Source organism: Sciurus vulgaris (genome assembly GCF_902686455.1).
Source record: "Sciurus vulgaris genome assembly, chromosome: 11".
Lineage (NCBI taxonomy): Eukaryota > Metazoa > Chordata > Mammalia > Rodentia > Sciuridae > Sciurus > Sciurus vulgaris.
Window position 1 is genome coordinate 105,969,847 of NC_136472.1, and position 256,646 is coordinate 106,226,492.

Below are 256,646 nucleotides of genomic sequence, written 5' to 3' on the forward strand. Positions count from 1 at the left end.
AAAGTCTGCTTTTCTAACTTGGAAGAGGATTTCCTCAACTTTAGAGAAGCTGGAATGAGCTATTGCCAAGGCAACCAATAGAATCCATCATATTTAGCCTCATCCACTTTAAGCATGTCCAAGTCAACTGGTGGGGTCAGAAGGAGGAGGGCCTAAGCCTTTCTAAGGAGCTAATCTCTGCTTCCATCTGCCACTTTCCTTCAGTTCTTCAGGTAAATGCAATTTGTCACATCCGACAGCTGGCCCTGCATTTCTTCTTCGGTTCTGTGATCCGAGACTGCTCCCTTATTAACTATGCTTACTGATTCAGAGAAATGGAGTTTTCAAAAAGGCTTTCGGTGAAGTTCAGAGAAATCAATCTTTCCCATCAGCTCTTCCCAGATAATGGCAATGGCCTCCTAACTGGCCTCACAGCTTCCATTCTTACTAGCAAGCCAGGCTCTTCACAGCTCAGAGTGATCTTTTTAAAACCATAGTCACATTATGCCACTCCCCTGCTTAATTTCCTTTAGTGTTTTTTTCCCTCCATCCTATCAGGATAAAATCCTTGAGAGGGAGGCTCAGGAGCCCCTGTGACCTCAGGTCTAGCTGCCCCCAGCTTCACTCGCAGTGTGCACCCCCACCCCAGTCAGTCTATTTCCTATTTACTCTTTTCTGTCACTTGAAATCCTGGTTGGACTATGTCATGTGGTCCTCATCAGATCCATGGATCTCAGTTCTGGAGATGCTGTCAGGAGATGGGACTTAACAGATTACCTCATGTAAAGTGTCAGATATTTCATGGAAAAATCCAAAACTAACAAATATGCTTAAGTCTCTAAAATGGGAGTAAAACCTGGCCTCACATAAGATCAGCTGATACTGATGAAGCCAGAATTGGGAACAGGTAGTTAGTGTAGAAATAGGGGATCGGGTCAAAACGAGGAAATGGAGGCCATAAAGCCACCTGCCTCTGGAAGTTGGAGACTGCCCCTGGAAGAATAGAATGACACCAAATTTACCTGCCTTTATCAAGGACTGCAAACAAGGGGCTGCTAATTGGTGCCCCACCCACCTTTATCTGCCTGAGTCACCCTGGCCCTCCCCCTGCCCATGGTTTCTCACTTAATGAAAAACCAGGCCTAGTCATGTAGGCAAGAAGGAGAGATAAGAGGGGAGAGAACTGGAGAACAAAAGAGACTTTAACCTATAAAAGATGTAGGGTGAGCACACTTCTGGGGGACTTTAGAACATCAGCCATGGCCCCCTTCTCCCTGCTGGGAGAAGTCTGTATTACCTTTAAATAAAACCGGCTTAATATGCTTGCCTTGGCGTGCTTCTCTAGTGTTCAGTCTTCAACATTAGAAGGAGCAGAACTCGTCACCGGTAAACGACGGTATCGCTGAGGAGGAAACTGGAAATCAGTGGCACAAAAGATAAGAGGGGAGTTATTGAAGTTATATTGCTGAGATTTACTCATCATATGAAATGCTATAGTATTAGTTCTAGGTAGACTGTGATAAGTTACGGGTCATTCCCGAGGCAGTAACTTAAATATGCACAATAAGGAAATACAGGTGAAAACCCAACAGAAGAAATAATGACTTATTTAAGAATGCTATTTAATTAAGAATTTAAAAAATGATCAGGAAAAATAAATAAAGACCATAAGGGAAATATGGAAACAAAAACAAGATGTTAGGTGTGTTAGGGTTCTCCAGAGAAACAGAAACAGGGAGAAGGATGACGGATGATGGATGGATGGATAGATATATAGATAGATAGATATATAGATAGATAGATAGATAAGAGGGATAAATTATGGCAGTTGACTCGCTCAATTATAGAGGTCAAGAATTCCCATAGCATGCCATCCACAAGATACAGAGCCTGGAAAGCTGGTGGTATGATTCATTCTGGGTCTGAAGGCCTGAGAACCAGTGAGTGGAGAAGGTAGGGACATTGGTTTAAGTCTCAGAGTCCAAAGACCCCAGAACCAGGAACTCTGAATCTGAAGGCTGAAGAAAATGGATATCCCAACCGGAGGAAGCAAATTTGTCTTTCCTCTTATGCTCTGGACCCACGGTGAATTAGATAATGCCTGACCGCATTAGTGAGAGTGATCTTTATTCAGGCTACTAATTAAAATGCTAGTCTCCTCCATAATCCCAGTGACTCAGGGGGCCTAGGCAGGAGGATCACAAGTTCAAAGCCAGCCTCAGCAATGGCAAGGCCCTAAACAACTCAGTGAGACCCTGTCTCTAAATAAAATACAAGATAGGGCTGGAGATGTGGCTCAGTGGTCAAGCGCCCCTGCTTTCAATTCCCAGTATCAAAAAATAAAGATAAAAATAAAAAATGCTAGTCTCTTCTGAAACACCCTCACAGACACCCCCTAAAAGAGTGCTTTGTCAGCTCTCTGTGCATTCCTTAGCCTGATCAAGTTGACACATAAAATCAACCATCACACTAGGTACAAATAATCATAAAAATGGCGACAGTGTTGTATTTGTTAGGTTGGAAAAAAGAGGCGCGCAGTTATGGTTCGTCGCTAGCTTCCAGAAACGCTCCACAGATACAGGTCTCATACAAGGAACCATTTATTTGTGCAGAGAATTCACGTCTGCACGGGGGAAGGGGGAAAAGGGCAAGGAAGGCAGGGCCCACGGTTCATCTCAGACATAGGAATTTCAGGGGCTGAGAGGAACCAATCGTGGAGGAGAATTCTTACAGACTGACTGATGGGCCAATGACATATTAGGACATAATGCTGGAGGCAGGAAGCAATGTAAACCGGAAATTCCTGTAACGTGAGAGGCGGGCTAACGCAGATTGACAGGTGGTGGGGAGGACGGGAAATTCCTGTAACCAGAGAGGCGGGGAAATGCAGATTGACAGGTTGTTGGGAGGTGGGAAATTCCTGTCATGGGAGAGAAAGATGGCTTTATATCTTACAGTATTGGTTCCCTAAGACTGACATAACAAATGGTCACAAACTAGGTGGCTTAAAGGAACAGAATTTATTTACTCACAGTTGAAGTGGCCAAAAGTACAAAAGCAAGGTGTCAGGCAGCACTGATTCCTTTTGGGGCTCTGCGGACAATCAGTTCCCTGCTGCTCTCCTAGCTTCTGGTGACTGGCAAGATCACTTTTCTTGGCTGGTTGCCCTGTCATTTCAACTCTGCTTTTGTTTTTCTTCAGCCTTCCCTCAGTATATCAACTCCTCTCCCTCCTCTTCCCCTCCTCTCTTTCCTACTCCTTTTTCTTCTTTTGGTACTGGGGATTGAACCCAAGGCTGCTCTACCACTGAGCTACATCCCCACCCATTTTATTTTATTTTGAGACAGAGTTTTGCTAAGTTGCTTAGGCTGGCCTTGAATTTGCAATTCTCCTGCCTTAGCCTCCCATGTCACCTACCAGACCCGGCTGTCAACTCCTCTTCTTATAAGGACACCAGTTGTTAGATTTAAGGTCTATTCTAATCCAGCTTGCTTCATCTTAACTAATTACCATCTGAAAGACCCTTTTTCCAAATAAGATCTCATCTGAGATTCTGGAAGAACATGAATTTTAGGGGATACCATTCAACCCACTACCAATATTAGCGGATTTAACACGGCTTAAAAGGCAGGGATCTGTCTGGGGTTGTAGCTCGGTGTTTCAGTGCTTGCTAGCACATGTGAGGTACTGGGTTCAATCCTCAGCACCACATAAAAATAAATGTGTAAAATAAAGGTATTTTATCCATCTACAACTAAAAATATTTTTTAAAAAGGGCAGAGATTATCAAAATTTTATAAGATTAAGACAACTATAAGTTGTTTATAAGATACATATATTAAACATAAAGACACAGATGAAAGTAAAAGAATGCAAAAAAAAGGTCTAACGTGAAAATTGGTGTGACTATAACAATGTTAAAAAGTGGGTTTCAAGATAAGGAATGTGACTCTGTTAGGGGACAGAGAGGTGTGGATGGTGGGAACATGAGGTTAAGGGAATAATGCTATAAAATGGGCCCACTGTGCTGATCCCCACGTGCTGTCTTTTCCAGGAGGCAATTTACCTGCAGCTCTGCCTGGCCTAAGTGGACAGGATATGTCACATTCCTGAGCAAACTTCCTGTTATCTACAGGAGAAATGCAGGCCCAAATAATGTTGATAAGAGGAAGGGGGAGACTTTTGTGACCAGATCCTGAAACCCAGGGAGATAAGGATAGTTCCTTTTAATAATAAACTCTGTAAGAATGTATGGTTGAGAATCCAATTAGAACCAGTCAGCATGGGTCAAGGTGACCTAGAGTTGTCATGGCAGTGGGTACTTGAAAGTCTGATGTCATCCTGTCATTAGTCAAAAGTCAAGAGGTGGACCTGGGCAGGACTCTTTGAAAACTTCCCTGGGATCATCCCCCAATAAAACTGGAGTGCAGGAAAGGCAGGCTGTCCCTCTCCTGAGAGGACCCACTCTCTCCCTTGAGTGTCTCCTTTCCCTTTTCCTATCAATAAACTCTTGCTCGTTACTCTGAGAGACATGTCTGAAATCCTTCTGACTTGATTGCAAGAATTGGGGTTTGAAGGGGGTCTTCATGCTGCCTCAGTTTCCCAGAAGGTCCCAGCTCTGTACAACTAGAACTAAAGAGGGACATTCCATGATGATAAGATTGACTCATCAAAAAAGGCAAAATATACTTAAAGTGTATGTACCTAATAACAAAGCTCCAAATGTGCAAAATAAAAACAGATGGAACTGGGGGAAAACAGGCAAATCCATAATTATGGTTGGAAATTTCAGTATTCTTCTTTTAGCAAATTATAAAAGTAGGCCAAAAATCAGTAATGGTATGGAGGGTTTGAGCAACAGTGTCAGTCAACTTGTCCTCATTATTTTTTAGAGAACTTATACTCAAAAATGAAAATTGAAGAATGAAAATTCTTTTCAAGTGCACGTGAGACATTCATTAAAATAGACTTGGGTCATAAAACAAGCATCATTATTTTTTATATGAAGTTTTTGATGATTAACATTTAATAGTTTTTCATATAACTTTGACTGAATCTTTGATAAATTATGCTTTTGTGTTCCCAGGCTTCTTTTTGTTTGGATTTCATTAACCCTTGACTATGAGCTCATCCCTCAGTGTGTCTATACCTCAAGTCTCCTTTCTATGAAAGGTCTGATAATTCATTCATTCACTTTTGCATCTACCAAATATTCATGGAGTGCCAATGTTTGTCAGGCACTGTTCTAATTCTGAAAATACAACAGTGAACAAAACATATTCTTTTTCTCATGTAGCTAAACTTCTGATGGGAAAAATAACACTGTCCTTCTTACAAGGGGATATAGCATGCATGAAATCACTTTTACATTGTAGAGTAAAAACATGAATGTGATTAGGAAGACACTAAAATATTCTCTATACCTCTATATGGCAACCCCTGTGGCCCTGCCCCAGATCTTATATTTCTGATTTATTTGAGTTAAAGCCCTATGTTTAAGAAGAACAATAAGCAAAATTCATTGTAATTCCCAGTTTATCAAATGGGATCCTGACTGAACTAGGTACTGGTTAAGTTTTTTTGCTTTGTTTTGTTTTTAGGTATACATGAGAGTAGAGTGTATTTTGATATATTATAATATATGGAGCACAATCTATTCCAATTAGGATCCCCTTTTTGTGGTTGTACGTCATATGGAATTACACTGGTCATGTATTCATTTATGAGCAAAGGAAGTTATGTCCAATCCATTCTCCTGTCTTTCCTACTCCCATTCCCCTTCCCTTCCTTTCATTCCCCTTTGTCTAATCCAATAAACTTCTATTCTTCCCCTCCCTACCCTCTCTTGTTGTGGGTTACCATCCACATTTCAGAGAAAACATTTGACCTTTTTTTTTTTTTTTTTTTTTTTGAGATTGGCTTATTTCACTTAGCATGATATTTTCTGGTTCCATCCATTTATCAGCAAACGACATAACTCTATTCTTTTTAATGGCTGAGTCATATTCCATTGTGTATGTATACCACTTTTTTTAATCCATTCATCTTTGAAGGCCTCTAGGTTGGTTCCATAGTTTGGCTATTGTGAATTGAGCTGTTATAAACATTGATGTGGCTGTATCACTGTACTATGCTGATTTTAAGTCCTTTGGGTAAACTGAGGATTGTGATAATTAGTCAAATGGAGGTTCTATTCCAGGTTTTCTAAGGAATCTTCCTTATGCTTTCCATAGTGGTTGCACATATTTGCAGCCCCATCAGCAATGTAAGCGCATATGCTTTTTCCCACATCCTTGCCAACATTTACTGTTACTTGTATTCTTGATAATTGCCATTCTGACTGGAGTGAGATGAAATCTTAGAGTAGTTATGATGTGCATTTCTCTAATTGCTAGAGAAGTTGAACATTTTTTCATATATTTGTTGACCATTCATATTTCTTCTTCTGTGAAGTTCCTGTTCAATTCCTTTGTCCATTTATTGATTAGGTTATTTGTTTTTTGAGTTTATTAAGTTTTTTGAGTTCTTTGTACATCCTGGAGATTAATGCTCTGTCTGAGGTTCAGGTTGCAAAGATTTTCTCCCATTCTATAGGCTCTCTGGTCATGGTCTTGATTGTTTCCTTTGCTGTGAAGAAGCTATTTAGTTTAATATTATCCCATTTATTGATTCCTGATTTTACTACTTGCACTTTAGAAGTCTTGTTGAGGAAGTTTGTTCTTGAGCTGACATGATGGAGAGTTGGGCCTACTTTTTCTTCTAGGAGGCTCAGGGTCTCTGGTCTAATGCCTAGGACCTTGATTCACTTTGAGTTGAGTTTTGTGTGGGGTGAGTTTCAAATGAAAACTGCAGATCACTGAAGAAAGAAATTGAAAAAACTGTAGAAAATGGAAATATCTCCCTTGTTCTTGGATAGGCAGAATTAATATTGTCAAATGACCATACTACCAAAAGCTCTATGCAAATTTAATGCAATTCCTATTAAAATTCCAGTGATGTTCTTCCTAGAAATAGAAAAAGCAATCATGAAATTCATGTGGAAGAATAAGAGACCCAGAATAGCCAAAGTAATCCGTAGCAAGAAGAATAAAGCAGGAGGTATCACAATACCACATGTTAAATTACACTACAGAGCTATAGTAACAAAAACGGTGTGGGATGGCCCCCAAACAGATACATAGACCAATGGAACTGAAGGCAGAGACATACCAACATAAATTCATTTATACTAGACAAAGGCAACATAAACATACACTGGAAAAAAGCTAGCCTCTTCAACAAATGAAGTTGGGAAAACTGGAAATCTGTATGTGGTATTGGTCAAGTTTTGATATCATGAAAAGCATCATAAAAGGCAGACATATGGTTGTTGGGACTAATGACACGTTAACTAACTCAGGCTGACTCCTTACTTCCTGGTGAGTGAGCAAGATCAAGGCCTCAAAGGTGGTTTCAATAGTTAATGATACTGGAGCTCCGGCGGCTGCCCAGGGGAGGAGTGGCGAGGAGAGCTGTGTGGACTCAGGACACCGGGGCCTGCCCTGAGGAGGAGGAGGAGGAATGTGGCCGCTTGGATTCGGAGTGACTGCACCAGAGCTACAGGCGGTTGCCAGAGGAGAAGCTGCGCGGCGAGCTGTTTGGACTCAGACCACTTCTGAACACCGGGGCCTGCCCTGAGGACGAGGAGGAGGAAGAGGAGCGCGGCCCTTGGATTCGGGGTGACTACACCAGAGCTACAGGTGGTTGCCAGAGGAGGGGCTGTGTGGTGAGCTGTTTGGACTCAGACCACTTCTGAACCCCGGGGCCTGCCTGGAGGAGTAGGAGGAGGAGGAGGAGGAGCGCAGCGAGGCGTTTGGACTCGCAGTGACTGCATTAGTGCTCCAGGCGGCTGCTCAGAGGAGAACGCGAGTGGTGAGTTGTTTGGACTTAAAGCGACCACTCCTGAACACAGGGGGGCTGCCTGGAGGAGAAGCGTGGTGGGTCGCTTGGTCTTGAGTGGCCGCACCAGAGCTCTGGGCGGTTGCCCAGAGGACCCGCGCTGCGGGTCAGGTGGATTCAGAGCCACTCAGAGCGACCACTCCTGAACACTCGGGGGGTTATCTGGAGAAGGAGGAGGAATGGGGAGGGTCACTTCGACTCGGAGTGATTGATTGCCCAGGGCTACGGGTGGTTGGTGGGAGGTGGAGGCACGAAGTGAGTTTCTTGGACTCCTAATGACCGCACCGGAATACTGGGCGGCTGTCTGGAGGAAGAGGCGTGTGGCGGGTCTCTGGGTCTCAGAGCGATTGTATGGGGCCCCAGGTGGCTGCTCAGAGGAGGGGCCCCATAGCCAGGCGATTAGGTGCAGAGCAGGGTCCCAGGATCTAGGAGGCTTCTTGGTGGAAGAGCCGCACAGAGACGGGCTTAGGGCGGACCGAAGGTTCCAGGCCTGCGGGCAGATTCTCTGAGGAGGGGCAGCCTAAGGAGATTCATCTGCGAAGGGTGAGGATCCCAGGCCCAGGAGGTAGGGCCGTGCCCCTGGGAACTTTGCAGAGGAAGGCAGCCCAGCCCAGGCGGTAGCTGTAAATTGAGGGGAACCTCTAGGAGGGTACTGACCAGTGAGACCTCCCCACCGGGTGAGTCTTCCCTGCCGGGTGAGGTTTCCCCACAAGGACGGTAAAACTAGAGACTCAGGCCCAAACAGGCCTTGCCTCAGCCCGCAGCGTAGGTCCCCTTTGGATGACCATTGGTCAACAAGTGGAGGCACCTCTGCCCACTAGCAGGGATTATACCCCACCTGAAGGCCACCACTCCTAGAGAGGCAGCTTCCTTGTGGAGCACCGCATTATCAACTTCCTCCAAGACTTCAGCCTACTGAAGGCTAAGGGGGGATATATATATAGAAATCTTCAGGGACATTGTAAGTCAATAGAGGAAATCTGCAATATCTCAGCGGTCCACTGATACCTGAACAATATGAGAAAACAAGGAAAGAAAATGCTGCAAACAAATCTAGATGTTACATCAATAAAACCCAATGACAGCATGGCAGAAGAAATGACAGAAAAGGAGTTCAGAATGTACATAATTAAAATGATCAGAGAAGCAAACGATGAGATGAAAGAGCAAATGCAAGCATTGAATGATCGCACCAATCGACAGTTAAAAGAGCAAATACAGGAAGCAAAAGATCATTTCAATAAAGAGTTAGAGATATTGAAAAAAAACCAAACAGAAATCCTTGACATGAAGGAAACAATACACCAAATTAAGAACTCCATAGAAAGCATATCCAATAGGATAGAACACCTGGAAGACAGAACCTCAGACATTGAAGACAAAATATTTAACCTTGAAAACAAAGTTGAACAAACAGAGAAGATGGTAAGAAATCATGAACAGAATCTACAAGAACTATGGGATATCATGAAAAGGCCAAATTTAAGAATTATTGGGATTGAGGAAGGCCTAGAGAAACAAGCCAAAGGAATGAACAACCTATTCAATGAAATAATATCAGAAAATTTCCCAAATCTGAAGAATGAAATGGAAAATCAAGTTCAAGAGGCTTATAGGACTCCAAATACACAAAATTACAACAGACCCACACCAAGGCACATTATAATGAAAATACCGAACATACAAAATAAAGACAGAATTTTAAAGGCTGTGAGAGAAAAGAACCAAATTACATTCAGGGGGAAACCAATACGCATATCAGCAGATTTTTCAATCCAGACCCTAAAAGCTAGAAGGGCCTGGAACAACATTTTTCAAGCCCTGAAAGAAAATGGATGCCAACCAAGAATCTTATACCCAGCAAAACTTACCTTCAAATTTGACGATGAAATAAAATCCTTCCATGATAAACAAAAGCTAAAAGAATTTACAAAAAGAAAGCCAGCATTACAGAACCTTCTCAGCAAAATATTCCATGAGGAAGAGATGAAAAACAAAGAAGCAAATCAGCAAAGGGAGGAATTATCCTAAGGGAATTGTCAAATAAAGGAGGAAACAAGTTGTGTCAAACAAATAAATAAATAAAATTTTAAAAATGAACCAAATTACCGGGAAACCAAATCATATCTCTATAATAACCCTGAATGTTAATGGCCTGAATTCATCAATCAAAAGACATAGACTGGCAGATTGGATTAAAAAGAAAGATCCAACAATATGTTGCCTGCAAGAGACTCACCTCATAGAAAAAGATACCCATAGACTAAAGGTGAAAGGATGGGGAAAAACATACCATGCGCATGGACTCAGCAAAAAAGCTGGAGTATCCATCCTCATTTCAGATAATGTGGACTTCAAGCCAAAGTTAGTCAGAAGGGATAAAGAAGGTCATTTCATACTGCTTAAGGGAAGCATAAATCAGCAAGATATAACAATCATAAACATCTATGCCCCAAACACTGGCTCATCCATGTATGTCAAACAAATCCTTCTCAATTTCAGAAACCAAATAGACCACAACACAATAATACTAGGTGATTTTAACACGCCTCTCTCACCACTGGACAGATCTTCCAGACAAAAATTGAACAAAGAAACCATAGATCTCAATAACACAATCAATAATTTAGACTTAACGGACATTTATAGAATATACCATCCAACCAAGAGCGAATACACTTTCTTCTCAGCAGCACATGGATCCTTCTCTAAAATAGACCATATATTATGCCACAAAGCTAATGTTAGCAAATACAAGAAGATAGAGACACTACCATGTATTCTATCAGATCATAATGGATTGAAGTTAGAAATAAATGAAAGAGTAAAACACAGAAACTATTCCAACATCTGGAGATTAAACAATATGCTATTATATGATGAATGGATAACAGAAGATATTAGGAAGGAAATTAAAAAATTCTTAGAGGTAAATGAGAACAAAGAAACATCATATCAAAATCTCTGGGACACTATGAAAGCAGTACTTAGAGGGAAATTTATTTCATGGAGCGCATTTAATAAAAGAAGTAAAACTCAACAAATAAACGACCTAACACTACAGCTCAAAGCCCTAGAAAAAGAAGAACAGACCAGCACCAAAAGTAGTAGAAGACAGGAAATAGTTAAACTCAGAGCTGAAATCAATGAAATTGAAACAAAAGAAACAATACAAAAAATTGACAAAATAAATAGTTGGTTCTTCGAAAAAATAAACAAAATTGATAAACCTTTAGCCACACTATCAAAGAGAAGACGAGAGAAAACCCAAATCACTAAAATTCGGAATGAACAAGGAAATATCACAACAGACAGGATTGAAATACAAAACATAATTAGAAGCTATTTTGAAAATCTATACTCCAACAAAATAGAAAATTTCGAAGACATCAACAGGTTTCTAGAGACATATGAATTGCCTAAACTGAACGAGGAGGACATACACAATTTAAGTAGACCAATTTCAAGTACTGAAATAGAAGAAGTCATCAAAAGCCTACCAACAAAGAAAAGTCTGGGACCAGATGGGTTCTCAGCCGAGTTCTACAAAACCTTTAAAGAAGAGCTCATTCCAATACTTCTCAAAGTATTCCATAAAATAGAAGAGGAGGGAACCCTCCCAAACTCATTCTATGAAGCCAATATCACACTGATACCTAAACCAGACAGAGACTCATCAAGGAAAGAAAATTTCAGACCAATATCCTTAATGAACATCGACGCAAAAATTCTCAACAAAATTTTAGCAAATCGCATACAAAAACATATTAAAAAGATAGTGCACCATGATCAAGTGGGCTTCATCCCAGGTATGCAAGGTTGGTTCAACATCAGGAAATCAATAAACGTAATTCACCATATTAATAGACTTAAAGTCAAGAATCACATGATTATTTCAATAGATGCAGAAAAAGCATTTGATAAAATACAGCACCCCTTCATGCTCAAAACACTAGAAAAAATAGGGATAGTGGGAACATTCCTTAACATTGTAAAGGCCATTTATGCTAAGCCCATGGCTAATATCATTCTAAATGGTGAAAAACTGAAAGCATTCCCCCTAAAAACTGGAACAAGGCAGGGATGCCCTCTTTCACCACTTCTATTCAACATCGTTCTTGAGACTCTGGCCAGAGCAATTAGACAAACCAAAGAAATTAAAGGGATACGAATTGGAAAAGAAGAACTCAAACTATCCCTGTTCGCTGATGACATGATTATATATTTAGAGGAACCTGGAAATTCCACCAGAAAACTCTTAGAACTCATAAGTGAATTCAGTAAAGTAGCAGGTTACAAGATCAATGCTCATAAATCCAACGCATTTTTATACATAAGTGATGAATCTTCAGAAAGAGAAATTAGGAAAACTACCCCATTCACAATAGCCTCGAAAAAAATAAAATACTTGGGAATCAATCTCACAAAAGAGGTGAAAGACCTCTACAATGAGAACTATACAACACTAAAGAAAGAAATTAAAGAACACCTTAGAAGATGGAAAGATCTTCCATGTTCTTGGATAGGAAGAATTAATATTGTCAAAATGGCCATACTACCTAAAGTGCTATACAAATTCAATGCAATTCCAATGAAAATCCCAATGGTGTACCTTACAGAAATAGAGCAAGCAATTATGAAATTCATCTGGAAGAATAAGAAACCCAGAATAGCTAAAGCAATTCTTAGCAGGAAGTGTGAAACAGGGGGTATTGCAATACCAGATCTTCAACTCTACTACAAAGCAATAGTAACAAAAACGGCATGGTATTGGTACCAAAATAGAAAGGTAGATCAATGGTACAGAATAGAGGACATGGACACAAACCCAAATAAATACAATTTTCTCATACTAGACAAAGGTGCCAAAAATATGCAATGGAGAAAAGATAGCCTCTTCAACAAATGGTGCTGGGAGAATTGGAAATCCATATGCAACAGAATGAAACTAAACCCATATCTCTCACCATGCACGAAACTAAACTCAAAATGGATTAAGGACCTTGGAATCAGACCAGAGACCCTGCAGATTATAGAAGAAAAAGTAGGTCCAAATCTTCACCTTGTTGGTCTAGGACCAGACTTCCTTAACAGGACTCCCATAGCACAAGAAATAAAAGCTAGAATCAACCACTGGGATAGATTCAAATTAAAAAGCTTTCTCTCAGCAAAGGAAACTATCAGCAATGCGAAGAAAGAGCCTACAGAGTGGGAGAATATCTTTGCCAATCATACTTCAGATAGAGCACTAATCTCCAGAATCTATAAAGAACTCAAAAAACTCTACTCCAAGAATTCAAATAATCCAGTGGACAAATGGGCTAAGGAAATGAATAGACACTTCACAGAAGAAGATCTACAAGCAATCCACAAACATATGGAAAAATGTTCAACATCTCTAGTAATAAGAGAAATGCAAATCAAAACCACCCTAAGATTCCATCTCACCCCAATTAGAATGGCGATTATCAAAAATACGAGCAAGAACAGGTGTTGGCGAGGATGTGGGAAGAAAGGTACACTCATACATTGCTGGTGGGGCTGTAAATTAGTGCAGCCACTCTGGAAAGCAGTGTGGAGATTCCTTTGAAAACTCAGAATGGACCCTCCATTTGACCCAGCTATCCCACTCCTTGGCCTATACCCAGAGGACTTAAAATCAGCATACTACAGAGATACAGCCACATCAATGTTCATAGCTGCTCAATTCACAATAGCGAGACTGTGGAACCAACCTAGATGCCCTTCAATTGATGAGTGGATAAAGAAACTGTGGTATATATATGCAATGGAATATTACTCAGCCATAAAGAATGATAAAATTATGGCATTTGCAGGCAAATGGATGAAATTGGAGAATATCATGCTAAGTAAGATAAGCCCATCTCAAAAAGCCAAAGGACGAATGATATCGCTAATAAGTGGAGGATGACACATAATGGGGGGGAGGGAAGGGTTAGTGTTAGGGTTAGAGTTAGGGTTAGGGAGGGGGGCAAGTATGGAGGAAGGAAGTACTGTATAGAGGGTAAAGAGGGATGGGAAGGGTGGGGGGGGAGGGGAAAAAATAACAGAATGAATCAAACAACATTACTCTATGTAAATTTATGATTACACAAATGGTATGCCTTTGTGCCATGTACAAACAGAGAAACAACATGTATCCCATTTGTTTACAATAAAAAAAAAAAAGTTAATGATGATAAATTGGACCACCGTCAGGGATGGTTAACAACAGTTCCGCGAACGTGATCAGCTCGTGCTTGCCATATAGTCTTATGGGACTCTTGCCTGCGTGAACACCCCATGCCTTGCTGACCTTTAGGCTGATTGGTTTCCACCTAGCCCCCAACCTACATAAAGGCCGTGTGACTTCCTCAATAAAGAGTTCCTGCTGTGACGGGTCTCCCTGACGCGTCTGATTGTCCTCCACCCGGAGGGCTGCGTGCGGGCGGTCATTCGGCCCTACCTATCCTGGTCTGGCCTTGTTGGGGAGTGTCCCCTTCCCTTGTCGCTGGTCGAGAAGTGGGGCTTAAGACCCTGACATATGGTGAATAAGTTTTTCATCATTGTGACCCAAATACCCAACAAGAGCAACTTAGAGGAGGAAAAGTTCATTTTGGCTCATGGGTTCAGAGGTTTAGTTCTTGGTCAGTCACATCCACAGCTCTGGGCCCAAGGTGAAACAGAACATCAGGGCAAAAGGGGGTGGCAGAGGGAAACAGCTCACTTCATGGTGGCCAGGAAGCAGAGAGAAGGGAAGGGACCTCAGGATACGTGAACCTTTCCAGACTACACCCCTGGTTTCTCACGTCCTCCAGCCTTACCCCACTTTCCTATAGTTATCCCCGGTCAGTCCATTCAAACTAGGATGGACTGATTAGGTTACAGCTCTTACAATCTAATAATTTCACATCTGAATATTCATACATTGACACAGGAACTTTTGGGGGTCACTGTACATCCAAACCATAACACATGGAAAATTGCCAGTGAGGACCAAGCTGAAAATAGAGACCACACAAAGCTCCTGTGCTGGGAACTGATTGGAGAGCAGAAGAGAGGACAGGAATCTTTATCCTCAAAAACCCCAAATGCCACTGGAGTCTCCAATTAGACCACAAGTTTGTTTAAGGCAAGGAATATGACAATCGGGTGGATCCCTATATTCCAGCCCCAACATAGTGCAATATTCAAGGCATCATTTCGTAGCCTCCGTTCCATGTAGTTAGATGTTTTAGAAAAAATCTCCATGGGGTGTCTACGTGAGGGGACCTGTTCAGAGAACGCAGGAGTGACCTGTGGTCAAGAGTGCTGAGACCTGGGAAGAGGGAGCCATCTGGGAGGGACTGCCGAAAAGACGGAGCGGTCATGAACGGTGGGGAGAGCAGTGTGGGTGGTGTGGTAAAGGGAGTGCAGCTCCTCAATCGCAGGAGATTTGTTGAGTAGGTGGGACGAGGACAGGCTGAATGTCATGATTGGTGGAACGCATCATGGCAGGGTGTCTGAGAGCAGCCCTGGGATCAGCGAAAGATAAGTGGAGCAGATTAAGAGGAAAACTGTGGCGTCAGATTTTTATTATGCAACATTCCTGGCCTGGGCCCACTCTTGTCAGCCTTGGTGAAATTTCCTGAATCAGAGTGTGCAGCCGCCTCCACACAGCCTGAGGTCTATGCAGAGACTTCCTTATTTTGCATAAGGATAATAAAATCTTTGAGGAGCTTGGCTTTGCAAACTCGGGTTTGTGCATTTTTCCTTTTTTTCTCCTTCAGTTCAAATAGCTAAATCCACCTGTTTTAAGGGCACACAATCATAGTAAACTCAAGCCCATTCTAATAGGGCTTGGCATGAGATTCCTGGGCCTCTGCTTGCAGCAACAGGGCTTGCGTTAGGATGTGTCAGTGTGGACTAGGCATGAAGCATCTGAATTTATCAGGAATCCCAAATAGTTCTGCAGTACCTGAGTTTCGATAAGTGGAAAATATTGGCAGGGTTCGACTAAATACACTGTAGCAAGCAGAGACTACAGTGGGTGTGGGACCTCTGTTCCACCTTTAATTTCCCAAAGGCAACTGTGGTTTCAGGTGAGGACGGACAGGGATGAGCCTTAATTGACCCAAGAATAATTGGTGAAATCCCATGTGCTTTGGTAAGAGATTCGCTTATGAGGGAGTAGGGGATTCAGCCAAAATAAAGTCCAGGACTTCAGTTCAGTGGTTGGGAAATATAAAACTCTCTTCTTGAGTTTGTGTGGGTGTGAATTCTGTGCAGGACACTGTTCCATCTTTTACTCTGACGAAGGGAGTCATCTAAAGGTGAGGCCAATGTTTGAAGGGGGTGAAATTGAAAGGCTTTAGAAAAAAATGGAAGGAGAAAATCAAATCCCATCTGAAGTCTACCTTGACTTTGGGCATTTACAATTATATGAGTTCATACTCTTTGTCTAGGCTAATTTATCTTGACTTTTTCCCTTACTTATCCAGAAATTTAATTTATTTTGGATTTTCTTTTGCTTGTCTTACAATAAGAAAATATTGTGGTAAAGAAGTAAACTTTGGGGCTGGGGAGATAGCTCAGCTGGTAGAGTGCTTGTCTTGCAAGCGCAAGGCCCAGTTTAATCCCCAGTACCGCAAAAAAAAAAAAAAAAAAGAAGTAAACTTTGAAGTTCCCTTCATTTCCTCTCTCATCCTCACTGCTAATTGATTCACGTATATTCTTCCTGTCAATTTCCTATGCATTTACGTTATTCTCTGTTATAAATCACATCCTCAGTGTATTTCAGAAATCATAGCACAGCCTCCTCCCTCCACAGTTTTAGCTAGTGCAAGGCTGTTCATCACTCAAAATTCCAACTGTACCTATTTTCAATCCAGGATTTATAATCTGTTAAAGGTACAGTCCTGGGTTTACCCACAGCTCCCCTGTAAGGAAATAAAATCTTGTATAAGTTCTCATGCAAAAGGGGTGGGACTCTTATCAGAAAGGAATTTTTTTTTATTCACGGAATAAAATTGCACATCTGAACCAAATAATCTGGAAAATTCCAGAACCAAGCTATCTTGAAAAATCCTTCCCTTGTTTAGGATCAAGCATTTGATGAGGGGATAAATTTCCAGCAGAGATAAAACTAGCTTTCTTTCAAGACCAGAAATTAAGTATAAAGGGGAATATTAGAAGTTTATACTTTTGGAGGTTCAATTCAGAATGGAATATAATTCCATTCACCATTATACACACATGCAACAGGGACTCTCAGCGAGGGAGAACTCAGTTTTTTGTTCTTATTTTAGTGAGAAAGTTGGTATTCAAAAGTTGCCAGCTGTACCTCTGTCTTGGTAGAGATAAGTCACCTTGGAAAGAACCATTTGAACACTCTCTTTAAATTATTCAGTTATAAACTACACTGGGTAAAGGGCAAAACCTTCTTTTTAACTTGATAAACATTGTCCCAAGATGCTTTCTTGAGATATAATCCACTATCATATAATAAGTGCTTTTAGAAATCTTTTGCATAGCCACAGACCTGTGCCACCGTAACCACTGTCTAATTACAGAACATTTTTAGTCCTCTGAAGAAAGCCCATACCCATTGGCAGTCACTCCTTGTCCCCCTCATAGGAGCACCAGCTAACGACTAGTCTACTTTTCTGTATGGTCTTCCTTTCTCTATTTTTTCCATGTTCTAAATGTTTTCAAGGTTGAATGTAGCATGCATCAGTACTTCATGCCTATTTTTTGTCATCATCTCTTCACTTTAATTTATAGTTTTATCAACTAAGTATGAATACCTAAACAATATAATTTCCTTTTGTCTCTTTTTAAAGTGCATAATTCAGTGGGTTTAAATGCATTAATATTATTTTGCATCCATCAACATTATCTGTCTCTAGAACTTTTTCACCACCCTTTAATGAAACCTTATACCCTGGCAGCAATAGCTTTCCATTCTCCCTTCCTCTCTGCCCCTGGCACCCACTTTTCTAGTTACTTCATTAAAGTATTTTTTGTTTTGTTTTGTTTCGTTTTTGGTACCAGGGATTGAACCCAGGGGCACTTAACCGCTGAGCCACATCACCAGCCATTTTTAATTTTTATTTTGAGACAGGGTTCTTGCTAAGTTGCTTAGGGCCCCACTAAGCAAGTGAGGCTGAGGCTGGCTTTGATCTTGCAATCCTCCTTCCTCAGCCTCCTGAGCCTCTGGGCATACAGGTGTGCACCACCGCACCCCGGTTTTCATTTAAGTGAAATCATACAGTGTTGGTCCCTTTGTGGTTGGCTTATTTCATTTAGCATAATACCTTCAAGATTCATCTGTGTTGCAGCTCGTGTCAGAATTTCCCATTAAATGCATATACCACATTTTGTTTGTCCATTACTTTGTTGGTGAATATTTGAGCTGCTTTTACTTTTTGGCTATTGTGAAGAGTGCCACTCTGTTAGAACATTGGTATCTGTTTCAGTCCCTACCTGGGCAATTTTCTTGAGCCTACATCTAGTGATAGAATTTCTGGGTCATGTGGCACATTCTACCCTTAATTTTTTGAGGAACCATCAAAATTTTCCAAAGCTGCCTTTTTTCTCTCTTGATAATATCCTCTGATGCACAAAAGTTTTGAATTTTGCGAAGTCTTAATTTGTCTATTCTTTCTATTATTGTCTGTGCCTTTGGTGTCATTTCCAAGAAATCATTGCCAGATACAATGTCATGATTTCTCTATGTTTTAATCTAAGAGTTTTATAATTCGAACTCTTAGGTCTTTTGATCCACTTTCAGTCGATTTTTTACATATGGTGGTACACGAGGATCTAATTTCATTCTTTTGCATGTGGATATCAGTTTCCCCAGTACAATTTATGGAAGAGATTACCCTGTCCCTATTGAATGGTCTTAGTGCTCTTGTTGAAAGTGAATTGACCATATATGTGAGGGTTCGTTTCTGATCTTTTGATTCTGTTCCCCTGCTCTGTATATATGTCTTCATGCCAGTGCCACGCTGTTTGGATTATTACTGTAGTTTCATAACAAAATTTGAAATCAGGTAGTTTGAGTCATTCAATTCTATTTGTCAAGATTGTTTTAGCTATTTAGGGATCCAGGAGGTTCCATATGAATTTTAGGACAGTTTTCTATTACTACAAAAAATGTGTTGGGATTTTGAATTGTAGGTTGCTTGGGTTATCTGTATGATGTTTAATAGAAGTGGTGGAAGAGGCATCCTTGTCTGATTCCTGATTTGAGAAGAAAATCTTTTAGTCTCTTGCCATTGACTATGATGCTGTGTGTTAATTCTAATAAAACATATATGTTGAAGGAGTTTTCTGCTATTCCTATTTTTGAATGTTTTTTAAATCATGGAAAGATGTGGAACTGTGCCAAATGAGATAATCTTGTGGGGTTTTTCCCTTTGTTTTGTTAGTGTGGTGTATTGCATCGATTCATTTTTATATGCTGAATTCATCCTTGCATTCCAGGAATAAATCCCACTTGGTCATGATCTTTTAAAAATACAGATGAATTTGAGATTTTTTTTTGATTGTTGTATTCTTATTCATAAGGAATATACATTTTTTTGTCTGGCTCTTGCGGTCTCCTAGAGTGAATTGGAAAAAATTCCCTCCTCTTCATTTGTTTTTGAAAAGATTATAAAGGATTGGTGCTAATTATTCTTTAAATGTTTTATAGAAATCGGTGGTGAAGCCATAAAGTCCAGGAATTTTCTTTGTTGTGAGATTTTTGATCATAAATTCAGTCTTAATAGTTATAGGTCTATTCAGATTTTTCTTTTTTTCTTCATAATTCAGTGTAGGTAGGTTTTGTGTTTGTGGGAATTTTTTGTTTCATCTAGGTTACCCAGTTTGTTGGTGTATAATTGTTCATAGTTTTCTCTTATAATCTTTCATTTCTGATTTGAGTAATATGAGTCTTCCATTTTTCTTAGTCAATCTAGGCAAAGGTTTGTCAGTTTTGTTGATCTCTTCAAAGGCGGTTAGGTCTGGGGGTTGAGGCACCACCTATAGAAGGAGAAATTACAGTAATAATGATGACTGCAGTGACCATTTATTGAGTCTTTTGCCTGGAACTATGCATATACAACATGTGCATTAATTCATGTAATCTCAGGACAAACTTGTGAGGTGGATATTATAACCCTCATTTTCTCACTGAGAAAACAAAGGCTCAGAAATGGCACATGGCCTGCCCACAGCTACTTAGCCAGCAAGATAGAACAAGAACTTAAAAACAGATTTTCTGATTTCAACTTTCAGCCTCTTACAGGAAGAAGGTGCAACCAACAGGTTTTTTCCTTCGGTCACAGGAGTGTTCAGGCCCAGCCTTGCATATCACTTAGGCACTATGTGGTGAAGTTCAAAGCAGGGGTATGGGGGAGGAACCTGACTGTCCACTCAGTGTGGGAAATTTGTGGGATTTGGACACTGGTCCTAGGAAAGATGTGACCACTTGGTGGCAGTAGCATGTGCAGGTTTTATTTGGGCAGTGCTTTGAGAGGTCTGGATGGGGGAAATCTCTCACAATGTGAAACTCTCTAGGAGAGGCAACAGTGCAGAGGCCACCAACCAGAAGAGGAGGAAGGTACAGGAGGTCCCACGGGAGGGAGCATAAGCCAGGGGCTTACATTGCTAGGTGATGTGGAAGTGCAACCTAGCAGAGTCTCTGAGTTAAAGAGCTCAGAAGGGCTGCTTGGGGTCTTCATGGCCACAGAGTGAGTCTTACCTACGCTGGTAGATATTGGGTGAAGCTTTCTGAGGTATGCAAAACTGACAGACCCTAAATGGCTAGAAGGCTCTAAATGGGCTGTGTTTAAAACAACTGGACATGTAAAAGTTTGAGTTTGGTTCCAGTTCACTCACAGATCTCAGCCTGTGTGAAGTGTCTTCAGCTCATTTGCATTACACTGAGGGAACCTGAATCCCCAGGAGAGAACCAGCAACATAATAGGCTGCAGAAACCCACCAAGGTTGAATCTGCCCTGTCATTCCGGGTCCTTAGGAAAGGAAATATGTATCCTTCAGAGACCACTAAAAATGCAGAAATTACACAATTCTGAATAAAAATGCCAAGAAATTTAAGCAATAACTTTTAGTCAGAGTTTTGCCAGTGAAAAGTAAGTAAACAATGTCATTGATTAGGAGATTATTTCTCTCTCTCTCTGTATTTTCTTGATGGGACTTTATAACTAGCCAACTCTTTTTTCTTTTTCTTTCTTTTTTTGCTGTGCCAAAGATCGAACCCAGGGCATCATACATGCTGAGCAAGCTCTACCACTGAGATACAACCCCAGCCCACAAATGGCCAACATTCTATTTCTGCATGTACATGGGAACTCATAATAAATAATCATAATAGCTGACACGTAGTCACCCTTATTCTGTGCTAGGTGCTATGCTTCTCAGAGTGAGATCTGTGAGTTGGTGCGGAAACCATTTTTTAATGGTTCATGACTATAAGTGCACAGATTTAGAATAAGTATTTAAGCATTTTTATAGCAATTTGATATCACTGCAACCTCCAAGCATGTGATCATTGCTCTGGTATTTTATTTTTTATCCTTAGAAAAATATCAGTTCAAATTTGAAAAACAACAATAAACAAAAATTGGACATTAAGTTCAGAATAGTCTGAGAAGTGCTGTTGCATGATGTTATTTCCATTTTCCAGACAAGGAAACAGAATTTCAAAGAGATGAGATACTTGTTCCAGGTTACAAAATTGAGAAGTAGATTTGGATCCTCGTGACCAGACTTCATGATCTGATGTCAGGGACGCTGCTGCAAGCCCTAAGATGCTGTACCTCACCCTGTCCACAGATATTTGGCCTCTGGTTGTGACTATAGCAGCTTTTAGCAGAGTCCTCCATCTAATGACTGCCAGGTAGGCAGGGGCAGCTGACCCAGTCCTGGCACCAAGGTGGAAGACTGGGGCATTGGTATTTGTGTTAATAATCACTTGTGTCCTGAAAGCCAGGGGTTCTGAGCCACAGAAATGAGAGTTTCAGCACATTGCACTAATTACCATGGTTTCACAGCTGTGATCAATTCACGTTTTCTCACTTTGCACTCAGGCTTGGTCTATGGGGACTAATGTGAAGAGGTGTAAAAATAAGTTCTGTTTCCAGCCAGATTAATTACAGGTTCTGCTGAGGCCCCAGTGCAGACTGTTTTGGATTCAAGATTGATGGGCTTAGGCCCCAGGTCCAGCTGAAGGTAGGCCACGCTGGCTGGTCCAAGGATGCTGGAGGGCTTGCAGCTGAAGACAGAGTGGCAGCCCAATTCTGCCCAGCAGCCCAGTCCTGCCTAGCACCCAGCCTTGGCTCACACTACAAAGTCCTCTTGATAGCTCTCCCTTTCTTTCCCACCATCCAGCTCAGAGATATGCTGAGACATTGTCTGTAAAATGACAATGACAGGATGCAGGAGGTAGGAGATGCTCAACAAAAGTCATAATGTTGTTGTTGGTGTTCTTCATTTTTAGTTATTAATTTTTTATACCTAAAACCTGAGTTCCTTGAGATCAGGGACTTTTCTTATTTCTTTCCTCCCTGGGTTCTAGTACTGTGCTAGACACACTATGGATGCTTGGTAAATGCTGGTTGAATGAATAAGCTAGTTGACTTAATTGGCTCCTGTTAGCACTGTTTCCTCCTTATCACTAATCCATTTTACTTGTTATTATGGTGTCCTTCACCATAATATTCATCTTCTGTGAAGAAGTAATTCTCAGGTGGTCTTGCGCCACTGTTCTGGAAATGTAGCCTCAAGTCCTCCTGTGAAGAAAACCATCTTTCAGTTCAGCAGTGCCCATCCCTACCATGCTTATTCATTCACACACTTAATTCAGTCAGTATTCACCAGGAAGCTATTTGGATCAGGCACTGGGTTAGTAGCTGGAGCAATAGCCGAGAAAGACACAGGCCCTGTGTTCAGGTCGTGTTCTGATTGGAGTGAGGGGAGTGACCCAAACCCTGGCTTGAGAGGCCAAAGCAAAGATGAGCACATGCACCACTGGATGAACTGGAGGAGGCGTGGGAAGAGGTGTGGGAGGGCAGGAGCCAGAACACAAGGTCTCCCGAAGGAATTTGAACTGCTGGGACAAAGGAACAGCCTGGATTTGCAGGGGTTGGGACAGGGGTGTGGAGCGGGAGGCATGCAGAGAAGCTGTGAGGTGGACACAATTAGATCTGCACTGCAGACAGCTACATTGCCAAACGGGGGCGGGACCGAAAGAGGGAATCCTGGAGGTCAGACACAAGTTTTACGGGGTCGTATTTTGGTGGACTGGGTTTGCTTAAGCAGAAAGACTGAAAATCTGGCATTCTCTTTGTGTCTTTGGCCAGATTTACACCAGGTTCATTTTAACTATACAAACAGCTGCACAAACCCTGATGCATCACAAACTGCTTAAATTTTGTATATCAGTACTCCAATACGGCACTGTGTGTTTCATACTGAGGTGAGTGAAGGAGGCATTATGCGCGACACGTGTGTGTGTGTGTGTGTGTGTGTGTGTGTGTGTGTGTGTGTGATTAAAGGAGGTCTCCTTTTACGCAGGGGAGTAGAAAAATCTTGAAGATGGTGGATTTGCTGCTTGTGATTTGCAGAAGAGGCAGGCAGGAGTGGGGTAATGGTGAAAACATGATCAAGTTAGTGAAGCATTGAGCACCAGTGCTTTCTGAGAGTCAGATGTCTGTGAGAGAGGGCAATGGCTTGACAGTAGAACTCCTGGAAGTGAGAGCGCATGGACATCTGCATCTGTGTTGGGGCAGAGCAGAAGTCAATGTGTACGCTTTGGATGCATGATTTCCCAAGCTGCTAAATGAATTATGAAGTTAAGAAATGACACCTCTGAGAAACAGCTCAAGAGATTTGTTCCTTTTGCCCAGAGATAGCAGAGGCACAGGTGGCGGGGCAGGGGGGCAGTTGGGGGCATGTTTATAGCCTCCTGTGTGAAGAAAGAGATTATGGGTGACTGTGACTGATGTAAATCAGGTTTGCTGTTCCTGCTGACAAGAGGGAATCAATATATTTAAACACAGTTGTTGGAATGAAATGATTTTTTCAAAACAGAAGGTGTTGCTGGGAACTTGGGGTGGGGGTGGGGATGCTTCAAGAGCATCTGAGGAAAGAACAGGAACATTGAGACTCACTTTTGGAGAATAGGGATCCCTGTCCCTGCTGGGGTGGAATCTGGCAGGAGTTGTGGCCACAGAGCCTATCCCCACGCCCTAAGTAGTCAAAATGAACCACAACATCCCACAACAACATGGCCCTTCCAGAACCTCTAGGAAAACAGCAGCCCCAGGCGGACAGAGGGCCTCTGAATGGAGGTTTGGGCTAACTGAGAATCCAAACTACTAACAACAGTAGCTAAGATATGCCAAGGATTAGCTTTCTGCCAAGCACTAAGCATCTGCCCTGCTTCAATTCATTAATTCCTGATAACAACCTCCTGTGGTGAATACTAGTAATGTCTTCATTTTACATGTGAGGAAACAGACTTAGATAAAGAAAGTAGCTTATTCAATGTTACTAAGGTAAGACTATTTGGGGATTTTGTAACCCTCAGCTCAAGTCTCCTCGTAGGCCTGGGCAGCTGTGGTGTGCATGTTAATCATGATTCCCACCTTTCCCTAGTCTAGAGGGCAGGCAAGCAACCAGTCTGGATAAGCAAACTCTCCTCCCTGGGCCTCTGGGGAGAGATGTGTCCATGGGGGAAATGGTGGGAGAGGACTCACTCTGGCAGCAGCTCCATGAAAAGATGACCGTGGAGCACCATCTGTGTAGACATCAGGGGCCACCCTGGCTCCTGCCCTGTCTGGTTCCTCAGCCACTGCCCAGCATCCATCTAATAAATTTTGTTTGGGCTGAAGTTAGCCAGAATTAGTTTCTGTCGCTTGTGACCATTGAGCCCTGACTAACACAATCACAGGCTGGCAAGCAGAGGTCTTGGATCCAGGCAGCCTGGCCCCACAGCTTGCCCTCTCAATAGGCCCCGGCCATGCCCAGGGCCAGTGCCTGCTGCACAGTCACCCTGTGGAAACTTCAGCATGGAAAGAAGGACCTGAAGAGCTGAGGAGAGCCACTGCAGTTCTTCCCATTCTTCCCGTTAAATTGCACTAAGAGCAAAGAATCAAGTTTCCAAGTGACATGCTCACCATCCCAGCTGTATTTACATCTTCAGAGTAAAGCACAGAGGGGTGACCTTGCTCCTCTCTCTTGATGGCTATGACCTGCTCAAGTAAACAGTTTTCCTCCTAGCATGATCCCTGGAAGCCATAGCCAACAGCCCACCCTTTCCCAGGTCTTGACCCTGATTTGCTTCCCCACAGCCTCCTTTGGCTTCTTTGTTCCCTGCCTCCTGCTCTACGAAGGGCCTGACACCAATCACGTAAGCTGTGATGTGGTATTGTTCTTGGTCTGCAGCTTCCTCTCCACCATTCCTCCTGGAAAGATAGGCCTAGTTCCCAGGTAAGGGAATATGAGGTTTCACAAGCAGGTGAGAGAGCATATGGTTGTGGCTGGGGGCTGCAGCCACACCTGTGTGACAGGCAGGCTGTGTGCTCTGCTTACGATGGCTGCCTCCAAGTCATTGTTCTCCACTTACATTGGCTTCTCTGATTCCTTTAAGAGACTTCTGCCCAATTGGCCAGATCTGCTGTACATCAAGCCAATCTGGTCAGAAAAATGTCAGCCTGATCATTTGCAATCTGCTATGTTTCCTTGCCCAACCTGAGATTCTTCCATGTGACTGAATTTTTTCCTATTTTTTCTGGCTTATTACAGAGTTTTTTGGCCCATTTCTTGGGTACCAGACCTCCTGGAGTCCTGCATTCAGTGTCCCAGGAAGCCAGCAAAGAGGCCCAGGGTGGAAGATGGGGCTTAAAAAAAAAAGCAAAGAATGTGTGTGATTTTGTGAACTCATTCAGCAATGTGGAAGAGATTAGTTTTCAGTTACTTTAAACTTGAAAAGCAAGATAAATACTAATGGACTGAAGCAATCAATTCATTAATCCTGTGATGCCTTTTCATTTGATACAGAGTGAAATTGATTATATTCTATTTTTTATTTGGTTTTTGCATAAATGATAAAATGCACACAGTTCACAAACCAATAATTATAAAAATTTACATTGAGATCATTTTCCTTTGCAACTTCATTTCTCATTTGTCCTGCTCTGTAAATAACCACAATTTGAATGTTTTTCAGCGACCAAAATCTTTCAAACCAATATTTTCTCTTCCCTTAAACTTAGTTTTAACCCACAGATTATTAAAAAAAAAAAGAAGAAACTATTTTCTCACATTAGCTTTTGAGATGATCCCTGCCTTTAAAATAATGAAAAGTGTATAAGTCACTGAGGCTGTATTGCCATCTTTATAGTTCTTGTCACTATTTCTCATTTTGTTTTGTTTTGTTTTCAGCCAGAGTCCCCTTTGACTTCAGATGACCTTAGTTTTTTGTCTCAAATTCCACAGAAATTTGTTGAGTATCAATTTGAATCTCAAGACCCACCTAATCAATGATAAATACCATGTAAAAATATATTCCCACTGTCAATCAAGTGTTAAAAGCATCATGAAGATGCACCAAGAATCCTGGCCAGTCATGCTTTCTGTCCCACCTGATTGCATTTTTTAAAAAAAATTTATGCCTTTAATATTCTCAGCTTCACACAGTCTTACTATTCTTAAGGGTTAGTATTATTATGACAACAGTAGCATTTTTTTAAAATTGTATTTTTAAAAAAATTTGAGGTACCAGGAATTAAACCCAGTGGTTCTTAACCACTAACCACATCTCCAGCCTTTTAATTAATTTATTTTTTGTTTAAAGACAAAGTCTCACTAAGTTGTTTAGGGCCTTGCTAGGTTGCTGGGACTGGATTTGAGCTCTTAACCTTCCTGCCTCAGCCTCCCAAGCTGCTGGGATTACTGGCGTGAACCACTCCCTGATTGTGTTCTTTTAGATTAAAATCAGGGAACTAGCAGGGGGCAATGGTGCTCCTTGGAAAATGCCTTCAACTCAAATCAACAACAATGCTCTGAGCAAAATTATGTGTCAGGTCCTGAGAAGAGAAAAGTAAAATAGTTTTAAGGTGGTTATAAACTTGGGTGTTTTGGCTCAGGGTAACATTCAGAAGAGAAGGGGAGAGATAATATTCTGGAATGAGAGCAATAGAAAGAAGAGTTTTCAATTCTGGCTATACATTAGAATCACCTACAGGAGATTTTTTAAAAACTAATGGTCTCTGAGCCTCACATCCTAGAGATTCTAGATTCTGATTTAGCTGACCTGGAGTGAAGCCCAGGTATGGCTCTGTTTTAATATTGTTTCTAGGTGATTCTACTGTGTAGCCTGGTAATGAACTCTAAGACTGTTAGAATTCAAAATATTTACATCGAATTGCATCGAAATGCAAAAGCACAGGATTACAAGTTGTATACTGTAGGCTTCGCATTGTAACATCAGTTTACTCTCAGAGAATAAACTGAACACTAAAATGCGTCTCCCCTGAGGGATCTGGATAAAGCCATCTACTGGTGATTTGAATGTGACTACATAGCCGACTAAAGTAAGCAGTGCAGAGCCCAGACCTCTGACAGCTTGGCCAGTATAATTTGGATAGCCCTACATTTATGGCCATTTAGAAGATTTCCCTCCCTGCTCTTCTGTCAAGTGATCATTACCTTCTCTTTCCAGCTCAGAACACATTTCAGCCAGTTAGAGAGAACACTACTTCCCAAATGACCTCAAGGCTACATTATGCTTAGAAAAATCACAAGAAGGAGAAAGTGTGTAACTTTTTATATTCAATGTTTCCTAAACTCGTTTGACCACAGAACATTTTTGTGTTTACAGGAGTGTATAAATATTTATTGTTAATTTAAGCCACTATGTGTTAGGGTTATTTGGTAATAGATAACTAATACACTTAGGGGATTTTACTTTTGGTTCTCAATTTCCTCATCTGTAAAGTGGGTATTGCCATCCCATCTGACAACACCTGCAAAACAGTATTCTAAAGTATAAGGTGGGTTCTGATTTCCCAGCAAACACACACACACACACACACACACACACACACACACACACACACAGACAATAGATGGGTTCTTAAAAGGCTTGTTTTGTTGTATCTCTCAAGTGTTGCTTTTGGGGATCTTGCCAGTGGTCTCTCCCTGCAACAGTTATCCGATGGGCAAGCATGGGGCCTGTCCACCTGCATATATCATGCTTTAGAGCTACGGGACATCCTGGTTGGTATGCCAAGCCTTGGGACTCTGGTCTTGCTGGTAAGTGTAAATGGAATTTCAGGTGATAGAGATGCCTTAGTGCTTCAGGGGACTCACTACTCAAATACCGTAGTTCCCACTTTCTGAAAAACTCTCAAGTCTTTCCATTTTTCTCTGTCCTCAAAGTGGTCACTCTTGGCCAGGCCATCATTTTCTCTTGCCTGAACTATTACAGCAGCTTCCTCCTTGGTCTCCAGTTTCTAGGATTATCCCCTGACCCTGAAATTGTGCCTTGATATTGCAGTTAATCTTTCTAAAGTTTAAGTTGAACCATGCCACTTCTCTGCTCCAAAATCTTTTTGAGAATTTATGACATTGCAGAATCTCATGTCTATTTACCACCCCTGTCCTACCTCCCCACAATATCTATTTGCAGTTACCAAATGTGCTAATATCTTTCTAATGTCTTGAGCTTTGCACATAATTTTCTCTCTGCTTTAGGTCATGTCACATCTGAAATACCAGCAAAACACCACCACCATTAAAAAATAAACAAAAAACAAAACAAAAAGAACTCCACAGTTCTCTCATCTCAGATTGGCTGTGGCTGCATAAAATCTCACCATTACCAGCTGGAAATATCCAAGAGTTTAATAGATATTTTCTCCTGTTAGATTGAAGCTCACTGGCATGGGGTGAGTAGGCGGGTTTTGTGGAGTTACACAGAAATTTGATTTTGAGGCATTGAAGACTGTACTGCCTGTACTATCCAAGAGTGAAACCACGAACTACCACCCAGCTTGAACTCTTCTGAACTCCAGACCCAGACAGCCAGTTACCAACTGGACATCTCCACTTGCATATCCACATGTCCATAATCAGACTTGTCAAGCCTTATCCACTAGCCAGGTGTTTCCTCTCCCTATGAGTTAAATAGGGACATAAACTACCTAGTCCCTGAGCCAGAAACCTAGATGCTACCCCATGCTCACGTCTAAACCTCAGACATAGCCACTCACTGCATCCTACATCCCACATGCTAATTGTCTCTTCTCACTCATCTTTCCCTTCCCATATGCACCCCTCCTGCCTTGGTTCTGACAATCAACATCCCTTCCTGCATCACCACTACCTAAGTTTCCCAAGAGCTTCTCTGCTTTCTACCTTTGACTATATGCTCCCATAATGGTCTTTGGAAAGTGCAAAACGTTCCTATTAAAATTCCTCAGTGATTTCTCTAGTATGTAAGAGTGAGTCCCAAGTTCTTGCCATCACACAGGAAGCCTCACGATGGATTCTGCTCTCCTCAGCCCCCTCACCTTTGTCCTGTCCTCCACTTACATCTCACAATCTGGCCGTGATAAGCTCCATGCTACTGTCCTGTTCCTGCATCAGGCAGCAGGGTGCCCCACCCCAAGTGCCTGTCTCACACCAACCTTTCCATTCAGAGGCCTGGAAAGTTCTCTCTCACCAGGCATTCCACCCACCCACAAACATCCCTTCAAAGGCACCTCAAAGTCTTAAAAGATTTCTAAGACTCAGTTCAAATGGAGCCTTGCAGAAACCTTTTCTGATCACTACCAGTCTTTTCCTCCTTGGATGAGTATTTTTATAGGGTGGATGTTCCCTATTTCAGCAGCAACTGGCCAACTGGGGTAGGAGTGTAGGGGACAGGGTTGTAGGCATGGTATGAAAAATCTGCTCTGCAGAAATCACCAGTGAAAGGAAAGCTGATTTAGGATTAACTCTATTTTGAACTTGGCACCAACACTTTGGCCCTTGGCCTACACAGAACCAGAGTGAAGCAGGAGATGAGACTGCTGGCTGAAAGAAATTCCTCTGAGGAATAGTAGAGGGTGGCAGACATGGTCTGGAAACTTCCAACCTTGGTTCTTTTTGCTTTAGAGTTTTGGGCAGTCTCAATGAGAATGTGAATGTGTTGGGGTGGGGAGGACATAGTGAGAAAGAGACAGACTTTTGAGCTGGAACAGGGGAGAGAAGAAGAGTTGATACTCTGGGTGGGAAGAGGAAAGGAAATGTCACCCCACTTAGAAACTCCTTACCAGCCTTCTTGACATGAGGGTTTGCCCCTTCTTGCACCAGTCTAGAATCCTACTGGCAGGGCTTAGGAAAGCAAAGGAGTGAAGGTGAGGATGGGGGTGGGGTACACCCACACTTCCTGCCTCCAGCCATTTACCCAAAACACAGTGACCACAGAGATCCATTTCTCTGCCACAGACACCCTATCTTGCCCACAAATGGGAGAAATTGAACATAAAAAATAAACCCTGTGGGCAGTACAATCCCATTGCTGACTGGGAGGGAATCCAGCGCTGCCACAGCTGGGTGCACTTGCTCATTTTGTTCCCTGGGATTCGCTCCTATAGCGCCAGGGGGTGCTTTCCAAGAGACCATATTTTGATTTAACCAATTCAAAAAGGAGTTAACTTCTCCTGAAGAGCTTCACATAATTGGAAACATGCATTCTGGCAAAGACAGATGGAGAAATTCTTGGTACAACTCCAGCAAAAGGCCAATCTATCAAGTGCGGTGGGACTAACAAAGGCTGCTTCAGTGGAGCTAGGAATTGAAAGGGGAGGAAGCACCATCCCTGGCCCCACCTGTGGGTGCACAGGTAGCTTGAGTAGTACTGCAGATCTGGAGGGAAAGGCAGGAGAGAGATTCAAAAATAAAAGGAGCAGGAAGGACGAACAAAATAGAATCACTTTCCTTGAAGCCATAACAAGCATTTTTCCAGTGAAAAATGCAACTCAGTCAGATGACGTGTCAACTGACAGCTTAGTATCATACTCGGGTAGATCGATGATAAATATTTTGTTCCCAGTGTGTGGGGGTGCAGAAGATGGGTTCTTTCTGCCACTTTTTAGTGTGTTTCTTAGCTTCTGGAAGCCTTTTTTCTTGTGGATAGAGTTCTCACAGTGGTCATCAAAATTACTTACAAAATATGCCTAGGACAGTTTCCGGCACTCTCTGTTTAAAAGACAACCTTGCAAATAACTTTTGATGACTTGGCTTCCTCCTAATATCGATAAGGTCTCATTGGTCATGTAACGAAGGGAAAGGAGACACCATTTTGTTCAGTAACCTCTGTGATCCTCAGCTGGTCTGGAGCTCTCAGTAGGCGTCTGGGGTGTGCTGCCTCGGGAGCTCCCTTGAAGCTCTGCTTCTGGGCTCCTGACCTCATCCTCAGAGCTCTGGCTGGGTCTCCCCAGATCCCCATCTCTTCCCTCCAACCCTAACTAGACTGCTCTCTGTTTCCAAAGACTCGACTGTTTTTATTCACTGCTTTCTCTGACTCCTCCTTTCCCCTGGATTTGCAAAAAGCTTCTAGGAATTATTATGATGACTCAATTTCTGTTGAAATAGAAAGTTCTCCAGTAGCAGCCTGCTGTTTCCAGCGCAACTGCATTCCTAAATTTGGGAGAGATGTTTTAGTGGCAAGGAGAAAGGCTTTGGGACTCTCAGGCTTGAATATCTAATTGTGGCTCAGTTACTCACTGGCTGTATGACTCTGGACAAGTCACTTAACTTTGAACTTCAGTTTCTTCAACTGTAGATTAAGAACAACAACAAATCTACCTCATAGCAATAGTATGAAGATTTAATTAGGATCTAGCATTGGGAAATGTCCAGTAAGTGGTAGTAAAAATAAAAAAGGAAAAAGGGTATGCCTCTAGGGAGATATATGTCCTCAACCTCTCCTCCAATGCTTGTCTTTATCGCTGGTCACAGAAGACTTGGAAATACTCAAGAGCCCTGTCATTCTGTTGGTACCTGGATTCTAATGCTGGAATAGCTTCTAACTCGCTGAGTGACCTTGGAGAAACCACCTCATGTAGAAGGTTCTCTGGGTACTTCTGTAAGGTCTATGCTTAAAATAGTCACTTGTGATAAACCAAGAAACTGAGAGACAAAGAGAGCCCTGTTCTGGGGGAGGCAGGGAACTGGAAGCTCTGAGTTTCACACATGTCAAGAATGAACTGTGGGATAGTTACAGAAAACAGTATGGAGTCCCCAAAATGTAGAAATAGAACACCATGTGTTATAGTAGTTCCACTACTGAGCGTATATCCAAATGAAAGGAAGTCAGTATATCAATGAGATATCTGCACTCCCATGTTTATTGTGGCAATATTTGCAATAACCAAGATATGGAATCAATCTAGGTATCCCTTGATGGATGAATGGGTAAAGGAAATGGGGTATATATTATATACACAATGAAATATTATTGAACCATAAAAAAGGACTGCCATCCTGTTATTTGGAGCAACATGGATGGAACCGGAGGACATTGTGCTAAGTAAAATAAGTCAGACACAGAAAGACAATTACTGCATGTCCTCACTTCTGTGTGGAAGCTTAAAAAGAAGTTGATCATAAGGAAGTAGAGAGTCAAATAGTGGTCACTAGAGTCTGGGAAGAGTTGGAGTGAGGGGCATGAAGAGAGAATGATTAATGGGTACAGGGATGCAGTTGGATGGGGAACAACTTTTAATGTTCTATTGCATAGTAGGATAACTATGGGTGATAACAATTCTTGTATATTTCAAAATGGCTGGTAGAGAGGATTGCGAATATTCCCAATACAAAGAAAAGATAAATGTATGAAGTGATGGATATACCAATTACCCTGGTCTACTTATTACACATTGCACATATGTATTATGCATATGTGCAACTTATAATGAAATATTACATATACACCAAAAATATGTATAACTTTAAGTATCAATTAAAAATTTTAAATATTAAAAAAGAATGAGGACTGGGGCTGCAACTCAGTGGTAGAGCGCTAGCCTAGCACGAGTGAGGCCCTGGGTTCCATCCTCAGCACCACATACAAATAAATAAATAGAATAAAGGTAAATTAATTAATTAATTAAAAGAATGAGCTATGGGGAAGAATGAAGAGGGGTCCACTTTTTGTCCTCTAGTTTCTTTGGCCATAGCAATCACGTGGAGTGCTGGAGAGGGGCCTTTCAATCTGCTTTTCCCTCTGTGAGCCTGAGACTACTGCCAATCTGAGTCTGGTCGTTTCTTCAGAATCCCCTAATTCTGTCCACATGGCAGACTTCCCAGGTAAAAGCAGGGGCCTCTGTGACCCTGGGAGCCAGCCATGCGCTGTGCATGGACTCTTGCCACTTGGATCAGGCCCTGTGGTTGTAGTCATCTTGCTTGAATATTCAGGTCCCAGAAAACCAGGAATAAGACACAGCTGAGATGCAGGGACAGTGGGATCCAGAAGAACATGAACTAAGAGCAAAGATGGGAGCTAGTGTGCCTCAAGGTGTGCTGTGTGCCTGGCATTGCACTCAGGGTTTTACACATACTCCTACCCCATTGACATTCTACCCCAGCACTGTGACATAAGCACCATCACTGGTCTCATTGTAACCATGAAGAAAATAAGGTGAAGAGCTTAACCTGATTTACCTATGGTCACCCAACTAGCAAGTCTTGGTGCCAGGATTTGAATCTAGGTCTTTGCGCTGTGAGACATCCCGGAGAGATTCGATTCTCTCAACCACCTTGTCAAGTGGAGGCATCATTATCCTCATTTTGCTATTGAGAGAACAAGACTCAGACTTTTCCCAGGATTCCCAGCAACGATTTGACTCTGGGTCCATCTTGTGAGACTAGTTCCTTCTTCTCTCCACTGATCCAGGCAGGGCTGACAGGGTTTGCCCCAAAGCATGCACAAGTGGAATTCTGTGGTCCTTGCATGACTGAAAACTTAAACATTTTCAATACCACTGAAAACTTCTGTCCATTTTCAAGAAGAAAATTAACATCATGTGGAAGCATAAAATTTGTGAGGGATTTGTTTAATCTGGTACTGTATTAAGAAAGCTATTTCATCTGACTGAAAATATGAAAAGCATTTTTCACTTAAGCAAATAAAAGTTTCATGAGTGCACTGATAATTATGCAATACCAAATTTATAGTTCTTGGGTCTCATTGGATGAAATGTGAAGTAGAACAGCAAACTTGTTAGATCATGACACATTAGAAGAGGAATGTGGACTATTTATTAAGGCAATAGGAAATGATGAAATAGCTAGGGGTTTGATACTTGAGGATGAGAATAAAAATTTTTAGCAAATACCAGCCTTACTTTCTTGTGATATTCATTAACATCTGTCACAAAAGGTCAAGGGAGTCAGAAAATTAGCACAAAAAGTATAATTAGCCCAGATGGAAGTGAGCAGGGGAACAATTCCTGTAGAGGGTCAGGAAATATTTCTTTTCAGTAGATATGGGCAAGGAGCTGAGAGTCAATGGGAGCCATTTCCCAGGCAAATATACCAATATAAAGCACCACTAGGAAGACCCTGAAAAGATGAATTTTAACTGCAAACCTGTGTGATTGCATCATTGTACTCCTATCATTTAAGAAACACAGTTTCAAAACTCCTTTTAAAGTGATTAAGTTTTATCTGGTTTATTTGTAATTGATACATTTTTAATAAACAGGAACTCATTTAGACTAAAATTATGAGGCCAGGTGATAGGATTAGTCTGAGCAGCAACCCCAGGTAACTCTTCAAGTACCCCCACCATTTCACTCTTCGCTACTGTCCCAGACTTCAAGAAGCAAGAGAGACGAGTGACTCAGACTGCACCCTGTCCAAATTTGTGACCAAAAGGGCTGTGTTTTATGCCACTTAAGTTTGGTGGGTTTGTCATGCAGCAAAAGACAACCAGAACATGTGGAGTCTCTCAAATTTTAAATGCAACACTTAAAGATTTTAAAATAGTAGCTCATTTTAAAATTGGATTTAACTTTTTGATATTGTGTTGTTTGAGTTTTTTACATATTTTGGACATTATCACCTTGTCAGGTGTATGGTTTGGAAATGTTTTCTTCCATTCTTTTCACTCCATTGATTCTTTCCTTTGCTGTGCAGAAGCTTTTTACTTGGATGTAATCCCAGTGGTCTATTTTTGCTTTTGACCTCTGTGCTTTTGAGGTCTTACCCCCAGAATTCTTGCCCAGACCAACGTCATGAAACATTTCCCCCACATAGTAGTTTCATAGTTTGGGGCATTGCATTTAAACCTTTGTTCCATTTTATACTGATTTGCGTAAGAGGTAAGAAAGAGGGTCGAGTTTCAATTTTCTACAAGTGAATATCTGGGGTTTTCTTAGCACCAATTATTGAAGACACTGCCCTTTCCCCAGTGTATTAGTGCCATTGCCAAAATCACTTGGCTGTAAATGTGTGAATTTATTTCTGAGCTTTATTCTACTCCATTGATCTGTGTGTCTGTTTTCATGCCAGTACCATGTTATTTTGGTTACCACAGCTTTGTAGTATATTTTGAAGCCAGGTAGTATGATGCCTTTAGCTTTGTTATTTTTGCTCCAGCTTGCTTTGTATGTTCAGAGCCTTTTGTATTTTATGAATTTTAGGATTGTTTCCTTTTCTATTTCTGTGAAGAATGTCATTGATATTTTCAGAGATTGCATTGAATCTTAGATTTCTTTGAGTAGTACAGACAATTGAGGTAGGGTGGAAAGTACTGGAAATTTAACCCAGTGGTGCTTTACTCTGGAGCCACAACCCCAGCCTTTTTTATTTTATTTTTTATTTTGAGACAAGGCCTTGCATAGTTGCTTAGGCTCTCACTAAATTGCTGAGGCTGGTCTCAAGCTTGGGATCCTCCTGCCTCAGTCTCCTGAATTGCTGGGATTACAGGCATGAGCCACTGAGTTCATCTGAATAATATAGACATGTTAACAATATTAATTCTTCAATCTTTTTGAAAGTGGGGTATTGCTGGGTGTACTGACGCACCTGTAATCCCAGCAATTCCTTAAGAGGCAGGGGGATCACAAGTTTAAGGCTGCCTTAGCAACTTAGTGAGATCCTGTCTCAAAATTAAAAATAAAAAGAACTGGGGCTGTAGCTCAGTGGTAGAGCACCCTGAATTCAATTCCCAATACTTAAAAAAGGTGGGGCTGGAGGGGTGGCCGTCTATTTGTTGTGTCCTCTTCAATTTCTCTTATCAATGTTTTAAAGTTTTCATTGTTGAGCTCTTATACCTCCTAGGTTAAATTTATTCCTAGGTATTTTACCTTATTTTTTGGTACTTATCATAAATGTGATTGCTTTCTTATTTTCATTTTTAGATAGTTCATTATTGGCATAAATACTACTAATTTTTTGTATGTTGATTTTATATCCTGAAACTTTACTCATATTAGTTCTGACAGGTTTTTTTTTTTCTTTTTGAGTGTCTAGGTATTTCTCTCTACATAGATTCATGTCATTTGCAAACAGGGACAATATGGCTTCCTCCTGTCTAAAGTAGATGACCTTTATTTCTTTGTCTTCCCTAATTTCTCTGACTAGTACTTTCAGTATAAAACTGGTGGAAATGTTTCATTGCACAGTAGAGTGATTATAGTTAACATATCTAGAAATGAGGATTTTTAATGTTCTTACCAAAAGAAATTATAAATATTTTAAATGATGGATATGCTAATTATCCTAATTTGATCACTATACATTGTATATGTGTATGGAAACATCATATTGTACCCCATAATGCACAATTATTATATAAATTAAAAATAAGGGACTGTGGTTGTAGTTCAGTGGTAGAGCACTTGCCTAGCATGTGTGAGGCACTGGGTCTGATCCTCAGCACCACATAAAAATAAATAAATAAAGTTATTGTGCCCATCTACAACTGAAATTTTTTTAAAAAAACTAAAATAACAGAAATACCACTTGTTAGCTAATGCCGTGCAGGCCAAAAAAATTACCAAGTTTGTTCCATAGGATGCCAGTTTGAGATTTAGTTTAGAGAAATTACAAATGGTAGATGGTTGGTTACCAAAGAACCTAAAGAGAACCATCCGGGAGGGCAGAGATTTCTTTGTGGAGAAGTGGCAGGCACAAAGCTTGGATATATATTTTCAAAAGTGAACATTAAAGGAATGAAGGTGCTCATTGAGAGGCCAGTGACATCAAACCAATCTGGAATACTCTGACTTCCCATGCACCATATTCTCAAGTCTTTTGGACTCTATTCAAGAAAACTGTTGATAGCTATTTTTAAACTTACAAGTAGCAAATATTTTCTCCTTGCAGGAAACCTTAGTCTGGAGAGTCCCATTCATTTCATCCTTGCCTGGCAGTGTCTATGCACTGAGTTTTCCCAGGTTGAGTTGTGAACAAAAACATTGTAATAGTCAGGGAAGAGGTATAGGTCATAAAGAGTATGGGCAGGTAGCACATGGACTCTGTGTAAACAAAGCTGTGTGGACTCTGGAGGCATAGCAGATTCCTGTACAGGCATGTTTTGCTGATTGTATGGGCAGCTTGTTTCCAGTCACTCCTAGGATTGTGAAATCCATTTATAGGAGATTGCCCGTCAGTTATAATTAGCAAAGAACACAGGCCATTCACAAACACATTGAATACCAGAGCAAAAAATGATCTTATCATTCAGTCTTCTTGTTTTATAGACTGGGAGAGAGGAAGAACTAGAGAAGAAAGACCTGCCCAAGGTCACCGTCAATTAGTGAATGATAGGAACTGAACATAGCTTGCCTGACTTTCTGTAACCTACACATTTTTCTACATTTTCACTAACTTTCTGTTTGATTTCTATTTTCAGACCATAGTTATATCCTTCTGTATGATTTCAATAATATGGGAAAAGAGTATAGTTTTCTAAAATGTCTGATTTTTTTTCTAAACCACAACTTTCTGCTCCTTTTTATACCATACTATCTGTATAGGAGCATCAAAGGAATGTCTTGTGTTACATTCTCAGTTCTCATTGTCCCGGGGGAGCATGTTTGCTTCTCAAGAACCTGGTTTTCACTCCACTTTAAATTCATAACTTATTTGATCCAGGGCAGCTAGTCCACCAGTTGGGTAGCAATCAAAGATTCTCTCTCAAAATTTGTTACCAAGAGACAGAAACCATGGCTGGATAGCAATGAGCACTTGAATTAAAAACTTATGTAGAATAACAGCCATTATTATTATTGTTGTTTGTTATGTGTGAGCTGAAACAGTAAGACCTAGAGAGACTGCCTAAAAAAGGAGGTGGGAACACACAATAAGGGGGTGGGGCAAAGAATAGAAGTTCAATGGATTAGACAAAGAGGAATGAAGGGAAGAGAGGGAGATGGGATTAGGAAAGACAGTAGAATGAATTGGACATAACTTTCCTATGTCCATATATGAATACGTGACCAGTGAAACTCCACATCATGTACAACCACAAGAATGGGAAGTAAAGCTCCATGTATGTATGATATATAAATACACTCTACTGTCATGTGTATCTAAAAAGAACAAATGAAAAAAAAAATAAAAAAAGGAGGTGGAAAATAGGAAGATCAAACCTGAGGAACAAAGCTAGCAGGAGGCAAAGATCATGTGACTCAGAGTAGGCAAAGGAGAGCCCAGCTGTCGCTTTGTGGCTCTCCAGTACCAATCCTGTGCTTTTGGGGCTTGGATGATCACCTCTGTACTTGAACCAGCTGTTTGTTAAAACCAGCTGAACCGTAATTTAGAGCACATTTCCTCAATATGCTTTCAACCTAACAGTTGAAACTATGTCACTGGATATCTGTAGATTCTAATCTGACATGTCTGAAAAGAGACTGGATGGTATATTTTTAAAGACCTTTCTTCACAATTCAGCTAAGATCAAGAATCATCTTTAGTCCCTGAACCCCATTACCATGCTGACACCTAACTGTTCTCAACTTCAACATGACTGAATATTTCATTTCCTATACAGAAGTCAGCTTGTCATTTAGTAAAAGAAACGTCTGACACCAGAGGTGGCGCCTCCCTGTGGAAACTTTCTTTGATTTCTCCCTCCTTGCAGGTTTCCCCTTTGCTCTCAGCGACTCCACATCTGCCTTTTGGTGCACTGATCAGATACAAGTTCAAGGGCTTCACCATAGATGAATCATGAGTTAGCAGAGGCCGAGGGCAGAGATTATCAGGGTCGGGAGGATTGCCAGGAGACTACAGTATGATTATAGATGCTGTGTGTTTTGTTATTATATAAAACCATTGAAATAGGGCAATTTATAAAGGAAAGAGATTTGTTTCTTATAGTTCTGGAGGCTTCGAAGTCTAAGGTCAAGGGGCTACATCTGGTGAGGCCATTTTGCTGGTGGGGACTCTCTGCAGGGTCCCAAGGTGGCAGAGGGCAGCACATGGCAAGACAGAGCAGCATAGCTGAGACAGCTACCTTTCATAGCAAAGCTATTGCCTTAATAACCCATTAATCCAAGAACAGATTAATCCACTTATGAGGGCAAAGCCCTCATAATCCAATCACTATCCAAAGGTCACACCTCCAAATACCATTAACATAGGACTTTGGGGGTTCAGTTTTCAACACATGAATTATAGGAACGAACATTCAAAACATAGTACCCAGAAGAAGCCTCTGGGACAGCCTAGGGGATAGAGAAGCAGAGGATAATTGGTGAGATGAGAGCAGAGAGGGAGGAGTCACAGCCTGTGATGGGACCAGCCTGGGAGGAGGAGGAAAGCTAGCTTTGGAGACAGAGGACTCAGGAAAGACCTGGAGTAAAGAAGCTTGGTAGAGAAGCAAAGAGGAAGGAACAGTGCCTGGCATGACGGATGCCTTTAGTCCTATAGGCCTGTGGCTTTCAAATGTGTTTGAATCATAAGTCAGAAAAACCTTTTACTTCACAGCCCAGAAAATACACATCCACATGCTATCTGAAAACGAGTTTCACAGTACGAACTGTACTGAAAACGAGTATCTGAAAACGAGTACTTAGTCTTACTGCATGTGGAGCACTGATTATTCTATTCTATTCTATTCTATTCTATTCTATTCTATTCTATTCTATTCTATTCTATTCTATTCTATTCTATTCTTTTCTATTCTATTCTATTCTATTCTATTCTATTCTATTCTATTCTATTCTATTCTATTCTATTCTATTCTATTCTCTCTGTGTGTTTTCCATCATTTCCTTTTGAAAAATTAAATCCACGAAAAAATAAAAGAGAAAATTCAAAATCCATATACTGTTCATTTAGATTCACCAACGGTCAACATTCGGCCACATTTTTGCATACCTTGTGAATACAATACACATATATATGAATATCAGCGTATATGTGCATAATACATACACAAACAATTCCTGCTAGTCACAGTAGTTGTATTCCATAAAGCCATAGCAAACATGAATTAAGAGAATATGGAACCTTGCAACTAAGGGAGAAGCAGGATTGGATTCCTGTGAACTTCTTGCTCCTGTTTTCTTTAATCTTGTTTTATGTTTTCTATTTAAAGACATCTTATTTAATATGTATTTTTGGCTCATTAACACTGGGTCCAAGGCAAATAGCCCTACAATTTATACCTACACTAAACATATCCAACACACATGTTTTCTTCATGAGGCACATCAGCCTTCTTGCATGTGGGGACCCTGGACAGCAATTCGGCATTGTGCTTGAGGTTATTTTAAACAACAAAATCACCAACTAAAACACAAAAATGTAAACAAACAAACAACACAGCATGGCAGTAAACAGACCATGAAAAAGACACTTACTTACAGTGTGGAACAAGACGGCAGAGTGTGGATCACCTTGTAATGTCAGCTGGGAATGTGCACACTGGGCAACTTGTTTCTCACTGCTCCATGCAAGTCTGAACGACTACCAAAGTACCATGAATCTTGATTTGAGAATTAAAATTTAAAAATAAAGTTTAGCAAGTAAGCCAATCTGCATATAAAGAATCTGTGGACGATGTATATATATTTTAAAGTTGCAGACACATTATCTCTTCACCCCTGAATGTGTGTCTCTTAAGAATAAGGAACATTTTCCATGTTACACATTATCCCACCCTGGAAAAGTCACCTTCATCTCATAGTATCATCAAATGTGCAGTTTATACTGAAACTTCTCCAATTTTCCTCAAGAATTTTTCAAAAGAGCTATATTGGAGGGGGCTGGGATTGAACTGAGATTCACTCACACATTGCATTTAGTTATGTCTCTTTGGTCTTCTTTAATTTACAATGTCTCCTCCCTTTTTGTAAAAACGACCTTGATACATTTGTAGAGTCCAAGCCAATTGTGTTTCAGAATATCTCATATTCTAGATTAACCTGGTTGCTTTCTCATGATTCCATCATGTTGAAGCATTTTCATGAGATTAGAGCACAGGTGAGTGGCCTGAAAGGAGAAGGCTCATGTCCCTCTGCTGGTCATGCCAAGCTTGATTCCCTGGTCAAAGTGCTGCTGGAGGTGATGTGGGGGCAGTGCTGTCAGACACCAGAGATAGGAGATTGGAGGAAGGAATGTCTTCCTCCCAAGAGGGACTGCTTTTGCCCTGGAGTCCTTTTCTTGCCAAAAGTGTGAAGAAACACAGTGTCAGTATCCTGGGGCCTAACTTTAATTTCTAGTGAAATTAGGATAATGTTCCTTTAGGTTTGATATAATTTATCTTAAGCCTTGGCCTTGACATTGGACCATTCTAAATGCTTAGGAAATTGTTGGGAATAATAACTAAAGGCAGAATAGCTAATGCCTGACATAGCCTTTTTCTTTGCCAGTGCCACTGGATGATTTAATATTTAATATGATTGTGGTCAAACCAAGTCTGAACGCAGCAAGCCCCGAGCATTTCTCGCACCACAGCCAGGTGGCCAGGAGCCCAAAGTGATATAACTGTGGTTTACTCACCAGCCACAAGAGTAACCTTTAGGGCTAGTTGGACTGACAGACACGCTTAGCATTTCCTAACAATGATCTGTAATACATTTGGGAAGGCTGCTTGAATCACCCGATTAGATCATGTTTTCTAAGGGGCCTCGATGCAGGAATGCTGCCAATGGCTTTGGCAGAGCCCAGCAGAGCCCCCTCCACTTACCACGTCATCTTCCACTCTCAGCCTCTCTTTTGATTTTCACAGCAGTTCTGTGCTGTATCCTGGGCAAAATTCCTCATCCTATCCTCAGATGGGTAAAGAGAGGCTCACTGAAGTTAAGTGACTTGGGCAAAGTCACAAAACCATCAAAAGTTTCCCATATACCCCAGGCCTTGACTTTCCACTCAGCAGCCTTTTCTACTGTGAATTTGGGGGTTAAACAGAAGCTGGGATGGGGGATGCCTCTGCAGCCATTGCCAGCTTGTGATTTTGTGTTGGATCCCAGCTGTACTTGTCTGGTGAGAGAGGGTCTGTGGGTGCAGAATGAGGCAGAAGTGCCCATTAAAACACTTTCCATGAAGTCAAAAGAGCCTCTCCACTTGTCCCCTGCAAGTGGACCCATAGCTTAGGGGTTAAGACTTCAGGCTTAGCATTCAACTGACGTTGGAACCCAACTCTGACTTTTATTGATGTGAGACCTTGAGCAGGTCATTTACCTTGCTTGGTATAAGCCTTCCCATCTCTAAAATATAGAACAAAATAGGAACTACTTCTAGAGTTTTTTCTTTTTTATTTAAGATCAACTTATTAAATGTAAAGTACCTAAATCAGTAAATTGGCCCTTTATAATTACTAGTATGCAATGTACTTAGGACCCCCTGTGATGGTGCTGAGACATTTTCACACACCGTGACTGCAGATGTCATTGAGGACTACATGTATTTTGTGACAGTATCTCTAAGAGGCTAAAACAGAAAACAACAACAACAAAAAACCCAAGCACAGAAGCCCATGATCTGCACTTATTTGTATGATGCGCTCCATGGGCTATTATTGCTTTGTGCCCTCAGTAGGAGATGGAGGCATGTGCTGGGCAAACAGAGGCAAGAGACATGTTTCTTCCCCTTGGGGTATTTATAATCTATCTGGGGGTGGCAGGTGACAATGAGGTATAAAAATCCATGCATAAAAGAGAAAAGCCAGGTGTGGTAATACTGAACACATGGAGAGAATAGGGGATGGAGGGAGATAAGAACCAGGGCAGGAGAGCAAGGCCTGACAGAGAAGGTGGACTTGCACAGCAGTCCTGGGTTTGTATGAAGTCTTTCCTACCCTCTCCTTGCTGACCAGGTATAAGAGAGTCAACTCCTAGTGACAGAGGTCAAATTGGTATGACTTCAGAGGCCACCCTCCCCAGGCCCTTATGTGTGGGTGTTACCTTGTGGTCAGCTAAAGTTTTCTCAGAGGTTCCAGAAACTTGTGTGTTTGGACAGCTCTGTTCTTCTATTTCTCTGTCTGCCCATCTATCTGTTTTCAATTACCCATCTTTGTGTCCTTCTATGCACACATCTGTTTATTTGTTTATCCATCTCTTCATTCATCTATCTGTGTGTGTTCATCCATCCATTCTTCCATCAGTGCAATTGTCCATCTATCTGCCATCTCTCTCTGCTTCCCTTGTCTTTTTTCCCATGTTTCTGTTTCTCACTTCATTCCACAAAATATTTATAGTAAAGCACAGGAAACACACACACACACACACACACACACACAATCACACAGGATTAGGAAGACATGTGAAGTCAACAAGTTGAGAACGGGAAGAGGGAAATAGAACTCAGACCACGTCCCAAAGGACGTAACTCTTTGAGCCACAAATTTGTGTCCTTTGTGTGTTTTTACAGTTATCTTCTTTGAAGTAGAGACAATCTACCACTTGTTCAAGGCAATAAAATCTTTTCTTGTTCTCAGTTCAAAAACGACTTTATCTCATGAGACTTCCTTCAGCTTCAGGGGAGAGGCAGCAGTCTGGTAGTTTCATACAATGATTTCTCAATCATACTGCATTGCGTTCAAACCCTGCATCCATCACTCAACAATTGCATAACCTGGAGCAAATCACTGAGTCTTTCTGGGCCTCATTTTCCTTACCTGTTCCAGTGGGATATGTGAAGTTCCTGGCCTCAAATTGCTCAAGCGAGGATTAACTGAAATTGTGTATACCCAGAATCTTGCAAGGTGTGGGACACATAATTAGCAGTTGATATTTGCAGAACTTATTATTGAACTTAAATAGGTTTTGAAAAAGACCTCTTTAATGTGATTAGGCATTTTACTTTGCTCACCTTCTGCATATAGAAACCATGGGGAGAGTCCAGAGTAGAGCAGCTGTGATGGGGACAGTGCCTACCAGCCCTGATGGGCAGGGAAGACACTCTCCTGTTGATTAGCAATCTGCTTTTTCATGCTTCCAAGGTCTAGTTGTGGAGGTGGGATGGGTTGGTCAAACTGCCTAACCTCTCAGCCCCAGCTGGAAAGTAGAGATTAAACAAGCTGCTGAGACTCACCTATCTTCCCCATTGTCATCCCTTTGCACTTAAAGATGATTAATTGCCTTGGAGGGCAAGTATGCATCTTCCCCCTTGGCCGAGACTCTATCCCTAAAGCCCCTTATAGCTGACAATATTTCACTCTTAACCTTGCAGTCTGCCTGGGCCTGATTTGCATCCACAAAGTTTGTATGTCCCAAATTCCAGTTGAACCATCTCTCCTTAGAGATACAGGGATATAGGGCTGAGGACAAGCAGGAGGTGTTGTGACTTATTCTATCTGAGAGCAAGAGTCCATGACTTGGTTGCGAGTGCACATATTTGTGTGTGAGGGAGAATAGGGGGAAAATCAAATCATTCTGCTTTGTTTTTACTTTTAAGTATCATACAAATGGTCTCTGGAATCCTCTGGCAGCTGGTGGACTTTGATTCCACAAGCAATGAATTATATCCTCCAGTTGTGAGTAGAATTACAAATATCTTCAAGATGTTCATTGCTTTGAGAAAGGGCAGCCAAGTCATGCTGGCTCTGTGGGATGCCTCTGTCTAAAGAGCGAAGCACCTCTCTCTCCAGAGGGGAAATGGAAAGTGGAGAGAAGACTGTGGGGGAGCAGGCACCCACAATTCCAAGACCAGAGAAGGGTATGATTTAGTGACACAGCCTGGGCCAAGCATGGGATAGGCAGGAATGAGAAGGCAGAAGGAAGCAACATGGGCCCCTTTCTGGCTCTGAAGGTAAAATCCACTCAAATTAGTGTCTGGGGAGCAGCTGCTTGGTCAGGAGCACTAGGTAGAATTCAAACTGTTTTTGGAAACTCCCCCTTCTCAGAAGCAAATATTTACTGAGTATCCGCAATGTAGGAATAGATAGCCAAAAATTTGTAGTCATTAGGGCAAGACCAACGCATATGCAGGCTTCCAAAAGATCAAATATTTATTTATATATTTATTTGTCAAAATTTTACTAAGGATAAGATCCCTAAACATATGCTAATATTGAGCAATACTTTTAAGGTCTATGATTTGAAAAACTCACACAGTTGAGGCCTGTGTTCACCTGGATTCCTAGAGTACTGTTTCCTACTTCTGTTGAGGACCCACATGTTATTTTGAGGATGTTTGTGGTATGACTATTTGGAGTTCACATTCCCATGAATCTGTGAAAAACACAGGGCAAAGATAGGGTTTTGTTCATATGGCATCGCAATGGCCTCTTCTCTCTCCAGCAATTTTTCTGACTTGTTTAAATAGTAGCACTTTATATAGTGTTCCCAGTGAACAAAAGGAAGTTGATTTTCTTCATCTCTGTTGTTGGGGTCAAGCAGAGGCAAGAATAAAGCAGAGTTGATGATTCACCAAGCGTTTGTGTTTGACCTTGACACCCAGAGTTGTTTTTTTAAAAATTCGTTCTAATCATTTATACATGACAGCAGAATACACTTTGATACCTCATATATAGATGGAGTGTAATTTTTCATTCTTCTGGTTGTACATGATGTAGAATTCTACATGTGTACATAGGGTAATAATGTCTGATTCATCCTACTATCTTTCCTACCCCTGACACCCGGAGTTTTAATGGGCTGCATCCCCTTTCTGGAGCTGTATTGGAGCCCACTCCCCACCCCTCAAGCTGGATTTTACCTCTAATCTCTTAGCACCTGCTTGGGAAGAGAGGAGAAGAAGCCATGAATTCTGCAGCTGATGATGAGGTTGACTTAGCAAGCATTTATTGACTCAAACCTGGGCCCAACATTGTGCTGTTAGGCTAAGAGAGGTGGTTTTTAATAACAGTAGTTTTCAACTCTTGTGTAGTGAACTCTTAAGCTGGGCCTGGCATCTTCACCTGAGTCTCAGGGCAATATTTTGATGCATGTTCAAGCAGTGTTGAGAAAATTTCATCTTCCTGGTACAGTTGAGTGTATTGTGAAAAGGGTTATAGCAAGATGTTTGGTTGGGGAAGACAGCCAAAGGGAAAGGTGACTGGTAAGGTATTCAGGTCTTGTATGTTTCAATATTCTCCTCTTGATGAGGAAGGGACCTGACTTTTACTAGCAAAACAAAATAAAACAAAATGTAGTTATCTGTGTAAATTAACATTCTGCCCTACCAGAGAACAGTGTGAAGACTGTTCAATTTTATTCTTAGCTCTGCTAATTATTTTTATATCTCTCCAGTATTGGGCATTCATTCTCACATTATAGCAGTGTTTCTTTTCACTTAAAAAATTTTTTAACATGTAATAATTGCACATATTAATGGGTACAGTGTACTATTTCAATACATATATACAGTTTGTACACAACAGTGTTTTTTTCTTAAGTGGGTACCTATAAAGCTGGCTTTCAAAATACTTTTATTTTTGATGATAGATGGTTCCAAGACTTTATTCCCCTGTATAGAATTATACATCCACTCCATTGGCAGATAACCTCTCACAGAGGGGACTTCCCTCCCTTACATGTTGAGGCTGGCCATGTGACAGGACACAGTAAAGTCCTTAAAAGTGCCTTTGTGCCTGGGATTGATCTTGCTTTCTTATCTGTAAATTAGCTTCCAGCTTTGTCCTGAAGAATAAAGATGATGGGTATAAAGCATCTAACAAGAAGAGCACCTCAGAGTCAAATCAGTGGGGCATGCTAAGGAAAAAGTCACTGAGTACCTGTAAGAAATAGTAAGAAGAGATTTGTCTGACCATTTTATAAAAATGTATCTATTTAATAACTAAACAATTTCTAAAAACAAAATCTTGTCACTTATTTAATGTGTGAAATTTCATAATTTGCTCTATGAAAGAGAAATAGGGAAATATGTGTAAACATACACATGTATATACTTAAGTGATCTGGGCCATTCTCCCTGAAAATCTACCCAATGGTTATAGACTCAGTGAGCACAAATGGGAAATTAAAATAAGGTCTTTCTTCATTTGGTCTCAGTTTTTATGAACCTTACACAAAGTATTTTGGTACTTTGGTGTTTCAATTTGTTTTTGTTTTTGTTTTAATGGATCCATCTACTCCATTTCATGCTCAACTGAAGCAATGGATCTGTTGTAAACATGGAGGAAATCTTGACTTTATGGATGGGCCAAGAGACACAGTCTTCAACATGTTGCTGTCCTAAGTAATTTTTAAAAGTATTTTTAATCATTTGCAATTGTTTATTGTTAGATACATATAACATAAAACTAAATAAGCAACTTAAAAGATAAGTCTTAATTTTTTCCATCAAAGAAGTGTCCAGAATTAAAAGTGGTCCAGGACTGGTAACTCTGTTGCCATCAGAGACCCAGTCTGAACCTTTCTGTTCTACTATTATTGGTCCATGTTTTCCAATTCAAGGTTACCTCATGACCCAGGATGACTACAGAAAAATGTGATCTTATAGTTCACATTCTAGGCAAGAAGGAGCAAGGAAGGAAGGAGCAATGTGATCCACTTAAAATGCTTTCCCAACAGCTCCACCAATGACTAGTTTTTATGTCACTGGCCACATCTAACTTCAGGGAAGATTGGGAGTATGATCCTTTAGCGGGTATATTTTTATCCAGAATAGAATTGGAGTTCTATTAGTTTGGAAGAAGAGGGTAATGAATGTTGGGGATGCAAATACCAGTCTCTGCATGATTTTTGCTTTATGAGCTGACTTTAAAACCCAGTTTTTGCCTGAGCCAGATGGCTTTTATGTCTTCCTGGGCTATATCTGACTTCTTGGTCTCTGGAAGGCAGAGGTAGGTGCCGACTTGGGTTAACCCAGAGTACACTAGAAATATGAGCTTGCTCTGCAATTTGGATGAAGAGAAGCTGGCCCCTTGCTTTATAGTGGAAGAAACAAGTATGGCAGTGGGAGTTTCTTAGAGTAAGAAGAGTTAGAAACAGAGTGGGACAGGGTGGGGGAAGGGAAAGGTTTATTAGGGGCAAGGGTGGGCAGGGTTTTTGGCATTGTGGATAACCAGTGGTGACTTCTGGGAGCCTTCTGTCAATGGTGTGCCAGAAGATATTTTAGGTGTGTACAGGAGCCCTCTTAGGAAGTAGGTGTTTTGCCCATAGGGAAGAGCTTCTCTACCCATGTGCAAAATGTGTCCTTGTTATATCAACTACTGGAAGTAGCTTTCTTTTATCCAACTTACCATTCTAGTCTGCCTTTGGTCTGATCTTTTCTTAGACTTATCCTGAGAAAATATAGCCTGAGCAGATAAGTAGACAAGTATGGAAAGACCTGTGACTATGAACAGTTTTTGGTGGTGCTGGGGACTGAGCCCAGTGCATGCTAGGCAAGTACTCTAACCCTGACATATGCCCCAGCCCAGAGACAGATGTATAAAGTTGTTCAACAGAACATTGTCCAGAAAGTAAAATATTGAACCCAACCTAAATGTTCTGCATGTTCCTCAACAGCATATCAGTTAAATTCTGAAGCAGCCATCTAAAGAATACTACGGTTCTGGGTGCGGTAGTATACGCCTATCATCCTAGTAGCTCAGGAGGCTGAGGCAGGAGGATCGTGAGTTCAAAACCAGGATAAGCAACTTAGCAAGGCCCTAAGCAACTCAGTGAGACCCTGTTTCTAAATAAAATACAAAAAAAAGGGGTGGGGATGTGGCTCAGTGTTTAAGTACCCTGGTTTCAATCCCCGGAACCAAAAGAAAAAAAAAAAAAAGAATAGAATGGGGCCATTAAAGAAGAAGACAATAATAATATACTCCCTGGCATAAGATGATGAGCTCCATAATATACTGCAGAGTGATAAAAGGGTTACAAATCACCCATTTATAATAGCACCTTATTTATATAAAATGTTAAAAATATTTATGCATATTTATGTATAGAGCAATATCACAAAGGATGTGTTCTAAAATGTTTGAAATCCTGACTTTTTTACAATATTTTATTCTTCCTTATATTTTCCTATATCGCTTGATCATGCCAATAGCATGTTATCTTTACAATTAGAAGAAATTAGCAATTTTTATTTAGGGAAAAGTACACATAAGTAAACAAATGAAAGGAAACCTCAAATGATCACATTTTTAGTTAGGGTTAATAGATATTTTTCCTCAGATTTTCTCTAGTGTGATTATGATATTTATAATAGGAAAAATGAATACAACTAATTTTAAGAGGACAATACTGACTACTTTCTAGGAGAAGATTATAGATGCATTTGTATCCTAAATCTTCTATCTACCTAGCAACTCAACAAACTGTGTATCTGATCAAGTGTGGTGGGCAGGGATGGGAAATGACTATAAAAGAATGTTCATTTGCAGGAAAGAAAGCACAAATCAAGGAGTGGAGAGAAGCCTTATAGGTCATCCGACACACTTCCTATCAATGCAGGGGTACCTCCCTTGTGTTTCCCATCAGAGGGAATTCAGCCTTTTATTGAACAGTTACAGCAACCAGCAAGCTCCAAACCATGGAAGTCTGCTACATTTGTTGTCAAATAGCTCTATTTATTAGAAAGACTCCAGCTGTGCTGATCTCTAGTCTGTCTCCTTGAAATTTATACTCATTGTCCCTCGTTCTATTGTATGAGGTAACAAGAGGCAGGTCTCTTCTGCCACTGTTGAGGGCCCAGTCAGAGGTTCTGCCTGCCCCTTGAAAGCCAGGTTTATGGGAGGTGCCTCTCCAAACATATTTAGAACTGCATTTGTGCCTTTAAAAAGCAAGGTGGGCACTTCAGCTCAGACTTGGGCCAGCCAGTTAAGAACCTAATAGCAATTTTGCTTCTCTGGTCCTGGTCCTGCCTCTTGGTTCCTGCTACCTAGGTCCTCTGGGTGCTGCGGTCTCCCAGTTTGACACTGTAGCATCCTGCCAACTCTGAGCAGAGATAGTTTTCCAATATATCTTTCTGCTTAAGCTAGTTGAAGTTGGCTCCTATTGTTTGCAATCACAGAGCCTTGGCTGGTTCAGGTGGCATGATCTCTTTATAACAAAGGATATCACATTGATGGCTTGCATTAAGATTTTCATCATTCAAACCTGTCCTTACCCACTCTACCTCAGTGTCTTTATACTAAAGCTTTTACTAAGACAGATCTCAATAGCTTCTGCAAGTGAAGGTGATCTTTTACTTTTAATTTTAATGTGTATCCATTAAACTTAAATTTGTAGGTCTGGTCAATTTCTGTTGAAGTTTTTTTTTTTTTTTTTTTTTTTTTTTTCGGTACCACGGATTGAACCCAGAGGTACTCAGCCACTGAGCTATATCCCAAGCCCCTTTTAGCATCTTACTAAGTAGTTTAGGGCCTTGCTGAATTGCTTAGGGCCTTGCTAAATTGCTGAGGCTGGCTTTGAACTGTGATCCTCCTTCCTCAGTCTCCCAAAGTGTGGGATAAGAGGTGAGTGTCATTAGCCCTTGTACAGAAATATTTTTAAATACTTTAAAAAATAAGTCTTCATGGTTATTAAAGCACTTAGTACTGTAGATGACCTTTGGGGTCTTACTAACCTGGGTCAAATTCTGACTCTGAACTGTACAACTACAGGTATGTTGCGTAAATTCCCTGAAAGTCAGTTTTCTCATTCATTAAATGGGGATGATAATTATACCTATTTAACAGACACTTGCCATAAGGATTGTATTAGGTATGTAAATTGTTCAGTGCAGTAGCTGATCTGTAGTAAGCACTGAGTAAACATTAAATATTAGTTTTTTTCCTTTTTCTGAGGCTAGTGAAGCACAAATGGAAAAGAGCAGGAGTAGATAATGGCAGCCGGGAGCGGGGAGGAAGTCAAATCAGAGTTGTATGAATTCTGAGCTCCGAATACTATGACCATAGAGAAGAGCCCCATCACTGAGAAAGTGCACATGAGCACCAGGCAAGGAATAAAATCACTGGAAGCACTCGTGGAAAAACAACCCAACACAGCAGGGAACCCAACACAGACTAAGCAGCTGGGAATCCTGCAAACTGGAGACTGAGAGAAGAGAAGAAAACACATTTATGGTCCTGTAAGGAAATGCAAATAAGATCACAAATCCCCATATCAGACTGAGCAGTCTTTTCCTGCATCCATGCTTCTTCCCAGCCCCTCGGTTTGTCTTTTGCAGGTTGTATCTTTCTTATTCCTCTTCATCTTTACTCAGGTTTTGTCTGGAAGTGGGATGGTGCATACTTAGAAAAATCTTCATCTTCAGCATGCCACTCTGTGCTGCTGGGAATACTATGGTTTGAATGATTGTCCCCTTCAAAACAGGTGTTGAAGCTTAATGGCCAATGTGATGTTATTAACTGGTGGGCCTTTAAGAGGTGATTATGGCCCAAAGGCTCCTCCCTCAGAATGGGATTGGACCCTAATAAGAAGGCTGTAGGATGGTGGGTTTGCTGGTGTTCTTTTGCCCAAACACAGCAAGAAGCCTCCCCGGTTGCAGGTGCCTTGATCTTGAACTCCTAGACTCCGGAACTGTGAGGAAATGCACTTCTACACTCCTTAAGTTACCCAGTCTCGAGTACTTTGTCATAGTAGGACAAATGGACTAGGACACAGGGAATGTATAAATTGTGGCAACTTTATAGAGTTGTGTGCAGGTGCAACCCTGAAACAGGCTTTCAGAGGTAACTCATTGCTTCAGGTGGAGAAGGCTAAAGGCTGGCCCGGTGAATCTAGTTACCTTTTACCTAGAATATCACACTCCATTCTTCACTTTCCTCATTTCTCAGCCTTCCCCACTTCCAGTCTTATTTTTCTGAGAAAGAATCAAAATTTTATGATGTACTCTGTTCAAAAACATCCAACAGCTCTCTCTTTGTCCTCAAAATTAAAGGCCAGTTTCTTGACTCAGCCTTTAAGAAACTTCCGTAATTTTACCCCAGCCCATTTTTCTAATCTGTCAACTTATTTTCTGCTGTTCCCAATCCAGGCTGATTGCTGCATCACTATTTCCACCCCCACATTTATTGTTTTTGCATTGGTTCCTTTCAATATGCTGTTCCTTCCATCCTTCCATTCCCACAGATCTCAATTTTCCCATCCTTCAGGGATTACTTCACATTGCTTTCTAGAACCTTCCTGGATCTACACATCTTCCTTTCCTAGCTGAATATGACTATTCAATCTTATTTAAGAAATTATTAAGCTTGGTAGACGTGAAGGAGACAAAAAAGAAGAATGCATGGTTCCTATTCTCTGATAGCACCCACTCAGGCAGGAAGACAGGCACAAACAACAAACCCCAAACCGTGAAGACAACTGAGACACCAGCAATGAGAACAAGACCCCGTGGGGCCACCAGGGAGGCACCAGCATCTCTGGCTTCTAATTTGTCTCTGGTTCTACTCTTGCCCACTGCCCCATCACAGTTCCTTCCCCCACAGCATCAGAATGCTGACCTGATTGGCAGGGAGAGTCTTCCCTACTTTACCCCAGAGACTAGCCACTGAGGAAAATCTACACTCGCCATCCTGACTTACAAAGGCATCCCCACCGATCAGATCTCCTTGGCCTCATTCTCGGCCTGTTCTTACTCTGCTACACCACGCTTACCTTTCTGCTCCCTGAGTAGGTCAAATGTTTCCCTTCTTCTTCTTCTTTTTTTTTTTTTTAATTTCCTTTTAGTTATATACAGCACATAATCATAAAAGCATGGAACACAACCCGCTCCAATTCAAATGTTTCCCTTCTGAAGACCGACCGTGAACCCTTTCCCTCTTTTACCTCTCATGCTCTTGCTTGTCATTTAGGCATCAGTCTAACTACCACCTGCTTGGCAAGCACGTCCCTGACCCTCCGGCCTAAGTCAGCTATCCAGCCACTCTCAGGAATGTTATCATTGGCGTTTTTCCTACTTGGCTGTTGATCATCCCTTTCAGATCCATCAGGGCAGAGGCCTCACTGTATGTTCACAGCTGCAGCCTCAGTACTCCAAGGGAACAAGGCAAAGCTCAGAGGAGGCACTTGGTAAATGTTTGATGAGTGCTGGGGAGATTTTATGGCAGCATGGAGAGTGGAAGTTCATCAGTGCTGGGAAGGGTATCTTGGGCACAGGGAACACACAAATGAAAAGGAATAAAAAGGAGAATGAGTAGACAGCACCTGCACTTCCAGCTGTGGTACTTGGCTCACTTGGCTGGAATGGGCTGTTACCCAAAAAATAAGCTTCTGAGGGCAGGGGCCTTGTCTATTTTATTCACCACAGTATTTTCAGTGTCCAGGCCCATTATGGGTTTTCAGTAGTTATTTAATGAATGAATGAAGAGTCTAGAAGGACTAGTAAGAGGATGCAAGTTTGGAAAGACATTGTGAAGCTTTATTGTTGAGGACCTTGCCATGTTGAGAAAAGGAGTTTGCACTTTGTTCTGTAAAATGATAGGGAATCACTGAAGGTTTTCCTTCTGTTTATTTTTTAAAACCTTAATTACGTATTTAGGTTTTACCTTTCAATTTGAAATAGACTCCCAAAAGGTTGTAAATAATGGTATAGTGAAGTGCCCTGTACCTTTCACCTAAACGCTTTCAATGTTTGTGCCTTATATAACCATTGCACAAAATCATAACCAAGAAATCAACATTGGTAATTCATGGAACTTCAATCTCACCAGTTCATGTACACTAATCTCTTTCTCCCTCTATGGCTCCATGCAATTTTATCACATGTAGCCTTGAGTCACCACCATCACAATCAAGACCCTCAACTATCACAAGATTCCCTTGTGTTAGCCCCTTGTAGGCACATCCACCTTCTCCATCCCTAATGCTTGGCAACTGGTATTCTGTCCTCCATCTAACTCTATCTAACTGGTATTCTGTCCTCCATCTAGGTTATTTCATGATAGCTTACATAAAAGAAATCATGCAATATGTATCCTTTTGAGATCGACTCCCTCTGCCCCCAGCACAGTTTTCTTGAGGTCAAGTTGTGGTGTCCATCAGGAATCTGTTCCTTTCTGTCACAGAATAGCATTCCATGGCATGGATATACTACAGTTTGTTTAGCCACTGACCATTTAAAGGTGTTGTGGATAGTTTCCAGAAGATTTTAAATCACTGGAATAGCATGCTGAATTTTATTCTTACCAGAGGAGAATTCTAGAGACTGGGGGAGGGAGAATTGGACTAAAGTTGGAGAAAGGTTAAAGAAGAGAGGCAACAGGTCTCCTCAACAGCAAGAGAGATGAGGACTGGAACTGAGGAGGTGGCCATGAGGATGGAGAAGAGGTAATGAATTGAAAGAGATTTTGAAGTAGAATTGACAGAAATGTGTTGGCGATGGATTGGATATTGGAACTAAGAATTCAGAAGTCTCTTCAACTGTCCTGGTTTGGGGATCTGCAAGATTGTGATACTATAAACTATGGTATGGCTAGGGGAGGGGGAATGAGTCCAATTTTGGATACTTAGAGTTTGATATGCCTTGCAAAAGATTTGAGTTCAAGAGTCCTGTGGCTCAAGAGGGCGTTCTGAAATAATAAACCTTCCAGAATACAAGTCTTATTTGAATGTATGGGATGAATGAGATTGTCCAAGAAGTGACAGAAAGCTGAGCAGAGGGCTCAGGATATAATGTTGAGAACACCAATGTTTAAAGCTATCAAGATACCAAGCAGGTAAAGTCATTATGCTGGAATTTAGGTGATCTTTGCACAGTCTCAGTAGATTAAAGCATGAAGGAGCAGATGCGTTAATAAAAGAGATGAAGTAGTGGAGATAAGAAGTATAAGGTGCATTATAATCAGTTTGGCAACGAAAGTAGAGATTGTTGGGTGGGAGGAAGTCTTCAGGTATTCCTCACGACATTGGGTACTTCTGTGACCATAGACACACACACACTAATCCATCCAGTTTATCTTTCCTGTGATTCCACACATGATAATGAGATTGGTCCAAATTAACTCTTGCCCAACACTTACTCACCATCCTGGAAGTATTCAAGGACTGTTGCTTCAGAACTGTGAGAAATGACAGTCTGTGAACTGAGGACATGCTACTGAATGAAGAGAGAAAAGGTGGGGAGCAGAGAGGTTGGAGTGGGTGATGGAGCAAGGCCCCAAGGAAGGAAAGTACGTGGAGAGGTCAGTCTCAGAGGAAGAACCAGAAGGTAATTGGGTCAAGATGGGGAGAGGGGATGGCAGTTGGGATGTACAGAGGATTAGAGCTAAGGTCATGCTTTTCTCAGTGATGTAGGAGGGGCACTGCAGTTGAAATCAAGAAAGCTAAGGGCTTTTGATAGCTCGATAGCAGAAAGACTCAGCAATCCTATTTATTTATAGTATTCATTACCACCTGCCATAGTATAATAATATCAGCTTGCCTTTTGACTATCTTTTTCTCAGTAGGATATAAACTTTATGCAGACAACTACTCTTGTTCATGCTGTATCCCCAGCACTTATAACAATGCCTGGCACATAGTAGGGCTCAGTGAGTGTTTTTTATATTTTTAAATGCATTTTTTTTTGTAATTTAAAACTTTTTTCATTGTTTGTTTGTTTGTTTGTTTATTTATTTATTTATTTATTTATTTATTTTTGTGGTGCTGAAGATTGAATCCAGGGTTTCCCACTTGGTAGGCAAATGCTAGGCCACTGAGCTGCATCCCAGCCTCTCAGTGAGTATTTACTGAGTGGAGGGGAAGAACGAATGAGGAAAAAAACAACTTGCCAGGGGCCTGGTTGGGCCAGCTGTGGTTGTGGGTAATCCCTTCCTCCCCTGATCTGGCCCTCTCACCTGTGCTTGTCTCTTGCTGCCTTGTGCCTAAGTATTTTGAAGTCAGACCTTGTCTCCTGCCCTGCACTGAACACTCTTTGGGGTCAAGTCTGCAACTGATCCATCCTGGTGGATAAATAACACAGTATACACTTAAGAATTATGGACTGAAGTAATGGCTATGTAAATGGAAAGCTAAGTGGTTATGGAGTTACAGTGATCCATTTTGTGTTGCATTAAAATCCAGCTTCTTATGACTTCTACATATTAGTTGAAATTTCACAGTTTGGAATAATCAAGGCCATTTCTCCCACCCTTAGGCAAACTTTCAAGTATTTGAATGGGGCAGTGTCTCCCCACACTTTGTCCTAGGTAAAGGCCTGTGAGTCTTGTGACTGTCCTTCAAATGATTGGTTCCCTGATGTTTCTCTGGGATAGGGAACCCTGGCCCCAGGGTTGTTTGGACACCAGCAGACTATACTTCAGTGGGTAACCCCGGCATCCTGGTCTAGAAACATATGTGGGTATAGCCTGAAGCCCTGTTTTTATTATCCCTTCCTAAAGTTTTAATGTCAACCTTTCTGTGAGGTCCACTGAATTCTAAAATTGGGAGCTGATCTGTCATGGAGCTGACTTATATTCTAACGAGAGTACATCTTTGCCCAACATGACTGGTGACCCTGAGTGTGTTAAACCAGCTGCACTCTGGAGATGTGCTTTAATCTTTTTTTGGAAGATGAACTGGCAAGTTCCTCTGGTATTCCCCCCCTGTGTTTTAACAGATGAAGATAATAAATAAGGGTCACCCGACCCCTGGGGTAGAGGGAAAGAAAGAAAGTCTTTTCAACACCACTATATAGAAAGGGTTTTTTGGATGAATATTTTTTTGTGCTAAAATTCTTTATTGCCTTCACCCCTTAGGCCCAGGCTACTTGGGGAGTTCATTAGCTCAGATTTCAGATTTTGTCAAGAGGGGAAGTAAGTGGTCTCCCCGGAGCAAGGCTATGACTCCATAGCTAACTCAGCAGGGTTCATTTTCTAATTTATTGAGATAAAATTAACATGCAATAAAATGCATAGATCTTAAGGGTTAAGTTTGAAGGGTTCTGGCTGTTGTGAACACTTATGTAACCCTTTTCCCAAACAAAATAGAAAAAGAGAACATTTCCATTATCTTCTGAAGATCCCTTGTGCCATTTCCAATCTATTCTATCACCCTCCTACCTACTTTGATTTTTATCAAGTAGATTCATATTTTCTGTTTTGGGGCTTCATGTACGTGGAATCCTACAGTATGCGCTTTTGAGGGCCTATCTTTTGCACAACGTAATGTGTTTTAGATTCTACCATATTGTTGTATGAATCAGTGATTTCTTCATTTTAAATGCTAAGTAGTATTGGAATACTACTTCAGTAACATACCATAATTTATATTTTCATCCTCTTAACAATAAATGTTTGGGTTGTTTAAAGCTTTTGGCTCTTATGAACCAAGGCTGCAGTGAATAATTTTTTATTAGTTCTTTTTAGTCATACATGACAGTAGAATTCATTTTGATATAATTTTACAAGCATGGAACATATCTTATTCTAATTAAGACCCATTTTGTGGATGTACACGATGGTGGGATTCACTGCAGTGTATCCACATATGTACGTAGGAAAATTATGTAAGATTCATTCCACTATCTTTCCTTTTTCTGTCCCCCTTTCCTTTGTTCCCTTGTCTAATCTTCCTGAATTTTTATCCCCCACCTTTTTGTGGGTTAGTTACTACATATCAGTGAAAACATTCAACCTTTGGCATTTTGAGATTGGCTTATTTCACTTAGCATGATAGTCTCCAGATCCATTCATTTACTGGCAAATATCATAAAGTCATTCTTCTTAGTGGCTGAAATATTCCATTGTGTATATATACCACATTTTCTCTATCCATTCATCTGTTGAAGGGCACATAGATTGGTTCCATAGCTTAGCTATTGTGATTTGAACTTCTATAGACATTGCTGTGGCCGAATCACTATAGTATGCTGATTTTTAAACCCTTTGGGTATAAACCGAGGAGTGGGGTAACTGGGTCAAGTGGCGGTTCCATTCCACGTATTCTGAGGAATTTTCATACTGCTTTCCAGAGTGATTGCACCAATTTGTAGTCCCACCAGAAATGTATGAGTAAACCTTTTCCCCCACATCCCCACCAACATTTATTATTACTTATATTCTTGCTGATTGCCATTCTGACTGGAGTAAGAGGGAATCTCAGTGTAGTTTTACTTTGCATTTCTCTAATTGCTAGAGATGTTGAACATTTTTTCATATATCTGTCAACCATTCCTATTTCTTATTTTGAGAAATGTCTGTTCATGTTCTTTGTCTATTTTTTGATTGGATTATTTGATTTTTTGATGTTTTTTGAGTTCTTTGTATATCCTGGATATTAATGCCCTATCTGAGGTGCAAGCGTCAATGATTTTATCCCATTCTGTAGGGTCTCTCTTCATGCTCTTGATTTCTTTGCTATGAAGAAGTGTTTTAGTTTGATGCCAATCCATTTATTGATTCTTGATTTTACTTCTTGCACTTTAGAAGTCTTGTTAAGGAAGTTAGTTCCTGAACTGATATGTTTGGAGTGTTGGGCCTACATTTTCTTCTAGTATGTGCTTTAGTGAATCTTTATGTACAAAAATTTGTATGGACATACATTCATTTCTGCTAAGTAGGTATGTACAGAAAATACATGTTTAAACTTATAAGATATTATCAAAACCTTTTCCAAAGTTAATGCAGCATTTTATACCTTGACCAAGCAATGTGAGTGCTCCAGTTGTTCCATATCCCTTAGAGATTTTTAGAGGTGTCAGTATTTCAAATTTAACCATTCTAGTAAGAATGTAATGTGATCTCACTGTAGCTTTCATATGCATTTCCTTTTCTTTTTTCTGTTATTATTTGTTCTATTTAGTTATAAATGACAGCAGAATACATTTTGATTCATTTTACACAAATGGAGTACAACTTCTCATTTCTCTGCTTGTACACGATATAGAGTCACACCATTTGCGTAACCATACATGTACATAGGGTAATAATGTCTGTCTCAGTCCACTATCTTTCATTCCCCACCCCTGCCCTTCCCCTCTTTTAACTCTACACAATCCAAAGACCCTCCATTCTTCCCTTACTCCCCCACCCACCCCCGCCAGTTATGTATCAGCATCCACTTATGAGAGAAAACACTTGGCCTTTGGTTTTTTGGGATTAGCTTATTTGACTTCCCATGCTATTCTCCACCTCCATCCATTTACCTGCAAATACCATAACTTTATTCTTCTTTATGACTGAATAATATTCCACTGTGTATATATACCACAGTTTCTTTATCCATTCATCTATTGAAGGGCATTTAGGTTAGTTCCACAATCTAGCTATTGTGAATTGAGCAGCTATGAACATTGATGTGGCTGCATCTCTGTAGTATGCTGATTTTAAGGCCTTTGGGTATAGGCCAAGGAGTGGGGTAACTGGGTCAAATGGTGGTTTCATTCCAAGTTTTCTAAGGAATCTCTATACTGTTTTCAAGATTGGCTGCACCAATTTGCACCACTAGTAATGTATGAGTGTACCTTTTTCCCCACATTGTTACACCTATTGTTGCTTGTATTCTTGATAATAGCTATTCTAATTGGAGGGAAATGAAATCTTAAGGTAGTTTTGATTTGCATTTCTGTAATTACTAGAGATATTAAACATTTTCCCATATATTTGTTGATTGATATCTTCTTCTGTGAAGTGTCTGCTCATTTCCATAGCCATTTATTGATTGGGTTATTTGTATTTTTGCTGTTAATTTTTTGAGTTCTTTATAAATTCAGAATATTAGTGCTCTATCTGAAGTGTGTGTGATTTTCTCCTACTCTATAGGCTCTCTCTTCATGTTATGGATTGTTTCCTTTGCTGAGAAAATGTTTTTTAGTTTGAATCCATCCCATTTATTGATTCTTGTTTTTATTTCTTGTGCTTTGGGAGTCTTTTAAGGAAGCCTTGTTCTAAGCCAAAATGATGAAGATTTGGGCCTACTTTTTCTTCTATTTGGTGTAGGAACTCTGGTCTGATTCCTAGATCCTTCATCCATATTTAATTGAGTTTTGTGCAGGGTGAGAGATAGGGGTTTAATTTCATTTTGCTGCATATGGATTTCCAGTTTCCCAGAACCATTTGTTGAAGAGGTTATCTTTTCTCCATTGTATGTTTTTGGCACCTTAATCTAGTATGAGATAGCTGTACTTACATGGGTTCGTCTCTGTGTCCTCTATTCTGTACCATTGGTTGACCTGCCTATTTTGGTGCCAATACCATGCCTTTTTTGTTACTGTTGCTCTGTAATATAGTTTAAGGTCTGGTATTTGATACCTCCTGCTTCACTCTTCCTGCTAAGGATGACTTTTTCTATTCTGCATCTCTTGTTTTTCTAGATAAATTTTATGATTATTTTCTCTAATTCTATGAGGTATGTCATTAGGATTTTAATTGGAATTGCATTGAATTCCAATTTTAATTGGAATAGCACTTTTGGTAGTATGGTCATTTTGACAATATTAATTCTGCCTATCCAAGAACATGGAAGATCTTCTCATCTTCTAAGGTTTTCTTTAATTTCTTTCTTTAGTGTTCTGTAGTTTTAATTATAGAAGTCTTTCACCTCTTTCATTAGATTGATTCCCAAGTATTTTCTTTCTTTCTTTTTTTTTTTTTTTTTTTGAGGCTTTTGTTAATGGGGTAGCTGTCCTAATTTCTCTTTCACAGGATTCATCACTTATGAATAGAAATGCTAAACATTTATGAGTGTCAATTTTATATCCTGCTACTTTGCTGCATTCATTTATTAGTTCTAGAAGCTTTCTGGTGGAATTTTTTGTATTCTCTAAATATAGAATCATGTCCTTGACAAATAGTGATAGTTTGAATTCTTCTTTTCTTATTCATATCCCTTTAATTTATTTTATCTGTCTAATTGCTCAGACTAGAGTTTCAAGGATGATGTTGAATAGAAATGGTGAAAGAAGTCATCCCTACCTTGTTCCAGTTTTTAGGGGGAATGCTTTCAGTTTTTCTCCATTTAGAATGATGTAGACCATGGGGCTAGTACAGAGAGCCTTTACAATGTTGAGATATGTCCCTACTATCCCTATTTTTTCTAGTGTTTTGAACATGAAAGGGGTGCTATATTTTATCAAATGTTTTTTTCTGCATCTATTGAAATGATCATATGATTCTTAACTTTAAGTTTATTAAACTTAAAGTTAATAAGTAACTTAAGTGATGAGTTACATTTATTGATTTCTGGATGTTGAACCAACCTTACCTCCCTGGGATGAATCCCCCCCTTGATCATGGTGCACAACCTTTTTTACATGTTTTTAGATTCTATTTGCCAGAAATTTATTAAGAATTTTTGCATCAGGGATATTGGTCTGAAGTTTTCTTTCCTTTTGGTATCAGGATGATATTAGCTTCACAGAATGATTTTGGAAGGGTTCCCTCCTCTTCTATTTCGTGGAATACTTTGAGGAGTATTGGAATGAGCTCTTCTTTAAAGATTTTGTAGAACTTGGCTGAGAACCCATCTGGTGCTGGGCTTTTCTTTGTTGGTAGGCTTTTGATGACTTCTTCTATTTCATTACTTGAAATTGATCTATTTCAATTATGTATGTCCTCCTCGTTCAGTTTAGGTAATTCATATGTCTTGAAACCTGTTGATGTCTTTGAGATTTTCTGTTTTGTGTAGTATAGATTTTCAAAATAGCTTCTAATTATGTTTCGTATTTCAATAGCGTTTGTCATGACATTTCCTTTGTCATCATGAAATTTAGTAATTTGAGTTTTCTCTCTCCTCTTCATTAGTGTGGCTAAGGGTTTATCAATTTTGTTTATTTTTCAAAGAACCAACTTTTTGTTTTGTTAATTTTTTCAATTGTTTCTTTTGTTTCAATTTCATTGATTTCAGCTTTGATTTTAATTATTTCCTGTCTTCTCCCACTTTTGGTGTTGATCTGTTCTTCTTCTAGGGCTTTGAGGTGTAATGTTAGGTCATTTATTTGTTGACTTTTTATTTTTTTATTGAATGAGCTCAATGCAATGAACTTTCCTCTTAGTACTGCTTAGGGTCTCAGAGATTTTGTTATGTTGCAACGGTGTCTTAGTTTACCTCTAAGAATTTTTTATCTCCTCCCTGATGTCTTCTGCTATCCAGGCATCATTCAAGAGTACATTATTTAGTCTCCAGGTGTTGTTTTTATTTTATCATTGATTTGTAATTTCATTCCATTGTGTTGTGATTGAATGCAAGGTAGTATCTCTATCTTTTTTTATTTGCTAAGAGTAGCTTTGTGGCATAACATATGGTCTACTTTAGAGAAGGATCCATGTGCTGATGATGAGAAAAAAGTATATTCACTCATTGATGGATGGAATATTCTATATATGTCTGTTAAGTCTAAATTATTGATTTTATTATTGAGTTCTATGGTTTCTTTGTTCAATTTATGTTTGGAAGATCTATCCAGTGGTGAGAGAGGTGTGTTAAAGTCACCCAGTATTATTGTGTTTTGGTCTATTTCTTTCCTGAAATTGAGAAGGGTTTGTTTGATGCTCCATTGTTTGGGGCATAAATATTTATGATTGTTATATCTTGCTGATTATGATTCCCTTAAGCAGTATGAAATGTCCTTCCTTATCCCTTCTGCTAACTTTTGTTTGAAGTCCACTTTATCTGATATGAGATGGAAACCCCTGTTTTTTTTTTTTTTTTTTAACCATAAGTCTATGTTTTTCCCATCCTTTAACCTTCAGTGTGTGGATGTCTTTTCCTAGGAGATGAATCTCTTGAGGGCAGCATATTATTGGGTCTTTTCTAAAAAACCAGTCTGCCAGTCTATGTCTTTTGATTAATGAGTTTAGGCCATTAACATTCAGGGTTATTATTGAGATATAATTTGTATTCCCAGTAATTTTGTCTTAGTTTTGGTTTTTAATTTGACTTGGTTTCTCCACTGATTGGCTTTTCCTTTAGGGTAGTTCCTCCCTTTGCTGACTTTCATTGTTGTTTTCATTTCCTCTTCATGGAATATTTTGCTGAGAATGTTCTGTAGTGCAGGCTTTCTATTTGTAAATTCTTTTAATTTTTGTTTATCATAGAAGGATTTTATTTCCTCATCAAATCTGAAGGTAAGTTTTACTGGATATAAGATTCTTGTTTGGGATTCATTTTCTTTCAAAGCTTGAAATATGTTGTTCCAGACCCTTCTAGGTTTTAGGGTCTGGGCTGAGAAATCTGTTGATATTTGTATTGGTTTCCCCTCTATATGTAATCTGATACTTTTCTCTCATGCCTTTATAATTCTATCTTTATTCTGTATGGTGGGCATTTTCATTATAATGTGCCTTGGTGTGGATCTGTTGTAATTTTGTACATTTGGTGTCCTATAAGCCTCTTGTATTTGATTTTGCATTTCATTCTTCAGGGTTGGGAAATTTTCTGATATTACTTCATTGAATAGGTTGTTCATTCCTTTAGTTCATATCTCTGTGCCTTCCTCAATCCCAATAATTCTTAAATTTGGTCTTTTTGTGTTATCCCATAATTCTTGTAGATTCTGTTCATGATTTCTTACCATCTTCTCTGTGTGGTCAATTTTATTTTCAGGATTAAATATTTTGTCTTCATTGTCTGAGGTTCTGTCTTCCAAGTGATCTAGTCTGTTGGTGATGCTTTCTATTTAGTTTTTAATTTGGTCTATTGTTTCCTTCATTTCAAGGATTTCTGCTTTTTTTTTTTTTTTTTCCAGAATTTCTCTTTCTTTATTGAAATGATCTGCTTTGTGCATTTACTCTTTTAACTGTTTATTGGAGTGGTCATTCATTACCTGTATTTGCTGTCTTATCTCATCCTTGCTTTGTGGATCATTTTAATTATGTATACTCTGAACTCCTCTGACATTTCTTCTGTTCTCCTGTCAATGGATTCTATTAATATAGCATCTTGGTGTGTTTGGGGCACTTTTTTCCCTAGTTTTTTCACGTTGTTTGTGTATCTTCCCCTTTTGCAGTGCAGATATGAGGTATTATAGTTTCTACTTATAGATTACTAGTGTCTCTGGGAGACTGACAATTGCCAGTCCTTCTGGAAGACTGCACCCCAGGACTCTCCTTTGGCCTCCACTTGTGTGAGGCACGAGCCTGGTATTAGCCCCTTCCCTCACTTGTGGATCCCACAATTCCTGGTCTATAATTTAGTTGCTGAATTGTATCTCTCTGGTACCTGCCCTTATGACTTCCCAGTCAGAAACCTCTCTCCCTGGAGGTCCTGGGGGCTGAGTGCCCGGACCTGTGTGTCTGTCTCAGAAAGCTGTTCTGTTTGGGGCAAATCTGGTGTTGGAAACTGTGGGACAGCCATGTAGCTGCAGGGACTGGGCTGGGTTGGTGGCTAGGGGGTGGTTGGGAGACTGGGGATGGAGGAGCCAGAGGGCCCTGTTGATTGCCAAATTGGTGTGCTGTGACCAGTGTGACCAATCTCAGGTCCAGGGAGGGATGAAGGGGGATTGAAAAATAATGATTCACACAGATTTTGAAGATTAAGCTGGGATCAGGTGGAGCTCTGCTCTCTGATGGAGATGCAGATCTAAAGAGTTACGCTAGCAATCTTTATTTATATATGTCACATTATCAGGTTAAAGACTATGCAACCATTATTCTTTGTATTCAGGAATGTTACAGAAACTAGAACATCTGTGTAACTTTTCCACAGTGGCAATTCACAGTTGCAAAGTGCAATATTAGGAGTTTTGTGTAGTTCTCAAGAAAGTCCATTGGCAAGAACTGGGGAAGAGGAGTTGGTGAAACATGGTGGTTGTCTAGCATAAGAATTCCTTCCTTCCTGGAGCTGTGTGCCTGAGATCAAGGTCAGAGTTGATAGGACCCTTGCACAGAGCCTCCTCATGCAGGGCATTGCCACAGCAGTTAGGCATCCTGAGCCCTTGCACAGAAACATTCCCAGGCACCAGGCATGCCACAGCCAAGAGGTCATCAGAGACCCCCAATCTCAGCCACTGCTCTCCCGTCCTCTGCCACCACTCTCCACATTGACCAGACCAGGTGCTCAGTGGAGTCATGGACCAGGCTGATGTTGGGTCTCAGTAAGTGCTGCCTAAGTTGTCTCTGGGATGTGGGTGAGTGCCAGGCTGGTTGGCTGGGTGAGCCGAAATCAAGATACTCACACACCCTTTTTCCACCTACCAACTCCTTGCAAGGCTCTCTTCTGCCTCTGCAGCAAGATGGTGGCTAATAACATACGTAGCACAGATACCGCAGATACAACCAAGCCTTCAGGGCCCTTAGTGATGATCTTTCAAGTCCTGGCTATTAACCCTGGATGAAAGTGGCCACATCCTAAGTTGGTGACAGCAGCAGTGGCTAAACTGTAGGTACCTTGATAATGAGCTGCTAGTCTCTGGCAGGTGTCCCAAGATGGAAGTTGCCCCAACTAAAAATGGTGGTGGTAGTGGTGAGGATAATTCAAGATGGTAGCAGAAGTTCTTCAATGTATTGGTAGATGTGGCGCTGCAGTACAGCATGGCACGGTGCTGGAGATCCGTGTGGGACAGGCACCAAACAGCACTGCTGCATTTTCTTATTTAATGATGTTAAGCATTTTTCAAGTGTATTAATGCCATGTGCCTCTCTCCTTTGGTGAAGTATACTTTCAGGTCTTTTACCTATTTTGTAAATTGGATTGCTTGACTTCATGTAGGAGGTTGTTTTCAGTCATGAGAGACAGTAGGTCTGAAATCCCTGAAAGAATCCAGAATAACTGGGAGACGAAAGTGTGATAGAACCTTTATATTTTAAGCATGTACAAACAGAGAAACAACATTTATCCCATTTGTTTACAATAAAAAAAAAAAAAAAGAATCCGGAAGCTTGGTGCCTTGAAAAGGCAAAAGATTAGTGAATAATCAAGATCTAAACTGAGTCCTGGCTCAGTTATTTACTAGCTGAGTGAACAGTTTATTTGCCAGTAAGATGTGGGCAATCATGCCTGTTCAGCCCATATCATAATGGGCTTCGAAAAATAAATATGAACAAACTAACAACTCTAGGTGCTCATGGTTTTTGTAATATTAGTAATGACCACTTTTATTATCATCAAGCCTACATTAAACTGTTCATGTTATCTCATCCTTCGTCCTCCCCAACCCTCACTCCTGAGCATTGCATTTTTCTTGGGAGACAGGTGGGTAGGAAGGATTACAAAACTCAAACGCATCTCTTGTCACTTTTTTTTGCGTTTCTAAAAACTATCCTTGAGTTGTATTAGTCCCATGCAACAGTATTTCAGGCAATGATCTCTGTCGTGGGAGGTCCACGTGAGAGTCTGAGAGGTTGGCAACTGATGGGGACACAGAACAAAGTCCTGAGCAAGTACCAAGGACACGCCACCTTTTTACTTCTAATGGCTATTTTTGTTATCCCCCATATCCCAATTTTTAACCTACCTCCAACAAAAGCCTTATGTAAATGATTATATGTAGTTTATTTTTTCAGGAGCCAGATCTTATTTTCCCAAACGTCAACATACTCAGTTTGTGAATTACATATATTGGCAAGGCTATGATATACCAGTAGCCTATGCAGTTTTGTACTGGGCTTTTTCTTTTAGTGTTGAAAATCTTGTGGGCATCTGTTCCTACCTCTGAGAAGCCCAAGCAGTTTGGGACCACTGAAAGGGAGTTCTTGATCTCTCCATTTCTGCCTTTCTAAAAAGCTACCTGGAAGGCAGTTTTTTTTTTTTTTTTTTTTTGTTGTTGTTGTTTTTTGTTCTGGCTTCAAATCAGTCTGCCTTCTTGGAAAGAGCAAAGGAAGCAAGCAAGAAATCTTTTTATGAAGCCAATTATCAGTTTGTGGTGAGAATGATGTTTTCCAAGGTTGGGATACTTAGAAAAACCTACATGTGGTCTTGGGACTCCTTAGACCCAGAATGTCAAGCTAGGGCATGGTGAGCCACAGCTCACCATGCTGCTGCCCCTAGTCAAACCTGGGGACCCATTGAGTTTCCACACAGAGGAAAATGCTATTTCTCCTGGGCTGGGCCTGTTAGCCCAGGGCACTTTATTATTCCTGTCTGGGTGATGCTTATGAAGATAATAGCTGAGGAAGTCAACACTTTTGGTTTTGGAATCTCCTGAGTTGATGGAAGAGTGGAAAAACTCTGGACCAAATATTCAAAGGCAAGCCTTGTCTCTGTCCCCAGGGTGGGGCCTCCAGAGCTTATGAGGGCATGTGGCCTGCCTGCCTGAGACCCTTCTCACTGAGAGGAAGGAAATGACATTGGCTATGGCAGGTGGGCAGGCCAAGGTCCTCTCATGACTACAGCATCACTAAACAATGAGTCCAGCAAACAAAGGGTGTTAAGGGAAATGAAATGATTCTTAAGGCTTCAAAGCAGGAATGGTTTTCTGTGTGTATCTGAGAGAGGAGGCGGGGAGGTGGGGGTTGGGGTGGGGAGACAGCACAGATAAGAAGCCCATGGCTGAGTGTTATATTACAAAGCTGAAAGAGAGAAGTGGAGAAACTAGGAACTCGTACAAGAAAGATCAGAGGAAGCCAGTATTATGCAATATGCCTGTTGCAGACAGACGGGCGGCTCTAGCCCTTCATCTTTCTTAACCTCTGATTCTGAGAAAGCCTTTGTTGTTGTAGCTGGTCAGTCCCACACTGGCACAGGCTGGGGTGAATGTAAAAGCCTTGGCAGGTCCACCCTGGACAGGGGAGCATGGGAGTCTTTTCCAGATTAGGGAACTCAGCACCAATCCTATTTATTTATCAACTCCTGGAAATTAGCCCCCTTCTGTTGTCCCCACTCTCCAAACCAAGTACCTCACGTAGAGGAAGGACAGTGGGAAGGTGGGGCTGCCCTGGCTCTGTAAAGGGCACATGCAGGGCCCTAACTGGCCCCACCCAGACTCGTGCCACCTGCAGCTGAATGAAAAGTGAAAACCACCTACCAGACACTTCTGTCTACACAACCATGAGTCAACCAGTTGTTGAGGTTGGTTCAACATAGCAGCACCAAGAGATTTTTTAACTGAGATCAGCTACTTGGACATTGTGTGTAATCCACACTGGACACTATGTGGAGGGAAGGTAAAGTCACACAGAAGAAAATTGCTCAGAGCTTGATGAAGTCAAACATCACTGCCCTTGGGAGACTGAACACTGTTTCTGTGTGTCTTGGTATTAAAGGACCAACATTTTTGTCTACTGCCACAGCTTTGTGTATGAGTGACCTCAGTGGATATTCCTGAATGGAACATGCTGCAGAGGACAGACAAGTAACACAGTGCTGTGCTTGCAACTACGAGGATTAGAAGCCAAAGCAGAATAGGCACAAATCCTGGCAAAGGGAGCATTTGGCATATGAGAAATGTGTTGGGAAAGCCAGACTCTGGGTCATAACCTGGACATGGGTGTTGGGTGATAAATAAGCATGGAACAGCCAGCTTCTCTGCTCAGCCAATGCCAGGGATGGATGTGGACTGTGGAGAAAATATGACAAATGCCCTGCTGCTTCGTGGAGCTTTCGCCAGATGTGGCCTCTTAGGGTCATGTGAGGTTGGCCTGTGGATCTCTTGGGTCACATCAAACAGATCTGATTTTAGACATTTTAAAATCTCTTGACAAAACCTGGAGGCAACAGAAAGAAAAAAGACCACAAGTACATAAAATGTCAGATGAATCCTCCTGGACCTGCACATACAGAGGGCTTGACGCTCTGTGACAGTCCCCTGTTTGTCACATCGCCAGAAATGCTCTTGCTCCAGGTACCCTCTGTGCTTGCTGCCTGGACGTCTGACCTGACATCTCACCACCATGCCTGACTCCTGTCACTCCCATCTCTCTTCCATGCTTTAGTTTTCTCCTTAGCAACTCCCATGATCTGCAGTAAATACCTCCAATTGTCTGTTGGTGTCTGCCTTTCCCCCCACAGGGTAGCCTCCTGGAGGGCGGGAGGGCAGGGACTTCCCCTGAGTGCACTGCCTGTTCACTGCTGGGCCCAGCAAGGACAGCAGCCAACAGTGAGAGACCTCACGTATTTGTGGAGGGAATAGATGCTTTCTGTCCTTTGAATAGGTCTCTCCACTTTACAAATGAGGAAACTGAGGCAGAGTGTATTTTTGCTCTTGGTCTCCAGTGTTTTGAGAAGATCCCCTTCTCATGACTAGGATGGGCAGGGAGCTGTTTTCTGATGAAAAACTGTCCTCAAGTCTTCTGAGCAGCCTTATCTCTGAGAGGTGGTCAAAAATGTTTTTCCGCCAATTGACACTTAGGATGTTCCTCTTTAGCCTGCGGGTATGGGAGATACTGATTGGATTTCAGATGTTGCACCACCTTGCATACCTGGAAAAATTAAAAAACCCCCTTGATCATAGCATAGCATGCAATTCTTTTTTATTCATTGTCAGATTCTGTGTTCCATTTATTTTATTTTATTTTATTTTATTTTTTGGCTTGAGATACCTTGATTCAAAATTTTGATGTTTTGTACTGTCTTTGTTTAGAATTTATGTCAGGGTAGTACTGGTCTCATAAAGTGGCTTAGAAAAGTTCTTTACCTATTTTCTATATAAAATTGGTGTTACTTTCTCTTTAAACTTTAGAATCCTCTAGTGAAACCATCTGGACTTGGATTTTTTTCTTCATGAGCTTTAAATTTTGATTTTGGTTTATTTAACAATTATAGGACTATTTTGATTATCCATTTCATCTTGGTGGAGTACTGGTAATTTGTAATTTTTGAGGAATTGTTCCATCTCTCAGCTTATCAAACATGTAAGCGTAAACATTCTTGACATTCTCTTATTACTCTCCATGGCTGCAGGATCTGGGATGGTGTCCTGTATTTTGTTTCTGATGTTAGTGACTTGTACTTGCACCTGTGTGCTCTGCCATCAGCCTTGCTAAAGGTTGACCAATTTTTTTTTTTTTTCTTGAGCGAACTGATCTTTTTTCCCTTTTATTTTCCTATGTTTAGTTTCATTGATTTCTGCTCTGATCTTTATTATTTCCTTTTGCTTGCTTCGAATTTATTTTTCTCTTTTTACAATTCCTTGAGGTAGAAATTTAGTCTTTTGGTTTGAGGTTCTTCCTCTTTTTAAATGTAAGCTCTTAATGTTATAAAATTTTTCTCTCAGTACTGCCTTAGAGGCATCCCACATATTTTGATCGGCTTCATATTTTAGTTCTTTGATTTCAAAAATTCCTTTGCAACTTCCCGTTGGACCCATGCATTATTTAGAGGTGTGTTGTTTGGTTTCCAAGTGTTTAGATATCCTCCTGTAATCTTTTATTTACCTTTAGTTTGATTCCTTTGTGGCCAGAAAGCAAACTCTGTAGAATTTCAGTTGTTTTAATGGTGATGTTTGTTTATGGCCCAGTCTGGTCTGTCTTGGAATATGTTCTGTGAATGATCAGGAAAAAAATGTGCATTCTGCTTTTGTTGGATGGAGTTGTCTATGAATGGATTTTATGTACTTGATGGTATTGAGTTCTATTTTCTTTCTGGTGTTTGGTCTCGTTCTATGAGTTGTTGAGAGGAGTGTCGAGGTCTCTAAGTATGATTGGATTTGTCTTGTCCTTATTTCAGTTGTGTAATTTTTTGCTTTGCCCACATTGAGGCTCTTTTGTGCATACACATTCACACATTTATGGCTGTGTCTTCCTAGTGGATTGATCATTTTATTGTCATATGACTCTCTGTCTTCAGCAATTTTCTTTGCTTTGAGGCCTGCCTTAGCCAATTTTAATACAGCCACTCCTGCTCTCTTTTGATTAGTGTTTGCGTAGTATGTGTTTTTCATCCTTCATCCTTTTCCTGTTATCTGTGTCATTGAGTTTGAAGTGAGTGTCCAGCGGTCAGGGCATCGTGAAGTCATGTTTTTGCTTTTCTTCTCCTCTCTACCCCCTGCACTTTGTCAATCTGTCTTTTGGTCAGTGCATGCAGGTCATTTACATTTAGAGCAATCTTGAAATGCTCAAGCTTATGGATGCCATTTTATCATTTTCTGTTTGTTTTCTCTGGTTTTGTTCCTGTTTCCCATTTTTGCCTTTCTGTGAATTATTGAAACATTTTTGGTAGGGTTCGTCTTGATTTATTTCTGGAGTTTTAGAGAGAGAAACTCACTAAAAATATAGCTTTTATAGTAGTTACTCTGGACCTTACAACATGCTTGTATCATAATCCTACTGGCTTCAACATTTTACCACTTTGAAGTTTAGACCACTTTGTGTGTGTGGGGGGGGGGGGCGGGGAACCAGGGATTGGACATGGGGGTACTTAACTACTGAGTCACATTCACAGTCTTTTTTTACATTTTATTTGGAGACAGAGTCTTCCTAAGTTGCTGAGGACCTCACTTTAAACTTGTAATCCTCCTGCCTCATGGTGTACCACCATGCCCCGCTTAGACCACTTTCATTTAGGATTCTTTGTTTCCCACTTTTATTATAATTTTATATTATAATTTTAATTTAATTTTTCAACTGATGCATAAAAATATAAAAATCACCCATAATAATGGGGTGCCATGTAATGTTTTAATAAGTTTACACACTGTGTAAGGTTTAAATTGAGTTAAAAGTCTTTGCAGCCTGGTATTGTGGAGCACACTTGTAATCCCAGTGATTCAGGAGCCTGAGGAGGGAGAACTGCAAGGTCAAGGTCAGCCTTGGAAGCTTAGCAGGAGTCTGTCTTAAAAAATGAAAGAAATGGAGACTGGGGATGTAGCTCAATGGTAAGGTGCCGCTAGGTTCAATCTCCAATACAAAAAAACAAAAACAAAACAAAAAAAACCCAAAAAAACCTTAATCAACCTTTTTCAGATATACTGTAATAATTTTTACCTATGGTCACCCTTCTGTAAAATACCACACCAAAGCTTCTTACTCCAACTGTTACTCAGTACCCATTGATCTACTTCTTCCCATCCTTCCCTTTTTTCCTACTCTTCCTCAGCATCTAGTAACCACCATTCTACTCTCAACTTCTGTGAGATCAACTCTTTTATATTCGACCTATGAGTGAGATTATGCAATACTTGTCTTTCGTTCACAGTGAATTTCACTTAACATAATAGTTTGCTTCCATCTACGTTGTCACAAATGGCAAATTCATTCCTTTATATGGCTGAACAGTCTTCTGTTGTGAATGTGCACACATTTTCTTCAATCATGCATCAATTGGTGAACATTTAAATTGATTCCATATCTTGGCTATTGTGAATAGTCTGCAATAAACATGGGAGTGCATATGTCTCTTTGATACACTGACCTAATTCTTGGGATATATACCCAATAGTGGAATTGTTTTTAATTTTTTGAGGACCATCCATACTGTTTTTCATAATGGCTGTACTTACATTTCTACCAACAGTGTGCAGCAGCTCCTTTTCTCCATATCTTCACCAGCACTTACCTTTTATCTTTTCCATAAGAGCCATTCTTACTGGAATGGGATGATACTCCATTGTGGTTTTGATTCGCATTTCCCTGATGATTAGTGATGTTGAACATTTTTTCACGTACCTGTTGGCCATTGTATGTTTTCTTAGAAGTGTTTATTTAGGCATATTGTCCATTTTTAAATTGAATTATTATTTTGCAATTTAGATTGAATTTCTTATGTCTTCTAGATATTAACCTCTTGTTAGACATATGTTTGCAAATATTTTCTCCCATTATGGAGGTTTGTCTCTCATTTGCTCTGATTCTTTGAGGTGTGGAAGTTTTTAGTTCAATGAAATCCCATTTGTCTCTTTTTGTTTCCTGTGCATTTGGGGTCTTGTTCAAAAGATTCTCACTCATTCCAAAGTCCAGAAGCATTTTCCCTATATTTTCTTCTAGTGTTTCATTACTTTAGGTCTTAAATTTAAGTCTTCAATCTGTTTTCAGTTGATTTTTTTTAACTGCTGAGAGATTGGAACCTAGTCTCCTTCTGCATATACATAGCAAATTTCCCCAGCATCATCTATTGAAAACAATGTCTTTTCCTGAATGCATGTTCTTAGCACTTTTGTCAAAGGTGATTTCCTGTTCCACTGCATTGTATGTTTGTTTTTAGGCTAAGAACATGCTGCTTTGTTTACTATAGCTTTGTAGTGTATATTTTTTTAAGTCAGGTAATACAATATCTCCAGTTTTCTTTTCCTTTTTTTTTTGTTTTGTAGTGCTGGGGATTAAACCTAGGGCAGAGCACATGCTACACAAGTGCTCTTCCAACTGAGTTATATCCCCAGCCCGTTTTCTTTTTTTCAAGGTTGCTTTGGCTATTTTTGGATCTTTTGCGCTTCCACAGAATTTTGAGGATTTTTTTCTAGTTTTATGAAGAATATCCTTGGAGTTTTGATGGGGATTGTGTTCAATGGATAATTTGCTTTGGGACATATAAATTTTTTTTTTTTTTGTACTGTGGATTGAACCTAGGTGCACTTAGCTACTGAGTCACATCCCCAGCTATTATATTTTTAAAATTTTGAGACAAGATCTTGCCAAGTTGCTTAGGGCCTTGCTAAATTGCTGAGGCTGGCTTTGAACTTGTGATCCTCCTGCCTCAGCTTCCAGAGGCACTGGGATTACAGGTGTGTGCCACTGCGCCCAGCTGAACATTTTTAACAATATTATTTCTTCCAATTCATGAACCTGGATGTCTTCTCATTGTTTTGTGACTTCTTCAATTTTTTTTAAAATCAGTTTGGTTACTTTCATTGCATATAACTTTCACTTCTGTACGGGTACATTTATTTGCTCATAAGTAGATGGAACTGGAGTCTATCATGCTAAATAAAATAAGTCATACCTAGAAAGCTAAAGGTCAAATGTTCTCTCTGATTTGCAAAGCTATACCTAAATAAGGAAAAGAAGTGCATGCATGTGTGTGTGTGTGTGTGTGTGTGTGTGTGTGTGTGTGAAAGAGAGAGAGAGAGAGAGAGAGAGAGAGAGAGAGAGAGAGAGAGAGAAACTTCAAAGAGAATAGAAATAAGTGAGGTAGAAGAAGAAGATTGAAGTTAGAGGGAGGAGGGATGCAAAAGGGAAGAACAGGGAATGAATCTGACCTTACTTTCCTATGTACATACATGAATATACCACAGCAAATATCACCTTCATGTACATCAACAAGACATTGGTTTAAAAAAAACTATAAATAAATAGAAGATCAGTAGAAGGAAAGAACAGTGGGAGGGAGGAAGGGAGACTGCTCTGGTTTAGATCAGGTATCCCCCAAAAGCTCATGTGTGAGACAATGCAAGAAGGTTCAGAGGAGAAATGATTGGGTTGTGAGAGTCTTTTTTGGGGGGTGGGGTAACTGAGGGGCACTTGATCACTGAGCCACATTCCCAGTCCTATTTTTAATTTTATTTAGAGACAGGGTCTCACTGAGTTGCTTAGCACCTCACTTTTGCTAAGGTTGGCTTTGAACTTGCGATCCTCCTGCATCGGCCTCCTGAGTTGCTGTTCCACCTCACTTGGTAGGTCATGAGAATCTTTTTTTTCTTTTAAATATGTATTTTTAGTTGTAGGTGGAAACAATACCTTTATTTTATTTCTTTATGTGGTGCTGAGGATTGATCTTGGGGCCTTGGGCGTGCTGGGTGAGCACACTACTACTGAGCCACATCCCCAGCCCCATGAGAGTCTTAACCCAATCAGTGAATTAATCCCCTGGTAGGGATTAATTAACTGAATTGGTAGGGTGTGACTGGAGGAGGTGGGAACTGGGAGCATGGCTTTGGGATATATATTTGTATCTGGCAAGCGGAGATCTCTCTCTCTCTGCTTCCTGTTCACCATGTGAGCTGCTTCCTTCTGTCACACTCCTCCGCCATGATGTTCTGCCTCACCCGGAGCCCTGAGGAATGGAACCAGCCTTCTATGGACTAAGGCCTTCTATGGACTGTGAGCGCTTGAACTTTTCCTTTCTGTTATGTTCTGGTTGGGTTCTTTAGTCAAAGCAGCAAAAAACTGACTAAAACAGAGACAAAGAGTTAGTGCTGGGGACTGAATTAGAGCAAATTACAGTTCATGCTTGTATAATTATGTCAAAATGAACACTAATAATATATATAAATAAAATGGACTAATAAATAATTATGAATGGGCTTCCTTTCACAATTTCTTTCTCCATAATCTCATTATTAGCATTATCAGTAGCATTGTGAAAATGCTACTAATTTTTGCATGTTGATTTTTGCATCCTTTAATATTACTAAATTCATTTATCAGTTTTCTTTTAGTGGAGACTTCATTTTTTTATTTTTAGTAGAATTATGTCCTCTGCAAACAAATAATTTAACTTCCTCCCTTCCTACGTGTGTGCCTTTCATGACTTTCTCTTGCCTGGTTGCTCTGGTGAAGACTTCTAGAACTAAGTTGAGTAAGAATTGTGAGAGTGCACGTCTTGCATAAAAAGTTTTAAGTTTCTCTTCATTCATGATATTGGCTGTGGGTTTGTTATATATATCTTTATCACATTGAAATATATTCCTCTCATTAGTTTTTTTTTTAACTTTAAGGGTATTTTTGTTGTTTCATTTTTTTCTTTCCAGTTTTTTATTGGTGCATTGTAGTTGTACATTATGATGGGATTTGCTGTTGAATTACTGAGGGCTTTTAAAAATCACTAATGGATGGTGAATTTTATCAAATGCCTTTTTGTGTCTATTGAGATAATCCTGAGTTTTCATTTTCTTGATGTGATGTATTGTATTTATTGATTCACATATACTGAATCATCCTTGCATCCCTGGGATAAATATCACTTGATCATGCTGAATCAACTTTTTGATATGCTAGTAATTTTGATTTGTTAGTAATTTTGCTGAGAATTTTTCCATCTATATATATTCATTAGATAAATGATCTATAGTTACCTTTTTTTGGGTCCTTGTTTGGTTCTTGTATCAGGGTAATGTTTGCCTCCTAGAATGAGTTTGGAAGAATGCCCTCCCTTTCAATTTTTGCAATACTTTGAGAAGGGTGGTTATTAGTTCTTCCTTAATAGTTTGATAGAATTCTGTAAAAGCTATTTGGTCCTGTACTTTTGTTTGTAGACTTTTTATTACTGATTCAGTTTCACTACTTGTTATTGATCTGTTTAGATTTTTCTGTTTTCATGATTTGATTTTGGTAGGTTATATGGGTCCAGAAATTTATCTGTTCCTTCTGGTTTTACATTTTGTTGGCATATGGTTATTTTTAATAGTCTTTAGTGATTCTTTATATTTCTGTATTGTTAGTTGTGATGTCTCTTTTTTATTTCTAATTTTATTTGAGTCTCTTTTTTCTTAGCCTAGCTAAAGGTTTGTTGATTTATTTATACTTTAAAACAAGTAACTGTTTCATTGATCTTTTTCTTATTCTTTTTTTTGGTTTCAAATTCTGCTATGATTTCATTTCTTTCCTCACAATTTTGAGTTTGATTTGCTCTTGATTTTATATGTCCTTAAGATGTATCATTAGGCTGGTTGTTGGAAAAAAATTTAATATAGATATTTAACTGGTATAAACTTTCCTCTTAGTAGTGCTTTTGCTGCATTTGTAAGTTTTGGTGTTTTATCTTTCATTTCTTTCAATAAATTTTAAATATCCTTTTTGATTTCTTCAGTGACCCTTCTGTTTTTTTTCAGTAACATGTTAAATCTCTATGAATTTGTACCATTTCTGAAGTTTCTTTTGTTGTGTATTTTTTCTAGTTTTATTCTATTGTGGTCAGAGATGATACATATTGATTTTTTTGAATTGTTAGACTTATTTTATGTAATGATATATGGTCTATTTTGGAGAATGTTCCATGTATTGATGAAAAGAATATATTCTATAAGCTGTTGGGTTCTGAAATAGTCTGTAAATGTCTAAGTCCATTCGATCTACAATTTAATTTTTTTGATCTGTCCATTGATGAAACTTATTAATTGTATATCAATGAAATTCAGTGTGATACTTCCACAATGTGTACAGCATGTATTAATAAAATCCATGTCCCCCACCCCCACTCTCTGGTAATCATTATTCTACTTTCAGATTGAGTTTTTAGCTTCCACATATGAGAAACAACATGTGGTACTTGTCTTTTTGTGTCTGAATTATTACACTTAATATAACGTCCTGTAGTTCCATTTTGCTGCAAATGACAGGATTTCATTACTCTTTATAGTAGAATAATACTCCATTGTGTATAATACACACCTTTATTCATTCATTGAATGGTCACCTATATTCATTCATTTATTGAGAAGCACCTAGGTTGATTCCATATCTTTGCTATTGTGAACAGTACTGCATTAAACATGGACATACAGCTACCTCTTTGGTATGTGTTATGGTTTGGATGTGAGGTGTCCCTCAAAAGCTCATGTATGAGACAATGCAAGAGTGTTTGGAGGAGAAATGATTGGGTTGTGAGAGCCTTAACCCTATCAGTGAATTAATTCCCTGATAGGGATTGAGTGGTAAGGGAAATGGTAGGGTGTGGCTGGAGGAGGTGGAAATTGGGGGCGTGGTTTTGGGGTATATATTTGTAACTGGCAAGTGGAGTTTCTCTCTCTGCTTCCTCATCACCATGTGAGCTGCCACCCTCTTCCACACTCTTCTTCAGCCATGATGATCAGCCTTATTTGGAGCCCAGAAGAATGAAGTCTGCTATGGATTGAGACCTCTAAAACTGTGAGCCCTAAAATAATCCTTTCCTCCTCTACAGTTGTTCTGGTCAGGTCTTTCAATCACAGCAGTGAAAAAGTTGACTAAAACAGTATATTTTTTCTTTCTTTTGGCTATATACCCAGATGTGAGAGAGCTGGATCATATGGTAGCTCTACTTTTACTTTCTGAAGAACTTTCACACTGTCCTACTTAAATGGCTTACTGATTTACCACCAAAGGCATATAAAAGTTCCTTTTCCTCCACATCTTTCTCAGTATGTTTTGTTTTATTTTTAATACTAGTCATTTTAACTGGAGTATCTCATTGTAGTTTTGATTTGTATTTCCCTGATGGCTATTTATATTGAGCATTTTTTCATGTATTTGTTGGCATTTATACTTCTTCTGAGATGTGTTTATTCAGATAATTTGTTCACTTTTAAATTGGATTAACTATTTCTTTTGTTAAGAATTTGGCATCTTTATATATTATGGATATTAACCCAGTCAGATGAATAGTTGGCAAATATTTTATCCCATTCTGTAGAATGTCTTTCCATTTGTTGACTATTGCCTTTGCTGTGCATATTTGTAGGTTGGTGTAATACTATTTGTCAATTTTTGCTTTTGTTTCTTGTGTCCAGAAAATCATTGTCCTTAATGTCTTGAAATGTTTCCCCTACATGTTCTTCTGATAATTTCAGAGTGTCAGGTCTTACATCTATGTCTTTGAACCATTATTTTAGTTGATTGTTGCATAAATTGAATGATAGGGATCAAATTTCAATTGTCTGAATGTGGACCTTGTTTCCCCAGAACAATTTACTGAAAAGGCTGTCCTTTCTCCAGTGCATGTTTTGGATAACTTATTTGAGAACTAGTTGACTGTAGATGTTTGGGTTTATTTCTTGGATCTCTATCCTATTTCATTGTTTTTATGCCAATACCATGCTATTTTGATTACTATGGCTTTTAGTATGTTTTGAAACCAGGTTTTTTGATGCCTCCAGTGCTGTCCTTTTTGCTCAAGGATCTTTCGTGCTTTCACATAAATTTAGGATTTTATTCTAGTTCTGTGAAGAATGTCATTGGTACTTGGGGATTGCATTGAATCTCTAGATTGGTTTGGGTAGTGTGGACATATTAATAATATTAATTTTTCCAATCCATGAACATGGGAGGCATTCGTCTTTCCTTTTCTTAGCTAAGTTTATTCCTAAGGGTTTTGTTTGATTTTTTTGGAATGGAACTGCTGTCATTTCTTTCTCTGCAGATTCATTATTGGTGTATAGAAAAGCCACCAATTTTCTTTTTTGTACCCTGCTATTTTACTGAATTTGTCAGTTCTAATAGTCTTTGGGTGGAATCTTTGAGTTTTTCTGTATATAGAATCATGTCATTTGCAAACAGGGTTAAATTTACTTCCCCCCTATTTGTATGCCTCCCGCCTGTTCCTCTGAAAACTTGAGCCCCAATAAACTTCCTCCTCTAAAACTGTTCTTGTCAGGTCTTTTGGTCACAGCAATGACAAAACTGACTAAAATACATTATTATGGAAGAAGTATTATCTGTTTTTTAAGGTGAAAGGGTAGGGAAAACAACTGGGAGTTGGATGAGTTTTTAGCTAAAGGTGTCTGCCAAACAAGAGCTATTATAAGCATTAAAGAAAATAGTACATATATTTATTATCAATACATGCAGGCAATAGTAAGTGTCCAGTAAAGGTTAGTGGTTTTTTTTTTTTTTTTTTTTTTTTTTTTTTTTAACACAGCCTTATTTTCCCATCAGTTGATAAAAGATGCTGAGGACAGAAAAAAAGTTTTTTTCACCTCTATCACCAAGGTTTATATAATGGTTTGGATATGCGGTATCTCCCAAGAGGTCACATGTGAGACAATGCAAGGATCAGAGAAGAAATAACTGGGTTACAAAGTCTTTTACCCAATCTCCTGAAGGAATTTAGTGGTAACTGAAGGCAGGTGGGGTATGGCTGGAGCAAATGAGGCACTGGGGACGTGTCTTTGGGATATATATTTGTATCAAGCAAGTGGAGATCTCTCTGCTTCCTGATCAGCATATAAGCTGCTTTGCCTTCCTGCACTACCCTCTTCTGTCAGGATGTTCTGCCTCACCGCAAGCCCGGAGGAATGGAGCTGGCTTTCTATGGACTAAGACCACTAAAACTGTGAGCCCCCAAATAAGCTTTTCCTCCCCTACAGTTGTTCTGGTCAGGTCCTTTTGTCACAGCAGTGAAAAAGCTAAGACAGTCTAGAATAACACCTCGCAATAAAAACTGCCTGAATAGCATTTTTACATGTTAACACTTATTTTTCTTTAGCATTCTTTCAATGTTTTTGGAGCTCCTTGTGATTGAGTTTCTTGATTGTATTAATTCATTTAAGGTTTTCTACCCCTTCTACTCATTTGCTGTGCCATCAAGCAGTAAGCTTCTCTGTATTCATGCATTTTGATGACTTTCTGCTACTCATTCATTCCATTTTTGGGGCAAAGGTATAAAGATTTTTATTCCTGAAAATTTTAGGCAGTAACAATAGTTACTGTGAGCTGCAGAAAAAGGGGTATTTCTCCACAGCATCCATTTTATTTGCTCAGAGTAATAGATTATCTCATAAACTTTGAGCCAATTCATTCACTTCTTGTCACGAGATCACAAGGAGAAGTTCTGAATTTGATTCCAAGTTATTTCGATCTAAAATGGAGGCATGGATGGTGTTGAAGACCTTCAGCATTGCCCTGGTGGAGCCAAGACAGGCCCTTAGGTTGGCAATACGTGTAACACACCAACTTACTGTGACCTAGGAAAGGCTACCGAAGATGTCTTCAACAATGGATATGAGTTTGGCATGGTCAAAATATATCTGAGAACCAAGACTTATAGTGGAATGGAATTTTCTACTTTGGGTCATGCTTATACTGATACAGGGAAAGCGTCAGGCAACTTAGAGCCCAAATATAACTATGGACTTACCTTCAACCCAAAATGGAACAGAGACAATACTCTCAGGAAAAATGGAACAGAGACAATACTCTCAGGATAGAAATCTCTTTGGAGTTATGTTGGCTGAAGGGTTGAAACTGACTCGATACCATATTTGTACTGAACATGTAAGAGTGGGAAATTGAAGCCCTCCTATAAATGGGATTGTTTCAGTGTTGGCAGTAATGTTGATATAGATTTTTCTGGACCAACCATCTAGGCTGGGCTGTATTAGCTTTTGAAGGTTGGCTTGCTAGCTATTAGATGAGTTTTGACACAAATAAATCCAAATTGTCTCAGAATAAGTTCGCCCTGGGTTTTGAGGCTGCAGACATCCAGTTGTACACTCATGTGAATGACGGCACTGGTTTTGGAGGTTCTATCTGTCAGAAAGTTAATGAGAAGATTGAAACACCAACAAACCTTGCATGGACAGCTGGTAGTAACAATATCTGTTTTGGCATAGCTGCTAAATATAAGTTGGATTGTAGACTTCTCTACCTGCTGAAGTAAGCAATGCCAGTTTGATTGGACTGGGTTATACTCAGACCCTTTGACCAAGAGTCAAACTGATCCTGTTAGTTATTGATGGAAAGAACTTCAGTGCAGGAGGGCACAAAGTTGTGTTGGAATTTGAACTGGAAGCATAATTTGGTTTTGAGTAAAGCATCTGATTTTTTCTTGGAAGTGAAATGAACCCACTATGTTTTGGCCTTAAAATTCTGTGAAATTTCGTGTGAACTTTTTAGTCTTCCAAAGAATTAGAAGTCTCCCCACACTTTAGAGATGGCAAGTCCATTGTAAGGGAGGTTTTTGAGGGCATGCCTGGAAGTTGTCATGTTTGTGCCACATTTCTGAGTTCTGCAGTGTTAAATTTGTTCCTCGGCAACTGTGTGGTGTCATGTTAAAGGAAATGATCTGACCCACCAATTTTCACATCATGTCCTGCATGTACTACACCACTTTTTCATGATGTTTTAATATAGTGGTCTCTATGCTGTAGTGGAATCTTTGGTTCTGCATCAGAGTAAAATAACAATGACACTTGGAACACACACAAACCTACCTAAATGAAAACAATTACTATTTAAATCTTAATGTCTTATAAACCTGCATCTTATAATATGTAAGATTAAACTACAGAGGGTACATTTTCTTTGCCTTGATCACAATGTTAGGAAACACTTTGAACTATCTAAAAAAATATATTTTCTTTGCTATACAATGAGAACAAATTAAGGGGTAATCATTTAATACCAGTGAGACACATGTACATGTGTGCGCATACACACACACACAAACACACACCTTTCAGGGGGATTTTAAAGCAAAACTTTCAAAATTACACCTCGGAGTCTTCTACCAATTCTACCATAACCTCTGATGTTATGCATACAAAGTCGAAGCTCAAGGAGTTCACTGTATTAACTAGTAATAAAAAATGAAAAGCAACTGAAAGCAATATTAAGGTGGCTCAGAGGCAGAATAGGATTAACCCAGGGCAGGTGGCACAGAACTCAAGAGCACTCTTAATTTCAGCAGGAAATCTTCATAACCAGAATATATATTAAAGGAAGTGAACATTTTACCCAACTTTACTATTCAAGTTCAACTAAAACTTGTTTTCTAACAGTATCTTGGTAATGAATTTTTCTTTGCATTAAACAAAATGCAAGTTGGGTTTGCAAAACCCAACTTGGTAGGAAATTAGAAGTTAACACTTCCAGCAGAATTTTGATGAAGATACATAATGTGCTTAAAATTTTTTCAACAGAAAAAAACAAATCATTGGGTCAAGGATACATTATATCCTTTTGACTCAATGTTATGCCACACAAAGTAGAAAAACACAAAGAAAGTAACTTCTAAATCTACTGAAAATAATGAACTGTCTTTTTAAAAGCAAAATTATCTTATTTTTGTAAAATTTAGATAGAAATTAGTATCAGTGTTATGTGCATATTTTGCCCAAACATAAATATTAACAATTCTGAAAGTGGAATTGTGGTCCTCACTACCCAGTTAGAGCACATGAGTTTCTGAACTAAGGCAATATATTTTTTTGAATCCCTTTGAAATGATGGTTATATTTATACAAATGAAACCTCAATGAGTTTTGAGAAGGCAAAGATACAGCACTCATGAGATACTGGTCATATTTAACACGCTGTATAATCTGGGTACTCTGGTTGAAATAGTTCACACTTAGACCATAAGAAAATCTCACACAGTTAAATTGAACTGATGATTATTTTGATGGATATAGACTATATGTCATTTCTGGGGTGCAATGAAAACAATTCCTGATAAAATGTAGACTCTGCATCTAAAACATGACTTGTTTGGTAAATAAGATTTAAAAAATATAAAAGGGAAAAAGTCCTACTCTAGACTGACTGACTTATGACTAAATGCTCAAAGCTCCAACTCAACATTAACTATATTCCATGAAATTTCAATGTGAGGCAGAGATCAACATCATTAACATCATTCTCCAAAGTCAATATTGCTCTGATGGGACTGTTAACTCTGTAGAATGGCATTTTATTTAACAGACAGCATGGAGTTCATACATATCCATTATCAGTGCCTTGAAAATCAAACAACTTTAAAAGTTAGCAGCAGTTTCTGCAAGTACAAAAATACACATTTATTACATAACATATGGTAATAAAATTTGTCAAGATATATTATACAAACTCAAAGCATTTTAAAGCATCAGTCTAATATATTACAGATTGATGGAGTGTAATAAAATGACATGTAATTTGTCTTCAAATCATACAATACTTTACAGCAATATTAACAAACTATTCACATTAAGTATCTAAGGGAGCAGAGTGGGAATAGTTATTAAAGAACCTTAGCAACTATTTTCTTCTACGTTTCAAATTAGGTGGGTAGTTTTTCTATCTGTCAATATGAAAGAAAAAAAGGCTATAACTATTATTTTTGGTAAGTAGAGAAGTAATTTATTCCAGAAAGACACTCTAAAAGCTTTATTCACACTTGCAATTCTGCCAGTAGTATGCCCTAAGGGTAAGGGGAATCCCTGCTGACTTAATATATTAATTATACCATAAAAATGCATATGGACACATAGTATTAATATGGGAGTGGTTGGTTATAAGGTGAAATCTACCTCTGTGACTGAGATGGCCAGTGTTATAAGTTCTTTGGACCTACAGGTGCTACCTCTTGGGAGCATAACCCTGTTTGCCCTATTCATTTTAATTACCCTCCCCATGTTCTTGTCCCAAATGACTCATGGTTTATAAATCTCTATTTTATATCCATAGACCTTTCTCTCTTTAAAGGTTATACCAGTTACAGCCGCACACCTGGAAATAAATTATCAAGCCTTCCCAACCAGTCTGGAGTGATAGCACTAAAAAGAGATGTGCATCGTACTTCATGTTAACTGTTCACCTATAAGAAGTTGTTTACAGCCAACAGGCTTGGATATAGGGAAAGGTTTTGCATGATTTCCTCCATTACTGTACATGCTTTTCTTCTTAATGCTTTGACTAGTGATCTTGCCTACTTATTTAAAACATTCCACAGAATGTGGATGGTTTCTTCATACCATTCCCTTGTGTCTCTGATTCTTCAATTTATGATATCCTGTTTTCTCAGAACACTGATCTCAGACTTGTTGACATAGATAGGTTTCTATAGAGGGCGCTTTCTGTAGCCCTGCACATGCATCTCTAAAACCTCAGGACAGGACCAACCCCGTTTTAACAAGGAAAAGCCTCTCAAACATTAGGTGCTGAAAATTTTTAGTATGCAGTTTCTGAAGAGTTATCTCAATAGAAAGAATTGTTTTGTTGTCATAAGTATTAGCAATGATCATCCTTACGTGACCTATCCCAGATATCTTTTAAAAAGGGGTAATAATAATTATTGTCTTTGTTATTAGCTCAGTTTCTGTTCTTGTAGACATCAGACTCTTACTGTGGTTAAATGTCTTTGGTTAAATGTCTGTCCCCATCATCACACACCACTGCAGGCCCTGCATCTGAGCTGTCCGCATCCTCCACAGTTACAGAGCTGGATGAGGCTCTTCCCCAAGGCAGAGGACCAGCAGAGCAGTGCCCTTCCCTCTCTCCTCTCTCATGGGACTTTGTACAAAGCTTGAGTTTGCTTTCCACTAGGCTGAATGGAGAGCCACAGTGCTTCTCTGAATCTTGACAAGGATAAGAACTATACCACTGGGTTGTCTGCACAGCTCCAAATCCTTCATGTACCTGGAGGGGCATGTCTTTTTGTCTTTCTTGCAGTGAGTTGGCCTCTGGAACACCAGAAGCATCAGGAGGTATCTCCAAAGGTTCTTTTAGGGCACAGAGTTTCTTTTCCTCTGGTCTGGCTGCTTTTGCTTTCTTTTTGAGAGACCAGTTTTTCAAACTGGCCACACCATTTCTCAACCATGTGCTGGGGTGCAGAGTTACAGAATGCATTTGTGAATGCCACTCTACAGTACTGTCTTTTTTTGTATAAGATGGGTGACTGCTGGCCTGCCCTGTTGAGGAACCAGGCATTCCAGAAATGAAGCTAGAACTACTAAAGTCAGAAGAAAGCTCTTCCTGTTTTCTTTGAGCCTGAAAAGTGCAATCTATTGGAGAAGAAGTTTCAGTGGGTGTGAACACAGACTGTTCAGAAATCTGAGAAAAAGCGCTGTCCTCGGAGCTTACTGAGGAGCCAGATGGGGACGTGCCTGGAGAAGATAAGCTGGAGTAGCTGGCTCGTGGGCCAAGGTTTAGCCTAGGGGGTAAAACCTTTTCAGTGCTTTGGTTTGTGGAACTGCTCTTGCCCACCTCAATCCCCATGACCAAACTCTGATTGATAAGCTTTTGCCCCTCCATTTGCAAAGACTTATGCCGTTTGAGATAATCCTCCTCCTCTCCATGCAAGAGACCAGCTTCACAGCTGGTTTTATGTTGTTTCTTTGAATAAATCCCTCTGAGATAGGTCAGTTTGCAGTTCTTGTCATCTATGTTGGGCTCTGAGCAGCGCCGATGTGTCCTTGAACTCTTGAGGGCATCTGCTGTGTGTGGTGGGGAGTATCTAGATGAATCTGGATCAAACGTTTGGTTCCTGGAATGATCCTGGGAGGGTATCTGACTATAAGTTGCCACAGAAATGGCCACTGGCTTAGACCTAGTGAAAAGTTTCACATGATTTCCTTCATTACCGGAAAAGTTTTTCTTCTTAATGTTCTGATTTGTGACATTCTTCTTATTGACATCAGTGCCTGTGACTAAACATGTCTTGCCCTCTTCCTTGAGGGGCTGATTCTGCTTCAGATAGTCCTCATCTTTTTGAGAGAGGATTGCATCACAGCTGGACTTCCGTAACTTTTTCTGGTAAAACTCCCTGAGATAGGAAAGCTTTGAGTCCAGGTAGTCAATACTGGGTTCTGAACAGCGCCGGTGTCGCCTCAGGATTTTTGGAGCATCTGCTGTAGCTGTGGACCGGCAGCTGGGTACACATGTGCCAGATGGGGCCCCGGCATGCTCCCCCAGTGCAGCCTTTCTATACATTCCTGAAATGTTCACTGGCTTTGACTCAAGAGGCTGCTTCATTTGAATGTCTTCATCTTTAGAATGGTCTAAGTCAAAATCACTCAAGGTTAAAAGACCTTCCACCTCAGGCTGATCAAGGTCATAGTCACTTAGGGTTAAGACAGAGTCCATACTTCTGCTACCCTGACCAAGTTTCTTTATCAAGTCACTACATGGAGCATCGACATCCTCATTTAGCTCATTTTCCAAGCTGTCATAGGAGGAGTCATTCAGTTGGAAGCAAGAGATATCTGTTAAAAAAATTGAAGTTAGAGATATCTGTTAAAATAATTAACAATTAAACTTAACACAAATACAGCCCATGCTGCCTTCAAACTATGCTTAATTTAACATCCTTTACATGTAGTGTTCAAATTCCTACTCTCAAGAAGGAAAAAGGATCTTTTTGCAGTCTTCCTAACGACTAGTGCAGAAGAAATAAAAACCTGTTTGGTATACTAGATTTATCTCAGTTCCTAATGTAATGGGATTTCCTTAGGTAAGATTTTCAAACAAATTGTAAGATCAAAAATGGTGAAAAATAGGAAGGAATTAATAGTGGGTATACTTAGATTTGAATAAGACTGTCTTCTAACATTGATTGCTGGTGATTATACATAATTAACTCTAGTCTTGAAAAAATCATTTATTAACCCTGTCAATTTCTCTTTTTCAAAGTTCTCTAAATTCATTATCTTATTTAATCTTTACAGTAACCACAGACATCATTATCCACATTTAGATAGTATTATCTGTATTTTAAAGATGAAGATACTGATGTTTGGAGGCACAGAATAACTGGCCAAAGATATAAGAATTCATATTTTAGAGGTTATATACCTTTGCATTAAGATCCCACCCAATAATGCTAGTTGTTTTCAAATAGTTTCATAGCACACTAGAATGATGTTTCAGGGTCTGCTAGAAGGAAAAAGGGGAAGAAAAAACCCAGGCCTGTCTCTGGGCCTCCCACTTCAGTGCATACAGATATATGTATACAGATATATGCATACAGATATATGTATACAGATATATGCATATCTATATATGTGTGTGCGTGTATGTGTATGTGTATAAAATGTGTAGGTTTCCTCAAAGTTTTATTTAAAACAAAGGTTCCAACCATCATAGTATAGCATGTAACTAACTTCCTGAAGGCTGGTACCTCATATTATACACTCTTAACCCCATGATGCTGCTAACATACCCTGATCTACTAGCAGGACTTCTAAAGAAGGAAAGAAAGCCCAGGGCCTCACTGATCCAGGTCTGAGGCTCCCTTCATCTCAGGGCTCCAGGACAACCACTGTCCTAGCATCTTCACAGACATCTGTCTAGTTCTTACGTAAACCAATACACTTCCTCACAATACCTGGGACATTCTCTCTAGTGTCACATCTCACTGAAACTTCTCCCAAGAGGGAAGTGATTTCTTCTCCAAATATCCTACAGCAATTTTCAATCAGAAATTGTATAAGCAGGGAAACCTAAACAAAAAAGGACAAAATTAAAGTGCCACTTTTCATGTCACATGTTTATAAATTTTCATATATGAATTCTGATATTTTTTAAAATAAGAAAATAAAAATTCTGAGAAATTCCTTTTTTAAAAGTATATAAAAGCATACTACTTGTATATTTTAAAAGTTTCTCCTAAAAATGTATAATACTTTCACGAGTAGTTTGGACACAGAAACTAATTTTAGTTTACTATTTAAAATTATTAGTTGTAGTCTTGGGTTAATCCTAACCCCTTGAAACCAGTGGCTCCTTCTTCAAAATAGGGTAATTTCAATCAAATATTTTCTATAGGGCAATTGGGAGTGAACAAATATATATTGCTATTAAACTTTATAAAGTATCAATAGATAAAGACCTATAAAAGTATTTCTTGTGTAAAGGGCAGGTTGTCATAACTTGGGAGGAGGGTTCATGAAGGAGAGAATTTGAGAGAAAACTTGTGTTTTTCCTGTGTAGTCTATATCCATGTACTGCTTTGTATTATACTCCCTAACTGGAGGCACGATGGGGAAGAGAAAAGAGTTTACTGCTGAGGTTTGTGCCTCCACTGAGATATACTGGAACCTTTCTATATTTCCTTATCCTAGCAGCTAAGGCTAAGGGGGCTGGAGAAAGATTGGGAGCAAAAGGAATTGATATCTCCAAACCCCTTCTTAAAGCTAGGCATTATAGGGATATGATTTCAAGTAACTATTATGTCATCACCACCTCTTTTTTTTTAGATGAGGACATTGTACATCTGACAAGAGGTGGGATGGAGAATTGAACTCTGGCTTGTCTAATTCCAAAGTCCTTATTTAATTTTTAAACAACTGCTTTCTTATCACTCTGTGGTTTCAGTCAGTTCTACTGGTTAGCTTTCTTAAAGGGAAAAGAGAAATAACTGCTATCACTTTTCTGCTTAACATCACCTTCTACCAGGGTAGGACAGAACACTCCTAGTCAGTAACTGAAATTTATAACCTAAATTTCAGTGTAAATATATACAAAAGCTATCTTTAAAATTGTCTTTCAGAATACCATGAATTACATTTTCAAAATCGGGACTCAGTCCCTAGTCTCTTAAGGCAGAAAAATGAAAAATTTCATTACCTTTTTTGTAAATTCATTTTCTAGCTCTGGGCTGGAGGAAGTAGGAGGCCAAAGAATGCTTGGAGCCACACATACTGCTAAATTAAATGCAGTCATCTGATTGGATGAAGAATGTTGCTCAATGTTATGTAATACCGCAAACAGATACTTAAGGAGAACAACATTGGCTCTTGGAAGCTGGTCTAGCAGCCTAAAGACAGAAAAGAAATGCACTCTTTAAGCTAGATGTTTTATTAAAAATCTTATAATAAGGACAGACAATTCTCACTTTGTATGGGGAACCATGCAAATCAAAAGGGTAAGTCAAGAACACAGTTCAGATACACCAGAGTTTCACTTAATGTGGTACTAAGCAAAGAAAGTACACAAAAAGGGAGAAAATAAGCACTGGAAACTTTTTTGTTTATATATAATTTTTATAATTTAATGAAAAAATGTAGAAAAATGTCTCAGAAAAATGATAATTGAAATATTTCCCCTGAAAGCAGTACAATGTGTTTTAACTTAGGCAAATATTACAACATTTCAGAATATTCTCAACTATAACTGACAAAAAACTTTTTGATAAAGTGCTTCTTTATTTCTAAGTAGCAACATACAAATGCTTTCTGTTGGTGAGAACCCCAAACTCAGCCATTAAGACTTCCAGGTCCACTCTGAGAGCCTGTGCTGTTTTAGTAGCTTCCAAGGTCAGTGTTCTTCCACATCTGTGTGATTGGTATCACTCTACTATATAAGCTAAGCTTATTATAGTAGTTTATTTTCTACTGTTCCCATTTTAAGGATTTTAAGTGATCATTCACTGAAAATTATTTTTTACTTCCAGTGTTAGTGTGTGTATGAAATACAGGCTGATATTCATGACTCTTTTTATTTTATAAGAACCTGAAAACTTGGGGAAATAAGGTAGTCCAATTACTACTGCACAAATAACAGAGCCCTTTCTTCAGTACAGTGGACTGACAATGGGCATAGTTGATAATGATAAGTTATGAAAGACTCAAACAAACCAAAAGATAAGGTGTATTCAGTGGAAAATCAAATATCTAGCATCTGCTTTTGAGTTTCCTGATTTTATGGGGGGCTTTGAGCAATTCTACAACTCTTTAAGCTGAAGATAACTGACAGCAATTATCTAGAACTTTTTTAGAATCAAATTCTGTCTTGTGGAGAAAAAAATTGACTTATATACACCACTGCCCTGGTAGAAAAACCCAGATTTGTATGTCTCTGTAAATTCATTACAGTATTTCTGATCCAACTTATTAAGTTTTGGTACTTTGAAATCTCCTTTGAACTGGCTATAACATCTTACTGGTTTCTTCTTTAGTAAATAATTTAAATAAAATCTTTCATAGGCTTATTTTATATTTGCATAAGTGTCATAATTTTATCTTTTTTAAAAAATAAGTATCTTTTAACAATCTGCAGGATATAATATTTTGGACAAAGTATAAAATTTGAAGCTTACTATATATGATTGGTTCACACCAAACTATAATGGAATTGGATGCAGTATTTTGTTATATGGCTTTGGTTTCTGGTGTTTTCAAAACTGTATTATAATATATATATATATATATATTATATTAATATCATACTGTTAAAAGATCTCTATCAATACCGGTGTGTAACTGAAAAGTTGTTCTAGAAAAAAACTAAACATGTAAATAAATGATTAGGATTCATGAGTTTTCACAGAATTGGAACATGGCTTTTGTTAATGGACACTTCTTTCCTATTCTCTTATAACACAGGACATATTCAGAAATATGCGGTAGTGAATTCTACTAGAAATCTCCCTGTGTATGAGTATAGAAGTACATTCTTTGTGATCAGACTGAGACTTTGCAACTCCCTTTTTTCCACAGAACTTCTTAAGGAGTTAATGCCCTCCAAATACCTTTTTATAGCACTGATTAAACTGCACTCATAGTTGTCATTCTCAGTTTACCTCTATATTATACCAGTCTGTGACTTCCTACAGAGGAGGAAATAGGTCATTTTATCTGCATGACTCCAGTTACTAAATTAAATAATATATATGGAATTGTCCGATTAGTTAAATATTTCCCCAGATTCAGATCACAAACTACATATTGGATCTATAATACTAGCTAGTAGACTAATGAATTTCAGCTACTATTAGATTCAGATATACAGAAGGTACACAGTGTTAAATTATTCCTGGTTAATAGATTAGGGAGAAAGATAACAGCAATGACAGAAGCAGAAAAAGCTATTTTTTGGTACTATGGATTGTACTCATGGGCACTTTACCACAGAATTACATTCCAAGTTCTTTTACTTTTTTAAAAAAAATTATTTTGGGGACAGGGCCTTGATAAGACAGGCCTTACGCTTGCAATCCTCCTGTTTTAGCCTCCCAAATCACTGAGATTACAGGTATGTACCAACCTTGCCAGGCAGAAAAGAATCTATTTTAAAACTGGTCCCCATAGATATGGTTTGAAGAATTATCATTTTAATAGACAAGTTTGTGAAATAAGTATTTTTATTTTTGAGAAAGACCAAATTATAATAATTACCTTTGAATTGTATTTATTTTCTCTTCATCATTTCCTTGATCCATTACACAGACCCAGTGATCATAGAGATCTGATGAAAAAATACTTCCTGGAATATTACGTAGAAAATCCTTAAACAGAAGAAAAAAACAAATATTTCAAAACATTCTCAATGAAAATGTGTGTTGGAGAAATTAGAAAATATCTTGTTGAAAAGCTAACTATTCTTGTTCTTTGAAGTACACAAAACTCTGTGCCAACTCTCTTACTAATTTGTACACACAGATCACATGCTTTGATTTTTTTTTTTCCCTAACGAGAAACCCCTGGGATAATTAAAATCTGGATTATGGTGGGAAAAATAAAGGGCAATCCATTTGGCCTGAAACCTCCTATTTTGTATACATTTTAGCAAATGACTACAATGAGACAGGATCTGGTGGTAAACTATCCTAAATACCTTTTTTCTTTTTTTTCCCCTTTCCTTAAACAGCTAGTTCAAGGAAAGGCATCAAGATATCTGTGAGGTTCATAAGCTGGTAATGTTCAGTCACTCTATATGTATTTATTTATATGTGTGAGGCAGTGTTCAATGTGCTTGGAATAGAGAAGTAAATATAAAGGTGTGTTATCTTAGATCATTATTACCACCAGTGGTACTGGTTCACAACTTTTCTCCCTGTATTCCCCCACAGACGTGTCTCACATATTTCAGGGGATAAAGAATTCTAGGTGATGTCTGAGTTCTGGAAACTTGGGGGCAGCACCCCTATGCCTGACATACATTAAATAACATGTCTACAGTATATTATCCTTTCCTGGAGACTCTATTCTACTGTGATCCTGGCAGGGCTAGGTGTAGTAAAACCAACTATGACATGAGCAGGATATAACCATGGGAGTTTGCTGTTTGTTCTTTACAAAAAGTTTAAGTAAACTAAATTTAATCCTGGTCCTAAAGAGTTGGTTGTGCCTAATTCTGTGTTGACTTCTGGAATGGCATTAATAAGGCCAAACTTTCAGTCTGATCTCCACCTTGGTAAACTGCAGGCAGAGAGGCTTCCATTTAGTATCTGAGTACTATACCCACAATTGGTGATCCTCTTAAAAATTCCTGTTTCCAATATTGAAACATGAAAACCTGCAATTGGGCAATTTTAACTTGCTAGAAAAACAAATCAGTAACTTCAACAACGTGCCTTACAGAAGGTGGCAATGTACAACCTGTTACTTATATCTCTTGATTTATTACTGATACAGGAGCTGTGGCAGCTTATTGCTAGTTAGCTAATTATGTGGGCATCTCGTCCTCTGCTAGAAGCTCTTTTAGGATAGGGAAAGACCCTCACCTTCTTCATGCACATCAACATCAAGCTTGGTCCCAGCCATAGAAGAGGCCATTAGTGAACTCAACTATGTGTCATGTGGTCAAATATTAATGAGGGACAAAGAAGTCCAATCAGCTATAACTGAGAGGCTCAGATACTTTTAAGAACTTCTTTGTAGTCATGTTACACTATTACTATACATTTTTTTTTAACAGAGTTAATAAGAAGAGGAAATGATTCAAAGTCTTCCTCTGTCTACCTCTGTGTTTTATTATATATTCCAGTAAAAATGTACCTTGATATTCATGATTCAGATACAGCATCACAAAAGTCACCTCTTTTTGGGTAAATCCACTGAATTTTCATAATTTCAAACTACTTTTAGTGGTTGCAACCACTTTAAAATTCAGATTTAGAAGAGGAAAAATCTGTTTCTTAAAAATGGGGTAGTGACGATAGCTCTTTTTAAATCTCGGTGGAAAACACTCTTATGATCTGTCTTGAAGAAAAACATCATTAAATCTTAAACCTACACTTGGAAGATAATAACTCGTAACATCTCAATGAACTCTCCCACAGCTGGAATAACAAGTTATGAAATAAAACCACCATTGCAGCTGAGAGGGATATGAGAGTTGGATCTGAATTACAATTAGTAACTTGCAGCGTTTAACTGAAATTCTCCTCCCTTTCAAAACCAGGACCCAAGTCATGAGAACTTTCTAATTCATCTAAGATAAGATTCTATAGATTAAATATGAACTTTTCATCAAAGGTCTGAGGGATCAAAGTTACAGTGCCAAGAAATTTTTGTCCAATTTTAGTTTGAAAAGTCAAGCTTATATTTGAACAAAATCAATGTAAGTGAAAAAAATTAAAAGAAAACCTAGGTACCACTTCAAAATAATCTTAAAAACAAGAAAATTTTGCAACCTTTTTTTAAAAAAAACTTATAGTTATCTTCTTTCTTAAAAACCATTTTGGATTAGATGGGAGTAATATAATTACATGATAATAGAATTTGTGTTACTTGGAACCCATTTAACGAGACTCTTAGTGTCATTGTTTTTGTGTGCTGCATGTTTTTGGACAAATTAATATTCTGTAATTGAAACACAACTTAGCTCTTCTAGAACATGCTTTCCAATAGACTTAACAATTCAGCAAGGAACTTTAGGAATTGTGGTGGTATGAAGAACATAACAAGAAAATTTTTCTAAATGAATTTCTAAATGAATTTCTTAAATGAGGCTTTACCTTCCTAAATTAAGAGATGGGTGAAAATCCAATTAAATGAAGAAAAAAAATCATAATATATATATAGCCATGCATAACTTTATTGTATTCCAGGTTTGAAGAGAAATTAAAACTGCAAAATGGATTAGATTACTCTAATTCAAACTCTCGGTCCTCTCCAGTGATATTTTATTGTATAATTGACAGGAGTGTTTGTTTAAGGGCAGATTTGGCCCATTTATCAATAAATGACTTATTTTTAATAAAATAATGAAGTTGATTCTATAAGTAACTGGCTACTCAGTTGGAGTAGGGATATGCGAGTTTTCCTTTGATTTTTATTCTGTAGGTCCTGGAATGCAAGCTGGGACCATCACTAACCCTGGCCCAAATACATCCCAACCCTTTTGGAGATGGGAGCCTGAGGCATGTGTTTGACAACCACTGCTGGGCCCAAAATCTCTGCTGAAAGCTAATTTTTGACCTGAGATTTCCCAAAATGTAGGGCATTTCCAGAAAGGTGGGAAAGAAAATATTAGAACTCCACAGATATAACTTAATTAAGCATGGGTAAAGGGTAAGAACCATGAAGAACACCAAATGTGGTAAAGGTAAAAGAATGCCCAGATGTTGTAGTCATTCCTACTCAAACTTTTAAAGTAGAAGACATTAGGGAATGAGGGGAAGGAATATTTGTGTGCATAATTATAGAAATTAATAGACTTTCCAATGGCTTAACTTTTGTTTCAGTTTTTAGGCAAATATTTGTTTATTATGTAAACTTCCATAACTATTTTCAAAAGCTTAATGAAAGTTTATTTTTGAAAACTTTGCCTTTGTTAGGAAAGAAGTAAGATAAGAAAACATGGTAAACATGCTGTGTATATTTTGACTATTTTAAATTTTAATTAAATTTTCATTTTGTGGCAGAAGTGAAGATAAGACTATTATGGGAGGGAAATAATTAAATGTTTTTAAACACTTACATCCTACACCTATTATGGCTGTTTGCAAACAGGAATAATAGTCATAATGAAACAAATCATGTATCTTGCTCCATAGCTGCAGGATTAGCTACATGATGGGGTACATAAATGGTGAATTTTTCCTACCTTTAAGACAGATGCTATTACAAAAATAGATTCACAGTCTAGGTGCACTTCAATTCCAGAATTCAGTTTCTCTTTTAGTTCTCTGCAGGACTTCATATTGGCCGACTGCCTGAAGATGCCTTTTGTGAGGGGGCCTTTTTGATTAAGAAAGAAAAGCATGTCCTATGGGAAAGCAAAGGAAAAAAACAAAACAAAACAAAATGGCACTTCATGCATACAAGCAAGGGAACACGTACTGTCTTCTTTGGTTGCCAGAGGTTAGATTGATAGCACTAAAGGATTAGAGTCAGATGGATGGCTAGAAGGATTCAAGCCAACTTTTCAGAGCATAAAGTAGTGATTACCAGGGGCTGGGAACACGGTGGATCTGGGAAAGTGGTTGGGGAGATATTGACCCAAGGATACAAAATTTCAGGTAGACCAGAGGAATAAGTTCAGTTGATTTATTGTATAACATGGCAACTACAGTGAATAACAATGTATTATATTCTTGAAAATTGCTGAGATTTTTATTCTCTAATTTTGCTTACTTTCTATCTGTATACCCTATACTTTCAGTGTAGGAAGTAAAGGGATTTTGAACACAAGCAATCCATGAGATCTGAAAGCCAGTTATGCCACTTATTTACTGTGTAATCTTGAGTAAGATTCTAAGATTTTTTTCTTTTTAATTTGTAAAGTAAGAATGATGATGATAATAATTATCCCCCCTTTAATTTGTTGTGAAGGATAAACAAAGTGTCTATCCTAGTGTCTGGCACTTAGAATATAAAATATAGCATAAAATGCCACACATTTATTACAATGCTAGGAGAATACTGGATATTCAATGAATGTTATTTATCAGTGATCATTTAATATATCAACTGGATATGATACAAACTTGGTGCTTTTCATCAGATTCATTCTATATAGAAAAAATAACTAAATGCCAGCAGATACATCTTGATATCCAAACACCTGGAATATAAATAAACCAGTTTTTAAAACTTCAACAAATGAAAGATTGGGAAATCTCTTCAATGGTAAAAGAAGTCTTTTCAGGACACTGGAGTTCAAGAAAGGATTTGTGAGGAATAACGTAGATTCTTTGTCTACAGAGCAAATTCTGAGCAGGTTTAACATTGCTATTTCTTGGACCAGTAGACTAAATCATCTCTTCCTTATGATTCTACAATAGCTACATCAGATTTTTATTTGGTTCTTAGTCAAAGGCAGGGGTATTTATAATTTTTCCATTTTAGGAAAGATTTATCTCCCAGGGTTCTCCCTTCCCAAACTTTCCCATTATCTTATTTGCCGAAAGAAGACTTACCAAGACAGGTTTGGGCAGGTTGTCATTCTCACAAACATCTGGTAGAGACACTCCAAAGAGTTGTCCTGACATAGGAGATGTTGGTGACATGGGCAAGTTGTCCAGATGAGTGCTAGAACCCCGCCAAAAGGCCCAGTTGATGATAGATCTTCTCCTTTTAAATGTCTTCTGACCTGAATCTGAGAAGTAAAATTATTAGAAAAACTAGTTTAATTCACTTAACTTTACTTCTATAATTTCCATTTTATACTATGTTTGTTACAATGGCTTAAAGAGAGAAAATGCTTATAGATGTCCTTTATTACTGACAATATAGTCTATAAAATTTCATTATAGTATTTTACAAATTAAGGAATAATTAAGTGTTTGAGTTCTTCTTCTACCCATTTTTGAGACATTACCAGACTATTGACTTGAGTTTTGGCACTACATTTTCAAATGTTGAAAGAGAGTCTCCTATTTAACTTTTAAACTTCAAGCAAAAAGTAATTCCTATCAACACATTTTTCCATTTTATTTATTTTTGTGGTACTAGGGATTGAATTCAGGGCTTCCCTTATGCTAGCCAAGTGCTGTACTACTGTGCTATACCCCCAGCTCACATTTTTCCAATTTTAAATATTAGACTAGCCATACAAAAAATCTGAAGATTGAATTACAATTAAATAGTGAGAAAAAGCAAGGAGGAGGAGGAAAGGGAAAAGGGGGATGAAAGGAAGGAGCTGGGAGGAGGAGTTGTTTCTATCAAGTTGTTTTCTAAAAACAAACAATGCTTTATCACTGGATGTCTCATTCTACAACTGAGAACACAGATAGAAAGCTAATATCCTTTCTTTGCATATGTAAAAACTCTCATCTATCTTTTCTGTTCCTAACTTTATGCACAGCTACAAACATTAGTGAGACTTGCCCTGGCTGCAGTGAATGTATAATCTAATAGGGAAGAAGACTGGTGGTGGTGAGGAGAAAAACAAGTATATTAATAAATAAAATGTTAAAATGGGGAAACAATATCAAAGGCATTCAGATGAAAGTAAATCACATCTACCCAGTAGGAGGGAGAGGAGTAATTCTGGAGGCATTTGCATTCCATTTGGATTTTGAAAGATCAAGATTTCAACAGAGGGAACATCTGGCACCATGCTCTGCATTAAAACTGAGGAGAACTTTATGTGGAAAAAGATATCATTAGCAAAATAAGCAGAAGAAAGAAAGATGGACAGTTAATTGACTTCATGACACCATAGTGCCAAAACAATTTTGGTGTCATCTGTGTTTAACATGAAAGCTAATGGGCTTTCACACAATTTGAAAATAAAGAGAGACCTTTTCAAAGTTATTTTCTAAAAGTGACTGACCCCCTTATTCACTTCCCTCAGCAATAAGCACAGATAACAACTACATATTCTGGGCAAAGGAACCAAAAGAATCCCACCTGAAGGCACTAAAGAGTGACCAAAGTAAAGTAGAGATTAGAGGTAAAAGTTTGACATTTGGAAGAAGGGAGTGGCATAGCACTAAATTTCTTCTTAGGCTTTTAGCAAATGGATAGGCTCCAGGGTGGTAGGGTGACAAGATGTGGAAAGAAACCTATACTTACTGGCTTGAAGAACTAAAATACAGAGATAGAGGTAGCCACATCACTTGGAAAGTAAGAGTAAGGGTACCAGAAAGAAGAAAACCTGGTGGGAGCCCCAAGTATTGTGAATAAATTCTGCCCATATTTCTGGCTGACACCTGAAGTAGGCATTTGTGAGGCAGATTCTAAACAGCTTGCAGTTAAGATGAACAGAAATGAAATTTAAAGAGCTATAATTCCACTCATGGTTTGATTCCAGTGAGTGTGCACACTGGTCATTAAACTGGCTGTGTGGCATTGTTTATGTGACAGTCAAGCTACCTAGAACGGATGCTTAACTCTCCAGAATTCCCTGATAATGCAACTGAAGATGATAATCCAAGGACACAGTCAGCAGTGTCAAATGCTAATTTCAAATAAACCTTTTATACTGTTTGGCTATAAAGTGACTCAATATTTGATTTTTGTCAGAATAGCCAAATGTGAAAAAAGCCAAGTTTTGTGAGGATAAGCTAATAAGCAACATCTTACCAAATGGCCTTAAGACCATCACTTTCACTTCTCTTCCTTAGAATATAGTAAGTATGTCATCTGTGTACAAACACTCATGGTGCAAAGGTTCTGGAGTCAGAAGCCTAGTCTGACTCCGGGTTCAAACACTCATTTGAGCAAGTTACATAACCTCTTTACTCAACTTTCAAAGGAAAAGGATATGACTTATTCCTCAAAGCCTTATTGAGAGGATTATGTAAGATAATGTGTGAAAAATACTATTTTGTAGAGGGCATGGGCCACAGCGATCTTGAATAAAGCTGTCATAATACCAATCTCCTCCCCATAAAGAGGACCTCCTCTCAGAACCCTCTCCATTGATTTAACTGCCTTCAGAAGGTATGCAGACATGAAACAATATCATTCTTCTGCTCAACTAAAGCATTTTCTTCCTGCTCTATATGTCTAACAATCTAGTGGAAATGTTTGTTTAATATGTATGTTACTATACACATTTAGCAGTTGTACTCAGTCTGGTATATGCACATTTAACCAGGTTTTACTATTTTTAAAACTATCTTATTTGGCTTTTAGCTTTCATGCACTTTTTAAGAAGAATGCTCTATCAATAAGTTATACACTCAGCTCTCTCATGAATGTAGACAGAAAATGGAAATTCTTTATTTTATTCTAAAGACTTTCAGTTGCAGCCTTGCCTTTTGTTATGTTGTGTACAACATTCAATATGAAAGTTCAGGTTCCCTCTGGGAATGAGAAAAAAAATTTCATTAAAGTTTACTTTCTTGCAGAGCTTATAGAGCATAGTGCTTACCTTCTAAATGTCAAAGGCTGATGAAAAAACATGCTCTTGCCATAAAAACATAAGGGCAATAGAAATGTAAAGCAAACTAAATTAATGTAAATATAGCTTTCCTAAATAACCCTGGCAAGATTTTGGCTTAGTGTTTTTTCATGCTTAAATTAGAAAACTGAATATTTGTATTACAATTTATAAAACATTTCATAGGTCACAACAACAAAAGGCTTTAATTAGCAATTCTATTTTGGCCATATGACTCTCCAAATTAGGAATATCCCCCAACAACACCACCCAAAGTAGGAAATTCATATGGGAAAACATCAAAATAATGCAGCGAAAAGGTAGAAGAAAAACATGTGTTCTTTATTTTACCATCTACCATAAAAGTCCATTTGGGTTCCAGTTTAGTCCAGAGTCTGAAGTAGATGTGGAAAGTCAGCCTGTGGGGGGGCATGGAACTGGGAATTCAGTTCAGGCTGGAACCTCAAGAGCTACTTTAGACTCTACTCAGATCCTACTTAACCTCTGGAACTGGTCCACTCCTCTCCAGTTTTTCTATACTAGATGTACCTAAACCATTCAATCTTTCATTTAACTTTTGCTCTGTCCAGTACACCAAACTAAGCCCTAAGATGAGTTCCCATGCCTTAAGATGCTAAGAATCTTAAACATACACGTAGGCATATAAACAATCATAATGTAAATTTTTATGTTACAATATAAAGTGTTCTGGAGACATTTCTGAAGAAACAAAGATATCCTAGAAATGATATCTGAGTGGGGGTTTTGCGATCAGGTATTTGAATATCTATATCCCAAATTCCCCATTTTCTCTAGAACTTTCTTGCTGAGGATCAACCACCCCAAAGATAAGTAAGTCTCAGGGGTAGCCTGAGAGACTGATTGCTACTTAATCTTCATTGTAAGACTATTTAGTAGGAGATCTTTTCCATACAAGGTAGAAATCTGAAGAACAGGTTGGGAATGACTATGTTCACTAAACACGGAAAATTTTCTTAAGCTAATTAGAGGCGGCTTCTCTCAGAATGGATATATGGAACTTATCTAACTGTGGCTTATTTTAATCAGGCAGAGTACAAGTATATTAATTGTTCTCAGCCAATACTAACAAATTATCTTTTTATGCCTTTACTAACCATAGAAACATGATATAATTTTCCACACCGGAGACCATGAAAGGTATCCAATTCCTAGGGCTAAGCAATATAAGAATTTGAGTTCTATGGATTTCAAATATATAGGCCACAGGCAGAGTGTGATGGACAGGGAGTATAACAAGCAACACTTGGTAAAGAAGGCCAAATTCCATGTTTATAGTATGTTCTAAAAAAGAAGAATCAGTTCATTTTCCTTATTAGAAGTCAGGTTACTAGGCTGCTATATATGTGAAAAGGGTAGGGAGAGGAAGTGAAGAATGTCTTGTTGTTAAACTCATTTCCTCCTAAGAGATTTCCTTTTACATTATGTTTTAGAGATGATGAGTGGGTCACAGAGGATGAGGAAAATGCTGACAGGATGGGGAAGGTAGTGACAGAAGGGACTTTAAAATACATTAAATTTTGATAATCATATAGTCGTATTTTCTATATCACAACAAGGCTGTGGGGGTACTAAAAATAATCTCAATTTCTACAGTAGCATGTTGGCTTTAAATAAAAACAAATGTCTAGAGCAGTAACAGTAGCAGTGGGAATGCTGACATAAGACAAACAATAACTATGTAAAGGAGCCTCTGTTTTCTGAAGTGAGTTAGTACTAACAGACTCATATAATGGAATGGCTAGGTCTCCTGTCCTTGAGTCCCTGCTGTTGTCACTAGACCTATGTGAGGTTTCAGCTTTGTAATGCTGGGCACAACTGCCTGATCATCTGTAAATGAGTAATAATGTAATCTTAAATGTTGTTTGGAAGCACAAAAACATCTATAAACTGTTCGATTCAGTGTAGAAATTACTTGATAACATTATGAAGAACATTATCATCCATGGGCCAATTTCATTTGCAGAATTTCTAGACTCTTTATGATTCTTTAGTCTTTATAGATGCCTTTTGGCTTTTCCACTTCTAATTCAAATATTCCCAAAGACAAAAAGGAATGAAGACAAGAGAGATGATTATATTACTTATGTGAAGCTCTGTTTCTGTTACCAAATCTGGTAGAATACTGAGACTTAAGCAGGAATGTTTTTGACTAAATGTTAATTTTAATCCTCTAAACCAGGGGAGCAAACAATGTTCCCTGGGAAAAGTCTGGCTTTCTATCACTTTTTGTGTAGCCTGTGAGCCAAGTATAGTTTTTGCTTTTTAAAAAAGTTGAAAAACAATTCAAAGAGGGTGAAGCTAGTGATATATACAATTAAGTTGAAAATTTATTGTCCACACCCCACTCAATTGTTGAAGTACTCTGTAGCTGCTCTTGCTTCACATTCCATGCAGAGTTGAGTAACTGAGACAGAGGTGCTATGTAGGTGCTCTCATTACTTTGCCCTGCTTCCTTATGGCACCACAAATTGCAATGAGTCTATTATATCTCAATAGTGTTTCAAGAGCCAAATGAACCATGATACTACAACACCTTATTTTTTCTATTACTTATCATACTGAAACAGGAGAAAAATGAACTTTTGAATGAACAGTGAAGTGTGGATGACTCTGTTATTGAATTAAATGGCAAAGCACTGAGCTTACTAAGTAATGGTATAATACCTATAGTAAAAAAATATACTATGTCAACTTTACCAGATTAAACTCACATCAATATATCCTAATGTTACCAGACTAAGAACTAGTTACAGTATTTCCAACTCATAAGAAAGCAAATGATAAGAAAAATTAGAATATTCACAATGGAAATGTCTCATCATTGCAGAATTTCTTCACAAAAATAAAAAATGAAAATGAGACTACAACAAAAGAAGTTTCAAAGTGGCTTATATGCTACTCAATTCAAGGAAAATCATTTACCAATGGTGAGTTGATTTAAATATTGCATGCTTGTAGTAAATGAAAAAACGTATCCAGAGAAACTAAATTTAAGATTATTAGTGTTTTGATGAGAATTGATTAAACCACTGAGGACATTAGAGTAATATCAATAGTAAACTAAATAAAAAATGACTTTCCTTTGCTCTTGATGAATGACAGTCATACTTTTATTCAAGAAGTAAATGCTGAGTTTGAGTGACTAAAGAATTAGTTACGTCTGCACAGGATAACTACAGGAGAAAATTTTTCAAAGAATTTAAGAAAACAATAATTCAGTACCATCTGATGTAGAATCTACTAAGTATATGAGACGGTGGTGAAAATGTATGAAAGAGATGTAATTTGATAATTACAGAGTTTGTGAAAATTTAAAGAATTTAATACCTATGGCTATTCTGTGTTATATTGATCAGTGGTACTGCATGGAAAGTTTCTGAAACTCCCACATAATACTGGATCAGTAGTGTCAACAGTGAACTTCACTTACTCTTATGGACTTAATCGCTGTCAATTCTGTGAATATTTGTGAAAACACAAAGCAAGCTAATTTTTGGCTTATCACACAACTTTTGAATGGCTCAGCAGTGATAGTTTTATAGTGTTATTTTGAATTTAGAACTATGACTCAACTTTTTATGAATGAGAAGAACTACCCTCAACCACTACTATTGAACTACTACTGGATATCTCTGTAAATATTTCTTAATGAATTCAACTTAAAATTACTAAGGCAAATCTATGCCTATATATAAAACTTTAACTGCCGTAAATTTTAAAACAATGAATGTTTAGTCACAAGTAATGTCAAGTTTCTTCATATATAGAAGTTAAAACATGAAGTAAGCTCTCGATTCCCACTCACTTTCAGCAAATGAATTTTATGAGCTCGAACTAATTTCAGCAGTGTTTTACTAATCTTGATGCAAGAGGCAAAGGAAATTTCAATATCTCAAAATCCATTTATCTGTGTAATTGAGGAATTTACATTGCTAGTGATTAATCTGCAATGGAATGATATGTTAAAGGGCAAATATCAAGAGGAGACTCTAAGAAAATTATACAAATGCCATTCAAGAGAAACATACACAATTAAAATTATGCATGCAGAATGGTATCAGTACTTGGCAGTATTTATTGTGTAAAAAGGTGTTTTTTAAAAATATTTTTTTGTCATGGATATTTATTTATTTATGCAGTGCTAAGACTGAACCCAGTGCCTCACACATGCTAGGCAAGCACTCAACCACTGAGCTACAACCGCAGCCCTAAAAAGGTATTTTTAAAGATGAAATATAAAATGTTCATTATAGATGAGAAAGAGCATTTACCATCAGTTTTGTTATCACTCCAAAAAATTCTTATCATTAATAGGCCTGTATTATATTTTACTCAATTATATTTTAAATTCCATCAATAAAAAATTTGTGAAATTTGGTTTTCTGATTAGTTACTTAAGCATCTACATAATATCCTCATCGTGCTGTATCAATTGGATCTCACAGATAAAAGAGTTTTAAAAGAATTTCATCAGTATTCTTTGTACTGAAGTTCAAATTTTAATATCAGTGGGGGAGGCTGCAAGATGGTGGAATAGAGGTATCACTTTCCTAGTGGCTCCGAGGTGTAAACCAAGAAAAGTAGACAGGCAGCTTTTCAAAAAGGTGGGTGAATGATCAAGAATTAGGGGGGGCTTTACTGGAATTTAATACTAGATACTTGAAACACTCTGGGGACTCTGGAGATCTTGTATAAAAAAATAAGGGGGGAAAGATCCCCAGCTCCACAGCTGCTAAAGGCGCAAGACAGAACAGTCCCTACGTGAACTGCAGTAAAGCAATAAAGGCATTAAAGGAACCCCCATTCTCAGGAAGACTGAGGTGTGTCAGGGTATGGAGAGCTTAGAGATAGGGATATTGCTCCAAAAAACAGTGAGCTGTGCTGTGCAGTATCTGTATGGAAAGGAAGTCGCCATCTCTCTTGGCAGCATGCATGGAGGACAGCAGAAGGAACCATTCTGAGCAGTGGCATGGGGGATAGCAGCTGGGGGAGCTGATTACAGGCAGACCTGAGTTTGGCCTGAAATACCAGCCAGGCAAACCCACACAGCATGACAGCATGAGTACCTAAGTGAACAGGAGAAAATCAAGCATGGAGAGAGGTTTATACAGGGGCATACTGGTTGCGAAAACCCACCTGGCTCCTCTGTCCCCTTCCAATCTGGCTGCTTGCAGGAGCAGCTGGGAGAGAAGACCCTGACTAGAATTTGAAAGGTCAGGGGCAGGAGATGGAGTTCAAAAACTGAATGGGAGAACAGGCATCATGGGGTCCACAGGTGAAGTAATGGGCTAAGAACAGGCTCCTGTACCACATAAGTGGAACCCAAAGGAGATTCCTGGGGTGCAGTCGTCCAGGCTGGACTGGCAATCGCTGGACCTTGGAGGTATGCTACCTTAAAATTTACAGATATATTGGCACCCAGCAAAGACACCAGAGACCAGAGCATACCTAAACCTATACCCCGCCTCCAGGAACTCCACCTCTAGGACTAACCCTCTCACCCTAGCAACCATCCTGAGGGTGGAGGAGCTAGCATTAAACTCTAGACAACCCCACCTAACTGAGAAAGGAAGCTGAGAATCTCTAAATCCAATGGAATGACTATTGAATTTTTCATTGAAATCCTTTTTTTTTTTTTCCCTTTCTCACATTTCTACCACTTTTGAAACCAAGTATTTTTCATGCATCAGTTAGAGGACTGGGATCTCTGAAGAATATATTACAGTTTTATTGTGTATTCTTTTTACTTTTTTCTATTTTTAATTTTTTCTTTTAATTTTTACTATATATATGTATGTGTATATATGTATGTATATATATATAAATAATATATATATATATTCCTCTTACTTATCTGTTTCCCTGTCTTCTCTTTCTCTTTTCTCCTAACAGCCAACCTCTGTTAATTCCTCTTTTACTCTTCCTGTAATATTTTATTTCTATCTTCTCTCCTCCTTCCTCATAAACATCACATCCTACACAACACTGTTCTCTTTGTCCACCATTTGAAATTGTAAGCCCTTTTGCAAACTTACTATTTATATTGTTGACAATTGAACACATCGTTTCTGTTTATTCCAACAAAACTGCAGATGTCTCAATAAGAGCTATTTGGTTTAAGACTACATATTGTTGCACTGGGTGCTGTTATTATTTGTCTGTCCATTAAAGACAAGGTACTAGAAACCTTTAGGGACACTATAAGTCTGTAGGGCAAAAACTGTACTGCCTTAGATCCACACTGCTAGATGGGAAGACACAAAAATAACATGAAAAACCAAGGGAAAAAATCATTCCAAACAAACAAAGATGCTTCAATAATAATCCATTGACAGCACAAAGAAATGTGAGAGAAGGAGTTTAGAAAGTATAGTTGAACTGATTTGTGACATAAAGGATGATGTAAGGAGTGAAATCAGAGACAAAATTTAGGAGATGGAAGATCACTTCAATAAAGAGAAAGAGAGATTCTGAAAAGAAATCAAGCAAAATCCTTGAAATGAAGGAAGCAGTAAACCAATTAAAAATTCAGTGGAAAGCATCACCAACATACTAGACCACATGGAAGATAGAACCTCAGGCAATGAAGACAAAATAAATAATCTTAAAAATAAGAGTTGATCATGGAAAGAAGATGTTAAGAAACCATGAACAGACCTTCCGAGAATTATGGAATAATATTAAAAGACCAAATTTAAGATTTACTGGGATAGATGAAGGTGCAGAGATACAACCAAAATAATGTACAAACTGTTCAATGAAATAATATCAGAAAATTTCCCAAATCTAAAGAACAAAATGGAAAATCAAATACAAAAGGATTACAGGATCCCAGATGTACAAAATAACAAAGGACCCACACCAAGACACATTATACTGAAAATGCCTAACATACAGAATAAGGACAGAATTTTAAAGGCTGTGAGAGAAAAATATCAGATTGTGTATAGGGGGAATCAATTCAGATCCAGACCCTCAAAGTTAGGAGGTCCTGGAATAATATATACCAAGCTGTGAAAGAAAATGGATGCCAACAAAGAATTCCATATTCAACAAAAAGTTAAGCTTCATATTTGAAGATGAAATAAAAACCTTTCATGATAAAAGTTAAAAGAATCACAACCAGAAAGCCTGTACTACAAAATATTATCCATGAAATATTCCGTGAAGATGAAATGAAAAAAAAAGTAAAAACCAGCAAAGAAAGGAACTACACTAAAGAACAGTCAATCAAAGGATAAATTAATTAAAATTAATAATCAGAAGTAAACCAAATGAATGGGAATACAAATCATATCTCAATAACCTTGAACATTAATGGCCTAAACTCATCAATTAAAAGACAGAGACTGATAGATTAAAAAAGAAGACCCATCAATATGCTGTCTCCAAGAGACTTATCTCATAGGCAAAGGTATCCATAGACTAAAGGTGAAAGGATGAGTAAAATATCACATGGATGGCGTAGACAAGCAGGGGTTTCTATTCTTATATCACATACAGTGAACTTCATGTCAGAGTTAATCAGAAGGGACAAAGAAGGACATTTCATATTGCTTAAAGGAATTATACATCAACAAAACATAACAATTGTAAATACTTATGCCCCAAACGATGGAGCATCTACGTACATCAAATAAACCCTTCTCAATTTCAAGAATCAAATAGACCACAACAAAATAATACTGGGTGAGTTTAACACACCTCTCTCATCACTGGATAGATACTCCAAACAAAAACTAAACAAACTACAGAACTAAATAATACAATCAATAATTTAGACTTAACAGACATATAGAATATTTCATCCATCAGCAAGCAAATATACTTCCTTCTCAGTAGCACATGGATCCTTCTCTAAAATGGACCATATCTTAAGCCCAGAGCAACTCTTAGCAAATACAAAAAAATAAGAGATAATACCTTGCATTCTATCAGATCATGATGGAATGAAATTAGAAATCAACAATAAAATAAAAAATAGAAGTTACTCTAACACCTGGAGACTAATATGCTACAGAATGACAAATGGATAGCAAAAGAAATCAGGGATGAAATAAAAAATACTTAGAGATAAATGAGAATAGCAATACAACATATCAAAATCTGATGGATACTATGAATGAAGCACCAAGAGTAAAGTTCATTGCATTGAGCTCATTTGTTAAAAAAATAAAAAAATCAAGAAATAAATGATCTAACATTACATCTCAAAGTTTGAGAAAAAGAATAAATCAACACCAAAAGCAGAAGACAGGAAATAATTAAAATCAGAGCTGTCAATGAAATTGAGACAAAAGAAACACTTCAAAAAATTGAAAAAAAGTTGGTTCCTTGAAAAAATAAATAAAACTGATAAATCCTTAGCCATAATAATGAAAAGGGAAAACTCGAATTATGAAAATTTGTGATGAAAAAGGAAATATCACAATAGACAAATGTAGACAATCAGAAACTATCTTGAAAATTCATACTCTAATAAATGAGAAAATATAGAAGACACTGACAAATTTCTATAGACATATGACCTATCTAAACTGAATCAGGAAGACATACACAATTTAAACAGATCAATTTCAAGCAATGCAATAGACGATGCCATCAAACGCCTACCAATTAAGAAGAGCCTAGGACCAGATGGGTTTTCAGCTGAGTTCTACCAGAACTTTAAAGAAGAACTTACACCAATACTCCTTAAATGCTTCCATGAAATAGATAAGGAAGGAAACCTTCCAAACTCATTGTATGAAGTTAGCATCACTCTGATCCCAAAACCAGACAAAGACACAACAAAGAAAGAAAACTTCAGACCAATATCCCTGGATGAACACAGATGCAAAAATTTTCAATAAAATTCTGGTAAATTATATCCAAAAACATACAAAAAAGATAGTGCACCATGATAAAGTGGGGTTCATCCTAGAGATACAAGCAAGGTTGATTGAACACCTGGAAATCAATAAACATAATTCATCACATCAATAGACTTCAAGACAAAAATCATATGATTATCTCAATAGATGCAGAAAAAAAATTTGACAGAATATAGCACCTCTTCATGTTCAAAACACTGGAAAAACTGGGGATAGTAGGAACATACCTCAACATTGTAAAAGCTTTATATGCTAAGCCCAACATTGTAGATGTTCAGAGACAGGTTTGCTGAGGGTGAGGACGAACGATGCCTACCCTACCTAGCCTTACCCAGTGTGCTAAACTCAGGCATCGGAGATCGAGCTCTGAAGGCACGGACCTAATTTTATTTAGGGTTGCACAGGACATATATAGGCACATTATTCAATCAGGTTAACACACTTGTTAAAGCATAACAGAGTCAGTCTATGGGTGAACTATACTATATGTTGAGGGTCCAGGTAGTGTAAACAAACTAAGCATGCCTAAGCAATTCTGCCCAGCAAAAGGTCTGAGACAAAGGATTGGGGGAATGGCAAGCTCCAGCACACAGCATGAGGTGAGGCAGCACGGGTGAGCTCACATCACAGCTTTCTGTGATGCATGTCAGAACGAGGCCTCCCCTCAGCTCAAACTCAGCCTCAGCGACTGCAAAGACCTTCATTCCATGGCGAATCTTTACCATTACCTCAGTTTCTCTGTTCAGACTATTTGGCTTACTCAGACCATGGTGTCAATGACTGCTGTCAGATAAGCTTGAGGAATGTTCCCTACACAACATAATTTGAAATGGAGAAAAATTTGAAAGCATTCCCTGTAAGAACTGGAACAAGACAAGGATGTGCTCTTTCGCCACTTTTATTCAACATCATCCTTGAAACTCTAGCCAGAGAAATTAGAAGAAAGAAATTAAAGGGATACAAATAGGAAAAGAAGAACTCAAACTATCACTATTTGTTGACAACAGGATTTTATATTTAGAAGACTCAAAAAATTCCACTTCTAGAACTAATAAATGATTTAATAAATTAATAAATAATTTCAGCAAAGCAGCAGGATATAAAATTAATGCCCAGAAATCAAGTGTATTCCTATACATCAGTAATAAATCCACTGAAAGAGAATTTAGGAAAATTACCCCATTCATAATGGCCTCAAAAAAAATTTGGGAATCAATCTAACAAAAGAGGTGAAAGACCTCTACAATGAAAACTACAGAACACTAAAGAAAGAAATTGAAGAAGACTTTAGAAGATGGAAAGATCTCCCATGCTCTTGCATAAGCAGAATTAACATTGTCACAATGGCCATACAACCCAAAGTATTAAACAGATTTAATTCAATTCCTATTAAAATCCCAATGACATTCTTCATAGAAATAGAAGAAACAATCATGAAATTCATTTGGAAAAATAAGAGACCCAGAATAGCCAAAGGAATTCTTAGCAAGAAAAGTGAAGCAGGCATCATTATAGTTCCAGACTTTAAAAAAAATTTTTTTTTTAGTTGTAGATGGACACAGTACCTTTATATTTATTTTTATGTGGTGTTGAGGATCGAACCCAGTGCCCCACACATGCCAGGAAAGTACTCACACTGAGTCACAAACCCAGCCCACAATATCAGACCTTAAATTATAATACAAAGATGGAGTAACAAAAATGGCATGGTATTGGCATCAAAAAAAGACACATAGACAAAAGATACAGAAAAAAATTGCAGTTATCTCATACTAGACAAAGGCACCAAAAACATACATTGGAGAAAAGACAGCCTCTTCAACAATGGTGCTGGGAAAACTGGATATCCATATGTAACAAAATGAAATTAAACCCCAATCTCTCACCCTGCACAAAGTTCACCTCAAAGTGGATCAAGGACTGAGGCCCTAGAATAGATTCTGTGCGTACTACAAAAAAAAAAAAAAAAATGTAGGTCCAAATCTCTACCATGTTTACCTAGGAACTGACTTCCTTAACAAGACTCCTAAAGCATAATAAGTAAAATCAAGAATCAATAAATGGGATGGTTATCAAACTAAAAAGCTTCTTCACAGCAAAGGAAACAATAAAAAACGTGAAGAGAGAGCCTACAGAACGGGAGAAAATCTTGCCACCTGCACCTCAGATATAGTATTAAGATCCAGGATATATAAAGGACTCAAAAAACAACTCCAAGAAAACCAAATAACCCAATCAATAAACATGCTAAGGAGACGAACAGACTTCACAGAAGAAATACAACTGATTGACAAATATATGAAAAAATGTTCAACATCTCTAGCAATTATAGAGAAGCAAATCAAAACTACACTGAGATTTCATCTCACTCCTGTCAGAATGGCAATTATGAAGAATATAAGCAATGCCAGGCAAGGTGGCACACACCTGTAATCCCAGCAGTTCGGGAGGCTGAGGCAGGAGGATCCCAAGTTCAAAGCTAGCCTCAGCAAACTTAAGGTGCTAAGTAACTCAGTGAGACCCTGTCTCTAAATAAAATACAAAACTGGGTAGGGGATGTGGCTCAGTGGTCAGGTGCTCCTGAGTTTAATCCCTGGTATATCCATACCCACTACCCCACAAATAAGAAAGCATACATACAACAAAAAATGTTGGTGAGGGCATGGGGGTAAAGCTGGTGGGACTGCAAATGGGTGCAACCGCTCTGGAAAGCAGTGTGGAGATTCCTCAGAAAACTCAGAATGGAACCACCATTTGACCCAGTTATCCCACTCCTTCGTTTATACCCAAAGGACTTAAAATCAACATACTACAGTGGCACAGTCACATCAATGTATATAGCAGCTCAATTCACAATAGTTAATCTATGGAACCAAACTAGGTGCCCTTCAGTGACTGAATGAATGAGTAAAATGTGGTATTTACACAATGGAATATTATTCATCCTTAAAGAAATATGAAATGATGGCCTTTGCCCCATAAATGGAGGGAGTTGGAGAATAGCATGCTAAAGTAAAATAAGCCAATCCCAAAGAACCAAAGGCTGAATTTTTTCTTTGATATGCAGTTGCTAATTCACAAAGGGTGCGGGCTGGGGAAGAATAGAGGTACTTTGGATTAGACAGAGGGGAATGAAGGGAGGGGGCACGGGGATAGAAGGATAGTAGAATGAATTGGACATTATTACACTATGTGCATAAATGATTACATGACTAGTGTTTAATTCTACATCATGTACAACCAGAAGAATGAGAGGTAATACTCCATTTATGATGTTTCAAAATGCATTCTATATTGAAAAAATAAGTGGTTCACCTATAATTTTTAATTACACAGGTGATCTGGACCTTAGCTTTGGCAGCAGTGGCAAGTATTCATTCCATTCCATATGCCATTACCACGAATCATTTAAAGTGGCAACTACTACTACCCTAACTTCTAATAAACAGGAACAAAGCAGAAATGCCTGAAATTCAACTGAGCCAGTCAATGGCAAAATTGGGCAAAATCCTTAAGATTACTGACCTGTGATTATTAGATTAATTAAACCAAACTGACATGAGAAATTGTTTTGATAGAACATGGGTATAAAGTTAGAACAGTCAGATAATATTCTTCTCCTCAGCTAACAGACCCATTAATTTGTTCATTTAACAGTATTTATTGAATGTTTATTTATATATGCTAGGTGCCATTCCAGGTGCTGGAAACAATGGACTAGAATATCTGCCTTCTTATTTTAATGCAAGGAACCCATATCACTGTAGCACCCTCAAAATGGCCCATGGATGTGAGCAAATGACCTTAGAATCCAAAATTTAATTTACCATTATAGGAGAGAAAATGATGACTAGTGAAAGATAACTGACTTAACTGACAACTTCAGTAAAGTATAAAGTTTGAGGCAAAGTCATTCACAGAAAATGGCAAGGTTGTCTGTGCATGTGGAAGGGTGTGTGTGTGTGTATAAAACAGGCCAAAGAATTCAAATGGTATACATCTCAAGAAAACAAAGTTAAGACTGCCTGGCTAACATGGAGTGGGCATTTGAGGTCTGTCATTAGTGATACCAACTACTCTTCTGGTATATGATATTCTCCAGCAGTGCTCAGAGTTCATTGAGGGATGGAATGTTATTAGGAGTATAGCAAAGTAGGAAGAAGGATGAAGAAAGCCAAGGTTATCTGCAAAGACTATCATGATAACCATGGAATTTAAGTTGGATATGGAGGGAAGAGTAAAGATAGGAGGGAACTAATGAATGGAGAAAGTGGTAGAGCTCAATAGGTTGGAAAGAGAAAGAATATGAGCTTCTATAAAGGAAAAAGAGAATGAACAGAGGGTGAATGAAGAGAAGAAAGGGCAGTTACAACTTGCCCAATAAAAAGTCAAAATCTTGAATCAAAGGAATGAATAGTTAAATAAGTTTCACACTTAAGTTGCAATTATTTCAAAAACTAGTTATTTTAGTATGAAAATAAAAATATAAATTAACTAAAAATGCATTAGAGGAGGTTGGTGTGTATTAACACTTAAAGCAAGGAAAACCTTTATAATGAGTAAAGATTTAATTTGTTTATCTTCTCTAAGTTTGGATAGCTACATACAAATTTTTCTTAAAGTAGGCTCAGTATGCAATGAGGTTAAAAACAGTATCAGCTACTTTTTCATTAATGCTACATCAATTGGATCACACACAGATAAGTTTCAGAATTTCATCTGGCATTCAGTTGATGCTAATAATCCAAAATATGGCAGGGGGTGGTCTCAGTGATCTCTCAAGGTCCATGCTTTCTCTTAAACTTATTACTCATCTGTAAAAGGCAATGCCACTATGTCACTGTTCACTAGTTCCTCAGAAGGTTCAAATTGACAAAGGCAGTATCGATTTTCTATCACACACTTTTTGGTACCCATTTTTTGCTTCTTATACAATTTTACTTTCAGACGCTTACAGCTCAAGCTTGGGTTAGGGGCAAATTATGGTGCTCTTATGTTGAACATCACTGTTACCATAGTAGAGCCTATATTATAAGGTAGGTAAGAGAGAGATGTTTTCACAGGGAATATATGTATCAGATGAGTAAGCTAAGAAGAGACTTCTTTAGAAATCACATTAGTATTCTCATACTATCAGTACCAAGATCCAGGTAAGGCATCACAGTCTTCAGACACACATACTGACAACCTCCATTTTATAATGTGACCATTTAGGGGGAACACACAGTGCAGTGTGTTAAGAGTACAAAGAAAGCATTGAAACACCTGCAGCACTGCCTGTGCCTTTGACTCTGCACTGGGCCTAAGGTTAAAGGGGAAAGAATGGTGAAGAAAGAAGGGGCTGACTATATTGTTATTTGCTGCTGGATATAAGTAAATGATGACTGTTGCTGACTTATAAAACTATCCTTTTTTCTAACATGCCAACTTTTCTTTTTAAAACACCTATTAGAAAATTCAAAAGAAAATATTTCACATAGGTGAAAGTGTGGTTTGGGCCTTTGTATAAATTCATGTTCAAGAACGAAAACTCTGGCTGAGAGAAGGCTCTGTGAAGGAGGAGAAACAACTCACCACTCAGTTGCTGGGCCACAGCCAGTCGGCTGGGCTTCAGGATGAACTGACACTGCATCTCTCGGGGCAGCTGTTCCATAAGGAAGGGCTCTTGCAGGTTGGAAGGGGAGGCAGAATCCTTTGATCCCTGTGTGAGGAGTACAGTGTCTCGAAGATGGCTCATTTTAATTCCATAGGGATATTCATGCCCTATAAAGAGAAAAATCTAAATGTAGACTTCAGGTTGATTAGTACTATGAACATGTTTGCCACAAACTGAAATGTACTGCAATTTACCCCTGGGACTTTTAGAATAAAGAATCCTTTTGTTGACTGAATGACCACCATGCACATGTGGACCCACTGAAATATTTTTATGGGGAGAGGGGAAAGGGGAGAAAATTTAATGAATATCTTATTTCAAATGATTGCATGGAAAGTGAATCTTACATAACAAAAATCTTATAGTTCAAAATTCAGTGCAGAAAATGATTGCATGGATCAGTTTGAGTTGCATAATGGATTCTTTCTATGTTTGTATCTAACATTTGAAGGTATTTTGAGTTTCTTCTTTGATACTAATAGATCTGTCAATCTTCAGCAAATGTATGGTTGCTCTTGGCTTCAAATTCATGATTTAAAATATTTACTCTACCTATCACACAAGTATTATGAGGATCAAATAAGTCAATACTAGTGGCTAATATTTAAATAGGGACAAAGAACTACATATGTCAAATATTACTACTACTATTATTCCACATGTTCATTGAAAAAAGATATTTTATTAGTTTTTATTAATTATAAAATCAGTTACTCGAGAGCCTTGGGACTAATTTGTTTGATTTATGCTTTCCTCCCAGTGCTGTGCTAGTTTGGTGTTCATAGACAATAATCAGAAGGAAGACTGCTGAAGATTAGAAACACAGACACGGGTAACAAGGAACTTACAAACTATAAAAATTAAATGTTGGAGATATGGCTGCAATGTGATTTTTGCTCTCCAATACTCTAAGGAAGTATCCCTTTATAATTCTCAAGTAATGTCATGTTACTGACATTTTAAATACACAGAGTAAGTTCTCTTCTATTCTTATCACTGAATGTAACTTAATGAAATCTTACTCTTCCTTTCTATATGACATAGGCATACAATGTAAATGTTGTTAATATTTCTCCATTTTAGTATTTTCCAGGGATTAAGACAAAATGGCTTCTATTCCAACAATAATATAAAATTCATTTATCAAATACCCAGCTACTAATGTACAATTGTTACAAGTCAAATTTAAAAATATAATCAAAAAAATCACAGGTATATCACATCCCATGATTTTTCAGTAAGAGTTGGTAATGAAATTTGAAACTTTTTAAGTTACTATCTACCTAGATTTAATGAATTTGTTAAAATAACTATTGTAAGTATATATTTGATTTTTTAAAGACAACTTTCATTGTTGCTCACTTTTACAAAAATGACAAGATAAAAAAAATCTGAAGTGCGATCAATTTTGCCTGCAGTTCTTTCCATAACAACTTTCTATATTCTAAGTCTAAGGATTAGAATATGTTACTTCACAGAAAAGTTTGGCTTTAGAAGACTCAGATTACTTGAAACAGTCTGAATTATATAACAGCAATCATCATTGACAAGGAAATAATTACATGAGATAATGCATATGACATGCATGCTTTAAACAATGTTGAACAAATCATCATCTCAAAGAGCTGCTATAGACACTGTCCCTTATTTTAATTTCCGTATTTCTATGGCAATGAATGAAACTACTTATCAAGAAATATTTTTTAGGTAATTAATTAAAATAAGGTGAAATGTAACCTATTAATAATTCCCCAAAACAAAGGCTAAAAATTTGGCTAGAGAAATAGTAGTTAGTAAATTAGTGAGGACTTTTTAGGAGTCACACAGGTTTAATCTCATTTTCTTTGATACCTAGGAGAGATCCGGGCACAGATGGGTATTACAGAGGTCCTATCCATAGATTAAGATGCATGATTGGATTAAGGTCTTCTACCGAGGCAATGCAATAGGATGTAAGGAAGGGAATAGGAATTTTCAGAAATGAATATTCATTGCTTTCTTACAGAAATAACTAGCTTGGCAAGATTAATTTTGTCATAAGGTGAAAAAAAAACAAAGGAAAACCTACATTTGTTTTCATAACTACACCATTAGTTAAGTAAAAAGGTAAGATTGTCTAGCACATAGCAAATACTTAACAGACATTTAATAAATGCACAACCCCTGAGATTTACAAGTATTTAAGCTTAGAACCATATGACCAGTTCTGAGACACTTAGAGTTATAATTAAAACATAATGCTGTTTTAGATTTTCACAGAAACTTACCAATGAGTGGGTATGGTGCAGCTTCTTTTCCAGAATTGACCCATAACTGGTAATCTCTCTCAGAGCCCTAGGAGGTAAAAGAATTAAAAGTCACAATAAATTATCTATGTCTAGTACTTGAATGAAGACATATTATTTGGCATTTTTAAGCTTTTCAGGTTTCTGGGGTAGTGGATATTATTATTTTTTTAAAGATGGCAGTACTGAATCCTACAACCCATCTCCCATACCCTGAAAGAACATGGGGATTCTACATTCCCACCAATTGACATCTAAGGATCCACAAACTGTAATGGAATTGGACCTTTACTATATAGGTAAGCCCATGGAATGTGAAATTGTAGCCAGGCCCTTTTACACAGAACAAATGTCTTGGTTCTAAAAAGTTAATCTTTTCTTTAGAGTCCTCACTACTATAATGTCTCTGTACTTCTCAAAGAATGCAACATGCCTCTGCAAAGACAACCTGTTATCTAGAAAGTCACAAACAGTGCTGTATCTATGATTAAAAAGTAAAATCCCAGAGGTTGATTATTAGAATGACGAAAAGATTTTGAGAATATGAGTTATTAGCAGTCGTACTGGCTTTAGTTTGGGCAAGTCCAGTCCTGGAACAGAAAGGATAAGAATTCTATCTAGAGACTAGCCCCAGTTAAGGAAAACAATAAAATTGTTCACTAGCAGAATTTAAACCCAGCAATACTATAAATCACACTTGAAAGAAATAAAACTTTGCTGAGTCCTCTGGGATAAAGCAAAATATTTTAAATGGAAGCTAGAACAAAAATAGTCAACTCTGTTAGCAATATTTCAAATACTTGTCTTTAACTTCTAATAAAAAGTCATAGCCCCCCCCTTATAGAGGGCCCAGGATATACAGAATACCATACAAACTGCTCCTTGCCCATCCCCTAACAAAAGAGTAAGAACAATCTAATCTTTTTATGTAGTCTGAAAACACTATAAAAATCTGTTATAACAGTTAAAACAAATAGCCTCAATTCCTAATTAAATTAATATAACTTTGTGTTTGAGCAGATTTATCACCTTATTTAAAGAAAAATACACAAAAGAAATTGAGTCATATATTATTTTTGTAGGTAAGAAATCAATGTAAATGTGCCTGCTTTACCTGGTGTAAATAAAATTTAATTACATTTTAAATGTTACTAAATTTTACTAATGAATCATATTTCTTATCTTGAATTTTGGTTACCCTGAATTCTTTTTATATGGTTTACTAAATTTCTTTTAGTTTTTATTTTTAAATTTTTTACAGACTGCATTTCCTTCTACATAATCTAAAGTTCCTCCATTCTTCTCTCACTCCCCAGTGGAACATTGTGTAAGAGAAAATATAAATTCAATGATGTCTTAAATGTGTCATGTCATAACTTAGTAATGTTTTGGGCTGGGGAGATAGCTTAGTTCATAGAGTGTTTGCCTTGCGAGCACAAGGCCCAGGGTTCGATCCCCAGCACCGCCAAAAAAACAAAAACCACATAACTTAGTAATGTTTTAATAATAGATAATCTCACTAAAAAATAATGTTCCAGTACTTTCCTTAGTTTTTTCATCTGTAATGGTTTAGATATGAAGTGCCCTTGAAATCTGTGTGAGAAGTGCAAGAATTTGTGGAGATGAAATGATTAGATTTTGAGAGATGGAACCTCATCAGTGGATTAATCTATCAGGATGGATTAATTGGGTGATAACTATAGACAGGTGGGATAAGGCTAGCAGAGGTTAGGGCACTAGGGGCATGTCTTTGGAGTGTACAATTTGCCCTGTGAGGGGAGCTCTCACTCCACTTTATGTCATCATGTCTGAGCTGCTTTCCTCTGCCTCTCCCTTCCACCATAACGTTCTGCCTCATCTTGGGCCAAGAGATATGGAGTCAGATGATCATGGACTGATCTTCTGATACAATGAGCCAAAATAAACCTCTTCTTCTCTATGCTGCTGTTGTCCAGTCTTTTTGTCACAGTGATAAAAAGCTGACTAAAACACCACCCTTACAAAAATTACTCTTTTTGGTGTGGTGTTTGTAGAACAAACAGGGAATCAATAAAGAGAACCTTCCTAATCTCATTTCCCCTATACCTCATCTTTAAATATTCCAATCTTTCCACCAATTCTTGCCTCTGTCCCAGAGAAGGGCAGAAGCTAGAAAAAAAGAGGGGAGCGTGTGATATGTATGCCGAAGGCTTTCCAAACCCATGATCTAATTCAAAGCTATTATTTACTAGAAGAATGAACCGTCTTAACCTCAGGGCCTGCAACCAGGCAATGAGGCTCCCAGAAAATCCTTCAGAATTCACCATCATCATCTTCATTAGTATCTCTAATAACGAGCTGTCTTAGGAGAGAAGGGATAATTTACATGTAAATTACTAAATATTACTTTGAATCTACAGTATCGAAGTTTCTTTATAATTAAGAATATGTAGCATAGTAACTTACGGTTATCCCTAGCATTGATAATGACATGTTGATAACTTCACTCGCTGTATCTGAATTCATTACTGTTATAGTTTTAGACTGTAGGGGAAAAAGAAGAAGAAATATAGCTATAAATAAAAGATTTTAAGATAGGTGAACAAATAATTGATAAATGACTATCAAAGGCAAATCCCGATTTTAAGTGTGGACAGAGTAAAGCATAAGACTTAAGTAGACTGATATATTATGCCCTCTGATAAATCATTTAGGTCTCACAAAATATGAGAACTTAAGTAAGAAAAAGACTAATTATATTTCAGAGAGAGTGTATACACCCCCACTCCCAATCACACACCCACAAAAATCAGGCCATTCTTCTGCTTCACTGCTGTAATTGTATTTTCATAATGCAAAGGGAATAAAAAAGGAAGAGAGATATATTTCTATTTCTTCCTGAATACTATTCTCATAATATTTTATTTCTTTGCCTGGTATAAATTGGAATAAGAAACAGTTACAAACTACTTTTAAAACATTTATTAAGTACTTTCTATGTCTGGTCACTAAGATTTTTACTGTTGAAATCTCTAGAGGACTTAAAATTGAGTCTAGGAAAAAAATGAAAATTTTAGAAAGCTCAATTCTTTTACCAACTCTGTCTTTGAATAAGGTTATCTACAATAGCTCTGTGCTCAACTTGAGAACTGCTAGTAAAAAATAATCAAAACGAACAGAAGGATTTAAGATACATATAGAGTTCAAAGAATTCCCAAAGGGATTATACACAATGCTATGATATCATGAATAAGTTTGCTATGTACTATTTTAATTATTATCAGGTATATTGGCAATTCAGACTGTGTCTCTGATAAAGCACAAATAAAGCCTAGGTAGAAACAAAATGACATAAAAACACAAAGGATATATTACGAAAAAGTAAAGTGAAATCCACTGATAATCTGTCATATATTTTTTATTATTTCTTCCCTATGAGCCAATTAGTTGACAGAACAGACTGCTTCTAAAAGTTGTTATTAAATTTCAGTTTTTTAAAAAAAGTATTTTAAAATGCATTGATTTTTAAAAAGCATTCCTTGCTAATACCAGCAGCTTGTAAGGCTGAGGCAGGAGGATCTCAAGTTCCAGGTTAGCCTCAGTAACTTAGTGAGACCCTATTTAAAAATAAAATACTGGGATGTGGCTCGGTAGGTTAAGTGCCCTTGGTTCACGTCCTGGTACAAAAACAAACAAACAAACAAACAAACAAACAAACAAACAAACAAACAAACTCCTAGTAGCTCCAAGGATGATACAAAAGTATCTGAGGTGTTTCACAGCCCAACAGGAAGGGCCTGAAGTACCCAATCCAGAATCTGTCTTCCACCAGAATAGTACAGGAATGTTATATGCCAGGCTTTAACTTAAAATATATTTCAGAAGGGGCATTTAGCTTTTTTCTTTTTAACATGTCTGAAAGAGCTCCCATTCAGTTTAAAGAAACTCATGTTGTCTTTTGTATAGGGAAGAATCTACCCATCCAATTACTTGTTTCTAAGTAATTTTTCTTAACATTCAAAACAGTAATTACAGGAAGTATATTTTTCCCTACATACCTTTATGGGAGAGAAAACAAATGAGTTTCAGTAGAAAAAGTTTGCTGGGTAGTAAACAAATAACAAAAGAGACAAAACTGAAAATATGGGTATTCCATTCCATATTAGCAGAATTCACTGACAGATTGTGTACAACTAAAGGCAAAGGATAGATTAAAAAACAACACCCTGATTTGGGGCAATAATTCTTTGTGGATGCAGGGCTCTCTCAAAGAAACTCTTGCAAAAAAATGTACTTCAGAGAACAAAGGAGTGTCACTTCATTCTTGATTTACCCATGGTCCTAGTAGAAGTAGAGCACCCCAACTTGACCACATCTTTTGTCAAAATGAGTGGGAGATTGGTTCTTTCTCAAGCACATACCTTCCATACGTAAAGTGTTAAAAAACAAAACAAAACAGAATTTTCCATGATCTCTTTAATGTAAACCACTGCTAGAACAACTGAATCAATGTAGGTTTTTTTTTTCCCCCTGCTTTGCTATAGGAGATCTCTTTACTCTCAAACCATAAAAAATTTGAGTATTTCCCTATAGTAGTGATATCTTTAACTCAGGAACTGGTCAGAATGTTTGGTAACTTTTGCTTTTGGTCAAAACATAATTCTTTAAGCTTACATATTTTTCCACACACAAAACTATACTGTGTGACCTATGGCTGTTGTGAAGTATGATAATCCATAGTATCATAAAATATAAGTTTTTATCTTGTTCATCATTGATAACATCTTGGGTCATGTACTACAATTTCAGTCAATAAATTACACATAATAACATGGGTTAAAGACTAAACATTTAACAAGAAAAGCATTACGAGGTAGAAGCATGCCCACCCCTTAAAAATATAATTTCTCCCAGACTTTTTAGCTTTTTAACTTGAGGGATTCAATCTCTAGAAACTCAAAGAATAAACTTTCAAAACTACTTTCAATTGAAGAAGTGACAAGTTAAAAAAATTGCTTGTAGTAATAATTTTACTACAAATCTCTGCAGCTACTATTGAAAAGATGTGAGAAACATTCATGACAGAGGGAAAAGAGACATCTGACAAGTAGTATTCTTTCCAAGATTAAATGTTAAGTACTGTAGTTAATACAAATTCCTTGTTTCCTTTTCTCAGGTCTTGACTTTTCATACATACAAAGACACAAACCCAGGAAAAAGCATTTCCCTTTATATGGTATTTCCAGACACCTACCTTTTATAGCATATACATTGCCTGTCTGCCTGTCTCTTTTTTTAACCATGGAGTTTTCTGCCTTATGCAGGGACTTTGAATTTAATTTTCTGACTTAGAAACACTTACATAGGCACAATTCCCAATATCCTTGGCGAAGATTTTGAGGGGAATGCTCTTCGGGTAGTCCTTTTCTTTCTCTAGATTGATGTATCTAATCAAATGCAACGACAACCCAAAACAACACTGAGTCAGATGAAATTCGCTAATGGCTTATTTTTAAATCTATTTTATTAATATTTTCAATAGACTTATATGCTGTACTTAAAAAGACACATGAAAGACTCAGTAAAGTCAGATTACATTATGGGTTGAAAGATAAATACAAAAAATTGCAGGACATTAGGCATGAGAATCGGAAAAAAAAAAAAAATCCATGTCAAGTGAGGACTGAGAAGCAAAATCAAGTTCAGGCACCTCTGGATGACATTTTTATCCTTAAAGTCTCCTTGCCTTCTCTGAACAGGTCTGCACCTTGATAAGTACAAGAACATACATAATATTTTACTAAGCCAAACCAAAGCAAATGGTCTTTTACTTCCATTTAGTTCTCTAGTAGAGTATAAAATCTTGGTTATCCCATTGCTTAGGGAAAGGAAAAAAGAAGGAGAAAAGTATGAATCTAACCAATGAGCTTAAGTTGACCATTTTTGGTCTATATGCTCAATGCTAGGGATAATTGATTTTTGTTGCACTCCACAGAAATCCTTGCATTTATGGAAATGATACATATTTTGAAGAAACTTATCTCCAATTGGTAGTAGCTTAGAGACAACAGCAAGGGACAGAGGAGATGACTAATTTCTGTCTAAAATGATCTAATCAAACCTCAAAGTTCTGCTTCCTAGAAAGAAGGAACACCTCAACGAGAGAGCATTATTTATAAGAAAAAGCAGTATACAATCTAAATGACAATTTATTTTAAGGGCAAATGAACAGTTTCTACTAAGGGGAAGTGTTTGGGGCACACTGCTGAAGAAAACGTTTTAATTCAATTACTACAGGTTAAATTTTAAAAATAAGCATACTGAAAAAATACCTCTGAAGAAGTGAGAGCCATTTGTCCTTTTGTTCTGGAGAACTGTAAAGAAAATGAGAGAGGCAAATTAAACCACACAAAATGCTTATGCCAACATTTTTGAGACTGCCTATCCAGATGAAAATATCAACAAGCCTGTTGATACTGAAGAAGTTATACACGTAAACTGCAAATCAGCATAATCATGTCTGGAGATCCCGAAATATCCTTTAGGAAAAACTAAACAGCCAAGTGTAGTTTGTTAAATTCTTTTGGATAGATGCAAGACAGATATGTTTTCACACTTTACTGGTCTTTTATAAGAGGTGCTATACCAGTGAAAAGTAGGGCTTGTAGTGGAAAGAGTAAGTGATTTGTAATCCAAACAATTGGTTTCCAAAGTATATGCAATCTAGATGATTATCGGCAAGGTACTCAACCTAAATCTCAGTTCCTACACCTGAAAAGCTGGATTAATCATCTTACTTAGTGTTTCTTCAGCTTGAAGAGCCATAATAGAAAGTACGCTAAATATTGAGATGAAATAGAAATTTGGCATATGGATGAAAATGCCTTGGCCCAGAAACCAGTACGTTATCAGGAAAAGAAGCATTGTTTTCTTTTATATATTTAGAACAAAACTGTTTAAGAAATTTAGTTTATAGAAAAATTATACTTATTGTAACCTTTTGATTAAGATAAATTTATAAGTAAATTACTATTAATAATTTTTCTGAAGTCAATGTTGCATTTAATTCTTAAAGTTAAAAAATTTCAAGTTTATTACTCCAGTCTTATCTCTCACAGTTTTAAAAATCATATTTCTAATATTTTCAGATAAGTTGGAAACATTTTCTTATTTCAGGAAAATATACTTAATAAATATTTGCAATTTATTTCAAACTTTCTTAATTTTTTTCTCCATAAATGATCTTCCAGGATTGGTCAACAGAAAGAAAGTGTATTACATCTTTGTTTTTTACCACTGACCATACAATTTCCATCTTTAACAATTCCTTACTTTCTTTTGGTATATTCTCTTTTCTAAAACAGATTTTTTAGTTTCATTTATGTCAAATCTTAGATTTATTTATCAAAAATCTGTGTTGAAAAAGAGACTAGATGTTTTCTTTGGGCTCATTAACTTTTTCAAAGCAGTTGAAGAAAAGAGCACCTTTTAAAGACTTAGTTTTTTTTTGTTTTAAACTTTTAACTGACATAGATATACAGAGAAAACTGCACAATCTTTAAATGTACAGCTTGAAAAAATTTTATGAATTAACTACATCTATGTAACCAGCACTCATATTATAAAACAGAAAATCATCTTGAAAAATCCTTTGCTCCTTTTTAGGCAATAACCTCCACCATCGTGCTTTCCAACTGCATAAAAGAGTTAACCATACCAAAAAAAAGAAAAAATAAAGTAAATATACTAACTGCATGTAGTTTTAGAACAATCATTATCATTGCTATATAGTGGTTATTGTTTGAATAGATAGCAAAATAAACTAATTATCAATGTGTCAGGTTAATTTATGAAGATTCATTTGTGTAATCTTGTGGTGTTTTGCCTTTTCTCTCTGCTGTATACAAGAACTCCCCTTTCCTCTGGAATTCTTCACCCCAGTCATTTCTATAAGACACAAGTCAGCAGTACTCCAAAATCAGTAGTTATTTCAGTTTCTTAAATACCTGAGAACATTACAAAAGACTGTAAGATCCAAGGAAGAAGAATGCAGTAGTGGAGAAAGAAAAAGGTCAAGACAGATTGCAAGATTCACTCAAATCATGGAGGGGATGGAGAGTTGTCATCCCTCAGTATGAGTTGGGAACCAGATATTGGTTCAGATTCCCTAAGAAAACAAAAAGAACTCAAGAAATTGTTTTAAGGAACAACTAGGGAGGCTGAGTCCTATGCACCAAGGACTTTGCATCATCAAAGATACCTTACTACACTTGTGGTAAGGAGTTGAAACATCTCTGGATGTAAAGCAACAACTATGGGCACAGCAAAAAGATGATGTTAGCAGTGATCACAATGAACTGAAAGTTAGGGAAGGCTTTCAACTGTTTTGGAGGCATCTCAGAAGTCTCCTTTATCTGGTTTCACCTTAAGAAAAAAATTTGTTTCCTACCAGCCTGTGAATACATGAGCTTAAAAAGAGTTTTAGTTTGATCTACAAATAAGCCAGCACATGAGTTTGTAGTCTAAGACTCACTGTAGGTATCAGTTAAAATATTATTCTGAAACAAAACAAAACAAAACAAAACAAAACATTATTCTGATTACTATTGTAGATAGATCACTGTCAGATTTAAAAGTACTTCTTGTACAATAAGTATAGCATCATTTTTCTGGTAGACATAGATCCTAGAATGTTTTTTGTTTTGTATCAGCAGTTGAACCCAGGGGCACTTTACCACTGAGCTACATCCTCAGTTCTTTTTTTATTTTTTCATTTTGAGACAGGGTCTTCATAAGTTCAGGGCCTCATTAAATTGCTGAGGCTGGCCTCAAATTTGCAGTTATCTTGCCTCAATCTCCCAAGTCCTGGGATTACAGGAGTGCTCTACTGTGCCTGATTTAGGCACTAGGTTTGTTAATCAGAGTACCTGTGCTGACAGAGATGAAATTCCTTTTAGCCCTTTTTGAGAGGTGACTGTCTACCCTGTTTCCCAAAGTAAAGTATAGGAAGTTCATATTGTTTGTTCTTCTCCCAGTTTGACTTAACTGAGAAGTTCTCATAGATTTTGGCAGTTGTCAAGAATTATTTCAAAGCTGTTAGATTTTACTTTTTGTTTCTATGTAGATAGTGTAGTAACTGGGTAAAAGTGATTGCTTCTTGAGCTCTAGTCTAATGATGTTTAAAACTGATCATGGCCTAGAGTTTCCTTAATATTTACTAAGTATGTAGTATGTGTGTGTAGAAACACACATATATACCATTTATAGCAGTCTTCTTTTTTAAAGATCCAAGCTTCCCTCTGATATAATATCACTTCAGTCTGAAAAACTTCCATTAACTTTTTTTTTTTTTTTTTTTTTTTTTTGTTGAGAAGATCTGCTGGCAATAAATTTTTACAGTTAAAAAAAATCTTTATTTTACCTTTATTTTTGTGAGGGACTTTTTGGTTGGATACTGTATACTAGATTGAAAGTTTTTTCTCCTAATACTTGAAAGACTGAAAAATTCAACAGTTGAAGTCGTTTTATAACTATCCTCTCACCTCCCTAGCTTCTAATGAAAAGTCCACAATAATTCCAATTGCTTTTCTCCATATATATTGTTCTTCTTTGACTATTTTAAAGATATTTCTCTTATTTTTGATTTATAGCAGTTTATCAATAATATGACAAGGTGGAGTTTTCTTCATACTCATAATCGGGGAATCTGTACATTTAGTCTTTTACTAAATTTTGGAGGTTTTAAACTATTATTTCTTCAAGTATTTCTTCTCTATTCTTTTTCCTCTTTTTGGGATTCCAATCACTTGTATATTATACCATATTATGCCTTCCCATAAGTCACTGATACATTTTCCATTTTTTTTAAGAAAGTCTTAGTTTCTCTGATCTTCATATTGCACAATTTGAATAGATGTATCTTTAAATTCACTGGCTGCTCTCATTTCCATTCTGTAAGTAAGTTCATGAAAAAGATTCTTATTTATGATGTTATAGTTTTTAATTGTAGAGTTTTTCATTTGGACCTTTAAAAATATTCCTATTTCTCTGCCAAGATTTATCTTTTCATTACTGTCAAGTGGATTCTCTACCTACCATGCTAAAGTGTTACGTTCTTTTCTGGTAATTCAACTTATGGGTCCATGGAAAAGTTGGTCTCTATAGATTACTTTTTATCATTCCTTGTTATTTATATATCAAGGAGTGTTAGATCATATTCTGAACATTGTGAATGCTTTGTTGCAGAGACTCTGCATTCTAATATATTTTTAAAACTGCTGCTATTTCTTCAGATAGTTAATTTGATTAGGTTGTTACAGGCTCTATCTCAATTGTGATGGTCAGCCACTCAGTTCAATTCTTCATTTTAGTTTCAAGCTGCTTTCCATGTATCCCAGGCATGTGGGGTCCAGCAATTAACTAGATGCTTGGAGGGCATCCATACACAGAATGTGGAGCTTTCTTTCTCGAGTCCCCTCACACCTCACTTTTCACTCACTTTTCATTAGCTGTGCTGACTGAGACTCTGTAGTCTGCTTCTTCAGACAAATAAAATTGTGGGGTTTTGAGTTTTAGCTACCCTGCACCACAATGTGAGTGCAGCATGCCCTAGACAAAAGCCTTAAAAATAGGAAACTCACCAAGTGTTGGTGCCTTCTTTGAAATTTCAATTCCTCTCCAAAAATTTCCCAACTTTTGTCCACTTTACAGAACCCTCAGGTAGTTATTGTTGTTTTTATTTTGTTCATATTTTACAGTTATCTTTAGGGTGGTCAGTCTGTTAAGATCTCACCCTGTCATTCTGAAGGTAGAACTCCTCAACACTTTACTTCATTTTAAATAAACTTAAATAATTTTAGATATACAGAAAAGTTACACAGATAGTAAGAGTTCTTGTATACTTCTCACCCAGTTTCATTTTCCTGCAATGTTATCCTCTTACATTATCATGGTCCATTTGTCAAAGCTAAGAAATACTGGTACCTACTATAAGCTAAACTCTTGACCTTATTCAGATTTTACCACTTTTTTTTTTTTTTTTTTTTTAAATTAGGGTCCTTTTTCTGTTCTGGAGACAATTCAGTATACCACATTACATTTAGCTATTATGTCCTGTTAGTGATTAGTCTATGCATATTCCTCAATCTTTCCCTTTCTGACCTTGACGAATTTGAGAACTGGTCAGGTATCCTATTATAACCTTCCTCAATTTGTTGCTGTTTGATGGTTTTCTCATGATAAGATTAGGGTTATGGTTTTGGGGTGGGAGAAGGAAATGCCACAGAGGTAAACTATACTTCTTATACATTATTATATTAAGGGGTACGTTACATCTACATAATACCACTAGCGATGTTAATCTTGGTCACCTGGTGAAACAACCATAATGTGAGCAACACAGTATATATATATATATATATATATATATATATATGTTTTCACATTCTCTCTTCTTAAAATGAAGTTTAATGAAAATTATTTGATTAAAAATATCATGTAGTTACTCCTCACTTGAAATTGCTTTCTCTTACTTTTTAACTCCAAGATTAAACAATAGGAAATGATAATATCTACAGAAATCTGTCATGGGAAAGAAGATATGCAGAGAATGATACAAACACATGCTTCTTCCAAATAAGTTCTTAAAATCTTGTGGTAGGCCAATAGGGCATAACAGAATTTAATGACATGCCTATCCTTTATTAGAAGAACAACAGTTTGGAAAATTTTAGCAATCTGGCTTCAGGACGATGCCCAAGTAGTTTGCTGGTAGTGGGAAGAGAAAAAGAATGAAAATCCTCATGTACATCTGATGAACACTAACTCTAAGTGTAAAATAAACATTGGAGTTGAATATCATGGGTGTGAATTTTGGTACATTCACCTTGAACTGTAAAGCATGTTCAGGATAGGAGAACAAATATTCTGTATGTTATACATTCTCCAACCCCATCCCAGACTAGGAATGAGTCGTGGGAAACTAATTTGTCACATCTTTATAGATGAAAAATCAAAACCAGATACAATAAACTCAGTATTTCATTATATTAATTTTATTTATATAATAAAAATACTATTCCTTTACAAAATCTGAGAGTATAAACCAATTTTTCAAACTTAATTGTACTATTTTATAAAATTTGATTCTGTAAAGATCTACTTCAGTGGTTTGAAAAGATCGATGAGTTTCAAAAGCTCAATACGTAGAACAAACACTTAAACCCTAGGGAAAAAAGATATTGGGACTAGAAACTTCCTAAAGATTTGACCCTCTATTCCACTTCCCATTCCTGGAAGTTCCCTCCCTTCCAATTGTTTCAGTAGAACCCCTTTAGAAATCACTGGTGAGGGCTGGGGATGTAGCTTAGTGGTAGAGCACTTGCCTCACACGTGTGAGGCACTGGGTTCAATATCACCACATAAAAATAAATAAAGATAATATGATCATCTACAGTGAAAAACAAAAAAAAAAAGAAAAAAATCACTAGTGAAACCAAGGTAAATGACCTTCTAAGAGTATTTAATATTTACAATTAATTTTTCCTATATTGTAATCAAAAGGTCTTTAGGTAAAACATAAGGCACAGAAATATTTTTGTTGGATGCTGATGTCAAAGAAGACACTGACTAAATATGCTAGCAGAATAAAATAGTTTCCTTAAAAAATCCAGACAACAAAATTGATTAAATTGTTTCTTCATCCTAGTCATCAATATAGTAGGACATGGGATAGTTCTTACCTGAAAGTGGCTACAAAGTTCACTGTGGGCCAGCCCAGGACAAAGGACTTCATGGCATTGGTGTTACCTTCTCCCACTTCATCTACACAGCTTGCCGTCCACATATCAGTTAATTTAATTTTATTTTTTATCTTAAAGTTATTATTATATCTAGAAAGATAAACAAATGAAACAGGACCTCATTATTTTGTTTCTTAAAATTTTACAGGAGCTTCTATACTTGTTATAAGAGGACATTTCTACTAATTATGTGCAAATGCCTTGTTGTTTTTATGCTCGGCACCTAGCACAGTGAATTGTTATATGGTTGGCTATGTAGGTCCATGAAACAGGCCTCTGAAGTATTTGGTGATACATTTAGTAGGAATATTTTTAATATTTTTATTTTTAAACTAGCTACTTTATTTTCCTATATGTTAAGTATTGCATTTAGATCAAAACCCTAATTTAAATGTACTGCTATTACAAAAATTAATTCATTTATTATTTGTATCTTGCTCACTTTAAAAAAGATGGAGTGGCTGATGATTTATTAAAATGTTTATAAAACTATGGCAGATAAAAACCTGGAATTAGAGAAATTTATAATTTTTTATTATGTGGTTGCAATATTTTCTAGCCTTTAGAAGTGTAGGTTATTTTATATTTTCTTACTTATGATTCTGTTTAACCATTTTAACCATAGTCCAGCAAAAACTGAAGAACTATAGGCTAAATTCAGAACCTAAACTAGAAAAGAAAAAAAAACTGAGGTTGACAAATTAACACTCATCTCTGGAAACCTAGAAGATGACCTACTTTAAGTCAGCAGCAAAATTGCTTTTAGACAATTTCAATCTTATCTCCCCTAGTCCTCTGATATGGAAACCACCATATCTCTTAACTGACGGATTTAATACTCATGATGGATCTGAGACTTAAATAATTGGAAAGCACTGAGAAGGATAAACTTAGGATTTCCTAGCATTCAGAACCATTTGTGTAAATACTAAAAGCCAAAATGAAATAAAAACTACTTTATATAAATAGTTCTAAAACTCTTCTAATACGTGGAATTTTGAAGCTATAACTCTTCAGTAGTATTTATAAAATGAAAAAGGATTTTGCAGGAACTATACACCAAGGCTAATCTAAATTCTAAGCCTCATCTATGCTTCCCATTGGGTGCAGTAACTTTGAACAGAAAAGTGATTTGTGGCACAATGACTTCTTTCAGTATTTCAGTATTTTTCACCCCACTGCTATGAATCTTTAATTTTTATGAAACAGATCTGATTACAGATAAAATGTTATTTTAATGGCAATCATTTAACACAGAACTAAAACTATTAATCTTTTGGAAGGAGAGCTATCTTTCCATATTTGTTTTCTAATGCAGGTCTCTAAATTAGATATCATGCAGGAACTTCCATATATATAGGCCTAGAAAACAAGTCACTACAATGATCCTTTCTCTAGATCAATAAAGTGTCAAGATTATCCACTCCTGATGCCAAAAATAAGGAAATATTTAAAAGTATAACAAAGACTTCCATTCTCCTATACTAAATATAATAGCTAATATTTATTGAGGACTTATCATGTGCCACTGTTTTAAATAATTTTACACATATCATTTAGTTTAATTCTCATTTTATATGTAAGGAAATGGAGTCATAGATTAACTTGCCAAAAGCCAAACTATGCAAACAGCAGAGCTAGAATCTGAACTGGGTTTGGGTAAACTCCTAAGCTTTTTAGGCTGTTAAACACTATGCATCCATGAAAAGCCTTAGAAATTGAACGTGAATGTAAGAATCTTTCCATTAAGTTTCCTTTAGCTTTTCTCTCTCTGGCCTATTCTTTTTGTCTCTACAGAGATATGCTTTCTGATAAGACTGTGTGTGTTTATTACAATAATAGCAAACAAATTTCACAAATATTTATGGATATAAAGCTAAATGGATTAGCTTGTATTTAAAACGAGTCAATATTAAAATGGTTGGTACTGGGGTCATAGTGTACTTCTTTCAATTTTCTACTCTCAATCTCCAATAGTATTAGACTACAAAAATTAAACTGAATCCAACTTGAACTGGCTCCAACAGTATTATCTCCCTCAGTACCATTCCAATAAAAGAATAAATCTAATAGTAACTGACTAAAAACACAAAGAAACCCCTCAAATCAATTCCTTAGTTCTAAATGTAGTCCATTAGCATAAAATTATTAAGATGACAGGTATACCTTGTTTTACTACCCTCTGACCTTTTATACAGGGATGAATTCCAGGGAAGTATTGAAATACACAGAATTCTATGGAGATTTACCCCCATTACAAAATGTAGATGTGTTATAGTCATACTTTGGGATAAAGATCATATAGTCTTCAATTATCTAGTGGTAATTCTAGTGATAATGAATTAATAATCAAGACTTTGTTCAACATCCTTTTACCTAAACAGAACTCATTGTTTACCATTTGCTTAGGAAATAAAATATGAGACTAGAGAAAGTTTAAGAGGGTGTGAGGTAAATAGTCATTTCTTTTCTGAAATTCCACATGGTTGTTCTATGGTTATTAACAGAATATCATTCTTCTTATAAATATTTTAATGTTTGTAAACATTCTGTTTTTATAAACAAAAAGACAATTTTATTGGAAAAATAACTTATTTATCTTTCTAGTGAACTTAAAAAATGAACTTTAGGACTCATCTGGCTTTAATACTTGTTCTAATTTAGTATAAAAAGAATGTCATTACCCTCAGAATAATTCTCGGCAAACACTAACAATATCCAGTTAAATGGAACAAATATAATACTTTAGCAAATAAAAGAAAGCATTTAAACTCTCCATTTTACTTACTAAAATTTACCTAGTTTGATTAAATAAGTGATAAATAAGTAAGCAGCTGATCAATAATTTATCCCACTTGAGTTTATTTCCAAAAGCTCAACCTAAGGACTGAAATAAGTTTTCAAATGAAGCCTAAAGATGAACTAATGTAATATGGAACCTAAGGTCTCCCCTTAAACAAAAGTACAAAACATCAAATACTAAGTACTAGTCTCAGATGATTTCAGCAAATTAAATGACCCAGGGCACCACCTAATCCTTCATCCAAGGATGACCAGTGATAGGACAGACATACATCTGGTCTTAGAGCGAGTGGGCTATTATCTTCTTGGTGATGTTTATTTTAGAAAGAAATTTAAGTTATATTAAAATGGATTTGTGAATATATCTAAATGTTTGCTATGGGAATGCTCATGGAAGCAATTTCCTGAAAAATTGTGGACAAAATGTTTGCAAGGTGGCAGGAATCCCATAATAATAATTATTTCCTCAAATATCTATACTCTGTTTCAAGGGTCTTGGGTTCTGCTAAGAAAGCAAATAACTTAAGATGACTCATACTTTTAAACAGCTCTAATGGATATGTAAAATACTTACAATAATTTTTTATGAACCAAATCTCTTAAATAACAGCATTTAAATAAATACAGTTTGTCACTTCATAAAAACATTTACGTGAACCCACTGAGTCATCTTGAAAGCAGCATACAGAAAAAACATTGTAAACCTTACATGAGAAAGGTTTAAAAAATTGTTTAGTTGTCAGTGGATTTTTAAATTTTATTTATTTATATGAGGTGGTGAGAATCAAACCCAGTATCTCACACACGCTAGGCAAGCACTCTTTACCACTGAGCTAAAACCCCAGCCAAGTTTTTTTTTTTTTAAATCAAAATAAAAACTCAGCTATAGAAGTAGATTATGGGCACAGACTTTGCCAATATATCTAAGAATAGCAATTTTCTAGTAGAAAAGAAAGAGGCTTTAGCAAAATAAAAGATACATAAACCATTTAAATGCTTGCAATACTCACAGCAATAGATGACTTTAGGTAAGAAAACAGGTCCTCTAGTATTTCTAAGGGACTAAAAATCCAAAAAAAAAAAAAAAAAAAAAAAAGGTGCAGAAAAATGCATGCCTTTCTAACAACAAAGTGTATGTTACAAGTAAATAACTCTGGGACTCCAGAGTTCAGAAATTTGGTCATTTTAAGTTTTTGTTATCTGCCTCCAGGCTAAGCACAGGTTAGGTACCTAATGAGTACAATGTGGTCAAGCAGAAGGAACTAGCTACTGGAATTAAGACCTACATTCAAACCTCAGGTTTATGAACTGCCAGTATGTGACAAACCTCCCTGAGCTTCGGAGTTCAATATCTAAAACAAATGTTACATTAGAGGATAATTAGAAAAATTAAATTAGACCTCTGTGATTCTCCTATTATAATATCTGACATATAGAACCATCTAATTAAATTTTAAATAAATGCATGATAGCTAAACTACAGTCAAAAAATAATGATTTGGTTCTCTATTAATAGTATCAAGTATACTGACTGCAAAGGTTGGATAGGGAGACTTTGTTTTATATTACTCAAAATATTATATTTACTTCAAAGCTACACTGTAGGCATTGGTTCTATTTAAAACATTCTGAGTCTTTCTTATCTTTACCTTTGCTTTTAGTTTTAAAAAAAATTTTTGAACAGTTCAATAAGTCTTATATGCCTTTTTTTTTAAACTAGGTGGGTATATTTAAGCTGGAGCATTTAACTCATCACAAAGATTAATGATGTAAAAACTATAGAGTTGCAAAATACTCTATTAAATTCAGAAAATAATAAAGTAATAATTATAGCAGCAGACTATACATTAGTTCAAAGAATGGACTTTGAAAAAAAAATAGACCTACGTTCAAATACCTCAGAATAGTTATAAAGATTAAAGTATTTAGAATAATATCCAACATATAATAAGATCCTACTAAATGCTATTTTTTTATTATTAATACCACTCTAATTAAACAGTGTTTTGCCAAATTAGCACTTAGCCCTGTACCATGCCTTATTGATGACATAGCATAACTTAGGTGTGAGAGTATGGATGGTAAAAATAAAGTGTTTACTATTCTCTAGCGACTGAAAATTTCTGTTGGGAATTGATTGTTAAAATACTCCATCTTTCATGATGTTTCACAAGTCATGAAAATGGGAAATGGAGCAAGTAGCAGCGACCACCTTTTCTGGGTGTTAACTGTACTGGCATGTAGCACTGAGCAATAGGTAAGTTATCTTGGGTACGTCTAAAATATATTTCGAACATGTTCGTATCCTTAACTGTCATCTCCCCAGATAATATCCTCAATGCCCTCGTTATCTCACTGGGACCACAACGATAACCTCTGTCTAGTCTACTTGCTTCCACTCTTGCCTACCTTCCAACCTGTTCTCTAACATGAGCAAGTATTTAAAAAGTATCAATCACATTATGACCCTCCCAATTAAAATTCTGCAGAAGAAAATCCAAACTTATTATAGCCTTCATGGTTCCAAACCTCCAAGATGGCCCCCTGCTTCCTGATACACCCTTGTATAGTTGCCTTCTCTAGTCTGTGTTAGTCTGTGTTGCTAGTAGCATACGTCAGAAATGATGGTACATCACTTTCAAAAGATCTTTCACCCTATAGTAGGCAACTGACCATATTATGAGCAGTACCGTGGAAAGGCTCATGTGGAGAGGAATCCAAACCTCTGACCAATGAGGAACTAAAGCTGCCAGCATCCCAGTGCAAGAGATTGGAAGTAGATTCTTCAGTGGAGCATTGAGATGACTGCAGCCTCATGAGGGTCCTCAAGCTAGAATTACCTAGCTAAAAACTCCCAATTCCTGACTCAGAAACAGCACAAGATACTTATGATTTTAAACTGTGTATGCTTTGGAGTAATTTGTTATACAGACCATCCCCCATTTTTCAGTAATTTTTCCCCCTGACTATACCTAACACATACCTTATCTTTTTCTTTATCTAGTACCCTATTTTCTTCATAGTACTAATCATGATTTGTGATTTCCCCCCATACATATAAAAATATAGGCTCCCACATTAGAATGTAAGCTTCAAAAGAGCAGGGACCATACCCACCACATGCTTCACCATATCTCTTATATGTATTCAGGTGTGGCACAAGGAGGACCTAAATGAACATCTGTTGAATGAATAAACAACTGGAACTTTTTTGCAAAAACAAAACAAACATAAAACTCACTTCAGATATTAGCTATGGTAATAGAGACCAGATATTCTTACTGTAAGCACTGAAGAGAAAGGGTATGTTAGTGGAAATGCAATTTTATAATGATAACTGGGATAGAGTGTGCAGTATACTTACTTGATTTTGGCCACAACAAACAGATCACTGAATAGAAAAAGATGCCTCTCTTGCCTCTGAAGGCCTCTTTTTAGTTCTGCTCGTCCATCAATCAGTAGAGTCCTACTGGAGCACATAAATGATGACAGAAATGCACAAGTGTCAACACTAGCAGAAGGACTTTCCCTGTAACAGATTACATGACATAGATCAGTCAAATTATCAACTACAGAGCCAAGTTTTTATAAAAATAAAACTTATAGTTGGTCAAGAAATACAAAACTGTGTGAAATATTTTTTCATGCAATGGAAAAATTGTCACATGCCTTCAATGGCACAGTGCCCTGAAGCCTATTCTCCACACAGCAAACTTTACACTTTATCAAAATATTTTGAAACATAAAGTTGAAATAGTTGTACAATATACACAGGTATACCTCATCTTAGATTCTACCATTAAAATATTACTATACTTGCTTCATTATACACCTAATCCAACTATCTATTCATTTATTAATTTTATTTTGGCATTTCAGTATTAACTGCATAAAGTATCCCTGTAAATACTTCAGCATGCATATCACTAACTAGAATCTCAATATTTATTTAGAAATTTTCTCTTTCTATAAAACTTATTCAGTGAAATGCACAAGTGTACAAATCAAGTATATATTCACTGAGTTCTGACAAATAAATTCACTTGTGTAACCTAAACCCCTATCACGATAAATGAAATAATCACTTCAAAAAAATTCTTTTTGCTCCTTGTTAGTTATTATATAAATTAGCCCAGGATGGACTCCATGTATTGACCCCTGGATTATTTCTTCACTGAGACCAGTTTGCTCAAAAGCTCATCAATGCCAAATCCAAATTTCTACATACTCAATGATTTTAAAAACAGCTTACATGAGCAGATTTTTAGCCATTACTAGCCTGCCTGCTCTGGGTAGCCAGCATCTGCTGGCCAGTGTAAGAGAGTTTGTAGTTATAAGACCCTAAGTTGCTACTACTCTTGAGCTCTCTGACTGCTTCCAAGCTATTAAAAACATCACTTGGACAACTAATCTCCAGAGACACCCTCTAATCCTCCTCCCATGAATTCTCTTGTCCTCCTTTCCTTCTGAATAATGACTTCTTGCCATAAGTCTCTGAACAGTCTCATTCTGTGAGGAACTTCCTTTCTTATACAAGCCTGTCCCCTGGTCATTTTTGTTCCTGCTTTGGTACTGAGAATTGAACTCAAGGGTATTTTGCTACTGAGCTACATCCCCAAACCTTAAACTAGTCTCATTAAGTTTCTGAGGATGGCCTTGAACTTGAGATCCTCCTACCTCAGCCTCCTGAGTTGCTGAAATTATAAGCATGTGTCACTGTGCCTGGTCCACGATCATGTCTTTTTAGCTGACTACCACCCAGAGCCTTCAAACTCCTTACAAACCAGTCAATCCTGACTCCATCACTCCAGAAGAAAACATTATTCTGATTTTTTTCCCAACTGAAGATCAGTTTTATCTGTGCTCAAATTTTATAAAATGAGAGCAGTCTACCTTCTTTTGTATATCTTTTAATTTCGTTTTTGGGATTTATTCATGTTACATTTATCAATAATCCATTAAAGGATTTACTTAATACTATTCAATGGATAAATAAACCAGAGTTTATTGTCTTTTTGATTAACATACCTGGCTGTTTCCAGTTTTTAGCCATTATGAATAAAACTGCTATACATATTATATTGATATTTTTGTGATATATGTTTTTTATTTCTCCTGGGTAAATGCCTCAGAGTGGAATTACTGAGTCATAGAATAGGCCTCTATTTTTTAATATCAGAAAAAAATGCCAGTTTGTTTTCCAAAGTGGGTAGACCATTTTATATTCTTAGCAATGCTATAGGAGAATTCCAGTTGCTCCACAGTCTTACCTACATTGTGTTATCAGTCTTTTGAATTTTAGTCAGTCTAGTGGATATATAATAGCATCTCACTAAGGTTTTAATTTTCATTTCTGTGATGCTGAGTTTCTTTCATGTTCTTACTGGCCATTTGTGTATCTTCTCTGTAAACTGTCTTCAGATATTTTACCCATTAAAAATGGGTTTTGCATCATTTTATTATTGAACTGTAGGAATTTTTTGTGTATCTTGAATACTAGTCCTTTCTCAGGTATTTATTTTAGAAAATATTTTTTCCTAGTCTAGTCTTTGCCTATAAACTTTCTTAACTGTGTTTTCTGATAAGAAGTTTATAATTTTGATAAAGTTTATCAATTTTTGCATATGGTGTTACTTTCTGTGAGCTTTCTAAGAAACTTTCACTTACCCAAGTCATGAATATATTATGTTCTACTGACATATGTATTAATGTTTAGTTTTTAAATCTAAATCTATGATTCATCTCAAATTAATTTTGGTTATGATATAAAGTAGGGGCTGAAGTTAATTTTGTTTTTCTATATGAAGATACCTCATTATTCTAGCATCATCTTCACAAAATACTTTCCCTTTCTCAGTCTTAGGCAAACTAGTACTTGAAAGAAATGTTAGAAGTAGAGATTCAGATTGTTTTAGCATATTTGTTGAAAATTAAATGACTATAAAGCATAGGTATTCTTCTAGGCTCTTTAGTCTGCTGCACTGATTTGCTTGTTAATTCTTATGTTAGAATTACGGTTTTATTGTTTTTCTGCAATAGATCTTGAAATTAGGTAGCTTATGTCTTTTTCTTTTTTAATATTGCTGGTAATAGAGGTTCTTTGCATTTCTATATACACTATAGAAATAAACAAAGATGAAGAACAAAGGAGGGCAAGCCTATTAGGTCAGGGAAGAAGAGATGAACTTAGTTTCTAATATACCGAGCCTGATGTTATCAGTGGGGCAGAAGGGGTGGGGAAATCAGGCAAGCACCTAGCATTAAAGGAGATGCCAGAAGTAGAGATACAGATTTGGTGATCATACAAAGATGTGTTAATATAACTACATGGATGGCTAGAACAACCAGGGAACATGCACAGAATAAATAAAAAGGCAGAGACACAACCCTTAGAAAAGATGTAAGTGATAGAAGCGAATGAAAGAAAACCTGTGAACAAGGAGGGTACTAGCGAATAACTCGGCAGAAACAGAAGGACAAAAGGCAGTGGCGGTCTGCAGTACGGACACTAGCAGAGGGGAATAAAAAGGTGAGGTCTGAGAAGATATCTGGGGGAAAAAGTCATCAGCTGGTTATTTAGACATTCTAAAAAACAGTTCCAGGAGAAAGGTGAAGGCAGAACTCAAATGGCCTGGGGTCTGAGGAGAAATGAAGAATTAGAGACAGCAACTCTGATTCCTTTTTAAGAATTTAACACTAGAAAGATTCTCAAGGTGTACCTTTGGTGAGGAAGAAAAGTTAGGAAGAGAGAAACAATCAGTCTTGAAGGTAGGTCTTATTATACCTCATTTTACAGATGTGAAGTTATTTAGAGTAGACAAAAATACTGCTCTTCAGTGAAAATGATTCACGAGTAAGTATGATTTTAAAATTTGTACTTAAAAAAATTCCAAGTAGCCTTCTAAATGGAGCACTTTATATTGAATCAGTTGCCTCCTCCACCCATGGTTACTGACCTCAATGGTTTAGGACTTCACAGCCTGTGGGAAAAGAGACTAACCCAAGTCCACCCCCCCCCCCTGCTCCCAGTAGCATTATATGGCAAGTAATTTGATGATCTCAATTTCTAAAGTAAGGTAGTCAACCAAGGACTATAAAATCTTTACCTTCCATTTATAATTAATATATTGGACTAACTATAATAACATGTACCTGAAAAGTGGAATTAAGATGGCTGATGAAAGGTAAACAGATAATGGTAAAGGATACCATTAGCCATCTCTTGTGAGAACAATGCTATTATTTGAATATGAAGTGTCCCCTGAAAAGCTCATGTGTTGGGCATTATAGGAATGTTCGGAGGTGAAATTATTAGATTATGAAAGCTGTAACTTCATCAGTGAATTAATCCATTTGATGGATTACTAATTTGAATGAACTATAGGCATAGTAACTATAGGTAACTAATGGTAACTATAGGCATATAAGATATGGCTGGAGGAGGCAGGTCACTAGAAGCATGTCCTTGGGGGCTATGTCTGTTCTTGGACCCTTCTTTCTATCTGCTTCCTGGCTGCCAGAAGGCAAGCAGTTTCCTTTACCACACCCATCTGCCATGATGTGCTGCCTTACCTCAGGCCTAGAGCAATAGAATCAATAGATCATGCACTGAGACCTCTGAAACCATGAGCCCAAAATAAACTACCCAACTACCTGGCAGCTATACGAAATGGAGACTCATGCTTATCTATGTTTCTTGGGTTTGAATGATATGGGTTATTGGTGTCTTATCTCTCCTGGGCATACTAGAAGTCTGAGGATCATACATTATTGTAAGAACTCCGAGATAATGTTTGAGTGGTCAGCTATCATTTCCTCTAATGCAATTGTTCTTAAGGTGAGGTCCCCCCTGAAGAGCAATATCAGCATTAACTGGGAACTTACAATGCAAATTGTCAGGCCCACCAGACTTTCTGATCAGAAATTTGAAGGTTGGCTCAGCATTCTGTATTTTAATAAGCCATTCATCCTAGTCTAATGTACACTGAAGTTCATGAACCTCTTTTGCAAGTCTATAAAAACATGCTGGCTCTATCAACATGAATTCAAAATAAGTAGTATGTATTTCTACTTTAGATAAGGAAAACTTTTGAGTTATTCTGTCATTTCCTGTGGCTTTTTTTTTAGCTACAATTTCCTCTCCTAATGAATGAATTTTATTGTACCCCTAATTACTAATCAAGTACATATTAAGTATGACTTAAAGATATGTACAGGTGAATAACAAGAAAAGTAAAACAGTTTTTTGAAGAAAAATGGAAAGGGAGTTCATATTACTGATATTGTAGACTGGAATTAAGCAAAGTGAAAAGCTAAGTCAACATTCACTAACAGAGAAAAACCCTTTCTCAAATCCTTTTGGAGTGGGAGGAGGTACAATGGTATATTTCAGCATGGACTGATTTTCAAATTTATAGAAAATAAGAATAAGACTTCACTTGCTCTTGTGAAAACTAAGCAAGGACAAGAGTAGCAGGCAATGAATGGATGACAGAGTAGCTAAAATAGCCCTTAATATCTTTACTGCATGATAGAAAAACTTTGTAAGGGAAAAACTGTCTTTGCATCTTGGTTTAGGTATACAATAACTTTCTTAGTATAATAACAGTATGGTTTAAACTAGGGATCCTCCAACTATTATTCAAAGGCTCAGATAAAAGAGTTTAGGCTTCCTAGACCATTCAAGTCTCAATCAAAACTATTCAACTGTGTCCATGTATTGCAAAATTAGTCAAAGAAGATACATAGTGAACAGGTGTGGCTGTTCCAATAAAATTTTATTTACAAGAACAAGCAACCTTTCTGGGCCATAGTTTGCTGACCCCTGGTTTAAACCATGCTTCTAAAACTTTTTTAAACACTGACATATAAAGCCAGCCTGAAGCAATTAGAGCACTTTTTGCTTAGTGTTAGTCTAAACTAAAGATAACTAGGCTATTTTTAACTTATTTGTTTTTAAAGCAATTTCTAAGGATTTTCAAACAAGCTAACTCATTTTCAGATAAAGAGATTTGGTGGTGCTGTTAAAATCCACAGTGAAATTAAAATGTTTTTATTTTTCTATATGGATTTACCAACATAAATATCTACAATATGTCATTTTTAAAAGATGTATATTTATGTATGACCAAAGGTATTTCAAGATTTTAGCAAGGTAAGCATTGGTTTAAAGAAATTCATGCTGCAGCACTCCAGAATAAAAATAAGCATCTCAAGCTCTTGCATGATTAAAAAAAAAAAAAACCTCTTACAGAAGGAAACTATAGAACAACTTGTGTTTTTAAAAATTACAATCAGTGTTCCCTACTTAAAATATTATTTCCATTATATGAGTGGAGTTTATTCTTATCCTGAGTGCAATGTAGATATACTTAAGTCTTTTACAGTATGGAAATTGGTGGGGAGGGAAGAATTAGATTATAAACCTTCTATTTAGCATTTTAATATAGGCTGATTAGGGTTTACAAGTTACAATTAACAGAGCTCTAAAATGATCTAACAAATATGACAAATAGAGTATAAGAATTAACCCTGGGGCTGAAGTTGTAGCTCAGTGGTAGAGTGCCTGCCTATCACATGTGAGGCACTGAGTTCAATCCTCAGCACCACATAGAAATAAATAAATAAAATAAAGGTCCATCGACAAATAAAATATGTAAAAAAATAATTAACCTACTTATTCTTAGGTACTAACATTCCATTTTCAAATGGGTTTGTGAAACCATTTGTAAAAGGTAAAAAGGAGTTTAAGAACCTTAATCATTTTCTTACTAAAACTAGATAATAGCTTTGATAAAACGTGGCCACAGTAGTTTCTCTTAATGTTTATTACTAAGGCTTATTTTAAAAATAAGTTCATTGTTAGGTAAAGTTTTAGAGGTACTGTTGCTTGATGTAAATCACAAAAACAAAACACTAAACTCAGAATACTTCTTGCAAATATTTATGTTTGTAAGTAGTAATTAGGTCTTATGATGGGTACGTACTAGATAGGATCTGGATAATCTTAAAGCCTGGTACAACAACTAGTACACAGTCAGACTCAATAATCACTGGATAAATGAGTACAATTTACCTTCCAAAAACATCTCCTTTATTTTCCCTTATGTCAAAGTTCATTCCAAATGTCATCTCTTTCAAGAAAACTTTCTCAGAACTAAATCTTTGCTTTGCTTGATGATTCATACCCTGCCTTCAATCCGTAAAAATTCTCATTTGACATTTATTGAGCATACCACATAATAAATTAATTGAAATAATAATACAGGTTGCCTTTGCTGGGTATCTGCTATCAGGCAGAATGGACCCACCTTTTAACCCAGTTATCCCACTCCTCGGTTTATATCCAAAGGACTTAAAATTAGCATACTACAGTAACACAGACACATCGACATTTACAGCAGCTCAATTTACAATAGCTAGATTGTGGAACCAAACTAGATGTCCTTTAACAGATGAATGGATAAAGAAACTGGTATATACACACAATGGAATGTTAATTCAGTCATAAAGAAGAATAATATTATGGCATTTGCAGATAAATGAATGGAACTGGAGAATATCATGCTAAGTGAAATAAGTCAATCCCCAAAAACCAAAGGCCAAATGTTTTCCCTGATAAGTGGATGATGATATATAATGGGGGTGGGAGTGTGGGGGGTGAGAGAAGAATGGAGGAACTTTAGATTACGTAGAGGGAAATGAGAGGGAAGAGGGGGCGAGGGTATGAACAATGGTGGAATGAGACAGACATCATTACCCTATGTACATGTATGATTACACAAATGGTTGAATCTACATTGTGCACAACCACAGAAATGAAAAGATGTACCCCATTTGTGTACAATGAATCAAAATGCAGTCAGTTTTGATCCCTGCCCTCAAGAAGTTAGAAATCGGATGGTGAAATAGGACAGGTAAACACAATGATAAAATAGCTGAGTAAATGTGACAAAAGAAATGCAGAGTGCTGGGACACAAAAACAAATAAAAGTATGAAACCCTATCTGAAAATGGATTGGTTAGGAAAGTTTCTTGGAGGACCCAAAGTCTTAAAGGATGGACCGACAGACCAGTCAAGGCTGAAGAGCACTCGCAGTAGAAGGAAGGGCATATTAAACATGACCATGTGCTTCCAAAGCTGTGGGAAGCTGAGAAAGGCTGGAGTTACAGTGAGGGCCTGAGGAAGAAAAGGAGCAGATGAAGAAGGAGCCAAAAGCACTAAAGTATTTTAAATAGGATACTGTGTTTTGTGAAATACTTACAGGAAGATAGATTAGGCAGTAATCTTAGGCATAAAATGTTATATACTCAAAGTTGACAATGAGGAAAAAAATAGAAAAGATAGGAGAAAATACATTTGGGGATGTTAAAAATATAGATTGTTAAATTAAATAGCTGGGGGAATTAGATAAAAAAGAAATTAAGAAAAAATATAGTCTTACTGTTTTTTAAACTTAATTTTAAATTGATTTTTCATACAGCAGATGCCTGCAGAGCTTCTGTATGTGTTGGGTAGGCACTGTGTTAAAAGGTAAAGATATGGGATAAACAAGTTAGGCTTATTCTCTACTCTTGTGAAACTGAGTCTAGTTTGTTCAGCTCAATTTCTAGCAGAAGTTGAAAACCATAGCCCACAGTCATATTGTTTGGCCACATAGAGATCTGAAAACACTTGCTTTTTTAATACCCAGTTTACCACATTACCTCTCTGCCACTTCTTTACTATGCCTATTGTACGTTCTGTTCCCCCAAAGCATTTTAAGCCTGTGATTTTTGCCTTAGTGTTATTTAAAAAAGGTAGCTTGACTTTTAAAAAATTACGTTAAAATACACATAAAATTTCCCATTTTGATCATTTAAAAATGTATTAAAAAAAGTACCATTTCCTATGTTTGCAATGTTGTGTACCCATTACTACTATATATTGCCTGAATATTTTTGTTACCCCTAAAGGAAAACTTGTACCTATTAAGTATCTCCCATCTGTCTCTATCCCTACCTGCAGGTTCTTGAAACTACATATTTCTGTCTCTATGGATTTGTCTATTCTGGATATTTTACATCATAAAATTTATGACTTTTGTGTCTATTTTCTTTCATTTAGCATAACAGTTTCAAGGTCCATTTATATTATAATATACCCCAGTGTTTCATTCCCTTTTATTGCCAAATAACATTCCATTGTATGGATATACCACACCTTTATGCATTCATCAGTTGATGCACATTTGGGCTGTTTTCTATCTTCTGTCTATCATGTATACATTCTTGTTTAAACATCTGTTTTCAATTCTTTTGAGGACAAATAAAGTAAAAAGGTTATAAGGTAATTCTATGTTTAACTTATTGAAACCAATATGTTTACCACAGTGGCTATAACAATTTACATTCTCAACAGCAATGACTCTCCTCTTTGCTTTTCATATGATCTTATGTTGTAAAAATATTGTAACTAAAAATTAAAATATATTGACTGTAGATTCTCATAACCTTTCTTATAGTTTGTAATGAACTCCTAGTTGGATTATATTTTCTTCAATTTATCCTACTGACATATCAAATTAATCTTACTGATATATGGTACCAATGATCTTAGCTTATATATTGTCTAAATAAGTAGTAAGCCAATTCATTAACCAAGAAATTTCTAGCATCTACTTTACTTGGTTATGATACATCTTATTTTCTCCACTGCCTGTGTAAGGGGTAATTCTGCTAGTCTTAAAGAGTATTAGTCTAGAAGTAATTTGGAATAAACAGATGTGACACTTGAAAACAAGCTACAAAACAATTATCAACATCAATCTATCTTGTATGGCAGTAAAAAAACTACTTATGATATATTCATGACTATCTGGAACATTTCAGATGAAAAGCACACTATTTGAAAATCTGGTCTAAATCAGTTTTTTGTCTTAATGGTGGGATAGAACATAAGTAGGTATTGTTACATTCTCCATAGTCCCATCTTGATAAAAATCACAACTCAAATTACCAAAGAAAACTATATATATATAGTGCTTATACCATGATGTGGTAGTATGCAGTATGTATTACACTTCAACTTCAAAATTAACTTCAGTGATTAAATGAATAGAGTTTAAATTTTGAATAGAATTATAAGAATAGGGTTTAGTGATAATAGAATCACATGAACAAAGGTAGGATAAGGACTTGGTAGTATAAATGGAAAACTGGTTGGATCAATAGAGTGAGCAAGGTCTTAAAAGCAAGAAATATACAAAAGAGCACTGTTAAATTATCACCAAAATGTGGATTAGAACAGGCAGTATAAGCTGGGGAGGTGGCTCAATGGAAGAGTGCTTGCCTTGTATGCTTCAGGCCCTGGTTCTGTCTTCAGCACCACAAAGACGAAACAAAAACAAAGCAAAAAAACAAAAACAAAAACAAAAACAAAAAAAACCCCAGGCAATATATTTGATATGTTGAGATAAACAATTTTATATCAGTAATAATCCCAGTATTTAAAGACAAAGGAAAACAAACATTATAAATAAAAACAGAAGAGCCATATGAAAGAACATAGTCAAAGACAGTGATGAATACTAATAAATATTAACGTGGAGTGGTGAGATCCATATGCAAAGAGATATTATTTCCAAAGAAGGGACTAAAGCTACATAATTTTCCCTGACATAGAAGTTGCTCAAAAACATCTATTAGGAATTCATTTAGTATAAGGCATTTGACAAAGCATTACAAGAAGAAAGAAAAGAACAAGCTCTAATGGGTACTGTCTCTGGGGCCTTAAACAATTTCTATATAAATTGTATACAATGATGCAAAAGTCCACTTGTCAGAGAAAAACCTGAGTTAGAACTTCAAATAACCTGAGTTTTAGAAGTTTAAATAGCCCCAGAAAATGGCAACTCTTCAGGAAAAAATAGCTCTGTTTCATTATGAAAGAATGATTAGAAACAGACAGATCCCCAATTTAAGGACTGGAACAACCTCCAAATCAATTCAGTCACTTTTATGTAGCCTATTGAATTAAAAAGAAAAAAAAATTTTCATTATCAACTGAATAAAATTTATTTGGTCATCTTGCTGAATCAGAGAATAATGCTAAACATAGTCAAACTACTCTAGAAAATTTATATGTGCAATCACTACAAAGAGAAATAGTCATATGTTAGTTTACTGATTCAGTAATAAACCAATTCACCAATATGCTCACTAGACATGCCAATATTTTATTGTCTCTATGAAACAATGCAAAATTGTCTAGAAATTATTGGGTTATGAGAACCTTAACCCCACTGGTGCATTAATCCCCTGAGTGGAATTAATGGAGTAGTGACTGTAGGTAGGAAGGGTGTGGTTGGAGAAGGTGGGTCACTGGTGGCCTGACTTTGGTTATGCATTTTGTCCTTGTTGAGTGGAGCTCTCTTTGCTTTCTGATCATCATGTCCTGAGGGGCTTTCCTCCACCATACCCTTCCACTATGATGATCTGCCACATCTGGAGTCCTAAGGAACAGAACCAGCCTTCTATGGACTGAGACCTCTGGACCTGTGATATCCAAAATAAAACTTTTCCTCTTCTAAAAATCATTCTTGTCAGGTCTTTCTGGTCACAGTAGTGAAAAAGCTGACTAAAACAAGTAGTCTGTTTTAGGTAATAATTATACAGTGGTATACTGAGAAGAGCAAAATTTTTTCCTAATTAGAAGTAGTTTGATAACTTATGGGTTTGCTAAAATTAAAAAGTATCTTTATTTTCTGAGGCAGGGTCTTGTTATGTTGCCCATGCTGTTCTCTTAATGCATGGCATCTAGTGATCCTTGGGTTACAGACTCATGAGTAGATGGAACTACAGTTATGTGATACTGAGAATGTCTAGATTCGAAGTAGAAAATTAAAAAATATACCTACAGATTGAAAAATATTTAAGGCAGTATACTCTGGGCAGTGAATTAAGCTACCTACTACTTCCAGCTCATTTACAGCAAATGTCAAAATTCAGGTTAATATACAAATGAGTTGATTCAATTAGATGATTCATAGCTAATAGAGAGAGTTAACTCTGACAGAAAACTAACTACAAGCCTGCCAAAATACCGAGAGTACATATCAGGATAAGGAAGAACCACATAATAAAAATAGTAGTCCCTCTTATCCACAGTTTTACTTTCCTCAGTTTTAGTTAACTGGTCCAAAAATATTAAATGGAAAATTCCAGAAACAAATAATTCCTAAGTTTTAAATTACATGTCATCCTGATTGTATGATGAAATCCCACTCTGTCCTACCCTGGCCTCCTGGGCATGACTCATGCCTTTGTCAAGCTGTGCTATATGTACTACCCATCCTTTGCAATTTAGTTTTCATTATCAGATTGATTGTTGTAGTGTTACAGTGCTTGTGCTCAAGTAACCACTGTGTAATAGCCTAATGCTACATCACCATGCCTACATCATTCACCTCATTTCATCTCATCACACATACATTGTATCATCTCATATCATCACAAGAAGCATTAAGTACAGTACAATAATATATTTTGAGAGATCAAATTCACACAACATTTTTATTACAACACAATTATTCTATTTAATTGTGTTATTATTATTGACCTCTTGCTGTGCCTAATTTTAAATTAAACTTTATTATAATTATGTATTTATAGGAAAAAACCTAGTACATATAGGGTTCCATACTATTCTTGGTTTCAAGTATCACCTGGAGGTCTTTCAATCTGTTCCCCTCATGATAAGGGGGGAAACTACTGTACTTGCTTTAAGACTTTTATTAGAAAAAGAAAATCAAAGAAATGAAAATCACTGAAATTGACTCAGTAGAGGCTGGACAGACAATTTTGAGCATATCCTTATTTTGATAATTGTACTTCAAATTGAATAATTTGAGAAATAAAAATAATTTTTAGTGGGTAATAAATAAAACTATAAAAGGATAATTTAATTTGGTATGTTGAGGTAGCTAAACTATTCAATGAAAGTTCAAATCATCAATCATATTCCATATCTGTAAATAATTTATTCAGTCAGTTATGTATTAGTAATTGTCTATAGAGCTTTAAGTGCTATTTACAGTGCTAGGACAAAAGAGAAAATGAAGTAGCCAGGGTTCATGCAAAGAATTTCACCTTTTGTTCTGAGTGAGAACTTGAGCAAGAAGTGACAGAATCTATATGGTGAATTTACTGAGGAGAGACAAGAGTATAAGCATATAATAAATATTTGCTTCAAGAAAAGTTTCAGAGAAGATCACAGTGATGAATTGGCTAAAATTCCATAAATGAAAACCTATTAAAGGCTTTTTGCAACACAGTAACTTAGGAGTGAGATTGGTGAGTAGCAAAAAGATAAGTGGCAAATAGTTCTATTCTGGATATATTTCAAAGTTGCACCTTAATAGGATTTGCTGATAGATTAATTCTTGGTGTTAGCAACTAGGCTAGAAATAAGAAATTTGTTTTTTGACATGTGGTCTGAAACACCTATTAGATATCAAGATGGGGATTTTGAAGTTATAGAAAAAGAACAGTTCATCTAGGAAGTTGATATAGAGAATGGGTTCAGTGCTGAGCCCTGGGGCACACGAACTTTTAGAATTTAGAAAAAGACGACTAACAAATTTAGAATGAATTTTTTCACTCCCAGTGAACAGAGTCAAGAGAAGGAGGAGACAAAGGTGTCTAATGCTGAAGTAAGGTCAGGGGAGATTATTTTGACCATTGGAACAAGCATTATAAAACTATGAAGTAATTGTAACATGAATAATTTTAATGGGTACTTAAATTCTTCCATTTTCAAATGAAATTTTAAGTAAGTGATGATTTTGCAAGGTCACCATCTACCTTGTTCAAAACTATATTCAATTTTTGGGAAAATTTACTTAAACGATATTAAATAAAACTGGAAATATATAAAGTTTCTAAATACAAATAAATGCTTGACTTATAGACACGAATCACATGATCTCAATAAATGCAAAAAAAAAAGCATCTGACTTTTAAAATACAGCATTCATTCATCTTCAAAACACTAGAAAAACTAAGAATAGTAGGAACATACCTCAACAATGTAAAAACTACATATGTGAAACCCAAGGCCAGCATCACTCTAAATGGAGAAAAAAACAAAGCATTCCCTTTAAAAAAAAAACTGGAACAAGTCAGAGATGCCCATTTTCATTACTTCTATTCCACATAGTCCTTGAAACCATAGCTAGAGCAATCAGGCAAAAGAAATTAAAGGGATACAAATAGGAAAAGAAGAACTCAAACTATCCCTATGTGTCGATGACGCGATACTATATTTAAGACCCACAAAACTCCACCAGAAAGCTTCTAGAACTCATAAACAATTTCAGCAAAGTAAAAGGATATAAAACTAACACCCATAAATCAACTGCATTCCTATACAGCCATGATGAATCAGTTGAAAGAGAAATTAGAAAAACTATCCCATTCACAATAGCCTCAAAAAAAAAACACAAAAAAACAAAAAAACAAAAACCAAACAACAACAACAACAAAAACCTGGGAATCAATCTAACTAAAAGGGATGAAAGACTTCTACAATGAAAACTACAGAACATAAAATAAAGAAATTGAAGTAGACTTTAGAAGATGGAAAGATCTTCCAAGCTCTTGGATAGACAGAATTAATATTGTTGAAATGGCCATACTACAAAAAGTGCTATACAGATTTAATGCAATTCCTATTAAAATTTCAATGACAAGCTCATATAAATAGAAAAAGCAGTCATGAAATACATTTGGAAAAATAAAGAGGCCCAGAATAGCCACAACAATCCTTAGCAAGAAAAGTAAAGTCTGAGGCATCACAATACCAGACTTGAATTATACTACAGAGGTATAGCAACAAAAATACCATGGTACTGGTATCCAAACAGACATGTAGACCAATAGTACAGAAAAGCAGACACAGAGACAAACTTAGATAAATAGTTATCTCACACTAGAAAAAGGCACCATAAACATACATTGGACAAAAGGTTGCCTTTCAATGGTGCTGGGAAAACTGAAAATCCATATATGGTACTGGTATGAATAGTCAAAATTATATGAAAACACATTCAACATCTTTAGGAACTAGAGAAATGCAAATCAAAACTACACTGAGATTCCATCTCATTCCAGTCAGAATGGCAATTATCAAGAATACAAGTAACAAATAACTTGACAGGTGGGACTGCAAATTTGTGCAACCACTTTGGAAAGCAGTAGGGAGATTCCTCAGAAAACCTGGAATGGAACCACTATTTGACCCAGTTATTCCACCCCTGGTGTGTACTCAAAGGACTTAAAATCAGCATACTACAGTGACACAGCCACATCAATGTTTATAGCAGCTCAATCCACAATAGCTAAACTATGGAACCAATCTAGGTGCCCTTCAACAGACGAATGGATAAAGAAAATGTTGAATGGACTATTACACAATGGACTATTACTCAGCCATAAAAATGAATGACTTTAGGACTTTCTGCCAGAAATGGAATGATCTGGAGACTATCATGCTAAGCAAAATAAGCCAATCCCTCAAAACCAGAGGTCAAATTTTCAATGATATGTGCATGCTAACACACAACAAGGAGGTGGGGGGAGCAAAGACCAGAAGTTCACTGGATTAGACAAAGAAGAATGAAGAGAAGGAATAGGACACAGGAACACAGGGATAGGACACAGAACGATTCTGACATAACTTTCCCATGTATATATTATAAATACACCACAGTGAATCCCTCCATCATGTACAACCACAAGAGTAGGATTATAATTAGAATAAGATGTATTCCATGTTTGTATAAATACATCAAAATACACTCTACTGTCATGTATAACTAAACATTTCAAATAAATGCTTAATTGTCTTGTCCATTGTTTGATAGAACTATTACAGTATTGTGTATATGGAGTACTATTTTCAGTATTTTCACTGTAACAGATAAAATCCACATACATCTATTTCATAATTATATTTTACGTATTCCAGAAAATTCCCTCCCCCAATAGTGCCAAGAAAGTATCACCCCTCTGAGAATGCAAAGCATGATTTTCTTTGTGATTCTAAGGAGTAATTTATAAAAGAAAAGCAGTTTCTTGTAAATCAGTGATAGGAATCAGATGATAACAAGATAAGAATATGTTCACATCTGTCTATTTCAAGAGTATTTTAAAACTACCTTATAAAATAAAGACTTAAATAATTACCAACAAGTCTGGGTTGTTTTTGTTTCAACCCCTGGGACTGAGCAACTTTTCTGTCTACAAATCCAAACTTGTGTGTGTGTGTGTGTGTGTGTAGTTTGTGCCAGATAGCTCAGATGCTGGTAAGGATGTAGAGTCAAGATCCAGAGTCTGGGAGTTGGGTGGAAGCAGGCTTGTGGTGAGCAGCCTGAAAACTTGTTTATTGTGGGAACAGCTATACATTTTATAGGTTTCTTGCCCAATCACAATGTGCCACAGGGGATCAGACCACCAAGTTCCTATAGAGGATCCCTTGGTAACACTGAGTCAACTTGGGGCAGTTGTTTACTTTCCTAGGTAGGAGAAGCGGAATGCTCCTCCCGCAAGTTTTCCTTACACACTTGAGACATTAACTGCTGCCATTGAAGAACTAGGATTTCTCCCAACATGTGTGTGATGGTTAATTTGAATTGTCAACTTGATTGGATTAATAGATGCTGATGATTAAGAGGCTTCTGGGTGTGTCAATGAGGGCGTGTCTAGGAATGATTGGAATGTGGGATAGTGAACTGAAGTGGAGAGCCTCCCAAAGCATGGGCAGCACTTCCCAATAGGATGGTGGCTTGGATGGAATAAAAGTGGGAAGAACAAGGAAGCAGATGCAGATGCAAGCTCCATTCTTTTTGAATGGGTTCTTTCTGCTGCTTCAATTGTCTGAGGATATCAGATTCTTGCTTCTTCACTCTTCCAAAGTACACTCTGCCAGTGATTTTCCAGGTAGTTTCCAGAAGCCGTGGTCTCAGGCTAGGGTAGCAATGCTGAGCCTTTTTGTTCTGGGGCTTCTGCCTCTTGGACTGTGCAGCTACTGGTTCTTCCAGCTTTCTGGCCTGCAGACGGCCATGTGGACTATCCAGCTTCTGGTTGTGTAAGTCAATCTAATAAATTTCCTTTTTATAATTATACTTCTTGTTGATTCTGTTTCTTTAGAGAACCCTAATACAGTATGTGTCTAAATCCTGGATAACTGGATTAAGAGGTTATAAGAAACACCAGCAATTATGATTCTAGATGAAGAAATGAACTCACTGTACACCAGAACATGAAATGCTTTTAAATCAGTACATCTCTGATGTTAGCCAGTGACAAAATATTTTGTGGTCTCTTTTTAACAGAAGTAATGCAAAATTCAATTGTACCTAAGGTTTCTGGATAATTTGGGTGTTTCACTACACTAATATTCACTTGTTCTAGGTAGATTAAAAGCAATAACATATTAAAAAGAAACTGTGTAATATAAATCCGATACCTGCCTCCCAACCACTTGTCAATCTGTGCTCCGCCCACCTCTTCTGTTACAGGAATTTCCCCTCCTCCCAACCACTTGTCAATCTGTGCTCTGCCTGCCTATTACATTACAGGAATTTCCGGCCTACGCTACAGCCATTTTCCTGCTTCCCACATTACGTCCTAACATGCTACCTAGCTATTGGTTCACCAGTCAGCTTGCAAGTATTCTCCTCTGCTATTGGTTCCTTCCGGCCCCCAAGATTTCAATATCTGGGAGAAGCGTTCACGCCATTTTTCTCTTTTCCTTTCTTTTCACCCCGGAGCAGACGTGATAGTCATCCGCATAATAAAGTCTCTTGCGTGAGGCCTTGCGTCCGTGGTAGATTTTTCTGGGAGCTATTGTCTAGCTGCAACTGAGACGGGCGAGCTGAGTGGCAGTTCAGCGGGAGGGGGCTGGAACTGCTGAGTGCCGAGCTGAGCTGCATTTTTCCTTACAAACTATAGTTTTAAATAGGGTTGCCTCAAGAATTTCATGCAATCCTCTGCTGGGAAATCTAATCTTGACATTCACACTTTAAAGTATTCAAATTTAAAAATACAGTTTCAAATGAAAGTCAACCCAAATCCTAAAATAAAAGCACCCCATATATTTATGAGATCAAAAAAACTTTATCGGAAATCTAGAGTTGATAAACATATTTAATAAAGTAGCAGGAAACAAGACCAGAATATATAAATGAATTGCTTTCGTATACTCCACTGCTATCAATCTGTTCAAAAAGAAATTAGGAAAACCATCCCATTAACGATAACCTCAAAAATACTTGGTAATCTAAAAAAGGAGGAAAAGACACCTTTATAATGAAAACCAAAGAGTACTGAAGAAAGAGATTGAAGAAGACTTTAGAAGATGTAAAGACTGCCAATGTTCTTGGATAGACAGAATTAATGCTGTCAAAATGACCATAATACCAAAAGTATTAGACTGATTCAATGCATCCCCATCAATATACCAATGACATTCTTCACAGAACTAGGAAGAACAGTCCTACAACTCATTTGGAAGAATAAGAGATCCAGAATAGCCAAAGCAATCTTAAACAAAAAGAGCAGTGATGGAAGCATTATCATAATACCATACCATGAATTATACTACAGAGCTATAGTAACAAAACCAGCATGGTATTGGCACCAAAACAGACATGGAGATCAATGGAATAGATAATACAGAAAGAAACTCATGTTCTTACAGTCATCTGATACTTGATAAAGGTGCCAAAAATATATGAAGGAGAAAAGATAGCCTTTTTAACAAATGGTACTAGGAAAATTGGATATCCATATGCAGAAGAATGAAACTTGACCCCTTATCACTCACCCTGCACAAAAGTCAACTCAAAATGGATCAAAGATATAGGAAGTAGACCAGATACTCTGCAACTGCTAGAAGAAAATGTAGGCCCAATACTCCAACATGTTGGCACAGGAACCAAATTCTTTAACAAGACTCCTAAAGCATAAGAAATAAAAAGAAAAATCAATAAATGGAATGGCATAAATTAAAAAGTTTCTGCACAGCAAATGAAACAAGAGTGTGAAGAGAGGGCATATAGAAAGGGAGAAGATCTTTACCTCAGAGCATTAATATCCAGAACATACAAAGAACTCAAAAAGTTAACAAATGGTATGCCTTTACGCCATGTACAAACAGAGAAACAACATGTATCCCATTTGTTTACAATAAAAAAATAAAGAAAAAAAAAAAGTTAACATCTCAAAAAACAAATAAACCAATTAATAAATGGGCAAAAGAAGTAGACTTCTCAAAAAAAGAAATACAAATGGCCAAAATATATATATAAAGTTCAACATCCGTAGCAATCAGGGAAATGCAAATCAAAACTACACTGAGATTTCAGTCTCACTCCAGTGAGATGGCAATTATTAAAAATACAAATAAATATTAGGGAGGATGTAGAGAAAAAAGGCACACTCTCATATTTTTGGTGGGACTGCAAATTAGTGCAACCCATCTGCAAAGCAGTATTGAGATTCCTGAAAACCTAGGAGTGAAGCTGCCGTAAGACCTAGCTATCCCATCTCTTGGCACATATCCAAAAGATCTAAATTCAGCCTCTGTGTTGCCATTTAATTTATTCCTTTATTTCTCTCCTATTTCTTGTGAACTGGAAATTATGTCTACATGTTTGATTTATTCTGTGTACAAGAATGCTTTATAGATGATATTGTACATTTCATGTTGTATTACTTCTGGAGACACATAATTTCAGGTTGTTCCAGATGGCTAATATCCACTTGATCTGATGTCACATAAAATGGCATTTATCCCCCCTTTACAATTAGAAAATGTCTGACTTGATATTACAACATCTACCAGATAGCCTTTTTGGGGGGACAAAAATTTGTAATTTTGTATTTTGTGTGATTGTTAACATCAGGAACTTGCCTTTTTTGTATATCAGCTATGTGCTAAATGTCCTAATACATTTCTTCATTTTAATCTCAACAGTCAATGCTTTTCATGTTCCCTATCTGTACATAAGAAAAATGTATACTCCTGGAGTTTAAAGGTCCACAACTTAGTGACAAAGTCAGTATTTAAATTCAGGTCCATCTGACTTCCAGTATTATTACAATATTCCTTAAATAAAGAGTGAAGAACTTACACATGGAACTTTCCATGTAGTATAAAAAGAAGGTTCCTGGAAATGCAAATCAAAACTACCCTGAGAGTTCATCTTGCTCCAGTAAGGATGGCAATTTCCAAGAATACAAATAAATATTGGTGAGGATGTAGGGAAAAAGGTACATTTTTGGTGGCAGAGAAAATTAGTGCAACCATTCTGAAAAGCAGTATGGAGATTCCTAAAACGAACTAGAAATGAAACTACCATATGACCTAGCTATCATCCCAGTCCTGGGTACGTTATCCGGAAGATCTAAACTCAGCCTACTATAGGTATGCAGCAGCACAATTCACAATAACCAAGGTAGGAAACCAAACTAAGTGCTCATCAACAGATGAACGGATAAAGAAAATGTGGCCTATATACACACACGCAATGGAGTATGTTCCTCAGTTATAAAGAAATAATGGAATTTTTGCATTTGCCAGTAAATGGATATAAATGGAGACTATCATGCTAAGTGAAAAAAGCCAGATCCAGAAAATACATGGTCAAACATTTTCTCTGATATGTGGAAGGTAGTTCAAAATAAGGGGTAATAAAGGAAAAGAAAAGGGAGGGATTCCATCAAAAAAGAAGATGGATCAGTGGGGTAGAGGAAGGAGATCAAGGAGGAGAGAGGAGGGACAGGATAGGACAGGATAAGGGAAGAATGGTAGAATGAAACTGACTTAACTTTCCCATGACCATATAGGATTCATGCCACAGTGAATCTCACTTTCATGTATATACACCAGGCACGAATTTAAAAAAAATTAAGTAAACAGCATAAAGATAAGTAGAGGAGAGAGAACAGGGGGAGGGAGGAGGGAACGGAAAGGGGAATACTGGGGACTGAATTAGACCAAATTATATTCCATGCTTTTATAATTATGTTAAAATGAATCATAATGTTGTGTATAACTAAAAAGAAAAAAAATGAAAAAGCTTTAGATAGAACACATATAATCTATACTGCCAATACACGTTGTGCTAATATTTATAAATAGTAAAAAGAGTTTTTATATTTAGTATTGTATAGAAATTGTTTTCCAATTATTAATCCTTTTAACCTGGTGCTATCTCCAGGTGCAGATATCGAAAGACACAGTATATTTGAAAGACATGAAATTTTAAATAACTTTAAATTCTGTACAAGTTTAAAATGTCATTTCACTTATACCAAAACAAGAAACAAAACAAAAATCCTCTAAATTAACCAGGCACATGTTGATAATCTTTACTGAAAGTACTGTAACTAGATATAAAAATGACCAAAGGTTAAAAGTGAAAAGACACATAATGCAAGTATTGAGTTTAGAAAGCAAAAATTATCTTTCCAGACACCTATGTGGTAAAATGGGAAAATAAAGCATGGGCAGAGAGGAAGAAATCAGAATAAGTTTCACACAGACATAAGCAATGATCTGAGTCTAAAAATTTTTAGACAAAAGAGAAAAGCTGTAGCATAAAAAGATTAGGTGACTTGCTAAAGGTCATAAAGCTACTTATTATGAAATCAGACCTGGAATAATGGTTTCCTGATGTCTAAACCAAGTAGGCCTTGAATCATGAATAAACATTTGGACAGAAATAGCAGTTTTTGAAGTATTTTTCATGGAGTTTTACTCACTGTAAATAATCTTTGCTTATTTTTCCATTTCTCTGGTTGGAATAGATCACAGTTACAAAATATTTTCTAAAAGAAAGTTAAAGACAGGAAAAATTCCAGGTTTATGTTTAAATTGATCTTTTATTTCTCCTAAATGAAATCTTTTCAAAAAATTCATCACTGATATATTAGCAATATCTGATTTATAAGAGGTGTTAGAGTTACTTGTTGACTTCACATACTTACACCCTGCCAATGTGCTACTTAGGACCTATATATTTTCTCTTGTTCTCCACTTATTTTGTTTCTATATGCCATGTTTGATAGCAAATTCCCAATACGTGCTTTAATTATACTGTGTAGCAAGGTGGAATCTACATCTTATTTCTTATCCTCTGTTCCCAAAATTGTGCCTAGTATAGAGGACTTGAATGTTTGAAGAATGAAGACCTAAACAGCTCCTTATTTTCTTTCCTACCTACTAAAAATGGGGAAGTCAATTTATTTGGCTCATTCAGAAACTTTGCTCTGAATCTGTGGTCGTCCTAATACTTTTTATAACTGGGAGTGGGGGAGGAATGAGAGATTTTTCTTTCTTTTGGCTAATTACCACGGTTTCACTAACACAGTCAAACATAAGAGTAAAGAAAGTAATTCTCTTGGTGGAGGCAGACCTATCTGATTATCTGTTCCTGTTCTCTAAGTTTATTATAGTACTCACACCTTTATATTCATGCCACTATATTTCTAGGATTCTTTTCCATTAGTGCTTCTAATTAAAAAGAAGCAGGGGAGGAGAATTCTGGATAGAATATAGTTGATGGTGGCAGGTCTTTTTTGAAATGATTGAAGCATTCCAAAATTGAGAAAAACCCAAAAGTTATCAGAAATAACCTAAGCCAATTGTGTCTCTGCCCAGGCCAGTAGACTCTAACTCAGACACATCCCTCTCAAAGACTTAGGCTGTGTACACATACACAAAAGCATGTGCTAAGAGGCCCTACTTGGCTTTATAATTCTGATTCCCATGTGAGGACACATCTTTCAATTTTGCTTTTTACAATGTAAAAATGCCAGGGCATTTAGATACTCAACAAACATTTGCTAAACTGAAATTCAAAATGAACTAAAGAAAATCAAGAAACATTAAAGTACTTACCCACTGGACATTAATCATGGGGAACTATCCATTACAACAACCAATGTATTAAAAGTCCTTTCATCATTCTTCAAAAAATATTTTTCCTCATGTTTAAATTATCAGGATATCAACTGAATGATCACACATTGTGATGATTAAATAACAAGTGTCTTAGTTTTCATTTCACTCAATCTTTAGAAAATGTTAGTAATGTTGGAATATTTATAAATAACTACTGATGCATGTTAAAGGGTGAAACCTACATATTAAAAGCTACACAAAATAAAAACTGACAGCTCAACTAAAACCAAACCCCATTTTAAGTCACTTTTGACATAGCTAAAATGACATCATTCCCTTAACAAAGCAGAAAGCACGCACTGCATCTGTGTTGGTGGAGCTGAGTAAACCACATGTGGCCTGATTTATTTCCAGACTCTGAAACTTTTAATGCAATGCTATAAGGTACTTTCTCTGACCGTTCAGCACAAGTGCTAAAGTAATGTTCTCTGTCATAGGAGTCTTTCTGGAAATGGAGGTCAGTGGGAAAGTGCTCTACCAATTCTGTTATTCCCAACAAAATTATATTGAACATAAATTCCTGAAGTTTCTGAATTTAGGCATGGGTAGACAATCTGAAGATAAATCTTCAATCAGAACACAAGTTTGAGTATTTTCATTCTTCAGAAAAAGCTTCTACACTAATCTCAACTCTGGATATGTGCAGGGAGAAGATTATATGGCTTTAACACGTTAGGATGGGAATGATGGTCTCATAGGGATTTGTTTTATTAAGGAAAAGAATAGTCATCAGTCATTTAGTATTTTTTCAATTCTTTGTCCTTTAAGATATGAATTAATTTTTTCCTTAACTCCATTCCAGTTCTAAATTTTTAAGATTCTAAGAAGATCACATAAGGATAATACAATTTTAGGCTTGAGCTATCAGGAAAAGAGATTAAGAAACTAAGTCTGACTGAGATGGTCAATGGCCATTGACAGAGATAAAAAATAACTATTAACGTGTGGTGAGGAATATTTTTTAAATGAAAAATCATGATGGGAATTTAGTGTGATGAGTGGGTCAGCTTGGAGAGGGAAGATAAGAAGATATCACAAGGTGTAAGTTGAACTGAACCCAGAAGTAATTATCTAAGTAAAGACTCAGAGAAGACAAAGAGATACATTCAAGATAAAGAGCACAAGCAGATTGCAGATACGTCTAGGGCTTAAGTGTTGGCAATAGAGTACCAGTAGTGAGGATTAAGGGCATAATTTTAGAAGTCATCTGAGTTTGAAACATGGTCTGCCACTTTTGGACAATTGTGTAAGCCCTTTAAAATGTATTTAACCAGTCCATCAAATGTAAGTACTAATTTCTGCCTCTCAGGGTTTTTCTTCCTTAAAATATTACAGCCTCTATTTCATTAACACAAAAACTAGTATACATTATTTAAAAGTACTTCTGGAGAGACTCATTCCTACTAGGAAACAGCAAGTAACAATTTATGCCTGGCAAGTGAGAAGAACTACTAATTTCATATTATTCACTGTCTCCATGAGGGAGGGAAAGAAGATTAAAAAGGTAAATGTTGAAAACCATTCTTATTTACAGGGCAGGGTTATACCCAGGTTCACACAATGCAAATACAGTGACTTATAGATATATTGTTCAGCCAGCTTTCATTTCTGTACTGAGAACTGTTAGTTCATGCCTAGAACATCTGAGAATTAGGTTGTTGTTTATTGTTTTTGGGTTGGGCTACCAGAGCCTAAAGTAACTCTTCAGAAAATTTAGCAATCCTGGAAATTGCCCTCGTAGCTTGCTAATGAATTAACTATATAGCTCATTCCCTGGGGCTGTCCCACACGACTAGGTCTTAATCCCAGGAAGGAAGATTTTACCTAGAGAAGGACCTAGGACAGTGGGTGTCAGTGTTAACCTATATCACAACCATCCGATAGGGCTTGTTAAAACACCTGTGAATTATAAGAATGTGCTTACTACTCCCAGAACTTTTTAATCTATATGAGGCTGAACCTTATAATGGGCATTTCACATTTCCAGGTGATGCTGATGATTCTGGTGCCAGGACCACCACCCTAAAAGGTTTCTGTTTTCATAAGCAGTAGTTTCTAGTTACCTAAGGGGTTACTGGATTATAAAGACAACTGTGAGAACAGGAGAAAACAAATAAATAATCACAATACAGTTAAGGCAAATTTTGAAAAGGATGAATTGTTCTTCAATCAGATTTTGAAAGTGGTTTATTCTCCCCAGGTTTAACATAGGGGTAGAAGAAAAATGCTGGCAGGTCAGCCTTTTTTCATAATATTTCTGTTAAATTCTGGGGCAAGAAGTCAATTTATTTAGCCTGTCCACAGTAGTTCTACCCTACCTCCAAAAACAAAGATGGAGTGGTTATTCTCAGGAGCACAATTCCTACAGGCAGATATTCTGATCTCTTACATGTAGACAATTTCTAGTTCACAAGAAATATGAGATAAATAAAGGAAAAATAATAAATAACAGAGGAACACCAGGAATACTATGGTAGTCAGCTTCCAGGTCAATATACCACGGTAATCTGCCTACTGGTTTTCATATTTGTGTATTCTGTCCCATCACTGTACCAGAGTTGGTCCATGTGACCAAGAGTCTATGACAGAAGTTACATTTCCATGATCAGCTTATAATCAAGATACTTTGGATTTATTTTTGAGGGAGTATGTGTGTGTCTACATGGACACATGTGCGTGCTATCTTTCTCATGGATTACCTATAGTGGAGGAAGCTGGCTGCTGTGCTGCTAGAAACCCTATGAAGAAACTCACATGGCCAAAAACTGAATCTTCTTGTCAGTGGCCATGAGTGAGCACACATGGTAGTGGTTCCTCCACCCTCAATCAAACTTTAAGATAACTGCAGTACCAACTGGCATCTTGTGTTCAGCTTCCTGAGAGGTCCTAAGCCAGACTTACCCAGCTAAACTGCTTCTATAGTTTTCATCCTCAGAAAGCATATGAAATAATAAATGCTTGTTGTTTTAAGCTTCTAAATTTGGGATAATTTGTCACACAAAGATAATTAATATGTTAGCTATTCTATAGAGAAATCCAGATTTTAAAACTAGTCTCTATAAAAAGTTAGTGAAATAAGGCTTTAAAAAAGTCGCAGCAACAGTTATATACTACAAAAGAATAAAGGGAAATAACAACCAAATGTGACTGTGAACATTGATTTAAAAGCTGGTTTATGGAGAGGAAATGAGCACTTGTTTGGCATTTGCCAAGTCACAGGCTTAATCCTGGGTTTTAAAACAAAACAAAACAAAACAAAAAAAGTAAACAAACAAACAAACAAAAAAGAAACCAACAAAACTCATATCCTAGTTTGGTTTAAAATTGGTAGCTACTAAAAAGAACTTTTAAGTAGTTTGAATAAACAGTATTAAGTGATATTAAGGAATTCATGTTAGTTTTCTTAGGTATGATAATGATCCTGAAAAAACACAGATAACACAGATAGATGAAACAAACATGGCAAATGTCAATGATTATACATGAAATATAGGTCACAGTATGTAAGTATTTATTGTCCTGAGCTATCAACTTCTAGAAAACAGCTGAATGCTACCCACAAAATAGAGTTATCTCTAATTGTCATTACAATAAAAAACTTCCAGTCCAGTGAAAACTTCATCGTTTCTACACTACAGATTTTTGGATACTCAGTTCAGAAATTTGTACAATTCCAAAACAGATACATCTGAGAAGCATGGATGACAAGTAGTTCCACAGAAAATTATCCCATCTGTCCAATGTTCATTGGAGTTTAAAAAAATAAAAAGTCAATACTGATTCCTTATTTCCCTGATTTCATCTTATTTTTCTTTTAATAAAAAGCAGGCAATTACTAAGTTCAAGAGGAATTAGTTCATTTCAGTATCCAGGTGCACAAATACAACCATAGACTCATTTTTATATAATAAATGAAAAAAGTGTTTATCTAGAGCATGGGGGGACAAACAATGGGGGAAGGAATGTGGGGAGAGAAACCAGTAGGAGGATAAGCAATTCAGGATCAGACCTTAACTGAAAAAGACCTGTTAGAGCCAACTAGCTGAGTTTTTAGTGATACTTTACTTCTTACTATTATTTTGATATGAAAAGATCATCTTAGTATGGTGCCTCCCTTAAGAAATATTCAGTGACACTTTGATCATTATCATATTCAAATTATACTATAAAAATGATATAGTTGAAACAATGACCTTTTATTTTATAACTATTACTATAAATTCTATAGATACTAAAAGGATAAGAGAATATTATGAAGAAAAATATGGTTACAAATTTAACAAATCAGATGAAAATAGAAAAAAATCCTTAGGAATAATGCAAATAGTTTTACTAAAGAAATTGAATATGAAGTTATAGACTTACAAAGCATACAAAATCAAAACTCCAGGTCCGAAGAGTTACTCAGATAAATTCTACCAAGCATTTAGAAAAATAACAATATTTTAACACAAACCTTCCAGAAAATTGAAGGAAAAAGGATACTGCACAATTTATTCATATAAATTAGCATTACATTGATATCAACACCAAAGACCTTATAGGTAAAGAAAACCACAGAACAGGAACTTTCATGAATATAGAGGCAAAAATTCTAAAAACACCCTTCAATAAACTGAATTCAACAATACATGAAAAGGATATTACATTATGATGAAGTAAGGTTTATCCCAAGAATACAGAGTAGCTTTAACATTTAAAAAGCCAATGTAATTTACGTAATACAAATCACCTTTTGAGTTTTTTTTAAATTTTTATTTGTTCTTTTTAGATACACACCACAGAGTATATTTTGACATATTATACACACATGGAGTATAACTTCTCATTCATGTGGTGGTACAGATGTGAAGTTAAGTTTTCTAAGGAATCTCCATACTGCTTTCCATAGTAGTTGCACCAATTTGCAGTCCTACTAGCAATGTATGAGTGTACCTTTTCCCCCACATCCTTGTGAACATTTATTGTTATTTATATTCTTGATGATTGCCATTCTGACTGGAGTGAGAGGGAATCTGTGTAGTTTTAATTTGCATTTCTCTAATTGCTAGAGACGTTGAACATTTTTTCATATATTTATTGACCATTTGTATTTTTCCTTCTGTAAAGTGTCTGTTCATTTCCTTTGACCATTTGATTGGGTTATTTGTTTTTTGGGTGTTAAGTTTTTCGAGTTCTTTGTGTATCCTGGATTAATGCCCTATCTGGTATGTTGGTGGCAAAAATTTTCTCTCATTCTGTAGGCTCTCTCTAAACGTTCTTGATTGTTTTCTTTACTGTGAAGAAGCTTTTTAGTTTGATATCATCCCATTTCATGATTCCTGATTTTACTTCTTGCACTCAAACTGGCTAGGGAGTTGGGCCTATTTTTGTTCTAGTAGGGGCAGGATCTCTGATTTAATGCCTAGGTTCTTGGTCTACTTTGAGTTTTGTGCAGGGTGACAGAGAGGGGTTTAATTTCATTTTGCTACATATGGATTTCCAATTTTCCCAGCACCAATTGCTGAAGAGGCAACCTTTTGTCCAATGCATGTTTATGGTGCCTTTGTCTAGTATGAGATAACTGTATGTATGTGGGTTTATCTCTGTGTCTTCTGTTTCATACCATTGGTCTTCATGTTTGCTTTGGTGCCAATACCACACTGTCTTTGTTACTATAACTCTGAAGTATAATTTAAGGTCTGGTATTACGATGCCTCAAGCTTTACTTTTCTCACTAAGGATTGCTTTGGCTATTCTGGGCCTCTTATTTTTTCAAATATATTTCATGACTGCTTTTTCTATTTCTATGGAGAATGTCATTGGAATTTTAATAGGAATTGCATTAAATCTGTATAGTAGTTTTGGTAGAATGGCTTTTGACAATATTAATTCTGCCTATCCAAGAACATGGGAGATGTTTCCATTTCCTAAGATCTTCTTCAATTTCTTTAGTGTTTTGTAATTTTCATTGTAGAGGTGTTTCACCTCTTTTGTTAGATTTATTCCCAAATATTTAAAAAATTTTTGAGGCTCTTGTGAATGGGATAGTTTTCCTAATTCTCTTTCAGTTGATTCATCACCAAACTCATTCTATGAAACTAATATCACTCTGATACCAAAACTAGAAAAAGACACATCAAGGAAAGAAAACTTCAGACCAATATCCCTAATGAATATTGATGCAAAAATTCTTAATACCAGCAAATTGCATACAAAACACATTAAAAAGATAGTGCACCATGATCAAGTACGGTTCATCCCAGGGATGCCTTTTGAAGTTTTGTTACTCAAAGCAGCTTTATTTTCTAAATTTAGCTTTCTGACTCTGTGCTTGTGCCTTCAACACTTTCACAATGATTTCTATGATTTTCTTCTTCTCAATAAGGAAAGCCCACTTGTTCCTCTCACAGGCACATTTAGCACACATGGATTGACCATAGTTCCTGCTGACATGTCTTTTCATTTTATATAATTCCCAAAGAACTTTAGGTCTCACATCAAATTCCCCTTGAAGTGTTCCTGGGCACAAACCACATACAGATTTTTCCCAACCTTCTTTGTATAAAGTTTCCCAGCCTTCTTTGTATAAAGTTTCAGGACAGCCTTGTCTTGCTAGAGGCTCTATTTATTGTAGGAAAACCTATGACAGCCTGTCAAGCACTGGACCATTCTCAGTGACTCTAGATATTGTTCCAGGAAGAGTCACAGTATAAATTTTTAAAAGAAAAATTAGATTATAATCTCAATAGATAGGGATGGTAAAAAAGCATTTGAAAGAATTCAATATTCATTTAGGATTTAGAGTTTGCAATCTAGGCATTCCTAATGTCAGGAATAAAAGAGGTCCACTAACACCAATTCTCTTCAATATTCTATTGCAGATTTTGGTTAAAGAGGTCAGGAAAGAAAAGAAAAAGAAAAGGCATCCATCTAGTTTAGAAGAAAGAAGTAAAACTTCTTGTTCACTGGACATGGTTAGTCTAGTAGACAGTTCATTAGAATCTATGTAAAAAATCTACTAAAACTACTAAGTGAATTTAGTAAGGCTGAAGGATAAGATCAATACAGAAAAACCAATTGTATTTCTATATACAGTCAACAAATATTTGAAAAATGAAACTAAGAAGACTGTTTATTATAGCATTAAAATATGAAATACTTAGGGGCAGATATGACAGAAGATACAAAATATCAGTACACTACAACCATACAAGCCTGCTGAAAGATATTAAAGAAGACCAAAATAATGCAGAAATACTTTTTTTTCATGTGTTGGGAAGTTAAATATCATTATGATATCAATTCTGCTATACTGATATACAGATTCAGTTCAATATCAAAATTTTGGTTATTTACAGAAATCATACAGAATATGCTTTCTAATCACAATAAAATTAAATAAAGAATCAAGTAGCAAAAAGACACAGGGAAAATGACCAAATATTTAGAAATTAAATATATAAGACAGTAAGTCTGAAGTGAATGAAAATGAAAACCCAACATATATGAATATATTGAATGCAACTAAAACAGGGTTTAGAAAAAAATTAACGTTAAAAAAGATAAAATGTCAGGGCTGGGTTATAGCTCAGTGGTAGAGTGCTTGCCTAGTACATGTGAAGCATTGGGTTCGATTCTCAGCACAACATATAAATAAATAGAATAAAGGTCTCATCAACAGCTAAAAAAAAAATTAAAAAGATAAAATGCCTAGAATCAACAATCTTAAGTTTCCATTTTAAGAAGCAAGGAAAAGAGGAAATAAAATTCAAATTAAACAAAAGGAACAAAATAGTAAGAATAAGAACAAACATCATTAAAATAGCAATTTCAATTCCCAACTGTGCTAGAATAATTTAAGCTACAAAAATAGTACATAAAGGGGGAAATACATAAAACAACCATTTTCAAACACCAGACAACAGAATCACAGAATAGTGATCCCTAAGAAAAGGGAAATGAAGGAGGTGAGGCCTCATACTGCCTACAGAGAGATTCCACTCCATAATGCAAGGAGGAGGAAGCCAAATGGAGCCCAGCTGTGGGGAGACAGAATTGCCCAGTCACAGAAAATATAGGTATCTTTCATGAAGCAGAGTGCCAATGAGGAAAGAAATGTCCAGAAACAGAGCTGTCTCAGTGCTATGGATCTCAGAGATACACAAAGGGTTCCATAAAAGTTTTCACCTAAGAATTGATCAATGTGTGTGAAGAAATTATCTGAGACTTGGGAAATAACCACAAGGAAAAAGCATGTGGAACAGTTCCCTGAATTCATAGGGCCAGAGATAGTTCATGCTCCCAATAGCCAAAGTGGAGAAACATCATGAATACAAGTATCACTGAGTGAAAAATATTATTGTTTATGTAGAACATGCTAATGAACCTAAAAAGAAAATTCTATTAGAATAAGTGAGTTTAAAAAGGTCACCAAATACAAGATCTCTCTTCTCCATTTTTTCCTACATACTACTGAATGAACAGTTGTAGAAATGTAAAAATTTTAGATTATGTAGAAGGCAATGAGAGGGAGGAGGGGTATGAAAAATGGTGGAATGAGACAGACAGTATTATGCTATATACATGTATGATTACACGAATGGTGTGAATCTACATCGTGCACAACCATAGAAATGAAATGATGTACCCCATTTGTGTAAAACAAATCAAAATGCAGTCTGTAAATTTAAAAAAAATTAAAAAATGTAAAAACTCTACTACTTATAAAACCACCAAAAAATATAAAATACCTAAGGATAAATTGACAAAATATGTGCCAGACACTGAAAATTAACTATTATACATTGTTAAGGGAAACAAAAGCACACTGAAATAAATGAAGAGATACTCTGTTCATGGATGTTGAGACACAATATTGTTAAAATTCTGATTTTACCCACAGTGATGTCAATGAAATCACTATTAAAATCCCAGCAACTTTCTTATTTAGAAATTGTCAAACAGATTCACAAATTTGAACAACAATGAAAGACTTGTACAATCCTATTTTAAAACACATTTTAAAGTTACTGTAATCAAGAGAGTGTCATATTGGCATGAAGAACAGAACTGAGTCTAGTAGGAGATGCATATTTACATAGCAAATAGACCAAGGTTTAATGGAAATTAAATGGGGAAAGGATCTTTTCAAAAACAATGCAAGAACAAGTAGATAGTTACATGCAATAAAAATGAATAAAATCTGAAATTATAAAATTTCCAAAGCATACACAAGAGGAAATCTTGACCTTGGGTCTAGCAAAACATTTTTTTAATAGAACACAGCACAAAAGTATAATAAGAAAAAGTGATAAACTGGATTTTGTTAAACTTGAGTCTTTGAAAGACATTTTATGAGAAAAAGAAAGGCAAGTTATAGACTGGAGAAAGTATTCACAAAACATATGCCCTTTAAGGATCTTAATGCATATAGAACTGCACTACCATTATAATTTTCTGAAGTGACAGAAATATTTTATATCTGTGCTATTAGGTAATCACTACACATATCTGGCTAAATAAGCTTTTGAAATGTGGCTAGTATGACTGGGAAACTGAATGTATAATATTCAATTTTAGTTAATCTATATTTAAATTTTCAGTGTATGGCCCACCATACTGGATGGTATTGATTTGGAATAGATAAAAAACATCCCAAACTCAATAAAACAATTCAATAGAAAAATGAAGAGATTTAAACTGACTCTATCAAAGATGATATACAGATGCCAAATAAGTCCATTGAATTATATTCAAAATCATTAATCATCAGAGAAATAAAAACTAAAATCATGAACAAAAGAAAAATACACAAGAATGCTTAAAATTTAAAAGTCTGACAATATCAAGTGTTGGTTAAGGATGTGAAACAACTATACTCTTCATATACTGCTAGCAAGAATATAAAATGGTACAACCAATTTGGAAAACAATTTTGTAGTATCTTAACAACACACCTAACATGCAAACTAGCCACTGCACTTATTGGTACTTATTGAAAAAAATGAAAGCATATGAAATACAAGTACACACAAATACTTGAATATGAATATAAAGTAATGTTATTTTAAAGACAAAATTGGGAAAAGAATACTGTCTACCAGCAGATAAGAGAGATAACCAAATTGTGGTATACTAGAATATAGTACTACTCAGGATAAAAAGTAGCATAGTATTTATGTAAAAATTCTCCAAAATAAAAACTAACCTATAATAACATCAAGCAGATCACTGAATGTCTATGTGTGAGTTGGAGGTATCAAGGAGAGATGGATTACAAAAGCATATAAAGAAACTTTTGGAAGATATGAAAATGTTTACATGTATATTGTAGTTTTGGTTTCATGGGTACATAATGTATCAAAATTTATCAAATTACACATTTTAAATGTGTGCTTCATTGTACATAATTGTACTTAAATAAACCTATAAAAATAAGCCCATGAATCAAAATGAAAGCACAAAAGAGAACAGCAACAAGACTAAAAGCAGGTTCTTTGAGAAGAAATGAAATTGATGTCTCCAACTAACATGATATAGGAAAAAAGAGAGCTTGAAGATTACCAATATCAAAAATGAAAGAAATATTATGGTTTTTACATACTTTAAAAATATAAAAGAATATTATGCATAACTTTGTGTTAATTAAATCGACAAGAATGAAATGGACATGATTACTCAAAAAGACACAATTACCAAAATTAACTCAAGAAAGAATTGAATACCCAAATAATTCTACATATTATCTAGTAAAGAAATTAACATCATAATTTAAAACATTCTCAGAAAGAAAACTCAAATCCTAAATGACTTCACTGATAAATTCTACTGAAAATTTTAGGAAGACATTCCACCCCCACCATTCTCTCATAAGGAAGAGGAAACACTACCCAAGTTCTTTCCCCTGTGGGTCTTGCCATAGGGTTGCTTATGACAAGGGTCTTCCAGAGTGACAGCAATCAAGATGGAAGAACAGTCTTTTATAACCTTACCTCAGAAGTGACACACCATGACTTTTGCTAAATCCTTTTGGTTACACAGATCAATTTTCATACAATGTAAGAGGAGATTTGATAAGAGCGTGAAAACTAGGAGTAGGACTCACTGGCGGTTACTGTGGAAGCTGGCTACCAAAATGACATTATTTTCAATGAACAAACCAAAGATTGCACATAAGCAAATGTTCTTCTCTGCACATAGGAAAGTTATGTCCAATTCATTCTACTGTCTTTCCTATTCCCATTCCCCTCCTGTCCCTTCATTCCCCTTTATCTAATCCAATGAACTTCTGATCTCCCCCTGTCCCCTTTATTGTGTGTTAGCATCGGCCTATCAAGAGAGAACATTCAGCCTTTCTTTTGTGGGGATTGGCTTAATTTACTTAGCATAAATCTTTAGTTCCATCCATTTACTGGCAAATGCCATTATTTCATTTTTCTTTGTGGCACATTCTATGAGATGTTTTAAGAGTTGCACTTATGTTAAAAGAGGTGGGGTAAATAAAACACTTTTAGTACATATAGATAAAAAATTTTTGTTATGATATTTAATGCTAAGCACAAAAAATAAAATTTTTATATACAAAAATGGTGGGGTTTGCAAGGACCTTCTATACCATTTTCCATTCTCTTTGTGACTGTTATTATCAGAATTTAAAAAAAAATTATAGAGTTGGGAGCTGACAGAGAAAGAGTATGAAGCATTTAGTTAACTTCACTTCCTCCTATCCCCCTTTAATATTGTCTCATCACTGACAGACGAGAAAAAGGTCTGGTTGTGGAAAGGATAGGTGACTTTACCAGAGTCATATAGTGCTATAGCCAGGGATCCTTCCTCTGTTTTCTCATTACACTACTAGCTATGAATAGGAGAACCAATGGCAGCGACTTATAATCCAGAGGACACAGTAAATATGTGAGGATTGAATCAACATATATTAAACAATTAGTCACTCTAGAATTGTTATCTGTTAGGGTGTTTTTCAAAACTGACTTTTACACTTTCTCCAGCAGTAGTGGGCTTCTGTTCCTCTTTACACTCCATGTGAAAGCTGACCTACTTAGCCAGCAGTAGAATTGAATCATTCATTTGGCTCAGCTAGTAGTTAAGTACTGAGCATGCACATTTTGAAGAGTAGAAATATGGGCCCTGAACTCAAAAAGCAGGTTGGGAAGACAAGACCTAAGTCTGGAACATTCAGAAAATTAGACATTATGTAACAGGGGACAACACAGATTAACATATTTTAATAACTGTGCTTAACAAAAACTTACATAACAATTACAATATTTGAAATACATTATAATATTGACTCATTTAGTAAGTCATTCCCATTTTACAGTTAAGGAAAGTGAGGCATGAAAAGGGTAAGTAAATTGCAAAAGTTCTTACAGCTATTAAGAAGGAGCAGGGCTCAAGCACAGGAAGGATGATTCTAGAGTCCACATTCACTCAAGCACAATAATCTAAAGCTTCTCAATAGTAGTAATAACTATTATTCTGCTTCCTTCATGTCATTTAAAAAAAAGGTTTTGAAGGAAAGCCAATAGGGGAAAAAAAAAACTACTCTGGGAAATTTTAGCTTTCAAGTTGTACAGGGAAAGGACAGTCTGCTATCCCTGTGGACAAAGGCTAGGAAGAGCAAATAAACATGCAATAATGAAGTAATGCTTTGCTGGTGCCAAATGAAAGATAAAATTGAATTATAACTGCAATTAGCAAATTAAGCTAAAGTTGGACTGAAGAAATTAAATGGATGTGCTTTCTGCAAGTACAACAGTAATTTGACTCTGTCAAAGTCCACTAGAACATGTAGGGACTTAATATAATCTTCTAAAGATCTCCTCTCATAGGAAACAGCACACTGTACCAGGAACAGATAGATCTGATTTTTTTTTTTTTAAATGAGTGCTGGAGGCAGTGGTGCACACCTGTAATCCCAGCAGCTCCAGAGGGTTAAAGCAAGTGGATTGCAAGTTTGAGGCTAGCCTCAGCAACTTAGGAGAGACTGCCTCAAAATAAAAAATAAAACAGGGATGGAGATATAGCTCAATGGTAAAGTGCCCCTGGGTTTAATCCCTAGTAACCCCCCAATTATGAAAAGTAATTTGAATTAAGAACAAAGCAATGTACAGGCCTGGAAAGTTTTTTGTCTAACAAAACAATGAATTCTATTTGGTACAATTTTGTCCCCTTATAAAATGATTACTTTCCTTTATATCTGAACTTTACAACTTAAAAAGATTTTTCCTTGCAAGGAAATAAAAGGATCTCACAGGATGCTGATCTTCATGTATTAAATTTCTGCTTCGGTTTTATTTTCATTACATATCTTGGATCATCCATGGACCATGAATTAAAATCCTCATAACACTTTACTCAAAACTTTAGGAATAGACCCTTTATATAGTTAACTGATATGTGATGTAAGATAGCACAAGAAATAGTGTTTGGCACAGATTTTTTTTCCCCCTGAGATAACATGTCGGTATAGTTACTGTAAATCTGAAAAAAATTAAAAATTCCAAAATTTATTTAAAAGTCTTATACCAAGAAAATGTAAAATTTCAAAACAAAATCTAGAAACTTGTGTCTTACATTAACTTTTTTAAGTTATATCCAACTGTTAACTGCCACTAACTTAGAGACTCAGCTTAAGATAGGGTTTTATCAGGCCATTCTCTTCATTCCTAATACTATATTTGGAAGTTTTACTCTATCAAAAGTAGAGGCAGTTTTTCATTTTGTTACGAGAGCAAATTTTACCACAATTCTCAATAAACTAGAGTATGAATGCACTTCCTTCATTTGAAGGTATGATGTTATCATTCATTTTAGGTTATTATTAAAATCATAATGCTAAACACAACAGAGAAAAAAGGAAATATAATAATAAGGTATTCATAGAATACAACAGAGATAATCTGAACAGAACAACATGAGCATCTGTAGAAGTGTGTGTGGCCATGTACAGCTGGACTAAATTGACCAAAAGGAAACTGAAGCCAGAAGCCAGTTAGCAAATGGCTACTTTCCTAGTTATCCAATATCTTCTGATTGGGCTCTGTAAACCTGCCATCCTTATTCCAAAATATCCAATTTATCTATCTATCATCTATCTATCTATCTATCTATCTATCTATCTATCTATCTATCTATCTATCATCTGTCTATCTAATTCTTAGCTTTGGCATATAACAACTACTTACAGCCTCTTCATCTTAAGTAGCTGTGCAAATCAGATCAATTCTCTATGGTTCAAGCCCTCATTTTCCAGAGGTTCTAGGTATAGAAGAACCTCAAAAATTGTCAGAGAAGATCAAGAAAAATTTCAAAGTGTTCAGAGCTTCAGGCCAGAAATATAATAATCTACCAAAAATGAATTAATGCTAGACTTTAGCTAGCTTCTTGATTTTGCATTTTACATCTTTTTAAATTTTCCATCAGCTTTTGTCCTCAAAAATTCTTTCTATGAGGTCAATGTGTATTTTTAGTTCATTTTTTTTTACTACTGCTACTACCACTAGTAACAATACCAGTGTTTTTCTCTCTGTATTTCTCTCTCTATACACACACACACACACACACCACTGATCATGTGCCACAAATTTATGAACTTCACACACACACACACACACACACACACACACACACACACACATATATTACATTTAGCCCTCCTTAAACCTTATGAGCTGGTACTGTTATTATCCCTGGAGGCCACCATCCCTACTGGGGCAGTCCCCTTCTTGGAACACCATATTATCAAGTTTATCTCAGACATCAGGCTACTGAAGAGTAGGAGGTTTGAACAGTACAGAATTTTTTTATTAATAGTATTACAATTATTCCTATTATACCTATGATTATTCCTGCTTTACTTTCTTTTATTAATATTTTTTTCACCCTCTGTATTGTCCTCTAATTTATCTGTTTCCTTGGAGAATCCTTCTCCCTTTTCTCATGCTAACAACCAATTTCTTTTAATTCTGCTTTCACAATTCCTATGGTGTAGGATCTCTATAAGACTCACTTCTTATCTCATTAAAGTTATACCCTACATCCCTCCCCATCCTCTTTGTCTACCATTAAAAATTGTGGTCCTTATAGCAAACCTGTTGGTTCAACTGTAGATAATAATCAAACTCATCATGTCTGTTTATTAAGAAAATACACTTAACATATTAATAGGGACTATTTGATATAAGGATGCATATTGTTTGTATGGTGTGCTGCTAATATTTATCTCTCACTTCAAGGTGAGGTACTGGAAACTTGCAGGGATACTATAAGTCTACAGGGGGAAAACTGCAATACTTCAGATTTGCACTGCTAGAGGGGAAGATATATGAACAACATAAGAAAAGAGGGAAAAAAGTGTCCTAAACAAACCTAGATGCAATATCAATAAAATCCAATGATGGCATGGCAGAAGAAATGTCAGAAAGGGAGTTCAGAATGTACATAATTAAAAAGATCCAACAAGCAATGAGGTAAGAGAACAAATACAGGCAATGAACATACCAATCAACAGTTAAAAGAGCAAATGCAGGAGGCAAAAGATCATTTCAACAGAGATAGAGATACTGAAAAAAAAAACCCAGAAATCCTTAAAATAAGGAGACAATAAATCAAATTAAAAACTCAATAGAAAGCATAACCAACAGGCTAGATCACATGGAAGACGGAACCTCAGACAATGAAGACAAAGTATTTAATCTTGAAAACAAAGTTGACCACACAGAGAAGATGCTAAGAAATCATGAACGGAACCTCCAAGAACTATGGGATATCATGAAAAGGCCAAATTTAAGAATTGTTGGGGTTGAAGAAGGCATGGAGATATAAACCAAAGGAATGAATAATCTATTCGATGAAATAATATCAGAAAATTTCCCAAATCTGAAGAATGAAATGGAAAATCAATACAAGAGGCTTACAGGACACCAAATGTACAAAATTACAACAGATCTACACCAAGGCACATTATAATGAAAACACTGAACATACAAAATAAAGATAGAATTTTAAAGGCTGCAAGAGAAAAGCATCAGATCACATACAGCGGGAAACCAATATGGATATCAGCAGATTTCTCAGCCCAGACCCGAAAAGCTAGATGGGCCTGGAACAACATATTTCAAGCTCTGAAAGAACATGGATGCCAACCAAGACTCTTATACCCAGAAAAACTAAACTTCAGATTTCATGATGAACTAAAATCCTTCCATGATAAACTAAAGTTAAAAGAATTTAAAAATAGAAAACCTGAGCTACAATATTCTCAGCAAAATATTCATGAGGAAGAGATGAAAAACAACAGCAAAAGGAGGAACTACCCTTAAGGAAAAGCCAATCAAAGGAGAAACCAAGTCAAGTTTAAAAAACAACAACAAAAAAAAGTCAAAATGACCGGGAATACAAGTCATATATCAATAACATCCCTGAATGTTAATGGTATAAACTCATCAATCAAAAGACATAGATTGGCAGATTGGATTAAAATGAAAAACCCAACAATATGCTGTCTTCAAGAGATTCATCTCATAGAATAAGATGCCCACAGACTAAAGATGAAAGGATGGGAAAATACAAACCATGCACACGGACTCAGTAAAAAAATAGAGATATCAGATAAAGTGAACTTCAAGCCAAAGTTAGTCAGAAGGGAAAAGGAAGGACATTTTACACTGCTTAAGGGAAGCATAAATGAGCAAGACATAACAATCATAAATATTTTTGCCCCAAACAATGGCGCATCCAGGTACATCAAACAAATCCTTCTCAATTCCAGGAATGAAACACACCACACAACAATAATACTATGTGACATTAATACACCTCTCTCACCATTGAACAGATCTTCCAAACAAAAACTGAACAAAGAAATAATAGAACTCAATAACACAATCAATAATTTAGTCTAAACAGACATACACAGAATTTTCCATCTATCAATGAGTGAATTACACTTTCTTCTCAGTAGCACATGGATCCTTCTCTAAAATAGACCATATGTTGTGCCACAAAGCTACTCTTAGCATATACCAAAAAATACAGATACTACCTTGTATTCTATCAGACATAATGGAATGAAATTGTAAATCAATGATAAAATAAAAAAGGGAACTACTCCAACACCTGTGGACTAAATATGCTATTGAATGGTGCATGGATAACAGAAGACATCAGGGAGAGCTAAAAAATTCTTAAGGTAAACGAGAACAATGATACAACATATCAAAAACTCTGGGACACTATGAAAGCAGTACTAAGAGGAAAATTCATTGCATGGAGCACATTTAATAAAAGAAGAAAAAGTCAACAAATAAATGACCTAACATAACAAATCAGAGCCCTAGAAAAAGAACAGAACAACAACAAAAGTAGCAGAAGACAGGAAATTAAAATCAGAGCTGAAATCAATGAAACTGAAACAAGCAAAAAACAATTAAAAAATTGACAAAACAAAAAGTTGGTTCTTTGAAAAAATAAATGAAATTAATAAACCTTAGCCACACTAATGAAGAGGAGAGAGAAAACTCAAATTACTAAAATAGGTGATGAGAGGAAATATCACGACAGACATGATTGAAATACGAAACATAATTAGAAGCTATTTTGAAAATCTGTACTCCAACAAAATAGAAAATCTCAAAGGCATCAACAAGTTTCTAGAGAAATATGACCCACCCAAATTGACTCTGGAGGATATACATCATTTAAATAGATTAATTTCAAGCAACAAAATAGAAGAAGTCATCAAAAGTCTACTAACCAAGAAAAGTCCAGGACCAGATGGATTCTCAGTCAAGTTCTACAAAAGCTTCAAAGAACAACAAATTCCAATACTCCTCAAAAGTATTCCATGAAATAGAAGAAGAGGGAATCCTGCCAAACTCATTCTATGAATCTAATATACCCTGATACTAAAATGAGACAAAGACACATCAAGGAAATAAAACTTCAGACCAATACCCCTAATGAACATAGATGCAAAAATTCTTAACAAAACTTTAGCAAATAGCATACAAAAGCATATTAAAAAGATAGTACACCATAATCAAGTGGGTTTCATCACAGGATGCAAGATTGGTTCAACATCTGTAAATCAATAAATGTAATCCACCACATCAACAGGCTTAAAGTTAAGATTTACATGATTATTTCAATAGATGCAGAAAAAGCATTTGATAAAATACAGCATCCCTTCATGCTCAAAACACTGGAAAAAGTAGGGATAGTAGGAACATACCTCAACATTGTAAAGGCTATCTGTGCTAAGCCCATGACCAACATCATTCTAAATGGAGAAAAATTGAAAGCATTCCCCTAAAAACTGTAACAAGTAAGGAATGCCCTCTTTCACCACTTCAACATAGTCCTTGAACCTCTAGCCAGAGCAAGTAGACAGACCAAAGAAATTAAAGGGATAAGAATAGGAAAAGAAGAAATCAAAGTATCTCTATTTGTCAATGATATGATTCTATATTAAGAGGAGCCAAAAAATTCTACCAGAAAACTTCTAGGACTAATAAATGAATTCAGTAAAGTATCAGAATATAAAATCAACAGTCACAAATTTAATGCATTTTTATTCTAAATGATGAATCTTCTGAAAGAGAAATTAGGAAAACTAACCCATTTACAATAGCCTCAAAAAAAAACCCAAAAAACAAAAAACAAAAAACACCTTGGGAATCAATCTAACAAAAGAGGTGAAAGACCTCTACAATGAGAACTACAGAACACTATAAAATAAAATTAAAGAAAACCTTAGAATATGGAAAGATCTCCCATGTTCTTAGACACACAGATTTAATATTGTCATAATGGCCATACCACTAAAAGCGCTATACAAATTCAATGCAATTCCAATTAAAATCCCTCATAGAGAGAAAGATATCATGAAATTCATCTGGAAGAGTAAGAGACCCAGAATAGCTAAAGCAATCCTTAACAGTAAGAGTGAAGCAGGAGGTATCACAATATCAGACCTTCAACTATACTACAGAGCAACAGTAACAAAAACGGCATGGTATTTGTACCAAAGTAGGCAGATAGAGCAATGGTGCAAAAAGGACAACACAGAGACAAACCCACACAAATACAGTTATCTCATACTAGAGAAACGTGCCAAAAACATACAATGGAGAAAAGATAGCCTGTTAAACAAATGGTGCTGGGAAAACTGGAAATCCATATGCAGCAAAATGAAACTAAACCCCTCTCTTTCACCCTGCAAAAAACTCAACTCAAAATGGATCAAAGACCTAGGAATCAAATCAGAGACCCTGAAGGTCCAAATATTCATCATGTTGGCTTAGGACCAGATTTTCTTAACATGACTCCCAAAGCACAAGAAATAAAAGCAAGAATCAATAATTGGGATAGATTCAAACTAAAAAGCTTTTTCTCAGCAAAGGAAACAATCAACAATGTGAAGAGAGAGCCTATAGAATGGGAGAAAATATCTCCAGAATCTATAAAGAACTTAAAAAACTTCACACCAAGAATACAAATAACCCAATCAATAAATGGGCTAAGGAAATGAGCAGACACTTCCCAGAAGAAGATCTACAACAATCAACAGACATATCAAAAAAATGTTCAACATTACTAGTAATAAGAGAAATGCAAATCAAAACTACCCTAAGATTTCATCTCACCTCAATTAGAATGTCTATTATCAAGAATACAAACAATAGGTGTTGGCAAAGATGTGGGGAAGAAGGTACACTCATGCATTGCTGGTGGGGTTGCAAACTGGTAGAGCCTCTCTGGAAAGCAGTATGGAGATTCCTTAGATAACTTGGAATGGATAACATTTGACCCAGCTATCCCACTCCTTGACCTATACCCAAAGGACTTAAAATCAGCATACTAAAATGACTCAGCTATATCAATGTTTATAGCAGCTCAATTCAAAATAGCTAGATTGTGGAACCAACCGAGATGCCCTTCAAAAGATGAATGGATAAAGAAACCATGGTATATATACACAATGGAATATTATTCAGCCATAAAAAGAAGACAATTACAGCATTTGCAGGTAAATGGATGGAGTTGTGGTATATCATGCTAAGTGAGATAAGCCAATCCCAAAAAACCAAAGGTCGAATGATCTCTCTGATAAGTGGATGATGATACATAATGGGGGGTGGGGGGGAGGCAAGAATGGAGGAAGGATGGATTGTATAGAGGAAAATGAGGGATGGGGAAAGGTGAGGAGAAGGAATAATAATAGAATGAGATAAACATCATTATCCTATGTACATGTATGATTATGCAAATTGTGTGAATCTACTTCATGTACAACCAGAGAAACAATAGTTGTACCCCATTTGTGTATAATGAATCAAAATAATTTTTTAAAAATGTAATGTATGTAAAGTACACAGCACAAAGTCTTGAAACAAAGCACAAATACGACAGACTAGCTTGGAGGTAAAGATGCATACAGGTAAATACCAACAAAATGGCAACAGATTATTATCTGAAACAAAAAGAGATATGCTTTTGTGCAAGTTCTATAAGGTGGATGGAGTATCATATCAAAACTATGAATTTTTAGAGGGAAAGTCTGTATGAACTCAATCCATTCTTAAATAAACAGTGAGAAAACACTATAAGAATAGCAATTATGTGGTATTTCCAGACTACATATATGAGTTTTATGGCATTTTGCTACATTAAATCAATTCCTAACAATAATGCAGAATCACTTTGTTAAAAAGAATCATCGCTTTTACCTAGAGAGAATTTCACAAACAATACCAATAAGGGGAATCTCTTATGTATTTGTCATTTCAAAAAGGCAGAAAAGTCAGAAACTTTACTGTGCTAACTTATTAAATTCTTTTTTTGGTTTGGAAATGGAGTCACTCATTCATTCACTAATTCATCAAAGAAATAATAACTAAGAACCAGTTTAACATGGTTAAACTTGCTACTTAATAATAAGCTGAAGTTTTTCAAGATGGCAGACTAGAGGGTGGCTGCATTTCATGTTGCTCCAGGACTCAGGATTCAAAAGAGGAGATACTGAGAGACTTGGGACCAACTCAAAGCCGCCAGGTGAGTCTCTCCCGTTGGGGAGGTGTCCTGGATGGGGCAGCAGTCCCGGAATGCAGGGAACTTTGTGAAGTGAGACACCGCTCACCCTACTGGAGCAGTGAACTCGGAAAACTGGGAGCATCGTAGAGGAGGATGCTCAGCACAGCGCTTGCACTCGGAGCAACCACTGGGGCTCCGGGTGGCTGCCCACAGGAGGAGCTGTGTGGCAAGCTGTTTGGACTCAGAGCAACTGCTTCTGAACACCAGGGGGGCTGCTTGGAGGAGGAGGAGGAGTGTGGCAGGTCGCTTGGACTCGGAATGACTGCATCAGAGCTCTGGGTGGCTGCTCAGAGGAGGAGGCTAGTGGTGAGTTGTTTGGACTCAAAGCGACCGCTCCTGAACACCGGGGGGCTGCCCGGAGGAGGAGTGCGGTGGGTCACTTGGTCTTGGAGCGGCCGCACCAGAGCTCCGGGTGGCTGCCCGGAGCAGGCGTGCGGCGGGTCACTTGCACTCAGAGCAACCACTCCTGAACACCCGGGGGACTGCCCGGAGGAGGAGGAGGAGTGCAGCGGGTCACTTGGACTCAGAGTGACTGCCCAGGGCTACGGGCGGTTGGCGGGAGGAGGAGGAGGAGGCATGCAGTGAGTTGCTTGGACTCCTAGTGACCACACTAGAACACCGGGCGGCTGTCTGGAGGAAGAGGTGTGTGGCGTGTTGCTGGGACTCGGAGCGACTGTACGGGGCTCCAGGTGGCTGCTCAGAGGAGGGGCTGCATAGCCAGGCAATGAGATGCAGAGCAGGGTCCCAAGACCTAGGAGTCTTCTTGGTGGAAGAGCCGCACAGAGACATGCTTAGGGGCGGAGCGAAGGTTCCAGGACTGCGGGCAGATTCTCTGAGGAGAGGCAGGCTAAGGAGACTCGCCTGTGAAGGGTGAGGCTCCCAGGCCCAGGAGGCAGGTCCGGGTCCCTGGGAACATTGCAGAGGAAGGCAGCTCAGCCCAGGAGGTAGTTGTAGATTGAGAGGAACCTCTAGGAGAGGAACTGACCAGCGAGACCTCCCCACCAGGTGAGTCTTCCCTGCCGGGTGAGGTTTTCACACAAGGATGGTAAAACCAGAGACACAGGCCCAAAGAGGCCTTGCCTCAGCCCGCAGCCTAGTTCCCCTTTGGATGCCCACTAGTCAACAAGTGGAGGCACCTCTGCCCACTGAAAGGGAATATACCCCACCTGAAGGCCACCACCCCTAGAGAGGCAGCTTCCTTGTGGAGCACCGCATTATCAACTTCCTCCAAGACTTCAGGCTACTGAAGGCTAAGAGGGGATATACTAGAGATCTTCAGGGACATTATAAGTCAATAGAGGAAATCTGCAATATCTCAGCGGTCCACTAATACCTGAACAATATGAGAAAACAAGGAAAGAAAATGATGCAAACAAATCTAGATGTTACATCAATAAAACCCAATGACAACATGGCAGAAGAAATGACAGAAAGGGAGTTCAGAATGTACATAATTAAAATGATCAGGGAAGCAAACGATGAGATGAAAGAGCAAATGCAGGCATTGAATGATGAGATGAAAGAGCAAATGCAGGCATTGAATGATTGCATCAATCGACAGTTAAAAGAGCAAATACAGGAAGCAAAAGATCATTTCAATAAAGAGTTAGAGATATTGAAAAAAAACCAAACAGAAATCCTTGAAATGAAAGAAACAATAAACCAAATTAAGAAATCCATAGAAAGCATAACCAATAGGATAGAACACTTGGAAGACAGAACCCCAGCTATTAAAGACAAAATATTTAACCTTGAAAACAAAGTTGACCAAACAGAGAAAATGGTAAGAAATCATGAACAGAATCTCCAAGAACTATGGGATATCATGAAAAGGCCAAATTTAAGAATTATTGGGATTGAGGAAGGCTTAAGAGAAATAAACCAAAGGAATGAACAATCTATTCAATGAAATAATATCAGAAAATTTCCCAAATCTGAAGAATGAAATGGAAAATCAAGTTCAAGAGGCTTATAGGACTCCAAATACACAAAATTACAACAGACCCACATCAAGGCACATTATAATGAAAATACCTAACGTAGAAAATAAAGACAGAATTTTAAAGGCTGTGAGAGAAAAGAACCAAATTACATTCAGGGGGAAACCAATACGGATATCAGCAGATTTTTCAATCTAGACCCTAAAAGCTAGAAGGGCCTGGAACAACATTTTTCAAGCCCTGAATGAAAATGGATGCCAACCAAGAATCTTATACCCAGCAAAACTTACCTTCAAATTTGATGATGAAATAAAATCCTTCCATGATAAACAAAAGTTAAAAGAATTTACAAAAAGAAAGCCAGCATTACAGAACCTTCTCAGGAAAATATTCCATGAGGAAGAGATGAAAAACAAAGAAGCAAATCAGCAAAGGGAGGAATTATCCTAAAGGAATTGTCAAATAAAGGAGGAACCAAGTCGTGTCAAATAAATAAATAAATAAATAAATAAATAAATAAATAAATAAAATTTTAAAAAATGAACCAAATGACCGGGAAACCAAATCATATCTCAATAATAACCCTGAATGCTAATGGCCTGAATTCATCAATCAAAAGACATAGACTGGCAGATTGGATTAAAAAGAAAGATCCAACAATATGTTGCCTGCAAGAGACTCATCTCATAGAAAAAGATACCCATAGACTAAAGGTGAAAGGATGGGGAAAAACATACCATGCACATGGACTCAGCAAAAAAGCTGGAGTATCCATCCTCATTTCAGATAATGTGGACTTCAAGCCAAAGTTAGTCAGAAGGGATAAAGAAGGACATTTCATACTGCTTAAGGGAAGCATAAATCAGCAAGATATAACAATCATAAAAATCTATGCCCAAAACATTGGCTCATCCATGTATGTCAAACAAATCCTTCTCAATTTCAAAAACCAAATAGACCATAACACAATAATACTAGGTGATTTTAACATGCCTCTCTCACTACTGGACAGATCTTCCAAACAAAAATTGAACAAAGAAACCATAGATCTCAATAACACAATCAATAATTTAGACTTAAAAGACATTTATAGAATATACCATCCAATGAAGTGCGAATACACTTTCTTCTCAGCAGCACATGAATCCTTTTCTAAAATAGACCATATATTATGCCACAAAGCTAAAGTTAGCAAATACGAGAAGACAGAGACACTACCTTGTATTCTATCAGATCATAATGGATTGAAGTTAGAAATAAATGAAAGAGTAAAACACAGAAACTACTCCAACACCTGGAGATTAAACAATATGCTATTATATGATGAATGGATAACAGAAGATACTAGGAAGGAAATTAAAAAATTCTTAGAGGTAAATGAGAACAAAGAAACATCATATCAAAATCTCTGGGACACTATGAAAGCAGTACTTAGAGGAAAATTTATTTCATGGAGCACATTCAATAAAAGAAGAAAAAATCAACAAATAAACGACCTAATACTACAGCTCAAAGCCCTAGAAAAAGAAGAACAGACCAGCACCAAAAGTAGTAGAAGACAGGAAATAGTTAAACTCAGAGCTGAAATCAACGGAATTGAAACAAAAGAAACACTACAACAAATTGACAAAATAGTTGGTTCTTCGAAAAAATAAACAAAATTGATAAACCTTTAGCCACACTAACAAAGAGAAGATGAGAGAAAACCCAAATCACTAAAATTCGGAATGAACAAGGAAATATCACAACAGACAGGATTGAAATATAAAACATAATTAGAAGCTATTTTGAAAATCTGTATTCCAACAAAATAGAAAATTTCAAAGACATCGACAGGTTTCTAGAGACATATGAATTGCCTAATCTGAATGAGGAGGACATAAACAATTTAAATAGACCAATTTCAAGTAATGAAATAGAAGAAGTCATCAAAAGCCTACCAACAAAGAAAAGTCCGGGACCAGATGGGTTCTCAGCCGAGTTCTACAAAACCTTTAAAGAAGAGCTCATTCCAATACTTCTCAAAGTATTCCATAAAATAGAAGAGGAGGGAACCCTCCCAAACTCATTCTATGAAGCCAATATCACCCTGATACCTAAACCAGACAGAGACACATCGAGGAAAGAAAATTTCAGACCAATATCCTTAATGAACATCGACGCAAAAATTCTCAACAAAACTTTAGCAAATCACATACAAAAACATATTAAAAAGATAGTGCACCATGATCAAGTGGGTTTTATCCCAGGGATGCAAGGTTGGTTCAACATCAGGAAATCAATAAATGTAATTCACCATATCAATAGACTTAAAGTCAAGAATCACATGATTATTTCAATCGATGCAGAAAAAGCATTTGATAAAATACAGCATCCCTTCATGCTCAAAACACTAGAAAAAATAGGGATACTGGGAACATTCCTTAACATTGTAAAGGCCATCTATGCTAAGCCAATGGCTAGTATCATTCTACATGGTGAAAAACTGAAAGCATTCCCCCTAAAAACTGGAACAAGGCAGGGATGCCCTCTTTCATCACTTCTATTCAATATTGTCCTTGAAACTCTAGCCAGAGCAATTAGACAGACCAACAAATTAAAGGGATATGAATAGGAAAAGAAGAACTCAAACTATCCATATTTGCTGATGATATGATTATATACTTAGAGGAACCAGGAAATTCCACCAGAAAACTTTTAGAACTCATAAGTGAATTCAGTAAAGTAGCGGGATATAAGATCAATGCACATAAATCTAATGCATTTTTATACATAAGTGATGAATCTTTGGAAAGAATAATTAGGAAAACTACCCCATTCACAATAGCCTTGAAAAAAATAAAATACTTGGGAATCAATCTCACAAAAGAGGTGAAAGACCTCTACAATGAGAACTACAAAACACTAAAGAAAGAAATTAAAGAAAACCTTAGAAGATGAAAGATCTCCCATGTTCTGGGATAGGAAGAATTAATATTGTCAAAATGGCCATACTACCAAAAGTGCTAACAGATTCAATGCAATTCCAATTAAAATCCCAATGACGTACCTTACAGAAATAGAGCAAGCAATTATGAAATTCATCTGGAAGAATGAGAAACCCAGAATAGCTAAAGCAATCCTTAGCAGAAAGAGTGAAGCAGGGGGTATCTTCAACTCTACTACAAAGCAATAGTAACAAAAATGGCATGGTATTGGTACCATAATAGAAAGTTAGATCAATGGTACAGAATAGAGGACACGGACACAAACCCAAATAAATACAATTTTCTCATACTAGACAAAGGGGCCAAAAGTATGCAATGGAGAAAAGATAGCCTCTTCAACAAATGGCGCTGGGAGAATTGGAAATCCATATGCAACAGAATGAAACTAAACCCATATCTCTCACCATTCACGAAACTAAAGTCAAAACGGATTAAGGACCTCGGAATCAGACCAGGGACCCTGCATCTTATAGAAGAAAATGTATGTCCAGATCTTCAACATGTTAGCTTAGGACCAGACTTCTTAGCACAAGAAATAAAAGCAAGAATCAATAACTGGGATAGAGTCAAACAAAAGCTTTCTCTCAGCAAAGGAAACTATCAGCAATGCGAAGAAAGAGCCTACAGAGTGGGAGAGAATTTTTGCCAATCATACTTCAGATAGAGCACTAATCTCCGGAATCTATAAAGAACTCAAAAAACTCTGCACCAAGAATGCAAATAATCCAATCGACAAATGGGCTAAGGAAATGAATAGACACTTCACAGAAGAAGATCTACAAGCAATCAACAAATATATGGAAAAATGTTCAACATCTCTAGTAATAAGAGAAATGCAAATCAAAACCACCCTAAGATTCCATCTCACCCCAATTAGAATGGCGATTATCAAGAATACAAGCAACAACAGGTGTTGGCGAGGATGTGGGGAGAAAGGTACACTCATACATTGCTGGTGTGGCTGCAAATTAGTGCAGCCACTCTGGAAAGCAGTGTGGAGATTCCTCAGAAAGCTTGGAATGGAGCCACCATTTGACCCAGCTATCCCACTCCTTGGCCTATACCCAATGGACTTAAAATCAGCATACTACACAGATACAGCCACATCAATGTTCATAGCTGCTCAATTCACTATAGCCAGATTGTGGAACCAACCTAGATGTCCTTCAGTTGATGAATGGCAAAAGAAACTGTGGTATATATATATATATATATATATATATATATATATATATATATATATATATATGTGGTATATATATATACATATATATATGTATATATATATGTATATATACATACAATGGAATATTACTCAGCCATAAAGAATGATAAAATTATGGCATTTGCAGCAAATGCATGAAATTGGAGAATATCATGCTAAGTGAGATAAGCCAATCTCAAAAAAACCAAAGGACGAATGATATCGCTAATAAGTGGATGATGACACATAATGGGGGGAGGGAGGTGTTAGTGTTAGGGTTAGAGTTAGGGTTAGGGAGAGGGGCAAGAATAGAGGAAGGAAGGGCTGTATAGAGGGAAAAGAGGGGTGGGTGGGGTGGGGGGAAGGGAAAAAATAACAGAATGAATCAAACAACATTACCCTATGTAAATTTATGATTACACAAATGGTACGCCTCTACGCCATGTACAAACAGAGAAACAGCATGTATCCCATTTGTTTACAATAAAAAAAATAAATAAAAATAATAATAAGATGATAAAGTTTTTACACAAAGTTTAACAAAACATATGTAGGGGAATTTAAAAGAATCCTTTCATTTAAAACAGCTGCTACATGTCGATTTTTTAAATTTAATGAACAAGCTAGATTTACCGAAGAGGAAAGAATTGGGTATTATTATTTTATTACTATTATCACTTGATTATTTTATTAAAATATTATGTTATTACTTAATGTGTGCTAAGACACTAAAGAGTGACACATAGGTGCCATGATTAAAAGGTACACAAGGTGGTATGATAGGATGAATGTTATTTATAAAGGGTTAGAAGGGCTCCTGATGGAATTGAAATTTGAACCAAGGCTATTAAGTGTGGTATGTTTAGAATTCAGGATATAGGTAATGAAGTCTTGATTTATGGAATTTTAACAAATCATAATCATATAATTATAGGATTATAAGGGTTTTAACAAGTAATATAGTTCAACACCTCATTCTACTTTCAAGGAAATAACCCTTTAATATATGTGCCCAGAGTCTTAACAAGAAGGATAACTATGACACAAGATGAGGTCAATCTTAAACAAAGAACTGAACACCACTGTGCTGAAGAAGAAAAGCAGCTGAATGTAGCCGTGTTATAACACTCACCTCAGAAAACTCCCATCTTCTGAGTATGAAAGAGGTCTGTAATCTGCTGTTCCCCGTATAAAATCATTACTTAGAGAAACCACCTTCAAATAATTTGAATGGTGTCCACAGACAAAAAATGTTAAAATCTGTAAATTACCTCTTGTGTACTCAATGGGTTCATCAAAGAACGCTGGTGATAAAACTGTTTAAGGCATGCATAAATACAGTAAACTCATCAATTCATCCAATTCCTCCTCCTTCTTTAAATCTAGCTTATATGTTAAATTAAAAAAATTGATATGTAGCAGCTGTGAAATGTTAAATCCCCTGCAGATATTTTGTTAAACTTTGGGTAAAAGCTTTATCATCTTATTAAGTAGCAAGTTAACCATGGGACAATAGTAGAAATAGTTCTACCAAAAAGCCAAGAAAAATAAAATGCCAATACATAAAATACTGTTTCTTTGATGTCTGCCCAATATTGCATACAAATCTTTTGCAGGCTAGTTCCCATGTTGTATCTCAAGATATAATGACTTCCGGGGAGGTACTAGAAGTTTTCTGTGTAACATTCTACATGAAATAGATGTATTATCATCTTGGACATCAGAGACTTTTCATGTTTCTGGCATGTAACATATAAAAGCAAAACTTTAATTATATAAATCTTAATTATTTTTGACAACTTTGAAAAACAGAAGTCCTTTAATTTAAACAATTTACTATGTATTTCTTTTAAAAAGCAAACTGGATACTTTATAAAAATCTGATTTATAAAACTTTTCAAGAACATATATTATGTAAAGACAGACAAAATTCAGACTTTTGGAATGTCTATTGTAATAAGGTTTGATCTCCAATTACAAAAACTGCAAGAGACTTGAAAATGGAAATGACTAATTTATCTATGCTAAAGTGAGAATTTAAACATGAGGGAAAGTAAATCAAAATTCCAATAACTTGTGCATATATAAGAATTTAAAAAAATATATACATTATTAACAGTGGCTACCCCTGGGGATGAAGTGAGGACTTTACTTTTTGTTTTATACATATTCCTATTGTTTGCTTTATAAGAAATATGAATTACTTTTATTAATTTAAAATACTTTCTCAAAACCATTTTGATATTCTATTTTATAAGCAAATAAGTACAAAAGGATTCTTTTATATCTCAGTGGTTCTCCATCAAAAGTGCATCAGAATCCTATAAATAGCAATAATACATTGTATATTGTAAAGTGGTAGAACTCATAGTGTTCCTACCAAAATAAAAAAAAAAATTAAAAAAGGAATGCACCAGAGTGAACTACAGAGAGATTTTGAAATTTATGCAGATGCCTGAGTCCCACTGCAGAATACCAAGTTAGAAAGTTCTGGAAATTATCAGACTAGGTCACCTTTAAGGCTCTTTCCCAAACTAAAATTATACTACTTACAAATATTCCGTACAGATTCAGAGTCTAACCACCAACAGGTACACAGAGTTTAAAAACATCATTTCTGTAAGAATGTCCTGTTCCTTAGCATTTCTACACTTTTTATTGACCTATAGAAACTAATAGGAAATAAGTTAATTTAAAACACATACAACTTTAACTCAAAACATTTTCTCTAGGGGTATTTTGACACTAAACCCATTGTATTTTGTGACTATGGAGACAGGAATTTGGGGAACTGACTCTAACATAAACACCCATCATTGTGGAGGTAAAAAGGAAGGGGAGGGACATGGCTATACATTATTAGATTGATTCTCTAACCCAAAACAATAATAAATTACCTTTCCTGGTAAGTCAGATAAGTGTGAGCACTTTTCCTAACCTGGCACCTCATTTATCTTAGTGGTTCTTGATCCTACTAGATCCAACACCCTTCTATTACATAAAAGTCTATATAATTTAATTTCTCCTTTTATATTTCTCCTTTTATATCTTGAAATGAAATTCATGGGTATTTAAAATAATTTCAAACACACTAACAAAATATTCTAATAGCAATATAAAGGAAAAATAAAATGACAATAATTAATTTTGTATTTCAATATGTACCTGCTCAAGCATGACTATATTAAAAGGCAATGAAATAGATGCTTACACCTACTTAAAATTGATACATTTAAATTTAAGAGAGGTAGAATTAAAAAAAACTATCTCACGCAACAAGAAAACAAAAATGAAGTATAGCCAAGTGATTTTTGGAAATGGTCCCAAACAATATCAAGTACAATTATCTCTTGATTTACAAAGCTGCATTTCAGGAAATTTAGTATTTATAAAATGTATGAAATACTTTTGTGTTCATAAATAAAATATGCTTTAGGCATAGAAAACTACATAAAGGTTTTCCCCCCTTTACAAATATTCCATACATAGGACATTCAAAAGCTATGCAGGAATTGAACAGCTCTTTGCTATGTAGGATTTTCTGTGCTTTACACAGGCCAACATTTCTGGGCCCACTAATTCACTGTGAAAAACTCAATGCTCCACACAACTCCAAAATGCCCCCTAAAGGTTAGTACCATTGATTTGGGAGCCACTGGTTTATATGAAACTTATGCATCTTAGCAAGTTTCAGTACCTATATGCATGCTAATATAGATTCTAGCCTTGGGCTGGGGGAAAGTGCCTACTGATTCCTGAGATCAGGCTGAAGCTTCTTTATATGATAAATGATATCAGGACTATTTTTAACTAAAAAGCCTAGTTCACCTCTAACCTAGAAGCCACTAATAAATTTCACCTAAAACTGAATCTATTAAAAAATAGTGAACAACAAATCTTTACATATACAAAAGAGAATTAACAGATACATTGATAATTCTGCCTCCTTTCTGTATCCACCTCCTCTTAAAATACTTTCCACACTGAAATAGAAAAAAAAATTAAAAAAAAAAAAACTTTCCACCGCACTTTTGGCAATTAAGGTCAATTAACCACTCTTTTATCTACATTAATGCAAAGATACGCTAAAGCAAATAATCCAAAGTCGTTTACATATGATATTGAAATGTATTTTGATAATTTTCAGAAATTGAGATTGGGAAATGGAATTTATTTTGGCACTAAAAAACTTCCATATGTCTACATATATTTTGTTAAATTAGCACATAATTCTTAGGACTGATAGTTATTAGTGTGCTCTCACTTTAAACAAAGATGACAATGGCTTCTCTTTACATAAAAGGATTTCTTGCTTAAGGGAATGTCATCACAGGGTTTGAACACAAAAACTCCTGAGTTAAAATGCCATTTAAAATGAATACATTAATGACTGAATATCCATTCAATTTCTACACATTATAAAAGACTTCCTGAAAATTTCCATCAAAATAATACTTAGCCTTAATAGGCAAAATGGCCATTTTAATAGCTATTTAGCCTGCATTTTTCATTTTGAATTTTACTAACTAACCAATACAACTTAAAAACAATCTTATTATCGTTATCTTTCTTTATATCTAAAATTGGTTAAAATAGCTCATCCATGTACAGGCATCATCTTGTGACAAAAAATAAGGAAATTTTTGTGCATAACTGAAATTTATTTTTCAGTATTATGATTTCTAATTGTTTCTACAAGTAAAGTTTGACATGATGTGGAACCTTCATGTTTGTTACTATGTGATGTAAGATTCACTTCTGAATCAGTTTGATGGTAACCAAACACATACACTAGCTCTGAAGGGCTCTGATTCCCATAAAAAAATAGGTCTTATCACTGGGCTTCGTGGTGCAAGCCTGTAATCTCAGCTGCTCAGGAGGCTGAGGCAGGAGGATCATGAGTTAAAAGCCAGCTTCAGCAACTTAGCAAGGCCCTAAGCTATTTAGTGAGACCCTGTCTCTAAATAAAAAATATATTTAAAAAGGCTGGGGATGTGTGGTTCAGTGGTTAAGTGCTCCTGGGTTCAATCCCCAGTACCCAAAAAGAGAAAAAAAAAATAGGTCTTATCAAATAATTTCAGAACAGAGGTCCTGTTTTCTATTATTAAACAGAGAATTCTGGTACTGATAAACAAATAATCCCACACATTAAAAAAACAAAAGCACATAATCCCAAAAACACATCTAATATAAATTTCTAAGCACAAATCAAATGTGTATATAAAGTTTTGTACCTACCTGGTACTAGGCCGTTTTTGCAGAGCTTTATCCAGGATAAGAGATGGAGCACTTCTTCTCCTTTCTGCAAGTGTTTTCATTTTCTGTTAAAGGGGAAAAAAATCAAAATGAAGGCCAGGTCAGATGGCTTGTAAGGGAAATATATGATTTCATTAAGGATTTTAAAACTATAACATCTAAAATAGGATAGTTAAGTGCCAAAAAGTAGTATAAGCAGTAAGTGTTTTTTGTGGTCAGAGAATAAAGAGGTTAAAGGTTGACTAGACTATTTTGGAAAAGTACCATCATAACCATTAGTATTGCTTCCTGTGTGTCTGGTCCTATGCGAGATATTGGGCATATACTATTTCATTCATAACACAAAGTATCATTAGGTTAGGCTCTACTAATAGGACCCTAACCAAGTTTCATAGAAAGAAAGGACTTGGAGAGGTCAAGGAAAGATGAGAAAAACAAGTTAAAACAGAAGCATAGCAACCAGATTCTTACATAAACATGCAATTAACCTTTAAATTGTGTTTTTTTTCTTTTTTTTTATTATTTAAGCAAATGGGATACATGTTGTTTCTCTATTTGTACACGGAGTCAAGGCATACCATTTGTGTAATCATAAATTTACTTAGGGCAATGTTGTTTGATTCATTCTGTTATTTTTTCCCTTCCCCCCCACCCCTCCCACCCTTTTTCCCTCTATACAGTCCTTCCTTCCTCCATTCTTACCACCCTCCTTATCCCTAACCCTAAACCTAACCCTAACCCTAACACTAACCCCCCCTACCCCCCATTATATGTCCTCATCTGCTTATCAGCAAGATCATTCGTCCTTTAGTTTTTTGAGACTGGCTGATCTCACTTAGCATGATATTCTCCAATTTCATCCATTTGCTGCAAATGCCATAATTTTATCATTCTTCATGACTGAGTAATATTCCATTATATATATATATATATACCACAGTTTCTTTATCCATTCATCAACTGAAGGGCATCTAGGTTGGTTCTACAATCTGGCTATTGTGAATTGAGCAGCTATGAACATTGATGTGACTGTATCTGTGTAGTATGCTGATTTTAAGTCCATTGGGTATAGGCCAAGGAGTGGGATAGCTGGGTCAAATGGTGGTTCCATTCTAAGCTTTCTGAGGAATCTCCATACTGCTTTCCAGAGTGGCTGTACTAATTTGCAACCCCACCAGCAATGTATGAGTGTACCTTTTTCCCCTATATTGTGTTTTAAATATAAATATTTACACATTTGGGAATGTCTTCTGCAAAAACTTTTTTTTTTTTTTTTTTTTTTTGCTGTAACTTATGAAAGAAAAAAAATTTTATTCTTTTTTTTTAGGTAAAATATAAGATAAACCGATACTTTGGATACTTTTCCAGTGACCTAAAATTTGTGGTAAATGAGGCCTTATTCAACTTAACTTTTCTGGATTAATTACTCCATAAATTCAATCTTACATATTTTAACAGTCAGAGGACCTGGTTCTAGAGATAGATAAGTAAGAGTCACAATATACTCACAAATAACAATCATTCTTCCAGTTATACCTTCTTGCACTATCTTGAGTATTAGACTGAGAGGTCTTACTCACTGCCCAAGGGTCCAGGCCAGCCATGCTTTGGAAGTGGATGGTGCTCTAAAAGGAACCATTTAAAACTAGATGGGCTCAATGTATCCCTTTACATGGTTCACAAAGGAACCACTTCTTAGCCAGTAAAATAGAACCTAGATCTGAACACAGGAATTGAGTAAAAACCATCCAGATAGAGACACTGAATTTCTCTGGCAAATTCTCATCCTACAAATTCACCAAGCTCCCAGGGATCTGTCTCAAATCACCGCAGCCACTATTTTGGCCTCTGTATTGGTGTTTCCCACCTTAATCTTTAAGTTCACATATGGAAACTATATTCCCAAATCTCCTAAGCAGATGAGACACCAGTTAAGGAAATTCTATAAAACATTAATGAAGGACAGGAAACAAAAGGGTTAAGAAATACAGAATATCAAACACATCAATCAGGTGTTATTAACCATGAATCAGTTTTAGACCCCAAGCTTACTTGTATAAAAATTTTCTGCATGATTTGTACTTCACCTGTCTTGTGGAGAAACAGCCCATATTGTCATCAGATTCCCAGAGAGTCCAAATCCTCCCAACTTCAGTGATTTCAATAACCTAGCTTATATATTACAGCTTGCAAGCTCCACCTCACTGTTTCCATTAGTCACACCCCTTAAAAACAACCCTCAGGGATCTAAAGTCTTGAGTTGCTTTAAGTGCAAAGTTGCAGAGAGAAAGGAAACTTTGGAGATAAGTATTTGTATTGCAAACTACAGCAGCATCTCCTCATACAGTCTTAATATTGGAAAACTGAAGTGACTTAAGAATGGGGACAGTTTGTTCATATGCATCAAGCTATGTTCTATATCTTTTATAGGATTCTGTTATTTCATAAGGGATCCATATTTGGACTCTGAAGTTGTGTAAAACTTAATTTCACAAATTCTCAAAGATCTAGTCTTCAAGATTAACCAGGATTCTTGTTCTACAGTTTTGACTCATTTGTTTTTGACTTATTTTGGGTTTGAGCTTGATTCCTACTCCCTATCCTGGTTCCTTTTATTCAGGACCTATATTTTTCTTACTTCAAAAACTGAAATGTGCCCAATCCTGTTAATTTCACCTAAACCCCTGGCCCTGTCTGTTTTGACCTAGAAGGTCTGCCTAACCTATCTTGTGGGGCTGTTCTATGACCTATCTCTACAACTTTATGTCTGCTTCCCCTAATGCTCTGACATTACTATCAACAGATCCAAGATCCTAAACTAGATGTTCATTAGTACGTGATTTCTTCAGCTCCAGTATATGATTTCTAATTCTGAGTTCCTTAGCATTCAGGTTTATGAAGAATTTGGAAAGGGTTCAAAAGTTCGTCATAAAATTATTTAAAATGTGGAGAAAACAGCCTATGAAAAAAAGTTAAAATGATCTGACATTTTTAATTTGGGACAGTAATCATTTCTAAATTAATATCGCAGGACCAGTGGAGGAAAGTAGGTATTTTTCAAGATAAGGCAAAATAGAAATGGAGGAATATTATAGAATGAGAATGCAGGGTGACCTTGAAGATTGACTCTGAGAAATTTGTGAACTAAGTTTTACACACAATTTTAGTGGGTTCGGAAATGCCTATAAAATGGATTTGTCAGGACTCTATGGACCTCAAATTAAGCAACCTTCTGATTTAAGAATATATTTCAGAGTGATAGCTATTAACCACAGAAGAGATAATCAAACCAAGGTGACAAATATTCCTCTGTAAAGGTGCTATTAAAATAGAACTTTTTCATGAAAAGCTAATGTTAGAGATCATTTGCATAGTGATTAGACTGTTTTCTGAATAATAAAACTGTCAGATACTGTCAAATACTAAGCATATCTATCCACTCATTCAAGCTGGATTCATATTGAAAAGAAAGCAATCAAATTATAGGCAGAATACCATTTTTATTTGAGGTCCTACTATGTGTACTCTGACTTACCCTACCACGAATGAGATATGTAACACAAGATGATTCAGCCACTTCTCTGAGCCTCTATTTCCTTACCTATAAAATGAGAAAATTTGGACTACATAGTTTTTTTAGGTACTTTCTATTTGTGATATTCACCCTGAATATGCAAGAAAACAAATAATATATGCACTATGCATTTAGGATTTGCAGACTTCATCTTGCTTATAAGTAATAAAAAGAATACCAAATAGAATGAAATTTAATCAGCAGATTTATGTATTAATTCTTTCAAAATAAATAGATTTCATTTGCTCAAATAGCAAAACAAAGTGACAATGGGAACTCTGAAACAAATTTACTGATACTCAGAAAAAAACTTGGATTTTCTTCTTGTTTATAACAATTACATGAAACACAATATATCAAGACAGAGTGAGACTACTGATTTCTTTACAAATGTATAATAGAACAAACTTGTCAGGACAGGTTGAGGTTATGCTTATACTAGCACCAACAAATTTCACAGTTGTTCTGTGACAGGATTAATTATGATTCTTTGCCTCACAGGAAACAGACAGTAAACTTAAGTAGTGTATATTTCTGTGTTACCTTAAAAAATTATTATCCACTGTGTGACTATTCTTCAGAATTCATAAGTACTTGATGTTTATACTTAGTAAACTCAATAAATAGTAGATACTGTTCTGGAAGGAAATATTTGCTTTTTTTGTGGGGGGAATATTTGTAAAAGGTAATCTTTTTTAAAAAATGGGTAAGATATACCCATTTTTAAAACGAGATACACTATTTTGCATTCTTGAAAATAGGTAAAAGTATACAATTTAATTTATCTTTTGGAAATGATTTTTTTGATATCAAACTATTTACCAAGTGTTAAGCAACCTCCAAACTGAATTTTATGTAATTTTATGCTAAAAAGACAACCACAAAGTACTGGATAACTATGTGCAAAGAATGAAGCTGAACTTCTAACTCACACCAAACACAAAAAATAACTGAAAAGCAATTTAAAAACCTAAAACGAAAGAGCTAAAACTATAAAAATCTTAGAAAAAAACACAGGCACAATATTGGCAATCTTGGATGAGGCAATCAATGATTTTCAAGATATGACACCCAACACACAAGAAAGAAAAGAAAACCCAGACAAACTGGACAATTCCAAGAATTAAGATAAAGCTCACGATGAAATGTCACTTCCTACAAATTAGAATGACTATAATTAAAAAATGATAAATAACTTACTGATGAAGACTTAAGAGAAGTTGGACGACTCCACTACTGGTGGACATGTAAAACAATTCAGTTACTGTGGAAAATAACACTGCAGGTCCTTAAATGGTTATGTGATCCTGAAATTCTACTCCTAGGTACAAAAACTTGTATAAAAGTGTTCACTGCAGCACTATTCATAATAGTCAAAAGTGAAAACAGCCCCAACATCAATCAACTGATGAACAGCTAAACAAAATATGGCATATATTTATACTATAAAGTTTTATTTGGCAATAGATGAAATACTGATACATGCCATAACATGAATGAGCCTGAAAACACCCTAATTTAGAGAAAAGTCACAGCCCATATATGATTCCATTTATATAAATGGTACAGAATAAGCAAATAACAGCATAATTTTTTAGAGAATATATTATTTATTGAATGTTATAATTCAATTTATTGATTTTTTGAATTTTTAAAAAAATTTTTAAAAATTTGTTTTTAATTATATGTGACAGTATAATATATTTTGACACTATCATACATACACGGAATATAACTTCCCATTTTTGTGGTTGTACATGATGTGGAATTACACTGGTCATGTATTCATATATGAACATAGTAAAGTTATGTCCAATTATTTTTACCGTAAGAGACAGCATAAATTAATGTTTGTCTATGGTCTGAGGATGTGGGATTAGGAGATCATAACTAAGAAGTGTGATGATGGATGTACAATTCTAGAAATATTCTAAAAGTTATTGAACTGTACACTTAAAGTAGGTAAATTGTATGATATATGAATTAAATTTGTTAAACAAAAAAAATCTAACTACCTAACTATTAAACCTTTGGGCAAACTTGTTCAAAGTCAGAAGCTGTAATATTCTTCCTTGTAGCAATCATCTGAAGTATAAAATACGAAAATGGAAAATTACCTGTCTTTTCTGTCCAATATATTTTTATGTAAAATGTTTCAGTGACTCTTCATCTGAATTCCTCAGAGATATGTGCAAAGCACCCACCTGCTTGCCACCACTCCTCACATGCCTTCTTTAGGGTTTTCACACAGTAAATTCAAGAGTTGTGTGTTAAGTGAATGAATTAACATCATCTATATATGAGATTTTTAAGATACTAGCATAAGTGTGCCTATTAAATGAAGTTATAAACAGGTAAATAAAGTTCTGTATTTTTACTTTTCAGAACTTGGAAAACACTTGTTACATAAAAACCTGCCTATAAACTCTAATTAAAATTTTAAGTTCTTGTCACCCAAGAGCTACAACACTATTTTTGCAATCTCTAAATCACTCTGACTCTAGTCATTCTTAGCTCTCAAAGCAATTATATGAAAATAAAGCATATCAAAAAAGGAAGAGGATGAAAGATTTAAGTCAGAGGTGAACTGCATTTTTTCACATTTTGCTTAGAAACAAAATCCAAGCATTTCAAAGTCAAATGAAATGGTGGAGAAGTCACTTTTAAGTAAAATAAATAAGCAGAGTATTAAAAGAAAAACTTTGCAGAAAGCTTTTAAAGAACTCCAAATTTTCAAGGGTAGAAAAAATGTTTAATAAAACTTACAAATTGGATTATTCAAATTTGATTATCAGTCCTTTTGTGACTAGTCTGTGCAATTCAGTGAGCAATAAACTTTCTTTTTTTACCTCCTCTGCATGCCTGCAGCATTTATTTTTGAAGACATACCCTAGTCACTGAACAATTATAGTTCAAAGACACTGGCTCTGCAAGCAAAAAAGAGAATTATTTTTAACCTTGCACCTTACTTCTGGCTCCTATTATCACAGTGATATTTTGACCACTGGGTAAGTTAAAGTTTTCTGCCCAGTATCAGTCTGCACTGTGATAAGTATAATCTTTTTTTCATTCATAAATCCTCCCATCCAGAATCAGTTTGAGCATTTAACTAAAATGAATACCACAGTACAGACTACTGTGAAGGGATATAAATTTCTTTCTGAGATTAAGAAAGACTTTTACTTTTAGCTCTTTCCTCTTTCCACAAGAAATTTATCACTTTGATGTACAATAAACATGAAAATCTATGTAATGTAGAACGGGCACTGGACTAGAAGACAGACACTGGGCTTTAATTCTAGGCCCTAGTTCTACCATATAATTTCTCAGATTCTCTTTAAAATAAGTATAATACCTGTCCTATCTACCACAAAGAATTGTATCATCAAATAAGAATAAAAACAGAACCAAGTCCATACAGACTCACATACAATGTCACCTAGTAATAACTATTATCAAAGTTGAGGTTCCAGGAAGTCAATATAGGTGTAGAAGAAGGAATATATTCTCCTAGGTGTAAATTAGGTCCCAGGTAAATAAGGAAAGCGAAAGGCCACAGAACAGCTGGGTGTTCCAGATCTTTGATATGTGAGTTGATGTGGTCATACATAAATTCCATTTTCAGATGCCAAAGACAAGTGACCAGACATCCAAAAACAGGTTTTACATTTCATTGATGCCACTTGACAGGTGTCTGTCAAAATTAGGTCAAGACTACTCAGCACACCACTGACATACAGTGCTGATGAGGTTGCTCCTGCTGTCAGTTGGATGTTTCCAATCTAAACTTGTCCTAGATAAATAGGATTTAAAAATTATAAAATAAACTGGGCTGTGTGCCTGCAAGCCTCATACATATACACATATATAACCTTGACATTATATAGCTACTTTTGTGACACTGCATAGTTCACAAGTTTTAGTGGTAAATTAAGTTATAAAGGCAGCAAGTTAATTATAATTACATGTTTGGGGTAAGCTGTATGTAGTCCTGAAAGGTACAAGATTCCCCAAATTGAAAAGAACCATACCACACCACATTCGGGACAGAAGGATAAGAACTGTTAAAGAATTCAGATATCTAAGTTATTGACTGGAGACTATTTCATTTTCTGTAGGTACCATCGGTTTTCTCATTTCTTCTCAGTCCACTGAATATGTGCCATTTGTCTGGCAGAATTTTCAACAAATCATAACCTGGGAGAATGCTAAAGTCATAGGAAGTTTTAGACAAATGCATAAAAATAAGAGATTAACTTTGGTTTTATGAAAACTATGATTTATTCTGCTCTAATATATGAATTTGAGTTATAAAAAGTTAATTTTTCCTCTACCATGTTAAAATGTATTACTATGTTCATATTTTAAGTAAGAAGAATTGGATATGAGTGTTTCTTCTCAGATTCAAGATGTATAATAAAAAAGCCTACTGAATTGAGAGAGTTTTAGCTGGTTTCCCACACACAGGATTTTCCACAGCAGAATTATCTGAGGTACAGGATTCAGTGCACCCACAGGTAAATTTGAAATATAGTCCTATACATCTATCTGGAGAAAATGACAAGTTCTCTAACCGAAAGCAAGGTTGAGTTATTAGCATGGAAATCAGCCTGGCTGAAGAGCTCCTAAAATACATCTGCCTCACACAAAACATTGAAAAGTAACAGATATCAAGGCATAAACCCCACAAAGGTTCCAAAGTAATTAGACCAGTGATTGTATCATTGGCTGTCACTATTAGTCAATGTTTACCAAACATTTACCTAGCAGTTGCAGCACATATAACAAAACAATTTTATGTACCTGATTTAATGCAACTCATTTTGTGATTAACACCAGAGATGGGTTCAGTAGGATACTGGTTGAAGCATGGGCATATTTTTCTCAATATAGAAAAATAAAACTAAAGCTTATTCCCTAAGAGGTTTCATTCAAGCTCCAGTACCAGACACACACATGGCGAAGTCAGTTCTTGGGGGTGTTCTACTATTAAGCACTATAAGCAGATTTGGACCTAGAGGAAGTAGATAAAAAAGAAAGAATGAAATTTACAACGGTAGCATTTTATGTAAGAATTATTAGGATGTTGAATTATTTCCCCTTAACTGCTTTCCTGTGTTTCTAAGTCTCTTTTCCCTATCCACAAACTCACCTATTTAAACAGTTTTCAATTAATAAGTGAAACCAAAGGGTCAATATGTTTAAGTCAGTTTTAGTCAGCTTTTTGTCTCTGGGACCAAAATACTTGATAAGAACAATTTAGAGGAGGAAAAGTTTATTTGGAGCTCATGGTTTCCAAGGTCTCATTCCATACACAGCTGACTCCATGCCTCTGGGACCAAGGTGAGGCAGCACATCATAAAGGAGGGGCCCAAAGAAGAAGGATGCTCAAATCACACTGGTGAGGAAGCAGAAAGAGTGGAAGGGGCCACAAGGAAGATGCACATCTCTGGGGCATTCCCCTAGTGACTCACCTCCTTCAGTCATGCTCTACCAGTCTACAATTACTCTCAAGACAGTCCATTTAAACTAGGATGGATTGATTAGTTACATCTCATAATCCAATCATTTTACCTCTAACTATTCCTGCATTAACAGGAGCTTTGGGAGGATAACTCATATTCAAACCGTAACAGCCAACACAAATCATCCCATGATTCAAATATATGCTTCCAGACATTAAAACGGTCCTGTACAAATATGGTTATCTGCATTATCTGTATGCCATTATATTTTAGAACTCTATTTTTTGGAATTATTATATGAATTTATTGTATATTCTTTTGAAGAGCCTCAAATTTTCAATGGAAAATCTTTGTTCTTTGAAGGTGGATTTGATTTTTAGAAATAGTCAAATCCTTTCACAAGCAAATATGTCAAGTGATCCAGCCAGGTAACTCTACCTGAGGTTAAAATAAATGTGGCTATAATATAAGAGCGTAACATCTTATATAGCATCTATACACAGTTCCTCAAATATACCTGTCTTAGGAACTTTGAATTTCCTGAAATTTTTTTTTAAAGCATGCTCTTTTTCACCCATAAAAGAATTAAGGGTGACTTCAAAAAGGTCTTCTCTTTGAATATTCTAATGCAGACTGATCTGGTTCAATATCCATATTTGTCCTAATCAGGGTTTTTGTCTGTTTCTTTAATAACAATTATAACCATTTATTAATTTTTTTTTGGTACTGGATATTGAACCCAGTGGCACTTAACCACTGAGCCACATCCCCAATCCGTTTTTACATTTTATTTAGAGACAGGTCTCCCTGAGTTGCTTAGAGCCGGACTAAGTCTCTGAGGCTGGCTTTGAACTCTAGGTCCTCCTGCCTCAGCCTCCCAAGCCACTGGAATTAAAGGTGTGTGCCTCCACAGCCAGAAATGTTTGTTATTGTTTATCTCTTATTCTGGATCTGTGCTGTCCAATATAGCAATCCCTAAACATGGTTATTTAAATTAAAATTAACTACAATTAAGTAAAATTAAAGGAAAAACTAATGAACTAGATATCACTAAAATGAAATAATTTTTGTTCTTTGAAAGATGCTGTCTGGAGATAAGAAAGACAAGTCACAGACTGAGAGAAAACATTTTGCAGATCATATATATGATGAAGAATTTGGATCCAGAATGTATCAATTACTCTCAAAACTCAAAGCTAACAACTCAATTAAAACTGGGCAAAATACTAAAATAGACACTTAACCAAAGATAATATATGCACAACAGATAAGCACATGAAAAGATGCTCAGTCATCAGTTATTAAGAAAACACAAACCAAAACTACTGGATACTACTTTACACCCCACTAGGATGACTATAAATAAAAAGATAGACAATAACAAGTGCAGATGAAAATGTGGAAAAATTGGACTCTAAAATACTGCTCATGAGACTGTGAAATCACTTAAAAAAAAAAGCAACAGTATCTTAGAAAGTTAAGTATATACCTAAAAAATGATCCACTAATTTTATACCTAAGTGTCTACCCCAAACAAAATCAAATTTCCATGCAGATTTGTATATGAATGATCACATTTAACAGTCAAAACTGGAAATAATCCAAATGATCATTAACAGATAGTTAAACTTTGGTCTACAGGTTGTGCATCCTTAACCTAAAAATTTGCACTTCAAAATGCTCTAAAATCTGAAAATTTTTGAGCTCTGATGTTAAGCTACAAGTGCAAAGTTCCACACTAGACCTCGTGTAACAGGCTGCAGTCAAAACACAGGTGCGCTTAAAGTATTGTACAAAATTAACTTCAAGCTCTGTATATAAACTGTATACAAAACATAAATGGATTTCATGTTGATATTTGAGTGCATTCTCTGAGATATCTCATTATGCATTCTAGGCACTGAGAAGAGAACCTGAAACAATATATTGAACTTACTCTATTCTATTTAGAATCCCTATTCTAAAGGTTTTCAAAATCAGGTGAGGGGTGCAAGTAACACATAAGAATGCAAATAAGAAAATATCAGGCAAAGAGTAATGATAATGACAATAAAGTAGAAGGTAGAGTATGACTGAGGGCTACTTTCTTCTAGATAATCAAAACAGGCTTCTGAGAGACCTAAGATCTAAACATTAAGAGTAAATACCATAAAGACATGGGGCAGGTGCAGAAGGAATAACAAGGCCTTAAAATAGGCCTGAGCTGATGACTCCACCTTTGAAAAAGAAGGTCCACTTGGTGGGAGAATACACAAGCAAGGGGAGGGGAGGCAGGTAAGTGGGAGAAGTAGATGCTGCCAAGAAAAAAGAATAAATTTTATCATAAAGGTGATGGAAAACCACTTCAGGATTTAAAGTAGATGAGCAACATGATAAATTCACATTTTTAAAAGATCATTCTGATACTGCTAAATGAAGAATGGGGATCATGTTAGGATAAGAAAGGTGTTAGACAATGAGGTTCTGCAAAGGTACAAGTGAGAGATGGTGGTGACATGGCTAACACTACAAAGGCAGTAGTAGAAAATGAAGCAGAAATTCAAGATACATTGCAAGTGACAGTAGCTATTCTGACGGATTGGTTGTTGCATATAAGGAAATGAGTTGAAAATGAATCCTAGATTTTTGGCTTGAACAACTGGGACACAATAATGTGAACTACAGACATGGGAAAAATTACAAAGAATAAGTGTTAGCCTTTAAATACACGTGTAAGTAGACACATGTCATCATTCACTCAATTTCATATTTAATTTTTCCAGCAAACTTGCAAAAGTAGGTACTGGTTTGGTAATATATCAACCCATTATGTTTTATAATGAAGGACACCATCTTGGAGACAGAGGCTATGCTGAATAGAAGGAATATGAGAAAAAAATGGTAAAACTACCCTTCATTTACTGGACAAGCACTACTTGACAAATGATGAAGCTTACTTTTAATGCTTTAAAGCATGCTTAATTAACCTTCGTAAAAAAGAAAGAAAATTGTTCAGGGATATAAATTGGATTTTCTTCCAATTCCTTAAGTTTACAAAAATCAACAATGCTTTAAAATCTATGTCAATTACTGAACGTTCATTTGCCTTCCTAAATGTGCCGCTAACCTGGTAAATTCACATGTGTTTATTTAGAAAGACTTGATCACACACATCCTCCCTCCATTTCTGAAGGGGAAAAAGCGACAAGGACAAACGGCAGCCTCAATACATCAAAGGCTGAGCCGGCACTACAACCCATACATCAAGTTCACAGACACCCCTACATGGCTCTGCGACATGGTCAAGGTCCTTGGGAGCTCACATAGACGTCTATACCTGATGCACCCATCTCTCTTCTCTTCAGCTGACCTCTAGCCAACCCACCATTCTGTTGGGAAAATTTATTAAAGGCCGTAAAATCTGGACAAGCAGGGAGCCTGTGCAACCCCTTCCTTGAATCTCTAGTTATAGCAATGCAATGCCTTAAAATGTTTCTTAAGGAAGAGCTCGATTCTCCCTCTAATCGCAACTTGTTTCCAGAGAAGCTGCAAAGGCACCACCATGACAAGGAATGAAAATGGCCAAATATCTGAAGATGTTGGGCTGGAGGAGGGGGAAACAGATATCGCCAAAGACACGCAAATCAACTCCTGAGAGAGACTAAGCCGCGGCCGGCAGCTCACTGCCCACGTGCACTTGCTCAGCTAACTGTTCCAAAGAAACCTGACCCGGGTCGGAATCCTCCCACCTCCGCGCACCGCCTTCATGGGCAGGGAACGCTACAAGTTGTTTCCCGCAACCCTTCTCCCACCTTTGACAGGAACACGCGCGCCGAGCCCACACTCGCACCCGGTCCCTCTCCCGCCCCGCCAAGCCCTCCGCGGGCGTGGAGCTCAGGTCGCAGTCCCCGCCCCCCCACCCTCCACCGCAGCCCACCGGCACGCACCCAGCCCGCTTCTAGGCCGGGCCAAACCTCCGCGCCCACAGCAAGCGCGGCTAGCATCCCACATCTGCCCCTCCAACTCTGACCACCACCGGGAGCCCGGAAGCGCCGGGACCTCGGCGCCCCGCGTGGGAGCACAAGCTTCCCCGCACCGCCTCGCCAGGTGAGCGGCCGAGCCCGCAGCCTCCGAGCCCCGCCACCGCCTACCTTCCTAATCGCCGGCTGTGGCGCCCGGGTAGGCGCCACCGGCTCTGATGACATCAGAGCTGACCCTGCCAAGGCCACCTCGGTGACCCGGGGCCCAGCACTCGGAGGGAGAGGAGACCCCCCTCAAACGGGGTCCGCGCTCGGGAACTGAGGGATGCGCTGGGCTGCGGCTCCCGCGGCGGATGAAGACGGGGAGGGGGCTGCGGTCCGCTGCGAAGCCAATCAAGCCTCTAGATACCGAGAACCCGGGGCTTCAGGGGTAACCGGGGGAGCGGCGGCGCGGCACGGCGTGAGGGGCGAGCGAAGGCGGGAATGTCTGCAAGAGCGCCGCCGCTGGGAACCCTGAACGTTAACCGTTAAATCCTCGCGGCGTCCAGCTCAAGCACAGCCGCGACCCACGCGAGGGCGCGCGCCGGCGTGGGGGCTGCGGCGGCGGCGGGCGCGAGCCCCCCAGCTTAGCCTCCTCACCTTCTTGGTGCCGGTGCCTCCCGCGATTCGAGACACTCCTGTCAGGGAAGAGGAGCGCCCAGGCTGCCCACCTAGAGTCTCCTGCTGGGGGGACATCGCTTCCATGAAGAAAATCTGCAAGCGAATCCAGCCTAGGAAGAGGCTAATTGGTCATATCTGCGGCTGGAGGGGCGACGACGCGCGTGCCGAGGCGCCACCGCCGCGCTCAGGTAAGGAGCCCAGCTCCGGTGCGGGCGGCGCGCCTCCCGTCGGGGCCATGTACCGCCGCCTGCGCGCGGCGCCGCAGGCTGCAGGCGATCACAGCCGCGACCGCCCGTCAGCGCCGCGGCCCGCCCCGCCTCGGGCCCGCCCCCTCCGCGCCGGGCGCCGCAGCCGGGACCGCCCCCTGCCGCCCTCCTCCGGCTTCGGCCCTCCGGGTGGGCAGCAGCGTGGGTCGCCCGCGTCCTTCTGTGTACATAGCATTAGGGACCAGGCGACTGACTGACCGACCTCGGACCGTACTCCTAGTGTGCCCAGCCCTGAGAAGCTCACCGGCTCAGGTCAAGCACGCGGGCCTGTAGTGCACGGACAGTCGCCTCTCACGCAGCCCTGCCCACTCCACCGACCCCTTCCTTTCCCGCGGCGTCCGGGGGAAAGGCGCCGCTTCAGCGCATGCATCAGCGGAGCGGTGGCGACCTCAGCCTGAACGCAGGAGTTGCCGTGATTCCTCTCTGGATTTCGGCGGACTGCGGCGAACCCCCACCCCCGCCCCACGCCCCAGGCCTCGGGGTGGGGTTGCACGTCTCAGAGTGCAGCGGCGGTTCAAATTTGGAAGCCCCGTGTCATCGCTTGACCTCTTGTGCAATTCGCAGTCGCTTAATAGCCTGTCTGGGTAACTCGGCTGACTGCAGCAGCCCCTGCATGTTTACACCCGCGTTTCCCGCTGTCTGCGGGCTGCAGAGATGCGGGCATTCTGAACGCGAAAGCGCAATTAAGGAAAATGCAGGCAGAGAGAGGACGCTGAAATCTGGCTTAGCTATTGAGAAGGCTACAATATGTGGAAGTGTTGATCAGATATCCGCGCTGAGAGCATAGCTTCCTGTTAGCCCAAATAGTGGCCCCCCCACCCTCACCCCCTGGCTGAAGAATAATCAGAGGAGCGGCTTTAGAGCCGAACTGGGTTGAGTTAGTATTGCTGCTCTTTACAGGACTGGCTGACTGGTGCGGAGGATTCGGTAGGTGGCATTCTTCCCTTGGAGTCAGAACTGGGAAAAAACAAAAAACAAAACAAAACAAAAAAAGGTTGCAGATTAACGAGGAAGGATACCACTACGATACTAGGTGGTTGCAGGATTGGTTTGTTTTTGTGATAAGAAGGGAAAAAAGCAAGGTTCCTGCCCGGGATTGGGCTGTTATTAGGACAGGTTGTAGAAGAATAGAACCCTGGCAGGCTCAGTTCCAAGCAGGGGATGCTGTCCAAAACACACACACATACACACATATGCACACACACGCGCGTGCGCACACACGCTACCAGCACCACCACTGACATCACAAATTTAATGTGAAAATAATGGGGATACAGTATTCCAGTTCATTTTAAATCTTGTCCACATCACATTGTTTAAAGTAGGCTTACATAGGCCTTCATGAATCATATATATATTACATATATATAGATAGATGAGATTTATATGCTTTATAAATATATGCTTTATATTTATATGCTTTTATAACTGTAAACTCCCAGTTTTTCAGGGGGACTTTTTTTTTTTGCAGCTGAGACCAGTGTGCAGCTACTGGACTTGCATCCACCATAGAGTTTTATCAAGAATTTTGCACTGTGGAGGGCTTGCAGCTCCTCTATTTCTTGTTTAAATCATCCTTTTATGACTTTTTTGCCTCCTTCAATTCCCTTCATGAATGGACATTCCCAATTTTTCTAACTTTGCTTCATTTTTTATTTCAATAACTTATCTCAATATCTCAGGTAACTTATATATTTAATGTTTATTCCCTATATCCAGAGAGCAGGAATCTTTTGTCCTTTTTTGTTCACTCTTGAACCCCAAGTCTAAAGCAGTATCAGGCAAAATAATTATTTGTTTGTTAATGAAACACAGAATTTGAGAGATGTGGAAAGACCAGACTAGAGTTGGTTGTTTCACTCAGAAGGCTCCATGAATCATAAAATAATTTTTTGTGTGACAAATGCCTTGTGCTCCTTCAAAGTATTATTTTTACTGCACATGTGGAAAACTCACTTTCACTTCTTAATTTGGAAGTGCTTTTATTCTGAAATCCATTAGATTGGGTTTGCATAGAAAACCATTTTATCCTTTCCCCAGGAGGAGTTTTGAGGCAGGTCTCACTTCCTAAAGAAAATTGAGCTGCTTCAGATTATCACCAGAGTAAGATTTGAACACAAATCCAATCATACCACTCCCTTGCTTAAACCCTTCTTTGGTATCTTATGTTTATAGGATAAATTTTAAATGCCATAGTATAATGTAAAAGGCTGCCCTATAATCAAACTCCCCTCCTTCTTTCTCTTGTCATTTCTTGCTGGGCTTCAAGTCTCACCCTGTTCACTGTAACAATCACTTACCCTGACTTTTCATAACATCATGACTTTGAATGTGCTATTCTCATTGCCTTTTATATTTCCACCCCCATTACACTACTACATAGTGTTTAGAAAATGCCCAATAAATATTTGTTGAGGATATCTTCAGGACTTCAGTTAGAAATTACCTCGGAGAAAATCTTCTTTATTTCAAGATTAAGTGCATCTCTGTAGTTGTAACAGATAACATTTTGGGTGTGCTTACTGTATCCCAGACACTATTCTAAACATTATATATCTATGAATTCACTTTTATCTTTGTAATAAACTTAAAAAATAGATTCCCTAACTACCCCATTTTACAGATGGAAAAACCAAGCTAGGTTAAATGTTGTGTTCAAAACAGCTGGTAAGTAATCAAGCCAAATTTGAACTTGAGAAGTTTGCTTCAGAAACTGTGTTCTTAATCATTTGGCCAACTGCCTCCTGTAAAGTGTTTCCTTCTCCTTTTAACTCTATTATAATGATACTATTTTCTATATTATTTGCCTTAAAATAAAATATTGCATTTTATTTGTCTCTTCTTCTTTATGCCAGGCACACAATTGTGCTCTCAATGACATTTTTCTTAATTTCTTACATTTGAGTGAATGAATGTGATATTAGAAACCACCATCTTCACTTCCATGATTAGGCTGCATAGTTAAAGGATGATGTTTTGATGGGGAAAAAACAATCCTGGACTAGTACTTTCATTCTTTAGACAATGAAACCAGTGTGCACTGGAAATGTTATATTGTAGAAAAGAGTGATACCAGAAAACAAAAGTGATTATAAGGCAAAGGAGTGTGATGACCAATGTCCAATACAAACAGGATGCATCTAGAATATTTTGAAACAAACCTTAAGCAAACAAACCTTAAAGCAAAACAGTAAGAATAGCATCTGTTAACACCTGGGAAACAACATGAGCAGACCTTAGGATAAACTAGTCTAAGAATGAAACCAATATTTGTCCTACCATTGGCTTTTGAATGACAATATATTCAACTATAAAAGGAAATGTGCATGCAACCAGTTCATCCAATTGATATGTATGTGCTGGGTAATATGAGTCAGGTCATTATGAGTCCACAGAAATAGTTCTTGTAAACCCCAAGATGCACACAGGAATCATCTTCAGTGCTGTCCAACTGCCCTGGAACAGAGATTGCAAACAGATGCCCTGCAGGGTAAATGTAGGTATGTGTTTCAATACTTGCACTCCCTGCCCCCAAACTTGTTGCCAACCTTAAAACGTCAGAATATTTCACATCTAATTCTTAGTTCTCTTGGGAAAAAATATCAAGAATTTGGCAACACTGGACTCAATTTCTCCAAAAAACCAATAGACTAAAACTGAATCATGGGTATGTTACTTCATTTAATGCTCACAATAACCCTGTGGGAGATTTACTGTCAGAGTTACCACTGTCCCTGGTGCTGAGGAACTACCAACAGGTAAGGTAATGGAAGGTGAAAAATGAGCAAGAAAGAACAGAGAAGAGTGAGCAACACCATGTGGGTACATTAAAAAAAGAAAAAAAGTCAACGTAATGGAATTTTTCAAGAAGAGAAATGGTTGATAGTGTCCTATGTTGCAAGAGTTGAAGCTGGTGAAGTCTTAGGTGCCATCTGAACAGGAAAGGTTGAGATTGCTCTTTGAAGAAATTTAGCTGGGAATAGGGATAAGAAAGGGCAGTTCCTATCAGAGGAAAGTAGGATCTATTTTATTACAAAAGTAGGAGGTATGTCTGTTAAGACTAAGGTGGGTGAAAGATGCTAATCTTCACTTGGAGAACAAGGCCAGGGGAAAGTATCCATAATACCAAGAAAGAGAAGATTGAAAAATATCTATTATCCATTAGGAGGTAATTGGTGACCTTATCTAGAATAGCATGAGTGAAATGAGTGGGCTAGGGATTGAGGATGTGGGTCAGGGAATACAGTGAATGTGCTCAGCTCTCTTGGGAAGTATGACAGGAAACAAAGAAGGTGGCAGCTGCGGCTGGGGAGTGAGAAGCATTTGAAGGGAACCCATATGGGTCTAAGTATGGACACAATTATTTTTTTAAATTATTTGTTCTATTTAGTTTTACATGAAAGCAGAATGTATTTTGATTCATTGTACACAAATGGAGTACAAGTTTTCATTTCTCTATACAAGATGTGAAGTGACACCATTCATGTAATCATGCATGTACATAAGGTAATTATGTTTGTCTCATTCCACTATCTTTCCTTCCCCATACCCCCTCCCCTCCCCGCATATTCCTCTACACAATCCAAAGTTCCTTCATTCTTCCCTTGCCCTCTGCCCCCGTTATGTATCAGCATCCACTTATCAGAGAAACTATTTGGCCTTTGGTTTTTTGGGATTGGCTTATCTTGCTTAGCATCATATTCTCCAACTCCATCCATTTACATGCAAATGCCATAATTTTATTCTTCTTCATGGCTAAGTAATATTCCATTGTGTATATATACCACAGTTTCTTTATCCATTCAACTATTGGAGGGCATCTATGATGGTTCCACATTCTAGCTATTGTGAATTGAGCTGCTATAAACATTGATGTGGCTGCGTTACTGTGGTAGGCTGATTTTAAGTCCGCTGGGTATAGGCCAAGGAGTGGGATAGCTGGGTCAAATGTTAGTTCCATTCCAGCTTTTCCAAGGAATCTCCATACTGCTTTCCAGAGTGGCTGCACCAATTTGCAATCCTACCAGCAACGTATGAGCGTACCTTTTCTCCCACATCTTCACCAACGCCTACTGTTGCTTGTATTCTTGATAATAGGCATTCTAATTGGGTGAGATGAAATCTTAGGGTAGTTTTGATTTACTTTTCTCTAACTACTAGAGATGTTGAACATTTTTTCATATATTTGTTGATTGCTTGTAGATCTTCTTTTGTTAAGTGTCTGCTCATTTCCTTAGCCTATTTATTGATTGGGTTATTTGTATTCTTGGTTTGAAGTTTTTGTGTTCTTTATAAATTCTGGAGATTAGTGCTCTATCTGAAGTGTGGGTGGTAAGGATTTTCTCCCACTCTGTAGGCTCTCTCTTCACATTGTTGATTATTTCCTTTGCTGAGAAAAAGCTTTTTAGTTTGAATCCATCCCATTTATTGGTTCTTCTTTTTATTCTTGTGCTTTGGGAGTCTTGTTAAGGAAGTCTAGTCCTAAAACAACATAATGAAGATTTGACCTACTTTTTCTTCTATTAGGTGCAGGGCCTCTGCTCTAATTCCTAGGTCCTTGATCCATTTTGAGTTGAGTTTTATACAGGGTGAGAGATAGGGATTTAGTTTCATTTTGCTGCATATTGATTTCCAGTTTTCCCAGAACCATTTGTTGAACAGGCTATCTTTTCTCCATTGTATGTTTTTGGGACCTTTGTCTGGTATGAGATAACTGTATTTATGTGGGTTTGTCTCTGTGTCTTCCTTTCTGTACCATTGGTCTCTCTGCCTATTTTGGTTCCAATACCATGCCATTTTTGTTACTATTGCTCTGTAGTATAGTTTAAGTTCTGGTATTGTGATACCTCCTGCTTCACTCTTACTGTAAAGGATTGCTTTGGCTGTTCTGGGTCTCTTTTTTTTCCCAAATGAATTTCATGATTGCTTTCTCTCTTTCTCTGAGGTATGTCATTGGGATTTTAATTGGAATTGCATTGAATCTGTATAGCGCTTTTGGTAGAATGGCCATTTTGACAATATTAATTATACCTATCTAAGAACATGGGAGATCTTTCCATCTTCTCAGGGTTTCTTTAATTTATTTCTTTAAATAGACTTAAAGAATCATGATCATTTAAATAGATGCACAAAAAGCATTTGATAAAATATAGCACCCCTTCATGCTCAAAACACTAGGAAAAAAAAAGGGATAATGGGAACATACCTCAACCTTGTAAAGGCTATCTAAGCTAAGCCCATGGCCAGCATCATTCTAAATGGAGAAAAACTGAAAGCATTCCCTCTAAAAACTGGAACAGGAATTCCCTCTTTCATCACTTCTATTCAACATAGTCCTTGAAACTCTAGTCAGAACAATTAGACTAACGAAATTAAAGGGATAAGAATAGGAAAAGAAGAACTCAAACTATCACTATTTGCCAACCACATGATTCTATAGAGGATCCAAAAAATTCCACCAGAGAACTTCTAGGACTAATAAATGAATTCAGCAAAGTAGCAGGATATAAAATCAATACTCATATATGTAATACATTTCTATTCATAAGTGATGAATCCTCTAAAAGAGAAGTTAGGAAAACTACCCCATTCACAATAGCCTCAAAAAATAATAAAATACTTGGGAATCAATCTAACAAAAGAGGCAAAAGACCTCTACAATGAAAACTACAGAACACTAAAGAAAGAAATCAAAGAAAAATTTAGAAGATGTAAAGATCTCATAATTATGTTTAAATACTGAAGGGAAGGTATTGGGGTTACAGAGCAATAAAAGATATTGGGACCCTGGGTGGGAATGGGATCTCTAAAGCCAACTTCTGCAGAGAATTAGGGGAGGAATCTAAGGACTGGAGATTTGAGGGGAATTTAATGTTCTAAACAGACACTGAAGAATGAGAATGAATAAGGACAAGTGTTTGTGCCCTGCAACCAGGGGACACAGTCATGAATTTATAATGGGCTGCCTGTACAGCATATGACTTCTCTTTAAGGATTCCAGGAGACAGACTGGATTCGTTCTGGGAGAGGATTTGCTAGCTAAGAGTGATGAAGAACAGTAGGTCAAGAGAGTTGAGAATATTATAAAGGAGTAAAGTAGAAGAGTAGTCAATATGGTAGACCATAGACTGGGTCCTTCCTCCCTTATTCCTTGAAAATCACTGACTCATCTTTCTCCTGGTTTCCTCCCCAAGGACCTTTGTGGTCTTATTTCTATTTTTCCTCACCCCTGAAACACTCAAGAGAGTTACCCTGTCATCCTGGTGCTCTTGGACGTTCTGTGATCTTGTCCATATTCCTTGCATGTGATACTAATTGGGTCCTTATTAATTAGTTTCCTGTCTATATCACAAACCACTCTATTGAGCACCCAAATGAACTCACTTATATGCCTCATGAACACCTCAAACTCAATAGTCTCAGACTGAATTCATTAACTCCTTGTCTTCTCCCACCCTTACCAGTTCTCTGTAACTTCTGCCATTTCCTACCTTTGTAGCTCAAGCTCAAAACCATAGATTTCTCCTCCTTTTCAAACCCAGTCCACAGCCTTCCACCCAACCCCAGCATGGTCACTCACATGCACGGAGGCATACAGTTGACCACCAAGTCTTCTTCACTCTTATCCTGCATAGCTGATATATTTTCCTTTGTCTTCATTCTCAGCCATACCCACAGAAATTTTCTGACCTATATTTGCCCTAAAGAGCTTTATTTCTTCCTCACACATAGCTGGGTAGGCATGGAAAATGATGCAGTTGATGGTTCCTCAAAAAGTTAAACAGAATCATCACATGACCCAGGAATACCACTCTACCTGCACCCAAGGAATTGAAAACAGGGACTCAAACAAGTACTTGTATGCCAATGTTCATAGCAGCATTATTCACAATATCCCAAAGTGCAAACATCCCAAGTATCTATTAGCATATGAATAAGTAAATAAATGTGGTGTATCCATACAATGGAGTATTATTTGGTCATTGTATTAGGGTTCTCTAGAGGAACAGAACCAACAGGAAGTATGATTATAAAAAGAGGATTTGTTAGATTGGCTTACATGACCAGAAGCTGGATAGTTGTCCACAATGGCCATCTGCAGGCTGGAGAGATGGTGGAGCCAGTAGCTGCGCAGTCCAAGTGGCTGAAGCCTCAGAACAAGAGGAATCAGTGGTGTAACCCTAGTCCAAGACAGAAGGCTTCTGGAAAATCCCTGAAGAATCACTGGCAGAGTCTGCTTTGTAAGAGTGAAGAAGTGCGAGTCTCATATCCTCAGGCAATCACAGCAACTATCAAGAACCTATTCAAGAAGAATCAAGCTTGCATCTGCTGCTGCTTCCTTAATCTTCCAACTTTTATTCCATCCAAGCTGCCAACCTAGTGGATGGTGCTTCCCACACTTAGGGAGGGTCTCCAACTTCAGTTCACTATCCCGCATTCCAGTCATTCCTAGACATGTCCTCATGGGCACACCCAGAAGCCTCTTAATCATTGGCATCTCTTAATCCAATCAAGTTGACAATTCAAATGAACCATTAAAGTCATAAAAGGAATTAAGGGTTGATACATGCTACATTATTACCCTTGAAAACATTATGCAAGTGAAATAAGCCAGATATAAAAAGGCAATTATTAAAATATTCCACTTATATGAAATATCTAGAATATGCAAATTCATACAGACACAAAATACATTAGAGTTTACCAGGAACTGAAGAAAGAAGGAATAGTTTAATGTTAATGGTTTCAGAGATTCTGTTTGAGGTGATGGAGGGGTTTTGGAAGTGGAGGTATTGATGGCTACGTATTATTGTGAATATTATTAATGCCAATAAATAGTTCACTTAAAATGGGTAAAATTATAATAAGAATCTTCTCACCTCTAATCTCACCCTACTGTAAGCAATAACACATATTCTGTATTTCTCAAACACCAATCTGATCATGTTTCTCTACTCCCTGGGAACTTCAGTGGCTCTTATTCTCAGCACTAAATCCATATTCACGATGGTTCCAGATCTCCTTGCCTTCATCTCAAGCACTAATCCTTGTTTCTTTCTGACTGCTCTCAACTGTGATACAGAAACTGCTCTAAGCAATCTAGGTGATGCACAGAAAGTCTTGTGATTTATTTTTGTCATTTGGAGGCATTGATGACTTTGCTTTCTGAGCTGACTTAGGCCTTGATACAAGAAACTTTTGAAATTCTCAAGACCAGATGTGAGGTTTTATTTCTTTTCCCTTGGTTAGAATCTCAAAAGGGGCATAATATATGAAGGATGTAATCCCAGTTCTAAGAGTGGAAGCTTATGCAGTATTGTAGAAATGAGTTAGGGAAAGGAGAGGAGGAAGGTAAGAAGAAAGAATAATAGGGAAGGCTGGAAAAAAGAGTGTAGTGTTGTGGAGGACCTTGGATTCCATAGTCAAAAACTGGACATTATTCTCCAGGGAAAGTGGGAGAAAAGGAACTGATATCTATTGAGTGCCTTTAATAGGTTAGGTATACCTAATATGTCTCATTTAACGTTCAGTGTTACCAAAGAGGTAGGCTGCGGAAAACCGCGGCTGCTTGCCAACGGGCTGCTTCAAGCGGCTTGCACCGCTCTTACGAAAGACCGCGGCTTCTTTGCCCGGAGGCTCCAAGCGGGAAAGCCGCTTCTTGCGCTTTCGGCTGGACCAGCGGAACAGAAGACACGTACTCTTTAGAAGTTCATGAAGTAGCTTCCCCTTTATTCCAATAACACCCTCAATATATAAGCAGTCTCATGCATAAGCAATTGTAACCAGATATGTCCATCCAATCCTGTTAAAGGTCAGTCACTCGCTGGAGCATACATGTAAAGTATATCTGTCCACGCGCTAGGCGGCTGAACTGATTATCATGCAGCCAATTGTAAACGCGTTCTGCCTTTCTCCATGCATATTCAGAACGCCATTTGCTCTCTGCCAGTCACCATCTTTGGATGCACCTGGCGTAACCCTGGGCCCCGGGTTCCGCCCACCACAGTAGGCATTGTTGTACTCATTTTAAAATATAAAAATGAGGTTCAGAAAAGTTCAATGACTTTCTGAGGTTACACAAGCAAAAAGCGGAAGATCTAGGATTTGAAAGATTTAGGAGTTTGGGTCCCAAACTCATTTCAGATCATATTTATAATGTTGATAGCATTGTAATATTAATCATAGCAACTACTTATTGGAAGTTAACTTTGAAGGGAAGGGAGATAAAGATTTGGGAGGCACTGTCCTAAGCACCTCACATACTATCATACTCTTCACAATAATCCCAAATGCTTATGTTATAAAGATGATGAACATATTACTTAAAGACATTAACATATTTGTCAAAGATCATTTTGCTACAGAGTGCAAGAGCCAGCATCAAACAATGCATAGCCCATGTTCTTAATCACTAAACTTAATGGTAATTTTTGTTGTTTATGGTTAGATGTGTTGCATCCAACTTCATGATATAAGATAAAACTAGATATGACCTCAGACCTTCTACTTAGACCACGCTCAGCTTGCTTTCTGGTCAGAGGTTTAGCTTGATCATTTAAAAAATGTATTTTACAAGGCAACTTGATATACCAAAAAACAATAAAAAAAAAAAAAAAGGAGGATGGATTTGTTTTCCTTCAAAGTTTAGGTTGATCTGTGATTCAGACTAAATTAACAAACTAATCATCAGTCATTGTCTGCTGTGTGATTCATTCTCTTGCCCATTCTTTAAGGGAAAGGACAGTCTGTGACTCTCCTCCTTCCCGCAAATCACTGTGTTTCTTTTCATTCTCTTTTTGTTTTGCCTTGGTATTTCAATTGACTGTATGTTTGTTAGTTCAGTCTACATGTTTATGTTACAGTCCTCTCTAGAAATAAGTGAAAATAAACCTTTTTAAGTATATTCCTAATTCAATGCTTTCTATCTGTTGCAAAGATGTTATTGTCTCAACTGATAAGGTAGTTAGAGAACTAACTATGGACTAGCTATGTACACAATTATGTTTAACTACTGATTCCCAAGTATTTTATTTTCTTTGAGGCTATTGTTAATGGGATAGTTTTCCTGATTTCTCTTTCAGCTTATTTGTCATTGTTGTATTGGAACACAATTGATTTGTGGGTGGTGATTTTGCATCCTGCTACTTTGTTGAATTCGTTTATGAGTTCTAGAAGCTTTCTGGTGTTTTTTTGTGTCTTCTAAATATAGAATCATGTAGTAGGCAAATAGGGTTAGTTTGAACTTTTCCTATTCATGTCCTTTTAATTTCTGTTTTTCACCCAAATGCTCTGGCTAGGGTTTCAAGGACTATGTTGAATAGAAGTGGTTAAAGAGGGTATCCCTGTATTGTTTCTGTTTTTAGAGGAAATGCTTGAAAAAACTGAAGATTTTCTCCATTAAGAATGATGTTGACCTTGGGTTTATCATATATAGCTTTTACAATGTTGAGGTATGTTCCTACTACCCCTAAGTTTTCTAATGTTTTGAGCATGAATGGTTGCTGAATTTTGTCAATTTTTTTTCTGCATCTATTGAGACAGTCGTGTATTCTTGTCTTTAATTCTATTGATGTGATGTATTAAATTTATTGACTTCTGTATATTGAACCAACCTTGCATCCCTGGGATGAACCCCATTTGATCATGGTACACTATATTTTTATATGTTTTTGTATGTGATTTGCCTGTATTTTATTAAGAAATTTTGCATCTATGTTCATCAGGGGTATTGGTCCGAAGTTTTCTTTCCTTGATGTGTCTTTGTCTGGTTTTGGTATTAGAATGATACTAGCTTCCTAGAATGAGTTTGGAAGGGTTCCCTCCTTTTCTGTTTCAAGGAATGATTTGAGGAGATTGGTGTTAAGTTCTTCTTTGAAGTTCTGGTAGAAGTCTGCTAAAAATCCATCTGGTTCTGGCCTCTTCTTTGTTGTAGACTTTTAATGGCATCTTCAATTTCATTGCTTAAAATTGATCTGTTTAAATTTTCTGTGTCCTCCTGACTCAATTTGGGTAGGTTATGTGTCTCTGGAAATTTGTTGAGGTCTTCATGATTTTCTATTTTATTGGAGTATAGATTTTCAAAGTAGTTTGTGATTATCATCTGAATTTCAGTAGTATCCATTGTGATATTTCCTTTCTCATCATGAATTTTAGTGATTTGGATTTTTTCTCTCTTTTTATTATCTTGACTAAGGGTTTATCAATTTTTATTTTATTTTTTCCAAAGAACCCACTCTTTGTTTCATTGATTCTTTGAATTTTTTTGTTGTTGTTTCAATTTCATCCCTGATTTCTTCTATTATCCATTGGGCATTCAATAGCATATTATTTAGTCTCTAGGTGTTAGGATAGTTTTATTTTTTAGTTTTGTCATTGATTTCTAATTTTATTCTGTTTGACCTGATAGAATGCAAGGCACTATCTTTGAAAGTACCCAGAAACCACTCTGGATGCAGGAAACTCACACAAGAGGTTTTATTAAGTAGATGAACAGTGTTTGACCTGGAGAGGGGGTTGGGGGAGAGAGATAGAGAGCACACACAAGAGCAAGAGCAAGGGAGAGAGTGAAAGCGAGGCGGGGAGAGAGAATGGCAGGGGAGCTATTCTTAAGTAGTGGAATTTCGGGTAATAACAATGGACCAATGACTGACAAGAATATTCGCAGGCTGGCAAGAAACCAATGGCTGGCTAGGATGTTTGCAGACTGGGGCATAAAATGGTGTGTGTGGGGGCAGAATACTGGCGGCAGCTGATGCCAATATTCCTCCCTTTTTGTGTTTATAGATACCTGGGGGTGGGATGATGGTCTTTCTTCTGTAGCTTCTTCCTGCTGATTAGGGGCAAAGAGTCTCATTCCAATCTGAAGCCAGTGTCTGGATGTGGAGGAGCGCATCGAGGCAAATGGAAAGTGAGACCAGTGTCTCAGGTTCTGGGTGACAGATGGGATTCCACTTGCCTAAGTGGTGGCAGATGAGCCCATTTGAGTCATAGCACAAACAAAAGTAACCAAAAACCACTCTGGACATGGGAACTCATGCAAGAGATTTTATTAAGCAGGCAGGCAGAGTGTCTGCCTGCAGGGAGAGAGAGACAGAGAGAGAGAGAGACAGAGACAGAGACAGAGACAGAGACAGAGAGCGGGCAAGAGTGAGCGAAAGTGAGGAGGAGAGAGAAATAATGGCAGGGGAGCTATTCTTAAGTAGGGGAATTTCGCAGGCTAGTAACAACCGACCAATGACTGATGAGAATGTTCCCAAGCTGACAAGTGGACCAATGGCTGGCTAGGATGTTCACAGACTGACAGTCTGGGTTGTAAAATGGTGTGTGTAGTGGGAAGCAGAATACTGGTGGCAGCTGATACCAATAATCTTCATTTTCATTTTTTGCATTTGCCAACAGTTGCTTTGTGGCCTAAGATATGGTCTATTTTAGAGAAGGATTCATGTGCTGCCGAGAAGAAAGTGTATTCAGTCATTGATGGATGAAGTATTCTATATATGTCTGTTAAGTCTAAATTATTAATTGTATTTTTTAGCTCTATAACTTCTTTATTTAGTTTTTGCTTGAAGGATCTATCCAGTGATGAGAGAGGCATGTTAAAGTCACCAGTATCAGTGCGTTGTGGTCTGTTTGATTATTGAAATTGAGAAGGGTTTGTTTTATGTACGAAGATACTTCACTGTATAAATTTATGTATTTATGGGCATAAATATTTATGACTGTTACATCTTGTTGATGTATAATTCCCTTAAGTAGTATGAAATGACTGTGTTGGTCCCTTCAGGTTAACTTTGAAGTGAGTGGTGACTTTTTAATTTGTTTGACTTTTTATTTATTGTTAGGATGAAGTGATTCCTTAGCTCCTTACATGCAGAACCAGAAACCAGAAATCCAAGTCTTTACAAATTTAGAAAAAAATTTCTTCACTTCTGCTTCCCTCTTAGCTTTCACTTATCTCCACCCCAACCCAACACACTTTTTCTATTTTTGCCAACCTTTGGAGAAAATCCATATTCATTGCCTCCACTTTCTCACTGCCACCTTTCCTGCTAACATGGGGTCTCTTAAATAAATGACTTAACACTACAGCTTAAAGCCCTAGAAAAAGAAGAACAGAGACCAACACCAAAAGTAGTAGAAGACAGGAAATAGTTCAAATCAGAGCTGAAATCAATGAAGTTGAAACAAAAGAAACAATAGAAAAAATTAGCAAAATAAATAGGTTCTTTGAAAAAATAAACAAAATTGATAAACCCTTAGCCACACTAACAAAGAGAAGGAGAGAGAAAACCCAAATTACTAAAATTTGGAATGAACAAGGAAATATCACTACAGACACTATTGAAATACAAAACATAATTAGAAACTATTTTAAAAATCTATACTCCAACAAAACAGAAAATCTCAAAGACATCAACAGGTTTCTAGAGACATATGAATTACCTGAACTGAACCAGGAGGACATACACAATTTAAATAGATCAATTTCAAGTAATGAAATAGAAGAGGTCATCAAAAGCCTACCAACAAAGAAAAGTCCGGCACCTGATGGGTTCTCAGCCGAGGTTCTACAAAACCTTTAAAGAAGAGCTCATTCCAATACTCCTCAAAGTATTCCATGAAATAGAAGAGGAGGGAACCCTCCCAAACTCATTCTATGAAGCCAATATCACCCTGATACCTAAACCAGACAGAGACACATCGAGGAAAGAATATTTCAGACCAATATCCTTAATGAACATCGACGCAAAAATTCTCAACAAAATTTTAGCAAATTGCATACAAAAATATATTAAAAAGATAGTGCACCACGATCAAGTGGGTTTCATCCCAGGGATGCAAGGTTGGTTCAACATTCGGAAATCAATAAACGTAATTCATCATATCAACAGACTTAAAGTCAAGAATCACATGATTCCCTAACAATCAAATGCAGAGTTTCTACATTCAATTCAAGGATGACTCTTCGTTGCAAATGATCTGCCACTTATCTTGACAGCTTTAATACTGCTTTTTTACTCATTCATTCATTCACTTAAAAAAAATGCATACATGTGCTACCTATCACCTTGGGCACTAACAGGACAGAATGAACAATTAAGACATGTATCCTATTCTCCTTAACTTTGCATTACAATTGTTCTTTCATATATCCCTGACTTCTCTAAGACAACTTCACTAGATCTTCTTTTCCTACTCACATGTTTAACATGGACATCAAAACTCCTGTCATTTCTATTTTTCCAACATACACCTGCACAAACACATGTGCGCATACATTCAAGGTGTTTAGGAGAAGCATCATGATATTAGGTCACACATATGTTTGCTGAATAACTGAATTTATTATTTACCTAATATTGGATATAACTATAGCACTTGGGCTACACTTATTCTTGTTAAAAATAATAATTGTTCTACACTCCATAAATGGAATATGAGGTTTTGTTTTGTTTCCCTGGGATAAATTAATAAATGGTGAATAAAGTAAAGGCAGAATTGAGTTTCAGAGGACTGTCTCATACATATGAAAAAATCTTAAGCAATTAGCAAGTACTTATTGAAAACTTTTCCATTTCCTGTTTAAGAAGTGATTAGGAAGATGACAGATTAAAATTTTATTGAAGAATTTCTCTCTTGAAGCTAATTACAAAATAAGAGTTTTGAAAATCACATATGACAACCAAAGAATGAAAGGACCATAACATAAGTTTGGTTTTAAAGATTAAAACCACCTTGGTAGCTTTTAAGAACAATATTTGAGATCAGGCCAATCACGTGAATCGCCTGCACCAAGCACAGGCCCTCGCCCTGGTCCACAGTACAGTGACCATGCCCCATGCTGCTACTGACCATCTATCAACACAGGGGTCACCTTTACCCACAAGCATTGATTACTCCCGATCTGGAAGTAGTCGGACAGTACCCTTCTTGGGACACTGCATTATCAAGTTCCTCTCAGGCATCAGGCTGCTGAAGAATAGGAGGTGAGGTATCGGAAATCTGCAGGGACACTATAAGTCTATAGGGGGAAAACTGCAATACCTTGGATTCGCACTGACAGAGGGGAAGATACACAAAAAACATGAGAAAACAAGGAAAGAAAGTGTCCCAAACAAACCTAGATGCTATCAATAGAACTCAATGACAGCATGGCAGAAGAAATGTCAGAAAGGGAGTTCAGAATGTACATAATTAAAAAGATTCAAGAAGTAAACAATGAGGTAAGAGAGCAAATGAAGGTAATGAATGATCACACCAATAAACAGTTAAAAGAACAATTGCAGGAAGAAAAAGATCATTCCAATAAAGAGATAGAGATTCTGAAAAAAATTTTAAAATCCTTGAAAGGAAGGAAATAATAAATCAAATTAAAAACTTAATAGAAAGCATAACTAACAGGCTAGATCACTTGGAAGACAGAACCTCAGACAATGAAGACAAAATATTTAATCTTGAAAACAAAGTTGACCAAACGGAGAAGATGCTAAGAAATCATGAACAGAATCTACAAGAACTATGGGATATCATGAAAAGACCAAATTTAAGAATTATTGGGATTGAGGAAGGCACAGAGAAACAAACCAAAGGAATGAACAATCTATTCAACGAAATAATATCAGAAAATTTACCAAATCTGAAGAATGAAATGGAAAATCAAGTATGAGAGGCTTATAGGACTCCAAATATACAAAATTACAACAGACCCACACCAAGGCACATTATAATGAAAATACCTAACACACAAAATAAAGATAGGATTTTGAAGGCTGCAGAGAAAAGCATCAGATTACAAATAGGGGCAAATGAATATGGATATCAGCAGATTTCTCAGCCCAGACCCTAAAAGTGAGAAGGGCCTGGAAAGATATATTACAAGCTCTGAAAGAACATGGATGCCAACCGAAAATCTTATACCCAGAAAAACTTACTTTCAGATTTGACGATGAACTAAAATCCTTCCATGATAAACAAAAGTTAAAAGAATTTACAAATAGAAAGCCTGAGCTTCAGAACATTCTAAGAATATTCCATGAGGAGGAAATGAAAAACAACAATGTAGGTCAGCAAAGGGAGCAACTACCCTAAAGGAAAAGCCAATCAAAGGAGAAACCAAGACAAGTTAAAAACAAAAATAAGCAAAAATAACTGGAATACAAGTCATATATCAATAACATCCCTGGATGTTAATGGTCTAAACTCATCAATCAAAAGACATATATTGGCAGGTTGGATTGAAAAGGAAGACTCAACAGTGTGCTGCTTTCAAGAGACTCATCTCATAGAAAAAGATGCCCACAGACTAAAGGTGAAAGGATGGGAAAATACAAACCACGCACATGGACTCAGTAAAGAAGCGGGGTTTCCATCCTCATATCAGATAAAGCAGACATCAAACCAAAGTTAGAAGGGATAAAGAAGAACATTTCGTACTGCTTAAGGGAAGCACAAATCAGCAAGACATAACAATCATAAATATTTTTGCCCCAAACAGTGGCTCATCCACGTACATTAAACAAATCCTTCTCAATTCCAGGAATGAAACACACCACACAACAATAATACTCTGTGACATTAATACACCTCTTTCACCATTGAACAGATCTTCCAAACAAAAATTGAACAAAGAAATAATAGAACTCAATAACACAATCAATAATTTAGTCTAAACAGACATATACAGAATTTTCCATCCATCAACGAGTGAATTACACTTTCTTCTCAGCAGCACATGGATCCTTCTCTAAAATAGACCATATGTGTGCCACAAAGCTACTCTTAGCAAATACCAAAAAATACAGATACTACCTTGTATTCTATCAGATCATAATGGAATGAAATTATAAACCAATGATAAAATAAAAAAGAGAAACTACTCCAACACCTGGGGACTAAATAATATGCTATTAAATGATACATGGATAGCAGAAGACATCAGTGGGAGATAAAAAATTCTTAGAGGTAAATGAGAACAATGATACAATATACCAAAATCTTGGGGACACTATGAAAGCAGTACTAAGAGAGAAATTCATTGCATGGAGTGCATTCATAAAAGAAGAAAAAGTCAACGAATAAATGACCTAACATTACAACTCAGAGCCCTAGAAAAAGAAGAACAGAACAATAACAAAAGTATTAGAATACAGGAAATTAAAATCAGAGCTGAAATCAATGAAATTGAAACAAAAAACAATTAAAAATTGATAAAGCAAAAGTTGGTTCTTTGAAAAAATAAATGAAATTAATAAACCTTAGCCACAAAATGAAGAGGAGAGAGAAAACTCAAATTACTAAAATAGTTAATGAGAGAGTAAATATCATGACAGACATGATTGAAATACGAAACATAATTAGAAGCTATTTTGAAAATCTGCACTACAACAAAATAGAAAATCTCAAAGGCATCAACAAGTTTCTAGAGACATATGATCCACCCAAACTAAATGTGGAGGACACACATCATTTAAATAGATCAATTCAAGCAACAAAATAGAAAAGTCATCAAAAGTCTACCAACCTAGAAAAGTCCAGGACCCAATGATTTCTCAGCCAAGTTCTACAAGACTTTCAAAGAACAACTCATTCCAATACTCCTCCAAGTATTCCATGAAATAGAAGAGGGAACCTTTCCAAACTCATTCTGTGAAGCTACTATCACCCTGATATCAAAACAAGACAATGACATCAAGGAAAGAAAACTTCAGACTAATATCCCTAATGAACATAGATGCAAATATTCTTAACAAAATTTTAGCAAATCCCATACAAAAGCATATTAAAGAGATAGTGCACCATGATCAAGTGAGTTTCATCCCAGGGATGCAAGATTGGTTCAACAGCTGGAAATCAATAACTGTAATTCACATCAACAGGCTTAAACGTAAGACTCACATGATTATTTCAATAGATGCAGAAAAAGCATATGATAAAATGCAGCACCCCTTCATGCTCAAAACACTAGAAAAAATGGGGATAGTAGGAACATCATTGTAAAGGCTATCTATGCTAAGCCCATGGCCAACATCATTCTAAATGGAGAAAAATTGAAAGCGTTCCCCCTAAAAACTGTCACAAGTCAGAGATGCCCTCTTTCACCACTTCTATTCAACATAGTCCTCGAAACTCTAACCATAGCAATTAGACAGATGAAAGAAATTAGAGGGATATGAGTAGGAAAAGAAATCAAAGTATCTCTTTTTGCCAAAGACATGATTCTGTATTCAGACGAGCCAAAAAATTCCACTAGAAAAACCTCTAGAACTCATAGATGAATTCAGTAATGTAGCAGGATAAAAATCAACACTCACAAATCTAATGCATTTTCATTCATAAATGATGAATCTTCTGAAAGAGAAATTAGGAAAACTAACCCATTTACAATAACTTCAAAAAAAAATAAAATAAAATATTTGGGAATCAATCTAACAAGAGATGAAAGACCTCTACAATGAGAACTACAGAACATTATATAATGAAATTAAAGGGGAGATCCAAGATGGCAGACTAGAGGGAGGCTACGTTCTATGTCACTCCTTAACTCTGGTTTCAAGCAGAGGATATCTGTTTCTTGGTGAGACAGTTTTCGCTGCTTATCGATCCCCTGCTGTTTACCCCATTTGTCTGCTGTGACCACCTGCAGTCTGCCAGCATATCAACGCCTTTTTTGAGTGCAGATTGCTCACTGACAGGCGCCTATCATCCACCATTTGCCTGCCTCTCACCTGTCCATTGCCTGCCTTACACCTATCCATCTCCCAACGCATGAGGTTCACTTCCCGATCTTCCGACAACAGTCAACAAACTGATCGCCGACCACCAGTGGAGCACCAGCTGCCTGCTGTTGCCTGGAAGTTCACTGCTACAGTACCTGCAGGTTTGATTACATGTGGCTGCCACCATTTTGAGACAACAGCCAGGGACCCCTGGCTGGACTGACTGAGCCCCATCTCCCGGATCCCTCAGCCCGACCAATCACTCCCTGCCTCTGGGACCCTCACATCGACTGACTGCTCCCTGCTGCCAGGACCCCCAGACCGACTGACTGTGCCCTATTGCCGGGACCCCAGACCGACTGCACCCAGCCTCCAGGATCCCCCAACCATACCAAACACATCCCAACTCCAGGACCCCTGCATGACCACGTCCACACCCTGAGCTGCAGCTCCCTATTTACCAGCACATTTGGGAGCCAGAACGGCCATCATGGATTATCCTGGAAGCCAGAGCTCCGATCTTTAGGTGGGGCAACTCCCATCCTGAGACGCTTGCTGGAGACTAGAAGCTCAATGTCAGGTACCTCTCCTGCATCAGGCTACTGAACTCTGGGAGGTTTCATTACTATATGATTGTCATACTGTAGATTTTCTTTTTTCTCCTTATTGAAAAATTTTAAGTTTTTATTTCTTTACTTTTCTTGCTCTCTTTTCCTTCTGTTTACCTATTCCCTCAGAGTCTCTTTCTCCCTTTTTTGCATGCTAACATCCAATTGCTTTTGATTACACTCTCACCCTTTCTATTATCTAGAACTTCTGTATATTCTTTTCTTATCCCATTAACAGCCACGTTCTACATCCCTATGCATCCTCTTTGTCCTCCATTAGAAACTGCAGACCTTATTGCAAATCTGCTTGTTTTACTGAAGATAATATTTGAACTCATTCTGTTTATGATGAGAATTTTGTTATTGTCCTCATAGGGGCTATTTGGTCTAGGATTGCATAGTGTCTGAATTGGGCACTGCTAATACTGATCTCCCCTTAAAGAAAAGGTTTTGGAAACCTATAGGGCCACTATAAGCCTATAGGGGGAAATCTGCAATACCCCAGATCTGCAGCGCTAGAGGGGAAGACACATGAACAACATGAAAAAACAAGGGAAGAAAATGATCCAAACAAATCTAGATTCTATAGTAATAGAATCCAATGACAGTATATTAGAAGAAATGTCAGAAAAGGACTTCAGATTATACATGATTAAGATGATTTGCAAAGCAAAGCATGAGATAAGAGAGCAAATGCAGGCAATGAATGATAATACCAATAAGCTGACAGAGCAACTGCAGGAAGCAAAAGATCATTTCAACAAAGAGGTAGAGATTCTCAAAAAAAAAAAAAATGAAAATCCTTGAAATGAAGGAAACAATAAACCAAATAAAAAAACTCAATGGAAAGCATCACCAAAAGACTAGACCACTTGGAAGACAGAACCTCAGACAATGAAGACAAAATATTTAATCTTGAAAATAAAGTTGCCCAAACAGAGAAGATGGTAAGAAATCATGAACAGAACCTCCAAGAACTATGGGACATCATGAAAAGACCAAATTTAAGAATTATTGGGATTGAGGAAGGCACAGAGATACAAATCACAGGAATGAACAACCTATTCATTGAAATAATATCAGAAAATTTCCCAAACCTGAAGAATGAAATGGAAAATCAAATACAAGAGGTTTACAGAACACCAAATGCACAAAATCACAACAGATCCACACCAAGGCACATTATAATGAAAATGCCTAACATTCAAAATAAAGATAGGATTTTGAAGGCTGCAAGAGAAATGCATGAGATTACATATAGGGGGAGACCAACACGGATAGCAGCCGGCTTCTCAACCCAGACTCTAAAAGCTAGAAGGGACTGGAACAACATATTTCAAGCTCTGAAAGAACATGGTTGCCAACCAAGAATCCTATACCCAGCAAAACTAACCTTCAGATTTGAAGATGAAATAAAATACTTCCATGATAACAAAAGTTAAAAGCATTTACAAATAGAAAGCCTGCACTACAGAATGTTCTCAACAAAATATTCCATGAGGAGGAAATGAAAAACAACAATGTAGGTCAGCAAAGGGAGGAACTACTTAGAGAAAAACCACTCAAAGGAGAAACCAAGCCAACTTAAAAACCAAAAATAAGCCCAAATGACTGGGAATACGAATCATATCTCAATAATAACCCTGAAAGTTAATGGCCTAAACTTATCAATCAAAAGACAAAGACTAGCAGAATGGATTCAAAAGAAAGACCCAACAATATGCTGCCTGCAAGAGACTCATCTCATAGAAAAAGACATCCACAGACTACAGGTGAAAGGATGGGAAAAAACCTACCATGCACATGGACTCAGTAAAAAAGTGGGGGTTTCCATCCTTATATCACATAAAGTGGACTTCAAGCCAAAGTTAGAAGGGATAAAGAAGGACATTTCATACTGCTTAAGGGAAACCTAAATCAGGAAGACGTAACGATAGTAAATATTTATGCCCCAAACAATGGTGCATCCATGTACATCAAACAAATTCTTCTCAATTTCAGGAATCACATAGACCACAACATCATAATTCTGGGTGATTTTAACTCACCGCTGTCACTACTCGATAGATCTTCCAAACAAAAACCAACGAAGGAAGCCATAGAACTCAATAACACAATCAATAACCTAGACTTAATATTCCATCCATCAACGAGTAGATTCACTTTCTTAGCAGCACATGGAACCTTCTCGAAAATAGACCATATGTTATGCCACAAAGCAGCCCTTAGGAAATGCAAAAAAATAGAGATACTGCCTTGTGTTCTATCAGATCATAATGGACTGAGATAGAAATCAATGACAAAGTAAACAAAGGAAATTACTCCAAGACTTGGAGACTAAATAATATGCTATTGAATGAAACATGGATAACAGAAAGTATCAGGGAAGAGATAAAAAAAATTCTTAGAGGTCAATGAGAATGACCCTACAACATATCAAAATCTCTGAGACACTATGAAAGTGGTACTAAAAGGAAAATTCATTGCATGGAGCACATTCCAGAAAAGAATAAAAAGCCAACAACTAAATGACCTAACATTACAGCTCAAAGCCCTAGAAGAAGAAGAAAAGAATAACAGGAAAAGTAGTAGAAGACAGGAAATAATTAAAATCAGAGCTGAAATCAATGAAATTGAAACAAAAGAAACAATTCAAAAAATTGGTTCAAAACAAAAAGTTGGTTCTTTGAAAAAGTAAACAAAATAGACAACCCCTTAGCCACACTAACAAAGAGAAGGAGAGAGAAGACTCAAATTACTAAAATTCGTGATGAAAAAGGAAATATCATGACAGACACCACTGAGATACAGAACATAGTGAGAAGCTACTTTGAAAATCTGTATTCCAACAAAATAGAAACTACCGAGGACATTTACAAATTTCTAGAGACATATGCTCCTCCCAAACTGAACCAGGACGACATACACAATTTAAACAGATCAATATCAAGCAATGAAATAGAAGAAGCCATTAAAAACCTACCATCCAAGAAAAGCCCAGGACCAGACGGATTCTCAGCCAAGATCTACAAGACCTTCAAAGAAGGACTCATTCCAAAACTTCTCAAAGTATTCCAGGAAATAGAAAAGAAGGGTACCCTACCAAACTCATTCTGTGAAGCTAATATCACCCTCATACCCAAACCAGACAAAAATACATCAAGGAAAGAAAATTTTAGACCAATATCCTTGATGAATATAGATGCAAAGATCCTTAAAAAAATATTGGCAAACCGCATCCAGAAACATATTAAGAAAATTGTGCACCATGATAAAGTGGAGTTCATCCCTGGAATGCAAGGATGGTTTAACATCCGCAAATCAATAAATGTAATCCATCATGTCAATAGAACCCCTTTATGCTCAAAACACTAGAAAAAATAGGGATAGTAGGATCAAACCTGAACATTGTAAAGGTTATTTATGTTAAGCCCATGGCCAACATCATTCTAAATGGAGAAAAACTGAAACCATTCCCTTTAATAACGGGAACAAGACAGGGATGTCCTCTTTCACCACTTCTATTCAACATTGTCCTCGAAACTCTAGCCAGAGCAATTGGACAGACTAAAGAAAATTAAAGGGATACGAATAGGAAAAGAGGAACTTAAGCTGTCACTATTTGCTGATGGCACGATTCTATATTTAGGGGATCGAAAAAACTCCTCCAAAAACTTCTAGACCTCATCAATGAATTCAGCAAGATAGCAGGCTATAAAATCAACACACATAAATCTAAAGCATTTTTATACACAAGCAATGAAACAGCTGAAAGGGAAATGAGGAAAATAACTCCATTTGCAATAGCCTCAAAAACAAACAAACAAACAAACAAACAAAAAAACAACTTGGGAATCAATCTAACCAAAGAGGTAAAAGATCTCTACAATGAAAACTACAAAACATTGAAGAAAGAAATTGAAGAAGACCTTAGAAGATGGAAAGATCTCCCATGTTCTTGGATAGGAAGAATTAATATTGTCAAAATGGCCATACTACCAAAAGTGCTATTCAGATTCAATGCAATTCTAATTAAAATCCCAATGACACACCTTACAGAAATAGAGCAAGCAATCATGAAATTCATCTAGAAGAGTAAGAAACCCAGAATAGGTAAAGCAATCCTTAGCAGGAAGAATGAAACAGGGAGTATCACAATACCAGAACTTCAACTATACTACAAAGCAATAGTAACAAAAACGGCATGGAATTGGCACCAAAATAGACAGTCAGATCAATGATACAGAATAGAGGACACGGACACAAACCCAAATAAATACAATTTTCTCATACTAGATAAAGGTGCCAAAAATATGCAATGGAGAAAAGATAGCCTCTTCAACAAATGGTGCTGGGAAAACTGGAAATCCATATGCAACAGAATGAAACTAAATCCCTATCTCTTGCCCTGCACAAAAATCAACTCACAATGGATCAAATACCTTGAAATCAGACCAGAGACCCTGCATCTTATAGAAGAAAGAGTATGTCCAAATCTTCAACTTGTTGGCTTAGGATCAGACTTCCTTAACAGGACTCCCAAAGCACAAGAAATAAAAGCAAGAATCAATAACTGGGATTGATTCAAACTAAAAAGCTTTCTCTCAGCAAAGGAAACTATCAGCAATGCAAAGAGAGAGCCTACAGAGTGGGAGAAAGCTTTGCCACTCATACTTCAGATACAGCACTACTTTCAAGAATTTATAAAGAACTCAAGAAACTCTACACGAAGAATACAAATAACCCAATCAACAAATGGGCTAAGGATATGAACAGGCACTTCACAGAAGAAGATCTATAAGCAATCAGTAGACAAATGAAAAAATGTTCAACATTTCTAGTAATAAGAGAAATGCAAATCAAAACTACCCTAAGATTTCATCTCACTTTAATTAGAATGTCTATTATCAAGGATACAAACAACAATAGGTGTTGGTGAGAGTGTGGGGAACAAGGTACACCATACATTGTTGGTTGGGTTGCAAACTGGTAGACCTACTCTGGAAAACAGTATGGAGATTCCTCAAAAAAGTTGTAATGGACCCACCATTTGACCCAGTTATCCCACTTCTTGGCCTATACCCAGCAGACTTATAATCAGTCTACTACAGTAACATAGCCACATCAATGTTTATTGCAGCTCAATTCACAATAGCTAGATTGTGGAACCAACTCCTAGATGCCCTTCAATAGATGGTTGGATAAAGAAACTGTGGTATATATATACATAATGGAATATTATTCAGCCATAAAAAAGAATAAAATTATGACTTTTGCAGGTACATGGATGCAGCTGGAAAATATCATGCTAAGTGAAAAAAGTCAATCCAAAAAATCCGAAGGTCAAATGATTTGTCTGATAAGTGGTTAATGATACATAACAGGGGTGGGGGTAGGTAAGGGAAGAATGGAAGGAGAGCGAATTGTGTAATGGGACATAAGGGATGAGCAGGGGGTAGGGGAAGAAAATATAATAGAATGAGACAAACATCATTACACTATGTACATATATGAATATGCAAATGGTATCACTCTACTTCTTGTATAACCAGAGATACGATAGTTATACTCCATTTGTGTACAATGAATCAAAATAAAAATTTTTAAAAAAGAACTTCTGATTTAATTTGGGTGTCTGGGGTTCAGCCTGAACATCCAAATTTTTTAAATCTACAAATGTGAGTCCAACACTAAAATCCACTGGCCTACCAAAACATTCTCAAACTTGTTTACTGAAGGAAGAAGAGGATCTGTAGAACAGTAAGAATAGTAGTGGACATTATATTCTTTCCTTCACTCCTAATCCTAGACAGTGAATTTCTGAAATGGCAAATATAATTTTCTTCAATATCACTAAATCTAGAAAGAAATAAAATGAGTATCTTTACCTTTTCTTCCTTCTGATCATGAATTTTCAGGATCCCTTTTTGGATAGAAATAGATGATAGTGGAAAATGAACAATGAAGATGTCTCTGTACTGGAAATGAAGACTCTAAAACTACACATTAATTGAAGAAATGTTCTAAAGTTTGAAGGATTTCCTCTACCTGAGTGATGTACCACCCTCTACCCCAAGTAGAAGTAGAGAATCCTAGTACTGAATATATAAACAAAATCTCAGAAAACGTACCAAAAAATGAACAAGATGAAACAAAATATCTGGGTAACAGTGCAAAATACTATAGTACAACATCAAAGCATGTACAGAGTCTAACCTAAATGAAAATATAACATAATGGGACAAGAAGCAATTCTTCATAGATGCTATATGATACAGAATAACTTAAGGAGAACCAATATTCAGTGAAATGAGCATTCAAGGTGAGAGATGAAATGAAAAGAGGGGCTTCACACTTACGGAAATAAAATCAGGACCCAACAAGTGTCATTACACAACAAATAAAAAATGAGATACAAAAACTTAGTAAGAGATAGAAAAACTTAGTCTGAAAATAAAAAGAGCATCCTCTGTTCTTGCTAAATTCTCTGCTTAACATAAGATATACCCTTAATGTTATGGTTGGGATGTGAGGTGTTCCCCCAAATCTCACATGTGAGACAATGCAGGAAGGTTGAGAGGAGAAATGATTGGGCTGTAAGAGTCTTAACCCAATCAGTGAATTAATCCCTGATGGAATTAATTGAAGTGGTAGGACGTGGCTGGAGGAGGTGGGAATTGGGGCATGGCAGTGGGGTATGTATTTTGTATCTGGAGAGTGAAGCCTCTCTTACTGCTTGCTAATGATGAAAGCTGCTTCCCTCTGCCACAGTCCTCCATGATGATGTTCTGCCTTATTTGGAGCCCTGAGGAATGGAGTCAGCCTTCTGTGAACTAAGATCTTTGAAACTGTGAGCCCACAAATAAAAATTTCCTCCTTTAAAATTATTATAGTCAGATCCTTTTAGTTACAGCAATAAAAAAGCTGGCTGAAATATTTATTAAACTATTCAAGTTTTCACTGCAATGCAAGCCTAATGAAGACATGGGTTTTGATTTTCACTGCTGTAATGCTAATGCCTATGCCCTGTCTGGAAAGTTTTCGGGGCCCAGTAGATTTTTGTTGCATGAATGAAAGGATAAAGAAGGAGATCTTCACTGACTAGGGAGTAAAAAACAATTTATCTGCAAGGGGGGAAATGTTGAGCCAGACTTCAAGACTTCCGCACAGTTAGAAGTAAACAGACAAATGCCAACAACATTTTGAACCAAAAACATTTGCTTCAGGATTAAACTGAACCAAACTGGCATTCTGAAGCCAAGGCAGCAAACAGATATTCTTAAACAATATGATTTGGGTAACAAAATTATTGAAAGAACATTTGGAGAACTAAATCTAGTCAATTAGGAAACAAATCAAAAATTTAAAAAATTTAGGAATATAGAAACCATGGTTAAAAATACTGGTGGGTGAATACTGAACCAATTTTAAGTATAAAACCAATATGAAATAACTAAGGCATTTTTTTTTCAACAGAACAAGGTATATATGTGGTTAAATATTAACAATATATATATAAAAAAGGACTAAAATTTTCTGAGAGATCCAGGGAGTAGAGAGAAAATAATAACTGTTAAAAGTCTTTTTAAAAGCACATTGTAAGAGGATAATGACTAAAATAAATAATTTGGGGGATTTTAAATATAGTGTTTATGAATATTTTATAGTTTCTCTTTGTCTTCCTCAATCCCTGCATAAAGAGTTATTTTAGGAAATAATGTCTCATATGTGGAAATAACTTTATTTGAATATGGCAATTCCTCTAATTTACTTATTTATTTTGTTTTATAAAATTCAAGGAAAATAAAACTAAATTAAAACCATTTCTCTATTCACCCATCCATAAAAATATGTGTTCACCCATCCATCCATTCATCCATAAAAACATGTATGCGTTTACCCACCCATCTGTAGTTCTAGAGAAGATATCCAGAGTTATTTTCCTCTAATACTAATAATAATAATTTCTGGGTAATGGGGTTTAAAGTGATTTTAAAACTTTTAGTTTTCTGCATTGCTTGATCTCTTATAATTAGGACATATCATCTTCACAGAAAAATAGAGTGATTTTTCCTTAAAATGAAGAAATAAAAATAGGAGTTTGAAAAATGTTAGCAGTAATTAATTCTGGGTCTGGAAATCTTTATTTTTCATTTCTTCTTATACTGAGTTTTTGTTTCTGTTTCTAAAAAGTGTTAGCAAAAGATTTTTTTAAAAGAAAACATCTTTAGAAGTTCATTTAATTTAAACAAGTTTGCAAATAGACATATTAGTTTTATTCTTCTTCAGAATGAAGTTTCAAGTGAATTTTTGCCCTAGATTCCTAAATTCTAATAGTGAAGTATTTGATTAAAGTTAAATTCATAGAATGTTTAATAAGAATAATTGCAAGGTAGAAAGATGCATTTGGGAACTGAAGTGGAAAGGATAATGACCATTTCATAAATCCTTCCTGTGTGCTTGGAATGGGACTAAGTCCTTTATAGATTTTCTCATTTAGTCTTCATAATAAACCTATGAAATGATCAGAAGTATTATTCTTACTTTCAAAAATAAGGAAGATGAGATTCTGTGACATTAAATCATTTGCAAGATTCCTGTGAGCTAGGAGTCTAATGATTATATGACTTTAGAGCTCCTTAAATTCTGAGTATTTCCCTCTACAGATCAGAAAACTGAAGTATTAAAGGTGAAATAGGGAGGAAGAGGAACAGGAAAAGGGAAGAACTGCTAAATGCAATTGACCAAATTATTCTATGTATATATAATATAGTACAGTGAATTTCACCTTTATGAATATTTTAAAAATAAATAAATAAATAGAAGGAAAACAAGTAGAGGAAAGGAAGGAGACTGGGGGGGGGGAGAAACACTGGAGACTGAAATGCAACAAATTATATTCCATGCATGTATGATTATGTCAAAGTGAACCACACTATTAGGTATAACTATAATGCACTAATAAAACATGTTTTTTAAAAAATAAATGTGAAATAAATTTTCACAATCATATAACAGGGCCAGAATTCAGTCCAGGACTATATGATTCTACTACTCAAGGACTTTTTGTTGTATTGGTCTTTTAACTGAGTGTGTATATGTGTGTACAATCACATATGCTATCACATATTTTTTATAGTGATTTAATAATTAATTTGATTTATTCTGTCTACTCTCTTTCCCAACTTACATTTTCTTGGAAAACATACTATACAGAAAATGTCTTGTTTCCCAAGACTTTAGCTTACCAACCCAATCTTATGATCTAGTAAACATGCCTGAGGCAATTTTCACTCTAGATCAGCACTGAACTTTGTGGCTACAGAGCTAGCTGTGCTCCAGAAGCACAAGAAATTAGAGAGGGGCAGAGAGAATGAGATTCTCAAAATGCAACTGACCATTGCCTAGGGACAATTTTTCCTGAGGAAAACTAAACAAAATGAACCTAATTCCAGTTTTTCTATCTTTTCAGAAACTTTTTTTTGTATTCTCTTACTTGCTTGTCTTCCTTCCTTCTTTCTTTGCACACATGTGCATGCACATATGCGCACTTTTAAGTTTTAGTATTAAAGGCTTCATATTATTGTAAGATGAATAGCTCTGGAGATGTTTTATAGTAAAATTCTATGAAGCAATAGTGAAGTGCTAGCGCTTGTGAACTAGAAAATAGAGAGTAACCTTGATGAGGCAATTGCTTTGAATTGGGTTCTGTAAAAATAAGTGTTTGATATGTCTACAAAATTATATACTACACACAATCAAATGGCTTCAGGGATGAGCAAATTAATGAATATATGTTTTATTGTTGTGGAGGGGACCAATGTATCAGCTAATAATTTGTGCTCTGAATGTATCCTACTATGTTATGAACTAATATTCTGAGATCCATGGAAAGAAACTCCCTCCATGGTTTGAATATGGTCTTCAGTTTCTTGGACAGATTCATAGAATCTAAGAATAATAAAATCTTAGATGGAAAAAATAGCATCAGGGGTGCATAGTATTTGGTTTTTGTTTAAATTTTATTAGAAAAATAGTAAAATTTAGATTATCCAGTAATGGATCCAGCATGTAAGTAATCCCAAACTGCAGATGATCCAGAAATCAATTTACATTTGGTTTAGGAATGTGTTAATTTTGTGTGATAATTGAAGCAGAGTTTCTTTGCTAATTGTGTTATATTTGGGTTAATGCAAAAATTGATTTCCTAGAACAGTAAGTGTTGACTGATTCAAGGAAGCAAGTGGCGTGGGTTTATGGCTTTATAAATATGTCATTTGATGAGTAGCAATTAATCCTTGTATCTGTACTCTGTTACTTTCATACCTAGAAATAGGTTTGACTAACAAAAGTACTGCATGAAGTGGCCATTCGAGAACATTTTATAGTTGATTTAAAGTAGTAATCCTAAAATCTGTTTTTTTCTAAAAACACTCAAGAAGAAAATCTGAAGTGTTTATACTGAACAGAACAAGTAGCTAGCCCATAAAAACATTTTTTAAACTCTATAAGCATTTACATGTTTTTGCAGTCAGTGTATGTTCCTGGCATTTTCATGTACAATACTGATGTCCAAGAACTCTTAACTACCTAGCATTTTATTTAATATAGAAATTTATTAATCTTTAAAAAGAGAAACTAAAACTAAAACAAAACAAAACCTAAATTTGGGGATTAGGCACTGACCCTTTTTTCTAAGAACCATTAGCACATAGCAGACAAACTCCATTTGGAGTCAGAGATCTAAACTTGTTTGCCAGTTCTGTTCTTATCTGTATTAACACTGGTAAGTTACTTTACTCTGAGTTTTCATTCAAATGTGTTTAGTACTTACCTCAAGGGTTTGTTGGCCTGGTGTGCATGAAGTTAATAGGTAAATACATGATGTATGTTGTAAAGCACTATGTAAGTGACACTTATTATCTGAAATTTTATACAAACTTTGACATCCTTGAACCTTACCATAGGTTGGAAGGCTCAAGTTAATTTTAGGTTTTCTCGACTCTCTAAGTCTTATGACACTGTATCTGCTGCCTTCCTGAAGATGGAAGGGGATAATGGGAAGAGGGGAGGAGGAGAAAAAATGGGAAGAAAGGAGGAGGAAAAGAGTAAGAAAGGATTCTTCCATTCATTTTTCCCAAACTGTGCAGAAAGGCCTCACAAAGCAGAGTATGCGAATAAGAATGAAACAATAGGAATTTACTCCATTATAAATTAGATTTGGAAGATTTTGCTTTACTATATGAGTTGATCATTAAGGCACTGAAGGGTATCTCCACATTTCCTGTGATAAAATACTGTAATGTTAAATTACTGAATGGCAGCATAACTCAAAGAACAGAGAGGGAAGAAGAGACTAATGAGAAAAGAAAATGCTTATGTTGACACACAGAAATGCTATAGTAATCATCAAAGAATGGAAGGAAATAAAGTATATATGAACATTTAATGGGGTTTTTAGCAAGTTAAATTTCACAGAAATGTGCTTAAGCATGTGGCATTGCTTAAGGGCTAGACCCATCAAGTCAGGTAATCAGAGCCCCTTTTGCACACTGTGGTAGGGAAGAGAGAGAAATACACATTCATTTTCCGTGAAACATTGGATGGCTGCATCAAAGCAGTCATATACTTTCTTTTCAGTCTTCCAGTTAGGAAGGAATATAGTTACTATCCACAACACATTCAAGGTCAAGGTGAGACAAAGATGCTTTGTAGGAAGAGAACATCAAGTGAAGATACATCCAGTGTATCACAGACTATTGCTATAGACTCACTATTGCACCGTAGGGCAATATTAAGAAGAGACAAAGAGAAAATTACAGCTGATACTTCATTTTTAGGTTCTTTGAACAAAAGCATGAGCAGTTCTTAGCTTAAACAAATATTAATATTCTTCCTAAGTGCTAATGAAATAACAAGTAGAGAAATTGGGGGATTCTGAATTTCAGTGTTTCATTGGCTGATGCTTTCTATGCTAGGACATAGATATGGATACAGAATTGTTCCCCGACATGACCACATTCTACATACTGTCAAAGTCAACTTGCTGTCCTTTAGGCCTCTAGATATATGTGTAGGTGGAGGGGAGGAGGGAGGGGGAGAAGGAGACAAGAGAGAAAAGGGAAAGGGAGACAGAGAGGGATGGGGGAACAGAGAAGAGAAGAGATTTACAAATAAGAATTGGTTTAGCAAACCTTTAAATAGGAGGACTGAGATTAGGTTGTAGAATGAGGTTAGACCTTTAATCACATTAGCTAGAAATCACCTGTAGTGGAAGAGTAACATACTCAAGCACTTTAAGTCCTCTTATGCAGTACACTGTGCAAACTGATGGCAATACTCTTTGTAACTACTGCGATTGCCCTTCCCTAAGGAAGAAAATTAATTGCAGATGAATAGCATAAAACCTAAAAAAGAGCATTTGAGAGGGGGACTCAAGCAGAATTAAATTTCAAAAACAGAGTTTTCCCAAACTTCAGATGGTTTGAGGAAAGTAATATGTAATGGGATAGACTGTCTTGATCAGATCGCTTTATAGAATATTTTCAAGTAGACTGACCGCAGTGATAGTTCCCTGCTATTGAAAGGTCTATTTTTTGCAAAACAAAAACGTTCTACTTTGACTTCAGAGGGATAGCTTTACGTATCTTTCCATCGAAACTAGGGTCTAAGTTGTTAAATAACTTCCTTTTTTTACAAGTCTATCTAGTATATCGTACAATTATATTCTGGCCCATTTTATTTCTTGAAAAAGAATATTATAAAGACTGATAATCTCTTAGACCATTCTGGCTAACAGATCCCAAATCTGGAAATGAGAACAAAGAAGAGAAGAGAGCTTAGTATTATATTTTTCTTCCAATTGTTATCTACTGAAGCTCACCCCTGGTGTCCTACAGGCCTGGTGTAAGGAAAACCTATTCACAAGGACAGCTGAGAAACTGAAACTCACTCCATTCAGATGTTTTCCATAACATATATTAAAGAAATTACATCTTCTCAAGTGTGAAGGTCTCAGTGGAGCTCTTCCTCTTCTCCATTACCTGGTTGTCCTTCTCTTTCTCAATTGTACTGCCTTCTGTCAATCATGCAAAGGTCTAAACTTATGTGACTTCCATCTCTCTCTCAATCTCCATATTGAATCAATATGGAATATTTCTTTTTCTTTTTGAATTCTATATGCTATATAAATGTGCTCTCCCTCTCTCTCTCTCTCTCTCTCTATATATATATATATAGAGATAGATAGATAGGTAGATAGATAGATAGATATAGATATAGATATATAGATATAGATATCTTCTCCCTCCCTCTCATTAATTACTTCCCTGCCCTCACCCCCTGCACACACATGCTTTTCTAATTCAGACCTTTAATCTCTATTGTTTGGTTTCTTAAAATTTCTAGTTGGTCTTCATATTCTCATTCTTTCTATGTTCCAACCATCCTACAACCTACTTATAGTAGTATCTGCTCCTTAGGAATGGACTATGAGATTTATACACAAGAAATTGATGGAGAAGAGCTCACAGGAGCAACTCTGAGGAAGCAGGACTGGGAAGATAGCAATGTAGAACTGAGGTGCAGTTTCATCAGAGGCCTCAGTCAGACCCAGGCTCCAAAGAGTTAATCCACAATTAAGGGAAGAGGGCTGAGTCCTTGTAGTTTATTTGGAGTAGATGTTAAATCTGAGCTGACCTGGGCGAGGCAGCTCTCTTCCTTTGAGGGCAAAGTCTAGAGATACCTAGATATGAATTATTAGTAGCAAGTACTCCCGACTATTGGAAGCATGCATGTCTCGGTCATGAAGAAGATTCTGGCTGGTATATCAGAATCCTCTAGAATTCACCTTTTAGAATGCTCAGACCTCTTGCTTCATATAAGATGTTCACACCATCTGGAAAACTCTCCAGGATTCTAGTTTGTCTCTTTTTCTGGAAACTTGTAAGAGGAAGATTAGTAGGATGCAATACAGTCCTTGCCTCTACAGCTGATGCAAAGGTCACACATCATATCTCTCTACTACCAATTCTACATTCTCTTACCCTTGCTGTAGCCCTACTGCAGGTCTAAATGCCTCAACTGGTAGGCTGGAAGTCCCTCATACCTAAAAGTTCTATGCCTTGGTCACCATCTCTTCTGACACTATGGCTGCAGCATTCATACATTTACAATAAAAATTGGGTGAAGGAGTAACCTAGATGGTCACCAGAGAGCCTTAACAGAGTTTTTATTGACCTAGAAAATGGTACCTCAGGGCTGGGGTTGTGGCTCAGTGGTAGAGTGCTTGCTTAGCATGTGTGAGGCACAGGGTTCGATTCCCAGCACCACATATAAATAATAAAATAAAGATCCAACAACAACTAATAAAAATATCAAAAATAATAAAATGGCACTTCATGGTTTGTATCCGCTCTGTAAGCCCACAGATGGAGTATTGGCTGAGACTTTGTGGCAGGAAAGGTAAACTCTATCTGGAGTATGTGGCAATTCTTGTCAAGATGAATTTTTGCCTTTCCAGTGTCAAGAGGCTCCATTGCAATAAACTTTCTAAGTATCTGGCTGAAATCTAAGAAGCAGTGATGTATCAGGGACTCAGCATTGGTGTCTGTTGTTGTCAGGTGGGACATTTGAATACAGGTATACTGAATCAGCAGTCGGACCCAGTAGTCTCTTTGGCCTCTATTCATTATAAAACAACTGTGCTGGCATTTATTTGTCTGGTGGCAGAAGTTTGTTGACATCAAACAGGAGAAATCTGTCTTCTTGGTTGTTAAATACCTCTTCTGTGGATGGTACTCTCTGGTGGTTATTAACATGTGATAGAAAGATTTTCCCATTTTGTGCTCTCTCCCATATTCCTATTCACGTGCCTCTTCCCCAGACTTGTGCTTAATAGTCTAATCTATCTTCTGTAGGCTCCTGATCAACCAGTCAGGTCAGTCATCACTGCCCATCAGTTTATTTTCTCACCTAGTTCTACTTGGCTTTCCATACAAATTACATGGCCAATGAGTTCTCCAAAGATCATCCCTCACCAGCTTATGTTCTCTGGTCTTGCTTGTGCTCAATTCAAAATGTACTACTTCCCTCTTAAGATGGGTTGATGCTGGGAGAACCTAATTTTATGACTTGGTAATCTGACAGACGATGGAGAAAGGTCACTGAGGAATAGTGAACTAACTGGGTAGGTGGAGGATAGGCAGAGAAGTGGAGAGGCAAGGACAGACAGGAGTATAGGTAACTCTTTTGAGTTTTTCTAAGAAGTGGACCCAAGAAGCAGTGTGATAGCTTGAGAGATATGGAGTCAAGGAAGTCAAGTTTCCTTATTAAGATGGGAGACATTAATTAAGGTACATTTGAGGTGGGAAGAGAAAGTGTGAATTAGGTGCCAGGAGCTGTAAAAACTTAGAAAATTACGAAAGGATTGTTTTCAGGATAAGTAGCCCATTCGCCCTTATCCTAAAAGTAGTCAAATGGGCTACTTCAGACACTCGCTCAATAAATTTTATTATGTGTCAGGATTGTCTTCAGCCACTCTTGTCCAGATAAGTGTTATAAATTAATTTTAGAGGCAATATGTGGTTCTGGACTACTTTCTACTCTTCCCCATGTTAAGGACTATGTTTTGGGAAAAGCACAGGGGACAAGCCTGCACCACAACTGATAATAAAAAACACTCTTCTAAGCCTTCAAAACCAGAGCTTTGTCATACAGATTATTTAAAAAATACTAGAAGTGTTTAAGTGCTTAACAGTAATCTAGTTTTTCAAGTTTTCTCTGAACCACACTTCACCCCTGCTTTCACCACCTCCCCAAATATTGGTTATGTTTTAGCTGCAGTTTCCATTCATATCTGGCTGCTTATCATTAGCCAATTTCAAGGCATGGACCATCACTGAAATGTCATGAACCCTGGCTTTTGACTTTTTAAGTGAATAAGAGGAGGATTACCCATCCTCTTTTTAAAAATAAAGCATCCTGCTGGTTAGGAGCCATGGGAAAGGAAACACTGGAAAAGCACAATGTGACTTAATGAAGTTTTGGAGAAAGAAGTCAATGTGTTTGTGGCAGCAATTCTTCCACAGAATGGCTCATTTGGTTTTGGTCAATCCTACCTAGATTTTATTTTTAGAAAATAAAATTAACCTAACAGCTGTGTCCTACTGTAGTCAGCTAGGGCATCCATTTTATCAGTGGGCCATTTATATTAGGACCGCATTTGCTTCCATTCCTAGTATATCCTCCTAAATCACAATCTCTTACTGCCAAGGGGCTTAGATTTAATGTCTTGAGAGGGTTTTCAAAAATCTGTCACTGGTCTTAAATCTAGGATTAGCCTTACTAAAAGTTGGAAGCCTTTTCTGTTTTCTAAACTTTAAAAATGTGCCTTTCTGTGTGATTAGATGCAATATCTAGAGGACACAGCTTCTATATCATACTCAAAAGATTAGAGTTAAAATGAACATTAACATTTATTGTTTTTTGGGTTTTGAGTTTCACTGAGCAGTAAATTTTTTTTTTTAATGTGGGAATGCTGGGAAGTTATGAACAGAAAAAAGTTGCTAATTTCTAATTTTGCCAATTAAGAACATTAAACCAAATGGAAGAAACAATATCCACCCCCTAAATATTCTTATATTATCCTTTTCATTGTTTTAAAAAAGTATAATTCATCATAGACAGACACTTGGGAAGTGTGCATCTCATCCAACCTTGCATCTAATCTTCTACAAGATTCCATTCAATGTCCAACTTTATGTGTAAAGAAATTTAGAGAGGACACACCATTTCTGTAGAAGTTTCTGAAGATTATATTAGGTCTTTTAGTTTTCTCATCACATTGTTTTTCATGACTACATGACAAGCATTGCCAAATTTGGGGAATTTAAAGATAGAAGACAGTTCCTACTCCAAAGTTCACAATTTAGTAAGACACATATATAATCAATTAAAATTCACGTGGTAAGAGCAAGTATAGAATTCAACATACTCAGGATGCACCAGGGATTGGGAAAGGGCATTTGGGTCTCTAAAGCTTTCTAGAAGAAGCTGTTTAGCTAGGGTAAGTGTGAGGAGGTGGGCAGAAACATGTGCCAGTAATGATCAACACTTCTCATGGAGCTTACTAAATCTTTATATGCATTATCTCAACTGACCCTTATATCAATCCAAAAAAGTAGATATTACTGCCTAAAATTTGCTAAAGCTCAGAGACCTTAAGCATCTGCCCACAAAGTCACTCAGCTAGGAAGGTAGAAAATTCTGTGTTGGAAACCAAATCAATTTAACTTGTCTCAAAACCCATGCTTGTAGTGGCTACAGAATATTGTTTTTTTATTTTTTATTTATTAAAATCCTTTTTTATTTTTACAGACTGCATTTAGACTTATTATACACAAGTAGGGTACAACTTTTCATTTCTATGGTTGTACACAATATAGATTCACACCTCTCACGTAATCATACATATACATAGGGTAATACTGTCTGTTTCATTCTACTATCTTTCTGTCCTCCACCCCCTTCTACCCCAGTTTCCTCTACACCTTCCAAAGTTCCTTCATTCTTCTCTTCCCCCTGCCCCCCCTCCCCCGTTATATATATATTTTCATGCACTTATCAGAGAAAACATTTAGCCTTTGATTTTGGGTCTTGGCCTATGTCACTTAGCATGATATTTTCCAACTTCATCCATTTACCAGCAAATGCCATAATTTTATTCTTCTTTATGGCTCAGTAATATCCCATTGTGTATATATACCACAGTTTCTTTATCCATTCGTCAATTGAAGGGCATCTAAGTTGGTTCCACAATCTAGCTATTGTGAATTGAGCTGCTATGAACATTGATGTGACTGCATCACTGTAGTATATTGATTTTAAATCCTTTGGGTGTAAACTAAGGAGTGGGATAGCTCGGTCAAATGGTGGGTCCATTCCAAGCTTTCTGAGGAATCTCCATACTGCTTTCCAGAGTGTCTGTACCAATTTGTAACTCCATCAGCAATGTATGAGTGTGCCTTTTTCCTCACATCCACACCAACACTTATTATTGCTTGTGTTCTTGATAATAGCCATTCTAATTGGAGTTAGATGAAATCTTAGCATGGTTTTAATTTGCATTTCTCTAATTACTAGGGATGATGAGCACTTTTTCATATATTTGTTGATCACCTGTATATCTTCTTCTGTGAAGTGTCTGCCCATTTCCTTAGCCTATTTATTGATTGGTTATTTGTATTTTGAGTGTAAAGTATTTTAAGTTCTTTATAAAATTTGGAAAAGACTTTCTCCCGCTCTGTAGGCTCTCTCTTTACATTAATGATTGTTTCCTGTACTGAGAAAAAACTTTTTAGTTTGAATCTGTCCCATTTATTGATTCTTGCTTTTATTTCTTATGCTATGGGGGTCTTGTTAAGGAAGTCTGGTCCTGAGCCAATGTGATGGAGATTTGGGCCTACTTTTTCTTCTATTTGGTAAAGGGTCTCAGGTCTAATTCCTAGACCCTTGATGTATTTTGAGTTGAGTTTTGTACAGGGTGAGAGAAAGGGTTTAATTTCACTTTACTGCATATGGATTTCCAGTTTTGCCAGCACTATTTGTTGAAGAGGCTATCTTTTCTCCATTGTATGTTTTTGGCACCTTTGTTTAGTATGAGATAACTGTACTTATGTGGGTGTGTCTCCATGTGTTCTATCCCATACCATTGGTCTACCTGTCTATATTGGTGCCAATACCATGCCATTTTTGTTACTATTGCTCTATAGTAGAGTTTAAGGTCTGGTATTGTGATACCTCCTGCAGCACTCTTCCTGCCCAGGATTGCTTTGGCTAGTCTGGGTCTTTTGTTCTTCCAGATGAATTTCATGATTGCTTTTTCTGTTTCCATGAGAAACGTCATAGGAATTTTACTTGGAATTGCACTAAATCTGTATAGCGCCTTTGGAAGCATAGCCATTTTGACAATATTAATTCTGCCTATCCAAGAACATGGGAGATCTTTCCGTCTTCTAGGGTCTTCTTTAATTTCTTTCTTTAATGTTTCGTAGTTTTCATTGTAGGGATCTTTCACCTCTTTGGTTAGATTGATTCCCAAGTTTTTTTTTTTTTTTTTTTTTGAGGCTATTGCGAACAGAGTTGTTTTCCTTATTTCCCTTTCAGGTGTTTCATCGCTTATGTATAAAAATGCTTTAGATTTATGCATGTTGATTTTATATCCTGCTATTTTGCTGAATTCATTGATGAGGTCTAGAAGTTTTTGGAGGAGTTTTTTGGATCCTCTAAATATAGAATCATGTCATCAGCAAATAGTGACAGCTTGAGTTCCTCTTTTCCTATTCATATCCCTTTACTTTTCTTTAGTCTGTCCAATTGCTCTGGCTAGTATTTCAAGGACGATGTTGAATAGAAGTGGTGAAAGAGGGCATCCCTCTCTTGTTCCCTTTTTTAAAGGGAATGCTTTCAGTTTTTCTCCATTAAGAATGATATTGGCCATGGGCTTAGTATAAAATAGCCTTTACAGTGTTGAGGTATGTTCCTACTATACCTATTTTTTCTATTGTTTTGAGGATGAAGGGGTGTTTTATTTTGTCAAATGTTTTTTCTGCATCAATTGAAATAACCATATGATTCTTATCCTTAAGTCTATTGATGTGATGAATTACATTTATTGATTTCCAGATGTTGAACCAAACTTGCATCCCTGGGATGAGCCCCACTTGATCGTGGTGCACTATCTTCTTAATATGTTTTTGGATACGGTTTGCCAGGATTTAGTTAAGGATTTTTGCATCTATATTCATCAAAGATATTGGTCTAAAATTTTCTTTCCTTGACGTATCTTTGTCTCATTTGGGTATGAGGGTGATACCTATGAGGGTGATTCATAGAATGAGTTTGGTAGAGTTCTCTCCTTTTCTATTTCCTGGGATGCTTTGAGAAGTATTGGAATGAGTTCTTCTTTGAAGGTCTTGTAGAATTGGGCTGATAATCCATCTGGTCCTGGGCTTTTCTTGGTTGGTAGGCTTTTGATGGTTTCCTTCTATTCTTTGCTTGATATTGGTCTATTTAAATTATGTATGTCTTCTGGTTCAGTTTGGTAGGATCATATGTCTCTAGAAATTTGTCAATGTCTTAGGTATTTTCTATTTTGTTGGAATATAGATTTTCAAAGTAGCTTCTTATTATATTATGTATTTCAGTGGTGTCTGTCATGATATTTCCTTTTTCAACATGAATTTTAGTAATTTGAGTTTTCTCTTTCCTCTTTACTAGTGTGGCTAAGGGTTTGTCTATTTTGTTTACTTTTTCAAAGAACCAACTTTTTGTTTTGTCAATTTTTTGAATTTCTATTGTTTCAATTTCATTGATTTCAGCTCTGATTTTAATTATTTCCTGTCTTCTGCTACTTTTGGTATTGTTCTGTTCTTCTTTTTCTAGGGCTTTGAGCTGTAATGTTAGGTCATTTAGTTGTTGACTTTTTATTCTTTTCTTGAATGCACTCTATGCAATGAATTTTCCTCTTATTACTGCTTTCATAGTGTCCCAGAGATTTTGATATGTTGTATTATTGTTCTCATTTACCTCTAAGAATTTTTTTATCTTCTCCCTGATATTTTCTGTTATCCATGCTTCATTCAATAGCATATTATTTAGTCTCCAGGTGTTGGAGTAATTTCTGTTTTTTGTTTTGTTATTGATTTCTAATTTCATTCCATTATGATCTGATAGAACACAAGGTAGTATCTTTTTTTTTTTTTTCATTTACTAAGGGCTGCTCTGTGGCATAACCTATGGTCTATTTTTGAGAAGGTACCATGTGCTGCTGAGAAGAAAGTGAATTTGCTCATTGATGGATGGAATATTCTATATATGTCTGTTAAGTCTAAGTTATTGATTGTGTTATTGAGTTCTATGGTTTCTTTGTTTAGTTTTTGTTTGGAAGATCTATCCAGTGGTGACAGCGGTGTATTAAAGTCACCCAGAATTATTGCATTGTGGTATATTTGATTCCTGGAATTGAGAAGAATTTGTTTGATGTACATGGATGCACCATTGTTTGGGGCATAAATATTTACGATCATTATGTCTTCCTGATTTATGTTTCCCTTAAGCAGTATGAAATGTCCTTCTTTATCCCTTCTGACTAATTTCGGCTTGAAGTCCACTTTATCTGAAATAAGGATGGAAACCACTGCTTTTTTACTGAGTTGGTGAGCATGGTAGGTTTTTCCCCATCCTTTTACCTGTAGTCTGTGGATGTCTTTTTCTAAGAGATGACTCTCTTGAAGGCAGCATTGTTGAGTCTTTCTTTTTAATCCAATCTGCCAGTCTGTGTCTTTTGATTGATGAGTTTAGGCCATTAACATTCAGGGTTATTATTGAGATATGATTTGTATTCTCAGTCATTTGAGCTTTTTTTGGTTTTTAACCTGACTTGGTTTCTCATTTTAATTATTTTTCCTTTTAGGTAGTTCTTCCCTTTGCTGACCTACATTGTTGTTTTTCATTTCCTCCTCATGGAATATTTTGTTGAGAATATCCTGTAGTGCAGGCTTTCTATTTGTAAATTCTTTTAATTTTGTTTATCATGGATTTTATTTCATCTTCTAATCTGAAGGTTAGTTTGCTGGGTATAGGATTCATGGTTGGCATCCATTTTCTTTCAAAGCTTGAAATATGTTGTTTCAGGCCCTTCTAGCTTTTAGAGTCTGAGCTGAGAAATTTGTTGATATCTGTATTGGTTTCCCCCTATAAGTAATCTGATGCTTTTCTCTTGCAGCCTTCAAAATCCTATCTTTATTTTATATGTATTTATTTATTTTATATGTATTTATTTTCATTATAATGTGCCTTGGTGTGGATCTGTTGTGATTTTGTGCATTAGGTGTTCTGTAAGCCTCTTGTATTTGATTTTGCATTTCATTCTTCAGGTTTGGGAAATTTTCTGATATATTTCAATGAATAGGTTGTTCATTCCTTTGGTTTGTTTCTCTGTGCCTTCCTCAATCCCAATAATTCTTAAATTTGGTCTTTTCATGATGTCCCATAGTTCTTGGAGGTACTGTTCATGATTTCTTACCATCTTCTCTGTTTGGGCAACTTTATTTTCAAGATTAAATATTTTGTCTTCATTGTCTGAGGTTCTGTCTTCCAAGTGGTCTAGTCTTTTGGTGATGCTTTCCATTGAGTTTTTTATTTGGTTTATTGTTTCCTTCATTTCAAAAATTTCCATTTCATTTTTTTTTTTTTGAGAATCTCTCTTTGTTGAAATGATCTTTTGCTTCCTGCAGTTGCTCTTTCAACTGCTTATTGGAGTGATCATTCATTGCCTGCCTTGCTCTCTTATCTCATCCTTTGCTTCCCAAATCATTTTAATTATGTATGTTCTGAACTTCTTTTCTGACATTCCTTCTACCATACTGTCCCTGGGTTCTAGTAATATAGGATCTAGGTTTGTTTGGATCATTTTCTTCCCTTGTTTTTCCCCTCTAGCAGTGCAGATCTGAGGTCTTGCAGCTTCCCCCCATAGGCCTATAGTGGCCCTATAGGTTTCCAAAACCTTTTCTTTAAGGGGGAGATCAATATTAGCAGTACCCAGTATAGACAATAGGCAACCCTAAACCAAGTAGCCCCTATGAGGATGTTAACAATATTGTCATAATAAACAGAATGAGTTAAATTATTATCTACAGTATAACAAATAGATTTGCAATAAGATCAGCAGTTTCTAATGGAGGACAAAGAGGATGCAGAGGAATATAGGATGTAGCTGTTAATGGGATAAGAAAAGAGTATATAGATGTTCTAGATTATAGAAAGAGTGAGAGTGTAATCAAAAGAAGTTGGTTGTTAGCATGGGAAAAGGGAGAAAGAGACTTAGGGAATAGGTAAACAAAAGGAAAATAGAGTGAGAAAAGTAAAGAAATAAAAACTTAAAATTTTTCAATAAGGAGAAAAAGAAATTGCACTATAACAGTTATATAGTATTCAAACCTCTAGTCTTCAGTAGCCTGATATATGAGAGGTACCTGACAATGAGCTTCCAGTCTCCAGCAGGTGTCTCAGGATGATATTTGCCCCATCTAAAGATGGGAGATACAGTTTTCAGGATTATCCAAGATGGCTGCTCTTACTTCCAAATGTGTTGATACATGGGGAGCTGCAGCCCAGGGTGTGGATGTGGTCTGCTGGAGGTCCTGGAGGCGGGGTGTGGTCGGTCGGTCTGGTCCTGATGGTAGGGCACAGTCAGTCTATCTTGGGGTCCTGGCAGCAGGATGCAATCGGTCAGTCTGAGGGCCCTGGAGTAGTCAGTTGGGCTGAGGGGTCCTGGAAGACAGGGCTCAGTCTGGCCAGGGGTCCTATAGATCCTGGCTGTTGTCTCAAAATGGCGGCAGCCAAGTGTAACCAAACCTGAAGGTATTGTGACAATGAACTTCCAGGCAACAGCAGGCCACTGGCACTCCACTGGAGGTCTGTGGTCAGTCTGCTGTCTGCTGTCAAATATTTGGCAGGTGAACCTTGGGTGGTGGGTAATGGGTAGATGAAAGCAGGCAATGGACAGGCAAGAGGCAGGCAAATGGTGGATGGTAGGCACCAGACAGTGAGCAATCTGCACTCAAAAAGTAGTCAATATGCTGGCAGACTGCAGCTGACCACAGTAGATAAATGGGGTAAACATCAGGGGATCGGTAAGCAGCAAAAACCGTCTCACTAAGAATCAGATATCCTCTTCTTGAAACCCGAGGTATAGAGTGACAAGGAATGCAGTCTCCCTCTAGCCTACCATCTTGGATCTCTCTACAGAATATTGTTTAAGCATAGTATATTAAGTTTTTATGCAGCTCATGAAAATCCTGATGAATGCTAAGCTAAATTTTTCTTTTCTGCACTCAGTTGTTGGTCTTAAGTTTGGAAAGCAGGACTCTGCATTAATTACCATCCAATGCATTTTGTTAGTAGAGGCTAAGGGAACTGGTATTGTAGAAGACATCCCATTTAGTGAAAATGAAATTTTAAAATGGGATATTTATCTTATGTTCAACATTTGGTATCATTTTTAATAATTTTTGTTGTCATAAATTATACATGCATCATTTTAGCCATTAACTGTTCTAGGTGTTCAGTGCAGTAGTATTAAGTACATCCACATCATTGTGCAGCCACAACCACCATCCATATCTAGAACTGTTTTCATCTTCTATAGCTTATACTTTTCACTCATTAAACAATAAATCCACATCCTATTTTCTCAACCTCGTGAAATCCACTTGCTGTACTTATAAAATAATTATTTTTGAAAACAAGCAAACAGACTAATATGAAGGTGACATAAATGATAACAAAAAGCTTATTTTATGCTGGTAAATGGGTAGAACTGGAGACTATCATGCTAAGTGAAATAAGCTAATTCCAAAAAACCAAAAGGTGAATGTTCTCTCTGATCTGCAGATTTAGCACACAATAAGGGAGGGAAGAGAAGAATAGAAGTTCTTTGAATTAGACAAAGGGGAATGAGGGAAGGGAGGGAGGTTGCAAATAGGAAAGACAGTAGAATGAATTGTGCATGACTTTCCTGTGTTCATATAATAATACACCACCAGTGTAACTCCACATCATGTACAACCACAAGAATGGGAAATTATACTCCATGTATGTGTAATATGTTAAAAAACATTCTATTGTCATGTATGACTATAAAGAACAAATTTTAAAAGTCCATTTTAAACTTTGCCTTATAGATATCTGTTTTGTTATATTTGGGTTTGGGGAATGGATCCTAACTTTTTCATATTAAGTATTTGCTTTCTTTTCCAGATTCAAATCAGGTACAAATTGTTGTTGTTGTTGTTGTTGTTTGTGTGTGTGTGTGTGTTGTGGTCATCTATACATTGGTAAATAGAGCTGAAGGAATGCCCCATGGACTGCCCCCTTACTGTGTCAAGATCTTTTGCCAAGAGAATCACACTACTACCTTGAGATTGTTGGAAAAGCCAATGCTTACAGCTTGATTTTGGCAGACCGTTTGAAGGACTGCTGACCTCCCTGCAGGCATCACAGTCTCTAGTCAAGGAACATCCATTAGTTTATTTGAAGGCAGGGTGACCATTTTATCTTCTTTGTGTCCTGGGAGGCACCTTACATAGTGGGAGACCTATACTATATGTTCAGAAGCAAATGTATTAAATCAAAATGAATTAAGCATAGATTATGAACTATAACTGTTACTGCTTTGGAAAAGCACAGTGACTTTCTCAGGCTTATTTCTTTGTAATTATAATGACTAACACTCCTAAACACCAGAGTATATACTAGTTCTTAAAAACGGCAGAGGAGAACAAGTGAAACTGCATTTCACTCTATAGCAAGTCTTCCATGGAGTATGAAAAATGGTGGAATGAGACAGACATCATTACCCTATGTACATGTATGATTACACGAATGGTATGAATCTACATTGTGCACAACCATAGTAATGAAATGATGTACTCCATTTGTGTACAATGAATCAAAATGTATACAGTAAAATTTTTTTTTAAATAATTAAAAAAAAGAAGAGTATCTAGGAGAAAATGAATGAGGTAGGGTTTAAATGACTATGCCAGAAAGGTGAAGAAATATAGGGAATCAGAAGAATTATAAGTTTTTTGAGAGCTCTTTTTCATTGTTCTTATTCATATCATGACAAATATGTTGAAAAGGAAAGGCTAAAGGCTGAACTTGGGAGCCAGCACCTAGAGACCTTTTTAGGTAAGATGCTCATCTTGCTCCCCATAGATATGATTATTTAACTGATTAGTCTTATCCTCAGGGTCACAAAAGTCCTTGTAGAATAACCTGTAGCTTTCTACATTCACCATGGTTAAAAAACTTTTGACCACATTTTTCTTAAAAAAAATTTTATAGTGTATTAGAAACTTAACAATTCAAGATCACATGCAGTTAATTCTTGTTATTCCTGGTAATATTCTATAATGTCCCCATGAATACTGAATTAGTTAATACTGAGGAAATACAAATTTATGTTCTTGAAAACCTCTAATCACAACATTTTCATTGACTAGTCAATATGTAACTTTGTTTTGTGTGTATTTCTGTTTAAAGACACCCTATTTAATGTATTATTGAATCATAAGGCACATTACAGACTTCTTGCATTTAGGATATTAGACAACACTTCAGTCCTACACTTTGGGGTAGTTTTAGAATTTTAGATCACAGAATCTCCAACAAACGAAAAAAATGGTGCTGAATTTATTGTGAAAGGACATTTGTTTATAGTATGAGAGAGGAAACAAGAAGACCGGGTATCCCCATTTCTGATCTCAGCTGGGAACATGTGTATTGGGTTACCCAAAATTTTCATTGCTCTGTCTGCATGTGTACTCAAATGCCTGAGTACCCAGTACTGATTTAGGAGCCACAAAGAGATTTCTGTAAGTTGGTAAACTCACAAATATGATATCTGCAAATGGGATGATTAAGTATGCTTTCTTCTTTTATCATCTCACTACTTTTACTCTCCTTAGCTCAAGAATCTATTCTAGTCTTCTAAAACCTCTTGTCAACATCTCTCTAGGAGCTACTGGTATGAATACAGTGATTTTTGTTTGCCATATTTCTGAGTTTCTGTTTTTAATCGATGAAGGAACTTGCACTCATTGGGAGCAAATGGATGAATTCTTACAATCTCTATATCTAGCTCACCCATTGTATTATATTCTTTTCAACATAGAGATATTTATTCCTTGAAAAGATAGAAATAAAACAGAAGTTGAGCTCTACTTTCTCTTTGTAATCCATTAATATTACACCATCATTTCTAAGTTAATGCCTAAATTCATTAGTATTAATTACTCATTACTTAATAAATTCCAAAGAATGATTACATACTTGGCTTGGATTGTTATTGCAATTTAGCAAAGGAATAACCTGGATAAAACTTGAACCTAAACCAAATAGGCCAGATGGTTCCATTCATTTATTCAACGACTATTTATTGATCATCTGTTATATGTCAGGAAGTATTCTAGGTGCCATAGACAAAGAGTTATTTATTTCTGAACTTAAAGGAGCTCACACATTTAGGTAGTATGGAGGGGTTAAGAATTTGTAGTTGGAGAGGTGGAATAATCCTTAGGCAGTTTAGCACTAGAAAGAAGATGGTTAGGAGAAGAAGATTGTTAAAAGTCAAAATTTAAACATGATTTGTTTTCATTCTTTGATAGGGTTATTGGCTTAGTAAATCAAGGAATACTATACAGGGAATATATCTTGATTTTATCAAAATACTATAATCTCTTATTACCCAATATCACACCTCAATAAAATATTCCAGTCAGCAAAGCTGACCGACACAGAATGAATACAGTGAGGTAAAATTTGTATTTGGTTGGATAACAAAAATGTGATTTATTTCTAAATACTAACCAGAAGAGATGTGTTTCATGGTGCCATGGGGCTTTGTTCTTGACACTGTCCTCATTAAACCTGGTAAAGATGTGGAAGACACATTCATGAAATATACAGATAACACAAACCTAGGAGAGTCAGGGATGCTAAGCAAGATTAAAAGCAATTCTAACAAGTTGGAATGATAGGCTTACAGCAGACAGAAAGTAATACAGGTTGTATATCCCTTATCTGAAATGCTTGAGACTAGAGTGTTTCAGATTTTGGACTTTTTTCATATTGTGGAATATTTACATATAAATAATCTTAGATAATCTTTTTTGTGTCTAAACACAAAATTCATTTATGTTTTCTATATACATTTTACACCTAACCTAAAGTTAATTTTATACAATATTTTTAATGTGCTTATGTTCTGATTACAACTTGTTGTATGAGATCAAGTATAGAAGTTTGTTTGTGGCATGGTGTTGGTGCTCAAAAAATTAGGGATGCTTAATCAAGAAAACATTTTTTAAAATGGATTTCATAATATGACATGGAGAAGATTTGAATAATCAATGATTTACATAACAAAATCCAGAAGTTTTAGTTGATCACAAGTTCAATTTTAGACAAAGATTGATGTGACTGGTAAAAAAGTTAATCTATTGTTATGCTGCACTAATAAAGTGCAATTTGAGTAGAAGTATGCTTGTGCATACTAATTTAGCAAATACCAAAACTATAATAAAATAACTTGTTTAGTTTATCTTCCACAAGATTGTAAATTCTTGAATGTGGAAACTGAACTTGTTTATTTATATATTCCCAGAATTTAGCTCAATTCTTGGATTATAGTTAATGTTCAAGAAATAACTGTTGAATTACTTAACAAGTATGTGTAGAGGATGTTTTAAGCACTTTAATGTAATTAGCTCATTTAATTCTCTCAATATATTTAATGAGGAAAGCGCTATTATTTCCATTTGGTAGATGAGACAACTGAGGCCTCATCATGTGGCCTATGAAGAGGTCATAGAAAGGCAAAATACACAAAAGCTTCCAAAATCTCTACATAGAAAATAGTTTCAGACCTCTCTTCAACAAGTGGCAGAACTGACAATTCAATCTTTGAAGTCTAGTATTCAAGTTTGTGTTCTTACCCACTTTGCTTTGCCATGATATTTACATGAAAATATGCCTTGGGATTGCATGCTTCAGAGCATAATAAGCTTCAAGGAGATATTTTTTCTTAACTTCTCCCTTTTCCCCCTCTCTCCTTCCCTCTTCTTTTCCTTCTTTCCCTATTCTTTTATCAAAAAAGGATTTAAAATAAGCTTATAAAAATAAAGGCAACAAAATCTTTTTCAAAAGGAAGAAAGTCCAGCCAAGGAAAATTTGGGCAGGAAAGTAAGATGGAGCCATGGTAAGGTTAGTACACAAAACATAGTGAGGTCCTATCTCCACAAATTCTTTGTGTTTTCTGAGCTCCATGCATAGAACTCCTTTCTCTGGTCTTCTTTTGTATTCTTATTTATACAATACATTTGGCACTTTGTCATATATTCCTAATAATTTCATGGGTGTAACTTTCATTTCCTTAGTAAGATTGTGAAAGTCTTGAAGCAGAGACCTCGTCATATTATCTTTATATACTTTTGGCCCTAATATAATGCTAAATTCACCAGGTTCTCTGTAAATAGTATTAAATCGAAAAAGTTTCATTTATTGGGAGTTAGTCAATATCTACTTCTGGACTTTTCTCAATCCTCATTTTAGACAAAGATTGATGTGACTGGTAAAAAAGTTAATCGATTGTTATGCTGCACTAATAAAGTACAATTTGAGTAGAAGTATGCTTATGCATACTAATTTAGCAAATACCAAAACTATATAAAAATAATTTGTTTAGTTTATCTTTCACCAGATTCTCTGTAAATACTGTTAGATTGAAGAAGTTTCATTTATTGGGAGTTAGTCAATATGTACTTCTGGACTTTTCTCAAATCCTCATTTCTTCTCTTTCTTTTTCTGTCTTCCTGGGCAGAATTAATGATTCTTCGTAGGTGCTTCTGTGAGAGTAGGATGGAATTCTTTATATTTCTATTATGATCCTTTGAACTACAAGGCATGTATTTCCCCTGTAGACTGTGAAGTTTTTGAGAACATTATTTATTCTCATCTTCTACTCTGAGGGCAATTCCTAATAAATATAAGGATTCAGTGAACATGGGAAGAAAGGTAAGAAGGAAAGGAGATAGGAAAGATTATTTCTCCCCTTTGGCCATTTAATTGCTGATTTTTACCAAACAGATTGTAAAAGAAAATGTTTAGGTGACAAAACTTTGTATCATTAAAAGTCTTAATGGGGGGGGGGGGTTGGAAATAGATGAAATTACTTGCTGTAATGAGTTCCTGGAATATGTGTGTGTTATGACTTAGATATTAGGTGTCCCCCAAAAGCTCATGTGTGAGACAATGCAAGAAAGTGCAGAGGTCAAATGATTAGGTTATGAGAGCTTTAACTTAATTAGTACATCAATTCCCTGACAGGAATTATCTGCATGGTAACTTGTAGGCAGGTCGAGTGTGGTAGAGGAGTAGGTCACTGAGGGTGTATCTTTGGGGTTTTATGTTTTGTCTGTGGTGAGGTAACGGCTCTCTCTCTCTCTTTCTCTCTCTCTGCTTCCTGGTTCTATATTCCCAACTTCTTTTCCCCACCGCATTCTTCTGCCATGATGTTCTGTCTCATCTCAGGCCCTGAAGAATGGAGTCAGCTGTTTATGAACTGAGATATCTGAAACTGTGAGTCCCCAATAAACTTTTCCTCCTTTAATTGTTCCTGTTAGGTCTTTTGCTCACAGTAGTGAAAAAGCTGACTTAAAAATGTGTTTCTCTTTTCTATGCCCCTTTCTAAGAATAGCCTAGTAATTAAGAGTATGGAACCCTGGGTTCGGATGCTGGCAGTACTACTTCATAGCTGTATGACTTTGGATAAGACATTTATTTCTCTGTGTCTCAAGAAGGCTGAAATGTGAATTAACCAAGGACACATAACTTACAGAAAGAGTTGAGAATGGTGCCTAGTATATAGAAAGTACTACAGAAGTATTTACTTTTATTACAAACCATGTTTATGAAAGATTGAATTTCTCCTCTTGTATTGCATAGTCTGTAAATACCAGCTGCTACTAAAGTGTTAACTTCCCTTTGACCTGGAAACACTCCAGGACTTACTTTTAGCCAGAGCATTCTGTAGTTCCTGGAGTGATGCTGGCCACAAAGCAATATTCATAGAAATAATAAAGTACCACATGATTTTGCAAATTCAAGAATGTCTAACCCCAAGAAACATCCAATGGAACTGGGTGTCGATTTTCCCTATGCTTGGGAACATAACTGGTATGAGGCAGCAAACATCTAACTAATGAGTGGTTCAGGCTATGGAGAGAAGACCCTGGGGATGGGAGGATGGCCATACAGAACACCCTGACTCTGCTGAGACATTCCTGATAGCTAGACAGAGGAGCTGTCTCCAGGACCCAAATTTAAGTTTACAGAGTCCTTAAAAGTGAAGGAAGCAGCTGAAGTCACACTACATTTTATTCTTATAACTTAACTTGGGAAGTCTTTCAAAGCTTTTAAAAACTCTTTATATTATCTCATTGATTTGCCTGTGAAAAAGAAAGGGCAAATATTTTTATTAAAAATCCATATTCTAAACACAAGTATCAAAGGAAAGGAACCAATTCACATAATACCCTCAAAGTCATTTCTAGTCTTTCTTACCCAATGGGGTATAGGTTTTCTTAAAGATAAGGAAATATTTGTGGGTTCCAAAAGTAGAGAAACAGTTTAGGAAAGACAGAATTATTGAAAGGCTTATTTTAGTTAAGTAAAATAATAATAGTACCAGAATATGGCTCAAATGTTGGATTCAGGTACACAGCTTCAACCTTTGCAGAAAGTCATGGTAGATGCACTCCTCCAACCCTGTGTTTTGCTGCTTCCACCCCAGCCCAACTCTGATTGGAATTCACTAGATCCCTCATACTTATGCTATCCAATCCTGTCTACTGTGATCCAGATACTCCCAGCAGGAAGTGGTAGTTGAGGGGAAAAAGGGGAACAAATTCAATTTCATTCAAATCAATCCAATTCAATTTAATTGAACTAAGTTCAGTTGAACATACATTATATAACTCATATATACATAATTTATATATAAATTATATAATAGCATTAATACATATAAATGAATAAGGTTCAGGACTGGATTTACAAACAATATGAGGTATTATTCCTGTCTTCAAAAAACTTAATTTAATGAGATAGACTTATATGACATTAATAAGAAGAGCCACATTGTAGGGTGTCCTATAACAGTATATAAATATAAATAAAATGGGCAATGAGAGCACAGAAGAAGGAGCAATTATTTCTGAAGGGGAAAGCCAATTGCCTTTCAACAATATCTCATTTAATTCTACAAAACCATCAAGGTGGAAACTGACTACCCCTGTTTGAGAAATGGGTTTACTGAACCTGAGACATATTGCTCAAAGTTATGCAGGAAATAAGTACATAAGCTTGGACTTGAGATCAGGCCTTTCAAAGTCAAAGCTGGGGTCTGTCCACCACATCT

The 256,646-nt window shown here is 36.9% G+C and overlaps 1 protein-coding gene across 4 annotated transcripts; it reads right to left on the reverse strand.

The window, feature by feature from the left end:
* Positions 1-83,263: 83,263 nt before the first annotated feature.
* On the reverse strand, positions 83,264-204,659 carry ARHGAP20 (Rho GTPase activating protein 20). 4 transcript variants are annotated; one of them, XM_079101580.1, is made up of 15 exons: positions 203,996-204,270; positions 190,341-190,423; positions 135,232-135,336; positions 129,006-129,155; positions 122,598-122,639; positions 121,628-121,712; positions 118,732-118,809; positions 116,269-116,335; positions 113,920-114,108; positions 96,519-96,697; positions 95,204-95,365; positions 91,549-91,658; positions 89,000-89,189; positions 87,759-87,873; positions 83,265-86,637 (listed from the first exon to the last, which is right to left on the reverse strand). In XM_079101580.1, exons 1-15 carry the CDS (start codon positions 204,098-204,100, stop codon positions 84,785-84,787), a joined length of 3,513 nt encoding a protein of 1,170 aa, XP_078957706.1. In that variant the 5' UTR covers positions 204,101-204,270; the 3' UTR covers positions 83,265-84,784. The 4 variants fall into 4 exon arrangements, with proteins under 4 accessions (XP_078957707.1, XP_078957706.1, XP_078957705.1 ...); XM_079101579.1 differs by having other exon boundaries at positions 135,232-135,396; XM_079101582.1 differs by lacking the exon at positions 203,996-204,270 and adding an exon at positions 204,527-204,659 and having other exon boundaries at positions 83,266-86,637; positions 135,232-135,396.
* Between the last annotated feature and the right edge of the window lie 51,987 nt (positions 204,660-256,646).

Bases quoted from the DNA above. Each gene is read 5' to 3' on its own strand.
- ARHGAP20 (XM_079101579.1), bottom strand. From the start codon at position 204,100: ATGGAAGCGATGTCCCCCCAGCAGGAGACTCTAGGTGGGCAGCCTGGG. The intron at 135,397-190,340 runs GTAGGTACAAAA...AATCTGTTACAG, and splicing joins CAAAAACGGCCTAGTACCAG to GGAAAGTCCTTCTGCTAGTG. The intron at 89,190-91,548 runs GTAATTATTATA...TTCTGTCTTTAG, and splicing joins AAAATAAATACAATTCAAAG to GCTGCTAGACCAGCTTCCAA.